This window comes from Hypanus sabinus, chromosome 28 (assembly GCF_030144855.1).
Source record: "Hypanus sabinus isolate sHypSab1 chromosome 28, sHypSab1.hap1, whole genome shotgun sequence".
NCBI lineage: Eukaryota > Metazoa > Chordata > Chondrichthyes > Myliobatiformes > Dasyatidae > Hypanus > Hypanus sabinus.
The window spans coordinates 44,344,979-44,622,627 of record NC_082733.1 but is presented as its reverse complement, the minus strand read 5'-3'; the positions used below and the strand labels follow the sequence as shown (position 1 = coordinate 44,622,627).

Here is a 277,649-nt window from a genome sequence, read left to right as displayed (position 1 = left end):
TATAAAAGGGGATAGCAAAAGCTTTTTTTAGCTATGTGAAGAGAAAGAAGATAGTTAAGAACAATGTTGGCCCCTTGAAGAATGAATTGGGAGAAATTGTTATGGGAAACAGGGAAATAGCAACAGAATTTAATGCATACTTTAGATCTGTCTTCACCAGGGAGGACACAAGCAATCTCCCAGATGTATGGATGGGCCAGGGTCATAAGATATCAGAGGAATTGAGACAGATTGACATTAGGAAAGAAACCGTGATGAGTAGACTGGTAGGACTGAAGGCTAATAAATCCCCGGGTCCAGATGGTCTGCATCCGAGGGTTCTAAAAGAGGTGGCTCAGGAAATTGCGGATGCATTGGTAATCATTTTCCAATGTTCCTTAGATTCAGGATCAGTTCCTGAAGATTGGAGAGTGGCTAATGTTGTCCTACTTTTCAAGAAGGGAGGGAAGGAGAAAACGGAGAACTATTGCCCTGTTAGCCTAACGTCAGTCGTGGGGAAGATGCTTGAGTCCATTATTAAGGACGAAATAGTGGCACATCTAGATGGCAGAAATAGGATTAGGCCGAGCCAGCATGGATTTACCAAGGGCAAATCATGCTTGACTAATCTGTTGGAGTTTTTTGAGGGTGTAACAAGGATGTTAGACGAGGGTAAGCCAGTAGATGTTGAGTACCTAGATTTTCAGAAGGCATTCGATAAGGTGCCACATAGGAGATTGGTGAGTAAAATCAGAGCTCATGGCATTGGGGGCAGGGTTTCAACATGGATAGAAAGCTGGTTGGCAGATAGAAAGCAAAGGGTAGCAGTGAATGGGTGTTTCTCAGACTGGCTGGAGGTGACTAGTGGGGTACCACAGGGCTCTGTATTGGGACCACAGCTCTTTACGATTTATGTCAATGATTTAGATGAGGACTTTGAAAACTATATCAGCAAGTTTGCTGACGATACTAAACTGGGTGGCAGTGTGACATGCGAAGAGGACGTTAGGAGAATACAGGGAGACTTGGATAGGCTGAGTGAGTGGGCAGATACTTGGCAGATGTCATTCAATGTGAATAAATGTGAAGTTATCCACTTTGGAAGCTGGAACAAGAGGGCAGAGTATTGTCTGAACGGTGTCGAGTTAAGTAAGGGAGAAATGCAAAGAGACCTAGGAGTCCTAGTTCACCAGTCAATGAAGGTGAATGAGCAAGTGCAACAGGCAGTGAAGAGGGCAAATGGAATGTTGGCCTTTGTTACAAGGGGAATTGAATACAAGAGCAAGGATGTTCTTTTGCATTTGTACAGGGCCCTGGTGAGACCACACCTGGAATATTGTGTACAGTTTTGGTCTCCAGGTTTAAGGAAAGACATTCTGGCAATTGAGGAAGTGCAGCGTAGATTCACTAGGTTGATTCCTGGGATGGCAGGGCTGTCTTACGCAGAGAGATTGGAGAGATTGGGCTTGTACACGCTGGAATTGAGGAGATTGAGAGGGGATCTGATTGAAACGTTTAAGATAATTAAAGGATTTGATAGGATTGAGGCAGGAAATATGTTCCAGATGTTGGGAGAGTCCAGTACCAGAGGGCATGGATTGAGAATAAGAGGTCAGTTATTTAAAACAGAGTTGAGGAAGAGCTTCTTCTCCCAGAGAGTTGTGGAGGTGTGGAATGCACTGCCTCGGAAGACGGTGGAGGCCAATTCTCTGGATGCTTTCAAGAAGGAGCTGGATAGATATCTGATGGATAGGGGAATCAAGGGATATGGGGACAAGGCAGGGACTGGGTATTGATAGTGAATGATCAGCCATGATCTCAGAATGGCGGTGCAGACTCGAGGAGCCGAATGGTCTACTTCTGCACCTATTGTCTATTGTCTAATTACAACAGTATCTTTGAATGCACAACATGTTGAACTTTGGAGTGGAAGAACAACGGCAGCAGAATACCACACCTCCTGTAGCTAATAAATTCGCCACCAAGTGTTAACAAAAGACGAAGGGTTCCATTCACCACACTGGTTGTGCACACCTCCACCTCACCCCCACTGACTTCAGAAATAAATCTTTACACCATCTCATAGCCATTAGGACCACACAAATATCTTGAAATTGACCACCTGTTTAACCCTGTAGACATGCGCCAGAAACTAAAGACCAGTGGATAGTGTATCCAGGACAGAACAGGGAATCTGTGGAGAAAGACCAACATCTGTGCAGATAAAGGGATGTCTGATGTTCCAGTGTGACACACCACATTGTGACTGAAAGGGCAGTGGGAAGGTGGCCAGTATACAGAAGGAAGTGGAAGGGACCTAGAGGTGAGACAGAGGCTGGGAGGTGATGGATGGAACCTAATAAAGGAAGGGGTTTGGGGAAAAGCAGTCAGGAATGGAAAAGGTACACTCTAGGTGGACTGCTGGAAGCTGGAAAAAAAAGATGAGATCAGTTTTATTTGTCATATGTACATTGAAGCATCAAGCGAGATGCTTCATTTTAATCAAATCAAATCAGTGAGGATGGTGCTGTTGCCACACTTCTGGCACCAACGCAGCACGCCCATAACTTACTAACCCTCACCTGTAGCTGTTCGGTATGTGGGAGGAAACTGGAGCACCCAGAGGAAATCGACATGGTCACATGAAGAGTGTATTGACTCCTTTCAGGTGACAGCAGGAATTGAACCAGGGTCATTGGTGCGGTAACTGCGCCACGCTAACCACTATGGTATCGTGCTGCCTTTGGAACACCAGGGGAGTGGGTCACCTAAAACTAGACTAATTAATATTCGTACCATTGGATTATCGGCCACCCACGCAGAATGTGAGGCTTGTTCTTCTAGTCTGTATTTGGCAAGGGAGGGGACCAAGGGCAGACAGGTGAGAGTGGAATGGGAAGGGGAGCTGAAGTGACGTACTGTCAGGAGATCAAAATGGCCCTTACAGACAGAGTAGGACTGTCCTCTGCACTTGTCCTCCGCCTCCTCTGCACTTGGTCTTGGTTGAAGTAGAGGAGGCCATGCTGGGGGCATGGAATGCAATAGACCTGGTTGGAGGGAGGCAGCTGTGAATCTCTGCCACACCTGGAAGAGCTGCTTAAAACCCTGGATGGTAATGTGGGAACAGTGCAGAGGTGCTGGATCTCTTGTGGTTGGTGAAGAGGCGGGGTGACGGGGGTAAACGTGAGCAAGTGGAAAAGGGAGTCACAGACAGAGTGATTCCTGCAGAAAGCAGAAAGGGCCGGGGAAGATGTGGCTGCCATTGTGATCTTCTGTGTTGGAAGTGGAGGCTCACTGGATGAAAATTCAGGATAAGATTAATTTGACCGCTTCTGTCTGGGAACATGGTGGAGTGTTGGGTGAGTGTTGGATGCAGTGTTGGGTGGACTGTTGGCTGGAGTGTTGAGTGGATAGTTGGGTGGAGGGTTGGATGGAGTGTTGGGTGGGTAGTTGGGTGGAGTGTTGGGTGGAGTGTTGGGTGGAGAGTTGGGTGGAGTGATGGATGGAGTGTTGGGTGGGTAGTTGGGTGGAGTGGTGGATGGAGTGTTGGGTGGGTAGTTGGGTGGAGTGTTGGGTGGGTAGTTGGGTGGAGTGTTGGATGGAGTGTTGGATGGAGTGTTGGATGGAGTGTTGGATGGAGTGTTGGATGGAGTGTTGGATGGAGTGTTGGGTGAGTGTTGGGTGAGTGTTGGATGGAGTGTTGGATGGAGTGTTGGATGGAGTGTTGGGTGGAGTGTTGGGTGGAGTGTTGGGTGGAGTGTTGGGTGGAGTGTTGGGTGGAGTGTTGGGTGGAGTGTTGGGTGGAGTGTTGGGTGGAGTGTTGGGTGGAGTGTTGGGTGGAGTGTTGGGTGGAGTGTTGGGTGGAGTGTTGGGTGGAGTGTTGGGTGGAGTGTTGGGTGGAGTGTTGGGTGGAGTGTTGGGTGGAGTGTTGGATGGAGTGTTGGATGGAGTGTTGGATGGAGTGTTGGATGGAGTGTTGGGTGGAGTGTTGGGTGGAGTGTTGGGTGGAGTGTTGGGTGGAGTGTTGGGTGGAGTGTTGGGTGGAGTGTTGGGTGGAGTGTTGGGTGGAGTGTTGGATGGAGTGTTGGATGGAGTGTTGGATGGAGTGTTGGATGGAGTGTTGGATGGAGTGTTGGGTGGAGTGTTGGGTGGAGTGTTGGGTGGAGTGTTGGGTGGAGTGTTGGGTGGAGTGTTGAATGGAGTGTTGGGTGTAGCGATGAGTGGAGTGTTGGGTGGAGCATTGAGTGGAGTGTGGAGTGGGTAGTTGGATGGAGTGTTGGGTGAATTGTTTTGGGTGGAGTGTTGAGTGGGTAGTTGAGTGGGTAGTTGGATGGAGCATTGGGTGAATTGTTTTGGGTGGAGTGTTGGGTGGGTAGTTGGATGGAGCGTTGGGTGAATTGTTTTGGGTGGAGTGTTGAGTGGGTAGTTGGGTGGAGTGTTGAGTGGGTAGTTGGGTGGAGTGTTGAGTGGGTAGTTGGGTGGAGTGTTGAGTGGGTAGTTGGGTGGAGTGTTGAGTGGGTAGTTGGGTGGAGTGTTGGGTGGGTAGTTGGATGGAGTGTTGGGTGAATTGTTTTGGGTGGAGTGTTGGGTGGGTAGTTGGATGGAATGTTGGGTGAATTGTTTTGGGTGGAGTGTTGAGTGGGTAGTTGGGTGGAGTGTTGAGTGGGCAGTTGGGTGGAGTGTTGGGTGGTGTTGGGTGAATTGTTTTGGGTGGAGTGTTGAGTGGGTAGTTGGGTGGAGTGTTGAGTGGGTAGTTGGGTGGAGTGTTGAGTGGGTAGTTGGGTGGAGTGTTGGGTGGAGTGTTGGATGGAGTGTTGGGTGGAGTGTTGGGTAGTGTTGAGTGGGTAGTTGGATGGAGTGTTGGGTGGTGTTGGGTGGATTGTTTTGGGTGGAGTGTGGAGTGGGTAGCTGGGTGGAGTGTTGAGTGGGTAGTTGGGTGGAGTGTTGGGTGGAGTGTTGGGTGGTGTTGAGTGGAGTGTTGGGTGGGTAGTTGGGTGGAGTGTTGGGTGGGTAGTTGAGTGGAGTGTTGGGTGGTGTTGAGTGGAGTGTTGGGTGGGTAGTTGGGTGGAGTGTTGGGTGGGTAGTTGGGTGGAGTGTTGGGTGGAGTGTTGGGTGGAGTGTTGGGTGGAGTGTTGGGTGGAGTGTTGGGTGGGTAGTTGGGTGGAGTGTTGGGTGGGTAGTTGGGTGGAGTGTTGGGTGGGTAGTTGGGTGGGTAGTTGGGTGGATTGTTTTGAATGGAGTGTTGGGTGGTGAGTTGAGTGGAGTGTTGGGTGGAGTGTTGGGTGGAGTGTTGGGTGGAGTGTTGGGTGGAGTGTTGGGTGGAGTGTTGGGTGGAGTGTTGGGTGGAGTGTTGGGTGGGTAGTTGGGTGGAGTGTTGGATGGTGTTGAGTGGAGTGTTGAGTGGAGTGTTGGGTGGGTAGTTGGGTGGAGTGTTGGGTGGGTAGTTGGGTGGAGTGTTGGGTGGGTAGTTGGGTGGAGTGTTGGGTGGGTAGTTGAGTGGAGTGTTGGGTGGGTAGTTGGGTGGAGTGTTGGGTGGGTAGTTGGGTGGAGTGTTGGGTGGGTAGTTGGGTGGAGTGTTGGGTGGGTAGTTGGGTGGAGTGTTGGGTGGGTAGTTGGGTGAAGTGTTGGGTGGGTAGTTGGGTGGAGTGTTGGATGGAGTGTTGGGTGGATTGTTTTGAGTGGAGTGTTGGGTGGTGTTGGGTGGAGTGTTGGGTGGGTAGTTGGGTGGAGTGTTGGGTGGGTAGTTGGGTGGGTAGTTGAGTGAAGTGTTGGGTGGGTAGTTGGGTGGTGTTGAGTGGAGTGTTGGGGGGTAGTTGGGTGGAGTGTTGAGTGGTGTTGAGTGGAGTGTTGGGTGGTGTTGAGTGGAGTGTTGGGTGGAATGTTGGGTGGGTAGTTGGGTGGAGTGTTGGGTGAGGGTGGGTGGTGTTGAGTGGAATGTTGGGTGGGTAGTTGGGTGGTGTTGGGTGAGGGTGGGTGGTGAGTAGAGTGTAGACAGGCAGTAAATGGAGATAACATGTGTGAGGATGTCCTTCCATAAAGGATATCAGAGGGGAGGACACACTCCCTGAAGGAGGAGATTTCAGAAGTCCAAGAGTGGAGAGCCTCTTGATAATAGATGCAGCAGAAACTGAGAAACTGACACAGACCAATGGAATCCTTCTAGGAGACAGTGGGAGGAGGGGTAGTCAAGGTAGTGTGGGATTATGTATAAAGCAAATTATAATATACATACTGTTGTATAGTAGATACATATTTTTACACAAGAGATGCTAGAAATCCAGAATAACACATACAAGAGGCTTGAGGAACTCAGCAGGTCAGGCAACGTCTATCGATGGGAATGAAGTGTCGATGTTTCAGACCCCTTTCTCATGTGTACGTTGAAACAGATAGTGAAAAGTGACGTTTGCATCGTATCAAATCAGTGAGGATGAGCCGGGGGCAGCTTGTAAGTGTCGCCAGGTTTCCCGTGCCAATTTTGCACGCCCACAACTCACTGACCCTATCCTGTACGTCTTTGGGATGTGGGAGGGAACTGAAGCACCCAGAGGAAGCCCACCAGGTTATGGGGAGAATGTATAAACTGCTTACAGGCAGCAGCAGGAATTTTACAGTTGTGTCTGTATAGTATTGCTCTAACCTCTATGATACTGAGGTCATGTGCATCCTGAAGTGGAGGCAGAGAGGTCTAGGAAAGTAAAAGTGTAAGAAGATAATCGTGATAAATCTGAGTGTGAGCTGTTTTCAGCGGCAAATTGACCAGATTGCAGGAGACAGTACCAGTGCAGTCCTCGATGCAGCAGAGAAATTGTTGGGAGTGGTGCCAGGGGCAGATGAAAAGGCAGGTGCAGTTGGGCCCATTAAGGTGCCCATGGCTTCACCCTTCGTCTGTAGAGTGTGGAAGAAATCCAAACAAAAGCTGTTGAGGATGAGAGCCAGGTGGACGAGATAGTTAGAGCAGCCTCCCGTGCCTCTCGTGACTTGGAATCTGTGCTCGCCAGGTTCCCCGCCACACTCACTGACCAAATCACTCGCTCCCCACACCTCCAGTCACACAGTGATGGCTGACTGATAGTATTATGGGCAGGGTCAAGAAGAGTCCCCACCCCTAATCAGTGGTGGCCTTTGACTGGTGGCAAAGGTGGGGGCGGAGCTTCACTTACTTTCAAAACTATAAATGATTTTAAGAGTTTGAAAATATTAAAATACTTAAAGAGCTTTAAAGTGATCTATCCAGGAAAGTAAACTAAATAAAACACCTGGAAATAATTAAATATTGAAATGATAAAAATAACTTGCCTTTTCTCCTCTCAGTCGCATGGCTGAGCGGACTCCCCGTAAGCAGTGTGAGATTTCTCTGGGGCACAGTTGTAGGGTTCTATGCAGCTCAGGTGCTATACGAATCAGAAAAGGATGCAGTTATCCTCAAAGACTGAAACATACTGTAGCACGTTTCCAGGCAGAGATGGGAGCCCTTCCCCAACTGCTCAGAAGTCGCCTTCTGGTTTGCAAGTGCATTTTGAACCTTGTTCTTTGACCAAGCTCTGAGCTCCAGTCTTGAAATCCCTCTGAGTTGGGATGTCTTATTGTGAAGATTTGGAAAGAATTATTAAAGTTTAAAGTAAATCTATTCTCAAAGTACATTATGTCCCCATATATAGCCCTGAGATCCATTTTCTTGTGGACAATCACGGTAAATACAAGAAACAATAGAATCAATGAAAGACCACAATGCACAGGACAGACGAACAACCAATGTGCAAAAGAGAACTAAGTGCTAATACAAGATGAAAGAAAAAACGGAAATGATAATAATAAATAAGCAATAAATATCGAGAACATGAGATGAAGAGTCTTTGAAATGAGTCCATAGGTTGTGGGAACAGTTCAGTGATGAGTCAAGTGAAGTTATCCCCTCTAGTCTGATTAGGGGAGGGAATGAGACACACTGATCTAACCTGTCACAAGGCAACATTTTCCACTCAAAGCTCTGCTGAAGCCAGTACTGTAGAGTATTTGGTTGGTGAATAATTTCCGATTTCTCTTTCCTTACATGAAGAAGAGTAACGACTCTGAGCCCACTGCTGAAGAAGTGACTGATAATAACAGGCTCAAGGTAAAAACCAAACCAGACTTAGGCGAAGGCTTTAGATCACAGGGGTTCACAACCTTTTTTACCCACCATTAACCGGGTGGTTGGGAACCCCTGCTTTTGAAAGTTTACCAAGGGAGTGGTGGTTTCATAGAGTGAGTCTCTCTCACTCTACAACCCAAGAGTCCCGAGCTAAACGGTGAAACAGGAATAGATTCTCAGTTTGAGTCAACCTGGTCTAACAGAGAATCGTTAGCAGTTTTGTGTTCTCAATGTCCATAGGTCTGGGGGTGTTAGGGCACAGAGTCATAGCGTCAAACAGGGGTTGTTGGGTACAGAATTCTCACTGCAGAGACAAGCTGAGAGAATGAAGACATTACCCCTTAGCACCTTAAACTTGCTTCCCCTTCAATGAGGCTGTGACTGATCTGACTATAACCTCACCCTTGCATGTCTGTCTGCCAGAGGCAATCTTGCACTGCCCCACTCATCGTATCCAGCACTGCCTTACAAAGATCTGAAGACTCTGCTTCCATACCCTTTCAGGAAGGGTGTTCCAAAGCTTCCTTATCCTCAGGGAAATACACCCACCTCATCTCTATCTGAAACAGAACACCCTATGTCTAGAAACCTTCACCAGAGGAAACACTTTCTCTGTATTCATCACATCAAAACCCCTCAGGGTCTTCCATTTCAGTTGTGTCCCTGATCATACTTCTCAAGCCCAGCAAGTCCAAGGTCTTGATTGTCGAACCTTTTCTTGTTGAGACAGCAACCTATCCATTCCAGACATTGTGTAATAGATCTTCTCTGAACAGCTTCTAATGCAAGGATGTAGTTCCCAGATAAGGAAAGCCATACTCTACACTGTGCCTCACACTGGTCTTGCCAATGTCCCACCTGTAGCCGAAGCTTGTTCTCCCTTCCTCCTGTGGCCTTCCTAATTACTTACTGCAGTTGTACACCAGACATTTACCAGGAACCCCTGGCCCCTCTGCATCTCTCATGTCTACAACCTCTCGTCAGTTGGGTAACACATTCCTTTTTTGTTATTCCTGCCAAAGTAGACTCATTTCACGCTTCCCTACAGTACAGCATCTTATGTCTCAGTCGAGTGCCTGCTCACCCTTCTGAAGTCCAACAATTACAAGATCAGAGGAACACACTCAAAATGCTGGAGGAACTCAGCAGGCCAGGCAGCGTCTGTGGAGACGAGTGAACAGTCGATGTTCCGGGTCAAGGCTCGTCAGGTCTAGTTTGTTCAACCATATCTTGGTAAGACATCCGCCCATCCATCTTCTCACAACAGCTTCCAAAGCATTAACACCCATCCTCAGATTTCAGGCCTTTTGCTCACTCAGTTAACCCATCTACATAAGAATATACGAAGTAGCAGGAGTTGGCCATCCGGCCCATCAAGCCTACTCCGCCATTCAATAAGATCATGGCTGATCTGGCCATGGTCTCATCTCCACCTACCTGCCCTTTCCCTATAACCCTTAATTTCCCTACTATGCAAAATCTATCCAACCTGGTCTTAAATATATTTACTGATGTAGCCTCCACTGCATCTCTGGGCAGAGAATTCCACAGATTCACCACTCTCTGGGAAAAGCAGTTCCTCCTTATCATCTTAAATCTACTCCCTGAATCTTGATGTTATGTTCTCTAATTCTAGTCTCACCTACCAATGGAAGCAACTTTCCTGCCAGTATCTTATCTATCTCTTTCATAATTTATATGTTTCTATAAGATCTCCTCTCATTCTTCTGAATTCCAGTGAGTACAGACCCAGGCAACTCAATCTCTCCTCATAGTCTAACCCCTTCATCCCTGGAATCAACCCGGTGAACCTCCTCTGCATTGCCTCCAAAGCCAGTATATCCTTCTTCAGGTACGGAGACCAGAACTGCACACATTATTCTAGATGTGGCCTCACCAGTACCCTGTATAGTTGCAGCATAACCTCCCTACTCTTAAGTTCAATCCCTCTAGCAATGAAGGCCAACATCCCATTTGCCTTCTTGATAGCCTGCTGCACCTGCAAACCAACCTTTTGTGGTTCATGCACAAGTACTCCCGGTCCCTCTGTGCAGCAGCATGCTGCAATCTTTTACATCCTTTTGTAGTGTTCTTATATCCTCTACAATCCATATTCCCATGTCCTGCTCTCAGTATATTTTACACCACATCCTCAGTGCAGAACGTGGAGGTCCCCTCAGACATGTTTCTGCCACCGTCTGGTTCCTCTTCACTAACCAACCTTCTGTCCATAGCAATGCAGTGCCTCCTACTGGGGGCTTTTATTTCTGACTCTTACCTTTGATGCACCCTCCTGGATAATACGTCCACTGAGTCCCCTTAACCACAGTGCAGGTTACATCCTCAAAGAGCTTCTGGTACCAATTTAGCATGCCCAAAATCTACTAGCCCTAGGAGCTGAAGGAGCTGTTTCTGTGTTGTAGCACTCTATGATCCTTGGCCTCCATTTCCTCTTCAAAGGCACCAAAGTACAAGCTCCCTGCTTAGCTGGTGCTTGGGTTGTCAGGCAGGTTTGGGGAATTACGCAGCAGGTACCTACTGAAGCCAGTCAGAGGTCCCACACTTCCATCAGACACACCCAGCAGAAGAACAAACTAGGAGAGTGAGGGGGGAGTTGACTGATGCAAATGTTTGTGGAGTGATGTCTCACAGACCGGTTGTGGAGAGGATTCCTCCTGTGAGAGAACCCAGAACTAACTGTAGAGTGATGTTGCAGCTCTATTAAAACCCTGGTTAGACCACACTTGGAGTATTGTGTTCAGTTCTGGTCTTCTCATTATAGGAAGGATGTGAAGGCTTTAGAGAGGGTGCAGAGGAGAGTTACCAGGATGCTGCCTGGATTAGAGAACGTGTCTTATGAGAAAAGATAGAGTGAGGTGATTTGATAGAAGTCTGTAAGGAGATAAGAGGCATAGATTGAGTGGACAGTCAGAGACCTTACCCCAGGGTAGAAATGGCTGATACCAGATGCCACAATTGATTAGAGGGAAGTATGAGGGAGGGGGATGTCAGAGGTAGGTTTTTACACAGGTGGTGGATCGCCCTTGTCAGAGGTGGTGGTAGATACAGAGACATTAGGGATGTTTAAGAGACTCTAAGATGGGCACATGGATGAAGGGAAAATGAAGGGCTATGCGGGAGGGAAGAGTTAGATTGAACTTGGAGTAGATTAAAAGGTCAGTGTAACACTGTGGGCTGAAGGGCCTGTACTGTTCTGTAATGCTCTATGTTCGGGAACTGTTTAAAACGACAGGGCTGCCCATTCAAGACTGAGATGAGAACAGTTCTTTCTCTCAGAGAGTCTTTGGAACAAACTCTCAGCCCCAGGGGATGGAGAAAGCAGAGCCTTTGAATTATTTTTTAAGCAGGGTTGATGAACAGGCTGGGCAAGTGGATGAGTGGAGCCTCGGGGCAGGTGGGAACACAGATTTGAGGTTATACCCCGATCAACTGTGGTTTTACCCCCTTCTCCTAATGTGAATCAGAATCAGATTTAATATCACAGGCAAATGTCATGAAAGCTGTTGCTTTGGAGCAGCAGTACATTGCAATATGTAACAATAAAAATGTTAAGTTATACACAGAAAGAGAGAAAAAATCATGAGGTAGTGTTAATGAGTTCATCGTCCAATCAGAAATTGGATGGGAGAGGGGAAGAAGCTGTTCCTGAATCATTGAGTGTGTATCTTCAGGCTTCTGTATCTCCTTCCTGATGGTAGCAATGAGAAGAGGGCATGTCCTGGTGATGGGGGTCCTTATTGATGGATGCCACATTTTAAGGCATCAGCTTATGAAGGTCCTCGATGCTGGGAAGACCAGTGCCATGAGACCACAAAGCCATAAAACATAGGAGCAGGATGAGGCCATTCAGCCCATCAAGTCTTCTGCACCCTTCTGATTTATTCTCCCTCTCCGCCCCATTTGTTTAAATTTGTTCAATTACTGCTGAAAGTTCTTGTTCAGTCCTTGACAGAAATCAGATCAAATAAGTTGGTGTATTTTCTTGTTTAATATTTAGCCCAAAGCGGTTCTAACGCGTGGAGGCAGCACGCCCTCTCTACACAACAGCACACTGAGAAACACCATATTCCAGCTGATGATCAACACACTGGATCCCTTAACTGAAGGTAAACGGCCAGAACTGGGCACCGGCTCACTCTGGGACAGCCAACACTGGGCACCTTAGTACACTGGGCACCTCAGTACGCTGGGCACCTCAGTACATCAGCTCACTCTGGGACAGCCAGCACTGGGCACCTTAGTACACTGGGCACCTCAGCAATGGGCACCTCAATACACTGGGCACCTCAGTACACTGGGCACCTCAGCACTCAGCACACCAGCTCACTCCGGGTCAACAGCAGATGTGGCAAAATAATTAATACAATGTTAATCGAAAACAGTAAACCAAGAGGTCAGACAGGCTAACCATGTGAAGGTATAATTGCACTGGACAAAGGACCTATCTTTTGACGTTTAAACAGAGTTTCAGTGGAGGTGTAACCCCTTTAATGAATCATTAAAGATTTTAATATCTTTCCTGATCTTCCCCATTCCTCAATCCAGGAGACTCCGGCAGGTTTTCTTCTCGGGGCAGAATCTGAAACTAAGGGTCAGGTTTAAGGAATTGGGCAGTCCAGTCAGATTCAGATTTCCAGTTTCGACAAAGGTGGGATGGAATTCTTTTTTCTCAGGGAATTGAGACCCTTTGATCTCTCTCTCCCCCTTAGAGAGAGGTGCAAGCGTTCTCAATGCAGGCGGTGACAGATTTTTGATAATCAGGGAGTGAAAGGTTACTGAGGCAGGAACATGGAGCTGAGATTGCAGGCAGAGCAACCGTGAAATGTGGGACAAGCTTGAGGGGCTGAATGGCCTCCAAATGCTCCTAATTCATTGTTCTAGAGAATGGACAAGGAGTCTGACCCCTGCTGATGTGTTTCCAAGTCTAATTAGTTACATAGAAGGATTGTCCTTCTATCCCATCACTGAACTTCCTAATATCTACTTTCAAATTCTCAATAAAATCTGCCCTTTTTGTTCAGCCAAGAGACATTCTTCAGTTCACTCTGGTGGAGCATTACCAGACTTTCACTGAGAGAGAAGACAAGATTGAGAGGTGATCAGACAAGGTGGGAGCTGAAACTGTTGTCCTGTCCCTTTGGGGCACAGTTCAGCTCTGTCCCATCCCACAGGACCTCCAGGCTGTTTGGTCAACATCTTTCCCTTGCCCCATACAAGACAGAAAACTGCTCAGAACAGCCAAGTCCAGTAGGAACTGGGGGTCTCATCGTTTCCTCCAGCCTTCAAGCCCTGCCCATTGGCTGCCCATCACATGCTACACCCCAAGCCCTGCCCATTGGCTGTCCATCACTTGCTACACCCCAAGCCCTGCCCATTGGCTGTCCATCACTTGCTACATCCCAAGCCCTGCCCATTGGCTGTCCATCACTTGCTACATCCCAAGCCCTGCCCGTTGGCTGTCCATCACTTGCTACACCCCAAGCCCTGCCCATTGGCTGTCCATCACTTGCTACACCCCAAGCCCTGCCCGTTGGCTGCCCATCACTTGCTACACCCCAAGCCCTGCCCATTGGCTGTCCATCACTTGCTACATCCCAAGCCCTGCCCATTGGCTGTCCATCACTTGCTACATCCCAAGCCCCGTCCATCAGCTTCCCCACTGCCAGTTTTAAAAGATGAACTCTATTTTTTCACCTGTATGTCGAAACATTCAGTAAAAGGCGTCATTTGCATCAATGACCAACACAGTCTGACGACGTGCTGGGGGCAGCCCACAAGTATCGCCATGCAGACACTGCATGCCCACTAATTACAAACCCTAACCCATACATCTTTGGAATGTGGGAGGAAACCGGAGGACCTGGAGGAAACCCACACAGTGACATGGAGGATGTACAAACTGCTTACAGACAGCAATGGGAACGGAAACCTGCTTTTACGAGTGGCGCTGTCATACCCAGGCCCTCTGCCCAACTCCACACAGGGAAGCCATACCTTTAATTTCCAAAGGGTTCTGTTTCATCAAAAGAAGATTTTTAAAGCGGGATCGGCTTTCTCATTTCACCGCCTGTGTTTGGTGTAAAGATGTTTCATTTTGTGTAACCATATCGGCACTGGACAGAGATGATTAATGGACTGATCTATACGCACGGCAGGTAGGTTTTCAATGCGGAATCTTCAACCTCACCTATCCACCATCAGGAGCAGAATTAGGCCATTTGGCCCATCAAGTCTGCTCTGACATTCGATCATGCCCAATTTATTATCCCTCTCAACCCCAATCTCCTGCTTTCTCCCCGTAACCCTTGGTGCCCTGACCAATCAGGAATCTATCCAACTCTGCCTCAAATATACCCAATCACTGGGTCTCCACAGACACCCGTGCCAACGAATTCCACAGATTCATCAGCCTCTGGCTAAAGAAATTCCTCCTCATCGCTGTTTAAGTGGACGTCCCTTTATCCCGAGGATATGAACCTGTGGTCCGTGGACCCCTTGGTGAATGGTATTGGCTCATGGCATAAAAAGTCGGGAACCCCTGCTCTATTTGGAGGCTCTGCCCTGTGCTCATGAAGCTGGTACATTCTGTACCAATTCCCTCAACAGAATCACCCAGCCTTGGTCCCGAGCTCAGCAGCTGCAACCTCTCTCCTGTTGGATCAGAATGTGCTTGTGAACGAGGTTCTTCAGAGTCAAGAATGAGTCAGGAAGCTTGTTGCTTACGTTTGCTTTTATAAAGCGCTGCAAGAACAAAGGAATGAAGCAGGAAGATAGCAAAGAGCAAAAGCAAAGACTAATGACAAGAAGGAAGAACAGAGATGAAAGAGAGAGTCAAAGGAAAAGAATGACCAGTGTGGTCCGGTCCTCTTATCCACACATTCCACTGCTTAAATTAACCAATAAAACAGCCCCTAGACGGTGCCCAGCACTGATACTGTTTCCAGAAAGATACAAAGGCCACTACAGCCACTGAAACTCTCACTGAACGATTACATGTCTATCGGTCATTATATACAAATACTAACAAGCATAACCAAGTTAAACTACAAGTAAAAGCACAATTCCACAGTGCAACCCAACACTCACAGCTCCTCCCTCAGAGCTCCAACTTTTTCTGGGTCAAAACTAATGGCCTGGGTTTAAATTTCCTCTCAAGGTTCAGGGGAAAAAATTAAACTGCACTTTCCGAGGATTCAGCTAGGCCCTTTACTGTCCCGTTACTAAACGTAAAGTCTGTTAGTTTCAGTGTCAGGCATGGATCCTTCTCAAATCTCTGCTCCTGACGTCAGAATTGTTTCCTAAGGTCACACAATGATAGTTCAGTGAAAGGACGAAGGGAACTGATTTTAAGTAAAATTCACCAATCATTGAGTGCTGGTCTCTGGTACCTTCCTGGTAACCTGGTGTGATATCATCACCAGTTCGTGTCATGGAAAGTGTGTCAGATGAAAGAAAGTTCTTGTGTTTTAATCGGATTTGAGGAAAAGCTGATCACAGCGAGAGCCAATTAGTTTAACACCAAGCGATGAGTCGGTGCAAGGCTGGCACACTGAGGACTGGATCCACACAGCCACACAACGGTTTCAGCACAGAGATGTCCATTCAGCTGCCGAGTTGTGTTGGGTCTGTCCACAACTCCCCACACTCTGCCCTCTCCCATGGGTCACAAATCAATTCTTACCGGTTTCTTTGTCACGGCCATGCGTGAATCCTGACCCATCAATTCCGTAGCCTTGGATTTCTACTTGCTTGACAACTAAGTATCTCCCCGGGTCACTCTTGTCTACTTTGCCAGTTAGCTTTATTCCCTATCCCGAATTCCCAGCTCCTCCACCAATGGGAATGGATTCTCTTTGTCCACAATCCACAGGGATCTAAACCCCTCTGTCTGATCCCCTGGCATCCAGCTCTGTTCCAAAAAGAATCTCACCTCCTCCAGTCTATTCATCCCTGAAACCATTTGGAGATTCTCTTCAGAGGCTGATTGATCCTGAACCAAATCCAGTGATTTCAAACGAACACAAGAAATTTTGTAGATGTTAGAGATCTTGAGCAACGCACATGCAATGTTGAAAGGGCTCAGCAAGTCAGGCAGCATCTATTGAGAGGAACAAACTGCCAACATTTTGGGCCGAGTCCTGATGAAAGGTCTCAATCCAAAATACCAGCTGGTTATTCCCCTCGTAGATGCACCTCGACTTACTGAATTCCTCCAATATTTTGTGTGTGAGCCTGCGGATTGAACTCCAGTGTGTGTTAGCTAGGGACTTAGACACCAGCATGTGTTAACTAGTGATTTAAACACCACTGTGTGTTTAGCCCAGTGGATTAAATGGTTTCTCATGTCCTTGCTCCTGTTTACAAAACCCAGAATCCTTGCTTTGACATTGATATTCCCAAACTTTCTCAGCCAGTCTGAACCCTTTACTGCAAATCATCCCTCCTACCACAATGTAACACTTGACATTAAATTACATCTGTCATCTCTTTTTAAAAAGAGGTGAAGAATTTTTTTAAAGGTATCTTTTTAAAATACTGGACATTTTCTAAAAGGGTGAAGACTCTTCTGTGCAGGAAGTGGATGCCAGTTACTGGGTAAACTCACGGCCAAGACAGATAGATATCCATACCTTAGATATGCCGTGGGACACAGGTCAGTGCAGCAGAGATCGGGGTGAGTGGAGGAACAGGGAGAAGGGGTCAAAAGGCTTCCTCCACCTCCTGGTTCATGGACTGAACACCTGAGGACAGGAGGTGGTGAACCCATTCACGTCAAGGTCCATGGCATTGGAAAACTCTTTGAATAACTCACACAGCCTCCCCTGGACAAACACAGTTCAGTAGCTAGTAAAGTCCCGCTTAGTGACCAGCACCCAATAAGGTCCAGTGCAGGGTCCAGTGCCCAATGATAACTAACACCCAGTAATGTCCAGAGCCCAATAATGTCTACTATGGCAACCAGTGACAAGTAATGTCCAGCACAGTAACTAGTTCCCTGTAATGCCCAGCGTGGTGCCCAGTGATGTCCCTTGCAGTGCTGGTAATGTCTAGCATAGTGCCTAGTGTCCTGTGCAGTATCAGTTCCACGACCCGCTACCCTACCATGCTGCCCCAAACAGAAACGTCCAGAGAGAGGTGAGCTCAGGGTGGATGAGCAATTCACAGGGTGCGGTGTCCAGAGGGAGGAGAGCTCAGGGTCATCCATTTTCTTGCAAAAACAATCCCTCTCCTCTGACACTCTGAACATTCCTCATTTCATTCTGTAGAGATGATCACAGACCAGAGTGTAAAGGCTTCTGTGACTCGGGAGCAGAGGGGTAAGTGTAGAAACTTCAGAACAATAGAACCATGGTGGACGTCACCCTTACCCTCTTCAAACCTTCCCATCAAATATCACCATCGCCCCATCCATTGCACAAAGTCCCAACATCTCTTCCATCACACGGTCCAATCACCTATTCCATCACACAAAGTCCCATCACTCCCTTCCATTGCACAAAGTCCCAACATCTCTTCCATCACTCAAAGTCCCATCACCTCTTCCATTACACAAAGTCCAATCACCTCTTCCATCACACAGTCCCATCACTACCTACCATCGCTCAAAGTCCCATCACCTCTTCCATCACTGAAAGTCCCATCACCTCTTCCATCACTGAAAGTCCCATCACCTCTTCCATCACTCAAAGTCCCATCACCTCTTCCATCACACAGTCCCATCACTACCTTCCATCGCTCAAAGTCCCATCACCTCTTCCATCACTCAAAGTCCCATTACCTCTTTCATCACTGAAAGTCCCATCACCTCTTCCATCACACAAAGTCCCATCACTACCTTCCATCGCTCAGTCCCATCACCTCTTCCATCACTCAAAGTCCCATCACCTCTTTCATCACTGAAAGTCCCATCACCTCTTGCATCGCTCAATGTCCGATCACCTCTTCCATCACTCAAAGTCCTGTCACTACCTTTCATCACTCAGTCCCATCACCTCTTCCATCGCTCAAAGTCCCATCAACTCTTCCATCACTCAAAGTCCCATCACCTCTTCCATCACACACAGTCCCATCACTACCTTCCATCGCTCAAAGTCCCATCACCTCTTCCATCGCTCAAAGTCCCATCACCTCTTCCATCACTCAAAGTCCCATTACCTCTTCCATCACACAAAGTCCCATCACCTCTTCCATCACACAAAGTCCCATCACTACCTTCCATCGCTCAAAGTCCCATCACCTCTTCCATCACACAGTCCCATCACTACCTTCCATCGCTCAAAGTCCCATCACCTCTTCCATCACTCAAAGTCCCATTACCTCTTTCATCACTGAAAGTCCCATCACCTCTTTCATCACTGAAAGTCCCATCACCTCTTTCATCACTGAAAGTCCCATCACCTCTTTCATCACTGAAAGTCCCATCACCTCTTTCATCACTCAAAGTCCCATCACCTCTTTCATCACTCAAAGTCCCATCACCTCTTCCATCACTCAAAGTCCCATCACCTCTTTCATCACTGAAAGTCCCATCACCTCTTCCATCACACAGTCCCATCACTACCTTCCATCGCTCAAAGTCCCATCACCTCTTTCATCACTGAAAGTCCCATTACCTCTTTCATCACTGAAAGTCCCATCACCTCTTGCATCGCTCAAAGTCCCATCACCTCTTGCATCGCTCAATGTCCGATCACCCCTTCCATCGCTCAAAGTCCCATCACCTCTTCCATCGCTCAAAGTCCCATCACTACCTTCCATCCCACAAAGTCCCATCACTACCTTCCATCCCACAAAGTCCCATCACTACCTTCCATCACACAAAGTCCCATCACTACCTTCCATCGCTCAAAGTCCCATCACCTCTTCCATCACTCAAAGTCCCATTACCTCTTTCATCACTGAAAGTCCCATCACCTCTTCCATCACTCAAAGTCCCATCACCTCTTCCATCACACAAAGTCCCATCACTACCTTCCATCGCTCAAAGTCCCATCACCTCTTCCATCACTCAAAGTCCCATCACCTCTTCCATCACACAAAGTCCCATCACTACCTTCCATCGCTCAAAGTCCCATCACCTCTTGCATCGCTCAATGTCCGATCACCCCTTCCATCGCTCAAAGTCCCATCACCTCTTCCATCGCTCAAAGTCCCATCACTACCTTCCATCCCACAAAGTCCCATCACTACCTTCCATCACACAAAGTCCCATCACTACCTTCCATCGCTCAAAGTCCCATCACCTCTTCCATCACTCAAAGTCCCATTACCTCTTTCATCACTGAAAGTCCCATCACCTCTTCCATCACTCAAAGTCCCATCACCTCTTCCATCACACAAAGTCCCATCACTACCTTCCATCGCTCAAAGTCCCATCACCTCTTCCATCACTCAAAGTCCCATCACCTCTTCCATCACACAAAGTCCCATCACTACCTTCCATCGCTCAAGTCCCATCACCTCTTCCATCACTCAAAGTCCCATCACCTCTTCCATCACACAAAGTCCCATCACTACCTTCCATCGCTCAAAGTCCCATCACCTCTTCCATCACTCAAAGACCCATCACCTCTTTCATCACTGAAAGTCCCATCACCTCTTGCATCGCTCAAAGTCCCATCACCTCTTGCATCGCTCAATGTCCGATCACCTCTTCCATCACTCAAAGTCCTGTCACTACCTTCCATCACTCAGTCCCATCACCTCTTCCATCGCTCAAAGTCCCATCACCTCTTCCATCGCTCAAAGACCCGTCACCTCTTCCATCGCACAGTCCCATCACCTCTTCCATCGCTCAAAGTCCCATCACCTCTTTCATTGCTCAAAGTCCCATCACCTCTTGCATCGCTCAAAGACCCGTCACCTCTTCCATCGCTCAATGTCCGATCACCTCTTCCATCGCTCAATGTCCGATCACCTCTTCCATCGCTCAGCCCCATCACCTCTTCCATCGCTCAGCCCCATCACCTCTTCCATCGCTCAGCCCCATCACCTCTTCCATCGCTCAAAGACCCGTCACCTCTTCCATCGCACAGTCCCATCACCTCTTCCATCGCTCAAAGTCCCATCACTACCTTCCATTACACAAAGTCCCATCACCTCTTCCATCGCTCAAGTCCCATCACTTCTTCCATTGCTCAAAGTCCAGTCACTACCTTCCATCGCTCAAAGTCCCATCACCTCTTCCATCCCACAAAGTCCCATCACTACATTCCATCGTTAAAGTCCCATCACCTCTTCCATCACTCAAAGTGCCATTACGACCTTCCATCGTTCAAAGTCACATCACCTCTTCCATCACTCAAAGTCCCATCACTACCTTCCATCGTTCAAAGTCCCATCACCTCTTCCATTGCTCAAAGTCCCGTCACTATCTTCCATCACACTAAGTCCCATCACCTCTTCCATCACTCAAAGTCCAATCACCTCTTCCCTCACACAACGTCCCATCACTACCTTCCATAGCTCAAAGTCCCATCCCCTCTTCCATCACACAGTCCCATCAACTCATCCATCATTCAAAGTCGCATCACCTCTTCCATCGCTCAAAGTCCCGTCACTACCTTCCATTGCTCAAAGTCCCATCACTACCTTCGATCGCTCAAACTCCCATCAACTCTTACATCACACAAAATCCCATCACTACCTTCCATCACACAAAGTCCCATCACCCCTTCCATCGCTCAAAGTCCAATCACCTCTTCCATCACACAAAGTCCCATCACCTTTTCCATCGCGCAAAGTCACATCACATCTTCCACCGCTCAAAGTCCCATCACTGCCTTCCATCGTTCAAAGTCCCATCACTACCTTCCATCGTTCAAAGTCCCATCACGTTTTCAGTCGCTCCAAGTCTCATCACCGCTTCTATCACTCAGTGTCCCATCAACTCTTCCCTCACACAAAGTCCCATCAATACCTTCCATCACACAAAGTTCCATCACCTCTTCCATCCCACAAAGTACCATCACTACCTTCCATCCGACAAAGTCACATCACCTCTTCCATCGCTCAAAGTCCCATCACCTCCTCCATCACTCAAAGTCCCATCTCTACCTTCCATCCTTCAAAGTCCCATCACCTCTTCCATCGCTCAAAGTCCCATCACCTCCTCCATCGCTCAAAGTCCCATCTCTACCTTCCATCCTTCAAAGTCCCATCACCTCTTCCATCGCTCAAAGTCCCATCACCACTTCCATCACACAAAGTCCCATCACCTCTTCCATCGCACAAAGTCCCATCACTACCTTCCATCACACTAAGTCCCATCACCTCTTCCATCACACAGTCCCATCACCTTTTCCATCGCTCAAAGTCACATCACCTCTTCCACCGCTCAAAGTCCCATCACTACCTTCCATCGTTCAAAGTCCCATCACCTCTTCCATCGCTCAAAGACCCATCACCTCCTCCATCGTTCAAAGTCCCATCACTACCTTCCATCGCTCAAAGTCCCATCACTACCTTCCATCGTTCAAATTCCCATCACCTCTTCCATCGCTCAAAGTCCCATCACTACATTCCATCGTTAAAGTCCCATCACCTCTTCCATCGCTCAAAGTCCCATCACCTCTTCCATCCCACAAAGTCCCATCACTACATTCCATCGTTAAAGTCCCATCACCTCTTCCATCACTCAAAGTGCCATTACGACCTTCCATCGTTCAAAGTCACATCACCTCTTCCATCACTCAAAGTCCCATCACTACCTTCCATCGTTCAAAGTCCCATCACCTCTTCCATTGCTCAAAGTCCCGTCACTATCTTCCATCACACTAAGTCCCATCACCTCTTCCATCACTCAAAGTCCAATCACCTCTTCCCTCACACAACGTCCCATCAATACCTTCCATCACACAAATCCCATCCCCTCTTCCATCCCACAAAGTCCCATCACTACCTTCCATCCAACAAAGTCCCATCACCTCTTCCATCGCTCAAAGTCCCATCACCTCCTCCATCGCTCAAAGTCCCATCTCTACCTTCCATCCTTCAAAGTCCCATCACCTCTTCCATCAAACAAAGTCCCATCACCTCTTCCATCCCACAAAGTCCCAGCACTACCTTCCATCCCACAAAGTCCCAGCACTACCTTCCATCCCACAAAGTCCCAGCACTACCTTCCATCCCACAAAGTCCCAGCACTACCTTCCATCCCACAAAGTCCCAGCACTACCTTCCATCCCACAAAGTCCCAGCACTACCTTCCATCCCACAAAGTCCCAGCACTACCTTCCATCCCACAAAGTCCCAGCACTACCTTCCATCCCACAAAGTCCCAGCACTACCTTCCATCCCACAAAGTCCCAGCACTACCTTCCATCCCACAAAGTCCCAGCACTACCTTCCATCCCACAAAGTCCCAGCACTACCTTCCATCCCACAAAGTCCCAGCACTACCTTCCATCCCACAAAGTCCCAGCACTACCTTCCATCCCACAAAGTCCCAGCACTACCTTCCATCCCACAAAGTCCCAGCACTACCTTCCATCCCACAAAGTCCCAGCACTACCTTCCATCCCACAAAGTCCCAGCACTACCTTCCATCCCACAAAGTCCCAGCACTACCTTCCATCCCACAAAGTCCCAGCACTACCTTCCATCCCACAAAGTCCCAGCACTACCTTCCATCCCACAAAGTCCCAGCACTACCTTCCATCCCACAAAGTCCCAGCACTACCTTCCATCCCACAAAGTCCCAGCACTACCTTCCATCCCACAAAGTCCCAGCACTACCTTCCATCCCACAAAGTCCCAGCACTACCTTCCATCCCACAAAGTCCCAGCACTACCTTCCATCCCACAAAGTCCCAGCACTACCTTCCATCCCACAAAGTCCCAGCACTACCTTCCATCCCACAAAGTCCCAGCACTACCTTCCATCCCACAAAGTCCCAGCACTACCTTCCATCCCACAAAGTCCCAGCACTACCTTCCATCCCACAAAGTCCCAGCACTACCTTCCATCCCACAAAGTCCCAGCACTACCTTCCATCCCACAAAGTCCCAGCACTACCTTCCATCCCACAAAGTCCCAGCACTACCTTCCATCCCACAAAGTCCCAGCACTACCTTCCATCCCACAAAGTCCCAGCACTACCTTCCATCCCACAAAGTCCCAGCACTACCTTCCATCCCACAAAGTCCCAGCACTACCTTCCATCCCACAAAGTCCCAGCACTACCTTCCATCCCACAAAGTCCCAGCACTACCTTCCATCCCACAAAGTCCCAGCACTACCTTCCATCCCACAAAGTCCCAGCACTACCTTCCATCCCACAAAGTCCCAGCACTACCTTCCATCCCACAAAGTCCCAGCACTACCTTCCATCCCACAAAGTCCCAGCACTACCTTCCATCCCACAAAGTCCCAGCACTACCTTCCATCCCACAAAGTCCCAGCACTACCTTCCATCCCACAAAGTCCCAGCACTACCTTCCATCCCACAAAGTCCCAGCACTACCTTCCATCCCACAAAGTCCCAGCACTACCTTCCATCCCACAAAGTCCCAGCACTACCTTCCATCCCACAAAGTCCCAGCACTACCTTCCATCCCACAAAGTCCCAGCACTACCTTCCATCCCACAAAGTCCCAGCACTACCTTCCATCCCACAAAGTCCCAGCACTACCTTCCATCCCACAAAGTCCCAGCACTACCTTCCATCCCACAAAGTCCCAGCACTACCTTCCATCCCACAAAGTCCCAGCACTACCTTCCATCCCACAAAGTCCCAGCACTACCTTCCATCCCACAAAGTCCCAGCACTACCTTCCATCCCACAAAGTCCCAGCACTACCTTCCATCCCACAAAGTCCCAGCACTACCTTCCATCCCACAAAGTCCCAGCACTACCTTCCATCCCACAAAGTCCCAGCACTACCTTCCATCCCACAAAGTCCCAGCACTACCTTCCATCCCACAAAGTCCCAGCACTACCTTCCATCCCACAAAGTCCCAGCACTACCTTCCATCCCACAAAGTCCCAGCACTACCTTCCATCCCACAAAGTCCCAGCACTACCTTCCATCCCACAAAGTCCCAGCACTACCTTCCATCCCACAAAGTCCCAGCACTACCTTCCATCCCACAAAGTCCCAGCACTACCTTCCATCCCACAAAGTCCCAGCACTACCTTCCATCCCACAAAGTCCCAGCACTACCTTCCATCCCACAAAGTCCCAGCACTACCTTCCATCCCACAAAGTCCCAGCACTACCTTCCATCGCTCAAATTCCCATCACCTCTTCCATCGCTCAAATTCCCATCACCTCTTCCATCGCTCAAATTCCCATCACCTCTTCCATCGCTCATGTCAGAGGGAGATATTTTACACAGGGAGTGGTGAGTGTGTGGAACGCGTTGGCAGTGGTGGTGGGGATGTCAGACGGAGGTATTTTACACAGGGAGTGGTGAGTGTGTGGAACGCGTTGGCGGTGGTGGGGATGTCAGAGGGAGGTATTTTACACAGGGAGTGGTGAGTGTGTGGAACACGTTGGCAGTGGTGGTGGGGATGTCAGGGGGAGGTATTTTACACAGGGAGTGGTGAGTGTGTGGAACGCATTGGCGGTGGTGGGGATATCAGAGGGAGGTATTTTACACAGGGAGTGGTGAGTGTGTGGAACACGTTGGCAGTGGTGGTGGGGATGTCAGAGGGAGGTATTTTACACAGGGAGTGGTGAGTGTGTGGAACACGTTGGCAGTGGTGGTGGGGATGTCAGAGGGAGGTATTTTACACAGGGAGTGGTGAGTGTGTGGAACGCGTTGGCAGTGGTGGTGGGGATGTCAGAGGGAGGTATTTTACACAGGGAGTGGTGAGTGTGTGGATCGTGTTGGCAGTGGTGGTGGTGGATGTCAGAGGGAGATATTTTACACAGGGAGTGGTGAGTGTGTGGAACGCGTTGGCAGGGGTGGTGGTAGAGGCAGGTACATTAGGGACATTGAAGAGACTCAGAGAGGCACATGGACAATAGAGAAAAGGAGGGCTACTTAGGAGGAAAGTGTTAGATTCATCTTGGAGTGGGTTGAAAGGTCGGTAGAACATCACTGGTTGAACGGCCTGCATTGTGCTGTAGTGTTTTATCTTAAAGTAGTGTTGTTCCATGTGTGAAAAGTCTCGGATAATCCAGGGAAGTTGGGTTTCAGCCTGTGAGAACAGGTGGACATTATGCTCGGTCAGGAAGAATTCAGGAACAATCTGGTGCTAGGTCACTGATGATAGAAAACTTCAGTACAGTACCGGCCCTTCAGCCCTTTAACCTACTCTAAGATCAATCTAACCTTCCGTTCTACATAATCCTCCATTTTTCTATCATTCATATGTCTAAGAGTTTCTTTAATATCCCAAATGTATCTGCCTCTGCCAGCAACCCTGGCAGGGTGTTCTGCACACCCAACGCTCTCCGTGTAAAATACCTACCTCTGACAACCCTCTCAAACTTTCCTTAAATTACCTTAGAATTATGAGCCCTTGAATTCGCCACTTCTGCCCCACGGAAAGTCTCTGGCTGAGACTTTTTTTAAGCTGATCATCATCAGCTTATACTCTGCCATTAGACTTCTGTTGAAATGATTCACAAGGTGAATGTGATCAAGATTATATTTCTTTTAGGTTTGCATTTTCATCCAAAGAGAATACTAAGCACCCCCCCCCCCCCCCCCGCCATCTCCTACCTTGGTCTTGGAAGTTTCAGGGCTCAGCAGTGCTGCCTCAGCCCTCCGGCTGAACCACTGAATTGGACAGCTCTGGAAGAGGCTACTCAGCCCATCATTTGACTTGATGCCTGACCTTAGTTGGCCTTTCACCATCTTTTGCCCAGGCTGTCTGGAACATGTTCCTTCAAATTACTTTCCAAACCATTGTTGTTAAGGAGATTCCACAGTGACAACAAAACATTGGTTCTACTTTCACCTGGTCCACTCTCATATGGAATATCAGGTTGTCCCAGAAGCCAGAAGGTTCCAGGGCAGATCTTTCAGTGTCAGCCGAGACCTTGCAGAACCTTCTCTGTCTGTAACATCTCTTTTGTTTGCAGTGAAGTTTAAGCAGAAGGCTGAAGTAATGGACAGTATGGCCAAGGGAAGGGCAAGCAAAAAGGCTGAACAAGAGACCAAAATGAAAGGTGAGACCCAGAGATGACCAGATGCTAATGACCAGATACAGGGCAGGAAAGGAAGGGCTGGTGTCCCCATCGGGGCTACAAGCCGGGTCTCCTTCCTTGTTTGAGAGTCCCAGAGGTGAACAGGATGCCAACAACCAGATACAGAGCAGGAAAGGTGCTGTCCCCATCAGGGCTACAAGCCAGGTCTCCTTCCTTGTTTGAGAGACTCAGAGATGAACAGAATGCCAACAACCAGATACAGAGCAGGAAAGGAAAAGGAAAGGTGCTGTCACCTTTGGGGATACAAGCTGGGTCTCAGATTGTTTTCATTTTCACTAACAAGAGAAAATCTGCAGATGCTGGAAATCCGAGCAACATACAGGAAATACTGGAGGAACTCAGCAGGGCAGGCAGCATCTATGGGAAGAAGTACAGTCGACGTTTCAGGCTGAGACCCTTTGGCAGGACTGGAGAGAAAAAAGCTGAGGAGTGGATTTGAAAGGTGGTGGGGGCAGGGGAGAGAGAAACACCAGGTAATAGGTGAAACCTGAAGCGGGAGGGATGAAGTTATAGAGCTGGGAAGCTGATTGGTGAAAGAGACAGATGGCCATGGAAGAAAGAAGGGAGGGGGGAGCACCAGAGGGAGGCGATGGATAGGCAAGGAGGTAACATGAGAGAGTGATGTGGGGATGGGAAATAACGGAACTTGTCCTCATTCTAAATAATTTCTCCACTGGCTCTTCCCACTTCCTTCAAACAAACAGTATAGCCACGGGCACTCTCAGCTATGCTTGTTTGTTTGTCAGCTACATGGAACAGTCTTTGTTCCAAGCCTACACTGGTGACTGTCCCGCACTTCTCCTACGCTACGCTACGCCGACGACATTGGTGCTGCATCCTGCACCCATGCTGAACTTGTCAACTTCATCCACTTTGCCTCCAACATCCATCTTGCCCTCAAACTCACCTGGTCCGTTTCCGACACCTCCCTCCCCTTTCTTGACCTCACTGTCTCTATCTCCAGAGACAGCTTATCTACTGATGTCAATTATAAACCAACGGGGTCTCACAGCTACCTGAACTATACCTCTTCCCACCCTGCTACTTGTAAATATGCCATCCCCTTCTCAGAATTCCTCCATCTCTGCCGCATCTGCTCTCAGAATGAGGGTTTTCATTCCAGAATGAAGGAGATGTCCTCCTTTTTCAAAGAAAGGGGCTTCCCTTCCTCCACCATCAATGCTGCCCTCAACTGCATCTCTTCCATTTCACGCATGTCTGCTCTCACCCCATCCTCCCGCCACCCTACCAGTGATAATTCCACTTCCCATTCCCATTCTGATATATCCATCCATGGCCTCCTCCACTGTTGTCCTCACCTACCACTCCACCGGCCTCCACGTCCAGCACATAATTCTCTGATACTTCTGCCACCTCCAATGGGATCCCACCACCAAGCACATCTTTCCCTCCCCCACCCCCCCACGTTTTGCTTTCCGCAGGGATTGCTCCCTATGCGACTCCCTTGTCCATTAATTCCTCCCCACTGATCTCACTCCTGGCACTTATCCTTGCAAGCGGAACAAGTGCTACACCTGCCCCTACACTACCATTCAGAGCCTCAAACAGTCCTTCCAGGTGAGGCAACACTTCACCTGTGAGTCTGTTGGGGTCATTTACTATGTCCAGTGTGGCCTCCTGTATATTGGTGAGACCCAATGAAGATTGGGAGACCGCTTTGCTGGGTATCTACGGACCACCTGCCAGAACAAGTGGGATCTCCCAATGGCCACACATTTTAATTCCACTTCCCATTCCCATTCCGATGTCCATTCATGGCCTCCTCCAATGTCGTGATAAGGCCACACTTAGGAACAACACCTTATATTCCGTTTGGGTAGCCTCCAATCCAATGGCATGAAAATCGATTTCTCAAACTTCCTCCCCACCTTCACCATTTCCCATCCCCATGTCTGTCTCGCATGTTATCTCTTTGCCCACCCATCACCTCCCTCCCACCTTTCTTCTGTTTTCCATGGCCTTCTGTCTCCTTCATCAATCATCTTCCCAGCCCTTTGCTTCATCCCTCTCCCTCCAAGTTTCACCTATCGCCTGGTGTTTCTCTCTCCTCTCCCCCCACCTTACTCCTCAGATTTTTTCTCCCCTGTCCTGCCGAAGGGTTTCGGCCTGAAACACCAACTGTCCTCTTTTCCATAGATGCTGCCTGGCCTGCTGAGTTCCTCCAGCATTTTGTGTGTGTTGTTATAGTTTTGAAAGAAATTTTGCATTATAGAAACGGCAGAGATGTAGGCAGATTGCCACTGGATCAGATGCCCCTCCCCCAGTGGCTGACTCACTGCCTGGGCTCTGAGGCAGGGGACAGGGTGTTAGATGTGGCTGCAGGTCAGGTAGAGAGCCAGAAATTGGGAACTGTGTCAGGGTGGGGCGGAGGGGGGGAGGATCGTTATAATTTGACCTGCACCGTTTGGAACAAAACGTGAAAGTTTTCTCATTTCATCTGAGCCGCCTCAACACTTTGAAGATTGTGATCGATGGAGTTTTCTCACAAATGGAAGTCAGTTCAGATCAATCACAACTTCAGAATCAGGTTTAATCTCACTGGCCGGTGTCGTGAAATTTGTTGCTATGCAGCAGCAGTACACTGCAATACAGAATACAAACTGTAAGTTACAGTAAGAATTACTCACTATGTATATCATATATGTGTTGAATTATTAAGTAATTATATATATAATTGCATTTGAGGAGATTTGGTGTCACCAGATGCTCTGTGGAGAGCATTCTGACTGGTTGCATCACTGTCTGGTGTGGAAGGGCCACTGCACAGGATCGGAAAAAGTAGCTCAAAGTTTTAAGCTCAGTCGGCTCCATCATGGGCACTCACCTCCCCAGCATCCAGGACATCTTCATGGAGCGATGCCTCAAAAAGGCAGCATCCATCATTAAGGACCCCCGTCACCATGCCGCCTTCTCATTGTTACCATCAGGAGGAGTTACAGAAGCCTGAAGACACACACCCAGTGATTCAGGAACAGTTTCTTCCCCTCTACCATCCGATTTCTGAATGGACTTTGAACCATGAACACTACCTCACTGCTTTTTCTTTTTTTCTCTTATTGTATTACTTATTTAATTAAATGTTTTAAATATACAGTTGAAGTCAGAAGTTTACATGCACCTTGGCCAAATACATTTAAACTCAGTTTTTCAGAATTCCTGACACTTAATCCTAGAAAACATTCCCTGTCTTAGGTCAGTTAGGATCACTACTTTATTTTAAGAATGTGAAATGTCAGAATAATAGTACAGAGAATGATTTATTTCAGCTTTTATTTCTTACATCACATTCCCAGTGGGTTAGAAGTTTACATATATTTTGTTAGTATTTGGTACCATTGCCTTTAATTTGTTCAACTAGGGTCAAACGTTTTGGGTAGCCTTCCACAGGCTTCTCACAGTAAGTTGCTGGAATTTTGTTCCATTCCTCCAGACAGAACTGGTGGAACTGAGTCAGGTTTGTAGGCCTCCTTGCTCACACACACTTTTTCAGTTCTGCCCATAAATCTTCTATCGGATTGAGGTCAGGGCTTTGTGATGGCCACTCCAATACCTTGACTTTGTTGTCCTTAAGCAATTTTGCCACAACTTTGGAGGTATGCTTGTGGTCATTGTCCATTTGGAAGACCCATTTGCCACCGAGCTTTAAATTCCTAGCTGATGTCTTGAGATGTTGCTTCAATGTATGCACATAATTTTCCTTCCTCATGATGCCATCTATTTTGTGAAGTGCACCAGTCCCTCCTGCAGCAAAGCACCCCCACAACATGATGCTGCCACCCCCATGCTTCACGATGGGCAGAACCGAAACCTACTCGGCTGCAGTACGGCCCGGTAGAACCGGCTCCCTCTCTGTGTGTGGATCCTGAGCTCTCCTGCTGCTGGTCAAAGTGTCCGCTACCCTCATCCAGACACAATACTTAAACCAGCCTGTTGGATCCCCACTCGCTTCTTGTGACCCAGAGCCTTTTGTGACTTGGGCTGGAAAGTGTGCGTGACACAGAGACCATTCGGTCCATTGCATTGTGCTTTTGAGAAAGAACCATGCAACCTAACTTCACTCCCAGCACCGGCTCTCTATCACTGCAGGGCTCAACTCTTTAAGTTCACGTGTGATGAGCACCTGTCTCCGCATTCACCTCATCCATAGGCTCTGGGAGCAGAGGCTGATAGATTCCTAAAAAGGTTGGTGTCAAAGGTTACTGGGAGAAGGCAGAAGAGAAAATAAACCTGCCATGATGAAATGGAGCAGACTTGATGGGCTGAATGGCCTAATTCTAGTAACTTACAGGTGAAAATTCTCCTTTTTATCACCCCTCCAGTGATTCTACCACAGCCCTTAGATCCACATTCCTTGGGTTCTGACCTCTCTGCTCATCTCTGTTGAGCTGAGAATTATTTACAGTAGCTTTCAAAGAACTGCCGTCACACTAGGCCATCAGGTCTTCGAGTTAACAATCACACAGAACTCACTGAATGTTGACTCCTGTAACTTAAAGCCCAAGACTCCCCAGCTCTCCTGCCTGGTAGCTGTGGAAGCATCATCTCAACCAGACACTGCAAGAGTGCAGTGTTGCGTCTCAACCAGACACTGCAAGGGTGCAGTGTTGCATCTCAACCAGACACTGCAAGGGTGCAGTGTTGCATCTCAACCAGACACTGCAAGGGTGCAGTGTTGCATCTCAACCAGACACTGCAAGGGTGCAGTGTTGCATCTCAACCAGACACTGCAAGGGTGCAGTGTTGCATCTCAACCAGACACTGCAAGGGTGCAGTGTTGCATCTCAACCAGATACTGCAAGGGTGCAGTGTTGCATCTCAACCAGACACTGCAAGGGTGCAGTGTTGCATCTCAACCAGATACTGCAAGGGTGCAGTGTTGCATCTCAACCAGACACTGCAAGGGTGCAGTGTTGCATCTCAACCAGACACTGCAAGGGTGCAGTGTTGCACCTCAACCAGACACTGCAAGAGTGCAGTGTTGCATCTCAACCAGACACTGCAAGGGTGCAGTGTTGCATCTCAACCAGACACTGCAAGGGTGCAGTGTTGCACCTCAACCAGACACTGCAAGGGTGCAGTGTTGCGCCTCAATCAGGTACTGCAAGGGTGCAGTGTTGCATCTCAACCAGATACTGCAAGGGTGCAGTGTTGCACCTCAACCAGACACTGCAAGGGTGCAGTGTTGCATCTCAACCAGACACTGCAAGGGTGCAGTGTTGCACCTCAACCAGACGTCAGATTTCATTCATTTGTCCCTTATTTCTCCTGGCTTCTGGAGTTCCTGCATTTACCATCCAGTGACAAGTGACAGTGAAACACCAGGGAGATTAAATAGAAAAGCTACAAACTGGCGCAGTACCGCCTCAACCCTGTCACTGGGTAGTGAGTGTTGAGGACACATGACTCCAAACATTGTTTCAGATGCAAGCAGAGAGCAAACCAAAGGCAGCTGCTTGCAATGTACTGTTTGACAGAGGTCTGAGGCAAAAAAACCTTGACAGACTATAAAATATAGGCAGAGAATTAGGCCTTTCGGCCTCTCGAGTCTGCTCCACATTCCATCATGGCTGATTTATTATCTGTCTCAACCCCATTCTCCTGCCTTCTCCCTGTAACCTTTGACACCCTGGTTAATCAAGAGCCTATTAACTCCTGCTGTAATCATGCCCAATGACTCGGCCTCCACAGCTGTCTGTGACAATGAATTCCACAGATTCACCACCCTCTGGCTAAAAAAAATCCTTCTCATGTCTGTTCTAAAATGATGTCCCTCCATTCTGAGGCTGTGCCCTCTGGTCCTGAACTCCCCCGCTCTCGGAAACACCTTCTCCGTGCCTACTCTACCTAGGCCAGAGATTCCCAATCGGGGGACCACAGACACTTTGTTCAATGGTATTGGTCCATGCATCAAAAAGGCTGGGACCCCTGATCAGGCCTTTTAATGTTCAATAGGTCAATGAGATCCCTCCCCCCGCCCCATTTAAACAATAAAATAAAAGCATTTTATTCAAACCTTTCTCAATGGGCTATGTGCTTCAGGGGTTCCTGGGTCAGCTCCCCCGCTTTGTTCCAATGAAGGCCACAGTCAGAGCCAGTCCAGAGGACACCAATGCAGCTGCGAATCTGATATTCCCCAAACAATGGTCTCTGGGAGATTGCCAGCTGCCATTTAACATCAAATAAACTTGAACTGCAACATGCACACAAATAAAACACAGGCTTGTAGAAGATTTCGGTGGGGTAAGGGGGTCAAAAAGAGGAGGCATGAGATGACACTGGTATGTGGGTAGGCTCCTAGGAACAGTTAATGAACCAAGAGCCTATTTCTTTAGTCCTGTCTCAACCTTAAAGACAGGCATGATGTAATTATTCAATGTCCATCATTTTCTTACTTCCATTTGCAACATTAGAGAGTTTTCGACAAGAGCAGGCTGTTTGGCCTAACAAAGCTTGCCGAATTCCTATTCCATAGTGTGTTGAAATAACTATCGAGTTTTGATTTGAAAGTCTCTACGCACTCCTCTCAACTACACAACTAGGTAGTTTGGTCCATGTGTCAGTCCACAACTTGCTGTATAAAGAAATGCATCCTGATGTTAGTCTAAAATCTCCCTTTAACCAGCCTCCATCTATGGCCCATGTCCTCGTTGATGGATTAATTTTTGAAGTTAACAGCTGGCATCCACCTTTCTGAAATCCTTAATGATTATGAACACTCCTATCATCTCTCCTCATGTTCTATGTCTGCTTAGGTGAAAAATATTTAATTCTTTCAATCTTTTTTCATAACTCATACCCGGCAGACCTGGAACGAGTCCCACTGCCGTTCTCTGAACTCTCTCCAAGGCCTTCACATCCCTCACAAAACATGGAGACCAAAATTTACACAGTACTCAAGGTGCAGCCTCCCAAGTGAATTATACAGCTTAAGGAGAAGGTCTCTTGATTTGAACTCCACTGAGCGACTATATACACAAACATTCTATTAGCTTTCCTAATTGTTTCTGTGCATTGCCTAGATGTTGATCATGATGAATCTACCAGGACACCCAAATCCTTCTCATACAGTATACCTTCTAACTCAAACCCCCCATTGTATCTAGTATTTCTACCTCCTATATGCAACACTTTAAATTTACTTACATTAAATTTCATCAGCCATTTAGCTACCCACATCTGGATTTTGTTTAGATCTAACTGTATTGATTCTGCCGCCTGAATGTTATCAGCTCATCCCCTTAATTTTGTTTCATCTGCAAATTTGACTAGTTTATTTGTCATGTGCTTATCCAAATCATTAATGTAAATTGAAAACAGCAGCAGCCCCAAAACTGATCCCTGCGGAACCCCATTTTTAACATCTTCTAGGTATGAAAATGATCCTCTAACCATAACTCGATGTTTTCTATTTTTGAGCCAATCTTGCACACTTTACCCTGAATCCCTATCTCTTGTAATTTGATTATTAATATCTTGTCAAAAACCTTCTAAAAGTTCAAGTAAGTGATAACATTTGCTCTATTGTTATCATAAATTTAGATTGTCTCTTCATAGAACTCCAGCATATTCGTAAAATATGATCTCCACTTTCTGAACCCATGCTGGCTTTCTGCATATGTGTTAGATTTTAATGGGACACAATATCCTTGCTTCTCCAGCTTTTAATATAATTGCAGAGATCTTTTATGTTAATTTTGAAAACACTTTTAAGTATCATTTCATGTTCTCTGCAGCCCTTTACATCACTTATATCTACTTTATAAAGACCAGGTAGTCTAATTGTGGGAGCAGCCACTGTGTGATGGGCCAGTGCTAGAGTGGTCAGGCTTTGGCTCAACAGGCTTCAGTGAGAACAGTCAGAGGATAAGGGTGCTGAGTCGTTTGGAATCATTTAGTTGATTGTAGACTCTAAGCTTAAAAAGTTAGAGCCAAAGCTATAACAAGTCTAGGAAAGATGGTAGTTCAGGTAGAGGAATGCTCCTCCTGTAAGTGGACTGTTTGATGACTCTAGGCCTGTACTTGTTAGTTTAGAAGACTGAGGGGTGGGGGGTGATCTCCTTGAAACCTATTGAACATTGAAAGGCCTAGACAGAGTGGACAAGAAAGAATATTTCCTACAGTGGGAAAGTCCAAGATCAGAGCTCTCAGGTTCAGATGAGAGGGATGTCCATTTAGAACAGAGATGAGGAGGAATTTCTTCAGCTAGAAGGTGGTGAATCTGTGGAATTCATTGCCACAGGTGGCAGTGGAGGTCAAGTTGGTGGGTATATTTAAAGCAGAGATCAACAGGTTCTTGATTAGTCATAGGAAGAATGTGAAAGCTTTAGAGAGGATGCAAAGATTTATCAGAATGCTGCCTGGATTCGACAGCATGTCATATGAGGAGAAGTTGAGTGAGCTGGGGCTTCTTTCTTTGGAGTGAAGGAGGATGAAAAGTGACTTGTTAGAGGTATAAAAGATGAAGGGGCTTTAAAGAGTGTGGAGCCAGAGACTTTATCCCGGGGGAAATAGCTAGTACAAGGGGGCATAATTTTAAGGTGATTGGAGGAAAATATGGGTGGGCATCAGAGGTAGTTTTTTTAAACACAGAGTGGTGGGTGCGTGGAATACTGCCAGGTTTGGTGGTAGAGGCTGAAACATTTGGGATGGTTAAGAGACTCAGATGGGCACATGGATGAAAGAAAGATGGAGGGCTATGCAGGAGGGAAGCATTGGATTTGATCTTGGAGTAGGTTAAAAGGACCTAACCTGTTTAATCTTTCCCTGTAACTCAGGTCCTCAAGTCCCCAGCCACATCCTTGTAAATTTTCTCTGAACTCTTTCCATCTTACTGGTATCTACTTCCTTTGCTTCTGCTGGACTTCCCCTGCTTTACTTTTGTAAAGCTGCCAGAAACTGCTGTTTTCCTTTATCTTAGTGGTCAGTGATTAATGTTCAGCAATTCACAGGCAGGCAAGTATGTGCACTTCCTCATTCCCCCATCCAGTAGCAGCTGGCCTTTCTACGTTGTTTACAAGACGAGTTGGGAGCATCAATTCATCCGCCTGCCTCCAGTTTCACCATTGCCGTAATTTATCATTGCTCCAGTAACTCTGGGTGCAGTGTTCCCAAACTTCCTCCTGAAGGTGCCGGATTGCAAGTCTCAGAGCTGATTCTGCCACCCTCCTGCACAATCCTATTTCTCAGCACCACTGGAAGTCAGTAGAACGAATCTTAGGAGGGAAAGAATGTCCAGCCTCCAAGAGTAGTCTGCACTTGTCTCAATGAACTTGGGGTACAAGAGGAATTTTCTAGAGCTTCACTCCTGTCATTGGAGTTATTGGGCCCCATACCTGAGAAAAGATGACCAGCATTGGAGAGGATCCAGAGGAGGTTTATGAGATTGAGCCCAGGAATGAAAGGGTTAACATGTGAGGAGAGTTTGAAGGCTCTGGGCCTGAACTTAAAGGAGTTTAGAAGAATGAAGGGGGTGGGGAGGGAATCTCACTGAAACCTATAGAATATTGAAAGTTGATATGGAGAGAATGTTTCTGAGGCTGTGTCCTCGGGCCTGAGACTCTCCAATAGTGCGGGAGTCTGAGACCAGAGGACTTAGAACAAAGATGAAGAGGAACTTCTTTGGCCAAAGAGTGATGAATCTGTGAAATTCATTGCTGCAGATGACTGTGGAAACCAAGATATTGGGTAGCTTTAAAGCAGAGGTGGATAGGTTCTTGATTAGTAAGGGTGTCAAAGGTTATGGGGAGAAAAGAAAAGCTTACAAAAGGTTCAAAAAACAAGGTACTATTTCTTGGAAGGAGCTTAAGAATGAAATTAGGAGAGCCAGAAGGGACCATGAGAAGGCCTTGGTGAGGAGGATTAAGGAAAACGCCAAGGCATTCTACAAGTATGTGAAGAACAAGAGGATAAGCCATGTGAGAATAGGACCAATCAGGTGTGACAGTGGAAACGTGCGCATGGAGTCAGAGGAGGTAGTGGAGGCAATTAATGAATACTTTGCTTCAGTATTCACCAGGGTAAAGGGTCTTGGTGATTGGAGGGATGACTTACAGCGGACTGAAACTCTTGAGCATACAGACATTAAGAAAGAGGATGCGCTGAAACTTTTGAAAAGCATTAAGTTGGATAACTCACTGGGACCAGATGAGATGTACCCCAGGCTACTGTGGGAAGTGAGGGAGGAGATTGCTGAGCCTCTCGTGATGATCTTTGCGTCATCAATAGGGATGAGAGAAGCACCAGAGGATTGGAGGGTTGCAAATGCTGTTCCCTTGTTCAAGAAAGGGAGTAGGGATAACTCAGGAAATTATAGACCAGGATTTCAGTGGTGGGCAAGTTGTTGGAGAAGATTCTGAGAGGCAGGATTTATGAACATTTGGGGAGACATAATCTGATTAGGGATAGTCAACATGGCTTTGTCCAGGGCAGGTCGTGCCTTAAGAGCTTGATTGAATTCTTTGAGGATGTAACAAAACACACTGATGAAGGTAGAGCAGTAGATGTAGTGTATATGAGTTTCAGTAAGGCATTTGATGATGTTCCCCATGCGAGGCTCCTTCAGAAAATAAGAAGGCATGGGATCCAAAGAGAGTTTGCTTTGTGGAACCAGAACTGGTTTGCCCACAGAAGGCAAAGGGTGGTTGTAGATGGTTCACATTCTGCATGGAGGTCGGTAACCAGTGGTGTTCTGCAGGCCCCATCCTCTTTGTGATTTTTATGAATGACCTGGATAAAGAAGTAAAAGAGTGAGTAAGTTTGCTGATGACACAAAGGGTGGGGGTGTTGTGGATAGTCTGGAGGGCTGTCAGAGGTTACAGTGGAACATCGATAGAATGCAGAAGTGACCTGAGAAGTGGCAGATGGACTTCAACCCAGGTAAGTATGAAATGGTTCGTTTTAGTTGGTCCAAATGAAAGAATATAATATAAATGGTAAGACTCTTGGCAGTGTGGTGGATCTAAGAGATCATGGGGTCCATGTCCATAGGACACTCAGAACTGCTGCGCAGATTGACAGTGTTGTTAAGAAGGCGTATGGTGTGTTGGCATTTATCAACCATGGGATTGAGTTTAAGAGCCGTGAGGTAATATTACAGCTATATAAGACTTTGGTCAGACCCCACTTGGAGTACTGTGTTCAGTTCTGATCACCTCACTACAGGAAGGAAGTGGATACTATAGAGAGAGTGCAGAGGAGATTTACAAGGATGTTGCCTGGATTGGAGGATTTACCTTATGAGAACAGGTTGAGTGAACTTGGCCTTTTCTCCTTGGAGTGATGGAGGATGAGAGGTGACCTGATAAAGGTGTAGAATATGATGAGGGGCATTGATCATGTGGACAGCCAGAGGCTTTTTCCCAGGGCTGAAAAGGCTAAAACGAGGAGGCATAGTTTTAAGGTGCTTGGAAACAGGTACCGAGGAGATGTCAGAGGTAAGTTTTTTTACACAGAGAGTGGTGGGTGAATGGAATACACTGCCAGTGAAGGTGGTGGAAGTGGATACAATAGGTCCTTTTAAGAGGCTCTTAGATAGGTACATGGAACTTAGGAAAATGGAGGGCTATGCACTAGGGAAATTCTAGGCAGTCTCTAGAGTAGGTTACATGGTCGGCACAACATTGTGGGCCGAAGGGCCTGTAATGTTCTGTAAGCTTCTATGTTTTATCATTTGCATTGGTCATGATCTTTCAAGAATCACTTGATTCTAGCATGGTTCCAGAGGAAAGTGTCACTCCACTCCTTAAAAATGGAGGAAAGCAAAGTAAAGGAAGTTACAGGCCAGTTAGCCTAACCTCAGTGGTTGGGAAAGTGTTGGAGTCCATTACTCAGGATGAGGTTTTGAGGTACTTGGAGACTAATGATAAAGTAAGTCAAAGTCAGCATGGTTTCTGTAAAGGGAAATCTTGCCTGACAAATCTTTTAAAAGTTTTTCGAGGAAGTAACAAACAGGATGGACAAAGGAGAGGCAGTGGATGTCATTTACTTGGATTTTCAGAAGGCATTTGATAAGGTGCCACACGAGAATGAAATCCCATGACATTACAGGAAAGATACTGGCATGGGTGGAGGAATGGCTGACAGGCCGGAGGCAGTGAGTGGGAATAATGGGCCTTTTCTGGTTGGCTGCCAGTAACTAGTGGTGTTCCTCAGGGGTCAGTATTGGGACCGCTACTTTTCACATTGTCAATGATTTGGATAATGGAATTGATGGTTTTGTGGCAAAGTTTGCGGACGATACGAAGATAGGTGGAGGGATAGGTAGTGCTGAGGAAGCAATGCGATTGCTGCAGGACTTAGACAAATTGAAAGAATGGGCAAAAAAGGGGTGGATGGAATACAGTGTTGGGAAATGTATGATGATGCATTTTGGTACAAGGAACAATAGTGCTGACAATTATCTAAATGGGGAGAAAATTCAAACATCAGAGGTGCCGAAGGGACTTAGACTCCCAGAAAGTTAATTTACAGGTTGAGTGTATGGTAAAGAAGGCAAATGCAATGTTGGGATTTATTTCAAGGGGAATATAAAACAAGGAGAAAACGAGCCTTTATAAGGCACTAGTTAGGCTGCACTTGGAGTATTGTCAACAGTGGGCCTCATATCTCAGAAAGGATGTGTTGTCATTGGAGAGAGTCCAGAGGATGTTCATGAGGATGATTCTGGGAATGAAGGGGTTAACATATGAAGAGCTTTTGGTAGCTTTGGGCCTGTACTCACTGGAATTTAGAAGAATGTGTAGGGATCTTATTGAAACCTACCAAATGTTGAAAGGACAAGATAAGCTGGATGTGGAGAGGATGTTTCTTATGGTGGGGTATACAGAACTAGAGGACACAACCTCAAAACTGAGGGGCAACCTTTTAGAACAGAGGTAAGGAGGAATTTTTTTTAGCCAGAAAATAATGAATCTGTGGAATGTTCTGGCACAGATTGAGGTGGAGGCCAAGTCCGTGGGTATTTTTAAGGTGAAAGTTGCTCGTTTCCTGATTGGTCAGGGCATCAAAGGATATGGCGGGACAGCAGGTGTATGGGGTTGAGTGTGATCTGGGAGCAGCCATGATGAATTTTAGACAGGGAATTTTATTCTGCAGTCAGATTGTAGTTGGGAAGGCCAGTATTTACTCCTAGCGATTGTCTGGCCGAGTTGGAGGATGGTGTTACTGAACGTCCTGCTGGATTATCTCAGTGTGGTGTGATTGGCAAGAGACAGGAGTCACACTTAGTCAGTCCAAGTATGAGGGGAACTCCCTGAGTTAGTGAACCAGGTTCACTGAAACCAACTCTTAATTTTTAGTTTTTGTTTATTAGGTTAAATCTTTCCAAGGAGTGAACCAGAATAAAAGTCTGCTGCTGAGATAAGATGGCATTTCGTACCGCGCAGAGCGACGCGGCCTTGAAGGTTCCTGTACCTTCTGTTTCAGGTGGAGAGACGGAGAAGACAGATCTCCCGAACGCCGTGAACGTCCAAGTGACACCCCCATCTGAGCCAGCAGCCACATCACCACCTGGAGACAAGGACGATGCCAACCCCAGCCAGGACCCTGTACGTCACCCCAGGCTTCTCGTTCATTCCGCCTGTTTGGTTTAGCAGCTGGAAGGCAGCATGCAATGGGAGGGGAGGGTGGTGAGGGCAGTGTTACTGGGACAGGTCAGTGTGGGCTCCGTACCCTCGCAGTTCTGAGCTTCCAGTGAGACATTGACAGGAGACAGATGGGAGCTCAACCCAGAAAAGTATCAAGTGATTCACTGTGAAAGGTCGAAGTTGAAGGCAGAGTACAAGGTTAATGGTAGAATTCATCAAAGTATGGAGGAAGAGGGGGATTTTGGAGACCAAGTCCATAGGTACCTCAAAGTTGCTGTGCAAGTTGATAGCCAATCACAAACAAGAGAAAATCTGGAGATGCTGGAAATCCAAGCAACACACACAAAATGCTAGAGGAACTCAGCAGGCCAGGCAGCATCTATGGAAGAGAGTATTGTTGATGTTTCGGGCAAGAAGGTTTTTGGCCCAAAACATCAGCTGTACTCTTTCCATGGATGCTATCAGGCCTGCTGAGTTTCTCCAACATTCTGTGTGTGTTAGGGTGATTAAGAAGGTGTGTGGTGTGTCGACCTTCGTAAGTCAGGAGATTGAGTTCAAAGGGTGTGAGGTAATGTTGCCATTCTATAAAACCCTGGTTAGACCATGCCTGGAACACTGTGTTCAGTTTTGACAGCCTCATTGCAGGAAAGGTGTGGAGGCTTTAGAGAGAGTGTGAATGAGAGTCTTCTTCCTCCGAACTGAAACGGCTGTTACAAGAGGGCACAATTTTAAGGCGATTGGAGGGAAGCGTAGGGGGGCTGTCGGAGGTAGGTTGTTTGTTTTAAACACAGAGAGTGGTGAGTGGGTGGAATTTGTTGCCAGGGTTGGTGGTAGGCAGATCCATTCGTGACACTTAAGCAACTCTTAGACAGGCACATGGATTATAGAAAAATGGAGGGTTATGTAGGAGAGAAGGGCTAGATTGATCTTGTAATAACTTAAAATGTTGGCACAACATTGTGGGCCGAGGAGCCTGTTCTGTGCTCTAGTTTTCCATGTTCTATGTTCCAGAACTTTCTATACACATTTTCCCTGAGCTCAGTTTGATTGCCTGCACTATTTTGAAAGGGGACTCTGTAAAGATGGGCGAGGATTCAGTGGAGAGACTGGTCGGACTCCATTACAGGGGTGATTTAATGGAGAGGCAAGTGGAAGCACTTCAGCTAACACCTGTCTGGCATGGCACCAAGCTTATTGAAGAAAAAGCAGAAAAAGTTATGTATGTGATATGCTTTTGAGGACTTTCAGAAACATTTTGATAAAATGCCAGACAATAACGGAATTGAATCTGGAGAGAGCAGCTGTGAGGATCCAAATTCGGCCACAGGGATAGTAACCAGAGAGTAATGTGAAACTTTGGATCTCAGAATGGTGGGGAGATTGAGTTGTCCATTCCTAGGGTGGCGATGTGAAGCACTGCCCTCTGTCAGTCATTAATAATCTGCAGTTTGAAACATAGGTCATAATCTAAAACGGTGCTGAGATGCTGTAAGCAGTGAGGTTCGTGGAGACTGCAGCAGGATAGAGGCTGAACACTGGCAGGCGCTCCCTAGTGAAGAAAAGAGCTTGAGTCACTCAGCATTTGTTTACTGGCATGGAGCTTGACGTTACAGTTTCTGAGTGAGTGTTTATCATCATCCAGGACTTTAGTTAAGTTTTGTACAGTAAATTCAGCCCCTGGCCCTGGGGAACTACGCTCATTCAGTACAGATTTACCATTGCTCTGCTGCTTCACTCACAACCTGCTCAATGTGCAGTGAAACACTTTGAATGAACCCCTGTGTTTCTGATGGTAGAACAAAGACCAGACGGGTGAAGATGGTGGAGAAGATGGCAGCGACGGGGGTTCTGACGGCAGCGATGATGACGATGATAGTGACGACAGTGATGATGATTCTGATGATGAAGATGAAGATGAGGAAGATGAGGAGGAATCCAACGATGAAGAACCTTTAAGTCTCCAATGGCCAGAAACACGGCGGAAACAGATCACATACCTGTGTCTTTTCCCCATCGTGTTTCCACTCTGGCTAACAGTGCCTGACGTCAGAAACCCAGTAAGTAAGATAGAAAGATGAGTCATTAGCAATGGTCATATGACAAGCATGAAATCCACTTGTGTTGTGATAAACATCATTAAAAACAGAGACAATGAAATTAAAGTAATTACTCGTATAATCCAAAACATTCCAAGCTTCAGAACTTCCAGGCATGATAGAGGGGGTGTTGAAGAGAAGGATGTCACAGCAGTACCCAGAGCGGTCACACGGGAGGGTTCATCCAGTGCGGAACGTGGGCAGAGCTCAGCAGTACCCAGAGCGGTCACACGGGAGGGTTCATCCAGTGCGGAACGTGGGCAGAGCTCAGCAGTACCCAGAGCGGTCACACGGGAGGGTTCATCCAGTGCGGAACGTGGGCAGAGCTCAGCAGTACCCAGAGCGGTCACACGGGAGGGTTCATCCAGTGCGGAACGTGGGCAGAGCTCAGCAGTACCCAGAGCGGTCACACGGGAGGGTTCATCCAGTGCGGAACGTGGGCAGAGCTCAGCAGTACCCAGAGCGGTCACACGGGAGGGTTCATCCAGTGCGGAACGTGGGCAGAGCTCAGCAGTACCCAGAGCGGTCACACGGGAGGGTTCATCCAGTGCGGAACGTGGGCAGAGCTCAGCAGTACCCAGAGCGGTCACACGGGAGGGTTCATCCAGTGCGGAACGTGGGCAGAGCTCAGCAGTACCCAGAGCGGTCACACGGGAGGGTTCATCCAGTGCGGAACGTGGGCAGAGCTCAGCAGTACCCAGGGCGGTCACACGGGAGGGTTCATCCAGTGCGGAACGTGGGCAGAGCTCAGCAGTACCCAGAGCGGTCACACGGGAGGGTTCATCCAGTGCTGAACGTGGGCAGAGCTCAGCAGTACCCAGAGCGGTCACACGGGAGGGTTCATCCAGTGCGGAACGTGGGCAGAGCTCAGCAGTACCCAGAGCGGTCACACGGGAGGGTTCATCCAGTGCTGAACGTGGGCAGAGCTCAGCAGTACCCAGAGCGGTCACACGGGAGGGTTCATCCAGTGCGGAACGTGGGCAGAGCTCAGCAACAAACAGGGTGCAATCACTCTGATGGGTGGCAGCACAGACCTCTCAACCACCAGCCAGGAGATTGATAGGCCGGCAGATAATGGAACGATGTAAGAATTAAGGTTGCAGTGGGTGTTGTACATTTAATATTTCAATAATATTTGAGTGATCTTGCACATATATTGTTTAATTAAGCATTTAAATAATTCATTATGGGTTATATGTGAATTGCATACATTATCACACTACCACATGACACGGGCGTGTCTCACTAAAAGTAAACTAGGAAGCTTCAGACTCCTGTGTCTTTGTTAGAATTAGTTTAAAGGTTTGAAGTGACAAAGCATAACACTGGGTGACATTAACTTCCCTAATATTGAGCAGGACTCCCTTAAACCAGAGGCTTAGATGGCTCAAAACGTCAACTGTTTATTCCCCTCCATAGATGCTACCTGACTTCCTGAGTATTTTGTGTTGCTCTGGATTTCCAGCAACTGCACAATCACTTGTGCTTATGATTTGCACTTCATTGCGAAGTCTCTTCGAGGCATACCTATCCTGAAGATTAATCCTCTTTATCGGGAGTTCAGTGAGACCCTCTCTCTCTGCTCCTCCTCTGTGATCTCTGCTGCCTCCGACCACGTGCTCACCCAGACTTGCACCCATCACTTGGCAGCTTGTATCCTTTCCTTCTCTTTACCCTCTTATTCTGGCTTCTTCTTTCTTTTCCGGTGCTGACAAAGGATCTCAGCTTCTCTGCCTCTACACTTCTATATCAATTTGCGAATTGGTTTCTATGTTTTCTAATATGTGAATTACTTTGCTCTGCTCTTTGGGTTATATTTCCTTAAGACTGCCAAAGAAAGAATATTGATGATGTGTCATTCCCTTCTCTAACAGGCTTCAAAGAAGTACTTCATTGGTACATTTCTTGGATCAATTTTGTGGATTGGTGCATTTTCATACTTGATGGTGTGGTGGGCCCACCAGGTAGGTGCAAAGTTCCCAAAATCTTCTTGATTCACAGTTGTGCAGACTACACAAGAATATAAAACCCATTCAGCACAGCTTTGAGTTTATACTTGAAAAAGAAATCCTATGTGACCAGGTGCTTATCCTTCAGAAATTCCAGTGAAGAGCAGCTCGATGTGTTGCTCTCCAACTGAGCATTTCAACTTGATAAAGTTGACTCAACACCATAAACAGAATGAGTCTGCATTACAGTGACCCCACTGCTGGAATTCAACACTGCTGCAATTTACGTAGCTTGAATTAGCATTAAAATAATTATATTTTGTTAAGGCCTGTGTGGGTCTAATCTTCTCAGTAGATCCTGTCTGGGAGAGTACTCTGCTCAGTAAAATTATTACCAATAGAATGAAATATCAATAAGAATGAAAGATTGCACAAGGATGTTGCTGGGACTTGAGTTATAGGAAAAGGCTGAATAGGTTAGAACTTTTTCCCTGGAGCATAGGAGAATGAGGGAGATGTGACAGAGGCATAGAGAATTACGAAGGGTATAATAGGATGAATTCAAGCAGGCTATTCGCCCTGAGGTTGTTGAGACTAGAACCAGCGGTTATGAAAGGTGAATTGTTTAAGGGGAACATTTAAGGGGAACTTCTTCACTCAGAGGGTGATGAGAGTGTGGAACGAGCTGCCAGAGGAAGTGGTGGATGTGGGCTCAATTTCAACATTTAAGAGAAGTCTGGATAATTACATGGAGGGGAGGGGTAGGTTGGTGGGATTAGGCAGAATAATAGTTTGGCAGAGACCAGATGGGCCAAAGGGCCTGTTTCTGTGTTGTAGTGTTCTCTGATTCCATGGAATACCTGTAACTAATTTGTTCTTTCAGTCTTCTGGGTGAAAGGCAGACTAGTGGGATTTGCCTTCAATGATCTGAGCTGAATGAATGGGAAGAGCATTCCTGTCTCCTGTTGGTGTTAAATGCAGATGGTCCCTAGGAGAGTTTTCATGTGACACCTGGAAAGTACAGGCTGTCTCTGAGGTGAAATTCCCTCCAAGGTTCTCAATATGAAAAGCAAGGATGTAAAGCTGAGGATTTATAAGGTGTAGGTTAGACCAAGCTTGAGTATTGTAAGCAGTCTTGGACCCCATGCCTAAGAAAAGATGTGCTGGCATTGGAGGGGATCCAGAGGTGGTTCATGAGATGATTCTGGAAATGAAAGGGTTAATATAGGCTGCGCTCTCATGGAAACCTGCTGAATATTGAACAAGCTAACAGACTGAATGTGAGGAGGATTTTTCCTATAGTGGGGGAGTCCAGGGCCGGAGGACACAGCCTCAGAATAGAGGAACGTCCATTGAGAACAGAGATGGGGAGGAATTTCTTTAGCCAGAGGATGGTGAATCTGTGGAATTCACTGCCAGAGGTGGCTGTGAAGGCCAACTCATTGGCATATTTAAAGCAGAGGTTGATAGGTTCTTTTTCAGTAAATTGTCAAGGGTTACCGGGAGAAGGTAGGAGAATGGTGTTGAGAGGGATAATAAATCAGCCATGATGGAATGGCAGAGTAGATTTGATGGGCCAAATGGCCTCATTCTGCTCCAATATTTACTGTTCTCAGTTATTTGATTCATATCTACAGCAGCCTTTTCAGTGGTGGGACCCCAGAGATTTAAATAGTAGAAGGCAGATTTTCCTGTCAGTAAGTGTTGGTGTGTTGGTACAGCTTCCAGTGGTAAGCTACAGGAATTTTAATTGCTATTTTCCAAAATTCCCAGTGGCACTGAGATCAGGATTAATGTCCAACCTGTGTGCACCCAGGGACCAACTGGGTGAAACCATTCACCTAATCAATGCTCCATTGGATTTAACCCAACTAACACTCTGCACTTCAGGCAACATTTCATCACTTCTTGGATCTTCAAAAAGGCGGAACCATCATGAAAGACCCCCATCACCCAGGATACACCCTCTTCTCATAGCTACCATTGAGGAGGAGGTACAGGAGCTTGAAGACACACACTCAGTGATTTAGGAAAATCTTCTTCCTCTCCACCATCAGATTTCTGAATGGACAATCAACCCATGGATTCTTCCTCACAAATATTGCTCTTGTTTTGCACAAATTAGAACACTACAGCACAAAAACAGGCCCTTTGACCCATAATTACATCAGTAATCAAATGGCTAGCTAAACTAATATCTCCTGCCTACACAACGTCCATATCCTTCCATTATCCTCACATCCATGTGCTCATCTAAACATCTCATAAATGGCCCTAATGTTTCTGTCTTGACCATTGCCACCAGCAAAATTACTTACTTATTTTTTATTATATAGATTTCTTATTGCAATTTATGGTGGTTTTATGTATTGCAATGCACTGCTGCCATAGAAAGAACAAATTCCATGACCTACTGTGAAAAATCTTGGGCACATGTATATATCGCTAGTGTGCCCGCAGCTTTTGCACAGTTCTGTAGTAATTTTACTGTTGCCACAAAAGAGGAATTCATGAAATATGTGAGTGATGATAAACCTGACTCTGATGTGGGTCTCTGTTGTGGACAGAGAGTGGGAAGGGGGCAGGGAGAAGGGAATCATGGTTGGAAAAGGGGGAGGGAGAGGGAAGCACCAGAGCAACATTTTGTAATGATCAATAAACCAGCTGTTTGGAATCAGGGCTGGGTGTGTCTGCACCCACACCAACCCCTGCTCCTGGCACTCCTTCTCTGCCACCTGTCCCACACCTCTCCAGCTGGGCTCCACCCTTACCATTCCCACATCTTTTTCTCCCGACGGATTTACAAACTCGCTCTGCTCCAAGTTGACAAATACGGTACTGCGCAAAAGTCTTTGGTACCCTGGATAAGCCTGTGCATTAAGCCTGCACGGCACTGTTTGTCAGTGATAATAAACCAGCTTCTGATCCTGTTTGTTAGAGCACCGGGATCACAGTCATCTCCTTTCTCACTCAGGTTGGTGAAACAATTGGGATTTCTGAGGAGATAATGGGCCTAACCATTCTAGCAGCAGGCACCTCAATCCCTGACCTCATCACCAGTGTAATAGTTGCTCGGAAAGGTCTTGGAGACATGGCCGTGTCCAGCTCAGTGGGAAGCAACATCTTTGACATCACAGTTGGGTGAGTCTCTTATTCCAGACATGGTGGAGGTGAGGATCAATGCAAAGGCACTTCCTTTTACACCACATTTCAACATTCCTGCAGACCACTTTAGAAACCCAAACCCACACCTTGAGTGCCTGACTTTTCAATATTTCCCTCAAAGCTCTGAGTAGTTTGCTTTCCTGACAGGGTATGGTCTCCAATGAACAAAGACAAACAGGCAGGTGCACGTGGTCTACCGAGGAAAGATTCTGAGTCTTCATCTGATGATCTCGCCTCTTTCCTGAGGCTTCATGCACATTGCCTCTGACTGATAGACTCTACTTTTCTTCCTGATTGTCTACTTGCATTTAAAATAATAATTAAACATCCTTTGGGATTTCCCCCAGTCTTTTAGGCATCCAGGGTTTCCTAGGCTTCCTTACCCTTCAACCTTAGGATAATGTTGGATATGAATGACACCATTCCTTCAGTCACATGTGCACCTGACTTAGCTCACTAGCACGTGCTAAAGGATCTGCCGAATAGGGAAATTACAGAGAACCACTTGTTACACAGAGAAGGGTGAGCACATTCAGACAAATAGAGAGGATGAGAATGCTGAATTCTAATCATTTTGCCACCCCCATCTCCAACACCCAAGGACTAACAAATGTTTTTTAACCTATCCAGTTCTATTAATAACCAACCTGAAGAACCGAGTCTACTATGTGTGTTGTCTGCTCTTCATTCCACGTCTCCGACCATGGCCACAGTGCCCTGACTCTCCCTAGGGAAGCCCAGGGAACACTGCATATCAAGGGTTGAACAATGACTTGGGGCAAATGCTGAGTCACAGCTACCACCCACCTTTCAAACTTGTTTGTTCTCTCTGTGACAGGCTTCCAGTCCCCTGGCTGTTGTACACGATCTTTAACTATTTCCAGCCAGTTCCGGTCAGCAGCAACGGCCTATTCTGTGCCATCGTACTCCTCTTCCTGATGCTGCTCTTCGTCATCATTTCCATCGGTCTCTCCAAGTGGAAGATGAACAAGATATTGGGCTTCACCATGTTCTGCCTCTATTTCATGTTTCTGATTATCAGCGTAATGCTGGAGGACCGGATCATTGTGTGCCCAGTGTCCATATAGACTCTAAACTCCTATCCTTCACCTTGCAGAGGGGAATTCTGATGACTTTAACTGGCTGTGCAACATGTAGATGGCAAGTTAAAGGAGACATCCGTATGCAACAACTTACATATTGACTTTTAATAAATTTAGACCAGAATTGAGGGAGGTTTGCTTTAAACATGGAAATGATTGTCAACAACTAAAGACATTGGCAGAAAGGCTATAAGTTTTTCAAGCCCTGCTGTCTTGCTCCAGAAGTTACAGAGCAGAGCAGTTTCATAACTGGATACGATTTTTCTTTAATTAGATATAGCACACTAACAGTCCCTTCTAGCCCAACCAGCCCACACCCCCCGATTACACCCATGTGACAATTAATTTACCACTCTGTATGTCTTTGGAATGTGGGAGGAAACCAGAGAACCTGGAGGAAACCCACACAATCACAGGGAGGGACTGAACAGGCAGTGGTGGAAATTGAACCCAGGTTACTGGCACAGTAATAGCATTATGCTAACCACTACGTTACTGTGCTGCCCAAAGGTGTTGAAAACTTCATAATGATGTACCCTCAGTGTACATTCCCACAGTTCATATACCAGTAACAAGGCAGAATATTAGCGTCCAACTCAGGTCCATGTGAGCTTTCCTAAAACAAATTAGGAACCGTTTTAAAATAAATCATGTAAAAACATTACAGTATATGAGAAAGATTGAAAGATCCCCCACCAAGGCAATGCAGAAAAAGCCACGTGTGGACAACTCATATACAACATTTTTCAGAGCTTTTTACAACTTTGTAGTTACTGCAATGCAATTTTTTAGTTAAACAAATCAGCATTGTTTTAGAAAGTGGAAATTCAAAGACACCAAAAGAGAAATGACGGATAAAGCAGTAGCCCACGGTTTGTGCTATTCAATAGCCTCACCTTTGATTAGTTATAAAGACAGTATTGAGGTAAATCCATTGGTTCCAAGATCTCCATTCCAATACCGGCCACAGGGACAGCACCCACATACCCACGCTATCTGCATCATAATGAACTGGCACTGTTTAGCAATATAACATCAGCACAGAAGCACATAACATTTTGTCAGGCAACTTCAGAGGATAACAGAAAAGAAACAGTTGTTTTTGTATGGTTCGCGTTATTTCAGACAGCTGTCCTGGAGTCTAATTTGGGATTTTTACTTAGAGTAGGAATGGTGGGTGTAGGAGATGAATCAGTTAATGGAGATGATGTTGAACGTGAAGGAAGAGCTTTTTCCCATCCTCCTAAATCAATTGAAGAAAAATAGTTTCTGATACCAGGTGCCAAAGGCTTATCCTGATGGAAGTCACATTTACTATCACACCCTCTAAACTGGCTCTCAAAGTATATACAGTGGATTCTGGTTAATTGGGACACATCAGGACCAGTACACTATGGCACAATTAAGTGGCTGTCCAAATTTGCTGAAGTTTCATGTAAATAGTTAAAAGGTATAAAAAATATACATTTAAGTAATAAATTATGTATTCAAATGAAATACAGAATAAATTAAAATACTACCAAAACTACTACAGTACCATAAAGCAGTGCATTAGTTCCTAATTGTTATTGCCAGAGGAATTCTCTGCCGTGTTCTTTTGATTGACTGTAAATGAACAAAAACACCTCGTGCAGATAATGGACTTCCTTCAAACAATGCTTTTGATAATTGTATCTTCTAAATCTTTATTTTCATTGTAATATTCAAAATGATTGTTGATACCTACAAATGCTTCATAGTTCCTAACTAGTTGAAGGAGTGAAATTGTTTCATTTTCACTCCTGGCTGTTTCTGGCATCTCCAAGCCTGAATGCTTGAAACCACAGTGAACGAAGCAGTTCTGAATTGTTTTACTGCTTATTTCTTGCAACTATCAGTGACAAAAATCACTACTTTTTGAACACAAGCACGAATGTAACACTATTTAAAGACTGTTTACTCTAAGCTTGAGGTAGCATCTAATGGCCACACAACATGCATGCGACTGACACTAGTTAGAAACTGTTTAGCAACAGACTCCCGCCCCAATCACGCGGCAAAGTGTCTCAAATAAATAAATGGAATCCTGGCAACTTTCTTGATTAGTTTTTGTTCTGTAGGAGTTGTCCCAATTAGCCGATGGCCAAATTAACCAGAATCCACTGTGCTTTTCTCCAGAAAGTTTCATCAAACAAATTGGAGGAATAGGCAGTGTACTGGAGGAATTCAGTGGGATGAACAGTTTCTGTGGTAGGAAAGGAATTGTCCACGATCTGAGTTGGAGAGGGTTTTGACAGTTCTTTCCCTCCCACAGAAGCTGCTCACCGAGTTCTTTCAACAGATTACCTGCTGCTCCAGTTTCTGACATTTGCAATATCTTGTGGTTCCAAAGTAATAAATCATATTGAACAGAAATTATATCATCTTACAAAGTCCTTTTGAACAAATTATAAACTATTTTCATATAGAAAATTAAAGATTGTTCCTTTTTGCACCTTCTGGCGTGTTGGGTGGCATTTTTTGCTGTTTCCTTGGCATTTGTCTGTTTTTTATGAGACCGAGTTGCTGGCTTGACGCTCGACCAGCACGGCTGAAAAGCATGGAAGGGGCCAGCCAGATTCAAATCCAGAACCAATCCCCTCAAAGTCCAGTGCTGAAGCCATTACACCACCAGTCGGCAAAGATTGCTTAAAATGATCTTATTCCTGACTGTATAATTTGAATAAACTGAACATGATCAAAGATCAGCTTTATTTGTTACAGTTACATCACAATATACAGTGAAGTGCATCACCTTACGCTAACAAACAGTTCAAGGATGTGCCAGGGCAGCCTGCAAGTGCTGCTACACTTCTGATGGCAAGACTGCAAGAGCACAGCCCACCATCCCTAACCTGTGCAACCTGAGTTGTGACAGGTAGGGTTCTAGCATGGATAAAGCAGTGGCTGACTGGTAGGAGGCAAAGAGTGGGAATAAAGGGAACCTTTTCTGGTTGACTGTCGGTGGCTAGTGGTGTTCCACAGGGTTCTGTGTTGGAACTGATTTTTAAAAATGATTTGTTAATGATTTGGATAATGGAATTGATGGCTTTGTTGCAAAGTTTTGCAGAATACAAAGATAGGTGGAGGGGCAGGTAGTTTTAAGGATGTAGAGAGGCTACAAATGGACAGACAGATTAGGAGAATAGGCAAAGAAGTGGCAGATGGAATACAGTGTTGGGAAGTAAATGGTCATGCATTTTGGAAGAAGAAATGAAAGGGTTGACTATTTACTAAATGGAGAGAAAATACAAAAAAAAACTGAGGTGCAAAGGGACTTGGGGGTCCTTGTGCAGGATTCCTTAAAGGTTAATTTGCAGGTTGAGTCTGTGGTGAGGAAAGCAAATGCAATGTTGGCATTCATTTCAAGAGGACTAGAATATAAGAGCAAGGATGTGATGTTGAGGCCACACCGTCATGCATGTACAGGGAGTTGGGGAGGAGTGTATTATAGAATTAAATTGACTTGAGATACTGGAACAGTGAGCAAAGCTCAGTTATAACTATAGTCCTTCATTATGCTGGGAGAGAAGGGGATGGTGGAATGCAAGAATGCTGAAGTAGGCACTTAGAGTTGCTGAGTAAAAAAGACACTAACCCTGGGGAAAGAAACAAAATAATCTATTTGAAAAAATTGATTTATATTAGTAACAGAAAGGAAATACAACAGTGACCTAACTACTTGATCATTTTCACAAAATAAATGCAGAAACTGGATTTATTTGGAAATACTGTGTGGAAAAAGCCTATCCCACCCAGCAACCCACTGATTTAACCCAAGCCTAATCACAGGACAATTTACAATGACCGATTAACCACTAACTGGTACGTCTTTGGACTGTGGGAGGAAACCGGAGCACCTGGAGGAAACCCACTCACGGGATGGTTGCACAAACACCTCATGACAACGCTGGAACACTGAACTCCGATATCCCAAGCTACAATAGCATTGTGTTAACCACTACGCTACTGCGTTTAATATGTGTGTTTCTGTGTCACTGTCTGTGTGTGTGCTTGTGTCGCTGGCTGTGTGTGCATGTGTCGATAACATGTTAAGTTTGCCTGCATGTCACCTGTTCTCAGTCACTTTTAGAATGTTGCACATACTGTGTTGTAGATGGTCGGGTTGACTGAAGGAGATGACAGAAGGTCTTGGGTGTTTTTTTGGAATACACCATTTAACTTAAGAAGATTTATTGTACTATTTGTGGCAATATCAGTTAATAAATAGGTGGTGATGAGTTTGCTGCAAAGTTGCACTCCGTGAACAATGTGACAGATAGAGTAGAAGTGAAGGGCAATCTCTGACGTTTAGATGATAGTCACAGTGGTGGGGGCAGGGGGATCTGACCCAGGACACTGTGCACACAGTGGAGAAAGTCAAAGGTACTCAGACTTTATTTACTTAGAGATAGAGTGTGGAACAGGTCCTCCTGCCCAACGAGACGTACCACTCAACAACCCTGATTTAACCCTAGCCTAATCATCAACTTATAATGACCAATTAACCTACTACCCAGAGAACAAATCCCACATATTTCACAGGGAGGACATACAGACTCCTTATAAATGACGCTGGAATTGAACTCTGAATTCAGATGTCCTGAGCTTAATGTCATCACACTAACTGCCAAGCCACCACGATGCCTGTCAGGAATCAGTTTTTATTTTGTTTCTAGCATATCCACATTTTTGCTTTGTTAAAATGTGTGTATCTCCAGTTATTATTGTGTATGGGGAAAGAACACACCTGCTCATTAATGCAAATATCTAATCAGCAATCACATGGCACTAACTCAATGTATAAAAGCATGCAGACATGGTCAAGAGGTTCAGTTGTTGTTCAGACCAATCATAATAGGGAAGAAATGTGATCTGAGTGACCTTGACCATGGAATGACTGTTTGTGCAAGGCGGGATGGTTTGAGTATCTCAGAAACTGCTGATTTCCTGGATTTTTCATGCACATCGGTCAACAGAGACTTGAGTTTACAGAGAATGATGTGAAAAACAACAAAAAAAAACATCCAGTGAGCAGCAGTTCTGTGGGTGAAAACACTTTGTTAATGAGAGAGGTCAGAGGAGAATGGCCAGACTGGTTCAAGCTGACAATAACTCAAATAACCACACAACAGTGGTGTGCAGAACAGCATTGCTGGTACATGTCAAAATACCACATACACACTTAAACCAGATATATCCCACATACACACTTAAACCAGATATATCCCACATACAGTACTACCCAGTTTTGACAGTACAGCGTAACTTGGAGAGAAGTGTAATTACATCAGTGTTTACAATGTTTGTTTTAAATGCAAATGGGTGCCACGGTAGTGTAGTAGTTAGCATGACCCTGTTACAGCTCGTGGCATTGGAGTTCAGAGTTCAATCCCAGCATCCTCTGGGAGGAGTTGCTCTACTCTGGTTTCCTCCCACGGTCCAAAGATTGATTAGGTGAATTGGCCCTTGTAAATTGTCCCATTATAAGGTTAAGGTTAAATTAGGGTAGTCACTGGTTGCTAGGGTAAGCTTGAAGGTTAAATAATTTAAAAAATCAGAGATGCAGAGGGACCTGGGAGTTCTCCTGCACGATTCCCTAGAGGTTAACTTGCAAGTTGACTCAGTGGTGAGGAGGGAAAAAGCAATGTTAGCATTAATTTTGAAAAGACTAGAATACAAAAGCAAGGCTGTCATGCTGAGACTCTATAAATAGGCATTGGCTAGGTGGCATTTGGGAGTATCGGGAGCAGTTTTTGGCACCTTGTCTAAGAAAAGACGTGCTGGCATTGGAGAGGGTCCAGAGGAGTTTCACAAGATGAAAGGGTTTGTATATGAGGAGCGCTTGATGACTCTGGGCCTGTACTTGCTGGAGTTTAGAAGAATGAGGTGGTGGGTGGGGGGGGTTCTCATTGAAACTTAGCGAATATTTTAAGTGGATGTGGGGAGGATGTTTCCTATAGTTGGGGAGTCTAGGGCCAGAATACTGGGATGCCCCTTTAGAACAGAGATCAGGAGGAATTTCTTTAGTCAGAGGGTGGTGAATCTGCGGAATTCATTGCCACAGATAGCTGTGGATGCCAAGTTATTGGGTATATTTAAGGTGCTGGTTGATAAGTTCTTGATTAGTTGTGGTATTAAAAGTTATGGGGAGAAGACTGGAGAATGGGGTTGAGAGGGATAGTAAATCAGGCATAATTGAATAGTGGAGCAGACTCGATGGGCTGAATGGCTTAATTCTACTATGTATTATGTTCTTATTGACCTCTGTGGTCTTATCAATGTAGGCAAGAGATTAAATCACAAAAAAATTAATTTCCAGTTGTAGAAAAGACGACTTGTTCACCTTGAAATATTTCACAAAAACATCAGCATAGCAAAGGTGGATAAATGAAGAACATTGATTCCTCTGGCTTCTGTCCATCTCTCTCTCTCTCCACCTCATTTTCCATTCCCCATTCTAGCTCTCCTCTCACCTCTTCACTTGACCACCACCTCCCTCTGGTCCATTTTCCTCTACCCAATTTCCCTCAGGATCAATAAAGTATGTCTGTTTGTCTATCTATCAGATTCCTTTTTCATCAGCCCTTTATATCTTCAACCAATTACTTCCCAGCTTCTTGGTTCATCTTTCTTCCTATCACCAGCCAGTGAAGTACTTGGTCCTCTCCCTCAACTTAGTCTGGCTTCTGCCCCCTTCCTTTCCGGCCCTGAAGTGGTATTGACTTGAAACATCCATAGATGCTGAGTTCCACCAGCACTTTGTGTGTGTTGCTTTAAATGAAGAATGCCCTTCATAGACTGAACAACATTCCATTGATTAAAAACAGTCATTCACTCAGTTTACAATTAAGTGGGTGGTTTGTGTGTAGAAATACTGGTGATTCAACAATATCTGAATAGAAACAATGGCTGGAACACCCGGTCATTGAGAGCTGCTGAGGTTTAATAAGTCAGAAAAACGGAGAAAACATTGATCAGATTCTTCCAAAAGCTCCCTTCTGGAAAGTGCAATAGGACTACTAAAACATTAAAATACAACTTCACACACTATCTTTAAAAGCTTATTCCTCAGTGCAGTTAATCTGACCAGTCATCCTATTTAGTCCACTGCACCCCCCCCCCCCAATCTATTACCACCATCACTGCACTGTAAACACTTTAAACCACTGTTTATAAGGCTGTTTAATGTTGTAAACAAGTACTGGTATTTTTGTATTTTATTCCATATCCGTCCTTTAACCTCTGTTTATTTCTTATATATAGCCATAGTAGCTTGGCGCAGCAGCCAGCGTGGCACGATTACAGCTCAGGGCATCCCGGAGTTCAATCCCAGTGCTGTCCCATATGTCCACCCCATGGAATGCCTGAGCTTTTTCCGGGTGCTCCAGTTTCTTCCCAGTCCAAAAACCTACTGTGTAGGTTCATTAGTCATTGTAAACTTTCCTGTGATTAGGTTAGGTTGCTGGGGCGGTGTGGCTTGAAGGACTTAATCCATGCTGTATTGATAAATGGATTTATTTTTTGTAATTGCTGCATGTCTTTTGTTGCATAACACATCCTGACCAACACCACAGTAAATTCCTAATATATGTAAATACATAGGGCAAATAAAGTTGATCCTGCACCTGACAAGGAGAATCTCACTACAATTTGGCAATATTCATTACACAACTACATGATAAAATATTTACTTCCACACTGTTAATCACCTGGCACTGCTTTCCAGCCAATACCAACTCCCAACCCAGATTACTAACTTCATTACCAGTGATACCATTACATCTACTGAACATTCTACCCATAACAAGCCCATTTGCTAATTTTCCTAAGACATGCAAGGACAGCATGGAAACAAAATGATCATTCAAATAAAATTTAAATGAATTTTATGAAAAATAATGCAAACTAAGCATCGGAACATCTTGGGGCTTGTCTTCACTATCGAGTGGAGGGGAGCAGGGACTTTGCACCTGTGCTTCCCAAAGACTTTGCCCTTCACTGACTTCCTTGCCTCACCCTGTTCTGTGGAAAATTCATCATTGTATAAGGATACATGCGAAGAGCAGAAGATGACGACTGGGCCATTGAGTCTCTCTGTCCACTCAGGAAGATTGGTCTCATTTCAGGGATAGGAAACAGCTTCTTGCCCCACACTGGAAGATTACTGAACTCCCTTACATTACCCAGGTCTCACCACGTATGAAGAACCAGTAGCATCATACGTTTTTAAATTTGTATCATATATTTGCTTTATTATTTGCTAATTTATTTGTCGTAATATTAGTTTACGTCTAATTTCTGTGAATTATATGTACTGTGTTGTGCACCTTGGACTTCAGGAACATTGTTCCATTTGGCAGTATATGGGCACAGTTGAACAATGAATGCTGTTTCTTTTGGCAGTATACACGTGTATGGTTGATCGACAATAAACACTGCCTCATTTGGTGGTATATGTGTGTACGGTTGAACGACAAGGAAATCTGTTTCGTGTGGCGGTTTCTGTGTGTACAGTTGATCGACAATAAATGCTGTTTGGTTTGGCGGTATACGTGTGTATAATTGAACGACAAGACAAGAAACGCTGTTTCATTTGTTGGTATACATGTGTACGGTTGATCGACAAGGAACACTTTTGTTTGTTGGTGTATGTGTGTATGGTTGATCGACAAGGAACATTGTCTCATTTGGCAGTATATGTGTGTATGGTTGAGCAAAGAAAGCTGTTTCATTTGGCAGCATATGTGTGCCAAACAATGAACACTTTCGTTTGGCGGTATGTGTGTACAGTCAAATGCTGTTTTGTTTGGCGGTATACGTGTGTACGGTTGAATGACAACAAACTGAATTTGAACTTGCAGTTACCCAACTCCATTTTTGTCGAACTGTACAACTACCAGGATGTTTGGTGCTGGACCAGAAGGACTTCTCTATCTTGCTATTCCAACACCCATCTGTCAAACATAACAAATACAACAAATGTTTAATGCATTCTATACTATTTTACGCAAGTGATATATTGGCCTTGTATCCATTAAGACCAATGTTTTGACAAATGTGCTGACTACATCATTGCTTCGGGCACTGCCTGTATTATATGTCCAGTCCTCTGGAGTGAGTCTGTGTCAATATTAGCTTTATAAGCCAAAATTAACAGTAGGAGCAGATAATGGAGAAACCATGCATCCATCTCTTAGAACTGTGTTGCTATTTAAACATACACTCAGTAGCCACTTTCTGAGGTACAGGAGTGGAGCCCGGTGTGGTCTTCTGCTGTTGTAGCCCGTCCACTTCAAGGTTCGACATGTTGTGTGTTCAGAGATGTTCTTCTGCACACTCCTGCTGTAATGCCTGGTTAATTGAGTTACTGTTGCCTTCCTGTCAGCTTGAGTCAGTCTGGCCATTCTCTGACCTCTCTCATTAATAGAACTGACACTCACTGGAATTTTCTTTTTGTGTTTTTCTCCTCTGTAAACTCTACAGACAGTTGTGTGTGAAAATCCCAGGAGATCAGCAGTTTCTGAGATACTTAAACCACCCCCTCAGACACCAACAATCATTATGTGGTCAATCACTTGGATCACATTTCTTTTCCATCCCAATGTTAGGTCCGAAAAACAACAGAAGCTCTTGACCATGTCTGTTTCATATTTGGCTCGCTAGGTATTTGCATTAATGAACAGGTGTACCAAATAAAATGTCCACTGAGTGGAGAAGCAACACCTTATGTTCTGGGCCAGGCAGTATCTATAGGGAGAAGCGCTGTCGACGTTTCGGGCCGAGACCCTTCGTCAGGACTAACCGAAAGGAGAGATAGTAAGAGATTTGAAAGTAGTGGGGGGGGGGGGGGAAATGTGAAATGATAGGAGAAGACCGGAGGGGGTGGGATGAAGCTAAGAGCTGGGAAGGTGATTGGCAAAAGTGATACAGAGCTGGAGAAGGGAAAGTATCATGGGACGGGAGGCCTCGGGAGAAAGAACTGCGGGGTGGGGGGAAGCACCAGAGGGAGATGGAGAACAGGCAAACAAGTAAATATGTCAGGGATGGGGTAAGAAGGGGAGGAGGGGTATTAACGTAAGTTAGAGAAGTCAATGTTCATGCCATCAGGTTGGAGGCTACCCAGCCGGTATATAAGGTGTTGCTCCTCCAACCTGAGTTTGGATTCATTTGGACAATAGAGGAGGCCATGGATAGACATATCAGAATGGGAATGGGATGTGGAATTAAAATGTGTGGCCACTGGGAGATCCTGCTTTCTCTGGTGGACAGAGTGTAGGTGTTCAGCAAAACGGTCTCCCAGTCTGCGTCGGGTCTCACCAATATATAAAAGGCCACACCGGGAAAACCGGACGCAGTATACCACACCAGTCGACTCACAGGTGAAGTGTCGCCTCACCTGGAAGGACTATCTGGGGCCTTGAATGGTGGTGAGGGAGGAAGTGTAAGGGCAGGTGTAGCACTTGTTCCGTTTACAAGGATAAGTGCCAGGAGGGAGATCGGTGGGAAGGGATGGGGGGACGAGTGGAGAAGGGAGTCACGTAGGGAGCGATCCCTGTGAAAAGCAGAGGGGGGGGGGAATGCGTTTGGTAGTGGGATCCCGTTGGAAGTGGTGGATGTTACGGAGAATTATACGTTGGACCTGGAGATTGGTGGGGTGATAGGTAAGGACAAGGGGAACCCTATCCTGAGTGGGGTGGCGGGTGGATGGGGTGAGGGCAGATGTGCGGGAAATGGGAGAGATGCGTTTGAGAGCAGAGTTGATGGTGGACGAAGGGAAGCCCCTTTGTTTAAAAAAGGAAGACATCTCCTTCGTCCTGGAATGAAAAGCCTCATCCTGAGAGCAGATGCGGCGGAGACGGAGGAATTGTGAGAAGGGGATGGCATTTTTGCAAGAGACAGGGTGGGAAGAGGAATAGTCCAGGTAGCTGTGAGAGTCTGTAGGCTTATAGTAGATATCAGTCGATAGGCCGTCTCCAGAGATGGAGACAGAAAGATCAAGAAAGGGGAGGGAGATGTCAGAAATGGACCAGGTAAATTTGAGGACAGGGTGAAAGTTGGAGGCAAAGTTAATGAAGTTGACGAGCTCAGCATGCGTGCACGAGGCAGCGCCAATGCAGTCGTCGATATAGCGAGGGAAAAGAGGGAGATGGATACCGGTATAGATTTGGAACATGGACTGTTCCACAAAGCAGGATCTCCCAGTGGTCGCCAGAGAAAGCAGGATCTCCCAGTGGCCACACATTTTAATTCCACATCCCATTCCCATTCTGATATGTCTATCCATGGCCTCCTCTATTGTCCAAATGAATCCAAACTCAGGTTGGAGGAACAACACCTTATATACCGGCTGGGTAGCCTCCAACCTGATGGCATGAACATTGACTTCTTTAACTTCCGTTAATGCCCCTCCTCCCCTTCTTACCCCATCCCTGACATATTTAGTTGTTTGCCTGTTCTCCATCTCCCTCTGGTGCTCCCCCCCCTTTCTTTCTCCTGAGGCCTCGCGTCCCATGATCCTTTCCCTTCTCCAGCTCGGTATCACTTTCGCCAATCACCTTTCCAGCTCTTAGCTTCATCCCACCCCCTCCGGTCTTCTACCGTTTTTCATTTCCCCCTTCCCCCACTACTTTCAAATCTCTTTCTATCTTTCCTTTCGGTTAGTCCTGATGAAGGGTCTCAGCCCAAAACATCGACAACGCTTCTCCCTATAGATGCTGCCGGCCTGCTGTGTTCCACCAGCATTTTGTGTGTGCTGTTGTTTGAATTTCCAGCATCTGCAGATTTCCTCGTGTTTGCACCTTATGTTCTGTCTGGGTCGCCTCCAACCTGATGGTATGAACATTGATTTCCCCTTCCAGTAAAACATTGCACCCCCCCTCCCCGTTTCCTCTAAGCCTCACTCTGGCCTTTTACCTCTTCTCACCAACCTAGCACCTATCTTCCTCTCCTATGGTCCACTGTCCTCACCTATCAGATTCTTTCCACTCCAGCCCTTTACCTTTCCCACCCACCTGGGTTCACCTATTCACCTTCCAGCTAGCCTCCTTTCCTTCCTCCACCTTTTAGATTCTGGAATCTTCTCCCTTCCTTTCCAGTCCTGAAGAAGGGTCTCAGCTTGAAACATCAACTGTTTGTTCATGTCCATAGATGCTGCCTGACCTGCTGTGTCCCTCCAGCATTCTGTGTGTGTTGCGTAAATCCTGCTTTTCATGCATTTTAATAGCTGATGAACAGTGAGAGAGGCAGTTTGAAAAGCTTAGCTGTTGGTTTGTGTTAACAAGAAGACTAAGGTAGCTTGGCTGTGCTCTGTCAATTTATTTTTCAAAGGGACAGGCTTAGAAGAGTTTTTCTATGGAAGTCATCTACTTATAGAACTACAGGGTTGAATTGTGGCCTATGGCCTCCCGGACTGAAATGAAATGTAGAAACCCCAAATTGTATAATAAAGCACTGCAGTTAGACAAGAATATTGCAGCATAAAAATATTCTATTAAACATCAATATTTTGTGGATCTTCATATTCACAAATCCAATAATAATAATAATTAAAAAGTGTTATTTAATAAGCTAATAAATACAGTAATTTTCCCATCGGAAACTGACTTTCAACATAAAAAGAGAGGTTGCATGTTAGCTTTGATCTCAAAATCCCAACAAATATTGTTTAGACAGACAGCAAGTTGCTCTGATCCTTCAGTAACAGCTCAGACACCAAGTTACTTCAACCCGTCAGTAAAAGAACCTCAAAGCCCTTCTCGCACTGTTGCCTCATCTGTTCCTTTCCAGACTGGAATTCAGAAGGCTGAATGTGATTTTTCTTAGATGACCAGTACCTCAAAAACTGCAAAGCAAATTCTAAAAGGAACATATTGCACCACATTATATAATATATAATCAAGCATATTTTAAAGCTACGTCATATAAGTGTATATAAAGATTGATAGCATCAAAAGACCTTGTTATTTAAATATACAAATACTGAAAAGTACTTTTTGTTTTAATGTGAAGACATGTCACTTTTCCACAAAGTGCCTCTGCCGCACATTTGTCTTTTATGAACATTTTTACAATTCAGACCAAAAGAATTGCTAAAAAAAACATATGGATAACAGACTTGATGAGATGCAGAAGGAGCCAGAACTATTATGTACATGGTAGCAGTTTACTTTTGAGAGCTGAGCCCTCCAGCATCAATGCAATCTTTTTTTTGTTAACGTGACCAATAGCACTATAATATAAAGCTATTTAAAGTACCTTTAATTATATTTACAAAGCTTTCTATTTGACCTTATTCCCTGTACAATTCTAGTCTTAAAATTACAAAGAAACCATCATAATTTAGCAATGTTAAACTTAGACTCTCTTCACTGCCCTATGGGCAATGTGCTGGGTGCAGACGGACTGATGTGAGACTGAATTTAGGACAAATTCAGCAGGACTCCTAGAGGTAGGGTTCGCCAAAGATCCTGCGACACTCCGTGACGCCAGAGCTGGGAGGTCGGTCACAGTTATGGGTCAGCTTCACCTGGCTGGGAGACAGCTGATCATACGCCATCTTATACTCTCGGTCAAATGCATCTGTGTAAAATACAGGATTGATATGGAGACAACATATAATATTTACACTTTAAGGAATGTTAAAGTATTTAAATCAAACAGACTCCTTACATCTTACTGTGGTTTGTATATCCCACAATCATCTTCATTCACTGACAATAAGTTGAGTTAGTGTTTTACAGAACAAATTCCCGAAGGGTTTGGAGGCTTACATGCCTCAATAACCTGGAAAGCTATGTTGACTGAAGTCAGGGTTTTATGCTTTGGCTCCTGATAGGATTACCCATGCCAAACAGGTCAAAGGGTAGAGGCAAGACGAAGGGTGGCCCACTGGTCCCCTGGGTTTGGGGGTTCAACCCAGGGCTAACAACCCTGACTGGTAAAACAAAGTTGTTACAAAAACAGCAATGAAGAACCCTTCCACATCTGAGTCTCTACACGAGAACTGCATGCCTGGCAGTAGTAAAGACTGAGAGGAAGCTACTGACATAATGAAGGAAGCAGAGGTGGAGGATTTTCATTGCTGGTCTAAAAGCCAGACATGTAATGGGCAGTAGGTAAGACAAAGGGGATTTATAAAACCATGACATTTACCTTTCTGATGCATAATGAGAATACAAAGCTTTATCTTTAGAGTAAAGCCTTTGTTTTTAGCCAAAGCAGTAAGCTACAAAGCTGAAATATGACGAGGTCAGTATCTCTCACAGGTTTCATAGCTAAACCCGTTCAGACTAGCTTGTAGCATGAGGAAATCATGCACTCAGATTCTTTTGTTACTCTTTGGTGGAGGGTGACTTTGTCTGACTGGTATATATGATGAAATTTTATCTGAAAGATATGCCAGTGTAGGGCAATGTAACGGGTGACAGATGGCACATATTTTTCATTATAGAAACTGTTCTACATAATTCAAAACACCATCATTGAATTGCGTCCTCTTTAAGAGACGGTGTTTTGATGTAATGACATCAGTGTAAGGCAACTACATTTGATTCGTTCATTTTGGAAGTAAAGGGCTGCGACTTGTTTTCAGCAGATAAAACAACCCTTGCATGTTTTATTCACAAAATCCTACACTAGCATTGGAGAGGCTCCAGAGAAGATTCACGAGAATGATTCCAAGAATGGAAGGGTTCCACTTAATGGCTCCGGGCCTGTACTCACTGGAGTTTGGAATAATGTGCAGGGATCTCACTGAAACCTGTTAAACATTGAGAAGCTTAGATAGAATGGATGTTGAAGAGGATGTGGGAGTCTAGAGCACAGCCTCAGGACAGAAAGATTTCCATTTAGAACAGAGAAGAGGAGGAATTTCTTTAACCAAGGATGGTGAATCTGTGGATAGCTGTGGAGGCCAAATATATTTAAAGTGAAGGTTGATAGGTTCTTGATTAGTCAGCCATCAAATGCTTTGGTGAGAAGGCAGCAGAATGGGGCTAAGAGAGAAAATAAATCAATCATAATCCAGTAGCAGAACAGACTCGATAGGCCGAATGGGCTAATTCTGCTCCTATGTCTCATTTCTTATCTAATAAACTTGCTGCAACCATATGATTGCATCTTAATCTTGACATCCAAAGAATCTGATGGACAACATCCCTAGATCTAAAAGACAATGTGCTCTACTCTTACACAGAAGATGGGTTTACAAAAATTTATTTTCAAAACAAAGCAATTTCTGTCTATGCTGATTTGAAGATCAACAGATCTCCAAAAAAGGAATTGTATTATAGGTAAATTATTTTTTATTATAGATAAATTAGCAAGTCTTTACATCCTCAGTAATTTTATTCTCTGGCTTAGAACTGTTAATCAGAAACTGATGCCAACAGTCTGTGGATATTACTGTACTTACAACTGATTTGACCTTGGTTATTTAATTTACTGGTGAATAAAACTGATGTGCTTTCACTGACAGGTACTAATGGCTCTTCTGAAGTAGTGACACACATTGGTTAATCTTGTCTAATTAGGTCAGAACAGATCATCTTATTATAAAAAGCTTAACAGATTAGAATCGATAAAGTTTACATGGCGAGTGCTGATAACCTGTTTGTGGTCTGCATGGGGCACTAGACATTTCTGATATTGAATGATTAGGTAGGAAGAAACATTACCTATATCGATGTTGTCCTTCCCAAGAGCCACAAGCGACAGGAACAGAATTTCCCTGTATAGACTCCTTCAAAGAATTGAAAGCAAATTAGAAATCTGAAAAAAAACATCCTGCACATTCTTGTTAATTTTTTTTAAATCAACTCTCTCTCATTAGTTGGTCTTTATAATGCTTCAGATGGATAATGCAATAACTTTACACTTGACAGAAAAAGATGCTCAAAGGACAAGAGCAGATGGTGAAGATGACAATTGTCCCTCACAACCCATTTATTTCCCAGAATATAACTCAGCATCCGAACAAGTCAAAAACAATTTGTATATCATGAGAATAGAGACTTGAAATAGAATTAACTGTGCTGGGGAGTTTGAAACATGGAACAAGGTGTGCTTTGTGTTTGATACATAAAAGCAGTATCCAACATTCAGGCTCTTTTCTTGCTGCTGGTGACAGGTAGAAGGTGCAAGAGCCTCAGCATTCGCACCACCAAGTTCAACCATCACATTCTTGAACCAAAGTGGATAACTACACTCACTTGCCCATCCATTTAGATGTTCCCACAACAAATGATCTCCTATTAATGACTCTTTACTTTATCTCATTAATTATTACAATTTGTTTATATTTGCATTTACAGTTTGTTGTCTTCTGTAGTCTGATTTTTCATTGATCCTGTTAGTTACTATTTTATAGATTTGCTGAGTATGCCTGCAGGAAAATGAATCTCAGGGTTGTAAAGGGTGACGTATATGGACTCTGATAATAAAATTTACTTTGAACCTTAAAAGGCAGATTGAGAAAGGGCCGCTGTGTGTGTAAATAGCTCCTTACATACCTTTGCCGTTTCAGATTTGGCTGTGTGCTCAACACATCCAGAATCTTGCTCATTGGTTTATAGATGTTGTTCATCTGGATGCTCTTAACGATGTCATCCAGAAAATCCTTGTTAAATACATGGCTTTTGTCCCGTACAGTGTGAACAAGAGGAAGTTTTTTAGCTGTTAGTTGGAAAAACAACAATAATTCTAAATGTATTCTAGTTATTTCACAATGACAATGTATAATTTCTTCAATAGCTTTTATCCATTTTAATCGCCTACTTTGTTCTAACAATAAAACATCACTATATCTATAGATTGTAAAAGGAACCCGTCACTGAAAAACCATTAACGTGCAACTTTCTTGAACTATTGAAATTCTACTAAGCTTCAGTTTAAGGCTACATCCACAATAGACCGGATAATTTTGATAACGCCAGTTTCACGTAAAAACGATAGGCATCCATACTATGCGTTTTTAAAAAATATCTCTATCCACATTGAAATGGAGATTTCATCGAATCACCTCCTATTGTGCATGTGCAGGACACATCTACCAAAAACAAGCAACACGTTTAATGTTGAATATCGCTGAGAAAGACTGTGTTTGTTCAGTTACAGACTAGAAAAACTTAAATGACGGGCAGCTGTTGGCTCTCGCGCAGGAAGATTTAAAAGTAAAAAAAAACAAATACTGAAGCGTATGGAGGCAGTTCACAGACAGTATGACCTGGCTGACGACAAACATTGAAAAACTGACTAACTCTGATGCATTAATAAAGCACCTCGTTAAATGTGTAAAACATGTCTGCAACAGTATTATCTTGTATTTCCATACAATGTTACATCAGGCTGTTACACATCTATTGTCAGAGAAGTACTTGCATAAATAGGTAAACCACCTTCATACGAGCAAGGACAGAAAACAGGGCAAAGTGAGCACAGTATACTTATTTATTCAGTAAGTTATGGGTCAAAGTTTTTGGTGAGTACATTTCAAACTCTTCTGGCTTCAGTCTCTTTACCATCTGTTCTGAAATTGTTAGGTTGTGTTCAAGAAAACAATGAAATAGCGTGCTGCCATCTGACAGCGTTTTCAGAAATCTCCGGTTACCCTGTCCACACTGATCTGCCCGAGCAGCGTTTTCAAAAGTACCCACCCTGGAAAGTGTTTCTGAAAAGCTCCGGTTTCAGGGGACGAAAACACGAGTTTAGTGTGGACAGAGGGTAAAAACGAAGAGAAAAAGCTTCGGTTACGGATTTATCCGGCATAGTGTGGATGCAGCCTAAGATAACAGGAGACAGATGTTTCTCGCGTGAAGGAACTGTACTCCAAAAAAAGAGAATTTACTCCTGGGCCAGTCTTCCAAAACAGCTTGGAAATGGTCTGACGCAGCTGTGATTTGGTAAATTTCGGTAAATTTGTTGAAGATCCACTTTGGAAATTTGATTTACATTGTAGCCTGCAGAAAAATCAATGCTTTCTCATAGCTGTGACAAGAACACATAGAAACAAAGGTTCTGAGGAACTTGTAAACAGATTTATAAGCTGATGCATGTGTGGTCTCTCTTTGTCTTCCACCAACCCGGTTGTCAGCCAAGCATTTCTCAAGCTGGATCAGTGTGTGTCATTGCTAGAATGTGCAAGCATAATTGATGGAACATGAGTAATCTTCTTTCATCAATCTGTTTCACTCTCCCTACATCTGTTTATATTTCACACCCCACCCAATACCACTCTGAAATATTGGCTGTGTTCGAACTTAGAGTCCCTTTGATTCCACCTAATGTTCCTTTCCTGCAGCACTGCATGCAACTTTCATGTTACCAGTCCCTTGGGCTAGATAATGGAGTTATGGCCAAGATGATCAGTCCCACATGCAATAATAACAAAAATGGACAACCAAAGTCCACTTGTAGATTGAGTGGGTAGTGAGGAAGGTAAATGCAATGTTGGCATTCATTTTGAGAGGACTAGAATATAAAAAGCAAGGACGTAATGCTGAGGCTTTATAAGGCATTGGTCAAACCACACTTGGAGTGGCCCCTTATCTAAGAAAGGATGTGTTGGTATTGGAGAGGGACAAAGGAAGCTCACCTGGGAAGAGTGTTGGGGCGGGGCTGGTGGGCAGGAACAAATGCCCATTTATCACAAGACCCCTGTCACCAGTGTACTCAATCTGCTTAAGGTTGATTAAATTTCCACTTTCCAATTGTCATACAGAATGAACTGTGAGCTGTTGTAGCGCACATTGTCCAAGTGACAGGACAACTCAAGAAGCTGAGCGATTACTGGCATGACAGCAGGAGCTGGATAACTTCATAACATGTATGCAAAACTACACAGAGATTAGATTAGATTAGATTAGTTTGAAACCTTTTACAATGCATACATTTCAAAATCTATCTGTGGAGGAGGGAGAACTGCGCAGGCGCGAGTGATGTCAGCGTCGAGCGCGCACTTTAAAAGGCAGGACTTCTTTTCAGAGCGGGCAGCGGAGTCCATGGAAGCAGAGTCCTGGGCTTTGGCTAAGTGGGCTTCGGCGTAAGGGGACTTTGGTAAGCCTGTGTGATTGCTCGCTGAGGGGAAGAAGGTAAGGTCGCTCGGTGCTTTTTAGACTTATTCTATTAATCCAGTTCAGGTATGGGAGAGACAGTCAGAGCAGTGGTGTGCTCCGTATGCAGTATGTGGGAGGTCAGGGTCAACACAGTTGTCCCTGATGACCACACCTGCAAAAGGTGCGTCCAGCTGCAGCTCCTATCAGCCCGAGTTAGGGAGTTGGAGCGGGAGCTGGATGAACTACGGATCATTCGGGAGGCAGAGGCAGAGATAGATAGGAGTTATCAGGAGGTAGTCACACCAAAAATCCAAGAAGTAGACAGATGGGTGACGGTCCAGAGAGGCAGGGGGAGCAGGCAGAGAGAGCAGAGCACCCCTGCGGCCATTTCCATTAACAATAAGTATACCGTACTGGATACTGTTGATGGGGATGACCTACCAGGAATGAGTTGTAGTGGTCCTGCTTCTGGCACAGAGGTTGAACCCTCAACTAGAAAGGGGAGGAGGGAAGAGAAGAGAGCGATAGTTTTAGGGGATTCTATAGTCAGGGGGGCAGATAGGAGATTTTGTGGGGCAGATCGGGAGTCTCGGATGGTATGTTGCCTCCCTGGTGCCAGGGTCCGGGACATCTCAGATCGGGTGCAGGCTATTCTTGAGAACGAGGGCATGAACCCAGATGTAGTGGTCCATGTAGGGACCAACGATGTAGGTAAGGTGAGTGAGGGGGTCCTGCTTAGAGAGTTCAGGGAGTTAGGAGTGAAGCTGAAAGGCAGGACCTCCAGGGTGACAATCTCGGGATTGCTACCTGTGCCACGTGCGAGTGAGGCGAAGAATAGAATGATTATGCACATTAATACGAGGCTGAGAGCATGGTGCAGGAAGGAAGGGTTCAGGTTTTTGGATAATTGGTCTTTGTTCCAGGGACGTTGGGATCTGTTTCGAAGGGACGGTCTACATCTGAACTGGAGGGGTACTAACATTCTTGCAGGAATGTTTGCCAGTGCTGCTCGGGGGGGTTTAAACTAGATGTGCAGGGGGCAGGGATCCAGATTACGAGAGAAGATGATATGATGAAGGATAAGGGACAGGTGGGGAATACACGTTTCCCAAATATTAATTGTGTAAAGGAGAAAGGTGAGACAGAACATATGTTGGAAAAGTTACATGTACAAAGGGTTGGTCAGAAGGAGCATGGGGTTAAATGTGTAGAAAGTTTGGGTGATCCTGAGAAGGTCATCAAAATTCAAGGTGCAATTAGCCCGATGGAAGTTCAAGGAGCTGGGTTAGGTACAATAAACAGTGTTTTAAGCAAAGAGAGGAGGAATGGGCTAAGAATTCTATACTTGAATGCGCGTAGTGTCAGAAATAAGACAGATGAGCTTGAAGCTCAGATGAAAATGGGGAACTACGATATTGTTGGGATAACGGAGACATGGCTGCAAGGGGATCAGGCCTGGGAATTGAGTGTACCAGGATATATGCGCTATCGTAGAGACAGAAATATGGGAAGAGGGGGTGGGGTGGCCCTGTTGGTGAGGAATGAGATTCAGTCCTTAGCAAGAGGTGACTTGGGAACAGGGGAAGTAGAGTCTGTGTGGATTGAGCTGAGGAACAGTTAGGGTAAAAAGACCCTAATGGGTGCTGTGTACAGGCCCCCAAATAGCAGCGTGGATATTGGGTACAAGTTGATTAGGGAGTTAACATTGGCATGTGCTAAAGGTAATGCAGTCGTTATGGGAGATTTCAACATGCAGGTGAACTGGGAGAATCAGATAGGTGCTGGACCCCAGGATAGGGAGTTTGTGGAGTGTCTAAGGGATGTATTTTTGGAACAGCTTGTGCTTGAGCCAACCAGGAACGAGGCTATTTTGGACTTGGTGATGTGTAATGAACAGGAATTGATAAGTGATCTTGAAGTAAAGGAGCCATTAGGAAGTAGTGATCATAACATGATAAGTTTTTATCTACAATTTGAGAGGGATAAGGGCAGATCAGAGGTGTCAGTGTTGCAATTAAATAAAGGAGACTATGGAGCCTGAGAATGCTGAGAAGTGTGAGGTTCTACATTTTGGCAGGAATAATCCAAATAGAACATACAGAGTAAATGGTAGGGCATTGAGGAATGCAGAGGAACAGAGAGATCTAGGAATAACTGTGCATAGTTCCCTGAAAGTAGAGTCTCATGTAGATAGGGTGATGAAGAGGGCTTTTGGAACGCTGGCCTTTATAAATCAAAGCATTGAGTACAGAAGTTGGGATGTAATGCTAAAGTTGTACAAGGCATTGGTAAGGCCAAATTTGGAATATTGTGTGCAGTTCTGGTCACCGAATTATAGGAAAGATATCAATAAATTAGAGAGAGTGCAGAGACGATTTACTAGGATGTTACCTGGGTTTCAGCAATTAAGTTACAGAGAAAGGTTGAACAAGTTAGGTCTCTATTCATTGGAGCGTAGAAGGTTGAGGGGGGATTTGATCGAGGTATTTAAAATTTTGAGAGGGATAGATAGAGTTGACATGAATAGGCTGTTTCCATTGAGAGTAGGGGAGATTCAAACTAGAGGACATGATTTGAGAGTTAGGGGGCAGAAGTTTAAGGGAAACACGAGGGGGTATTTCTTTACTCAAAGAGTGATAGCTGTGTGGAATGAGCTTCCTGTAGAAGAGGCCAGTTCAGTTGTGTCATTTAAGGTAAAATTGGATAGGTATATGGACAGGAAAGGAGTGGAGGGTTATGGGCTGAGTGCGGGTAGGTGGGACTAGGTGAGATTAAGGGTTCGGCACGGACTAGGAGGGCCAAGTGTTGTGATTGTTAGATGGTTATATGGTTATATGGAGCCATGAGGGAAGAGCTGGCCAAAGTTAAATGGGCGGATGCCCTGGCAGGAAAGACAGTGGATCAGCAGTGGCAGATATTCTTGGGGATAATACAAAAGATGCAAAAGCAGTTCATTCCAATGAGAAGGAAGAATTCAAAGAGGGGGAAGGGGCCACAGTGGTTGACAAAGGAAGTCAGAGATTGTATAGCATTAAAGAAAAAGAAGTATGACAGGGCTAAGATGAGTGGGAAAACAGATGATTGGGAAAGTTTTAAGGAACAGCAGATCTTGACTAAAAAAAGCAATACGGAGAGAAAAAATCAGGTATGAGCTCAGTCTAGCCAGGAATATAAAAGGGGATAGCAAAAGCTTTTTTAGCTATGTGAAGAGAAAGAAGATAGTTAAGAACAATGTTGGCCCCTTGAAGAATGAATTTGGAGAAATTGTTATGGGAAACAGGGAAATGGCAACAGAATTTAATGCGTACTTTAGATCTGTCTTCACCAGGGAGGACACAAGCAATCTCCCAGATGTATGGATGGGCCAGGGTCATAAGATATCAGAGGAATTGAGACAGATTGACATTAGGAAAGAAACTGTGATGAGTAGACTGGTAGGACTGAAGGCTAATAAATCCCCGGGTCCAGATGGTCTGCATCCGAGGGTTCTAAAAGAGGTGGCTCAGGAAATTGCGGATGCATTGGTAATCATTTTCCAATGTTCCTTAGATTCAGGATCAGTTCCTGAGGATTGGAGAGTGGCTAATGTTATCCCACTTTTCAAGAAGGGAGGGAAGGAGAAAACAGAGAACTATCGCCCTGTTAGCCTAACGTCAGTCGTGGGGAAGATGCTTGAGTCCATTATTAAGGACGAAATAGTGGCACATCTTGATGGCAGTAATAGAATTAGGCCGAGCCAGCATGGATTTACCAAGGGCAAATCACGCTTGACTAATCTGTTGGAGTTTTTTTGAGGGTGTAACAGGGATGTTAGACGAGGGTAAGCCAGTAGATGTTGAGTACCTAGATCTTCAGAAGGCATTCGATAAGGTGCCACATAGGAGATTGGTGAGTAAAATCAGAGCTCATGGCATTGGGGGCAGGGTTTCAACATGGATAGAAAACTGGTTGGCAGATAGAAAGCAAAGGGTAGCAGTGAATGGGTGTTTCTCGGACTGGCTGGAGGTGACTAGTGGGGTACCACAGGGCTCTGTATTGGGACCACAGCTCTTTACGATTTATGTCAACGATTTAGATGAGGGCATTGAAAACTATATCAGCAAGTTTGTTGACGATACTAAACTGGGTGGCAGTGTGACATGCGAAGAGGAAGTTAGGAGAATACAGGGAGACTTGGATAGGCTGGGTGAGTGGGCAGATACTTGGCAGATGTCATTCAATGTGAATAAATGTGAAGTTATCCACTTTGGAAGCTGGAACAAGAGGGCAGAGTATTGTCTGAACGGTGTAGAGTTAGGTAAGGGAGAAATGCAAAGAGACCTAGGAGTCCTAGTTCATCAGTCAATGAAGGTGAATGAGCAAGTGCAACAGGCAGTGAAGAGGGCAAATGGAATGTTGGCCTTTATTACAAGGGGAATTGAGTACAAGAGCAAGGATGTCCTTTTGCATTTGTACAGGGCCCTGGTGAGACCACACCTGGAATATTGTGCACAGTTTTGGTCTCCAGGTTTGAGGAAGGACATTCTGGCAATTGAGGAAGTGCAGCGTAGATTCACTAGGTTGATTCCTGGGATGGCAGGGCTGTCTTACGCAGAGATATTGGAGAGATTGGGCTTGTACACACTGGAATTGAGGAGATTGAGAGGGGATCTGATTGAAACATTTAAGAAAATTAAAGGATTTGATAGGATTGAGGCAGGAAATATGTTCCAGATGTTGGGAGAGTCCAGTACCAGAGGGCGTGGATTGAGAATAAGAGGTCAGTTATTTAAAACAGAGTTGAGGAAGAATTTCTTCTCCCAGAGAGTTGTGGAGGTGTGGAATGCACTGCCTCGGAAGACGGTGGAGGCCAATTCTCTGGATGCTTTCAAGAAGGAGCTAGATAGATATCTGATGGACAGGGGAATCAAGGGATATGGGGACAAGGCAGGGACTGGGTATTGATAGTGAATGATCAGCCATGATCTCAGAATGGCGGTGCAGACTCAAGGGGCCGAATGGTCTACTTCTGCACCTATTGTCTATTGTCTATGCAGTTTAAAAAGCATTTGGTGGAAAAGTGATTGGAACCACAGCAAACAATTCCCTGGCGTGGATTTCCTGAAATTTGTAAATATTGGAATTCTAGTTTAAAATGAATAAAATAACCACAATAATTAAAAAAAAAATCTAAATAGAATTTCCATTCAACAGATAATCATTGATGACAATAGATCAGGAGTAAATTTGACGCTCACTCTCGAATAAAAGAGTGTAATTAAGACCTGTGAAGACACAGAAAGTTGTGTTAGTCACAGTCAGAACAAACTTCACAAAATAACTTGCTGAAGGAACTGCTGGTTAAAGGTTTACCTTGCCCTCCTGATTAAATGCTTTAAAAAAATCCAGTACCAAGCATTATCTTTCATTTGTAGGTTCGCAGACCTTAACTGAGCTGACTGCCTTGTGCATGCCCTAAGTGAAGTGACCTCTCATTAATGAACTGGAATTGATTTTCAGTTGAGGTAAGAAAATAATTTCCCATTTCAACTGAACTGTATTCCCTGAAGCTCAAAACACTAACTGCTCAGGTCTCTAATGTTCTGCAAAGCTCATATAAAGACATGATAAGAAGCCATTGGGCCTCCTTTATGCTCAGGTTGAGCCAGCCAGCCTGAATCCATCCTCCTGTAGCCCGACAGATAATGGATCTTCAAGTCCACATTCAAGTATTGGTTAGATCCGGGGAGGGATTCTGCCTCCAGCACTCTTTCAGACAATGAATCTGGACCTTACCAAATGAAACACCGGTTTGTGTGGATGCTGTGTAATTTACTACCCTGTTACGATTCAGTGCCAAGAAACAACAGACAGCTCACTGAATGCAATTAAAGGAATTATATTTATGAACCTTAACTAAAGAGTTAGTAAAGAAAGAAAAAAACAAAAAGGTCCCATTATAATTAAGCAATCAAACATGCAGCAGTTGGAGCTCAATTCACCGATCCTCAGTTGATCTTGCCGCCTGGCTCCATCTAATCATGATCTTTCCACTGGGTCGTATCCTACCACAGGTTCTCTCCAGCATCCTATCTTCATCTCACGCCAAACAAAAGACCCAGATCACATTCCAAAGCACCCATTATCTCTAACCATAACCCAAACACTGCTTCTACAGAAAGATCATTACATTAGGAGTGAAACTTTCCCAGGATGTTACACAAGCAACGCACACAAACCTGCTGAAAGGTCTCAGCTCAAAATGTCAACTATTTACTCTTTTCCATAGATACTGCATAGATTGCTGAGCTCCTCCATTTTGTGTGGGTTGCATGGATTTTCAGCATCTGCAGATTTTCTCTTGCCTGGACTTCATCATCTTGTTTCCCCATTCCTTTAAGGGAAATAGGTCCTTCCTAATGGAATATAGTGTATGGAATTGAGGGTTTTGCGGTGAAGTTTGTGGATAATAAATACAAAGGCAGGTGGAGGAGCAGGTAGTGTTGAGAAAGCCGAGAGCTGTAGACAGAATGGGCAAAGAAGTGACAGATGGAATACAGTGTCAGGAAGTATATAGTCACACACTTTGGTAGAAGAAATAAAGGGACAGACTATTTTCTAAACAAGGAGCAAATTCAGAAATCAGAAGAGCAAAGGGACTTGGGAATCCTAGTGCAGTATTTCCTAAAGGTTAACTCAGGCTGAGTCAGCAGTAATGAAGGCAAATGCTATGCTAGCATCTGTTTTGAGAGGACTTGAATATGAAGCAAAGATGTAATGCTGAGGCTTTATAAGGCATTGATTAGATCGCACTTGGAGAATTGTGAGCAGTTTTGTGCCCCTTATCTAAGAAAGGATGAGCTGGTATTGGAGAGGGCCCAGAGGAGATTCACAAGAATGATTTCCAGGAATGAGGGGATTAACATACAAGGAGTGTTTGCACATTCAAGACAAAGGTAAGATTTACTACAAAACAACAATTTGCACTTTAAAAAGGCTTAGAGTGGATGTGGAAAGGATGTTTCCTATTGTGGGGAAGTCTAGGATCAGAGGGAATAGCATTAGAATAGAGGGACCTCCCTTTAAACTGAGATGAGGAGGAATTTTTTTAACCAGAGGGTGGTGAATCTGGGGAATTCATTACCAGACAGCTATGGAAGCCAAGTTATTGGGTATCTTTAAAGCAGGGGTTAATAGGTTCTTGATTAGTAAGAGCTTCAAAGGTTTAAGCTCTTTTAAATCGAGGTGTAAAGCTTTTCTTTTCGCTGTAGCTTTTAATTCGAATATCCTGCACTGTAACTTCTATTTATCATATATTTCTGTGTGATTTTATACTCATACTGTCTGGAATTCGATGTTTGAGTTTTATATCTTGTTCTATGTAAAGCACCTTGAACTGCCTTGTGTTTGAAAAGTGCTATACAAATAAAATTGCCTGCTTACTGTGAATGTCTGCAAGAGAATTAATTTCAGTGTTGTATATAGTACATACATGTACTTTGAGAATGAAGTTACAGTTCAAAGTATGTCTTTGGAACATGGAAGGCAACTGGAGCATCCAGAGGAAAGCACATGGTTACGGAGTGAATGTACAAACTCCTTGTAGACAATGGCGGGGAAGAACCCTTATTGCTGGTGCTGTAAAGTGTAACGTTAGCCGCTATGCTACTGTGTTGCCCTCCTACGCTAGCGTGCATTGGGAATTACTCAGACCAAAGAGAATCTCTTAGTATAAAATTGTCAGCAATATTGTTGATGTAGAATTCTGTAATCAGCTGAACACTGAGCTGTTTAATTTCCTTTTGCACTTCCTTTTTACTGATGAAAATCAAGGCATAATTATAATTATCAGTTAAATATAAATGTTCACTTACTTTTAGCATTCCAAAGGATGTAGAAAGGCTGGCTGTGATCCTGATGCAGTTTCAGATTGTCCCACAGCATTTGAATGAGGACATGTTTGCTGTCTTCTGACATCCAGCTTCGAGGGACCTGTGAAGCAGAGCATTTACTGCATGCCAGGGATCTGAAACCAATCTCTGCAATAGTTCTCAACGTGCAGAAAACACTGCAAAGTCTATAATTAATTATACCAAATGAAACAGCAGTCTGTGATTATGGGCTGGAACTTGGCAACATGCAAGAGATCAACAGAGCCAAATCTAATAAATTGAATTTATTTAGAGATACAGGCCAAAACAGGCCTTTCCAGCTACAATGCCCAGCAACCCAACGATTTAACCCTAGCCTAATCACAGGACAATTTTCAATGACCAATTAACATGCCAACTGGTCTGCATTTGGACAGTGGGAGGAAACTGTAGCACCCGCAGAAAACCCATGAAAGGACAGACAAACATACATAGAACACCGGAACTGAGCTCCATCACCCTGAGCTGTAGTAGTGTCACGCTAACTGCTACGCTAGGGAAGAACCCTGATTTGGATAGCAGCACTGCACAGCTGTTAGGAAGCCGAAAGTTCGTCTGTATTTTTAACTACAGGCTTCAGCTCTCAATAATAGTGAGCAAAGCCCAAAACTTTTGCATTTTGGCCCACTAATTTATTTGTCCAATTTATAGTCATGATTCTTCCACATTTGAGTTACAACTAAAGAAAAGTACTTAAGAACTGAAGCTTACATATTTAGTATTGAAGGTGGTAGAAATGACTAGTGTACTGCAGAGTATTTATAAAATTTGTTCATTGTATGTGGACGGCACTAGCAACTCCAGTGTTTGGGGACCCCCCATTAGCTATCATTGAGTGTGGAGAATGTGGTGGTGGGTAACCTTCCAGAACTACTTCTGTGTCTACTTCCTGGTCTAGATGGAAATGGCAAAAATGTGAGGGCATAATTTTAATGTGATTGGAGGCAAGTATAGGAGGGAAGGTCAAAGGGTGTTAGACGGGGCATCAAACAAGCAAGTTCTTTTTATCCCAGATGCTGTCAAGTTTACATCTTGTTTGAATTGCACTCATCTAGGGAAGTAGAGAGTATTCTATCATATGATGATGTTGGTCCTCTTAACTATTGAAATGTTCCACTTGAATACTGAAGAAGAATTTGGATAAGTACATGGATAGGAGGGGCATGGAGGATTATGGTCTGGGTGTGGGTCGATGGGACTAGGCAAAATAATAGTTTGGTACAGAGTAGATGGGCCAAAGGGCCTGTTTCTGTACCGTGGCGCTCTACTACTATGACTAACAGATAGTGGCAAAGTGTAAAGGAATCCAAACACTCTAGCAACCACAGTGTTTATATAGTTAGTCTGATTATGGCCTGGTCAATGTGATGCTACTGATTATAGTGATTTGACTTATTATTGACATTTCAAAGGAAGACAGTTTAGTTCTTCCTGAATGGAAACTATAATTGCCTATTACTTGCGTGGTACTGGTGTTAACAGTGATAGTGGCCAATTCTGAACATTGCTATTCAGGCGTTGCTGTTTGCCATGTGCACAGCTTCGGTATCCGCTGAGGTGCGGGCAGACTAACACTGCAAACAGGAACATTCCCACTTCTGACTGACATGTAAAATTTTCCCTTTCACAGATTCCAGCTTCAGTGAGTCCCTAAAGTTAACAGAACACTGAAATACTGAACCATGAACACTATAAACTGCTTTTTATAATGCATGCTGGTATTCATGCACATTTTTCTATATCTGTACTTTAACTATCTATATTTTTATACATTCTTTATACAATTTTTATAATTGTTGAACGTTGTTTTCTGTTTCATGTTGTGCTCCAACCATCACACACTGCAAATCCCTAATACAGGTAAATGTATATGGTGAATAAAGTCCACCCTTTATCTTTTTCACCCATAAGACATAAGAGCAGAATTAGGCCATTCAGCCCATCAAATGGCTTACCGTCACACCTTTGTTGCAGTGTTCTGAAGTGAGTACAAGTCCAGGCAAGTTGGTGGGCAGATCAATGCGACGGAAATACCACACCAAGTTCCAGAATACTATGGGATGCTGATCCACAAATGTTGCCATGGATATCACTTGATCCCCTTCATTCTCAAGCAAACTCTCCAGTTCCTTCCACAATACCAAGGGGCTCAGGTACGGCACTGTTATGGGTTCAGGATGGCTCAGTGGCCACTCTAAGCCCAATGGATCCTTCACAAATAAATAACAGTATTGGAGAATTTATGGATAGTCTCTTCAAATTTTACTTCAAACAAAATATTCTGAAAATAAATTATTTGAAAATTACAAGTATGAGGATTTCAGAAAATAATTTTGTTGGAAAAAATAAGTCTGCATTAAAAATTATGAAATTTTGACTGATACCTTAAATCTGACCCTTTCCAACTAGTTTTAAATTTATAGGGAGTCACAAACACAGAAATTGATAAATTGGTACTGAGGTATAGTGGAAAAACTTGTCTTGCATATCCTTCATACAGTGCATTGAGGGAGTATAAGGGAAGGCAAATCAGCTACAGTAAAGTGCCGTGAGGATAGACAGTAAGGTGCAAGATTATAACGAGGTAAAGAGGCCATTTTATTGTTCAATAATCTTTTAACAGCAGGATTCTTTGGAATAAAAACATTCCTGCTCCATTTTCAGCTCTGCCTGTACCTGTGACTCATACACAATTCAGAATGTGGACAGAGTGAAAATGAATTGTTCCAATTAGCAATTAGTTTTTCCAAAGCTAATTGGAACAAGTAATGTTCTAATTCTTCTCCAAGGATATTTTGAAATGACCCTTCATCACTCCACATACCGCTGAGTGACTCAAGTGAGTGGGCAGGCTGCCTGTTGGAACTGTGGGGATGTGTCGCCGTGTGTCAGACTCGGCGGGCACACAGCCACACCCACTGACGCTTCTGGCTGTCGGCTGCTCCAAGGGGAAGGACTCGCTGATCCCATGCCATCGATCAGAAGGAATCTGAATGCATCTTGCTGAAGGCAGCTGCACATCACTAACACAAAGAAACAGACAATTAAGGATAAAATGCAGATTTAAATTCTCTTTATTATATCCTGATGAACACAAATGTTGATACAAACACAGGTGCAAAAGAACATAACTGGGAGCTGCAGTTTGCCAATCGGTCCATCTAGCATGCTCTGCCATTCAATAAAATCATGGCTAATCTAGTCGTGCACTCAGCTCGCTTATTCTCATAACCTTCAATTCCCTTGTTGTGCTAAATTTTAACTGCGTCTTAAATATATTTAATAAGGTAATCCCTGTTGCTTCCCTGGGCAGCGAATTCCATAGACTCACTACTCTCTGGGAATAGTAGTTTCTCTTCATCTCCATCCTCAATCTATTCCCCGAATCTTGAAGTTGTTTCCCTTAATTCTAGTCTCACCCACCTCTGTAGAGTTAAGACTGAGAGAAGATCTTATCAGAAGTTTTAAAACCATTAAACGGCTGGTAAACTAGATACAGGGAGGTGGTTTCTGCTGGCTGAAGGGTCTGGGACCAGGGTTGAGTTTCAGAATTAGAGTTAGGTTGTTCAACGGTGAGATGACAAGCTGTTTTGTCACTGAATGGGTGCTGATTCTTTAGAGTTCTCTGTCTTGGAGGGTCACAGGTGCTCAAGTTTTATGCTTTTCAAAGCACTGATCGATAGATTCCTGGGATATGTAGACAGTACTGGAGGTGGAAGATCGATTATGATCTTGATGACTGGAGCAGCAGATCTCTAGGGCAGGACAGCCAGCCCCTGCTTTGATTTATTTTCCTGGTGATATGTAAATTCACTCAGACTAAACTTCGAAAACTTGAGGAAATATGCACAGCTTCTTTCTCAAAATACATAGTTTGGAAGTGCCAGGTTTATTGGTTACTCCAGTGCTAGAATATTATGAATGGAGTTAAACAATCATATAACACTTAAAAAGGCCCTTCACTTCAACTCATCCAAGCCAACTGTACTAGCACTGAGCCAGTCTCATCTGCTGTGTTTGGCCCATAGTCCTCTAAACCTCTTCTATCCATGTACTTATTGAAATGGATTTTAAACGTTGCTAACATAAGACCATACACACAGAATTAGGCCATTCAGTTCAGATTCTTCAAAAATAAGTATCAGTGGTGGAGAAATTTATTTATGGATAGTCTTTTCAAATTTTATTTAAATCAAAACATTTGATTACGGCTGAATTATTTTTGCTCTCAACCCCATCCTCCTGCCTTCTCCCCGTAATTGAATGGGCAATGAACCCGTGCATACTACTGCACCTCAATATTTTCTTTTTTTTTGTTCTTTTTGCACTACTAATTTTCAAAAAGTATATTTCATACTGTAATTTATAGTTTTTAAAATTACGTACTGCAATATACTGCTGCAAAACAACTGATTTCACAGCATATACCAGTGATATTAAACCCGATTCTGAACCTTTAATGCCCTTACTAATCAAGAACTTATCAACCTTCACTTTAAATATACCCAGTGACTTGGCCATGAGTTCCACAGTTTCAACACCCTCTGGCTAAAGAAATTTCTCCTCATCTCTGTTCTAAAGGGACATCCTTCTATTCTGAGACTGTGCCTCTGATCTTTGCCCACCTCAGCCACTATTTCTGGCAGCTTATTCCAAATACTCTCTCACACACACACATACTATGTGAAGAGGCTGTCCCTAACATCCCTTTCAAATCTCTTACCTCTAAGCCTAAACCTAACCAAATGGAATCAGATTGTCAGCCTAAACCAGTGGGGTCTGTTCTCAAGACTGTGGGATCCTTCATTGCTATGCTTTTCAATGACTTACTGTGACTGAAATAACGACAAAAACATTTGAAGTAAAGAAATAATGAATGTAGAATCTCTGGCAATGAAACAGCACAACAGAGTTGCAGGTTTGATTCTCACTGGGTTGAAAGCACGACCAGACTTGGGATGTGACCCTGACATTACCATTGCATGTCCGGAACTTCCTGCACCGTAATTCTTGGAGAGTGAGGCTTGTTGACATCGCTCACACCCAGACTAGACGGAGAGACTGTAAAGTTCTTAATCCCTCGGCAAGATTGTACAGACTGCAAATTCTGTATACTTTCTGCAGATGCACTGGATTTCAGAAAATACCTTATAAAATAAAAAAAAAGACATTGCAGTTTTTTAAAATGATTATATTCAGGAAAATCATCAGATGAGTCAAGGGAAGGAAGTCTGAAATGAAGATGGAGTTGTGCAATGGGGCAGTTTGTTCAGACTGTCACTTTATCACAACGAATCCATTCAGCTTGACACCAAACTTTCAGAAGATTGAGAATGGACTCTGACACACGCATTCGTGCCTTGCACAGTGATATCACACTGCAAATCTTCTTCACTCAAATTCAAAAAACCCACATTCACAAATGAACTTCAGAAATACCACAAAAGTGGACAAGTGTATTCCTGGAAGAAACCCAAACTAAACTTGATGGCTTTGCGCCTGTGCTCACTGGAGTTTAGAAGAATGGGGGGGGGGGGGTGAAATCTTATTGATACCTATTGAATATTGAAACCTAGATAGAGTGGACATGGAGAGAATTTCTCCAATCGTGGGAAAATCTAGGACCAGAGAACACAGCCTCAGAATAGGAGTTCCCAATCTTTTTTATGCCATGGGCCAATATCATTAAACAAGGTATCTGTGAACCCAGGTTGGGAACCCCTGGAACACAGGGACATCCATTTGGAGAGATGAGGAGGAATTCCTTTAGCTAGAGGCTGGTGAATCTGTACAGTTCATTGCCTCAAATGGCTGTGGTGGCCAAGTCATCAGGTGTATCTAAAACGGAGGTTGATAGCTCCTTGATTGGGAAGGATATCAAAGATTGTAGGGAGAAGGTAGGAGAATGGGGTTGAGATGGATAATATATCAAAGGCTGAGCGGAGTAAAATAAGTTTATTTCCACCGCTGTCTGTAAGGAGTTTGTATGTTCTCCCTGTGATCATGTGGGTTTCCTCCCACAGTCCAAAGACATACAGGTTAGGGTTAGTGAGATGTGGGCGTGCTATGTTGGTGTAGGAAGCGTGGTGACACTTGCGGACTGACCCCAGCACAATCCTTGGACTGTGCTAGTCACTGATGAAAACGACACATTTCACTGTATGTTTTGATGTACACAGGACAAATAAAGCTCATCTTTAATCATTAATGTGTATTTGCTACCATAACCTTAAATGAAGTTAGGTTTGTGGATCACTTCACTGGGTCACTTTTAGTCATTTACACAAATGATACTTTAAACAAATCTAACTTCCTGAACCAAATGGGGCATCCTATGGTCCAGACCATGACTCCTGAACCAAATGGGGGCATCCTATGGTCCAGGCCATGACTCCTGAACCAAATGGGGCGTCCTATGGTCCAGACCATGACTCCTGAACCAAATGGGGCGTCCTATGGTCCAGACCATGACTCCTGAACCAAATGGGGCGTCCTATGGTCCAGGCCATGACTCCTGAACCAAATGGGGCATCCTATGGTCCAGGTCATGACTTCCTGAACCAAATGGGGCATCCTATGGTCCAGGCCATGACTTCCTGAACCAAATGGGGCATCCTATGGTCCAGGCCATGACTTCCTGAACCAAATGGGGCATCCTATGGTCCAGGCCATGACTTCCTGAACCAAACGGGGCATCCTATGGTCCAGGCCATGACTTCCTGAACCAAACGAGGCATCCTATGGTCCAGGCCATGACTTCCTGAACCAAACGAGGCATCCTATGGTCCAGACCATGATTTCCTGAACCAAATGGGGGCATCCTGCAGCTCGTGCCACACTCGCACCACCCTCTGGTTCCCCCTCAGGTTAACCTTAAATATTTCACCTTTCATACTTAACCCATGACTACCTGTTCCAGTCCTTGAGCTCTAGTTCTCATCTCATTTTAACCTCTATTCTCTAGTTTAAGTCACACTCTCCTTACAGGTTTCCTCCCACATCTAGAGGCTTGCCAGATTGCAAGATACATGCCCTCTGTAGTTTACCCCTGTATTGTTGGTGGGTTGGGGGGGGGGGAAGAAAGAGGCGATGGGCACTAGAGAGAGAGTGGAAATAGGTTTTCTGAGTGATAGGTGGGTGATGGGACAGGTGGAAATGCTGAGAGTGCCAGAGGAGACTTGACTGGCCAAATAGCTTCTTTCAATGCCTCAAGGAAATATGAGAACTAGTTCTCTTACTTGCATTTTACTTCAGGAAAGAAAATAAGTTACCTGCCAGGCCCTCGCAGATCTTTGATTTCAATCCCCAAGAAAGGAAGGAACAAGTTGCCACAGAACGGACATGTTGTGTTCAAGTTGGAGTCGTCTGCTGTCCAGCCAGCCATGATTTCTTCATCATACACCAACGAGTCACAGGTTCGACACCGAGAACAGCTGGAGATCAATATCTGGGAAACAAGAACAAAAAACACCGTGAAAGACTATTGTTTTACTGATTCAATCAAAAAGTACTGATTCTGTACAATACGCTTCTGTAGAAAAATGCCAGAAGTGCTGACCACCAAATACAGCAATCATTATTACACACTTGGCCCACCAACAGTGACAATTTTGTTACAGGAATAATGTGCTCTTCAGACAGGAATCTTAAACCTGTTGCACTCATCAACAGAAACCAACTATTTGTTTTGGTTAGCTCTGGTTCCGAATCGTGATGTACATTATTGCTCATGTCCTGTGTTACAAACTCTGCCTCGAACGTGAAATAATGGATGTGACAAAATCACCCTTGGCAATGTACACAAGCAGGTGGCAGTGTACTTTACACTCTCCTGGAAGAGTGCAGCTCCAGTGACTCTGAGGAGCTACACATCATCCAAGACACAACAGCCCACTTAACTGGCATTTCACCAGCCACACTAAATATTTACTCCATTCACCATGGACAGTGTACTCCATCTACTAAACACACTGTAGTTTTTCACCCTAATAACAACAGCACCTTCTATACTGGCAGTATCTAACCAAGGATGGGAAACTCACCACCCACAGGCACTCCTTTAATCCTACCTCACTGGGAATGTAAGTCCTTTGAAAAGCTCCTCCTACCAGAGCTACAGGTGGTGTTGTGGGCTCACTGACCCACTCCAGTTTGCTTACAGGCTGAAAAGAGACGTGGATGATGCAGTACTAAAGTTAGTGCACCATACCTACACGCACCTGGAGAGGCATGGATCATTTGTTAGGATGTTGTTTGTAGTGCATTTAACCCTATGCAACCTCATCTATGCAACCTCATCTCATGGGACAAACTCCAGCAAATGAATGTAAACTCCCACTTCATACTCCACATCCTCTTCTTCATCACAGTCAGACATCAAGCAGTGACATATAATAGTTATATGAGCACCAACAGGCAAATATCAACTGGAGCACCACAGGGCTCAGTTATCTCACCAGTCTCGTTCACACTGTACACAGGTGACTGCAGAAGCTCACACCCAGGCACGCAGTACGCCAAGTACTCAGATGACACAGTCATCATTGACACCATCAACTCTGATGTCTGGATCAATGAGGCAATCAATACATTTGCTGAATGGTGCACAAACCACTACCTGGACCTGAAGCCAGTAAAACCAAGGAAATAGTACTGGACTTCAGAAAACAACAGGACACTGTCCCAACCCTGGAAATTAATGGCCAATTTGATAAAGCGTGTTGGAGAATACAAGCACCTCGGCAAGACTATAGACAACAAAATCACCTTTAAGACCAATGGTGGGTTAATACTCTCCAAGTGCTAACAATGGCCATTTTTCCTCAGGAAAATGTGGAAATTTCAGGTCTATCCATCAATTCTCCAGACATTTTATAAATGCTTCATTGAATATTAACCTACAACATCATGGCATGGTTCAGAGCAATGAGTGCTCTGCCTCAGCCCACTCCACAGAATTGTCAGAATAAGTAGTAAAATCATTGGCAGGAACAAGAATCACTCAGCAGCATCCATAAGAAATGGACAATAAAGAAGGTTCAACAAATACTGGAGGACGTTACACATACACTTCACACACACTACACTCTCATGCCATCTGGACACTGCTATGGGTCCCTGACCCACCAGCACCAGAAGAGCCTTATCCAGTTCTGTGCCTTCCTCCATTTGCCTCCTCAGAACCCAATTTTGAATAGACAACATGCATAGCAGCTTTGACAGTAAAAAGTCAGTTTCATTACATGTATTTGTATTTTAAATTACATGCATTAATTCTTAGTATTTGTATCTATTGCATTTTCTATTGTGTTTAACTATATGTAGTGTGGTGGTGTGTATCTTAAGCTTTGTGATGTTGTCCTTACCACTGCACAAATGAAGTTCCTCACGGAAAATAAAGAGAATTAATACATCATGCAAACTTGGAAATACATTTCCAATCTTTCATTGCCACTGGGGCCAAAATCGACATGCAACGGCATGAAGGAAGTAGCTTCACTCAGACTGTATGGTTCAACAAGGTGGCAACTCACTACTACCTTCAAAGGGCACCTAGGGATTGCTAACAAGTGCTGGCCAAGCCAGTGATGCTAAGGTCTCAAAATGAATGAAAAACTCATGATTCCACCTCCCACCTGAGCTCTGTAGTGCTAAGGCTCTCTTCTATATCTCAGCTTCATCAGTACAGTCCTCACCAACCTCCAACTATTCTCCATTCTCCAGTATACTAGGTTTAAAATCCTCAGAAAATTCTCTACAGCCTTGGCAATTCCAACTATGGAACTACTCCAACTTGATCTGTTGATAACAACGGTCTTCCTCTCCCCTGTTGACCCTCAGTTCAAGTGACTCAAATCTCTCGGACCTTTCGACTCATATGCGATGTTCCTGCTCTTCCCATTTTCAAAAGTTGTTCAAATCCACATTTCTGCTGTTGCACTTCATCACCTCATGTGCAGAAACAACAGACTTCGTATCAAATATCACTGATAGTCATAGACAAGTACAGCACAGAAACAGGCCATTCAGCCCATCCAGTCCATTGCAAAACCATTTGGACTGCTTACTTCCATCGACTTGCACTGGGATCATACCTTTAATATCCATGTACCTATCCAAACTTCTCCTAAATGTTGAAATTGAGCTTGCATGGACCATTTATGCTGGCAGCTCATTCCACACTCTCATGACCCTCTGAGTGAAGTTTCCCCTCATGATCCTCTGATGATGAATCTATTTCTGAAATCTTTGGCTACTGTGTTTTACTCTCTTGTAAAGCACTCTGGGACACTCAGCAGCATTAGGAGCATCATTGGAGCCACTCTCCAAAGTTCAAAGAAAATTTTACTATCAAAGTACATGTATGTAACCATAAACACTTCTGATTTTCTTGTGGGCATTCACAGTAAATACAACGAACACAATAAGAATCAACAAACGTCCAACAGGACAGAAACAATCAAGATGCAAAAGACAGTAAACTATGCAAATACTAAATGAAAGATGAAAAATTAAATAAGTAATAAATATTGAGAACATGAGATGAAGATTTGTTGAGAGCGAGCCCTTAGGTTGTGTGAACAGTTCAGCAATGGGGCTTCTACAAGCACAAGCTACGTTTTTCGACTGTAAACAATAACCGAGGTGAATGCACACAGAGCTTGATTACCTCCAAGGCGTAGTTCTGGAAGATGCTGGTGCTGCTTGTGTATCGGGAAGATCCAACATCTGACTTGTCTGGCAAAGGGAAGTTGGATCCAGTTGACTGAGCACTGCCTGAATACAAATGAAACCCAGTTAGTTAACAAATCATAATTATAATATTTTAATGGAACAGTCATCCCACTTTCAAAAGTAAATCTATTTTACAAAGGATGATTGAAGGGCTTGCCGGCACCGTATAATTTCTCACACCAAACCTACACCTTGGACAAAAGTTTAAACTATCCTAATGATCACCTCAGTGGCTGGTACTCACTTCTGTACTGATTTTTATATAAAAATTGAGTTTCATTGCCCACTTAGATTGCTAATTCACACAAGGAAAGAATCAACTTTAGGAATAAGCCCCATTGATTTAAAGATGAGCAAAATTTGTTCAAGAACACTTAGCATTCAATTCCACATTAAGATGATACCAGCTGAAATATTTGAGAGATGTTTACTTCGCACTGCATACCCAGATTTTGGAAACAAGACAATGAGGCTGAAAATCTGGAATCAGAACAGAAATTGTGGAAAGGACATTTTTTTTTGTTCTGGATTGAAGATCCTGATATGAAATTACCAGTCTTCAGCAAAGCTCTGACCCTATGCCCCCATCTAAGTCCAGATGGTTGGTCTTAAACCAAAACATCAACGGTCAGTTTCTCTCCACAGACGCTGCCTTGACCTGCGGAGCTCCTCCAGTAGCTTTCTTTTGTTTGTTTCAGATTCCAACATCGACAGTTCTGTGTCTATAAACAAAGTCACGGCCCAACATGGCCGTGAACTCTTCTTTCACTGCCTCCTTGCCCATTTCTCTGGGCCAGCTGACAGAGGAAAGGGCTGTTGCCTGCTGGCTGGCAATTATTTGCATTACCTTTGGGTGCAAATACCAAGATGAAACCGTCAGGTGTATATAAATTAACAGTTTCTGAAGCAGTTACTTCAGGAGCTTGGGAATTTATTATCGGTTAGCCTGGAGTTGGAGGACTACCTGTGTGGGTGGGAGGAGGGAGGAAAAGCTCGGAGCTTGAAGGTCGACTGGAAGTTTGGAAACTGAAGCCTCTGGAGCTGGAGGACTACCCACTTGTGGGTGTTGGGTAGGAGGGAGGAGAAGATCAAAGCTTGAAGTTGAAGCCCGATGACCAAAGCCTGGATACCGGAGTCCTGTCCGTGTGTGTGTGGGTGGGAGGAACAGGGCTTGTTTTTGGTGTTTTTGTTTTGTTGCTTGTTGTGTTCTTGGTTGTTTTGCAAGGCATGGTGGGCCAACCAGGCTGGGGATAGAATGTATGGCGACACTGAAGTCCCCAGCATACCCTGAGGTTGTGTGGTTATTAATGCAAACAACACAATTCACTGTATGTTTCCATGTTCACTCCAGGATTCACTTACCAACTTGTAATTGTTGTCTAGGTGTCTCCTCATGAGTCCCAGAGCTGTCCACATTAGGCTGTCTCACACTCCATCCTCTGGTCTCCCCTGTAGGTATGCTCCCAGCTTGGGAGTAAGGTAATCTGTCTGAATCTTCATATGCCTCATCATCTAAAGATGATACTTCAGGATCCTGCACACCAGGTGAGGCGGTGCTGTTTCCCTCTATATAATATCTCTAAAAATAAAGGGTGAAGTAATATTCAGTTAGTATAAGTAGTAGAGAGGATGCTTTTTTCCTGTAGAGAACTCCTGCTTGAAGTTACCTGCACACAAAAGAAAACTCACAGACACTGAAAATCTGAAACAAAACCAAATGTCTAGGAAACAGACAGATAACTGGATTTTGAATGTTCTCCGTGACCACATGGATTTCCTCAGGTGCTCCGGTTTTCTTCCATGTTCCAAAGACGTACTGGTTAAGGATAGTAAGTTAGCACCCGAATGTGCGGCCACACTTGTGGGCGCCCCCAGTACATTCGCAGACTGTGTTGGCCGTTGATGCAAATGACGCATTTCACTGCATGTTTTGACTTGCAAGTTGGATAAGTTGCCGGGACCGGATGAGATGTACCCCAGGCTACTGTGGGAGGACAGGGAGGAGATTGCTGAGCCACTGGCAATGATCTTTACATCACCAATGGGGATGGGAGAAGTTCCGGAGGATTGGAGGGCTGCAGATGTTGTTCCCTTATTCAAGAAAGGGAGTAGAGATAGCCCAGGAAATTATAGACCAGTGAGTCTTACTTCAGTGGCTGGTAAGTTGATGGAAAAGATCCTGAGAGGCAGGATTTATGAACATTTGGAGAAGCATAATATGATAGGAATAGTCAGCATGGCTTTGTCAAAGGCAGGTGGTACCTTATGAGCCTGACTGAATTTTTTGAGGATGTGACTAAACACAATGATGAAGGTAGAGCAGTAGATGTAGTGTATATGGATTTCAGCAAGGCATTTGATAAGGTACCCCATACAAGGCTTATTGAGAAAATAAGGCATGGGATCCAAGGGGCATTGCTTTGTGGATCCAGAATTAGTTTGCCCAAAGAAGGCAAAGAGTGGTTGTAGACGAGTCATTTTTGCATGGAGGTCGGTGACCAGTGGTATGCCTCAGGGATCTGTTCTGGGACCCCTTCTCTTCGTGATTTTTATAAATTACCTGAATGAGGAAGTGGAGTGATGAGTTAGTAAATTTGCTGATGACATAATGGTTGGGGTTGTTGTGGATAGTGTGGAGGGCTGTCAGAGGTTACAGCGGGAAATTGATAGGATGCAAAACTGGGCTGAGAAGTGGCAGATGGAGTTCAACTCATAAGTGTGAGGTGGTTCATTTTGGCAGGTCAAATATGATGGCAGAATATAGTATTAATAGTAAGACTCATGGCAGTGTGGAAGATCAGAGGGATCTTGGGGTCCGAGTCCATAGGACACTCAAAGCTGCTGCGCAGGTTGACTCTGTGTCTCAGAAGGAATACAGTGCATTGGCCTTTATCAACCGTGGGATTGAGTTTAAGAGCCAAGAGGTAATGTTACAGCTATACAGGACCCTGGTCAGACCCCACTTGGAGTACTGTGCTCAGTTTCGGTCGCCTCACTACAGGAAGGATGTGGAAACTATAGAAATGGTACAGAGGAGACTTACAAGGACGTTGCCTGGATTGGGGAGCATGCCTAATGAAAATAGGTTGAGTCAACTCAGCCTTTTCTCCTTGGAGTGGCGGAGGATAAGAGGTGACCTGATAGAGGTGTATAAGATGATGAGAGGCATTGATCATGTGGAGAGTCAGAGGCTTTTTCCCAGGGCTGAAATGGCTAACACGAGAGGGTAGTTTTAAGTGCTTAGAAGTAGGTACAGAGGAGATGTCAGGGGTAAGTTTAAAAAAAAATTTTTTTTATTAACACAGACAGCAGTGAGTGCGTGCAATGGACTGCCAACAATGGTGGTGGAGGCAGATACAATAAGGTCTTTTAAGAGACTCCTGGATAGGTACGTGCTTAGAAAAATAGAGGGCTATGGGTAACCTTAGGTAATTTCTAAGTAAGTACATGTTTGACACAGCATTGTGGGCTGAGGGTTTTCTATGTTTCTATGTGATAAATAAAGCTAAACTTTAATATTTAAGTCAGGTAGTATCTGTGGAAAGAGAAACAAGAATTGTTCAGACTGAGATCCTTCTTCAGAACAGGGGCTCTCTTAGATTTGACAGATTGTTTTTTGTTGAGATGTTAGCTGCTTGTCTCTCCAGAAATGCTGACTGACTTGCTGAGTTCCCCCACCTCCCAGCATCACTAAACTCCATGGAATACTACAATAAAAGTTTATTTATTTTCACACACATTCTTAATGACTGAACACTGCTGTGTATTTCATATTTCAGTAATATTTGAGTAATATTGTAAATATATTGTTTGAATAAGCATTCTTTGCTGTTTACATGATGCATTGCAGATTACCTGTAAAAGTATGTAAAAGACATACGTGCACACCTCGCTTAAAGTAAAAACGAATTAAGACTCTCATTTCTCAGCTCCTTTGTTTTCTTTTTGATTAGTTTTGTGTTTTGCAGTTACAAACATAACAGTGGTGATGAGTACGTTTTAAACAAGCCCGAGGAAGATTTAGTACTGAAACCACTTTTGTTTGCAGCCGCTTTAGGTTTCATAAATGCAACGTAAAGGAAGGAGAGAGCATCTTGGTGTATATGGCTGAACTGAAGAAGTTGTCTGAACATTCTCAGTTCAGTGATGGACTTAATGAGAGATCATTTAGTTTGTGGTATCTTACAAAAAAGCATTCCAAAGTGGCTCCTAACTGAAGCATAACTTACATTTAAAGCAGTTGAAATTGCTGTATCAATGGAAACAACAGAAATGCAATTCAGCTTTGGTCAGGAATGAAAGTGAGCAAAATTAAACAAAATTACAACATCTAATCAGAAACCAGCCTGGCTGTTCAAATGGTGCTACCACTGTGGCAGGGGCTCACATACACCAGACCAATGCAGGTGTTAAGGTGAAACTTGTAGAAAACATAATTAAGTAGGTCACATACAAAGAGACTACACACGGAAGAGAAAGATAAAAGGTCAAGTTGCAGTTTCAAAAACAGCAATAATCTTCATGTTGTTGATGAAAAATCTGATAATGATAACGGTGTAGCCTTGAGATTTACAATGTGAAAACTAACAGTAGACAAGCAAACAAGAGAAAATCTGCAGATGCTGGAAATCTGAGCAACACACACTAAATGCTGGAGGAACTCAGCAGGCCATGCAGCATCTAGGAAAAGAGTACTGCTGAAGGGTTTCAACCTGAAATGTCAACTGTACTCTTTTCCTAGATGCCGCCTGGCCTGCTGAGTTCCTCCAGCATTGTGTGTGTGTTCTTAGTAGACAAGCAATATGGCTTACACCAGAAGTGAATGACAAATTAACTAAAATGGAATTGGACACTGCCTCAGCTATTTCAGTCATTCCACAACATGAGTTTGAACTACACTTCAAAGAACTTATACTGTAGAAAAAATAACTATTGTGGGAATGAGATTCGTGGCAATGAAGTACAAGCCACATTGAGCTTGTATGTGGTAAAAACAGGAGGGCCAGTATTGTGGGGACATGATAGGCTGGGACAACTACAACTTGATTGGAGATCCATCTACCAATTGCATGCCACATCCCTTGCAATGAAGCCATCTGAAAGCGAATTCAGAAAAGTACTGGATGATGCCACAGCTGTCTCCATGCTAAACACCATGAACTGTTGCCTAACAGAGGGTAAACAGGTGTTGCTGCCAACCTATGACTGGTTGGAAAGCATATTGGCCCAAAGGACCATGCTGCTCAGAGGAAATGTAAAAGTTGTGGTCCGACTATAATAGTTTTGTAGGTAACATATCTGAGAAAGCTTCTGATATGTTAATCAGAGAGTTCAGGGAGCTTTAGGAAAGTTGCAAGTATTCAGCTTTTGTGAGTATAAAGAACCAGAATCTATTCCATGTGCATTAAGGTTATTGCATGAACTTCAAGTGGGAGACAAAAAGCTGCTTATAAAAGTAGATGCAAAGTCCAAAGCCTAGCTGGATGAATGGAAGGCCAAAAAGAAAGGAGCTAATATACAAAAACAAAGTATTTGTCACAGGATGTGGATGAAGAAACCAAGACAGATCAGATTGTAAAGAGAGCAATACAAAGATTAATAAGAAAATACTCCAATGAACTAACCGCACCTTCCCAAGATCAAGATGCTTAAACTAGAAAGAAGAAAAAGAGCAGGAATGAGAGTGTGAGTGCGACTGGAACTGTGAGCGAACCCACGCTAGGGATCAGGAGAGAACCACGGATAAGGAAAGGCAGCATGCCTGCAAAAGGGATCAAGAATAGGACAGAGAGAGAGAGAGAAAGACTACGGAACTGGGAGAGAAGCAAAGATCAAAGTAGATCCAGGGGGAAAAACCGAAAAAAGGGCAAGAAAGGTGTCCAGAGCTGTCGGTACCACTTACTGCAGTCTCAGAGTCAACTCCAACAACCACCACGGAGAAACTAAGAAGGGAAGAGTGTTGTGTACTTAATTATTCAATAATATTGGGATAAGATTGTAAATAAATTGTTTGATTAAATGCTCTTTGCTGTTTGCTTAATGCATTGGGGGTTATCTGTAAAAGTATTATGCACATATGTTGTATGTGCACAACTTGCTTAAAGTAAAAACAAACTAAGACTCACATCTCCTGACTCCCTCGTTTTCCTTTCAATTAGTTTTATGCTTTGTGGTTACAAAACATAACTTTTAAAAAGACCAACAATGCCAGAAGCAGGTTATGGTTTGAGACATTAACAGCATCTGCAAAACCCCTGTTTACACCTGACACATCGAAAAACTGGGCAGACATTGCACTCAACAGATACACTGGAAGAAACCTGTTCAAGAGGTTGATGAGAGTGATCTCCACTGTGCCAAAGAGAACAAGCAGCAGCTATGAAAGGAGAGACTGAACAACCAAAAGACCCAGACACTAACCACAGGCACATTTACTCTCGCCAACACTACTCAAGATTATGTGGACCCTAGATTGGCCTCTACAGCCACCGGAGGACTCACCTGTAGAGAAACCCTTGGGAGAACATCATACTTGATTTGAGTGATTGCACTACATATCAGACTTATAACAGACACCATCTGGGCCAATCTGTCTGAGGTGATTTTTAATGAACTCTACAATTTATTTAAGGAAACTCAAATGCATTGTTTAAAATGCCCACCATTGTGAAGTTGCCTACCTTGCCGTTTTCTTTGATAGGTACAGTGTATGTTGCTAACTTGGTGTACCACTTGCTTGCCTTTTCTGCCACTCCTTTCCCTGCTGAGAACATGCTGTGTTTTAGCACATCAAAGGTGGGTGGCAATAAAGAGTCTAATTTAAAAGGAGGTGGTGACATGAGGGTCAGGGCTCTACCAGTCTCCTGAGCCCCTACTCTCCTGGTGCTGCTTGGAGAATACGACGGGGAGGACCAAAGTCTGTCTCTTCGCCGGGCATTTGTTTGTGGTTGAAACGTTCTGGAGCGAGAGAGCCCCGCTGATTTGGGCGAGCTCGATGGGAGGCTACATCGCCTCGATCCTTTCATGGCAGGCAGTGCTCTGATGTTAACTGATGCGCTGCTCTCTTCCTCTGGTTTTGAGAAATCCAGACTAGGTGTGCGGCTAGACAAGGGGCTGTTCATGGAGTCCATGTACATCTCTATTTCTTCAGCCAAGTTCCGACGGGCTGAAGGAGTGAAGACACATTTGTCATAGTCTTCATCTTCATCGTCCTCCTTCCCTTGATCAGTTTCTGCAGCCAGTAGAGAAAGGGGGTCGTAGCCTCTTTGAACTCCCTTTCTTTCTGCCAGCTTGACCCCTGCTGCTGCACTTTGACTCCTCTGCAACTCCTTAGGCAGCTGCCTCAGGTCCTGGTGTGGTTTTCCATCAGACTTTGCATTATCAGGCTCACTGTCCAAATCTTCCAAATCAAAGATGGCAGGAGAGTCTGTTTTATCCTCTGTATTAACTGATGTTTCATCTGATTCGAACGGGGTATCTTCATCACTCAGTTCTTTCTCTTGGCTTAAGCTTCCCTGTTCGAGCACATGCTCATGTTTGCCAATCTGTAACGTGTTTGGCCTTGTAGCCAATTGTAAAGCGGTTGATAGGATTTTGGCGTCAGCGCCCAGTTTCTCTGCCATTTCCCGGGGGTCACTGGCCACTCTCCCTCTGTGCACCATCAGCCCTGCGTAAATGTCGCCACTGAGGTTACGGTTTCTTCCTCCCCACATCATTTGTTCCTGTAGGCCAGGCTCCACGGCACTTTTGTGCCGCTTGCGTAAACTGTTGCTCTGCACTAGTCCAGGTTCAGGATAAGTGGCTTTATCGAAGGAGCTGGTAAATAGCATGTCTGCTACATTACCTGTGAACAAATAGTAAACATCTTAAATTCAGTTAAATACTGCAGTGTGTTTCAGTCCATTTCACATTTAATGCTTTCAAAAATAAAAGCAAAAAGTGTTGTAAAGTTTCTTGCAGGTAGTTACAGTAAAGAAAAATACAAAAGAATTCATGAAAAACTATACACAAAGACTGACAAACACCAATGTACAAAAGACAAACTGTGCAATTAAAAAAACCGAGCATGAGTTGTAAACAGTTATTGAAAGTGAGTTGTGGTGAATGAAGTTATCTACTCTTGTTCAGGAGCCTGATGACTGTAAAATAATAACTATTCCTGAACCTGTTGGTATGGGACCTACAGCTTCTGGACCTCCTGCCCAATGGTAGTAATAAGAAGAGAGCATGGCCAGGATGGTGGAGGTCTTTGATAATGGAAGCTGCTTTCTTCTGGCAGGACTCCATGCAAATGTGCTCAATGGTAGGGAGGGCTTTTCCTGTAATGGCCTTGGCTGCACCCACCACTTGCTGTAGAGTTTGCTGTTCAAGACTGCTGATGTTTCCATACCAGGCTGTGATATATACTCTCCACTGTGCATCTATAGAAGTTTGTCGAAGTTTTTGGTGACATGCTGAATCTATGTAAACTCATAAGAAAATACAACCCTAATGCGTGACTACAGAGGCAGGAAGTGTTGTCAGTTGCAAGAGTGCAAGCTCCAGAGTTCATACATAGTATCTGGTGTCCTGTCACAGCATCTGCCCAGGGGGCATGTTTCACAGTGGGGTCACTCCACAGTGTAAGTGGATGTCAGTAGCAGGCATAAAGGACAAACAGACAGTAGTCCAAGCAGACCAGGCTTGGAGTGCAGCAGTGCCCTAGGTGCATCTCATTTTAAAAGGATCACCCTGGACAATGCAGACAGAATAAAGACGTCAGCACTCCAGGATCTTTCAGCCATACACATGGTTCTCCCTTGCACATTGGTTGTTTATAGTCTTTGTTATTTATGGTTTCTCAAATATTTTTGTACTTCTTTATTTCCTGTAGCTGCCTGCCAAAAATGAATCACAGAGTAGTATCTGGTGACACGTACATACTTTGATGATAACTTTACTTTCACTTGCATCGGTAAGCCTGGGAGGGGGCAGGGGAACAGAGAATGCTTATAACAAGCTATTGTGATCAGGGATTAGAGATAGTTGGGAGGACAGTGTTTTTGTGGCAGTTGACATGTTTTTAGAATTCTGCACTGCATCGCTGGTGCCTTAGTGAAGGACCGAAGTGAGAGGCTGCAGAAAGTTCACACGATGAAACAAGCAGAACCTTGGTTTAATCGTGCTGACAGAATTCGGGAGCTAAGAACGAGAGTAAATAGACGCTTGAAGGAGAAAATTGGAGGGCTAATGGAAAAAGCTGGAGAATAGCTGTGGCTGGATTTACCTTGAAGACAAATGTAATATATCCATGCATTTGATTTTAAAGCACAGTTAAATATTTCCATTAGTGAAAAGCTTTGAAAGTTGCAATAATCTTTAAATGGAACTTCCTGATATGAAACATGCCAGGATTACACACCATTGTTTTCCTCGGTGTTAGGGTTTGGCTGAGCAGTCTCCAAGTTGCAATTCATCTTCACAATGCTGGAAACTGATTTCAATTTGCTACTGCTTCCTTGAAATTCCAAATGCGGCAGACAATCTCCACTGCCCTTTGCACTTTCACATTCAGATACTGGAAGTAATGCAAAAAAAAATAATTATAGTGCAAATTAACAAAAACATTTTATCTGAAAACACTGTATAGTGACACACACAAAGTGCTGGAGGAATAGAGTAATCAGGCATCTTCTATGGAAAGGAATAAAGAGTTGATGTTTTCAGCCGAGAACCCTCATCAGCTATTCCTGATAAAAAGTTTCGGCCTGAAATATGGGCTCATGTTCTTCTCTATAGTTGCTGCCTGACCTGCTGAGTTTCTCCAGTACTTTGTGTGTTGGCCTGGATTTCCAGCATCTACAGAATCTCTTGGGTTTATAATTTAGTTACATGTTGAGTTAATCAAATAAAACATCAGTAATAAAGTGACCTTGGTTATCAATTCAGGGTACAGTTGCTGTTTAGGTAGTCTGAGAAATTGGAAACTAGCTTCTACAATGAACCCAGAATAGATCATCCGAATCAAATGGAAAGTGGAGTGGTCCAGAAGCTGAAATCTGATCTAGTGTTTTAGGTTACACTTCTGAGGCTCTTGCACTACAATTCCATAGTTTAAGATGTCAAATAAATTCAGTCCTTTGACTTTCACTTTCAGGAATTCAGGAACAACTGAAACTAACTTGGTAGCTGTTTGATCTTTTACTTGCTATTTGACTAATCCCTCTCAACTCCCTTGATGCTCAGGTACTCAGAAGGTCAGGCAGCATCTATAGGAATAAACAAGGCTGAGACCCTTCATCAGGAGTCAAATTTGTGAAATATAAACTTACTTTACAAACCAGATGGTTGATTGTTTCTGATCTGGATTTGAGGGGCTGCAGAATCAGTAATCATCCCTATTCCCAACTGCAGGTACGATTACTCCCAGAGCTTTTCAATTTACCTTCCCATAGTCTAGCAATACCTCCCAGACACCAAGACCTTAATTCTGGATAACTCAAGCATGGCCAAATGCACAAAGAGAGAAATATCTCCACCATCATGTGATGTGATCAAATTTTCCATCAAATCCAGCCAGTTTATGCTAAGTGAACCATACACAGAGATACGCTTTACAAAGGAATAAGAGTTGAGGTGTACATGAACTGGAGTCGCTCTCTTTCTTGTCATCCTTGTCCACTGGCTGACACACAGCAGACTGCTCTGAGCCAAGGGCTGAAGGCACTTCACTCCGTCTCACTTCATCCTTCGATAATGAGTTGTATCCTAGATCTGACTGTCCACCTTAGAACGACAAAAATAAAACACCATTACAGTGCTGATTATTGCCTTTATCAACGAATCATAACATCCTTTATAATAGCCCCCAAAATACCGGAAACCATCATATACTATGGAATAACAGGCCACTTGGAAAAAATCAATCCGATTGAGTGGATTTATGAAAAAGCAAAAAAGTGATGTGAGTTTTTGAAGATGAAACTAGTAGAACAGGTAAGAGAGAACCAGTGGCTGTGGTGGCTTTTGAGAAGGGCCACATTTGAGGTTAGCGTGCAGATTTAGAACACATGGGATTGGGTGCAATATATGGGATGAAGGAGGAACGACAGTCAGGAAACAGACAATACACGGGATGAAGGAAGAACGACAGTCAGGAAACAGACAATACATGGGATGAAGGAGAGATGACAGTCAGTAAACAGACAATATACAGGATGAAGGAGAGAATTCAGCACGAAACAAGAGAATGTACGGGATGAAGGAGAGACACGAGTCAGGAAACAGACAATATACGGGATGAAGGAGAGAATCCAGCAGGAAACACAGAATGTACAGGATGAAGGAGAGATAACAGTCAGGAAACAGAATAGCACAAAGCATTCTTTATCTCGATGATAGTCTGTGATGCATTGGGTACTTGCTCACAATCTACATATATCAATCATTTGGCTGGTGGAGAATAAAAGGGGTCTGAAGAATATTTGGATGAGCTGAGGGAGTGGATGAGATTGTGTCTAACAAATATCAATGCACAAAATTGTGGAGTTATGCACTTAGCTGCATGTAACATGCATAAATGCCTGTCAACTAAAGGCCAAACTAAAGGTGCAATAAACTGTTAGGAAGGCAAATGCTGCACTGATTTTAATACCCAAGGACTTGAATACAGGAATAAGGAAGTTTATTTGCAATGTTGCTGAGAATGCATATAAAGTACTGTGTGCAGCTTTGATCTCCTTTCCCATGGATGTACTTGTCACAGAGGGAGAGCATTCACAAAATTGCAGGGTGTTGTATGAAGTGAGCTGGAATACACTGAATAAGGTTTAGCAGAATGAAACATACAAATTCTCCAAGTACTTGACTGACTAGATGGAGGGTAGCTGTCTCCCCTCACTGAGGGTTACAGAACCAGGAGACTCAGTTTCAGGACAGGCACAGGCTATTAAGGACAATCATGAGGAGAATTTTCTTCACTAGATGATGAAACTTCAGAATACTCTACCAAGGGCTGTGTTGGTTGTGTCATTATATTTATTTGAAACAAATATTGATAGATTCCTGGACATTAAGGGTTATGGGAATGGTGTAAAAATTGACACTGAGGTAGATCACCAGCCACTGTCACAGTGAATGACAAAACAGGTCAGAAAGCCAAGTGGCCGACTCGTGCTTCTTTTTGTTTGTTTTTATGTAAAGGGAAGAGGGGTATACAAATATTAGACAAATAATTTACACCGTCAGAAATCCAAAGAAGAATTTACTCTTCAGATGATCACCTTGGTCCTGTGGTTTGCTGCTTCAGTCTGTTATATGTGTAATGGTTGAATGACAATAAATGAAATTGATCAGTAACCACAATCACCAGCTGTGATATTGCAAACCCCAAATACACTTCACTCACACAGTGAAAGTGAGCCATACCAAGAGAAAACAGTTGCAGGTTTACCACATTAAAGAGTTTTTACATATACTTCGAAACATACAGTGAAATATGTCATTTTGTGTTAAATCAAATCAGTTAGGATTGTGCTGAGCAAATGTCGTCACACTTATGGTGATAACAGAGCAAGCCCACAACTCACTAACCTAACCCGCACATCTTTGGAAGGAAACCGGAGCACCCGGAGGAAACCCGCACGGTCAAGGGGAGAATGCACAATTTCCTTACAGATAGGATCGGAAGATGAACCTAGATCTTACAGCTGGCACTCTGTAAAGTGTTGTGCTAACCATTAAGTTCCAGGCTGATCCTGGCCATAGAGCAAATAAACAGATGCAGATTATTACTGGCAAACATAGCTTTCAAACAGAAGGAAAGCCAATAACTGAGAGGATGTATCAACTTGGACCTTTTTAGATATTTACTTGGAAAATGCTTTTAGGATCAATGGAGCACGAACCAAGATGAGTTACAAATACTTTGAGTGAGGTTGAAATGTCTGACTGAATGCTTATTTGGAAAGTTATTCATACGCACACCTTGCTTCAGGTGCAGCAACAGCTAAAGCAAACAACTTAAAGTGATTTTGGATTTTTGAAGGAGAGAGATAAATGTACTCTTGATTGACAAGCTAAATTGTTTGAAGAGGTATTAATACAGAAAGACAATAGAAACGCTGTCAAAGTAATTTACCTACATTTTAAACAGTTTGGTTAAGGTAACCAAAACAGTCTTACGACAAAGGTTCAAAAATGCCAAAGCAGCAGCAACAGCAGAATGGCTTGTGGTAGGTGGTTCAGAACAGAACACAGCGAGATGGTGTACGGGGTAGTTATTCACAGTGAACATTGATTACTGACGCTCTCACTACATTCATGATTCTGGCTCTGGAATTAAAAACTATTTCTAAATATGTGAATGATTGCAAATTCAGTGATGGGGATTGTAATGTATGAATCTACTTCTTTTAGAGCAATGACTCTACCCCTTAGCACTACTTATTGATCTGTTATCTGCTCATGCGCATTGACCTGTTGTCTACACATGTGCTTTGCTCTCTCTCTCTTGCTCTCACTGCAATGTGAATACACCAGTTAAAGTCATCTCCCACATGCATGCTTTTATTTAATATATATGTAGTTGTGCACAGACACAACAAATTGGAGATGAGTATGAACCTGAATGTCAGAAAATATCATCGACTGCACTGACAGTTACAGGATGAACTGAGACTTAAACAGCACCAGAAGGCCATCACAGAACTTAAAGAGAAAATAACATGACAATGGTTTCAGTTGGGAAAGCTGATGAACTTGATAGCACTAATGAAGGCTGGGAGTCAGAAATCAAGCGGGTTGAACTGTATTGTAATGCGAACAACATGGAGGACCAAAAGAAAGCCCCCACGTTTCTTAGCTTAATGAGTCCTCGGATGTCGAGTCTCTTATCAACCATCAACAAAATAACCCCTGAAAAGCCAGCAAGCAAGAATTTTGATGAAATTGTTACAAGTTTACAAATTCATTTGAGCCTGAAACCGCTGGTAATAGCTGACAGATTTCAATTTTACAAAAGGAACCACTCAAAAGCTGAAAGCCTTTCTGAATACAATGCAGAACTGCTCAAACTTTCCCAGTACTGTGACTTAGAGATGGACTTTCTGATGCATTAAGGGACAAGCTCATATGTGGCATGCATAGTCAAAGCACTCAAATGAGGCTACTGTCAGAAACAGACCTAACCTTAAAACGGGCATTGACCATTGTAATATCTTTAGAGTCTGCAGCAAAGGATGCAGCAGAACTACAGAAAAGGGGATTAGAATGTGAAATGCATAAAATGTCCCTGAATGGTGCAAAAAGCCAAAGATGTTATCGATGTGGCAAATCCTCCCAAGATGCAAATGACTGTTGGTTCAAAGAAAAATTCTGCAGAGAGAGTCACAGACAAGGCCACATAGAGTGTGCAAGGCAGACAAAAAGCACAATTAAGTGAAAAATCTCAAAGACAAACTAAGCAAATGCATAAAGTTACCAAATGAAAGACAGAATCAGACAACAGAGTCTGACGAAGGTGAACTGTCATGTCTAGAACTGCATGGGACAACTGAAGCAGATCATAATAGATGCGTCTGGTGTGAAACTGAAAATGGGGCTGCATACAGGGTTAGCTTGTCTATAATTTCAGAGGCTGACTACAACAGACTATTTTAAGATACCATTAAAGAAGACCTCAACAATGCTAAAAGCTTACACGAGTGAAAGTGTCTCCCAAAGGCAAACTGAAAGCAAATGTGACGCATGGAGGCCAAACACAGCAGACAGAGCTTTATGTAATGAGAAGTGGAGGGCCAGCATTTTTCGGATGCAAATGGTTCATTCAACTAGACTGGCACTCAAACAAAGCTCTCAGTGTGGCATCAACAGGCAATGGCAGGCCAAATGGTGGCACTGACCAGAGACTGGCACAGCTGCTTAATGCTAATGAGAAGGTGTTTGAGAAGGTGATTGGTAAACTCAATGGCATGAAGGCCAGAATTGAACTGGATGAAGCAGCAACATCAAGATTCCTTAAAGAGCGTCCAGTGTCTTATGCACTACGTCCTAAAGTGGATGCTGAACTGCAGAGCTTGGAGGCGTCTGGAATTCTCTCCAAGGATGAGTGGAGTGATTGGGTGACGCCCATTGTCCCAGTGATCAAGGAAAGGAAAGGCTGGGACCTTTCACATATGTGGAATTTCCGAGTGAGCATCAAACTGGTGCTGCATACTATGCAGCACTCCTTGCCATGAACAGAAGTCATTTTTACATCTTTTGCGGTCAGGCATAGGTTTTCAAAGATTGACTTGTCTATCTGTAAATGGAGATTGAGGAGTCAAGCTGGAAGTTCCTCAGAATCAACACTCACAAGGGACTGCTCCAGTATAATCATCTCATCTTTGACGTTGGATCAGCTCCAGCAATTTGGCAAAGAGCAATGGACCAAATGCTCCAAGATATCCCAGGAATACAATGTTACATTGATGACATCATTATAACTGGTGAAAATAATGAAAAGCACCTCCAGAACCTCGGTAAAGTGCTTACCAGGTTGAGTGAGTATGGTCTATGCACAAAGAGAGAGTGAAAAGTAAGTTTTTCAAGAATGAAATCTCATATTGTGGACATGTCATTGACAATCATGGTTTACATAAGTCACAAAAGAAGACTGAAGCAGTGCTACAGGCGCCCAACTGGAAAAATCATAATTCAGATTACACTTGGGCCTTGTAAACTACTACCAACAGTTTTTCTCTAACATTGCTACAGTGCTGCATCCAATGAATGCACTGTTGCAGACAGGAGCAAAGTGGGAATGGTCAGAAAGATGTAATAGAGCTTTCAAAGAAACTAAGAGACTAGTAACATCCGAAGACCTGCTCACCCATCATGACCCATCACACTGGTGTGTGATGCATCCCCCTATGGCACTGGAGCCATTTTGTCACACTTATGAAAGATGGATCTGAAAGACCAATTGTGTTTGCTTCAAGATCATTGATGAGCGCAGAACGCGACTATGCACAGATTGACCGAGAGGCTCTTAGCCTGGGGAATGAAGAAGTTCCACCACTACCTCTAAGGACAAAAGTTTACATAAAGGTCAGCAACCCCTTGCGTCCATTTTCAATCCCAGGAAGGGAATTCCAGTGATAACGGCTACCCGGTTGCAACATTGGGCACTATTTCTAGGAGCCCACTTATGACATAAAAATTCAAGCAAAACACAGCAATACTGATGGCTTGTCACGTCTTCCACTGCTGACAAATGAAAAAGAAAAGTCTTCAAACTGTGACCCAGCAGAAATGTTCCACACCACATTGTGGACCAATTGCCGGTAACAAATCCCGAATTACAAAGAGAAATAAGGAATGACCCAACATTGTCAAAAGTCAATGACATCACCACGGAAGCTCACTGTAGTCCTCAATTCTCAGTGAGGCGACACCAACTGTTTGTATGTCAAAGAAAGCTGATGTGTGGATCTCGTGTGTAGTTCCTCTAAATTGCACACCAGAATGTTAGAGAATCTGCACAAAGGTCATCTGGGTACAGTCAAGGTGAAAAGTCTTGCCTGGAACTATGTGTGGTGGCTGGGAATAGATAAACGGAATGAAGTCTCAGCTAAAAGCTGTTCGGGATGCCAAAAAGTTCAAAATACACCCCACAGGCACCATTACACCCATGGGAGTGGCCGTCTTCACCATGGCAAAGAGTACATTTTGACTTTGCTGGGCCATTCATGGATTCCATGTTCCTGATTGTTCATTCAAAATGGCTGGAGCTTGTACCAATGAAGTCAACCACATCAGGAAAAACTATTTCCGCTCTGAGACGATCTGTGCTAGAAATGGCTTATCAGAACAACTTGTGAGTGACAACAGACCACAATGCACGTCAGAAGAATTCAGACTATTCATGAAAAAAAATGGCATCAGACATTTCAAGTCAGCTCCTCACCACCCAGCAACGAATAGGTTAGCTGAAAGGTTTATCCAGATATTCAAGAAATCCATTAAAGCAACAGACGTGGAATCAGAATCAGGTTCATTATCAGCAGCATGTGTCACTGAATTTGTTAACTTAGCAGCAGCAATTCAATGCAATATATAATATAGAAAAAATAATAATAAATAACAATTACAGTATACATATACTGAATAGATTAAAAATCGCGCAAAAACATTAATAATATATATTTAAAAAGTGAGGTAGTGTTCACGGGTTCAATGTCCATTTAGGAATCTAATGGCAGAGGGGAATAAGCTGTTCCTGAATCGTTGAGTGTGTGCCTTCAGGATTCTGTGCGTCCTGCCTGATGAGAGAGAAAAGGGCATGCCCGGCTGCTGAAGGTCCTTAATAATGGACGCTGCCTTTCTGCGATATCGCTCCTTTAAGATGCCCTGGGTACTTTATAGGCTGGTACTCAAGATGGAAGGCGACTAAATTTACAACCCTCTGCAGCTTCTTTGGGTCCTGCGCAGTAGTTCCCCCACCACCCCATACTAGACAGTGATGCAGTCTGTCAGAATGCTCTCGAGGGTACATCTATAGAAATTTTGAGGAGGACATTTCTCTAAAGAGCAGGATGGACAACTTCCTTTTTGTGTATCGGAACTCTAACCATGTCACGCCATATCGAACACCTGCAATGCTGTTCACGAACAGGAATCTGAGATCTAGCATAGACCTCCTGAAACGAGATCTCCAGAGGTAAGTGCCGAAGAAACTGTTCCACCAGTTGCCAAGTGAATCAGCGAGGAGCTTCAAGATTGGACAGGAAGTCCTAGCGTGTGATTACCAAGATGACAAGTTGACACCCAGTAGGATAGCCACAAGAACTGGACCACTGATATAAGGCAGACAATATTGGAGATCAGACATGGAGACGTTACGTGGATGCTCAACCCATGGACACATTGCAGTCACTGGACTTACCTCTCAGTAATGATGCCACTGACAGCAACGTGACACCAGAAACTGAGAACTGTCTTAGACAAGACACTGAGCAAACCTGATGCCACTCCACAGGTCCAGAGGTGCTGTCCGGAAAGAAGCAGGGTGCCACCCGAACGACTGAATCTTTAGAATGGTGAAGTTAGTTATGAACTGTTATTGTGTTTATTAGAATATGGGTTTATGAAAGAGAAGTTAAATGCTTCGTACACATACCGCTTTATGCATTGACCTGTTGTCTTTGCACATACATTGTGCTCACTCTCTCTCGCTCTCTGTGCAATGTGAATACACCAATTAAATCCATCTACCGTATGTGTGCTTTTATTTAATTGATACGTAGCTGTGCACAGACACAACAGGGCTGATATTTACTGAGAACGATTACAAGAAAAGTACAGGAGGACAGCCCCAAACTTGCAGAAAAGGGAAAATTATCAGCAGATGAGGGTCAATACAGGTAATGAAAAGTGGTATAATCTGGTGGGGTAAATAGGGAGTAAATAACCAGTCACTAGAAAGGTGTACAAGGCAATACAGAGGGTCATGATTTCTAACACTAGAGGGTACATGTCCAGGGTGAGAGGGAGAAGGTTTAAAAGAGACCAAGTGGATAGATATTTCATGCAGAGTGATTGGTATCTGCAATGAAATATCAAAGAAGTGGTAGAAACAGATGTTCCAAGAAATGTATTTGAATGAGAAGGGGTTCTGAACCTTTTTAATGCCATGGATTCCTACCATTAACTGAGGGATCTGTGGACCTCAGCTTGGGAACCTCTGAGACAGAGGAACTAATGCAGACATGTAGGTTTAGTATAGACAGAACTGACAGTTGGCATCAATAGGCCTGTTTCTATGTTGTGGAATATTTTGTCTATGAACGTCAAATACTTGGATTTTCAGAAGGCATTTGATAAGGTGCCACACACAAGGTTGCTTAACAAGATAAAATTCTATGGCATTACAGGAAAGATACCGGCACAGATAGAGGAATGGCTGACAGGTGGGAGGTAGCAACTTGGAATAAAAGTGGCCTTTTCTGGTTGGCTGTCAGTGATTAGTGGTGTTCACCAGGGCCCAGTATTGGGACCACTACTTTTCACATTGTTTGTCAATGATTTGGATAACAGTATTGATGGCTTTGCAGCAAAGTGTGCGGATGACACAAGATTGGTAGAGGGGTAGGTAGGGCTGAGGAAACAATACAGCTGCAGCAGGATTAGACAAATTGGAAGCATGGGCAAAAAAGTGAGAGATGAAATACAGTGCTGGAAAATGTATGATAATGCATTCTTGTAAAAGGAACAATAGTGTGGGCCATTATCCAAAAGGGGAGAGGGTTCAAACATCAGAGGTATGGAGGGACTTTGGAGTCCTCGTGTAAGATACTCAGAAGGTTAATTTACAGGTTGAATTTGTGGTAAAGGTGGCAAATGCAATGTTGACATTTATTTCAAAGGGAATAGAATATAAAAGCTGAGCCTTTATAAAACACTAGTCAGGCCACATGGAGTATTGTCAACAGTTTTGGGCCCCATGTCTCAGAAAAGATGTGTTGTCATTGGAGAGTCCAGAGGAGGATCTTGAGAATTATTCTGGGAATGAAAGGGTTAACATATGAGGTGTGTCGAGCAGCTTTGGGCCTGTAATCACTGGAATTTAGAAGAATGTGGGGGGGGGGGGGAATCTCATTGAAATCTACTGAATGTTGAAAGGACTAGATAAGATGGATATGGCAAGGATGCTTCCTATGGTGGGGGTATCCAGAACTAGAGGGCACAGCCTCAAAATTGAGGGACAAGTTTTAGAACAGAGGAAGGAGGAATTTTTTTAGTCAGAGTAGTGAATCTGTGGAATGCTCTGCCACAGACTGCAGTGGAGGCAAAGTCCGTGGGTATATTTAAGACAGAAGTGAATCATTTCCTGATAGGTCTGGGCATCAAAGGATATGGCAAGAGGACAGGTGTATGGGGTTAAGTGGGATCCGGGATCAGCCATGAAGGAATGGTGGAACAGACTTGATGGGCTGAATGGCCTAATTCTGCTCCTATGCCTTATGTTATACACCACATCTGGGAAAATGCTAGAAATTGTAACAATCAGGAAAAAAGTCTAAGTCAGTCAAAGCAGAACCAGAAAGGAGACAAAAAGTTAGACAATTACCTGAAAACATGTGGACATCCGCCAGTTCTGAGGAAATCCAAAGAGAAAAACTAGGAAGCCTTTCATTCAAGGACTCCTGACTGCCATACCCATAGCTGGAGCTAGAGCCAAGCCGGGCTGTGTGCAGAGAGCAGTAAAACAAGGGTATGCCAGATGGTAGACGAACATAAAGAGTTACATGGAAGGGTAAGATGCATGAGAAGCAGGAATTAAAAGCCACGTAAGATGGATACAAGCAGATAATTGCAGACAGACCAGAGGGAGCAGCAAAAAGCAATGAACAAAACAAAAGAGAGGTTTTTGAGTCAACAGATATCGATGACACCTTAAGATGTACCTGTACTAGATCTATCATCAGTGGAATCTACTTTCATTTGCTCCGAGCTGAACCGGGGCTGCTCCACAGTGTTAGTTTCATTAGAGCTATCCATGCTGTCATGGCTAACAGCATCCAGATCACTGCCATCTGCTTGGAGAACAGACAGATTAGTACAAGTCACTGCAAACTGACAATTTCATTTTTCTCCCTCCCATCCTAAAGGGATCAGAGTGGCCAACAAACATTATTGAGCCAGTGATTACACTAGTACTGAGTGTTAACATGCTGTTTAACTGTATGGTTGGCATCAGTGTCAAATTCCCCCACCTCTCTCTTTTTCTCTATACATCCACACACACATCATCCCAGATAAAGGACTACAAGATTGGGATCAATCTGGAAATCAGAACCCTTATCCCTTTCCTGGGCTACTGGAGCACTGAGTCCACTGGCATGCAAGCTAATATTAGATACCAGCTGACCAATCAAATCTGTAATTGTCTTGACCCATATTGTTCATTTATTCGGTCTCTAAATTTGTTGGGTGACAGAATCCGTTTAAAAGGAATCACCTCAAATGGCTTCCTCAAAATTCCAAATTTCTGATTCCAATCAAATCCTATAAATCTATCTTATGTAAGTGAGACTACAACTCAGGAACTACTCAACCACAAGATTCGGAGGAGTAGATTTAGGACAGAGATGAGAAGGAACTGCTTTTCCCAGAGTGGTGATTCTGTGGAATTCTCTGCCCGATGAAACAGTGGAGGATACCTCAGAAAATACATTTAAGATTTTTGCATAATAGGGAAATTAAGGTCTCTGGGGAAAAGGGAGTTAGGTGAAGATGAGTCCATGGTCAGATCAGCCATGATCTAATTGACTGTTGGAGCAAGCTCGAAGGGCCAGATGGCCTACTCCTGTTCCTACTTCTTATGTTCTTATGTGTCTGATGTTAATACCAATGGTAATATTACTGAGAGAAATAAGTGACTTGAAGCTGTTATTGGGCTCAGGGGCTTAGAAAACTAGAACACAGATGGATGGAATTACGGAATTGCAGAACCACCCTGAAATATTAGCTCAGCTCACTCAAGCCAGTAAATTTAATTATTCTTCTCCAGCTAAACTGGCAATCAGCATTTCCTAAAAATATACAAACACTTCCAATGAAATTATATTAACTGAAAATACTTGATTGTGAATTGATTTACGCAAAAAATGTTGAATCAAACATTCCTACTCCAAACAGTTAAGCTGACATATAGCTCTGCACCAAAAAAGTGCCTTTGCAGCAGCAAACGGCCCACCTTGCTGTTATTCTAACATTGGCATGACTTCCAACATAAATGCACGTGAACGTGGATTTATGGCACAATTCTTAGCAGCGTGGAGGAACAGAGGGATCTTGGGGTCCACGACCACAGATCCCTTAAAGTTACTGTGCAAGTTAATAAGGTTAAGGTGGTGTATGGTGGGTTGGCCTTCATTAGTCAGGGGACCGAATTCAAAGTAATGTTGCAGCTCTATAAACACCATTAGACCACACTTGGAGGGTGCACTGGAGATTTACCAGGATAAATAGGGTTAGTTATTAAATGATGGTCTCACCATTAGTACATTTCTTCCATTAACAAAAAACTGAACACCCACAAATTTAGACAAATAATCTGAAGATATGGCTTCAATAGTTGAAGTCTAACTTACTACACTGAGTGACATGACCACTGAGCTGAGGGAAATTAGGATGATCAATTAGTTCTGGCCTTGCCATGGACACTACATCCCTTGAATGCATTATGAAAAAAAAAGTCCATAAAGCCATTTTTCAATGGAAAATGTGTTCTCTTAAGTATATTTGCCAATATGTGGTAATTCAACAATACAACGCTCTTTGAATTTCACCGCGTTCACTCTCAGGTCAATCGCAGTCTTACCCGACAGCACCTGCGCCTGTAGCGGGTTTGTTGGAGTCTTTTTCAAAACTCTGCGGAACTGAGCTGTTCCAAGTACAACATTCCTTAGCTTCATCCATAGAAAGTATCCACCTCTGTTGCTCGATGGCCAAGTACTTTCTAAAACTGCCTGCAGAAAATCAAATGTGATCAGCTCAATGTCAAAGCAGAGGTTAAACACCATGAAATTATCTCATATTCTGCTGAGCATCTTAAGTAAAGCAGTTTCAATAAAATCTATAAGCTTTTAATTTGATCTTAGGATGTGATTACTTTATTAGGTAATACAACACATTTTCAGCAAGAGGGAGCAAAGTTATATTAAAACTCCAATAATCTGGAATCCACTTGTTTGGAAAATCCTGAGGATTTCAGCATCCAGTTCCTTCATTCTAACAAGCTGAATCGTCCAAACTGAAACACACAAGGTTTGATTTCCTAAACACAAAAGTTTCTGTCAATGTTGGAAATTTAAAACAACACACATAAAATGCTAGAAGAACTCAACAGGTCAGGCAGCATCTATGGAAGGGAATAAACAGTTGTTGTTTTGGGATGAGACCCTTCATCAGGACTCATGAAAAACAGAATATAAACAAGCATGTCCACTAGTTCTGATTTGATTCCACCTTTCACTCACTTCCAACATTTCCTTCTGCCCACTCCCACCCCTTCACTTTTGTTGCTTTAGCATCACTACAATATCTGACCTTTTATTATCCCCCATCAGCCTCTGGGAATCCAAGTATTTCCTCCACCAGGTGGTTCAATGACTTACTTGCACTTCACTTAATCTATAAACCATTTCCTGCTCACAATGCATCCTAGTTTGCAGCAATGAGACAAAATAGATTGTGTGATCACTTTAGATAACACCTGCATTAAATCTAAGACTGGGTCTCTGAAGTTCTGTTCACCTGTCACTTGAAATCCCTGCCCCATTCCAACTCTGAACTCACGGATACTGATCACCCACATCATTACAAAGAATCTCAACTTGAGCTTAGGACCAGCTCCTCACCCTTTGATTAGGCAGATCATAACCACTAACCATATTGTTTTTGAGAGAGCTGTTCATGGCTCCTCTCTTAACACTCCCCAAGACGCAGCATTTGTTTTATTTGCCTCATTCCTTAACACCCGACATTGTCAGCTCACATGGTCTAACAGATAGATAGATACTTTATTTACCCCAAAGGAAATTACAGTGTCACAGTAGCATTACAAGTGCACAGATATACAAATATTAGATAAAAGAAGTAATAAAGAATAAAAAATAAGTTACCTCAAACAGTCTAATAGGAGGGGAGTCATCACTTCCCTGGCTATAGCTTGACCCATTATAGAGCCCAATGGCCGAGGGTAAGAATGACCTCAGAGCAGCACAGTTGTCTTAGTTTATTACTAAAAGCATGCAGAGGGTGAGAAACATTGTCCAGAATTGCCAGGATTTTCTGTAGAGTCTTTTGTTCTACCACAGCCTGCGGTGTGGTCCAGTTTGACTCCTATAACAGAGCCAGCCTTTCTAATCAGTTTATTGACCCTGATGGCATCACCCGTGCTGATGCCATTGCCCCAGCACACCACAATATAGAAAATTGTACTGGTGACAGAAGTCTGGCAGAACCCGTGAAGGAGAAGCCTATATACTCCAAAGGACCTCAGTCTCCTCAGGACGTAGAGACAACTCTGGCCCTTCTTGTACAGAGCAACTGTGTTGGTGCTCCGCTTGGGTCTGCCCAGGTACTTGTGGATCCTCACCCCATCCACATCCTCACCATCAACAGTGCAATGCAGCTTAGTCTTCCTAAAGTCCATCACCATCTGCTTTGTCTTACTGATGTTGAACTGCAGATGATTCAATTTTCACCATTTGACAAAGTTTTCCACCACAGCCATGTATTCCTGACTTCCCCCTATATGCCCAACTCTTGCTGAGTCATCAGTGAATTTCTGCAGATGACATGACTCAGTGATGTATCTGAAGTTCAACGCATACAGGGTAAACGGGAAGGGAGCCAATACAGTCCCCTGTGGGGTCCCACTGCTGCTTGTAGCCATGTCTGACACACAGTTCTGAGGCCACGCAAACTGTGGTCTCTGCCAGCCAGGTAGTCTGTTATCCAGGATACAGTGGAAGTGCCAACCTGCATTGAACGGAGCTTCCCCCCCCACCCCCCCAGCAATGAAGGCTGTATAGTATTGAAGGCACTTGAGAAATCAAAAAACATGATCTTTACAGTGCTACCCTACTTATCCAAATGGGAGTAGGTTCTGTTCAGCAGGCAGGTGACAGCATTGTCGACTCCAATGTGCTCCTGGTTGGGAGACTGCCTAATGTCCAGCTTCCATCATCCTACAGACCAGTTTGTCGGTGTTCTCCTCTTCCCCACCCCCCAGCTCTGTACAGCACGAACACCATCGCACGAACAGCTCTCAAATCTGATGAAAGGTCAGTCACTGTAACATCAATTGTTTTCATCTTCCCAGAAGCTGCTTGACCTCTAGTATTTCTGGTGCTCTATGTCTAAGTTACAGATTATATGAAACAGAAGCATTTAAAACAAAGGCAAATGAAGAAGGTACTAACTACATACATTTAATCTTAGATATATGTCTCAGATCAGAAATGACTGGGGTACAGAGTGAGACAGATTAAAAAGTTTACAATTTCAGATAACCAGAGCTTCATCACCAGAGTGACTGCTTATTCCTGAGTTCCTCCAGTATTTTGTGTGTTTCTTGCTTTTGTTAGAATTCACAAGTTTTGATGCAAGATCATCCATTTGTATCATTACCTCACATCTCTCTCTCCTTCCCCGCTCTCCTCGTATGTGCCCTTCATCTGTGAATATTCCCAGTATTTTATTTCAGATTCCCAACAACTGCTGAGTTCTGCGTGTCACAGTTCTGGCTCCAAGCACTTGCCCTACATTAATCTTCCTCTATTTGCACTCTTCCAGAGAGGTGTTGTAAGCAACTGTATCACCTGGACAACTCTGAGCACCCCTTTCAGAGACGTTTCCTTTGTTCTCCTATTTCTCTCACTCTCTTGACGTAATATAACACGTTTTTGTTTCCTCAGTCTTCTTGTACTGTTGGAGAGTTATTGGCCTGAAATATTGTTTCTCTTCCCATAGATGGTAGCGCAATCTGTGTTTCAAACAGTTTATATTTATATGAAAGTGACACCAGGACTGACCAGAAATGCAGGGTATTGATTCACCTTAGTCCTGAATTCCATTTTTGATTTGTGCTGAATGTGCTCATTTCAATTAGTATGGTGTGAAGGTTTGTTATCTCAGCTGTTTTCCGGATGTGAGCACAAGGGGAATATCACAGCCACTATTTGTGTCCTTTTTCTCACTTACAATCTCCTCAAACACTGACTGGACAAGGCCAAGACAAGCTTTGACAGCTTTGGGTCAAATAAATCACCAATTCAGTGAGGACACCGACTCTTGAGCAAACCACTAATTAGATAGCTATCAGACCCAGTTCCCATGGAAACAAGATCCTAGTACATTGGTGCCTTTAGAAGACAAAGGAAACATGCCAGGGAGGAAAACCAGCGCAGCAAAAGGCAATGCTGTAAGTTTTGTATTTAATTCCAGTGTTTTAAGAGTATGGGGAAGGGCTTGGATTTTTCAAGTTCACGTTCAAGTTTATTGTCACTCAATCAGCTAAACAAAACAACATTCCTCTGGGAACAACGTTGTTTCTAACAATGATTATAAATGCCTTCATCTACACTAAAGTTCTACAGCTCAATTCAATTCACTTGCGTTAAAGCTTAAAGTCACAAGCTTGATGGTAAATAATATTAATCATTTATGTGCCTCTTGCATTCTTTTTAAAGAAAAAATAAATAATTTTCTGTGAACAAGTGATAGGGAAATGAAAGTTTCAGTCCTGGTCACTAGATTTTGATGGATTAGTTATCCGTCGTCATGAGGTTATGCAACGTAAATTCGATGGGAATATCATTCATAAACCATTTATATATAGGCAAGCTCAACCAAAAAGGTCATCTTTGCAAGTAGAAAATTTACAAGCACTGTAGATTCTTCTAGGTGATAAGCCATTGAAGCTAGAAATTTTAAAAATCTGCAATTAGCTTATTGATTTAATGTGGATATTTTTCAGATTGTTTTGGATTTATTATTCTTAATCAGATTCAGAAGAATTTATAGCTTACAATGAAATTGAAGAGACCACTGAGCAGACATGGCCCTTTCGACTGAGGGAGGGAATATTCAGAATGATGTCACTTTTCTTCGATACCCCCTGCATCCTCTCAGCACCCCCCACAATGCTCTCCTGAACCACCCACCCTACTGCAGATGGACTGAAGTGTGATAAAACGCAGCATTGACAGTAACTACAAAAATCCACACTGACATACAAGACTGTAAGACATAGGAGCAGAATTAGGCCATTTGGCTCAGCGAGTCTTCTCCATCATGGCTGATTTATTTTCCCTCTCAACCCCATTCTCTTGCCTCATCCATCATTTGATGCCCTGACAAATCACGAACCCATTAACCTCTGCTTTAATATATGCAGAGACTTGGCCTCCATAGCCATTTTGGTAAGGTATTCCACAGATTCACCACCATCTGGCTAAAGAAATTCCTTATCTCTTTTCTAAATGGACATTCCTCTATTCTGAAGCAGTACTCTCTGGTTCTAGACTCTTCCACTATTGGCAACGTCCCCTGCATGTCCACTCTATTGGGCCCTTCAAAGAAACTACTGCCATTACCCAGGTCTCATCACTTATGAAGTGCCAGTCGCGTTTTGTGGTCAACTCTTTAACTTGATTTGTAAATGCATCTTCTGGAATATATTTTATTAGTTGTTAATTATTTGTGGTAATATCACTCAGTGTATGGTGTGTGAGTTAAATGAACTGTGTTATGCACCTTGGTCCAGAGAGCATTGTTTTGTTTGGCTGTATTCATCAGTTGAATGACAATAAACATGAAGTTTAACATTACGGAAGAATAAGCAAAGTTAGTTACAATAAAAAGCAACACCAAAATATTTCAGTAAATGTACAGAAGGCCCCTACCTTATTATAGTAACCATATGTAATAGCATTCGGGTGAACACCAGCTTTCTTCATCTCAAACAGGACTCTGACAGCTAATACTGGCTGTCCATACTGGCCGCATAATTGCATCAGGACACGGTAACAGACCTAGTACAGAAAACACAGTTTCATCACTGAGTACTCCTTCACCAAAGAGGTTTATTTTAATATCAAAATAAATTTTATACACAATAAAAATTATTTACAAGACAAAAAGTGTGGTGTGTTTTAATTCTTACATACATAGTCAATGATTTTTGTACTGTTCTATTAGGTTCCGAATAGCACTGCTGCCACTCATGTGGCCCTCTGGGGTGGTAAACTAGTACAATAATTGTGGGGCTTGCTGAACCAAACCAGACTTTCCCTCTCCAGTAGCAGAACTCCGCACTACAGTCCTAACCCACTGAGCCCTTTCAGTGGCTGCACTAAGCTACCGTGCGACCCTCAGCATGCATCCTGTAGCCTGGAAAGTGCCAGTCAGTAACATTCCTCTACAGAAAGGGTTCCCAACCTTCTTTATGCCACAGACAAATACCATTTAGTAAGGAGTCCTTGGACCCCAGGGTGGGAACCCTGACCAGCAAGTTTCAGGAAGACTTGGTGAATGTGTTTAAATAGTTCCCTGGAATACTCATTTTTCCCCAGTTACTCAGGAATCAGATGTAGTTTGCAACACTGTATGGTCATGTCTGCAACACTTCAAGGTTGTGAGGGGCATCACAAAAGGAATGACACCATGTGCTTTCAATAACAAGCAACAGCCATGCGAAGAAAGCTCACCAATGCCTCCACTCCTTCAGGAGGCTAAAGAAATTTGGTACGTCTCTGTTGACTTTCAACCATTTTTAATTGATCCTGAATCATGACTGCAAGGAACTGCAGACAGTTGTGGACTCAGCTCAGCACATCACAGAAACCAGCCTCTCCTCCATGGATTCTGTCTACACCAGGGGTGGGCAAACTTTTTGACTTGTGGGCCACAAAGGGTTCTAAAATTTGACAGGGGGGCCGGACCAGGAGCAGATGGACGGAGTGTTTTGGTAATACACCTCATAAGAGAAAATAAAATATCTTGGGATATGTAGAAAACATGTGCTTTAATTTCAATTGAAAATGAACAAATGCATTACAACAAAATATCTGTCTTTGAAGTCCCATGGTATTTAGCTATTTATTGAAATGACTTTTAAAACACTGAAAATTAAATGAATAAAATACAGCTTTTTTAATAGTAACAGTTAATATTTTAAAGCACTGAAAATTCTGTTATCCTTCAAGATATTATCATCATCACTCTCCTCCTGACTGTCTTTATTTCAAAAACGGTAGGAGATGCAGGTCTACTTATCTTGCTCCTTCTTATTCAATTGTCCCCTGTGCCAAAACTCAACAACGACCAGCACAAGGACAGAACAGTGATAGTGCGCCAGTATGCGGAGCGCGTTATTTGATCTGGAGCGCAATTTTTATTTTGACAACGTACGTGCACCTGCGCACTACTCATGTCCATCACTTAACAGAAATGACATGTAACATGTAAGGCTTATTGAAAAAAATATTTTCAAATGCATTTTTTACATAACACAACAAAGAAACTTATTTTTAATTTCAGTGGGAACAGTGTTGTTGGTCTCCCTTTTTAGCCAGCGCATCAAAGTCTGGATTTAGTTTTGTTGTGGCTGTTCTCAGGATGGATCTGAGGTGTTGGTCAGTTAACTTGGGTCTGTGGCTGGCTTTGTTGATGTTCATGACACTGAACGCCTGTTCACACAAATAGGTCGAGCCGAACAAAGAGTAAAGCGCAAATGTGGAGTAATACGCTGCACCTCAACAAAGGTCAACGTATATAGAGTGCGTCATCTATTGGGAAAACGCCAGAATTGCGGGGAAAAAACATTAACAAGGTTTATTAATATAATTTCATCAAGTTCTGCGGGCCGGATTAAAAAGCTTAACGGGCTGCATATGGCCCCCGGGCCGTAGTTTGCCCATGCCTGGTCTACACCATGCTGTAAAGTGGCCAGCAGAATCAAAGACCTCACCCACCTGCAGTGTGCTTCTTCACCCATTGAAAGAAGATCCAAAACTTGAAAACACATACAAGCTTCTATCTCACTGTTACCTATCCATGTACCTACCTAAATTACTCTGAAATGTTGAAATTGACCCCACATCTATCATTTGTGCTGGCAGTGCACTCCACAAACACTATCCTCTGAGTGAAGAAGTTCCCCTCACGTTCCCATTAAATATTTAATGTTTCACCCTTAGCCCATGACCTTCAGTTGTAGTCTCACCCAAACTCAGTGGAAAAAGCCTACTTGCATTTACCCTGTCCATACCCTTCATAAATTTGTGTACCTCTATCATAACTCCCCTCAAATCTTCTACATTCTAGGGAATAAAGGCCTAACCTATTCAATCTTTCTTTAGAACTCAGGTCTACAAGACCCTGCAGCATCCTTGTATTTTTCTTCTGCACTTTTTTAATCTTACTTACATCTTTCCTGTAGATAGCTGACCAAAACCACACACACTACTCCAAATTAGGCCTCACCAATGTCTTATAAATAACATTTTAAGATCATCCCAACTTCTGTACTCAATACATTGATTTGTGAAAGCCAAGGTGCCAAAAGCTTTCTTCATGACCCCATCTACTTGTGATACCATTTGCAAGGAATTGTGAATCCATATTCCCAGATCCCTCTATTCTAGCACACTCCTCAGTACCCTACCACTCACCTACCCTGTTTGATAGTCCCAAAGCCTAGGTAGTTCTAAGGTAGGGACATGTTCAGCACAGCTTTGTGGGCCGAAGGGCCTGGTATTGTGCTGTAGGTTTTCTATGTTTCTATGTAAGTACAACACCTCACAATAGTCTGCATTACATTCCATCTGCCATTTTCCAGCTGGTTCATATTCCACTGCCAGCTTTGATAGCTTTCCTGTGTCCAGTATGACCCCAATCTTGGTGTCATCTATAAATTTGCTGACCCAGTTTACCATATTATCATCCAGATTGTTGATACAGATGACAAACAACAACAGACCCAGCACCCATCCCTGCGGTACTCCACCGGTTACAGGCCTCCAGTACGGTGGTAATCCACTACTAACACTCTCTGACTTCTCCTGCAAAGACAATGTCTAATCCAATTTACTACCTCATCTTGAATACCAAGCGATGGAACCTTCTTCACCAATCTCTGTCAAAGACCTTGCCAAGTCCGTGTAGACAAACTCCACCATCATGCCTTCATCAACTTTCCTAGTACCTTCTTTGAAAACCTCCAAGACTGGTTAGAGACAACCTGCCATGCACAAAGCTATGTTAAATATTCCTAATGCGTCCTTCTCTATCCAAATATTTATATATCTGGTCCCTCAGAATACCTTCCAATAACTTTCCCACTGTTGATGTCAGGCTCACTGGCCTATAACATCTTAGTTTACTCTTACAGCCATTCTCAAACAAAACAGTACTGGCTATCCTCCAATCCTCCGGCAGCTCACCTGTGGCTAAAGATGCTTTATTTCTGCTCAGGTCCCTACAATTTCTGCACCAGTCTCCCACAGGGTCTAAGGGAGCACCTTGTTTGGCCCTTGGGGATTTATCTACCCTAATTTGTCTCAAGACAGCAAACACCTCCTCCTCAGTAATCTGTACAGGGTCCATAACATCGCTGCTGCATTGCTTCACTGCCACCCCTCCCCCTTTAATCCTTCCCGCTCTATCACATCTAAAACAACGGAAGCCTGTAACAATGAGCTATCAGTTCTGCCCTTCCTGCAACCAAGTCTTACTAATGGCTACAATATCATAATCATGTGTTGATCCGTGCCGAGCTCATCTGCCTTTACTACGCTATTTCTTGCTTTGGAACGTACGCAGTTCAGAACATTAGTCCCAGCATGCTTGATCTTTTGATTCCTGACTTTGTATGTAGACTTAACAACATTTTTCTCTACAACCTCTCCACTATCTGTTCTGGCAGTCTGGTTCCCATGCTCCTGCAACTCTAACCCACCCCCATGCAGCACTAGCAAGCCTTGCCACAAGGATATTTGTCCCCTCTCCAGTTCAGGTCCCACCTTCCCTGGAAGAGAGCCCAATGGACTAAAGATCTGACCCCCTCCCTCCTGTGCCATTTCCTTAGTCACGTGTTAAACTGTGATCTTCCTATCTCTGGCCTCACTGGCACAGGTAGCAATCCTGAGATCACAAACCTGAAGGTCCTGTCCTTTAACTTAGAACCTAACTCCCTGTCTCACTTTGCGGGACCTCATCCCTCTTTTTACCTATGTTATTGGTACCTACATGGACCATGACCTCCGGCTGTTCACCCTCTCACTTAAGAATGCTGTGGACTAGATCCAAGACGTCCCCGACTCTGTTAACATACCATCCAGGAAACTCGTTCTCATCAACATAACCCCTTTACTGTTCCCCTAATCAGTGAATCCCCTATCACTACAGCTCGCTTCTTATCCCCCCTTCCCTTCTGTTTCAGAGCTGGAGTTAGTGTCAGAGACTTGACTGCTGTAACTTTCCTCTGCTTGCTGTCCACCCTCCCCCCAAAAACAGGATCCAAAGTGGCATGCCTGTTGTTGAGGGGACAGGACTACACTGCACTTGCTGGCTATCCTGTTTCCCTTCTTGACGGTCACCCTTGTGACCTGTGTCCTGCACCTTTGTTGTAATCTACCTCTCTTTATGTCTTGTCTATCAACCCCTCGGCCCACCTAATGATCCAGAGTTTATCTAACTCCTTAACACAGTCTGTTCGAGGCTACGGCTCACAGCTGTAGTTGTCAGGGACACTGGTGGCCTCCTTGCCTTCTAACAACCTGTATGAGGAGTATTTCAATATCCTGCCTGACAACCCCACTCTTCTAAAATGTGAAATAATAAAGAATAAATGATGAAAAAAAATCTACCTACGATTTACGCCTCTCCTTGCCGAAGCCTCGGAGAGCTGAAGCCTCAACACTGGCCCACTCCCACATAAACTTAACTTCTTTTGATTGCCAAGTGCCTCATTATGCGCAATCCAATGTCCCCTTGAGATGTGGAACCCAAAATATGCTGACTGTCTCCGCTCATTTCTTTTAAACACTCTCTCCCTTTATGTGATGTATAAAATATGCCGACTACCCCCGCTCGTTTCTTTTAAACACTCGCTTGTTTTATGCAATCTGATGGCTCTTTGAGAACTCTGGTGTGCAAAATGCGCCAAGTGTCCTCACTCACTTGTTTTAAACTCTCTCTCCAGGGGTCTCCAACCTTTTTTATGCCATGGCCTAATACCATTAAGCAAAGTGTCCATGGACCTCAGATTGGGAACCCGTGCTCTACACAATCTGATGTCTCATTGGGAACTGTGATGTGCAGAATGTATTGTTAGCCACTACTGTATACACTGAGCAACTTATAGAGCAAGTGATGAACCGGATCTGCCAAGATGAAAAACTGATGCACTTGAAAGCCTGCGCTAAAAGAGAGGGACTTTCTGCACATAGGAGCCCCAATCAATTCACTGTGCGATCAATTGGGCGCATGCATTCTTGCCATATTCTCACAATTGCTCCGATACAGTTCACTCTTGACCTCACAATCTACCTTGTTAAGGCCTTTCACTTTATCATCTGCACTTTGTCTGCAAATATAACACTTGATTCAGCAATTTGTCACTGTTTTACCTTGCACTACCTCGATGCACTGTTGTAGTGAGGTCAGCTGAGAAGATCATTGAGGTCACTCTTCCCGCCATTACGGACATTTACACTACACACTGCAACCGCAAACAGCATTATGAAGGACCCCATGCACCCCTCATATAAACTCTTCTCCCTCCCGCAATCTGGGAAAAGACATCAAAGCATTTGGGCTCTCACAACCAGACTATGTAACAGTTTCTTCCCCCAAGCTATCAGACTCCTCAATAACCAGAGACAGGACTGACACCAACTTACTGCCCTCTACTGTGCCTATTGTCTTGTTTATTATTTATTATTTATTGTAATGTCTGCACTATTTTGTTTACCTTATGCAGCCCTGGGTAGGTCTGTAGTCTAGTGTAGTTTTTTTTTCCTGTGTTGTTGTTACATGGTTCAGTGTAGTTTTTGTACTGTTTCATGTAGCACCATGGTCCTGAAAAACGTTGTCTCGTTTTTACTGTGTACGGTACCAGCAGTTATGGTCGAAATGACAATAAAAAGTGACTTGACTTATACATTGATCTGTATAAATGGCATGCAAAACCAAGATCTTCCATTGTACCTTGGTACATGTGACAATAATAAAGCAACTTACCAAGATCCAGATCCACAATCTTGTCTAACCTTGCATCCAAGTAGAAAAACCTGCTGGTGCAATCCTGCACTGTCTTATATGCCTCTATGACTTTTATCTTTGGCAGATAATTTATAAATGGTGCACTGCTGTTTGATGCTGATCTTCACTGAAAATGGTTCTGTTGTAAATCTGTTAATTAGTATCATGGCTTGCATGATCTCATGGATCATGAATATGATTGGATACATTTATGTGGGCAGGTAAATTTGAAGAGATTCCATGGACAGGAAATTTGATGCTTGGTAGTGCCACAACTACAGGAACAAGTAACTGGACTCAGCACACATTTTACCACTCAAGTGCAAGGGAATGCAATTAATCTGATGAAAACGTGGGATAACTGGTATTGATTCAGCAGCTGAACCATTGTCTGCCAGTGAAAGTTCGCCCTTTGAACTGAGAATTGAACACGTCAAACACCTGTTCACATACCATTTAGGATCACAGAGCACAAACTCAGGATGAAGGAGACTAAAAGGGAGTGTAGGAACTTACTATCATTTAAAACAAAATGAGAGAATACAGACAGGTACAAAGCTAACACTAAAATTTAATTACGACATATAGCAAACAAGATTTGTGCATCGTTAGTTGTGTTTGGTGATACAATTTTGCTCCTTGTCAAAGAGGGATACATCAAACACATCAATGTTACTCACCTCATCGGGTGGATCCAACTTCTTGAGCTGCATCTTTCTCAGTACATCGTAAGCCGTCCGAAGGGCCCTGACCTTCGAGTGGCAGACCTTCACGTAAGCAGGAAGGCACATAAACCAGAGACCATAGCAGTGATGGAGAAGGCACTTCGACCACATTTGAGGAATTGATGAATAACGTTTTGCCATTTTTTGAGCTGACTTTATCTCCTAAAATGCAACAAAATTATTAATAAAATGTTGCGGAATGAAATAAATACTTGTATGCCGAGAATATCCATACTGCCTTTTTAAAGTTCTCTCACTCTCCTTGTACAGAGGTGGTATGAAATGTAGCATCAGATTTGTCACTCTCTGTTTACTTGTATCACTTGTTAAATGCTACAGCTTCACAATCCACAGGATAATGGATAATGATAACAGATTGATATGTCACAAATACTCACACACACTGTATCACAGGCATACTCAAAATACATATATTAGTCACATACCTGCTTGGTTCGTCTACCCATTGGTGCTGGACTGTTGGGACAACTATTTTTTGAAGTTAACCTGCTGGCTGGTGTCTTTAATAAACTCACTGGTCTGTCAAACAGCTGTGGTGATAGCACGGGAAAACCAATGTAGCTGAAAGAACAGGAGCAGCCCATGATCATCACTCATTAAAGACCATAATTAATTGACAGCTTTAATGCACATTATCTAGAATACAACTCTTATTGGAATATATATTCCAACCACAAGCAAATTCAGAGGTAACAAGAAACATAAAATGTGGAAAGAAAGCAGAACACAGGGAAAACCCAACGGGTCTGTTGGACACCAAATTAATACTTCCAGTGGAACAACTGAGGAGGGGAAACAGACAATGCAGATGACCCTCCACAGTGCATCCAGAATTCGTGGAGAGAATAATGGAACACCAATGACGGCATATAATAAGTGTTACGTTTTTGCCACAGATACTTCTGACCAGCTGATCATTTCCAACATTTCTGCGGTTTACCCCAGTCACAGCATGTAGCAAGTTCAGAGAAAATGCCAACAGCTATGGCACTTTCTGATGGCCAGATTACATTCCTCAGAGAGGACGAGTTAAGGACTTGCCTCTACCCTAGAGTCACAATCAGAAATTTGGGTGAGCTATTGGAGGACCCAGAGAACCTCTGGGAGCATGTTCAAGCAAAACGGCAATACTTTAAGAGGAATCTACTTTCTATCCTTGAAGCTTGAACAACAAATCAATAAAGATTCTGCTTCCAAAGTAAACAGGAGATCATCCACGGGATGCAGTTTATTTAGAAAATGACATAGCAGCAACTCAAATCAGAGTTAGTCCTCGGCACAAAAATAAACCATGACACTGCATAAAAATGGCAATGGCTGTGGAGGTGATTTGAAGGCTGCTGCATAATTATGATTCTCTAAATTATATTATAAACACTGTATGTCAGCTTACAAAAAGCATCAGAGACTGTAATTAACTCATGACTTTTAAATTACAACTCAGCACATCCTTAGATAACCGTGGTGGAACAAGTGTTTGGATTTCACCCTGTTACAGGAACATCCAAACCACCATCATGCAAGGAGATTTGGAAATTCTCTGTATCACCAATTTTAATAATGTTCAATAATTATCTAATACTGACACTAACAAAAATAGAATCCCTTTAAAACAAGAGTAGGAAATGATTTGCGAATCTCTCTCACATGTTGAGATTCATCTCCACACTTGCTTGGACACATACCTGTACTGAAGAGGATACTCTTCTTCATTAGGAAGGCTTGGAAGCTCCGGTGGCGTGATGAAAACCGTGTGCTCACTTTTGTGAGATTCGTCCAATTCTATGAGGTGCAAGTCCTCTATGCGCTCTGCATCCAACTGGATAATTTCAAAAAGCAGAACATCAGAAGTTGAATAAAATAACTTACTCAGAAAATGTTTTCTTGCACATTTATACAGCAATACATTATCATTAGTAAACACTGGTGGAAACTGATGTGAGGGAGGAGAATTTGACAGGTTGTAATTTTAGCACACGCATTAACTCACATAGTTTCGGCATTTCAGTCACAGAGAGACAGGGCATGCAAACAAGCTGTGTGGCCCATTAGTCTGCAACTATGAACCACTCATTTACAGTACACCAATTGTGCATCAGTTTCATTTTGTATTCTTCTCACATTCTCTTCAACTTCTCCCTCATTCTATCATTCACCCTCACACTGAGGCAGTTTAGTGACAAATCCACACATCGTTGGAACGTGGGAGGAAACTGAAGCACCAGAATCAGAAATCATGATCACTCACACGTCGTGAAATTTGTTGCTTTGTGACAGCAGTACAGTACAAAACAGAAAATTACCACAAGTTACAAATAAACAGTGGAAGAGAGAAACAGTGAGGTAGTGTTTATGGACCGTTCAGAAATTGGATGGTAGAGGGGATTCAATGTTTCCTGAAACATTGAATCAGCATCTTCTAGCTCTTGCACGTCTTCCCTGAAGGCTACGAGAAGAGATCATGCCCTGGATGGTGAGGGTCTTTAACAATACTATCCTCTTGAGAGACTGCCTTTAGAAGATGTCCTCAGTGTTGACGAGGGTTGTGCCTATGATGAAGCTGGCTGAGTCAACACCCTCTTTCGATCCTGCACATTGCAGCCTCCATCCCATCGAAATATGCAAGAACTTTTCGTGACATACTAAATCCTCTTCAACTCATAACAAAGCAGAGCTACTAGCATGCCTTCTTTGTGATTGGATCAACTTGATGGGCTCCATATAGATCCTCTAAGATGTTGATATGATGCTCAGGAACTTGAAACTGCTCACCCTTTCCACCACTGACCCCCTCAAGGTAGACTGGTGTGTGTTCTCAGAATTAGAATTTATACACTGGCATATGTTGTGAAATGTGTTGTTTTATGGCAGCAGTACAGTGCATGCAATACATAATAATAAAATCTATAAATTACACTGTATACATACAATATAAATAAGTAGAGCAAAAAGATGGAAAACAATAATGAGATCCTGTTTGTGGGTTCATTGACCATTCAGAAATCTGATGGAGGGGAATAAGCTGTTGGTAACAACCACGTGTGTGGCTTCAGCTCCTGTACATCCTCCCTGATGGTAGCAATGAGAAGAGGGCATGTCCTGAGTAACAGGGGTCCTTAATGATGGATGCAGCCTTTTTGAGGCATCACCTTTTGAAGGTGTTCTTGATGCTGGGGAGGCTAATGCTCATGGTGGAACTGGCTGAGTTTACAACCCTCTGCATCTTTTTCCAATCCTGTGCAGTGATCCCTTCATACCAGATAGTGATGCAACCGGTTAGAATGCTCTCCATAGTACCTCCGCAGGAATTTGTGAGAGTCTTTGATGACATACCAAATCTCCTCAAGCTCTTCATGAAATACAGGTGCTGTGCCACTGTCTTTGTAACAGCATCAATATATCGGGCCCGGGATAGATCCTGTGTGTATCCCTTTGTAACAGCATCAATATATCGGGCCCGGGATAGATTCTGTGTGTATCCCTTTGTAACAGCATCAATATATCGGGCCCGGGATAGATCCCGTGTGTATCCCTTTGTAACAGCATCAATATACCGGGCCCGGGATAGATCCCGTGTGTATCCCTTTGTAACAGCATCAATATATCGGGCCCGGGATAGATCCCGTGTGTATCCCTTTGTAACAGCATCAATATATCGGGCCCGGGATAGATCCCGTGTGTATCCCTTTGTAACAGCATCAATATATCGGGCCCGGGATAGATCCCGTGTGTATCCCTTTGTAACAGCATCAATATATCGGGCCCGGGATAGATCCTGTGTGTATCCGTTTGTAACAGCATCAATATATCGGGCCCGGGATAGATCCTGTGTGTATCCCTTTGTAACAACATCAATATATCAGGCCCGGGATAGATCCTGTGTGTATCCCTTTGTAACAGCATCAATATATCGGGCCCGGGATAGATCCTGTGTGTATCCGTTTGTAACAGCATAAATATATCGGACCCGGGATAGATCCTGTGTGTATTCCTTTGACCTCCTCTTCCTGAAGTCCACAATCAATTCCATGGTTCTGCTGATGATAAGTGCAAGGTTGTTGCACATAATATCAGATTGAGCCTGAGTTCCTGGTCCTACTTCTAGCTGACTTCAGGGAGAACAATACAGAGCAAATGTGTGGAAAATAGCATGTCATTAGCTCAGGAATCGGTATAGTGCATCACTGCACTGAATTAGACAGAGGACCTTCAAATTAACCTCCCCTGTTTTACAGGAACACTGGCTTCCTCTGTGACTTGTCCATGACATGATCTGTTACAATCTTGGTTCACTGTCCTTTATCAATATCTTTTAGTATCTTTCCTTCCAAATCATTGTAACATTTATGGTTTTTTGTGGATCTGTGCTTCAGATCCCCATTCATTGCACGATTAGTAGAAACCCTCAGATAAGAGTTTGTTAGCCCGAACATGGTGAATCTGTGGAATTCACCACCACAGATGACTGTGGAGGCCAAGTTATTGGGTACATTTAAAGCAGAGTTTGATAGGTTCTTGATTAGTCAGGGGATTAGAGGTAGAAGGCAGAAGAATGGCGTTGAGAGGGAATATTAAATCAGCCATGACTGAAAGGCAGAGTGAACTCAATGGGCCTATGGCCTAATTCTGCTCCTATGTCCTATAGTCTTCTCCAGTTCTTGTGGGCCTTACAGTAAAAGATTTGCTATCCTTGCTTCCACAAGTAGAAGGTAATTGAAAATTTCCAGATCAAATCTAAACCAGATGTTTTGCTATTTCAAACCCTCAGGAACATGAACAATTTGTACACAAATTGGTATACGATACTTCATTGACCCTGACATTTATGAGAAAGCACTGCATTATGTGATTGGAATGTGTCAAAATTATCGGCTGATGCTAAGAAATAGAACTAAAACAGATGCTGCTGGTTAGATCAGACAGTGGGAGAAAGAGAGCCCGTTTCTGACCTTGGTAAGAGAGAAGCTACAGAGTGGGGGAGAGGGGATGGACAGGACAATCTCTGACAGACTAAAGGATAAATCCAAAAGACCATAAAGTATAGGAGCAGAATTAGGCCATTCAGCCCATCATGGCTAAACCCAGATCCCATTCAACCTCATACACCTGCCTTCTTGTCATACCCTTTGATGCCCTGAATGATCAGGAAACTATTAAAATTAAATACACCCACGGACTTGGCCTCCACCGCAGCCTGTGGCAGAGCTTTCCACAGATTCACTACTCTTTGGCTAAAAATTTCCTCCTTACCTCTGTTCTAAAAGGTCACCCCTCAATTTTGAGGCTGTGCCCTCTAGTTCTGGATACACGCACCATAGGAAACATCCTCTCCACTTCCACCCAATCTGGTCTTTTCAGCATTCAGTAGGTTTCACTGGGATTCCCCACATACTTCTAAATTCCAGTGAGTACAGGGCCGAAGTGCCAAATGCTCCTATTTTAACCCCTTCATTCCCAGAACCATTCTCAAGAACCTCCTCTGGACTCTCTCCAATGACAACACACCCTTTCCTAGACAAGGGGCCCAAATCTGTTGACAATACTCCAAGGGCAGTGTCTTATAAAGGCTCAGCATTATTTCCTTGTTTTTGTATTCTATTCCACTTGAAATAAATGCCAACATTGTATTTGCCTTCTTTACCACAGACTCAATCTATAAATTAACCTTCTGGAAGTCCTGCACAAGGATTCCCAAGTCCCTCTATACCCCATTTGGATAATATTCTGCAATATTGTTCCTTTTACCAAAAATGCATTATCATACAATTTCTAACACTGTATTCCATCTGCCACTTTTGTGCCCATTTTTCCAATTTGTTCAAGTCCTGCTGCAATCGCATTGCTTCCTCAGCACTACCTACCCCTCCACCTATCTTCATATCATCTGTAAACTTTGCCACAAAGCCATCAACTCCATTATCAAATCTCTGACAAATAGTGTTAAAAGTAGCAGTCCCAATACTGACCCCTGAGGAACGCCACTAGTATCTGGCAACCAACCAGAAGAGACCCCCTTTATACCCACTCACTGCCTCCTGCCTGTCAGCCATTCCTCTATCCACACCAGTATCTTTCCTGTAACACCACAGGATTTTATCTTGTTAAGCAGCCTTGTGTATGGCACCTTATCAAATGCCTTCTGAAAATCCAAGTAAATGACATCCACTGCCCTCCTTTGTCCACCCTGTTTGTTACTTCCTCGAAGAACTCTAACAGATTTGTTAGACAAGATTTCCATTCACAGAAACCATGCTGACTTTGACATTTTATCATTAGTCTCCAAGTACCCCAAAACCTCACCCTTAATAATGGACTCCAACACTTTCCCAACCACTGAGGATAGGCTAACTGGCCCATAATTTCCTCATTTGCCTTCTTCCCTCCTTAAAAAGGGGAGTGACATTTGCAATTTTCCAGTCTTTGCCAGAATCAAAGTGATTCCTGAAAGATCATGACCAATCCACCCGTTATCTCTTCAGCAACCTCTCTCAGGACTCTGGGATATAGTCCACTTAGTTCCGGTGACTTTCCACCTTAAGACATTTGGGTTCCCTTTGTAATAGCAATGGCTCTCACTCCTGCTCCCTGACACTCACAGACCTCTGGCATAATGTTAGTGTCTTCCATAGTGAAGACCGATACCAAGTACTCATTTAGTTCATCTGCCATTTCTTTCAACCCCATTACTACCTCACCAGCATCATTTTCCAGTGGTCCAATATCAACTCTCATCTCCCTTTTATTCCTTATATAACTGAAAAAAAACTTTTAAGTATCCTGCTTTAAATTATTGGCTACTTTGCCCTCATATTTCATCTTTACCCTTCTTATAGTTTTTTTTTAGTTGCCTTTTCTTAGATTTTAAAAGCTTCTCAATCATTCAACTTCCCATTCATTTTTGCTACCTTATATACCTCTTCCTTAGCTTTTATGCAGTCCTTACTTGAAGACGGATATACTGGCTTTGGAGGTGGTGCAGAGGAGGTTCACCAGGTTGATTCCAGAGTTGAAAGGGTTAGACTATGAGGAAAGATTGAGTTGCCTGGGACTGTACTCACTGGAATTCAGAAGAATGAGAGGAGATCTTATAGAAACATATCAATTATGAAAGGGATAGATAACAGTTGTTATCCACTGGTTTCCACTGGTGAGTGAGACTAGAACTAGGGGACATAGCCTCAGGATTCGGGGGAGTAGATTTAGGACGGAGATGAGGAGGAAATGCTTTTCCCAGAGAGTGGTGAATCTGTGGAATTCTCTGCCCAATGAAGCAGTGGAGGTTACCTCAGCAAATATACTTAAGACAAGCTTGGATAGGTTTTTGCATACTAGGGGAATTAAGGGTTATGGGGAAAAGGCAGGTTGGTGGAGATGAAACCATGGCCAGATCAGCCATGATCTTATTGAATGGCGGAGAAGGCTCGACATCCTACTCCTGCTCCTATTTCTTATGTTCTTAACTTCCCTCGTCAGCCACTGTTGCCTACCCCTACCTTTTGAGAACAACTTTTTCTGTGGAATACATTTATCCTGTGCCTTGTGAACTATTCTCAGAAACTTCAGCCATCCCTGCCTGCATCCTCCTCCAATCCACCTGGTTAAGCTCCTTCCGCATGCCTCCGTAATTCACTTTATTCCATTGCCATACTGATACATGTGACTTGTGCTTCTCCCTCGCAAATTGCAGTATGAATTCAATCATATTACGATCACTGCTTCCTAAGGGCTCCTCTACACTTCGCTCCCTAATAAGATCTTTTTATTACATAACACCTAGTCTAAGATCGACTTTCCCCGAATAGGCTCAAGTGTAGGCTGCTTTAAAAAGCCATCTCATAGGGATTCAACAAATTCTCTCTTTTGCGATCCTAACCAACCTATTTCTCCCAATCCCCTTATATATTGAAGTCCCCCATAGCAATTGTGTCGTTAAGCTTATTACATGCCTTTTCCAGTTCCTTTTACAATCCCAATCCCACAGCTTGGTTACTATTTGGAGGCTTATATATGATTCCCATATTGTCTTTTTCACCCTTGCAGTTTCTTAACTCCTCCCACAATGATTCAACATTCTCTGATCCTGTGCTACCTCTTTCTAAAGATGTAATTCCATCTCTTACCAACAGAGCCACACCATCACCAATGCCTTCCTGCCTGTCCTTTCGATACAGAGTATATCCTTTAATGTTAAGCTCCCAACTATAGCCTTCTTTCAGCCACAACTCAGTGATGCCCACAACATCATACCGACCAATCTCTATTTGCGCATCTCTAATTTGTCTACCTTATTTCGAATGCTACGCACATTTAAATACAGCATCTTCAGTCCTGCATTCTTCACCCTTTTGAATTTTGCCTCTCTGGTACAATTTAACTCATTACTCTGTCTGCATTTGTACCCAGTCATTGGCTTGTCCTTCCTCACATTCATGTTACACCCATCATCTGCTTGTAAACTTGCTGGCTCATCCTCAGCTCCATCATACTGGTTCCTATCCCCCCATATTAGTTTAAACCACTCCCACCAGCTCTAGTAAACCTGCCCGCAGGAATATTGGTCCCCCTTGGATTTAAGTGAAACCCATCCCTTTTGTACAGGTCACACCTGCCCCAGAAGAGGTTCCAATTATCCAGAAATCTGAATCCCTGCCCTCACTTCAATTCTTCAGTCACACATTTATCTGCCACCTCATTCTACTCCTATCCTCACTGTGGCGTGGCACAGACAGCAATCCCAAAATTACTACCCTTAAGGTCCTGCTTCTCAGCTTCCTTCATAACTCCCTGTATTCTGTTTTCAAGACCCCCTCTCTTTTTCTACCCAAGTCCTGTGTTTAATTTCCTGGAGGTGAAGTAACTAACTTCTAACATTAATCATTCCCTCTCCACTAGGTTTTGTTCGTATCATGTTGGATCAGACTCGGCTTCCCATTCACACACCTGTCACCATTAAACCACATGATGTGTTACAGAGAAGTTGCGAGAAGTTTAAAATGCATCCACTGCATTTTTCAGAAGACCACACTTGTAACAAAACAGGTCAGAAATTACAACCAGCACAAACAAATATGCATAATCTTCTCCCAAATCATCCTGTTCAAAACACATCTGAATATCATCTGTTTGCTGCCTTGTTCATGACTTTCTCTGAGTCCCGACTCCCACTGTACTGAGTCAAAATGCTCCCACCTTCCATAATTCATCCAATTCCTTCTACTATTGTTTCCTTACCATATGAATATTTCTAAATGCAGTTGTACACTTTCCTCATTCTTCAACACTTCAAGCAAAAGAATCAGATATCATAGATGAAGGACACTTTCATATTAATGAATACATCTCCAATGATGTTACTTCCTTGTAACATCATTGTAACAATAATTCAAGGTGGCTAAAACCCTTAACACCACCAGAACTCAAAATATTTCTCAGTAAAAATTAACCAAACAATAGGATAAGATATTAAATTTAAAGACATAATTAACATGAATCCCTGATAATGACATTTAGTGCCTCATACAGTTGATTCCAGCTAACTGGGCCATCAGTTAATCAGGGCAGCCATTTATTTGTAACAACTCTTAAAGAACAAAAATTGCCGGAACTCCCTTTGTTTATTTGGCGCACTGCACATATAATTGGTGCAGGAGACTGTTGCTGAACAAGTTCTAGCTAGCAACAGTCATGGACACCTGTATGGCTGTTAGATACAACACCGTGCTTAGAACCATCAATTTTTAAACAGCGTCAATTGCACGCATTTGTGCTCAAAGAGCGGTGATTTTTGTCACTGCTTGTTGATGGGAATTAAGCAGTCAGACAATTCAAAGCTGTTTTGCTCACTGAAGTTAAGCATTCAGGCTTGGAGATGCCAGAACCTGTCAATAGTGAAAATGAAACGATTTCACTTCAAGTTAGGAACTACGAACGATTTGAAGGTATTGACAATCACCTTGAATGTTACAATGAAAATGAAGATTTGGTGAATGCAATCATTGATAGCATTATATAAAGGCAGTCCATTATCTGCACTAGATGCCTGCTCTGAATTTGTTCATTGTGTACACTGGATGAATTCCTCCGTCAATAACTATTGGGAACTAATATAGTACTGTAGTATTGATAGTGTTTGAATTTGTTCTGTATTTATTTAAATACATAACTTGTTACCCAGTTTGTCTTTTTTAATACCTTTTTAACTACTTCCATGAAACTGTGGCTAATTGGGGCAGCTGCTTAAAACTGGGCCAAAAATGTACTAGCCCTGATGGGTCCCAAATAGCCAGAGTACAAAAAAAATCAATGACGTGCACCAGTAAAACATCAAATCAATGTTTCTGGGAGGAGTTTTATGTATTCAGTTTAATGAAGTGCATGAACCTCCATCCAAATTGCAGACACTCTGGAGATACACGAGAGAAAGATATAGACCACAAATGGTCAGGCCCTCCCTGCAACACAGCAGATTCCTGCTGTGTGTGCTGATTCTGAAAGGAGATTAATCACAAAGACATCAAACTAAAAACTGGAAGGACAAGATTTTACTACATGAGGCATTCATGTGGTTCATCAGGTCTGTGTCACCATTTCAATTATTGAAGTTGCTCTGTTTTTCCCAGGTGCTTCTCTACATCCTTGTAATTCTTGTCCATTCCGATTATCAAGTTCTCTTTTGACAGTCTTGCTGAATCTCTCTCTACTGATCTTTGAGGAAATGTATCCCTGCTGACAGAAACTCACCACATAAAACCATCCTAATGGGCCACTCGCTGATGATCTTGAACCTGTCACTAAGTAGATACCAATTCATCTGCCATTGACAAGGGTATTTGATGCACCATCAATAACTCTCTGAGATGTGAGGCGAGATATCTACATCCTGGAGACTGAGAGGCAGGGCTCAGCCCCAGGCCCCAATCGCCTTTATACCGGGGTCTGTGGGAGGAGCCACAGGAGCAGTCAGTGGGGGGGGGGGGGGGTGTCCAGACAGGTAAATGTAGTTCACCACAGTATTTGACCTGAAATTTTCCTGTCCACAGATGTTCCTGACCTGGTGAGAAACTCCAACATCATCTGTTTCTGCTTCATCTGCCAGAGAAACAGCTTCTTACTTTATCAAACCCTTTTGCTTCAGCAGATGCCTCTGAAACCTTCCACAGCCTTCTCAGCTCAATTTCACCTCCTGCTGCCTTCAATATTACAGGTTGTTTTCTACTTAATCCACTTTACACTCGTTCCTTGGTTTTAAAATGCTATCCAAAATCTGATTACCAAGTATTTACAATAACTCACATTGATATAAAGCCATTAAAGTTAGCAAATGCTTTTGGAGAATTCAATGGAAAATTGACTCTAAAACCTAATCCTTGAATAAACAAAGATAAGAACAGTGAAGACTTGAGGAACCAACTGTGTTTCACACAGAATCTTACAATTTATAACTTACTGTACATTAGAATTTCTACTGATTATAAAAAGCCATATTAGAGAATGCAGTATTTAGACATTTGCACGTTATAAATAGAGCTGATTTGCATCACCAGCCCTGATCTGCTACAAGCCTATCTCCAGTGATCTTCTTCAACATCATTTGCTCACTGTGCACAAAAAGGTTATGAAATTTTATGCTGAAGAAATGTCTGATTATAGACAAAATATCATATTTTGCACTAAATTTATTCCAAAACACTTCAAAGCCAATTAATTTCTACAGAAGTATAGCTGTCATATCTTGTAGTCATCTGGGGTTTGTCAAAAATCATATTTCTTCAGATAATTTTAATCAATAAAAGTACAATTATGCCACTGGAAAGCTGCTGATTTTTAAAATATATTTAAAAATTTTATTTAGAGATTCAACACTGTAACTGGCCCTTCTGGCCCAACAATCTTGCACCTCTTAATTACACCATTGTGACCACTTCACCCACTAACTTGTACGTCTTTGGAATGTAGGAGAATAGCTTAGAAAAAAATGGTTTTGAGCACAAACACCAGATACTGAACAGCACTTCCCTTGCACTTGTACCGCCACCTTACTTACTGATTTTCATCCTCCCACTCTCGTCCCCACCCCCATTTTTACCATGCAGTAATACATAAGACCATAAGGTATAGCAGCAGAATTAGTCCATTTGGCCCATTGAGTCTGCTCCCCCATTTCATCATGGCTGATCCATTTTCCCTCTTAGCCCCAATCTCCTGCCTTCTCCTCATATCCCTTTATGTCCGACCAATGAAGAGTCCATTAACCTCTGCCTTAAATATGCATAAATTCTTGGCCTCCACAGCAGCCTGTGGCAGAATCCCACAGATTCACCTCTCTCAGGCTAAAAAGATTCCTCATCGTTGTTCTAAAAGGATGTCCCTCTATTCTGAGTCTGTGTCCTCTGGTCTTAGACTCTCCCAGCATAGGAAACATCCTCTCTACATCCACTGCATTATTTTCCTTTGAACCCTCTCCACTTTCAGCAGATTCTTTCTAAGTTAAGGGGCCTAAAGCTGCTCACAATACTCCAAGTGAGTCCTCACCAGTGCTTTATAAAGCCTCACCATTACATCCTTGCTTTTATACTCCAGTCCTCTAGATATGAATGCTAACATTGCATTTATCTTCCTCACCACAGACTCAACCTGCAAATTAACCTTCAGGGAATCCTGCACAAGCTCTCCCAAGTCCTTTTGCACCTCAGATTTTTCTATTTTTTCCCCCATTTAGAAAATAGTCTTCCCTTTTATTTCTTCTTCCAAAATGCATGACCATACAACTTCCCAACACATTTCCATCTGCCACCTCTTTGCCCATTCTCCTAATCTGCCTGTCCTTCTGTAGCTTCTCTACTTTCTCAAAACTACCTGCCCCTTTATTTCGTATCATCTACAAACTTGGCCACAAAGCTATCAATTCTGTCATCTAAGTCACTGACATATAATGTACAAAAAGGGGTACCAACACCCTGAAGAACACCACTGGCAGCCAACCAGAAAAGGCTCCTTTTATTCCCAACTTTGCCTCCTGTCAATCATCCAAAGCTCTATCCATGCTTGTATCTTTTCTGTAATACCATGGGTCTTAACTTGTTAAGCAGCCTCATGTGTGGCACCTTGTCAAAGGCCTTCTGAAAATCCAAGTACACATTCACCAAATCTTTTTTGTCAATCCCATTTGTTATTTCTTCAAAGAATTGCAACATTTGTCAGTCAAGATTTTCCCTTGAGGAAACCATGCTGACTACAGCCTATTTTATCATGTGCCTCCAAGTACTGAAACTTCATCCTTAATTATCCATTTAATAATGAACTCCAACATCTTCCCAACCACTAAGGTCAGACTAATTGGCCTATAATTTCCTTTCTTTTTCCTCTGTCCCTTCTTGAACCCTGGGGTGCATACCAACTGGTCTAGGTGACTTTATCTACCTTCAGACTTCTCAATTTCTCATAATGATAGCTGGAACTTCCACCATACCACTCGTGATTTCCACAGTAAAGACCAATTCAAAATACTTATTCAGTTCGTCTGCCATTTCCTTCTTCCCGCTACAACCATTCCAGCATTGTTTTCCAGTGGTTCGATATTTATGTGGCTGAACAAACATTGGCATCCTCTTAAATATTACTGGTTAAGTTACTTTTGTATTCCATCTGTACCTTCTTAATGACATTTTTAATTGCTTTCTGCTGTTGTTTTTTTTTTAAAGCTTCCCAATCCTCTAACATCCCACTAATTTTTGCTCTATTATATGCCCCCTATTTGGCTTTTATGTTGGTTTTGACTTAACATGTTAGACACAATTGTGTCAACTTGCCTTTAGAATAATTCTTCCTCTTTGGGATGTATATAACCTGTGCCTTCCAAATTGTTTCCAGAAATTCCAGCCATTGCTGCTCTGCCATCATCCCTGCCAGTGTTCTTTTCCAGTCAATTCTGACCAACTCCTCTCTGATGCCTCTGTAATTCCCTTTACTCCACTGTACTACTGATGTATCTGACTTTAGCTTCTCCTTCACAAATTTCAGCAATGCCCTCCAGCAACTTGTCCAAATTACACTTCCTGTAGCATGAGCTAGTGTGTGGAACTCTAGTAATTTGATTACCATTGACATCCATTTCTAATGTGAACCAGGATAGTCTGGAGGTGTTCACAGATGCTCAAAGGGAAAGAGTTTATCTACATAAACAAGAGAAAATCTGCAGGTGCTGGAAATCCAAGCAACACACAGAAAATGCTGGAGAAACTCAGCAGGCCAGGCAGCGCCTATGGAAAAGAGTACAGTTGATGTTTCTAGCCAAGATCTTTCGGCAGGAATCTGAAAGATATGTTGTGTGGGAGAGGCAGCTCAGTAGTGTAGTGTAGTTTTAGAGCACCAGCGAACACCAAACGGTGTTCAACTCCTGACTCTGCCTGTAAGGAGTTTGCAAGTTCTCACTGTGACCACATGGTTTTCCTCTAGGTGCTCTGGTTTTCTCCCACATTACTGAAAAGTATGGGTTAGGGTAACTTGTGGGTAGGCAACAACTGAGTGAAGTTATCCCCTTAGTTCAAGAGCCTGATGGTTGAGTGGTAATAACTGTCCTTGAAGCTGGTGGTGAGAGTCCTGAGGCTCCTGTACCACCTTCTTGATGGCAGCAGCTAGAAGAGAGCACGTCCTGGGTGGTGGGGTTCCTGATGATGGATGCCGCTTCCCTGCGACAGCATTTCATGTAGATCTGCTGAAAGGTGGGAAGGGTGCTGGGCCGTATCCACGGCTTTTGTAAATGATGCATATCACTGGAGGTTTCATTCCTTTGATGCATATGTGAGAAATAAAACTAACCTTTGTTCATTAGGCACTGCACATTACTCCTGGTGTGAGGGTGAAGGGTAGAGTTTGAAAGATTTGATCAGAAAAGAAATTGGATTAATGCAGAATTACGTGAAATCAGTGTTTGATGGTTGGTGGGACTTGAGGTCTATGAGGCCTGCCTCTGTGCAGTATTGTTTTGGCACAGCATTGTGGGCCGAAGGGCCTGTACTGTGCTGTATTGTTCTATGTTCTACCTCTCCACAGGCCTCAAGCAAAAAATGGCAGAGGTCTGAGTTACAGAGAAAGACCATCGCCAACACTGCAGTGGGACTTGGCAAAAGTGTTCAAAATAAGGAAGTATTTGTTTGAACTGTCATCTTTATTAAAAAGAAAGATGCAATGATATTAAGATAAGTAGTTAGACACTAAAATATTTCTAACAAAAAAGACCCAGTTGCACTAGGGAAATGATACCCATTGCTACAACTCATTATTAATTGAACACAGCATTCTGAAGGACACTGAATGATTCTTTAAAGAATATAAAGAATGGACGGTTCGTTAACACTGTTCCATTGACATGACCTGGGGTAACAGACAGCTGAACATTGCTTTCCCCAAAGTCACTTTTAATTTACCAAGGCATGCAGCTTGCTTTGGAATACAGAAAGCAGCACATCTGAAGTTATGATTAGAGTTGGCAGGAAGCAAAAACTTAATTTACATTTTTTTCTCTTGTAGTTATACATTGCACTGTTCACACAGAGTGAGTTTAAAAAGACAATTTACAAGTTCAGTTCCCAGAAATCACAATAACCTGCACATGTATCATTATAATTTTGCACACACTTGAGAATCACGAATATCAAGTGAATAAAATTTAAGTAAAAACGTGCAGAAACAGGTTTATTCAATCTGATACCATTGATTTCTCCACACAGATACAGTTCAATATTTCACAGATATACCGATCTGAAAGGAACTGTTCTCAGAGGGATAGACTCCATCTAATAGTTATGAGGTGTCCAGAGAATGTTTATCTCATGTGTGACAGGAAAGTGCAGCTCATATTCCATTACAGTATTTCATGCACAAGGTGGACAGCAGCAACATGTGTTTCTGCTCAATGCCAGCTGAAGAAATAAAAACAAATCGACTGGCTGCTCTGCCAAAATTCTTTCATGCACCCAAAGTTTCATAGAGAAACAGATGTGACACTTACTGGGTTCATTCTATAGAGTAAAGCTCTACTTTGAGGTCACTAATTCCTCTGCTGACATCAAAATCATCAAATAAGTCTTATCCTCAGTCACTCCAAAAAAGCTCAGCTCCAACATAGTTAAATCTCATTAAAAGAACAAAAATCTACCACTGGCTAAAAGACAGGAAGAGCAGGGCACCCCTGTGGCCGTTCCCATCAACAATAAGTATACTGTTTTGTACACTATTGACTATTGGTGGGGATGACCTACCAGAGACAAGTTATACTGGTCGCATCTCTGGCACCGAGACTGGACCCTCTGCTCAGAAAGGAAGGAGGAAAAAGAGAAGAGCAGTAGTGATAGGGAATTCGATAGTTAGGGTGACAGATAAGAGGTCCTGCGGGAGAGATTGAGAATCCCGGATAGTCTGTTGCCTCCCTGGTGCCAGGGTCCGCGATATCTCGGATCGAGTTCTCGGTATTTTCAGCAGAGAGAGTGAGCAGCCAGATGTCGTGGTCCACATGGGGACCAAAGACATATACAGGAGTAGGGATGAGATCCTGAAGAAGGAATATAGGGAGTTAGGAAAGAAGTTAAAAAGCAGGACCTCAAGGGTGGTAATCTCGGGATTGCCGCCTGTGCCATGAGACAGAAAGGGTAGGAACAGGAAGTTATGGCAGATGAATGTGTGGCTGAAGAGTTGGTGCAGGGGGCACGGGTTCAGATTTCTGGATCATTGGGATCTCTTCTGGGGAAGGTCTGACCTGTACAAAAAGGATGGGCTGCACCTAAACTGGAAAGGGACCAATATTCTGGTGGGCAGGTTTGCTAGAGCTGTTGGGGAGGGTTTAAACTAGTTTGGCAGGGGGGTGAGAATCAGAACATGAGTGCAGAGATTAGGATAGAAAGACAAGGGCATGATGCTATGTGTTCTGAGTTGGTGAGGAAGGACAGGCTGGGGACAAAACATAAATGTAGCCAGTTAGAAGGGTTGAAATGCGTCACTTTCAACGCTAGGAGTATTAGGAATAAAGGGGATGAACTTAGAGCATGGATCAGTACTTGGAACTACGATGTTGTGGCCGTTACTGAAACTTGGTTGATGGAAGGGCAGGATTGGCTGATGCAGGTACCAGGGTTTAGGTGTTTTAAAAGGAATAGGATGGGAGAGAGAAAGGCGGGGGGTGGGGGAGTAGCATTATTGGTCAGGGATAGTATCACAGCTATAGAAAGGGAGGACGCTGCAGAGGGAGTGTCCACTGAGTCGGAGTGGGTGGAAGTCAGAAATAGGAAGGGATCAATCACTGTGCTGGGGGTAGTCTATAAGCCCCCAAATAGCCCTCAGGAAACCAAGGAGCAGATAAACAGGCAGTTTTTAGAATGGTGCAGGAAATACAGGGTTGTAGTTATGGGTGATTTCAACTTCCCTCATATTTGACTGGCACCTCCTGAATGCAAGGGGGATAAATGGGGCTGAATTTGTCAGGCGTGTTCAAGAAGGATTCCTGACACAGTATGTGGACCGGCCAACAAGAGGAGAGACTATACTGGATCCAGTTCTGGGTAATGAACCTGGTCAGGTGGCAAATCTCTTGGTGGGGGAGAATCTTGGTGAGAGTGACCACAACTCCCTTAGCTTCAGCATAGCTATGGAAAAGGATAAAAACAGACAAAATGGGAAATTGCTTAACTGGGGAAGGGCTAACCATGAAGGGATGAGGCAGGAACTAGCGAGAGTAAATTGGAAACAGATGTTCAAGGGTGAAAGCACATAAGTAATGCGGAGGAAGTTTAGAGACCACTTGTGCTGGGTTCAGGATAGGTTTGTCCCACTGAGACAAGGAAAAAATGGTAGAAAAAGGGAACCGTGACTGACGAAACATATGAGGCAACTCGTCAAAAGGAAGAAGGAAGCATATGTTAAATATAAGAAGCAGGAAGCAGGAGGAGCTCATAAGAAATACAGGGTAGCCAGGAAGGAGCTTAAGAAAGGAGTTAGGAGAGCTCAAAGGGGGCATGAGAAGGCCTTGGCATGTAGGATTACGGAGAACCCCAAGGCATTCTATGTGTATGTGAAGAACAGAAAGATGACAAGAATGAAGGTGGGGCCGCTAAAGGATAAAGAAGGCAACATGTGCCTGGAGGTGGAGAAGGTTGGGGAGGTCCTAAATGAATACTTTGCTTCAGTATTCACAAGTGAAAAGGACCTTGATCAGGGTGAGGTTGAAATAGAACAGGCCTGTGTGCTGGACAATGTGGAGATTAAGGAAGAAGTGTTGGATCTTCTTACAAACATCAAGATTGGTAAGTCTCCAGGACCGGATGTGATATACCACAGGTTGCTGTGGGAAGTAAGAGAAGAGATTGCTGGAGCAGTAGCTATGATCTTTGAATCCTCTTTGGCTGCAGGGGAGGTGCCACAGGACTGGAAAAAGGCAAATGTAGTTCCTTTGTTTAAAAAAGGTAATAGGGAGAATCCTGAGAACTATAGACTGGTGAGTCTTATGTCGGTAGTCTGCAAACTATTGGAAAGGATTCTTAAGGATAGGATCTACAAACATTTGGAGAAGTACAATCTATTCAAGGACAGTCAACATGGCTTTGTGAAGGGAAGGTCATGCCTCACGAGCCTAATTGAGTTTTTTGAAGAGGTAACAAAAGAAATTGCTGAGGGTAGGGTGGTAGATGTGGTCTACACGGATCTTAGCAAGGCATTTGACAAGGTCCCCCAAGAGGGACTCATCCATTAAGTCATGAGGCATGAGATCAGTGGAACATTGGCTGTTTGGATAAAAAATTCGCTTTCAGGAAGAAAGCAGAGGGTAGCAGTGGAAGGAAAGTATTCTGCCTGGAGGTCGGTGACTAGTGGAGTGCCACAAGAATCTGTCCTGGGACCCCTGCTCTTTGTGATTTTCATAAATGACCTGGATGAAGAGGCAGAAGGATGGGTGAGTAAGTTTGCGGATGACACAAAGATTGGAGGAGTTGTGGGTGGAGCTGTAGGTTGTCGAAGGTTACAAGAGGATATAGACAGGATGCAGAGTTGGGCAGGAGGAGTTCAATCCGGATAAGTGTGAGGTGATACATTTTGGAAGGACAAACCAGAAGGCTGAGTACAGGGTTAATGGTCGGTTACTTAAGAGTGTGGATGAACAGAGGGACTTTGGGGTTCAAATCCATACATCCCTCAAGGTCGCTGCACAGGTTGATAGGGTAGTTAAGAAGGCCTATGGGATGCTAGGCTTCATTAATAGTGGGATTGAGTTCAAGAGTAGAGAGGTCATGTTGCAACTCTACAAATTTCTGGTGAGACCGCAGTTAAGTGTATTGTGTTCAGTTCTGGTCACCTCATTATAGTAAGGATGTGGAAGCTATGGAGAGGGTGCAGAGGAGATTTACCAGGATGTTGCCTGGATTGGAAAACAACTCTTATGAGGCAAGGTTAGCAGAGCTGGTACTTTTCTCTTTGGAGCATAGAAGGATGAGAGCGGACTTGATAGAGGTCTACAAGATTATGAGAGGCATAGATAGGATGGATAGCAGTACCTGTTTCCCAGGGCATGAATAGCAAACACCAGAGGGCATATGTACAAAGTTAAGGGAGGGAAGTTTAGGAGAGACATCAGGGAGTAAGTGTTTTTTTTACACTAGGGTTGTGGGTGCCTGGAATGACTTGCCAGGGATGATGGTGGAGGTTACAACATTAGGGGTATTTAAGAGCCTCTTGGGGAGGCACATGGATGAAAGAAAACTAGAGGGTTACAGGATAGTGTGGGTTTAGTACTTTTTTGTGAGGAATATATGGGTTGGCACAACATCGAGGGCCAAAGGGCCTGTACTGTGCTGTAGTATTCTAGTGTCTAGTGTCTGGGAAGCATAAAGCCCTTTTGTAAAACATATTAGTGCATTAAAAGTAATGCTTTATTCTTGACATCAACATACAACTAAAGGTGCTTTCACAAATGAATAAAAAATTCTTTGAAATCAAGATGAATTGCCAAATTGTTATGTGGTGAGACCAGCAGATACACTTGCAATAATTCTCTTCCAGAGAATGGCAGGTGACCTAATTTTGCTGTTCAATTTGACCCAATGCAAAGCAACAAAGACTGTTGAGAGAAAGAGAGATTTTCTGCATCCTAAATGGGGAGTCAGCAGCTTTTCAATTCAATTAGCATATTAGTAGGGTAAAACAAACCCAATAGAAACGTTTTCAGTCTCTCAGCTGGTAAATAGTCTCTGCCTGCGTGATTAGTAATATAATGTAGCAAACACTTGTGCAAGAAAGTAAAACAAGTGACACCAGTGAAATAGAAAGTGAGACTTATTTTTGGAACTCTTTTCCTGGAAACGTAACTACCTATTTATGTTACCATCTATTTTAAAGTTATACATTTAGGAATTTCCAAAATAGAGCACCGAAAATGGAAGATAAGACTTTGATTTTACAGTATTGTGCAAAAGTAAAAGGCATATGTAAAAAATATGGTAAAGTGAAGATGGTTTTGAAAATTAAGAAACGAACTCTTTCTTAGTATCAAAAATTACTATAAAGAGCAGTAAACAGTAAAAAATAAATTAAATCAATATTGGTGTGACCATTTTTGTACTTTTAAAACTCCATCAGGTCCACTGTTGTGCAATTTTATAAGAATATCAGCCGAAAGGTTCCAAGCATTTTGGAGAACTTGCCACAGTTCCACAGACTTTGACTGTTTCACTTGCTTCTATCTGTCCAGGTAATCCCAGACAGCCTTGATGACGTTGAGATCAGGGCTCTGTGGAGGCCATGCCATTTGTTGCCAAACTCATTGTTCTTCTTTTTGCTGAAGGTAGTTCTTTATGATCTTTGTTGTGTGCTTGGAGTCATTGTCCTGCTGCAGAATGAAGTTGGGACCTATCAGATACCTCCCTGATGATATTGTGTGATGGAGGAGAATCTGCTTGTACTTCGCATGATGCCAATAATTCTGATCAGATCATAAACTCCATTTCCAAAAATGCAAAGGGGTTGCATTTCTGCAAATGGAGCTTGACTTGACTGTAGACATTCATCCACGAAGCACTCTCCAGCTCTTCTATGGACAAACTGCCTCCTGCTTGAGGCAAAACTTTCAAATTTTGACTCATTAGTCCAGAGCATTTGCTGCCATTGTTCAGCATCCCAGTCCTTGTGCTTTTGCTTCCCAGGGCAGGTACTCAGTGTGCGTGACACAACTGGCTGGTGTGTTTGCAGACATTTTTAACCTCTCCCTCTTCCAGTGTGCAATGCCCTTCTGCTTCAAAACATCTACCATTGTCCCTGTACCTAAAAAGACCAAGGTACCATGTCCAAACAACTGACGTCCTGTCATCCTCACCTCAATAATAAGAAAATGCTTTGAGAGGCTGGTCAAGGACTACATCTGTAGCACCCACACCGGACCCCTTACAATTTGTTTACTGACACAACCGATTGATAGATGATGCAATAGCCACACCTCTATACACTGTCCTTACACACTTGGGAGAAGAGGGATGTTTATGTGAGAATGCTGTTCTTGGACTACAGTTCAGCATTCAACACCATAATTCCCTCCAGGCTTGACAAGAACCTCAGAGATCTCGGCCTTTACCCTGCCTTGTGCAGCTGGATGCTGGACTTCCTGTCAGACCTTCAGCAGATAGCAAAAGTGGGCTCCCTCATCTCTGCCCCTCTGACCATCAACAGAGGAGCCCCCAGGGCTGTGTCCTAAGCCCACTTCTTTACTCTCTGTATACCCATGACTGTGGAATGCACTGCCTGAATCTGTGGTGGAGGCAGATACACTAGTGAAATTTAAGAGACTACTAAACAGGTATATGGAGGAATTTAAGGTGGGGTGATAGATGGGAGGCAGGATTTAAGGGTCAGCACAACATTGTGGGCTGAAGGGCCTGTACTGTGCTGTATTATTATATGTTCTATATGACTTTCTACAGGGGCACCATTGAGAGCAGCTTGACTGGCTACATCACTGCCTGGTATGGGAACTGTGCTTCCCTCAATCACAGGACTCTGCAGAGAGTGGTGCAGACAGCCCAGTGGATCTGTAGATGTGAATTTCCCACTATTCAGGACATTTTCAGCGATAGGCGCATAAAAAAAGCCTGAAGGATCACTGGGGACCCAAGTCACCCCAAACACAAACTGTTCCAGCTGCTACAATCTGTGAAACAGTACTTCAGCATTAAAGCCAAGACCAACAGGCTCCGGGGACAGCTTTTTCCACCAGGCCATCAGACTGATTAATTCATGCTGACACAACATATTTCTAAACTATACTGACTGTTCTGTTGTAAATCTTACTGTACATATAATTTCTTACAAATTACTATAATTTGCACAGAGAGGTAACATAAAGAATTTTACTCCTCCCGTATGTGAAGGATGTAAGAAATAAAGTCAATTCAAGTCAATTTGTGCATTGTTGAGTCACCTGACTTTGTTTCCACTTGGAGGAATGGCTTTTTGGCAGCAACTCTTCCATGAAGACCATTTCTGACAAGACTTCCCCAGACTATAGAGGATGTACTTGGTTTCCAGTTGTTTCTGAGGTCAGAGCTGATAGCAGTGCTGGACTTCTTCCGAGTTGGAAGGAACGTCAGTTTGATGTATCTCTCGTTTGCTGCACTCAGTTTCCATGGCCAACCACTGCATTTCTGGTCCTCAACCTTGCTTGCGCATTTTTTTTTGTGCTTCTTCGGAAGAGCTCGGACAGCACAGCTTGAAACTCCAGTCTGAGGCAAAATTTCTGCTTGGGAGAAACCTTGTTGATGCAGGATGACCATCTTGCATCTTGTTGCTATGCTCACCTTTGCCACGTTTGATTCCTTCTATGCCATTTCTGTTTCAGTTAATCAGTTTAGTTCATTCAACTTATGATAATGTCACCTTTGTTTAATCATACACTGGGCTATCAATCTACAAAGTAATCAAGTTTTTACTTGAAAAGTGGTCTATTATTTAATATGTTGCTTTCTTTAAAGAAATACAAAAACCTCTAACATTTAATTTTTTTGGAAAATGAATGTTTAGAAATGTAAAATTTGCTCTTTTCTACTGACACCACTAATGTAGAAGACAAAAATAAATGTTTAAATAAAAAAACTAGGGTGCCTAAGACTTCTGCACAGTACTGCATGTAATAGAGTTTTTGTTATCATGACATCCCTTGAATGCCTAACCCTAATGCCTCAATTTAATTCAGCGAAAGTCTCCATCTGAGATTCAGCCACCTATAGTTGTGTCATCAGCAAATTTTTGTGCCAAAGGTGTGGAGAGAGTGGAGCAGTGGCTAAGCACACACCCTCAGGTGTACCAGTGTTGATCCAATTGCACGCTGTGGGTGATAGTGACTGGAAATTAAGAGTAAATACAGCAGCTATGAAAGAAGGTCAGAGCTGTTGTCTGCACTGTGCAAACTGAATCCTTGTACTATCATTGTGCAACAGGCCATGATCCATTTCTCTGGATAAACATTTCCCCAACAATCAAGTAGCACACTACCAGTTAGAACAAACTGTAATCTCAAGCCTTAAATCAAAGAAGCAAATTTGTTCATATCTAGCCATAGCAATTAGGCTAAATCTGCAGATGGAAAACAAAAAGAGTTTAAAAAGCAAAATATAGGAGCAGAATTAGACCATTCAGCCCATCGAGCTGCCCTACCTTTTGATCATGGCTGATTTATTTTCCCTCTCAACACCATTCTCTGCCTACCTGCCTTCTGCCCCTAACCTTTGGTGCCCTGACTAATCAAGAACCTATCCCCCTCTGCTTTAAACATACTCAATGACCTGGCCTACCCAATGAATTCTACAGATTCACCACCCTCTGGCTGAAGTAATGCCTCCTCGTCTTCATTCTAAAGAGGTATCCCTCTTTTCTGAGGCCGTGCACTCTTTGGCCCAGACTCCCACTATAGGAAACATCCTCTCCACTTTATTAGTATTAACACAAAACATGAGATTTAGTAAAGCACTTTAGTTCATTAATCAAGTTAGAAAATAAGCAACACACACAAACTACAATAATGGTAAAGTTACTTGCTTGAACTACAAAGTTGGCATATCAAATCTTCACTGGTGCTTTGTTTTCAAACCCTGATTTATGGCAGTTTTCTTGATAACACATCACTAGATAGTATTAGTGATGAATGAAAGATATTTAATGACATTTGGACATTATAGATTATTAACTTGTTTGATACTAATAAGCTTCACACAGGAACATGATTGTGGCCAGGTGAATACTGTCAACTCAAGTTTCTAAATGGACATCTCTTATTTGACTCAGTTATGAAACAGACTGAAGTTCTGCAAATTAGACAGCATTGCAGAATGACTTAAACATGGACCACTTAAAATTGTGCACAGGGATCTGAAAGGACTTCCAATTCCAGAATCCCTAACTTTAATTGCAGTTCACTTCCTTCTTTAAGAAAAATCCACAGTGACTTACTTTGTCCACACAATCATCAAAGAAAGCCAAACTTGCATCCTTGTCACTCACGAAGGAGCATTCTTCGATGAACCGAATAAACATCTGTGTTTTTGTCATCAATGAGTAAAACTTTTGGTGAGATCGATCTCTGCTTCTCAGAAAACCTGCAATAATTAACATGAAGTAAACAATTTTTAATATATTTTTGTCCAATTAAATTTGGTTCCACTACTCAAATCAAAATCTTGGTTGGCCCTTGTTAGAATTCTTAACTAATTTATGCAGTATAGCTCTGGGAATTTCTGAATGAAACTGAATTGTAAAATGAAAACAGAAGATGCAACAAATATTCAGGAAATCAGTTAGTAACCTGGAAGAAGAAACTGATTTCATTTATTTATTTTGAGATACCATGGTAACAGGCCCTTCCGGCCCAACAAGCTCATGCAACCCAATTACACCCAAGTGGCCAATTATCCTACTAATTTGTACACCTTTGTAGATACTGGAGTTCTTTGAGGGTAATAAGAAGCGCAGTGGAGAGAGGGGAACAGACGGACATTACTTACTTGGATTTGCAGAGAGGCGTTAGATAAAATGCCACATAAAAAGACTTATCCATAAGATAAGGATTCTTAAGAGTTGGGATACATGGGTGTTACTCAGGTTGGCAGTCAGTGGTGAGCGGTGTGCCACAGAGGTCAGTGCTGGGCCTGCAACTATTCACAATATACATTAACCATCTGGAAGAGGGGACCGAGTGTGGTACAGCTAAGTTTGCTGATGATACTAAGTTGAGTGGAAAAGCAAATTCTGCAGAAGATACGCAGAGTCTACATAGGTTAAATGAGTGGGAAAGGGTCTGGCAGATAAAGTACAATGTTGGTAAATGCCAGGTCATCCACTTTAGAAGGAAAAATGACAGAGATCATCATTTAAGTGGTAAAAAAAAATTACAGCATGCTGTTGTGCAGAGGGACTTGGGAGTGCTTGTACATGAATCACAGAAGGTTGGTTTGCAGGTACAGTAGTGTATCAAGAAGGTAAATAGAATGTTGGCCTTCACTGATAGAGAAATTGAATTTAAGAGCAGGGAGGTTATGCTGCAAACAGTGCAGGGTACTGGTGAGGCTGCACGTGAAGTACTGCATGCAGTTCTGGTCTCCTTACTTGAGGAAGGATATACTGACTTCAGAGGTGATACAGAGGAGGATCAACAGGTTGATTCCAAAGATGAGGGGGTTAGACTATGAGGAAAGATCGAGTCTCCTTGGACTGTACTCACTGGAATTCAGAAGAATGAGAGGAGATCTTGTAGAAACATAAATTATGAAAGGAATAGTTAAGATTGAGGCAGGAAAGCTGTTTCCACTGGTAGGTGAGACGAACCAGGGTCATAGCCTCAAGATTCTGTGGAGTAGGTTCAGGACGGAGATGAGGAGGAACTGCTTTTCCCAGACAGTGGTGAATCTGTGGAATTCTCTGTCCAATGAGGCAGTGGAGGCTACCTCAGTAAATATATTTAAGACAAGGTTGGATAGACTTTTGCATAGTAGGGGAATTAAGTGTTATGGGGAAAGCGTAGGTAGGTAGAGATGAGTCCATGGCCAGATCAGCCATGATCTTATTGAATGGCTGAGCAGGCTTGATGAGCCAGATGACCTACTCCTTCTCCTATTCTTTATGTCGGAGGAGACTGAAGCACCCAGAGGAAACCCACCGAGGCACAGACAGAACATATAGAATAAACTCCTTACAGACAGCGGTGGGAATTATAACGTTGCACTAAAAAATACACAACAGATCAAAGTTTGGTGCCCAGAACCTGTGCTCTAAAGATTTTTTTGGAAAAACATTCAAAGTTAACAGCTGCACAGAGATGAATTATTCTTATTTCCACAATATCATAACATTAGTTTTGTGGAGAGAATGAGGATTTTTTTACTAGATTTAATGATTAAAAGGAAATGTTATTAATTATGAAGCATGTATCTTTCACACCAAAACTTAACCTTGATCTAAAATCAAGGAACTAATATTTTTGAATTCAAGCAATTTGCATGCTTAGTTAGTAACGTGTGTATCTCAAATACTTGATAAGTGCAAATTCAAAAATCAGAGATATTTTTAAGTAACGGTAACCACCTTGAAGATCAAACAGCGAGCTAGCGTCTGTTGTTTTCTCAGAAGGAGCCTCTGTGATAGGTCGGAGGTATGTTCTGTAACCCTTCAAAATGGAAGCCATGAAGCGAAGAAAAGCTTCTTGTATTTCCAGTTCGAACACCTGCATCTTTTTACCAGAGTTTAAATCATGATCATTCATTGTTAATTCCATTAAAGCTTCCTCTCTTGGTCTTTGATGCACTGAAAAGAAACACATTTAGTTTTACATTTAAATGCTTAATGTAAATTACACATCCTCTAATGAACGGCATTGGAAAATAGAGCAATTTTAATTGATTTTGAAGATCTGACTTGAAAAAAAAATTGGGAATATTATCCTTTCTAATTCCTCCCTCGTCAATGCCCTGATTAATGGCAGATATAAATCCACTGAAGTCTCACAGGGCTAATTTTCCCTTGTAAGCATAAACAATAAGTATTTACACTTGCATTATTTCACTGAAATGTAAAAAAAATGAAAGCTACTCAATGTTAACTTAAAGTGAAAAAAAATTAAACAACTTATGGAAACAGAATCAGAATGAAAAGGCAAAGAGCTAACAATGATGTAATCCTGATGGCATTATTTGTTTTTCAAAGTTCAAAGTAATATTATTGCAGTACATATATCAAATTATTACAGTATGTCAAAATACCAGAGTTGATTAGAGTGCTTAAGGTAAAGGAACCCTTAGGGGTCAAGTGATCATACCTCTTAGATAGGTACATAGAGCTTAGAAAAATAAAGAGCTATGCAGTAGGGAAATTCTATGCAGTTTCTGGAATTGGTTAAAAAAAACACGAAATGCTGGCAGAACTCAACAGGCCAGACAGCATCTATGGGAGGAGGTAATAACGACGTTTCGGGCCGAAACCCTTCATCAGGAGTGAAGCAACATGGGATGGTCGAGGGGGGGATAAGAAGTGGGGGGAGGGATAAAGTAGAGAGCTGGGAAGTGATAGTCTGGAGGAAAATGGGCTGGGGGAAGGTGGAGAATTATGGGAAATAAAAGAGAAAGAAAGGTAGGGCTGGGGGGAGAGATTATAGTGAGGGCGGAAAAAGAGAGAGAAAGAGAACCAGACTAAAATAATTTATAAGGGATGGGGGTAAGGGTGGGGTGCAGGGGTATCAGCGGAGGTCAGTGAGTTGGATGTTCATGCCGGCAGGAAGGAGGCGCTACCTAGACGGGATATAAAGTATTGCTCCATCGACTTGCGTGTGGCCTCATCTTGACGGTAGAGGAGGCCATGGACAGACATGTCAGAGTGGGAGTGGGGTCTGTGGAATTGAAGTGTGTGGCCACAGGGAGATCCCGCCACTGCTGGAGGAGCAAGCGCCGGTGCTCGGCAAAACAGTCTCCCAGTCTGCAGCGGGTTTCCCCAATGTATAAATGGCCACATCGGGAGCAGCGGATACAGTATATCACCCCAGTTGACTCGCAGGTGAAGTGGTGCCTCACCTGAAAGGACTGTCTGGGGCCTGTCTGGGATGGTGGTGAAGGAAGAAGTGTGGGGGCAGGTGTAGCACTTCTTCTGTTTGCAGGGATGAGTGCCCGGAGGGAAGTCTGTGGGAGGGATGGGGGGGATGAATGGACAAGGGAGTCGCGTAGGGAGCAATCCCTGCTGAAAGCCGAAAGTGAGGGGGAAGGGAAGATGTGGTTGGTGGTGGGATCACATAGGAGGTGGCGGAAGTTACGTTGGATTATGCGTTACCACTATCCCAGGCCCCAGTCCTTTCAGGTGAGGCACCACTTCACCTGCGAGTCAACTGGGGTGATATACTGTATCTGGTGTTCCCGATGTGGCCATTTATACATTGGGGAGACCTGCTGGAGACCGTTTCGCCGAACACCGGCGCTCGGTCCTCCAGCAGTGGCGGGATCTCCCTGTGGCCACACACTTCAATTCCACAGACCACTCCCACTCCAATATGTCTGTCCATGGCCTCTTCTACCGTCAAGATGAGGCCACATGCAGGTCAATGGAGCAATACCTTATCTCCCGCCTAGGTAGTCTCCTTCCTGCCGGTATGAACATCCAACTCACTGACCTCCGCTGATACCCCTGCACCCCACCCTTACCCCCATCCCTATCTATTATTTTAGTTTGGTTCTCTTTCTCTCTCTTTTCCCCCCTCACTATAATCTCTCCCGCCCTACCTTTCTTTCTCTTTTATTTCCCATAATTCTCCACCTTCCCCCTAGCCCATTTCCCTCCAAGCCTATCAGTTCTCAGCTCTCTACTTTATCCCTCCCCTCACTTCTTATCCACCCTCGACCATCCCATGTTACTTCATTCCTGATGAAGGGTTTCGGCCTGAAACGTCGTTATTACCTCCTCCCATAGATGCTGTCTGGCCTGCTGAGTTCTGCCAGCATTTCGTGTTTTTAAAAATTTATTTCCAGCATCTGCAGATTCACTCATGTTGCCTCTGGAATTGGTTGCATGGTCAGCATAACATTGTGGGCCGAAGGGCCTGTAATGTGCTGTAGATTTCTATGATCCATGTTCTAATATTATTGGCTAACTTACCTTTGTATTCCATCTTTTCCTTTGACTTTTTAGTTGGTTTTCAAAAGCTTCCCAACACTCCAACTTCCCATTATTTTTGCTCTATTCTATGCTTTCTCTTTGGCTTTTGTGTTGACTTCGACTTCTCTTGTCAGCCACGGGGTTGTGCCATCTTGCCTTTAGAATACTTCTTTGTCTATGGGATGTATATATCCCGTGCCTTCGATATTGCTCCCAGAAGTCTGGCTATTGCTGCTCTGTTGTCATCCCTGCTTTCCAATCAGTTTTCTCCTTTCTGATGCTCCTGTAATTCCCTTTACTCCACTGTAATACTGATATATCTGACTTCAGCTTCTCCTTCTCAAATTTCAGAGTGAATTCCATCATATTATTAAGAGTCTGAACTACACTCTTGCTGGCTTCAGCTAAATTGAACACACATTACGAATTGCAAATCGGCTCTGTGGCCTTCTAACTCTAAGCAATTTGATTGAGAATTTTGTATCCAATTAAAAAAATCAAGATATCCTGCAAGTTTTTGATTTCTGTAAACTGAAAATATCGGCCCACAGTGCCTGGGATGATTACAAAGAGAAATAGGTTTCTCGGTGATGCCTGCATCCTGTGTGAATTTAAGAATTGCAGCTTTGATCGAGAAGAAACTGTTTTAAGTGCATGAGCAACTAATGCGATCAGACTGGACATCTGATGTCAACAAACTTGGGCAAATATAAGGTTAAACACAAGGGTCCAATGAAGGGTCTTGGTCCAAAACGTTAGCTCTATATTCCTTTCAATAGATGCTGCCTGACCTGGTGAGTTCCTCCAGTATTTTGTGTGTTACCAAGTATAAGGATTATACAATTCAATGAAATTATAGTCATAGAATCTTTTCCTAGAACCTTTTTAAAATCTCAAGTAATTCCGATATATAATGTGTATTACTGGATATTGGAAATACACAAGATATATATATGATACATGCAAGGCGATCCTAAGCCAGCTCTACACTTCATGAGTTACCAGGACCAAAAGACTGCGGATATGACAGTGATTTGGCAAAATCCCTTGCTGCTGCACAGAAAACTCTGTGGTCTCCATGGTATCTGAAAGTCACTAGTTTTTAAAAGGAATGATCAGTATTCACAAGAGAGAGGGATCTTGATAAAAGTGAGATCAGCTTATGTGCTGGAACAGGTCAAGGTTAAGAGGATGTGCTGGACTGTTTGAAAGTCCCCTGGATTGGATGGGACATACCTCAGGTTACTATGGAAGTGAGTGAAGAGATTGCTGACTTTTTGTGATGATCTTTGAATCCTCACTGGCCACAGGAGTCGTACCAGAAAGTTAATAGGGATAAGAGGATTCTAAGAGAAGCATGGTCTGATTAGAGATAGTCAGCATGGGTTTGTAGTGGCCAGATCATGCCTCATGAGCCTTAATGACTTTTTGTGGAAGTGATAAAACAAATTGATGAAGGTAGAGTCCAAGTTCCCCATATTTAGAAAGTAAGGGGACATGGGATCCAAGGAAACTTGGATGTGTGAATTCAGCATTGGTTTGCCCACAGAACGCCAAAGGTGGTAGCAGATGGAGCACATTCCTGAGGTCTATGACTAGTGGTGGTCTGCAGCGATCTGTTCTGGGACCCCTGCTCCTTGTGATCTTTTTAAATACTGCAAATGACTTAGATGAGGAAGTGGGAAGGTGGAATAGTAAGTTTGCAGATGACACGAAGGTTGGTGGTGTTGTGGATAGGAGAGAAGGTTTCAACAAGAGATTGATGGGATGCAGAGCTGAGAAGTGGCAGGTGGAGTTCAAGTTGGGAAATAATTTTATTTGGAAGGTTGAATATGAAGGCTACACGAGGTTACTGGTAGGATTCTCAGCATTGTGAAGGAAGAGAGGTATTTTGGGGTCCAAGCCCATAGATACCTCAAAGTTGCCATGCAAGTTGATAGGATGGTTAAGAAGGCGCATGATGTGTTGGTCTTTGTTAGTCAGGGGTTTGAGTTGAAGAGCTTTGAGGTAATGTTGTTGCTCTACAAAACTTGGAAGCATTGCATTCAGCTCTAATCTCCTTATAAGAAGGATGTGGAAGTTTTCGAAAGGGTACGGAGGTGATTTACCAGAATGCTGCCTGGATTAGGAAGCATGACCAATGTGAGGAAAAGCTGAACAAGCCAGGGCCTTTCGCTTTGCAGTGAAGTTGAGTGAGAGGCAACTTGAGAGTAGTGCATATGATGGTAAAGAATAATATACAGAGAGGACAGCCAGTGTGCCCGTTTATCCCAGAGTGGCAATAGCCAATGCACGAGGACATAATTTAAGGTGTTTAGAGGAAACTACAGAAGGGACGTCAGAACTAGGTTTTTTCTTTAAACACAAAGTGATAGGTACATTGAACAGGCTGCAAGGGGTGCTGGTAGAGGCAAAAACATTAGGGACATTCAAGAGACATTGATGAAATGAAAAAAAGTGAGGGCTAAGCAGGAGGGAAGGATTAGATTAACTTGAAGTAGGTGAAAGGGTTGGCATAACATTGTGGGCTGAAGGATCTGTACCTTTCTAGGAAAAGGACAAATTACAGCATTAAAGAGTTCATAAGGCACTTACTCTCAGCCAGCTGTTCATAAATGTTGTTTAAAGAGTTGATCAGATTTTTACAGGCTTTCTTTGGAAGTACTTTCCATGTAAGGCTTTTCCTGTCATCAGTTCTGAAAGAATAAACTTTTAAATACATAACTTGGACACAAATACACAGCAAGTAAATTTTGAAACATCATCACAATATTACTTTTAGTATTCATAAAATTAAAGAGCACTGCAAGAACACAGTAACTGACAGCAAATTGAAGAAAAAACTCTGAAATGAAATTAAATGTACAGTACATGCTGATTGGCAAATTACAATAATAGAGACAACGAACTATGAATTGGGGTTGTGACTTCATCATCAGTAAAGCACTTGATTAATGTAATTTAAAAAAATAACCAATTGATATTATCTGCACATTAATTGAAAGATCAGTTAGGTACAAATATCTTAAGAAAAATGTTGGCTACAAGTATCCTTTAGTCTTCTCTATTCAAGAAGATCGATGCTGATCAGGAGAATGGGATTGAGAGGGAAAATAAATCAGCCATGATTGAATAGCAGATCAAAATTGATGGGCTGAATGGCCTAATTCTGTTCCACTGAATTGTGGTTTAATTTAGCACAGTCTTTCTTGTTCTCCATAACATCTGATTCTCTAATGGTCCAAAAATCTGTATCTCAGGCTAGGGTAGACAGACATATTTTTGGACAGTAAGTAGTGAAGGCACCTGTCAAGATTATAGTAAAAATATTACAATTATTGATTTTTTATTCTTACAAAAATTAAAAATCACCACAGAATCAATAAAAACACTTAAATGAATTTAATTCTAAAGTCTAGATATCGCATTAGCTGAGTTCTCACAAGCTTGAACATGAACCCACAGACGGCAGTGGGGGGGCAGCGTAGGTGCAGTCCATCAGTGTGTGGGGTAGCCAGCAGCTCAGGCGCCAGATAGGAAAAGCATCCATCAATTCAAAGAACAAGCCAGTGCTGGAAACTGGGGCTTTTGCAGAGAAACACTGGTAATTCTTTCCATTAGCTCCAGCAGTGGATCAGAAACTTTTAAAATTATTTCAATAAATAATGTGTGCCAGACACACAATAATTGGAAAGAGAGGTGCTGCTGTGCAGAGGAGAGTCAAGATAAAAATCAGGTTTATTATCACTGACACATGACATGAAATGTGTTGTTTTCTGACAACTGTACAGTGCAATACAAATAATTACTATTTTGCAACTCAACTAATAAACAAAAGCCACATTTTACAATTTAATTGTATATGTCAAAATCTTACTGAGAGATGGTGTTAGTGTCTAGGTCCACGCAGCTTACATCACTTGGAGGATCATACAGATCAAAGTAGCGGGAGTCAACCCCTACAATGAAGGGGCAAGGGGCACTAAGGACATCTGCCAGAGCCAAAGGGCACAGAGGAATATATGGACACGGCCAATGGAATGGAAAAATCATCTGTATGTAAAGAACCACAGTAAAATCAACATACTTTCAGAAATGCAGTAAAAATAAAAAAAGTATTCATTGTATCAAAGCACAACTAATGTCAAAACATTACCTAGAGCTACTGCTTAGAGTGTTCCCACAACCTGAGTGAAAACGTACAAATCTTTAAAAATGCAGACACTACAAATTGTAGCGATACAAAATAAAAATATAAATTTCTGAAAATACCCATCAGGTAAGACAAGAGTGATAGAGAGAGAACAAAAGTTAATATCTCAAATCAACAACTTCTTACTAGGATGAAACAAACCTCATTTTCTGAAATTAATATATCATAAGCTTTTTATTCCTCAAAGTACAAAAGAAAGTTGATAAGGTAAACACAAGCAGACTTTTTCCACTGAGGTTGGGTGGGACTAGAGCTGGAAGTGATGGGTTAAGGGTGAAAGGATCTTGAACCATAGGGGATAACTTCACTTGCCCCATCATTGAACTGTTCCCACAATCTATGGACTCACTTTCAAGGACTCACCTCATGTTTGATATTTTTTGCTTATCTATTTATTATTATTATTTTTTTTTTATTTGCACAGTTTGTTCTCTTTGCACACTGGTTTAATTTGGTTCAATGTTTCATTGATTCTGTTATGGTTTTATTCTATTATGGACTTATTATGTCCACAAGAAAATGAAACTCACGGTTATATATGGTAACATATATATACTTTGATAAGTTTACTTTGAACTTTGGATACTTAAGGGGGACATGGGTTTGATTGCAACATTTAAGAGAAATTTGGATAGTTACATGAATGGGAGGGGTATAGAAGGTCATGGTCCAGGTGCAGGTTGATGAGATAGACAGAGAAATAGTTTGGTTTGGACTAGATGGTCCAAAGGGCCTGTTTCTCTGTTATAGTGTTCTATGACTCTAACAGCTGTATGTTGGGACTTTGGTAGATCTCACAGAAAGTAATTGAAAGTGAAAACTTCAAAACTACAATCTAACATTTCATTGTTAAAATCTTTCCCAAATACACAAGGATAATTTTTTATAGCCAGAAAGATCTGTGCATTTAAGCGAACAATTAATATGAATCACCATGTTGTCTCAGGTTTTAGGAATTTTAAGTGAAATCATAGGAGTTGTCATTTAAAGTTTTTATGGGTTATAGTACTCTCTACTTCTCTAAACTACATAAAATAGATTGCACATAAAGGCAGTGATAAAAGACAGCTGCTGAAGCAGTAGTTGTCTGGTCCTTGAGTTCAAAAATAGTCCATAACTTTTGTTTGGTCTCTCTAGCCTTTTATGACATCTCAGATATTATAACCTCTAGAAGATTTTGTCGTCTCCTTAGCATTCCATCAAAGAGATCAATATAAAGCACCTCCCTGGTGGCACAAGCAAATTCAAAGGTTTCAAAGGTACAATTCAACGTCAGAGAAATGTATACAATACACACCCTGAAATGCTTTTTCTTCGCAAACATCCACGAAAACAGAGAAGTGCCCCAAGAATGAAAGACAATTAAATGTTAGAACCCCAAAGTGCCCCCCAGCTCCCCTCCCTCCCTCACATAAGTGGCAGCGAGCAACAATTCCCCCCCCCCACCACTGGCAAAAATAAAGCACACCCGCTACCAGCACTCAATTGTGAGCAAGGCAATAGCAAAGACACAGATTTGCAGTTACCCCAAAGACTACATTGTTCACCTGATAATTCAACATGCTGCAGGCGTTCTCTCTCCTAATAAGGAAGGAAGAGGTGACTCCATTTTCCAATGAGTGGAGAGAGATAACAAACAACTCGCTGGTTTATGATGTTAAAAGTCAGTTACCTCACTTTATCTGAGCTCTGTGCCTGAAGATCACAAGGATCCCGGGTCCCCAGGCACACAGCAGATGTTCTGACTCCCTCAACCACATATGGATCTCCTGTGGCAACACCGACCCTTGATCCACCCATCTCCAGTTCCTCGAGATCCCAGGCTTCCGAATCCGAGTTGAAATCTTAGGCCAAGCTTTCAGCATGCTGAATAGTGGCCGATTGTGGAACCCTGAGAGCAGGTTCCATTCCCGCAAAGAACCGCAGTCAGCGTGTTACTCCAGGTCAGGGTCTTCAAGAGTGAAATTCCCAGGATGAGGCTTTCCTTTCCTTTCTCCTTGAAAGAATGGGGTTTCCTTTCCTCCACCAATGATACTTTCCTCATCTGCATCTCCTCCATTTCCTGGACATCCACACTCAGCCCATCTTCCTGCAGCCTTAACAGTGATAGAGTTCTTGTCCTTACCTTTCTACCCCATGAGTCTCCATATTCCACACAATATTCTCCACTCACCATCTCTCTAAAGGGATCCTACCACCTAACTCATCTTTACCTCTCCCAACTTCCACTTTCTGCAGGGATCGCTCCTTCTGTGATTCCCTTGTTCATTCATCCCTCCCCACTAACTCTGGCCCAGCACTTAACCCTGCAAGCGGCCAAAGTGCTACACCTGCCCATTCACCTGCAAATCTGCTGAGGTTGATTACTGTAGCTGGTGCTCCCAAAGCAGGCTCCTTTACATTGGTGACTTCCGCCGTAAACTGGGGACCGCTGGTCAAGTGCCTCTGCTTCATCCACCTGAAGCAGAACTTCCCAGTGCTCAACATTTTAATCCTGATTTCCATTCCAACATGTTGATCCATGGTCTCACCTTGAGGCATGATGAGGCTACCCTCAGGGTGTACTCTGTCTGGGTAGCCTCCAATCTGATGGCATGAATATAGATTACTCTTTTCAGCAAACAAAAATCCCTCCCCCCTCCTCTTCTTCTATTTCCCACTCTGACTTCTTACCTCATCTCACCTGCCTATCACCTCCTCCTGGGTGCTTTCCTCCCCTTGTCCACTCTACTGTCTTATCAGACTCCTTCATCTCCAGCTGTTTATCTTTCCCACCCACCTGGTTTCACACATCACCTTCTAGCTAACCTTCTTCCCTCTCTCCACGTTTTTATTCTAGCGTTTTCCCCCTTCCTTTCTAGTCTTGAAGAAGTGTGTCAGCCTGAAACATCAACTGTTTACTCTTTTCCATAAATGCCTCCTGACCTGCTGAGTTTCTCCAGCATTTTATGTATGTTGCTTTGGATTCCCAGCATCTGCAGAATCTCTTGTGCTTAAAATTGAAGGAATGTTGTGCAACTAATTCAAGTTAGACCACAATACTTATTCCAGAAACAAAACAGGAAGTACGTCAACATCTTTTATGGATCCAAGTAGTCTGAATTGAAACCCAAAGATAAAGTGCTATATACTAGCAGTAAATTAAAAAAATGTGTTTTTTTAAAGATTTTCTTTATCATAGCCTAGGACACTGATAGGAGCAGATGGTAATAGGAAAGCATTTCATTGAGGGAGGGTGAGTGATGATGCCATTAGACAAGAACTTGAGAGCATAAATTGGGAACAGATGTATTCAGAGAAATGCACAATGAAAATGCGGAAGTTTTTTATGGAGCACTTGTAGAGGGCTCTAGATAGGTTTATCCCTTTGAGGCAGGGAATAAATAGCAGGCAAAGAAACCAAGGACGACGAGAGGTAGAACATCTAGACAAGAGGAAGGAGGAAGCAAACTTCAGGTTTTGGAAACAAGGATCAGGCAGGGCTCTTGACTCAAAGTCAAAGTACATTTATTACCAAAATATGCGTATGTTACCATATATGACATTGATGTTCCTGCAGGCATTTGTAGGAAAATAAAGAAATTCAATAGAATTTATGTGAAACTATACATTAACAAAGACTTACAGTCAGCTAGTGAATTACAAGGTAGCCAGTAAGTAGGTCAATAATGGACTTGGGAGAGCTAAAAGAGGATTCAAGAAGGCCTTGCTGAGGTGGACTAAGTAAAACTCTTAAGATATTTTATACGTATGTAAAGAACAGGAGGAGGTCTAAAGAACTGATCAGTTATAAAAGCTGAAACGAGTGCCTGGAGTCAGGGAAGGTAGGGAAGGTCCTTAATGCATACTGTAATGATTTATGTATCATGACACAATCTGTGGCTGCTTGCAGAAAACCTGGGTAATATGCATGGCTGATAAGGAAAAATAACCTCATGTTGTGCAACAACCAACTCCGAGGAATTCTAACCATCTGCCCTTACATTAAATGACATTACCATGGCTTAATCCTCCATCATCAACAACTCAAGAGTCACTAAAGCTCAAAAACTCAACTGGACAAGCTCATAAACACCATGGCTATAGACCAAAATGCTGGTGGAATCAGCAGCTCAGGTAGTATCTATGGAGAGGAATGAACAGTTGACATTTCTGGCCGAGACCCTTCAACAGGACATGACCTGATATGCACAGTCGACGTTTTGGGACGAGACCCTTCGGCAGGCCTGGAGAGAAAAAGCTGAGTAGATTTTAAAAATGAGGGAGGGGAGAGAGAAACGCAAGGTGATAGGGGAATATGATAGGAAAGAAAGGGGGATGGACCATCAGAGGGAGGTGATGGGCAGGCAAAGGGATATGGTGAGAGAGGGAAAAGGGGAAGGAGAGTAGTGAAGGAGAAGGGGGAGCCATTACCGGAAGTTTGAGAAATTGATGTTCATGCCATCAGGTTGGAGGCTACCCAGACAGAACACAAGATGTTATACCTCCAACCTGAGCATGGCCTCATCGCAACTGTAGAGGAGGCCATGTATTGACATATTGGAATGGGAATGGGAAGTGGAATTAAAATGGGTAGCCACTAGGAAATCCTGCTTCTTCTGCTTAGGAGGAATGATGGCGCTTAACAGCAACTCCTTTGCTTGCATCTTCAGAAACAGCTCTATTTCTACCTTTAATATCTTTATTTTTTTCCTTTCAGGGTTCTTTTGAAGACCCTGACCTGGAGTTACACGCAAGCTTCGGTTCTTTGCGGGAATGGGTTGCATGACTGGCTGCTATTCGACATGCCAAGGGTTTGGCCTGAGAGTCTCGATCGTGTTTGGAAGCATAAGATCTCGGGGCTCTGGAGACGGGTGGATCAAGGGTCGGTGTCACGACCAGAAGCTCATGTGTCGTCGGGGAGGCCAGAAAATCTTTCAATGTGGACCTGAAGACCTGAGGTCTTTGCAATTTTTGGACACAGAGCTTGGAAAAAGCAACTAAATGGACTTTTAAGATCGTAAACCAGTGGGCTGCTGTTATGTCTCCCGCCTGCTGTGAAAATGGGGCACACCTCCCTCTCCCTTGCCAGGGAGAAAGAACCTGTGGGTTGTGGAATTCAGATGAAATGTGAAACTTCTGGGGTAACTGGGCTTGGTGATTGTACCGACACACATTTAATTTTGCTGGTGGGGGGGGGGGGAAGGGGTTAGATGCTCACTGCCGCTTATGCACGGGATGCACGTTCATCTTTTGGGACATTTCTCCGTTTTTGTGGATGTTTTGTGAAGAAAAAGCACTTTAAGATGTATATTGTATACATTTCTCTGACTTTAAACTTGACCTTTGAACCTGTGAGCATAGCGTAGGTGCTCGAAGCAGTCTCCCAATCCACGCCGGGTCTCTTCAATATAAGGTTGAGTGTACTTGGCCTTTTTCCCTTGGAGCGATAGAGGATGAGAGGTGACCTGATAGAGGTGTATAAAATGAGGGGCATTGATTGTGTGGATAGCCAGGGGATTTTTTTTCCCCAGGGCTGACAGGGCTAACACAAGGGGGCATAGTTTTAAAAGGTGATTGGAAACAGGTACTGAGGGGATGTCATGATTAAGTTTTACACACAGGGAGTGGTGAGTGTGTGGAATGCACTGCCAGCGACAGTGATGGAAGCAGATATAATAGGGTCTTTTAAGAGACTCTTAAGATAGGTACATGGAACTTAGAAAAATGGAGGGCTATGCACTAGGGAAATTCTAGGCAGTCTCTAGAGTAGGTTACATGGTCGGCACAATATTGTGGGCTGAAGGGCCTGTAATGTGCTGTAAATGTCTATATTCGATGATACACAGGAGGCTACACCAGGAGCACCGGACACAGTATATAACCCCAAAAGACTCACAACTGAAAGACCACCTCACCGGGAAGGACTTTTTAGGGCCCTGAATGGTAATGAAGGAGCAGGTGTAAGACAGGTGTAGCACTTGTTCCACTTGCAAGAACAAGTCTTTGCTATGCCTGCCCCTACACTTCCTCCCTCACTGCCATTCAGGGCTCGAAACAGTCCTTCCGCATGAGGCAATGCCTCACCTGAGAGTTTGTTGGGGTCACCTACTGTATCCAGTGCAGCCTTCTGTATATCAGTAAGACCCAACAACGATTGGGGACCGTTTAGTCAAGCTCTTACATTCCCACCGCTCGGGGAAGCGGGATCTCTCAGTGGTCATCCATTTTAATTCCACTTCCCATACCGATATGTTAATCCATGGCCTTCTCTGCAGTCACGATGAGGCCACACTCAGGTTGGAGGAACAACACCTTATATTCCATCTGGGTAGCCTCCAATCTGATGGCATAGACACTGATTTCTCCAACTTCCAGTAATGTTCCCCACCTCACTTCGCCATTCCTCACCCCCTTTTCCCTCCCTCACCTCATCTCCTTGCTTGCCCATTGCCTCCCCCTGATGCTCCTACCCCTCTGCTTTCTTCCATGGCCTTCAATCAGACTCCCCCTTTTCCAGCCCTGTATCCCTTTCACCATCCAACTTCCCAGCTCTTTACTTCATCCCTCCCCCTCCAGGTTTCACCCTATCACCTTGTGTTTCTCTCTCCCCTCCCCTATCTTTTTAATCTGTTCCTCATCGTTTGCTCTCCAGTCCTGCTGAAGGGTCTCGGCCTGAAGTGTTGACCGTACATTTTAGGTCATGTCCTGTTGAAGGGTATTGGCCAGAAACGTCAACTGCTCTTTACTCTCCTTAGATATTGGCTGACCTGCCGATTCCACCAGTATTTTGTGGGGGTTGCTTGGATTTCCAGCATTTGCAGATTTTCTCTTGTTTATGACCCAAAATGTCAACTGTTCATTCCTCTCTGCAACTGCTGCCTGACCTGCTGAGATCCTACAGCATTTTGTGTGTGTTCTTCCAACATCTGCAGAATCTCTTGCATTTATGGATAGAAATCAGAGGCTATCTATGCTATCAATGGGATCACTATCTATCTATCTGGGATCACACTCATTCACACCTCTTAATAGTTCAAAACACAGACAAAAATTTCCAAATGTGATGAAAATGAAAGTGGGGTTGACTCTTTGAAGGTATTTATGGTAAGTGACTCTCTCACAGACATTCCATTCACAATGCACCAGCCAGGAGTATGTCAGAACCTCCTGGTTTTCTGATGTGTGCAGTTTGAACAGCATGCTGGACCGCCAAGTCCACACGAGTGGCATTACAACCACCCAAATGCTCATTCTCTCTGCCATTGACACACAGTGGCTGTCAAGTAAACAGCTGACAATATGAAGGGCTGATGCTCATCTCGGTTGCTTCCACATCAACTGCCAAAACCCATGACTCCTCCATCAAGGACAAGGGCAACAGCTGCAGAGGAGTGAATACTGCTTCCTGCAGGCTTCCCTCCCATCCCAACTGGAAAAACAGTACATCACCATTCCTTCAGTGCACTTCGGTGGAAGGAATCAAGGGAAAGACTATTTTCTAAATGGGAAGTAAATTCAGAAATCAGAGGTGCAAGGGGACTTGGGAGTCCTAATGCAGGATTCTCCAGAGGTTAACTTGCAGTCTGAATTGGTGGTAAGCAAAGTAAGTGCAATGTTTGCATTTATTTCAAGATGACTATGATTTTAAAGCAAGGATATAATGCTGAGTGAGGCTTTATAAGGCATTGGTCAGATTGCATGTGGAGTATTGTGAACTGTTTCGGACACCAGCTTGGTTCTTGCTAAATAGGGAGGGCATTAAAGGTTATGGAAAGAAGGCAGGAGAATGGGGTTGAGAGGGAAAATAAATGAGCCATGATCAAATGACCTCATTCTGCTCCTATATCTTATGGTCTTATACGTGTAATCGGTTTACATTTTCAATATCCTTTGACTGGAAATGTCAAAACATAAGCTATTAAAATTGTTTGCCTCCATATATAGCGTAAGAGACATCAAGTGTGTTGGCTGAGCTCTCAACTTATGTCTCTCTACATTTGGTTCAAGAAACATGGTGAGAAGGTTCCAGATGCAAATGTTAAGTCATGTTGCCAAAACAAATCCCTGGAGTGGCCTCTGCACATCTGGCAGCCACCAGAGAGGATCACAGTTCCAGATGGTAACACTGCAGTGGCTGAAAGATCTCTGGGCTTGATTTAATGAAGACCCCACCCAACCCGCCTATGTACCAGCCCACCCAGGATTACTGTGTGGAACAGCATGAAGAATAATCAAACAGGCTATGACAGCCAGAGTCCATGGAACAATTTGCTAACACAGCTCACAACAGTCTGCAGGAGAGGCACTCTGGCAAAGTTCAAAGTAAATCTGTTATCAAAGTGCATACAGTATATATCACTCTCTCAAGCTTATTGGCAACTTTCCTGTAGGTAGGTGACCAGAACTCCACGTAATACTTATTAGGCCTAACCACCATATACAACTTCAACATAACATCCCAACTCCTGTACTCCATATTTTGATTTATGAAGGCATAAATCACCATATAATACTTTGAAATTCATTTTCTTGCAGACATTCACAGTAGTACAGAGAAATACAATAAAATCAATGAAAAACTACACGGTTCAACAATCAAATATCTTAATGATTGCAACAATAATCCTTTGCCAACTCCAGATTGAAATCTACACAAAGATTTCCATCACAATTTAAAAATTTATATCCACATTTTAAATTCATCTAATTGTTATATATATTGTAAACTTAAGTTCTAATCTTTACAGACATTATTATGGTAATTTTAAATAAAATGATACAGCCTCTGGCAAAATAAAACCAAAACCTGACAAGTTAGGAACATACAGATTAGGAATGGGAGTCAGTCTCCTAGCCTTTCAAGTATGCTCCCCTATTTAACAAGATGGCAGAGCATTGTAGCATAGTGGTTAACGTAACGCTATTACTGTGCCACTGTGCCAGCCACCTGGGTTCAATTTCTGCCACTGTCTGTGGGGAGTTTGTACATTCGCCCTGTGACTCTGGGTGCTCTGGTTTAAGAGTTATAGGGAAAAGGCAGGTAGATGGAGCTGCGTTTACAGACAGAGCAGCCATGATCTTATTGAATGGCAGGGCAGGCTCGATGGGCCAGATGGCCTACTGCTCCTATTATTTATGTTCTCATGACCTGCATTGTGCCCTATCTCTGAATTAAAAAAAGATCACTGTGGTTTTGATTGTATCAACAACTCCGCCTTTCTATCAACTCATACCAACCTTTCACTAACTTATCAAGAATTTATCTACCCTCATCTTAAAAATATTCAAAAATTCTGATTCCACTGGCACTTGAGGGAGAGTCTTCTGCAAACTCATAACTCTCTGGGTTCACCACACTCTATTTTACATCGGTGTCCCCTGATCTGAAGTGCTCTGGATTCTTTCAGAGCAAGAATCACCTTCTTCGCATCTGACCTTGCAGAATACCTCAGGATCTTTTAAGTATCGCTCAAATTGTATCTCACTCTTCTAAACTACAGTACATGAAAGCCTAACCTGCCTAACTTCTCCTCTTATGTAAACCCATCCATCTGAGATATCAAGCATTCTTGAAAGCGTTCCCAACACATTAACATCTTTCCTTAAGGAGACTAATGCTGCACACAGTATTCCAGGTACAGGTCTCACCAATGCCCTGCATAAATAAGCATTACCTCCCTTTTTTGCATTAAACATTGACATTTTGTGAGTCATAGATTATGCAAACTTTCATGAACACATTTGACAAACTCTATTCCTTCTAGTCCTTTTATGAGTGTCCCAGTCAGTATCTGGAAAGTTAAAACCAATTATCACAAACTTATTTTTTCTGCAACTGTCTACTATCTCACTACAAATTTGCTCCTCTAAATCCCGCCGACTACTGGGAGGTCTACAATGTAATGCCATTAATGTGGACATCCCTTTCTTATTCCTCAGTTCCACTCAAATAGCCTCAGTAGACGAGCTGCATCTTTACACTAGCCCTTTATGAACTGCGTACCTCACAGCTCTGCAATTTCTCACCATTTAGACCAGGGGTTCGCAACTTTTATATGCCATGAACCAATACCATTAAGCAAGCAGTCTGTGGGCCCCAGGTTGGGAATCCCTGATTTAGATAATACTCATTCCTATTTTACCTGCTGGAACAGATAAGTACACATTTTCCCATATTATACTCCATTTCCTGATCACTTCCTACATACATAACCAACTTTTGCGTCCATCCTTGTGTCAGCAGCACAATGAGCTATCATATGATGCATACCTATATCCAAGTAATTTACACAAATTACAAAATATTTAAACTCAACAATGAAACACCTTCTATTTAGTCCCCTCCATAGATACTGCCTGACCTGCTGAGTTCCTCCAGCATTTTATGCATGAAACTCAACAACTCCCGTGGCATACAATTAATTAAACTTTGACAAACCGATAAAGAACCATTTATGCCCTGATTCCTGGTAGCAGACAACCATCTATCCATGTCCAAATATTCAAATATTTAATACTAGTACTGATATAATCTGCCTTCTGTTATCACTAGTAATGCACAATTTCTCAACAGTCTGTGAAGTTCCACAGACATGAAGACAGCACAGAATCTTGTAAATACCATTGCTTTGTCTTTACAGTGATTCAATTAATTAGAATCAAGTTTAATGTCACTGGCATATGTTGTAAGATTTGTTGTTTTGCAATAGCCGTTCAGTGCAATACTTTTAAAATCTACAAATTACAATAAGATATATAAAAAATTAAGTAGTGCAAAAAGACAGCAAATGAAGTGAGGTAGTCTTCATGCACTCATTGACCATTAGTTCATTGTCCATTCAGAAACCTGATGGTAGAGAAGAAGCTGTTTTTAAAATGCTGTGTCTCTCTTCAGGCTCCTGTAGCTCCTCCTTGAGGAGAGGGCATGTCCTGGATGATGGGGGTCCTTAATGGTACATGCCACCTTCCTGAGGCATCACCTTTTAAAAGTGTCCCTGATGCTGGGGAAGCTAGTGTCCATGAAGGAGCTGCCTGAGTTTACAACTTTTTCCGATCCTGTACAGTGGCCCCTCCATACCAGATGGCGATGCAACCAGTTAGACTGCTCTCCATGGTACACCTATGGAAATGTACAAGAGTCTTTGGTGACATGCCAAGACTCCTCAAACTCATAATGGAATTTAGCCTTTCTTTGTAATTGCATCAATGTTGAACCCAGAAAAGTTCCTCAGAGATGTCAACACCCAGGAACTTGAAACTGCTCACTCTTTCCACTGCTGATCCCACGATGAGGACTGGGTGTATTCCCCCAACTTCCCCTTCCTGAAGATCACAATCAATTCCTTGGTCTTACCAGTGTTGAGGGCAAGGTTATTGTTGCAACACCACCAAACCTGCTCATCTATCTCACTCCTGTACACCTCCTCATCACCATCTAAAATTCTGCCAATAGTTGTGTCATCAGCAAATTTATAGATGGTGTTTGAGTTGCGCCTAGTCACACAGTCGTGGGTGTAGAGAGTAGAGCAGTGGGCTAAACACACATCCTTGAGATGTGCCAGTATTGATTGCCAGCAAGGAGATGTTATTTCTAATCTGCAGTGACTGAGGAAATCAAGGCTCCAGTTGCAGAGGGAGTTACAGAGGTCCAAGTTTTGAACTTGTTGATTAGATCTGAGGGTTTGATCATGTTGAGTGCTGAGCTGTAATCAGTCAACTGCAGCCTGAAGTATATAGCTATAGTTATCATCCAGCTGATCCACGGCTGAATGGACAGCCAGTGAGACTGCATGGAATCAGGCAAGCTGCAGTGGGTCCAGGTCCTTGCTCAGGCAGGAGTTGATTCTAGCCAGACCTACCTCTTAAAGCACTTCATCACAGTAGATGTGAGTGCAACTGGGTGATAGTTGTTGAGGAAGCTCACCCTGCTCTTCTTTGACACTGGTATGATTGTCACCTTTTTGAAGCAGGTGGGAACCTCTGAAGCAGGAGTGAGATTGAAGATGTCCTTGAACACTCCTGGTTGGCACAGGTTTTCAATGCCCTACCAGGTACACCATCAGGGCCTGATGTCTTATAAGTGCTTACCGATATCTCTTACACTATGAACATCCACTTTCTGCAATAACTTAATCAAATACCTCCTATAAAAACAAAGCTATAGTTTTGCAAATCTCTCAGAAATTAAAGTGATACTTACAGAAACAAGTGCTTCAGCCACACTGGTCAGCACAGCTGGGCGAAGGGAGTGAATAAGAATTTTGTGTTCAGTCACTGCATACAGCAGCAGAGTTATTGCCTTCTCAGGGCCCAGGTTCTGCAGCAAAGTGGTGAAACTACCACCGCTGTAAAATGACAGATACAATCAGAATTCAGTGAAGACTTTTATATATATTCTCATCTGATGTGAAAGTAGCATTAGTGGAAACCTTCAATTTTGCTCTGTGACCATACAGAGCTTTACTTAGCTGGCAGGGCTGATAGCAATTGTATATAGTCTGGCACATGGCATTATGAAACATGAAAGCATTCATCTGGAAGCTTCTATGTGGCTGTCCCAAGGAGGACCAGATAAGTTAATACAAGATCTCCCATTACTAATGCTAAGATGCAATCTGTCTATTTTCCCAATATGTTGCAGACTATAATCAAGCATTGAGGGATTATCACACTGGCATACAAGCTGCCAGTAGTTTTGCAAATAACCTGATTACATTCACAACATTTATCCTGCTCTTTTACTTATTTCGAGATACAGTGCCGAGTGTACCCTTGTGGACCACCAAAGCAACCCCACCAAACCTGATTAACCCCAATCTAATCAGGGAATTTACAATGACCAATTAACCTACCCAGGAGGAAACCAGAGGTCCCAGAGAAAATCCACATGTTCCGGGGGAGGATGTACACAGACTCCTTACAGAATGGCACTGGAACTGAACTCCAAACTCCGGAACACCCCGAGCTATAATAGCGTCGCCCAAACTGCTAACCACAGGAGTTAATATTAAGCATACTCTGAAGCAGAGAATTCTGTAAAACCCCACCATGGCAGTATGTGAATTTGAATTCAGTCACTTAAATTAGTTTATATTCACAGACTGTGCAAAGTACTCTGAACACTGGGAAAAAAATCTGTCATTTTACTGTTCTAACTAGTGACTGATTCTTTCCCATTCTTGCTGACTTGGGAGTGGTAAAAAGGAGGAAATACACTTCAAAATTAATAAAATTAAACCAGGGCTGAATTATACTTACCTTAATGGAAGTGGTGAGGAAACAGGTTGGCAAAGCATTAAGTGGTCATGAGGCGATAGCTGTAACAGGAAAGGTAAGAGTAACATTCTGCACACTTTCACAGCTGCAAATCATGTCCCAGCAAAGTCTGTCTCTCTGCTGTATTATTCCCAAAAGCACTTCTCTCACCACCAAACAACTTCAGCTTATTTTCGTCACCAGTAAATGCTTTTGAATTACACCCGAGATTTTACCAATCACCTAGAACAAAGAATGATGCCACCTGGTTCCTTCAGCATGCCCCACATTCAGTTTAATCATGGCCTTCTCCACTGGGCTCAGCTTCTCTGTGGTAAATCTACAGAGCCCTTAATCCCCATCTTTCCAAAAATTATTTGCCTCCATTTTAAATACTTTCATTGCTTTAGCCTCCACAATTCTCGAGAAAAGAATTTCAGAGAAGGACCAGGCTCTACGTGAAGGAATTTCCATACAACTTGCTTTTAAATGACTGTCCCCTTGTTTGCAATTCTCCTATTAGTGAAAAGGTCCCCACAACTAAGCCACCTTTGGATGTTATTTGCTTTAATAATATCACCCATCATTCTTCTAAATGCCAAGGAATACAGATCCACCTAACAGAATAGCTCATTGCATTCCAAAATGATTTCATGTTAATTAAAATCAATCCAGCGTACTTGGAATGTACTTTCATCAATGTGCCAAACCATAACATTTTCCAGCTTTAATGCAATCAGAGATTTACTGCACGGCAATATATCTTTGTTAAGAATATTAATTAAACAGACACCCACCTGCACAAGAATCCTCGGTCTTTGAGGAGAAGGAAATGGAACTTTGTGCATAAAGTGGCAGATATGTCTGCAAAATACAAATCAGGCTGTAAATTAATATCCAGGCCCTTGTGATCATAAAGCTATCTATTATATGTTTATTGTGCAATTTCTAAACAAATACTAGGTCTAATAAATCAGTTTATATAGACCTCCTTGAAACCATAGAAAATAATTTCACATTCAATTGATCTTTCCTAACATACTAAATCAGATTTTCTTTCAACATTCAAATTAGACTAAACAAAGTGTTTTTATTCAGATTGAAAGCTTCTCCCCCTCCCCCACAGCTCAAACACTCTCCTTACGCATGCTTCAAGATCTTGCACAAGAAACCATTCAATCCTATTCTCACTAACTTCCCTTCCTGCACCCGCATGGTAGCTGTAATGGGTTCTCTAAGGTCCATTCCCAGGCACTGTTTTCTCACCCTTTAGCATCTCCCAAACCAACCACTGACCCACATGCGACTGAAAACTACCATTAGAACAGAGGTGAGGAGGCATTTCGTTAGCCAAAAGGTGGTGAATTGAAGTAATTCATTGCCATAGATGGCTGTGGAGGCCAAGTCATTGAGTATATTTAAAGTGGAAGTTGACAGGTTCTTGATTAGAAAAGGTGTCAAAGGTTAAGGGAAGAAGACAGTAGAATGGTTTTCTGAGTGATAATAGATCAGCCATGATGGAATTATAGAGCAAACACAATGGCCCAAATGCACTAATTCTTCTCCTTTGTCTTTAAGGACCACACAGGTGGAATAGGTGGAATATGAGGTGCTGATTTTCCAGCTTATATTGGCAGTGAAGAATACAGGGGTTAGACAGGTCAATGTGGGAATGGAAAGGGAGTTAATTTGGATTCATCTCATGTCATGGGAGAAGGAAGATTGGGGCTGAGGGGGAAAATGGATCAGCTGTGATGAAATGGCTAAGCAGATTCGATGGGCCAAATGGTCTAATCCTGTTCCCATGTCTTATGGTCAGTTTGGAAGGACTCCTACTCATTTTCTCAAAATTCATTGCTTAATTTATTATTCCTTTCTTTTTGTATTTGCACACTGGTTGAATGCTCAGGTTGGTGTGGTCTTTCACTGATTCTATTATGGATTTATTGAGTATGCCTGCAAGACAAGGAATCTCAGGGTTGTAAATGGTACTTCAATAATAACTTTATTTTGAATTTTTATGAGTTGAAGAGACTTATATTTGGGAGTTCAGTACGTCTACTGCAAATAGAGAATGGGACTGTGTAAATCATTTGCCTAACCTGTGCTTGGACTTGTTGGTGTACAGCGAGACGGAGTTTCAGGGGCACTGAATACAAAGGAGGAGGAGATGAACATGAAGCTTTGAGCCCATGGGAGATCTGTTTCAATCCCTGGATGGTGGTGTGGGAGGAACTCCAGGAGCAAGAGTTGCACAGACTGCAGTTGCAAAAGAAATTATCCAGAATCAGAGAAGGGTGGGGTAAGGAATGAACAGTTCAGGGAGTCATAAATGGTGTAGTCCCTGTGGAAGTCAGAAAGGGGTGGGGGTGGATGGGAGCAGATGTGGACAGTAGTTGAATCCTGCTTCAGATTGCAGAAATGACAAAAGATGGTATTGAATGTGGAGGCTAGTAGGATGAAATATCCGGTGAACTCTCTCTGTTCTGACTGGAGCAAGGTAAGGTGAGAGCAAAAGTCTGAGAAGGAGGAAGTAAGAGGAGGCTCCAACAAACTAAACAGAAGAGAAATGCAGCATCCATTATTAATGACCTCCAGCACCTAGGGCATGCTCTTTTCTCACTGTTACCATCAGGTAGGAGGTACAAAATCCTGAAGGTACACACTCAGCAATTCACGAACAGTTTCTTACCCTGTATCATCCAATTCCTAAAAGAACATTGAACCTGTGAACATTACCTCACTTTTTTAAATATATACTATTTCTGAATTTTTGCACGATTTTTAATCTATTCAATATATGTATACTGTAATTGATTTGCTTATTTATTATTATTTTTCCCCTTTCTTCTATATTATATATTGCATTGAGCTGCTGCTGCTGAGTTAACAAATTTTGTGACAGATGCCGGTGATGATGAACCTGATTCTGACTTCCTGGAAAAGGAGCACATTTCAGATGTCCTGTAATGGAAGGCCTTATCTTGAGAACAGACGGGGTGCAGACAGAAAGGGAAGGCATTCCTAGAAGAGGCAAAGTGGGAGAAGCTGTAGCGTTAGTAACTGAAGGAGACAGTGGGATTATAGTGGATAGCTTGACTCCTGAGACGTTGACAAAGAGACCCAGAAAAAGGAAGTGACAGAAATAACACACATGAACTTGAGAGTGGAGTAGCAAGTAGTACCAAAGGTGAAAATGGGCAAGTGGGGGACAACAGTGAGTTGTCCATGTATCAGAGAAAGAGTTGGGGAATGGTGATAGCATAGGCTTGGAACAAAGACTGCTCCACATTAAACAAGGTGTTCATGCCCTGACCTGTTACAACAAACCAATGATTTGTCTTAAACTACCAAATATCATATTTCCAGCTTTGCTGACAATATTACCCAGGTGGGATTTAAAGGGTGGAGATGAATTAGAGGCTTGAAGGGAATATGGTTAAACTGAGCGTGTGAAACTGGCAGATAATATCTAATGTGGAAAAATACAAGGTCATTCACTTCACTGCAAGTAAGAGGAAAGGAAAATGAATGTTAAACAGTAACAGAATGAGTGGTGATGTTCAAAGCCACCCCAGTGTACTTGTGCACCACTTACTGAAGGCCAGCATACAAGAGTGTCAAGCAATTAAGGTGGAAAATAGTATGTTAGCCTTGATGACAAGAGGTGTAAGAAAGTCTAATTCAATTGTATAGGGTCCTGGTGAGACTTCGCAAGGAGTTTGTACATGGGATTGTGATGCAAACAGCACTGACATAGAACTCCGAATGGGCAGGGCAGTCTCATACAGCCATGGGCTGACCGCTTTCCATTTCATATGTTCTTGTATGATTATATGTCAACACACTGCCAAAAAGGAAAATATTCAAGTGGAAGATACATTAATTATTCAGTACAATTTTAGGTAAGTACTATAAATTCCTGTGTACAAGTGATAGTGACAGTTTGTTCATTTGCAACTACAACTCATTCACAATAAATATTTTAACCTCCCAAATTTTTGCAATAAGTCAGTATTCCTTCAGAATTAAAATAAAAGGAAATAACAGCAGACACTGCAGAATTGCTGTTTATCAGAGCAGAGTTTACAGACAGAACCTTTAATCTATAAACATCTTTGCCAGCTGTATCCGTCCCTCCTTTGCCAAAGGCACTAAACTGCACTTCCTTAAGGGTTCACTACGACCCTTTCAGATCCTTTATTGACTTTCAACAATAAATTTTGACAGAGCGTTTCTCTGGATATTTGGTCACTGGGGAACCACAACACTTGGTCTTCAACCAAATATTTGAAGCGTTCACTTCTATCAGGAGTTGCTGAGTACCGCGAATGTGGAAATCTTGTAGTTCTTCCTCTCCAGGCAGTGACCTATTGTTCAGTCCTGCTGAAGGGTCTGGGCTGAAATGTAGACTGTACTTTTTTCCCTGTAGATGCTGCCTGGCCTGCTGAGTTCCTCCAGCATTTTACGTGTTGCTTAGATTTCCAGCACTGCAGATTTGCTCTTGTTTGTGACCTATAGTTACTGCCCAGCTGAGCACCAAGCTGAGACCATGCAATACTTACTGATAATTTTAGTACATTTAAGGGAAAAAAACACCTTATATAGGAAACTTACTTTTCAATAGGTAGTGCATGAGGTCCAGAGATTGAATAGCGGTATAAAAATGTGAGAAATTTTCGAAAAGCTTCAAAAAATGGCCAATGTGATAGAAGGCAAATACATTTGCTAGTGTGAACAGTCTTTGAGAGAATAGGTTTTCGGTCAGCTGCACTGACCAGCCCCAATTGTGATCGCTGCTTATCTGTTAAGTTCTCTTGAGGAAGAGGCTCATAGAATTGAATGGCTGCACCATAAACCTGGGAACAATGATATTTAAGTCTTTTCAGTACAGAACAATACCATGTGATAATTACAAGTACACTGCAGTCATGAATGCACAAGCAATCCAGTTAAAATGTAACCCAACACTGCATTCTATATTTCTAAATCATAACTCAGGCAGTAAGACTTCCTTTTTATTTTTCTCTTAAATTTACCATCTGTGATTATTCAAAGTGTAGCATTTGCTAGTTTCTGACAGTCAGGTCTACTACAAACTTTGGACTGGCTGATCCTTCATCCTTTCATTCCACAGTCCACTCTCCTCTGCTATAAGATTCTTTCTTCTTCAGCCCTTTGCCTCTTCCACCCATCACTTCTCAGCTTCTTACATTATCCTCTTCCCCCACCCACCCACTCTCCCTCTCATCTATCACCTGCCAGCTTGTACTCCTCCACCACCACCCCCCACCATCCTTCTTACCCTTTCCTTTCCATGCATGAAGGGTTTCGGCTCCTCACAGCATAGGACACTCGAGAGGTGATCGTTCAGGAGTGCATAAAATTATGAGGGATGTGGATAGTGTGAATGCACTCAGTGTTTTTGCAAGGGTCAGTGAATCAAGAACTAGTGGGCCTCAGTCTGACCTCAGTCCCTATACTGAAGGTGAGAGGGAAAAGATTTAATAGTAACTTGAAGGGCAACTATTTCTTTATACAAAGCAGTATCTACGTGACTGAGCTGCCAGGGAAGTGATTGAGGCAGGTACAATAGCAACTTTTAAAAAATACTTAGACAAGTACAGAGATTGGAAAGGTTTTGGCTGTTGGTCAAATGCTGGCAAATGGGATGAGCTTGATGGGGCATTTTAATAGCATGGACCACTTGGCCCAAAGGGCAATTTTCTCTGACGTATAATTCTATGGCTCTATGACTGCAATTCCTTAATAACCAAAAAATCTATTTACTTCTGCCTTAAATATAATCAGTGACTGAATCTCAACAGCCTTCTTGACGTTTGCTATCCTTTGAGTGAAGAAAGTTCTGACCTCAGTCCCTATACTGGCCTGCTCTTTAAGTCTGTAAATTCTGGTTCATGAACAAAAAACATCATTCACAACCACTCTAGTAGGTCACAAAAGATTTTTTAAATATGTTCCAAAGAGAGTACTTTAACTGCCAACTCTATTAATTTATAATAATGCAAAAAACCTGTACATAAGTGTATTCTTGTTTTCAGTCAACAAAATGTAAAATGCAAGTAAAGGAGTAATTAATTTTTTAAATAATTCTTACAATTCATAAAACCTGAAATTATCTTAATATGTGAAGGGCTACTTCTCAACAATTGGTAACATTATGATGAGGAATCCTTCAACTACACAACACAAAAGCAAATCAACAGGAACATGATGCACTATTAACACACTTGATGAGAATATACCTTCTCTGCAGAAGCTGCCGTAAGCACAAAAGTAGAGAAAACAGGGAGCGGATACTTGGTGTTACAAGGCCAACATTCAATGGTTGCCCCCATCGGCAGGCAAAAGAGAGGTACTGATGCAGGCAAAGGAAAGGATTCATAATCTTCTTCTGGATATCTACATATCAAACCTGTAATAGAGACAAGAGAAAGGTCCAAAAATTACTTCTTTGGTCACTACACCATGACATGCACAGAGTAGAATTGCAAGTTCTCGCAACTTTTCCCTCACTTTATAGACCCTTGGCAACAGATGTGAATAGCCATGCAGCAACCACTGAGGCCCCCTTCACACAACCTGGAATTTCACTGAATTAACTGAAAGTTGAGCAATTCACTGAAAAAAGCATGAATTTTCAGGACTGGTGTTGTCATTTGAGCAACTACAAATCTCATGGCTAAGGCCTTTGTTGAGCAGTTAAGCAGCATTCCTGGCACCTGGCAAGAATAAATTTCCCCCAACTACTCAAATTATGACATGCTAAAATTAATCACAGATAAAAACACAAATGCCTTTGGAAACAAAAGTTAAAGGAGAAATAACGTCTTAACTACATTCTACATGGTTGAGAGTGTGCTGACCTTTTGCATCACAACCTGGTACTTCCAGATACAGAGCTGCCAACAAAAAAGCCTTGCAGAGGGTGGTTAGGGGAGCAGAGAAGGTTATTGGGGTCTCCCTACCTTCCGTCCAAGACCTCTTTCAGAGTCGATGCCTCCAGAAGACACAGTACATCATTAAAGACCCCTCACACCCTCTCCATGAACTGTTTGTTCTTCTGCCATCAGGTAAACATTACAGCAGCATCAAAACTAAAGCACAAGGCTACTAAACAGCTTCCTCCCACAGGCAGTCAGACTGCTAAATAGCTACTCTATCTGACTCTGCTTTGGACACTTATAACTTGTTTTTAACTGACATGTGGCTGTTGTGTTTTACTATTTATTGTTATGTTTATTATTTAGTGTTGCATTTGTTATGTTATGATTGCACTGCTCCTGGGAAACGCTGTCTCATTCTGCCCTGCAGAGCTGATGTACGGTTAGAATGACAACAAAGTTTTTGAATCTTTGAAATCTTTTGAATCTTTGAAATAAGTAATTTCCTCAGCTTTGTTTAAAGCCAAACACTAAATGCTAAGCATTGTAAATCTACTTTAAGGGAACACGGTATATCGAAAAAAATTATTATATACATTCAATGGCCACTTTATAAGATACCACCTGTACATACACTGAGTGTACACTCGTGGTCTTCTACTGATTAAGCCCATCCACTTCAAGGTCCGATGTGTTGTGTGTTCAGAGATGCTCTTTTGCATGCCACTGTTTAACGTGTGGTCATTTGAGTTACTGTCGCTTTCCTGTCAACTTGAACCAGTCTGGCCATTCTCCTTTGACCTCTCTCATTAACGAGGCGTTTTTACCCACAGAAAAAGTCTGGCCATTCTCCTCTGACCACTCTCTAATAAGGAATTTTCAACCATTGAACTTGAGCTTGCTGGATTTTTTTTTTGTTTTTCACACCATTCCCTGTAAGCTCGACAGACTGTTGTGTGCGAAAAATCCCAGGAGATCAGCAGTTTTTGAGCTAATCAAACCACTCCATGAGACACCAATAATCAGAGTCACTTAGATCATATTTCTTTCCCATTCCGCTGTTTGGTCTTTACAACAACTGAACCTCTTGACCAGTTTAAATGCTTTTATGCGTTGAGTTGCTACCACATGATTGGCTGATTAGATATTTGCAATAATGTGCATGTGTACATGTGTACCTAATAAAGTGGTCACTGGGTATGTACTTGACTTACGGTAATCAATTAGTCAGGTTCATAAAATACAACCAATCCACTTTAACATTCAAGTCCTGAGAGCAAATTAACATCTTATTTCCAAATTATTTTTGTCTCATGCTCTAATCAATAATCCAAATTCATGCTAACGCCATATGCGGTCTTTGATTCATTGCTATCCCTAGTTAGAGCACAAATGTTAATACCTTGATCTCATTACGGATTCAGTACTTACCAGCTTTATAAGATATAGTGTTGGTCTTGGCCAAAGACTTCTTGTAGCAGAGATATACAGCGGATCCCCACTGGAACAAATAAAAAAAATCACATGATTGCACACACAAACTAATATTCACCAAAACAAGATCAGCACAGAACAGAACAGACCTTTATTCTCATTGCTTAAGACAAGAAGATTGTGGTGCTACCCCAGTCCACGAAAAACAGGTATTTGCAATGCATGTGGTACAGCTTAATTTTTTTAAAAATCCCATATTTACATGCAACAAGTGACTTCAATAGTGCATAACACTCAAAGGCAATTGGCAAGCCAGGATGTAGCATTATTCAGCTGCACAACAACCCTCCAGAAGAAGCTGCTTTTCAGTCTTGCTGTCTTGGCAGGAGATTGAACAGTGTCCAGGATGGGATGGGCCTTTAAAGATGTTACGAGCATGCTGCGGACATTGAGAGTTGTAGATCGTCTCCAGGTCGGTAGTTAAGTTCCAATGATGTGCCGAGCTGTCCTAATCACCTGTTGGGTTGCTCTGTGATCTGTCTTGCTGCAATTCTGTATACCAGCATGCTCTCTATCACACATTGATAAAAAAATTAGCCAGCAATTTTGCTGGCTCATCAGCTCTCCTTAAACACATTCTGGAGCAGCTCCAGCACCCCGAGTTCCACCTTTGCATCCAGTGTATCAGTGAAATTTGCACATTATTCCTGCCATGTCACAGATTGGTAGATTGATTGGCCTCTCTTAGTTTCATCTTGTGCATAGGTGAGTTGTATATCCAGAGCAGTTGAAGGGAACGTGGGGGGAAGAGGTCACAGAGAAAAAATAGTGGGAAAGTGGAATTTCCCTGCTAGCCAATGTAGATTTGATGGGCTAAAATGCCTTCTTCAATGTTAGGGAGTATGGAAATTGATAATATGAAGCAACAAACTTGTGTACATTTATTTAAAAAATGCTTTAGTTGCAGGTTGTCCCCTCTGCAGATATCCCTTGAAGGTGCTGAAATAATATCACATTCACAAATTTATTACTTATTAAATGATAACATTAGTCTTTTCAAAGTGGAAGCATTTATTTGGAACAGGCATTGGTGGGTGTACACAGTTCTTGCAAATCACAAAACAGAACAGTTATCAAAAGTAGCAAGATAATTGAAGAGGCAAATATATGGATAGTCGCTCTTAGCTTAACAGATACTTGGTACTCTAGTTTACCACAGAGTATATCAACTTGTCCTAAAATTGACCCACAATTTTAACTGTTAGCAAAACAGAAGTTGAAAAGCAATTTCACAGCACGATACAGAGGAATAAAATGATAATTCTTAAACCCCATCATTTAAAAAATTGGATAGGAATATGGACAGGAGAGGAATGGAGGGTTATGGGCTGAGTGTAGGTCGGTGGGACTAGGTGAGAGTAAATGTTCAGCACGGACTAGAAGGGCCGAGATGGCCTGTTTCTGTGCTGTAATTGTTATATGGTTGTTATATTACCCAATGTGCTATAAAACTGATGTTTAATTACATAAAATAAGATATTGTTTTCCTCAAAATAACCTTTACAATATACTTTACATCAGAACATATCAATAAGCATGCATTTAAGCCTGGGGGAAGAATTGAAATAGACTACATATTCACTGTAGCTCAACACTCAGCTTCAGTTGGCATAACTCTGCATTTCACCCTAAATTCACTACATTAAAATCAAATACAAGAGGAAATCTGCAGATGCTGGAACTCAGCAGGCCTGGCAGCAGCTATGGAGAAAAGTACAGACAACATTGCAGGCCGAGAAGCCTTTGGCAGGACTGGAGAGAAAAAGATAAGTAGATTTAAAAGGTGGGAGCGGTGGGGAAGGGAGACAGGAACACGTGCAGGGAGGGGTGAAGTAGAGCTGGGAAGATGATTGGTGACAGAGATACAGGGCTGAAGAACGGGGAGTCTGATAGGAGAGGACAGAAGGCCATGGAAGAAAGGAGGGAGGGGTGGGTGAAGGACAGCACCAGAGGGAGGTGATAGGCAGGCAAGGAGATAAGGTGAGAGGGGGAAGCAGATGGGGAATGGTGAAGGGCGGGGGAGCATTACTAAAAGTTCGAGAAATCGACGTTCATGCCATCAGGTTGGAGGCTATCAGGCAGAATACAAGGTGTTTTTCCTCCTACCCAAGTGCGGCTTCATCACGCCAATAGAGGAGGCCATGGATTAACATATTGGAATGGGAATGGAAAGTGGAATTAAAATGGATGGCCACCGGGAGATCCCACTTCTTCTGGCGGAATCAAATCAAATGCCCTCTTCTGACACAGTCCAGGCAACATAGCAAAGTCTATCCAGTTGGATATTTTTCACAATTCAAGTGAACATATAAACATTTTTATATGCCTTGCATTTCATTCCAATACCCCCCAGAACGTTGGACGTTATTGGTTCCTGCTTGAATTAAGATCCTGAGTATGTGGCTAAGCTGATGTTCTGATGAAGGGTCTCAGCCAGAAACATCGACCGTTTATTCCCCTCCATAGATACTGCCCTACCTGCTGAGATCCTCCAGCATTCTGTGTTTGTTACGGTGGCTAGGCTGATGCTAGCTGATAGAGTATTGTACTCTTGAAAGTTCCATCTTCATGCGATACTTATATTTTTTTTGTCTAGGAGACTGAGTTGCACAATTATCAAGAAAACTAATCTTCCAGGTACCTTATCAATCAAAAAACGGGAACTGAATCACTGTTTTGAGGCTGTTACTTTGTTAAACGTTCTTTGATTTACGTGAAACAATCACTAAGTTTCAATGCAACGCAATATTTTGCTGTGAGGAGTCTTGACACATTCTGAGAATCCGTTGTTTTTGAAAACCTCTAGCAGTTCAGTATGTGTTGATTTAATTTGATCAGATTTCCCAACAGCATTAAGTGGATGGTAACATTAAGGAAGTTGAATCTTGAGATTATTTGTTTGTTCATTCCATTACTATGCTGCAATCAAAAACCTCCAATTACCGTGGGCTATGGACAGGTTATTTTAAAAGTAATTTTTAGGGCAGTTGGTGAATTCACCATTTACAGGTGAAATTCTCTCTAAAGAATAAACAAACATTCTTTTAGGATTATTCACCATTGTTTAATATCATTTCCTGCACACAAGTGCAAGGAAAATGAAATAATTGTTACTTTAGATCTGATGCAGCACAAAAATACCAAAAGATAAACAACACAATAATAATAAAGAAACAATTAATATAAATACATAAAGATAGCTTATATACATAGATTGACTACATGTCTATAAAGTGATGCTGGGCTGTACATAATGTGACTGATGAGAAATAATGAAGTGGTGGAGTCAGTGGGTGGAGGTGTTGATCAGAGTTCCTGCTTGGGGTAAGTAACTGTTTTTGAGTCTGCTGGTCCTGACATGGATGCTACATTGCCTCCTCCCTGATGGGAGTGGGTCAAACAGAATTATTACAGGGATACAAAATAGCAATTATTTTGAACATTAAGAAACTGTAGGCATCATCTACATTCATAACTTTGTTCAAATACAAGTACTTGAATACAGATAGTATCAAACATAGACTTGTCTACCACACCATGGAGGACTTACAACACAGAACATTACAGCATAGCACAGGTCCAGCAGCCCACAATTTTGTGCTGACCATTAAACTTATTCCAAGATCAATCTAACCACCGCCCCCCCAACATTACCCTCCATTTTCTATCAATGTGACTATCTGAGAGTTTTTTAAGTGTCCCCAATATATCTGCCTCTTCCACCAAACCAAGTTGCACATTCCACATACTCACCACAGTGTAAAAAACCTTACCTGTGACCTTCCCCCCATACTCTCCTCCTATTACCTTAAAATTATATCCCCTCATTTTAGCCATTTCCACCCTGGGGAAAAGTCTCTGGCTGTCCACTCAATCAATGTCTCTTATCATCTTGTACACCTCTATTAAGTCACCTCTCATCCTCCTTTGCTTCAAAGAGAAAAGCCCCAGCTCACTCAACCTATCCTTACAAGACTTATCTGTCCATTAATGAGTTTGGACTACACAGCAGATCCAGTTACCCAAAAGTAGGCTGGTGATCTGGTGATCTTACCATGCTGCTGTTGACGTTTTTGTCCACTCTGCAGAAAGTGTGTGGTGGGGTCTCGCCCTTACTTGGAATAATTATACAGATATCAGTAACAGACAGGGAATTCTGGGCAAAGTTTTCTGGTGCCCGCCGATATGTTATGTAGATTCGCTGAGATGAGGTGCCACCACTGATGTTAGCAGGTCGGCCATAAGGTGTGGTTTGAATGATTTGGCATCCGTGCTTCAGTCTCTCTTTCCATTCGTACAGAATGCTAGGAAACAATACAACTATGTTAATTACTATTAATGTAACTACACCACCAAAAACAAATCAGATACTGTCACTAAATCAGACTTACAGAAGCTTGCATATCAACTATGATGCTCTTAAACTGAAAACAAGTTGCTTCATTAACATCTTCAGAAGATCAAGCATTTGAATTAATGTAAAGACTGGGAGAACTTCCTTTCTAATCAGACGGGCAACTTTTGGAGCAGAAAGCTAGATTCCGTAATCAGGTAGTACAATAGCATAGTGGTTAGCATAACACTTTACAGTGTCAGTGATCAGGTTTAAATTCCTGCTGCAGCTTGTAAGGAGTTTGTGTGTTCTCCCTGTGACTACAAGGGTTTCCTCCTACATTTCAAAGGTATACAAGTCAGGGTTAGTGAGTTGTGGGCATAATTGTTGTCAGCTTTGGTCACCTACCTACAGGAACAATGTCAATAAGGAAGAGTGCAGAGAAAATTTACCAAGTTGTTGTCAGGACTTGACAGCCCGAGTTAAAGAGAAAGGTTGAATCGGTTAGGACTATATTCCCTGGAGTGTAGAAGAATGAAGGGAGATTTTATATCAAATTATGAGGGGTATAGATAGAGAGACTAGGACTAGAGGGTGAAAGGTGGTTTAAGGGTAACTCAGAGTGGTGACAGTGTGGAACCAGCTATCAGAGGTGGTGAGTGTGGATTCGATTTCAATATTTAAAAGAAATTTGGATAGGTACATGGATGGGAGGGGGAAGGCGGACTATGGTCCAGGTGCAGGTAGATGGGACCATGAAGTAGATGGGCCAAAGGGCCTGTTTCTGTTTCTGGATGACTCTATGACATCCAATTCAATATATCTTTAATCCACCCTATCACTGATAAACTCATATTTACAAGGCCACTGTTGCAGGAAAGCAGCATGCATCATCAAAGACTCCCACCATCCAAATCATGCTCTCTTCTTGCTGCAGCTATTGGGAAAGGAAGTATGGGAGTCTTAGGTCCCAGACCACCAGGCTCAAGCTCCCAAACTGGCATGGATAACTTCACCCACCTCAACTCTGAACTGATTCCACAACCCGTGGACTCACCTTCAAGAAGTATACAATTCATGTTCTCAATATTATTTATTACTTATTCAACTATTTTGTTTTTCTTTTTCTACATCCAGAATTTGTCGTCTTTGACACATTCGTTGATTATCCATCTTTGTATGTAGTTAATTATTGATTCTATTGTGCTTCTTTGTATCTACTGTGAATACCCGCAAGTAAATAAATCTCAAGGCAGTATGTGGCAGGGGTCTCAACCTGGGGTCAGTGGACTCCTTGGTTAATAGTAGGGGTTAATTGCATAAAAACTTTTGGGAACCCCCTGGTATATGGTGACATATTGGATGTAATTTCTAAAATCCCCATTGTAAACAAGCTTTATCTAATGTTGAAATGAATGCTGAGTGCAAAGATGAAAGGCATTCACTAGCACATAATGTGGAAAGAAGTTAATTTCAGTAACATACCCTAGATCAGTCAGTGGTGGTTTATCTCTACCTCTCTTGTAGCAGAGAAAAATCTGAGGAGCCATCAAGCTTCCATTATTGAGATCAGCTGATAATCCAGTTTGAGTAGTTTCCACGCAAGTATACCCTTGGGGAACTTCTTCTCCCAGTGATTTCACAATGATGGCCACATCTGTAATTGGTGTTTTTGGTTTAGCTACTTTATGGCAGTTGTCATTGAAATGTATTTCCTCTTCAAGTGGCTTTGATGCACTTGTCATTCCTGCCACCACAAAATAGTCAGCAACGCGTGGACATTTGTCTTCCATCATGACTAATCACCTAAAGCACAAAAAGAATATGAAGATTTTGCAAACTGCAAAGCTTCATGGCAGATAATCAAACTTGGCCATTTTACACCACACATAATTCAAAACTTTTGCAGTAATGGCTTGTAACACTTCAAGTAAGCTTTCAAGAATTAAACCAAATACAAGCACAGAAGAGTGGTTAGAGGAAGCAACATACACAAAATGCTGGAGGAACTCAGCATTGGACTAGCTATTTTCCCCTGGGAGAAAGTCTCTGCCTGTCCACTCCATCTAAGCATCTTCATCTTGTACACTTTTAACAAGAGGCCTCTCATTCTCCTTTTCTCCAAAGAGAAAAGCCCTAAATCTTTATCAGGCATGCCCTGCAATCCAAGCAGCATCCTTTGCACCCATTCTGAAGCTTCCACATCCTTCCTATAATGGGATGACCAGAACTAAACACAATATTCCAAGTGTGATCTAGCCACGGTTTTATAGAGTTGCAACATTAGCTTGTGGCTCTTGAACTCAGTCACCTGACTAATGAAAGCCAACACACCGTATGCCTTCTTAACCACCCCATCAACTTGCATGAATAATGGTTATTATTCCATTTACTTTGAAAATCTATCAACATGTCAGTCATATGCGATATACGATCTCACCAACAATGTTAATGGACTCAATCAAACAGGAAACAATAGCTCAAAGAATATAAATAACTTTTTTTTATTGCAAAACATGTAGGGTTCAGTGGTACCTGGCTTAAAAATGAAATAAATTGGAAAAGTTAAAACAAGTTATGGGGATTAGGCAAGATCAAACAAGTTTTAAAAAGTTAAATATCAATAGATGAGAGAAAAAAATCTGGTTGAGAAGCAACAGTTTGGAGGTCTTAGTATAAGCTAACAGGGAATAAAGCTATCCATCTTATTACAGTGGATTCCAGTTACTTGGGACACATCATTTTGGCCCAATTAAGTGGGTACTCCAATTAGCTGAAGTTTCATGGAAATAGTTAAAAAGGTAAAACTAAGTATTTAACTAAGTAACAATTTATGTATTTAAGTAAAATGCAGAACAAATTAGAACATTACTAATACCTTTACAGCACTATAAAACTGTGTAATGGTTGCTAATGGTTACTTATGAAGGAATTCATGCAGTGTTCTTTTGATTGACTGTAAATGAACAAGATCAGCACAAACACCTAGTGTAGATAAGGACTGCAGTCACGCAATCCTTTCGACGACTGCATCCTTCAAGTCTTCACTTTCATTGTAACATTCAAGATGACTGTCAATACTTTCAAATTTTTTGTAATTTGTAAGTAGTGAAATAGTTTCATTTTCACTCCCAGCCATTTCTGGCATTTCCAAGCCTGAATGTTTGAAACCACGGTGAGCAAAATAGTTCTGAATCATCTTACAGCTTACTTCTCGTCAACTATTGCTGTTCTTTGAACACACACGTACCAGATGCCATTTAAAAACTGTTTGCTCTCAAGAACAGTGTGGCATCTAATGACACACAAGTGCATTGACTGACACTAATCAGAAACTGGCAACAGTCAACCGTCCCAATTAAGCTGCACTGTGTTCCAAATGAAAGGAGGAAATCCCAGCTATTTTAATCGATTAGTTTTTGTTCTTTAAAAGTTGTCCCAAATAAGTTCTTCCCCTCTGCCATCAGATTCCTAAATGGACATTGAACCCTTGGACACTACCTCACTTTTTTTTTAAATATACTGTACTTCTGATTTTTTACGCTTCTTAAATCTATTCAATATACACATACCGTAATTTATTTATTTATTGATAAACCTGATTCATACAGGCAGGATCATTTTCCAAGCCCTCTCCATCTTCATAAACATAAGAATGTCCCCTCTAATCTGCCCATTCATTCAATATAATCAAGGCTGATCTGTTCCAGGTTTTGCCCCTCTTCTGTGCTGATTTCACTTGCTTCAATTCCCTATTCATTCAGTTATTTTTATGACTTCTTCCTTAGGTACTGATGCACCATCAATAACTCACACTGAGACGTAAGGCGAGATATCGGCTTTTATTGACTGGAAGAAGGAACCAGGAGTGAGTGTCCATCATACTATGTCCTGGAGACTGAGGCCGAGCGTCAGGCCTCAGATCGCCTTTATACAGGGGCCTGTGGGAGCAGCCACAGGAGCAGTCAGCAGGGGCGTGTCCAGACAGGCACATAGTTCACCACAGGTACCCCACCCCACCCCATCCTCTATCATTAGACATTACCACTCTGTAAACTCTAGTCATTGATTACATATCTTGCTTGATCTCTTAAAATTAATGAATAGTCTTTCTGAGCCCTCACACACAAAATGCTAGAGAAATTCAGCAGGTCAGGCACCATCCATGGAGGGGAATAACAGTCAATGTTTCAGGCTGGGACCCTTCATCAGGACTCTTTCCTCTGGATCCCTCTTTCTAAAAGGGACCAAAATTCTCCTGAGTGTTGTGAACTGCTTAAATAACTGTCACTGCTCTTCTGATGATCTATTAGTTACTCAATCCACTTTAGTGAACTCTGCCTTCATACCACTGCTATTATCCATATACAAGATGGGGACATTGGTTATGGACTAATCATCCCGAAACTGTATCCAGAATCCCATCATAGTAGACCTCCCTTGGCAGTCCTTAAACACAACACCTTTCATTAATCCTCCCTCAGTACACACAACGAAATTTGAAAGTCTGTTCCTAGATAGCTTCAACATACTGCTCCAAAAACCATTACTCATGCACTGCACAAATTCATCTTCCACCTCTGTAAAGTACAGACAGAGAAAGAGACTGAGTGGTGAACTCAGTCCAGTTTGATTGGGCCCATTACTGCATGTTCCGTGTTTAGTTACATGGCTTATTTATAATCAGCATTGTGCAAGATGCAAAGTGACATGTGCCTGATTGAGAAACAGTCCAATCCTGCAGTAAAGGGCTGAATTATTGCAACATTCTTATATTGTCAGCTCATTAACATTGTCAATTCTCCCAATCTTATTCCAAGGGAAGCATTGCTCCCAACCACACATGGTTGGACTGAAATGTACCGAGAACATAACAATTACAAAGTAGAGTTCACTGGAGGATATGTTTACTTAACAGACGAAATTTGAGGTCAGATTTACAACACAGATAAATCACCTCGGGATGAGGATTTTCTGCATGCATGCCATTTAATGCTCCTTTCTGTTGCTGTTCAGCTGAATACATGATTTAATTTAGAAAGGCAATGGTACACCGTCCAACTGAGGTGAAGGACATGCTGCCCTTTCTCCACATTTAACAGGTGTAAGGCAGTTGCACATAAGTGTCTATAACCGTCCCTTTATGTAACCCATCGATAAATGTTCCAGGAAATAGTTACGTAGGAAGGCCAATTACATTTATTAAAATCAAGGCCACATAGAACAGAAACAGGCCTTTTGGACCACCATGTCTGTTCTAACCATCAAGAAACTAATTGTACTCACCTCACTTCCCAGCACCTGGTCCTCTATGCTTTGGCAATTTGGGTGCTCATACAGATATTTCCTAAATGTCACAAGAGTGCTTACTTCCACTTCCTTCTCAGACAGCGCGTTCCATTTTTCAACCATGTCCTAGCAGAAGAGAGTCTTCCTTACATCTTCTTATCTTAAATCTACCCTCTGGTCCACTTTAGCCATGGGGAAAATTTGTTTCCATCTACCTCTGATATTTTTCTACACTTGACTCAAGTCCCCAACCCCTCACCTCCAGCCTCCCCTACTCCAAGAACAAACTCTCTCATCCCAGGCAACATGCTGGTAAATTTCCTCTATCGCCTTTCCAATTCTGGTGATCAGAAATGCAAACAATATTCCAGCCATTGCCAAATCAATGATTTATAAAGTTGTACCATGACTCCCCTGCTCTTATGATTAGTACATCTGCAGCTGTCTTCTTTAAGCATGGTAGAGAACCCATGTATCTCCTACATTCACATTTATTAACAGTTACCAGGAATCACAGAGCCGATCCTTATGGTACAGCCATGGGATTCAAATCACTAAAAAGCAACTCTCCACCTTCCCCATTTACCAAGTCAGATTTGGATCCAAGTTTGCCAACTTGCCTTGGATCCCTCAAGCTCCAATCCTTAGCCAACTTTTCCTGTGCGACCTTGTCAAAGCACTGAAATTCATGCAAATCACATCAAGTTACCTCTACAAAAAAAAGCACAGCTAAGTTAATTATACTTGCCCTTCTATCAAGAAATCCATGCTGACTATCCTTGATCAATCTGTCTTTTCAAGTGTGTATCATTCATGTCCAACAAAATCTTTGCCAATAATTTCCTCACTGCTGATATTAGACTCACTGGCCTGCAATTACTTGGCTGCCCTTCATCATGACTCTCGGTCATCTGGCAAGGGCCCAGCAGTCTACTCCACCACCTCCCATAACAGTCTGGAATATATCTGGGGATTTATTTACTTTTATTTCCCACTAAGAGATCTAATACCTTCTCCTTTTTAATCTTAATGTGCTCTGGAATTTCACCATAAGAAGGAGATTGAAAACCTGACTGAATGGTGCTATAACAATCACCTCCTACTCACTGCAAGACCAAGGAGTTGATCGTTGACTTCAGGAGGATGAAACCAGAGGTCACTGGAGGATCAGAAGTAGAGAGCAACTTTAAATTCCTTGGTATTATTATTTTAGAAAATCTGCCCTAGTCCAGCAAGCAAACACAATTATAAAGAAAGCCTCGAAGCACCTCCACTAGGAGTTTGTAAAGATTTGGCATGACATCTAAAACTTTGATAAACTTCTATAGATGTGTGGTGGCTGCATTACAGCCTGGTATGGAAACACAAACGCCCTTAAACAGAAAAATCCTACACAAAGCAGTGGATACGGCTTTGTCCAGCTCGGATAAAGCCTGCATCATCATTGAACACATTTATACAGAGCACTGTCAAAGGAAAGCAGCATTTATCATTAAGGACCCCCAACCCCCAGGATATGCTCTTTTCTTGCTGCTGCCATCAGGAAGAAGGTACAGGAGCCTCTAGACTCGCACCAACAGATTCAGGAACAGTTATTACCCCCCAACCATCAGGCTCTTAGACCAGATGGGATAGCTTTACTGAACTTCATTTTCCCCATCTCTGAAATGTTCTCACCACCTATGGACTCACATTCAAGAACTGTGGAGGCCAATTCTCTGGATGCATTCAAGAGAGAGTTAGATAAAGCTCTTATAGATAGCGGGGTCAAGGGATATGGGGAGAGGGCAGGAACGGGGTACTGATTGTGGATGATCAGCCATGATCACAGTGAATGGAGGTGCTAGCTCAAAGGGCCGAATGGCCTACTCCTACACCTATTGTCTATTGACTTCATCTCATGTTCTCAATATTTATTGCTTACTTATTATTACTTTCATTTTGTACTTACACAGTTTGTCTTTTATACACTGGTTGGTGTATAAAACGCCCAAGTTGGTGCAGTCTTTCATTGATTCTATTATGGTTATTATTCTATTATGGCTTTATCAAGTATGCCTGCAAGAAAATGAATCGCGAAGTCATTTATGGCGACATATACTTTGATAATAAATTTATTTTGGGCTTCAAACATCTCCCAACTATTATGTTTTTCTCCTTCATGAATCCAAATGGAAAAATATTCATTTAAGACCTCAGCCATGTTATCCAGCTCCATGCACAGAATGCCCTTTTTTATCCCTAACTACCCCACTCTCATTACTAGAGATAAAATCAATTAAGCTACTTTAAGCTAAATCTAATTTATAGTAATTAATTATTCAGATTTATCTAGATTTAATGAAATTGAAAATAAAAAAAATGAGGGTGAATCACTCAAGATGAAAAGTAAATTTGTACATAATTAATTACCTGCTCACAAAGTGAATAGAGAAGCAGATTTAATGATCTCACAGAGTGATTAGAAAAGCAGATTTGAGATGCAAGATTTCATGGTTATCAGTTCTCGTATCCTGCCTTCAAGTGGAAATTTAAGTACTTAAGGCTAGTACTTAACAACTGGCAGGTAATGTGGCCTGCCAGTCACTCTTCTAACAATTGTCTTTTCCCCAAATGAAATTAATCCCCATGAGGAATAATTACCTCAGCAGTCCCTCCTCTTACTGGAGTAGGGCTGCAATTAACTAGCTGACTGATTGTTATATCCAAATGGCAACTCAGCAAGATTACTAAACAACCAGAATTCCAGCACAATTCTACTTTTTTACAGCTGCTGTCTGATCTGAGACAAGCATGCTTTTATTTCAGATATCTACATATTTTGTCTCTCCCCGCCATGCCCCACAATCAGCCCCAAATGTTGCTTTGAACACTGACACTTTGTTCTGGTTCCTGGTGGCTTTAAAGGTTGATCTGATATTTGTCGGACTATAGAAAGTATTATTCTGTATTTCAACTATCATGGTTCTGAATTAAGTTTAGTGCTAACTGGACAAAGTATTTCAAATATCCCATTTCCGAAGCTATTATTCCCAAGTTTACTGATGAAATAGTATGTAAAGAAATGTATTTAAAACAGATTTGCCCACAAATTGCCAAATACCAAAAAAATATCAGAGAACTATAATCCCAGTCAAAGTACACTTCAGGCATGTTACTGCCAGTCTTTTCAAAATATCCATTACATGCTTTAGATGTGCTCTTCAGGTATCCTTTGTTTTCTGGATAAAGCAGACAGGTACACAGTTGAAATGACAATCATAACATGGCCATTACAGCTCCATAGAGATAATACAGACTGATATAACTTCCTGTCCCAGCTAAACAGGACACCTTCAATCATCAATGCCTAATCTACAAGAGGTAAGGAGACAAATGGAAAATCATGAAGATCTCATAAAGGTCCAAGACACAAGTATGGAATGCAAGTTGAAAGCACTTAATCAGAGCTGAAAAATGTCGTTGTGTCCTTTGTTGGAACATGGCTAACCATTTCTTCTTTTTATAGGTTTACATTAGAAATGTGAAATTATCTTGATAACGCATGCAAAATTTACTAGTTTTATAAATGGTTAGCAGATGCTATCTGAATTCACCTAATGAAGTCAAGGGACAAGATCATCTTCAGGATTAGTATTTAGTCTTCATTGCACTAAATCAGTTCACATCAAATATAAGAACACGATAAACCTCCCATCACCAGTTGTTTCATGGCTTATCCAAGGTCACTGAAAAACTCAACTTTACTCCACAGGGAGTTCATAACGATCAAACTATCACCACACTGTTGCAATACCTGATTACATATTATCTACCAAATTATGAAAGGACAGGTGACCACAGATTTGTTTAGAGTTAGTTCTTAAGAAGAAAAAAGATAGAATTCCAATGTTTATGCATAAGTAGTTCAATTAAAAATCAGGATTCATTCAAATTGTTGGACACAGACTATAGAAAGTTGTAGTGAAAAGTGTCAAACCCTTGAAAAGATTCAGAAAAACAGTGATTAGTTTTAAAACAAAGTCACTAGTAGACTAATTATAGTTACATCAACATGCATATCATTGTACCCTTTACTAACAACTATCTGATTTCCTGTACCGATATAAGTTATAGAACACTATAGCACAAAACAGGTTCTTCAATAGACAATAGGTGCAGAAGTAGACCATTCGGCCCCTCGAGTCTGCACCGCCATTCTGAGATCATGGCTGATCATTCACTATCAATACCCAGTCCCTGCCTTGTCCCTAAATCCCTTGATTCCCCTATCCATCAGATATCTATCCAGCTCCTTCTTGAAAGCATCCAGAGAATTGGCCTCCACCGTCTTCCAAGGCAGTGCATTCCACACCTCCACAACTCTCTGGGAGAAGAAGCTCTTCCTCAACTCTGTTTTAAATAACTGACCTCTTATTCTCAATCCATGCCCTCTGGTACTGGACTCTCCCAACATCTGGAACATATTTCCTGCCTCAATCCTATCAAATCCTTTCATTATCTTAAACGTTTCAATCAGATCCCCTCTCAATCTCCTCAATTCCAGCGTGTACAAGCCCAATCTCTCCAATCTCTCTGCGTAAGACAGCCCTGCCATCCCAGGAATCAACCTAGTGAATCTACGCTGCACTTCCTCAATTGCCAGAATGTCCTTCCTTAAACCTGGAGACCAAAACTGTACACAATATTCCAGGTGTGGTCTCACCAGGGCCCTGTACAAATGCAAAAGAACATCCTTGCTCTTGTATTCAATTCCCCTTGTAACAAAGGCCAACATTCCATTTGCCCTCTTCACTGCCTGTTGCACTTGCTCATTCACCTTCATTGACTGGTGAACTAGGACTCCTAGGTCTCTTTGCTTTTCTCCCTTACCTAACTCGACACCGTTCAGACAATACTCTGCCCTCTTGTTCCAGCTTCCAAAGTTCAGCCCTTCTAGTACTTGCTGAACTATTAATCTACCTGGTTCCATTGACCTGCACCTGGACCATAAGCTTCCATAACCCTCCCATCCATGTATCTATCCAAATTTCCCTTAAATGTTGCAATCAAACCTGCATCCACCACTCCTGTTACCAGCTTGTTCCACACTCTCACCACCCTCCGAGTGAAGAAATTCCCCACGTATTCTCCTTTAAGCATTTCACCTTTCGTCCTTAAACCCTGACGTCTAATTCTAGTCTCACCCAACCTCAGTGGAAAAAGCCTGCATACATTTACCCCATCTATATCCCTCAATTTTGTAATACCTCTGTCAAATCTCCCCTCATTCTCCTATGCTCTATAGTTAGAAACTATTTATTATGTTAATCTGGCACATTCATGTAATTAATAATCACAAACCTCCTCAATGCTATCTAATATAGGGTGTAAATTGGCCTATCACATTGGCCTTCATCGTTGGGTGTACTTAAGGCAGAGATAGATAGGTTCTTGATTGGTCATGGCATCAAAGGTTACAGAAGGAAGGCCAGGAACTGGGGCTGAGGAGATTAAAAAAAGGTGGAGCAGACTCGATGGGCCAGATGGCCTAATTCTGCTCCTATGTTTTATGGTCTATAAAACAAAGTATTGAGTACAGCAGTTGAGACACCATGTTGAAGTTGTACAAGACGTTGGTGAGGCCAAATTCAGAGTATTGTGTGTAGTTCTGGTCACCTACTTGCAAGAAAGACATCAATAAGATTGAGAATACAGAGAAAGTTTACAAGGATGTTGCTGAGTTACAGGAAAAGGTTGAGTAGGTTAGGACTTTATTCCCTGAAGCTTAGGAGAACAAGAGGATGTTTCATAGATGCATACAGAATTGTGAGTATGTAGTAGATAGGGTAAATGCAAGTAGACTTTTTCCACTGAGGTTGGATGAGACTAGTACAGGTCATAGGTCAAGGGTGAAAGGTGCAATATTTAAGGGTACCCTGAGGGAGAGCTTCTTTATTCAGAGTTGGGTGGGAACATGGAACAAACTGCTAGTGGAAGTGGTGGATGCAGGTTCAATTGCAACATTCAAGAAATGTTTGGATAAGGAGATAGATGGGCTATGGTCCATGTGCAGGTCGATGGGACTAGGCAGAATAACAGTAATGGCGCGGACAAGATGAGCCAAAGGGCCTCTTTCTGTGATCTAGTGTTCTGTGACTCTATTAGAGCAGCAGGGACATAAAAAATAAATAAAACTCCATCACTTGAGTTAATATCTAAAACATTCCCCTTCTCAAATGTGCACGTTTTAATTCTGCAGACATCAGAGATTTTGCCATGGTTCACACTGAGGACACACTACTACACCAATATTAATTCAACTTTACAAAATTACAACAAAAATAATCCAGGCAGAGCATCAGCTTCTCTGGCACAAGTCTATCTATTCTTCACTGAAGGTTTCTTCAACTCTGGAATTTTCTGCCCCCAAATCAGTGGAAGTCAGATCATTTAACATAGAGATAGATAAATATTCAAAAGATCAACTAGCACAGAAGAGTAGTTGAAACCAACATAGATCACAATTGCACTGATGGGCAGGCCTGAAGGCTTGGCCACCACCTCCTATTCCATCTAGCAAATGTTTTTTTTTTGTTTTGTGTGGAATACCAACTGAAGTGCAAATGGCTTCAGCTGGAGTGGCCCAGGAATCCTCTTCTCATGAGCAGGGTCAAAGGAACAGAATCAGTCAATATCATGAGACAACATATTACGAAGCTCCAAAAATTATTCCATGCATTCAGAACCTTCAGGATTATAGGTTATGTTCGTGTTGGATTCAAAAGGACAAATGTGTCTGTTCACCATTTCCCAATGATTACAATGAAGATTGTAAACCAGTGAAGGCTCAGGAAAAAGCAAGATACTCCTTTAGACCATAGCAAAATAATCCTAACATTTTAACTTTTAAGGAATTTTAAAGCAAGGTTTTACTTTTTGCATTAAATAGTATTTACTTCAGTTTTAATAGCTTTTAAGTGTCTTTGACTCTCAGCTGGCGGTCATGAACAGCAGAAATCACAAAGGAAAAACAAAATGTTGAAACACTTAGTAGGTCATCTGTTGAGAAACAGAGCTGATGTTGCAGGAGTAATCTGGGAAATTATAAGCCGGTAAATTTGATGTTGATAGTAGGCAAATTATTGGAAGGAGTACTAAAAAATAGGATCTACAAGTATTTGGATAGACAGGGACTTATTAGGGAAAGACAACATGCTTTGTGCGTGGTAGGTCATGTTTAACAAATCTATTAGAGCTTTTCCAGGTTACAAGGAAAGTGGATGAAGGGAAGGCAGTGGATGTTGTCTACATGGACTTCAGGAAGGCCTTTGACAAGGTCCCACATGGGAGGTTAGTTAGGAAGATTCAGTCGCTAGGTATACATGGTGAGGTAGTAAATTGGATTAGACATTGGCTCAATGGAAGAAGTGGTAGTGGAGGATTGCTTCTCTGAGTGTCTAGTGGTGTGCCACAGGGATCAGTGCTGGGTCCATTGTTATTTGTCATCTATATCAATAATCTGGATGATAATGTAATAAATTGGATCAGCAAATTTGCTGATGATACTAAGATTGGAGGTGTAGTGGACAGTGAGGAAGGTTTTCAAAGCTTGCAGAGGGATCTGGACCAGTTGGAAAAATGGACGGAAAAATGGACTGAAAAATGGCAGATGGAGTTTAATATAGACAAGTGTGAGATATTGCACTTTTGAAGGAATAACCAAGGTAGAACATACAAGATAAATGGTAGAGCACTGAGGAGTGCAGTAGAACAGAAGGATCTAGGAATACAGATACAAAATTCCCTAAAAGTGGCATCACAGGTAGATAGGGTCGTAATAAATCAAAGTATTGAGTATAAGAGTTGGAATGTTATGGTGAGGTTGTATAAGGCATTGGTGAGACTGAATTTGGAGAACTGTGTGCCGTTTTGGTCACCAAATGACAGGAAGGATATTAATAACGTTGAAAGAGTGCAGCTAAGGTTTACAAGGATGTTGCCGGGACTTGAGAGACTGAATTACAGGAAAAGGTTGAATAGGTTAGGACTTTATTCCCTGGAGCGTAGAAGAATGAGGGGAGACTTGACAGAGGTATATAAAATTATGATGGGTATAGATAGAGTGAATGCAAGCAGGCTTTTTCCACTGAGGCTAGGGGAGAGAAAAAACAGAGGACATGGGTTAAGGGTGAAGGGGGAAGAATTTAAAGGGAACATTAGGGGGGCTTCTTCACTCAGAGAGTGGTGAGAGTGTGGAATGAGCTGCCAGATGAAGTGGTAAATGCGGGCTCACTTTTAACATTTAAGAAAAACTTGGGACAGGTACATGGATGAGAGGTGTATAGGGAGATATGGGCCAGGTGCAGGTCAGTGGGACCAAACAGAAAAATGGTTTGGCACAGCCAAGAAGGGCCAAAAGACCTGTTTCTGTGCAGTAATGTTCTATGGTTCTATGACTGAAGGACCCTCATCACATGGAATGTTTCTAGCATCATTTGGGATACATTTCATATGGGACTGACAATTTACTAATTTTCAAAGATAATAAATCCTTTAATTTATCCTCTTTGTTTCTCCCAGCTCATATATAAAGATGAACATTAAAGATCAGATGTACATTGAAATATTCTAACACACAGGGAAATGAGTAATTTGTGTCAACAACCAACACTGTCTGAGGATGTGCTGGGAGCAGCCTGCAAGTGTTGTCATGATTCCAGTTCCAACGTAACATGCCCACAACTCATAAACACTAACCCATGTGTCTTTGAAATGAGGGAGGAAACTGGATTACCTGGAGGAAGCCCACATGGTCACCAAGGGAAGTATAAACTCCTTACAGACGTTGAAAAGCAGGAGCTTTCTTCTTTGCTGCTGTTGTGAGGTCCGGGTCTCTGCTGAGAAGAACAGGCCCCCAGTCCTCGAGGTCACGTTGCCAGTGGCCGTTGGTGGGGGTATCTTAATACGCTCAGCAGAGGATGGTGCTTGGAGAAGCTGTGCCGGAGGGGATGGTCAAAGGCTCGGAGGTTCGACGGACTCGGAGTCCGCTGCGGTCGGGGTGCTCTCACTGTGTGCTGCCTCTGCGAGGCTGAGTTCGACGGAACTTTCATTGTGTGCTGCGTCTGCGAGGCTGAATCCGGCGGCGCCGTGGAAGTCCATAGCGGGGGTATTCCCTTCTGCCGCCTGCATGGGATGACGAGTCTATCGGGACCCTGAGGACTTGTGGAAACTGTGTGGTGGTTTCTTTCGAACTTAAAAGTATTTTATCATCTTTGGACTATTTTTACTGTGCCCATGGTCTGTTTTTTTTTTAAAAATCAATTATGCTATTGTTTGCTCTGTTGTAACTATGTGGTTTTGTGCAGGTCTTGTAGCTTTAGTTTTGGTTTTGTCTGGTGGGTTTGGAGCAACTTTCCGGGGAACGTGCTAAGATGGTAACGCGATATTAATATGCAGCAGCCTCTCCAGACTCTGGATTGGGGATTGCCAAACATTATGTGGATTTTCTGGTGTAGTCTGTCTTGTCATGTGCTTTTGTGATATCATTCTGGAGGAACGTTGTCTCATTTTTTAACTGCATTGCATTTGTGGTTTCTAAATGTCAATAAACTGAATCTGAATGTCAATATTACAACCTCTGGTGTGTAAATGCTATGCTACCATCCCACTTCAATAGTACATACTGAATAATAACATCAGTACCATTTTCTTCTTTTGTGAAGTACAAAATATTCAGTAAGACTTTCTTACATCCTCCTTGAAGATCCTCCTTCTCTGAAGGTATTTTGGATTTTCTTTCATTTTACTTGTCAATCTGCTTTCCAACCCTCCCTGTGCTTCTCTAATTTTCCCTTTAATTGCACTCTTCTGGGGTCTCTGGTATGTTGAACTCTGACTACCCCCATACACCTTATCATTGGGAGACGGGTCTCTCTCCAGCCCATTATCCATGTCTGAGAGCCATCACCCAGAGTTCGTTTCTCCAAACAAAATTGTCAATTTAGTTACAGTTTGTCTTGTAAAATTGTCTCTTCATTTACATTATGAATACCAAAATACCCTTGTTTCCTTAAAACTTTCCCCTAACTAGAAAGGTCAAAACTAAATCCCAACTTGCCAACCTTCCATCAGTTGGAAGGGTTGCTCTATCGCAGAGGTTCCCCAACCTGGGGTCCGTGGAACCTTGCTTAATGGGAGGGGTCCATGACATAAGAAAGGTTGGGAACCCCCGTTCTAAAGCTTGAAGTTAGACTGCAGGAGGTTGGAAGTGAAGGAATGGTAGTCACAAGGGTACAAGCTATAGCCTGAGCAACACAAATAAATAAAATTACACAATAAGAGCACAAAGTAAAATCAAAATGGCAAATATGCCAGACAAAAAGTTAAAAAAGTTAATTCTGACGTTTGAATCTTCCTGCAAGATATCATTATGATTGAGATGGATATGGCGTCAATATAAACAGTCTTGAGCTGTAGTTTCAGGAAGACCCACCGAGATAACTAGATAACGTGCCCTGTTGGGTTTTAGAAGAACATGACAAATAATAGCTGCAAATATCAGTGTAATTTCAATGATCACAGTAATGGCCATTCTGATCCTCTTCATTTTCTAATTGGACAGTATGCAGTAAAAGGCAGTGGCAACTACTTCCAGTTTCACCTTATCTAGCTCAAACCTTATCTAGCAGCAGATAGTGAGGTCAGCTAAGAAGATCATCGGGGTCTCTCTTCCCGCTATCACGGACATTTACACTCCACACTGCATCCGCAAAGGAAACAGCATTATGAAGGACCCCATGCACCCCTCATACAATCTCTTCTCCCTCCTGCCGTCTGGGAAAAGGCTCTGAAGCATTCGGGCTCTCACGACCAGACTATGTAACAGTTTCTTCCCTCAAGCTATCAGACTCCTCAATACCCGAGCCTGGACTGACACCTTGCCCTATTGTCCTGTTTATTATTTATTGTAATGTCTGCACTGTCTTTGTGTACTTTACGTAGTCCAGTGTAGGTCTGTAGTCTAGTGTAGCTTTCTCTGTGTTGTTTTTTTTTTAATTACGTAGTTCAGTCTAATTTTTGTACTGTGTCATGTAACACCATGGTCCTGAAAAACGTCTCATTTTTACTATGTACTGTACCAGCAGTTATAGTCGAAATGACAATAACAGTGACTTGACTTGACTTGAAACCTCATGTTCTGTTCAGCTACTGTGATCATTTAACTCAACAACAGATTGGGATTTTACTACGTTCTTGTTGGTTAACACCAGACAAGGTCAGATCATTTGTGTTCTAAGCCAACAGATTAGAAAATGTATTTGTTATACTAAACATGTAAAGGGCAGCATAGTAGCATAGCGAGTTAGCATAATGCTTTCCAGGGCCAGCAATCATAAGATTGGGGTTCAATTCCCACCACTATCTGTAAGAAGTTTGTACATTCTCCATTTGATAGCATGTGTTTCATCCCACATGCCAAGGACAAACGAGTCAGGATTAGTAAATTGTGGGGATGCTATGTTAGTGCCACAAACATGACGACACTTGCAAGTTGCCCCCAGCACAATCTTGGACTTTGGTTATTCCCATTAACAACACATTCCACTGTATATTTCAATGTACAAGACAAATAACACATATCTTTAACTTTAAACATTTGTAAAACACACCAAGTTTTAAAAATCAGAACTAATTTAGTCAACTCAGTCAACTACTAAGTATTTTCTAATTATTATTTTTTTAAGTACACAGAATACAAAATACATTCACCAAGGTCAGTTTGTATTTCTTGGAGTACCTTCGCAATTAAATCTGAAGACTGGGGATTCAAGCTGTCCAACAATGCGTCACCATAAACTTGGCTGACAGCTCAATATAACAGATCGCAATGCTCAAAGTATTATTTTCCAGAATTAAATTGAAGCTCACCTTGTTTGACTATATATAAAATGTCCCCATGGGCACTCTGAATAAAAAATGTTCGACTGGTGCCCTAGACAACATTTTTTACGCTGGAGTCAAGAATAGATTTATCTCTGGTTAGAGCAGTAAGTGCACTTTTTTGGTTGTGATGCAAGAACAGAGGAATATGATCAGGGTACCACTAAACTGCTCATGCCGTTCAGACACGTCATCCCAATGTAGTGAACTTTCCCTGAACTGTCTCCAGTACAAATACATGTCCCCTTAAAATTTTAGGACATTGGATTACAATTGTTATACCAATACAAGTTCCCTCCTTAAGAACAGAAAAGGCAAAGTTTCTCACAATAATACATTTTGATACACATTACTATTGTGTTCCTGTACCAAGCCTCACAAATTCAAAATGGGTATATATCTCTACAGATATTCTATTCTTTAAGTAATATGCAATGGCCACACTGCCTTGCTTAACTTAGTTGGAAGATGTAATTATCATTTTCTCCAGATTATAAACAGATGCTGGAAATCCAGAGCAACACACTCACAAAATGCTGGAGGATCTCAGCTGGTTAGACAGAATCGATGGAGGGCAATACAGTCTATAATTTCGGGCTAGGACCCAAATTATCTCCAAAATGTTTATTCAATTACAATATTATGCCTGTTAATAATCAGTAAGAGATAATATGAATAGCCATTATGAATAGCAATATGAATAGTTTAGACACGGCACTACACTTAACCTTAGCCAAAAGGCTGAGAAACGATAAGATAAGAATGCTGAAACATAATCACTAGAGCAGACATGACATTATAGTCAGATAGCACAGAGCAGCCTGGGGCCCCTGCACCCCTCAGTTAACAGTAGGGGTTCATGACATAAAAAAGACTGGAACCCTGGCACAGAGCAATATAGTGAGGACACAGTCCCTTTGATTGAAGGAGACTATGCTATTTCAAGTCCAATAGCTATTTCATATCTGCATATATATATCTCCATTGTACACTTCATGGTCTCTAGCACTGTTCCCTCACTAGCTGCTTCTTTCCCCAAATACATACCGGAGGCTTTCTGTAGACTATGCCTGCTGGAAATGAACAGCGTTTAAATCAGCTCTCTCAGTCTCTCCAAAACATTGTGTGTTTTGGTGGATTCGAACAGTAAATAGGCTAACACTTCCAGCAGCTGCTACAGGATTTTGTTCTTTCACGTAGAATGAAACAGAACTGTAAAATCCCAAAGAAGAGTAAAGCTGGAAACCAGTAATCTGCTGCCTGCATAGAAATTGGATTGAGAACTACACAGAAGAATTATATACAACTCACACCTGGTTCCAATCACGCATTCAAATCATTTAAACATTTATCACTCAGCTTGGAATTGTGCGTTCTAGTGTTAATGACAGCTCTCCAGACAGTACAAGCATAGCTGTTCCAATCTTGGCCACAACACCAGCTCCCTGGATTCTTATTCATTGTTCAAATTCCTTAAAACAATCAAGATGAATATTGACAATGGCTGCTTCCATTGCTCTCTCTCCAGTGACAGGAAAAGCATGCGTTAATTAAATATCAAACAACACACACAAAATGCTGGTGGAACACAGCAGGCCAGGCAGCATCTATAAGGAGAAGCACTGTCGATGTTTTGGGCCGAGACCCTTCGTCAGGACTAATGAAGGGTCTTGGCCCGAAACGTCGACAATGCTTCTCCTTATAGATGCTGCCTGGCCTGCTGTGTTCCACCAGCATTTTGTGTGTGTTGTTTGAATTTCCAGTATCTGCAGATTTCTTCGTGTTTGCTCATTAATTAAATACCCTCAATTTGCTGAGGTGGTTTTGAAACTGTAGATCTAAAAAATTAAAGAAATGGGTAAACTTCCAAGAACGTGCTAAAATGACCCTGCAGTTCTGCTAGGTGCTAGGTTATTTAGTGTTACTATGTCAAAACAGTGTACTATAATATGATGTCTTTTGTGCCAGTCTTTTAGAGTTGCACCCATTTCTGTTGTACATCAGCTCACTACATCCATGTTGACCTTTTTGACCTTCTACACTAATCTTATTTGCCTGCACTAGCTCTGTATCCTTCTACGTATGAATGTTTTTATGTAAGACATAGGAAAAGCCTCCCAAAATTATAAATCCAGTATGAGTGAGGAGCTCAAGTAACTCAGCATATTAAAAAGCTGGAGTTGAAGAAATTTAAAATGAGAGAGAAAGAGGAAACAGGGAAAATGCTAGAATCTACAATTAAGTGATAGCAGTCTTTTGGATTAGCCAGAGCAATATGGATTTACAGAAGTTATGTTCACAAATCAGTCAGTGAGCAAATTCCAAACAGACATTTATGTTTTTGTGCTGAAAATGGTATTGGGGTAAACGACTGACATGATCTTAGTGAATCATGCAGCAGGTACAAGGAGCTGAATAATGGACACCTTCCTCAGTTTCCATTTTCCTCTTGATTAAGAATAAGCGGTGGGAGTGGGGGAAGATGTTGGGAAAGGAAGGAGACAGCAGTGTTTAAGCATATCCAAATGTGAAAGCATGCATTTGCATCTGCACACATGCATGAGCATTACCATCCATCTGTTGAAGTCTGGTGTCTGGTCATTGTGGTCATCTCAACTTCTTGATTAGAAAATACTATGACAGGGTTTGATGAGATTCACCAGGAAATCCAGCAGTTAAGTAATCAAAAACACACTGTTCCTGGATTGAAAGCAGCACCATACCTCAGGGAAAAGAAACAGCTCTACAGGAAAATGAATGCCAAGACCCAAAAAAAACCATGTGGCCTAAAGAACAGATGGTGGGTGAAGAGAGTACAGGAGGTCCAGAAATGTGTTAACAACCATGACATGCATGAATTCTTTAGTGCTATCATGGCCATCTGTAGTCAATTGCTCAATAGCCCACCCCACTGAGAGCTGAACTTATCAAAACAGAGAGGCAGTCAGCACCCATCAAAAGGGGCTCCTCAGCAAAACTTCTCAGTCAGAATACTGCTCTGCGCACATCAACTCTTCCACGGCCGAGAAAAGTGTTTGGTTCCCCATCACTGACACTCTTGACTGGAAGCAAGTCTAAAAGACAATATTCCAACAATGGAAAAAAGACTGCTGAATTCCAAAGCTTAACAGAAAGGAACCTCTGTTACAAATTCACAGTCTAACTCAGAGCATCACCATCTGGTAGAGCGACCATTGCACGGAACTGGATAAAGATTCAGAGGGTCATAAACTCAACCAGCTCCTTCATGGGCACTAGTTTCCCCATCATCAAAGTCACCTTTTAAAGCAATGGCTCATAACGGAAGCGTCTATCATTAAGACCCTCACCATTTGGGCCCTCTTCTCATTGCTACTATCAGGGAGGAAGTTCAGGACACGCTCAACATTTTAGGAACAGCTTCTTCCTCTCCATCAGATTTCTGAAAAGACAATGAACCCAAGTACACTACCTCACTAATTTTGTTCTCTTTTTGCACTATGTATTTATTTTCTACTCCCGTTCAGAACTAGTCAATTACATCAACTTCACTACTAACTCCCAACCTGCCCTTAAGTTCATCTGGACTGTGACTAACAGCTTTCTTACCTTTCCTGATTTCTCTGTCTCCATTTCAGAGACAAATTATCCACTAGCTTTTAAAGCAAACTCACTGACTCACACAGCTGCCTGGACTATTCCTTCCCCCACCCTGTCTCTTGTAAATAGGCCGTCCTTGGGTACTAGCCTACAAAGAACCCAGGACATCTTCAAGGAGCGGTGTCTCAGAAAAGCAGCGTCCATTATTAAGGACCTCCAGCACCCAGGGCATGCCCCTTTCTCACTGTTACCATCAGGTAGGAGATACAGAAGCCTGAAACCACACACTCAGCGATTCAGGAACAGCTTCTTCCCCTCTGCCATCCAATTCTTAAATGGACATTGAATCAAACATCCCCTTACTTTTTTAACATATTATTTCTGTTTTCTGCATGATTTTTATCTATTCAATATACATATACTGTAATGTATTTATTTATTATTATTTTATTTTTTTTCTATATTATGTATTTCATTGTACTGCTGCTGCTGCTAAGTTAACAAATTTCATGACACATGCTGGTGACAATAAACTTCATTCTCAGTCTCCACTGCATCTGTTCCTGAGAAGTTTTCTATTCCAGGTCACCTGAGATGTCCTTTTTAAGTAAACATGGCTCTCTACTCCATTGTGGTTGATGCAGCACTCACCCACAACTCCTCCATTTTCCAAAGCTTGCTTTCACCCTGCCTTCCCGACAGAAAGGGATGGAATTCCCTTGGACCTTACCTTTCACCCAAACAGCCTCCACATCCAGCACATCATTCTTCAACACTTTCATTTTTGTTTTAAACACAGAAGGTGGCAAATCACTTTTTGAATCACTATAGGCCTTCTTTGTGAAGGTATTTTCATAGAGCTGCCATTGGGCAGGATTTAGACCCATGATGATTAATGACTGATGATACTTTATTAAGACTTATTTTCATATTTCTAACTTCTGGCTGATGTGACTTGGAGGGGAACCTGTGGATGGTTGGTTTCCAAGCTCCTGATGTCCTTATCCTTCCTGATGATTGTGTGGAAAGCTTGGGTCTTGGTGCAGCTAAGTCAAGTAACTGCGGTAAAACTTGTGACTGCTGGTGAAACGGTTGAATATTTAGTATGATTGCTGGAACGACAACGAAGCCAGCTACTTTGTTCTGGATGTTATTGGGCTTCTCAATGTTTTTTGGGAGTTAAAATCATTCTAGCAAGGGCAAATATTCCAACATATTCCACATTTTTTTCTTGTAGATGGTGGACAGTGTTTAGGACATCAGATATGAAGCTTCTGACCTCTTGTGGCCATATTTATGTGCCTTGTCCAAATGAGTTTCAGGTGCACTTCAGCCTCAGCAGTGCCACTGAAGATCAAAGCTATGTGATTAGACTTTTTGTTGGAGACTGTCAGCGCCTGGCGTAATCAGGCATGGACTGATTAACAGGAATGTTACTTGCCACTTAATCAGCCCATACCTTGCCTATTGTCTGGGTCCCCTCCTTGCTACATGCTACTAGTTCACTTACTGTGGAGTTGTAAATGAATTTGTCCAGTGTACAGTGAACTTCCATACTTCTAATGTTGTGAAGGATGAACGTCACTGACAAACAGTACATGGTTGCCCTAGGAATTCCTGCAGTGAAGTCTTGGGGCTAGGTCGATTGAGTGTCAAAGACCACAATCATCATTCTTTCTGCAAAGTATGATTCCAGCTAATGGAGTGTTTCTCCTTCTTTACAGTACGGTTACAGGCCCTCTTGGCCCAATGAGCCTGCGCTGCCCAATTACACCCACAACTAATTCACTTATTTTCTGATATATCTTTGGAATGCGGAAGGAAACCAGAGGAACCCCAAATGGTCACGGGAAGAATGTACAAACTGGTTACAGATGGTGGGAAATGAACCCAGCTCAATGACACTGTAAAGTGTTGTGCTAACCACTACACTATTGTGTCGCCTGCGCTTTCACCAGCAGCTACAAATTGTTTCATTGGTTGAGTTCAGCTTTTCCAGAACCCCTTGATGCTAATATTGCACTGATGTAAAGGGCACTCATCGAGGGATACAGCAATTCACCCCATTGGGTCTGTGCTGATTATCAGTTACCCATTTACATTACATTAAACTTTTTTTTATTCCCCCACATTTTCATCAGTGGGAGATGAGACCGTGGTGGGTCTCATCAGCAAGAACAACAAGTCAGCTTACAGAGAGGAGGTGCAGCGGCTAACGGACTGGTGCAGAGCCTGTCTCTGAATGTGAACAAAACAAAAGAGATAGTTACAACACACAAAATACTGGTAAAACACAGCAGGCTAGGCAGCATCTATAGGGAGAAGCGCTGTCGACGTTTTGGACCGAGACCCTTCGTCAGGACTAGATAGTTGTTGACTTCAGGGCAGCATGGAGCGACCTCTCCCCACTGAACATTGACGGCTCCTTGGTAGAGATCGTTAAGAGCACCAAATTTCGTGCTGTTCACCTGGCAGAGAATCTCACCTGGTCCCTCAACACCATCTCCAGAGCAAAGAAAACCCAGCAGCATCTCTACTTTCTGCGAAGGCTGAGGAAAGTCCATTTCACACCCCCCACCCTCATCACATTCTACAGAGGTTGTATTGAGAGCATCCTGAGCAGCTGCATCACTGCCTGGTACGGAAATTGCACCATCTCGGATCGCAAGATCCTGCAGTGGATAGTGAGGTCAGCTGAGAAGATCATCAGGGTCTCTCTTCACGCCATTACGGACATTTACACTACACGCTGCATCCTCAAAGCAAACAGCATTATGAAGGACCCCATGCACCCCTCATACAAACTCTTCTCCCTCCTGCCATCTGGGAAAAGGCACCGAAGCATTCGGGCTCTCACGACCAGACTACGTAACAGTTTCTTCCCCAAGCTGTCAGACTCCTCGATATCCAGAGACTGGATTGACACCAACTTACTGCTCTCTACTGTGCCTATTGTCTTGTTTATTATTTATTGCAATGCCTGCACTGTTTTGTGCACTTTATGCAGTACTGAGTAGGTCTGTAGTTTAGTGTAGTTTTTTTTCCCTCTGTGTTGTTTTCATGTAGTTCAGTGTAGTTTTTGTACTGTTTCATGTAGCACCATGGTCCTGAAAAACGTTGTCTCGTTTTTACTGTGTACGGTACCAGTAGTTATGGTCGAAATGACAATAAAAAGTGACTTGACTTGATCAGCTCCCTCCATATTCTACCACACAAATACACACTAGGGGAAATTTATTGAGGCAAATCAACCAATCAGCCTGCACATTCTTGGGATGTGGGAAGAAATAAGAGTTTAAAGCAACATAGCTCCGTTGAAACTCAACTTGGGCATTAAGGAGCAGGCTAATGGTGAATAAAAACATACAATACCTCCAGGGGCAATGCCTTTTTCAGAGGAGATCACGTGGGTGATTATGATCTGCATTTGTATTGGTTTTAGCAAGAGGATATACTCAAGCAATATTCTACAGGCTTGTACAGGATTGACTTAGCTAGAAACTACTGTTATCTCATTGTGACAGATTTAAGCTGCTGACTTTTTAGAATTCCAGGACAATAGATAGGGATCTTAAAAGTCTAATAATAAAGTCTCAATTACTAGTTGTTGAAAATACATTATCAGTGATCATGGATATGTGGTACATAATTGACAGACAGAATGATAAATTCAAACAAATATCAGGATCTCAGCCGGATTAGTGCACTCATGTTGCTGACCATCTGTTTTTGACCTTACAAGTTCTGGATCTACATACACTGAACTCAGAAAGTACTGTTTTTTTAAAAAAATTGCTCCACTATACAATAAGACTCTCCCAACACTGGAAAAAAGTGGCTTCTAACCACAACTGAGTAAATGCTGAACTGCTTCCGAGCTTCATTCAAAGCAAAGTCCATTATTAAAATTTATATTGGGGCCATCATGAACTTAGGGTGCCACAAAATGCTTGATGATCATTTAAAGGATTTTCAATGTATGTTAATGTTATGCCAGAGAAGATGGGAACAAAAATTTACCAACAGAGTAAAAAGGCCAAATGGGAGGAGGGGGAAAATGACCTGTAGTCTACCAAAATAAATAACAGGCAAAGACTCGCACAAAAATATGAACATAACTTTGCATATAGGGATATACATAAACACAACTGCATATAGCAATACCATCACGATCAGAAATTTTACTGTCTCAGGTTAAGCTGCTTGTTCATGCAGAATAACTTAATATATCTGACGTTAGATCTAAGATCACCAGACTAATCTGCAGATGTTATTTTCCAAAACAATGAAATTTGTTACTTTCACTTTTCATGATTACATAACTGGGCCATATTCTTTAATACAAACCTAAGTCAGCCTTGTAATTTTACTTATCTCCAGGGAACAAACTCAACAAATTAACTGTAAATTGCCACTGCCTTCTTAACTTCAACACATGGCTGGTTTGCTTCAGGTTCCACGATCACAAGATTACATTACAGAAGGAGTTTTATAAATGTTATACGTTCCAAAATTGAAAGCTGAGAACAATTAATGTGCTTCTATACTTTTAATTTTTTTTTATAAACATCAGATTTTTGAATGGTCCATGAACACTATTTCACCATTTTGTTCTTTTTCAACTGCTTATTTTTAAATATTTATTAATTAAACAGTAATTTTAATATATTATATTGTATTACTGTTGCAAAACAACACATTTCATGACATTGGTCAATATAATAAACCTGATTGTGAATAACTAAGAAATAACTCAAATAAGCTTTGTAATTTCACCCAAATTATCTACTATTTATGAAAACTGAGGAGCATTAAATTGTTACCTTTTGTCATGCCATGTCCTTCAGGAATGTAGATCACATTGCAAAAAATACTCACTATCCTTTCCAAATCACTACCCAAAGTGGTTAGATGCCTCGTTATTTCCAGAGTCAATGAATGTAAAAACACACGCTCACCCATTGAATCAGCCATCAACAAGCACCATTAACTTCCTAAACCAGTCTCAACCATTGCACAGTTTATACCACTTCCTACTTTCAGTGCAGCCTTAGTTTCCAAAGATCCCTGAACGGCCCACTGAAATACAACAAGGCATTAAGCTAACAAACTCAAAGCAGTTGCAGGGACAAATGTGACCAAAAATTTTGCTGTTTTTGACCAAGATCGTCACATTGGGAATCAAATTCTTCCTTTTGCTGCAGATATTTTTCTTTGACAAACTAGAACAGGATTTAAAGAAAAAAAATCTATATTGTGCTTCATAAAATAGCAGAGCATCAAGTGAGCATATAAAGTTTCCATTGCCCTTTACCAAGAGTGATGAACTGTACTCTTCCAACTTGAACACTTGTACATTCCCTGCTAATAATACCTGCTCTCTGCTTTTCAAAAGCCTGCTTTGTTAATTATGAAGGCCTAATTCGAACATCAACTTTATACCATTAATTCCAATGAAGTATTCATTACAAAACAAATTTTATGTTCTGAATTTTAATATTTTGGTTCCTCTAGAATGATATTTAGACATCATAATTTAACAACTAAAAGTCATGAATAATCTGCAGAGGAGTGAACAGATACTGATTAATAAAGTTTAATGTTATAACATGAATAAACATGAACATTTTGCAAACCAAATCACATTTTACTGTTGGGTCTACAACTTCCGCATTTTATTTCTCCATATATTTTAACCACAATCTATACTAAAAAAAATAGTAGAAGTATACAATTAAATTAGCTTTTAGATCTCTTTGTAATAATATATTCCTGATTTGAAGTATTTGATTTGATTTGAAGATTTCAAGTAAAAAGAAATGTCTTCCAATTTTTCCTCCTTATGCTCTTAACAATTATTGTTTTACTCACTATGAATTTCTTAAATACTAAATATCAGTATTTATCAAAATCACTAGATTTATCACCTCTCACAACTTTATTAAATGTTCTTTTTTAAAAAAATATACAACTGCTTCTCCTCTCTATCTCCATTTGATAAAAATCTGTTTTTCATTCAAAACTGAAGATTCGCATTAGAGTTAGGTTTAGAAGGTTAGGGTTAGGGTGATTAGAAGAATCACCGGGGCAGGGGGAAGGAAATCAGAGCTTCAATAAGTTCAAGACTTCAACTTATTATAAGAAAGTTATTAAAATAAATGCTGATTCCTTGCAAACAGTCAGATTTACTGATCATGTCTTTCAATTATTTCAAGCTGTGGTTTCCTTTCAGACCTGGATAACTATTTATTAAAAAAAACATGCAATGCTTTCTGATTATCTGCAGAATATTTTTACCCACTACTCAAGTATCTGTCTTTAGCTTAAGCAATCACAGCAATGAAGTCCAAATCTGTGGATAGGGTGATTTTGTTAGACCAGGATACTGAGGAAGCAATGAGGCTGTTTGTTGGCCATCCTACACTGAGTAGTGTGCAACAAGAAGGCATTCGTTAAAAATCTTGTTGTGGAAGCTCCATTAAGAAAAAGGGACCACAACATGATAAAATCCTTCATAAATTAGTTCATTCTGAAATTAGAGTCCTAAACCTAAACAAAGTACAGGAATTAAGGAGTGAGTTGGCCATGGAAGATTGAAACATGACAATGGATGAGCAATAGAATGTAGGACCAGCAATAGTTAGATACTATGTTCTTAATTTTAAAAAAAACAAAAGGAAATGTGCTTTAATCATGCTAAGAATTGTTATATTAAAGTTGAGCTTATTGTCATATGTACATGTACACACAGGTGCAATTAAAAACTTTCAGCAGCATCAGAGGCGCAGAGCATCAAATACACATTCACACAAAAATCCAATTATAAGAGGAAGAGCACAATTACAATAAAACAAAGGCCACTGTAGTGCAAAATGGTCATCGAGCTGCTATACTGAGGTAGTGACTATGGTTATACAGGTTTGTTTGAGAACCAAATGGTTAAAAGCAAGTTGGTGTTCTTGAACCTGCTGTGGGACTTACAGACTTCAGTAACTCATTAGATTTTTTACTATTAGATTGAAAGAGGAGTCGTGCAAAGTTGCCACTAAACCTGAAGATAAGCAGTGGTTTCAAATTCAACAAAATAAATTGAAAGATTGATCAGCCAAAGAGAACAGGCCTTTTGGCCCGCTGTGCCCACACTATGAATCATACACTTACATTAATCCTACATTCATACTTCCTTCTTGATTCTAAACATAGAAAACCTACAGCACAATACAAGCCCTTCGGCCCACAAAGCTGTGCCGAACATTTCTCTACCTCTCTCTCCCAGATCATCCTAATCACTCTCACACTAGGGGTAATTTCTGACAGACAATTAACCAAATAGCTCACATATCTTCGGATGTGGGAGGAAAGCAGAGGTAACTCACATGGTTACAGGGAAAATGTGCGAACTTCACAAAGCAGTTGAGCATCTGTCACTGTGAGATGGCACGTCTACAAGCTAAGTCACTGCACTACCCATGAGATTCAGAGTAAAAACAGCACACTTGCAAGATACATAAATTTACAGCACATTACAGGCCCTTCGGACCACAATGTTGTGCCGACCATGTAATCTACTCTAGAGACTGCCCAGAATTTCCCCAGCACATAGTCCTCTATTTTTCTAACCTCTAAGAGACTCTTAAAAGACCCTCTTGTATCCGCTTTCACCACCACCACCGGCAGTGCATTCCATGTACCCAGCACTCTGTGAAAAACTTAATCCCTGACATCCCCTTGGTACCTATTTTATGCCCACTCGTGTTAGCCGTTTCAGCCCTGGGAAACAGCCTCTGGCTATCTACACGCTCAATACTTCTCATCATCTTATACATCTTTATCAGGTCACCTCTCATCCTCCGTCGCTCCAAGAAGATAAGGCCAAGTTCACTCAACCTATTCTCATAAGACATGCTCTCCAATCCAGGCAACGTCCTTGTAAATCTCCTCTGCACTCTCTCTATAGTATCCACATCCTTCCTGTAATGAGGTGACCCACAGTACTCCAAGTGGGGTCTGACCAAGGTCTTATATAGCTGTAAGAATTAGACAAATATAGGTACTTCAGTCAGAAATGGGAGAATTTATCATGACAAAGAAAGAGCAGAGCAATTACATATTTATGCGAAATATCTTCTAAGAAACACTAGGGAATCACGAGTCTAATAAAAAGCAGGAATCAAAGAGAACTGGTATTAGTCAATACTGTGTTGCTTAAGTTGGCTCATCTGGTTGATGAGCTGGATGTTCAGCGATGCGATTGACATTTGGCATTATATTGTCACAGCTCAGAAAGTCAAAATACAAATGCTGGATATAAGTAACAGAAAATGCTATAAACACTCCAAAGGTCAGGCAGCATCTGTGGAAACCGAGCAGAATTAACATTTTAGGGCAATTATCATTAATAAAAAGTGTCTTTGACCTTGTGCATTAATATTGGTTCTCATCCCATTGATGCTGTCTGACCTGTTCAGTGTTTACAGCATTTTCAGTTTTTATTTTGAAGTACAGCTAGAGATTCTGTCTTTCCAAAACTAAGAGATTCTGCAGGTGCTAGAAATCCACAGTAGTACACACAGAACCCTGAAGGAACTCAGCAGACAAGGCAGCACCTCTGGAAATAAATAAACAGATGACGTTTTGGGTCAAAACCATTCTTCAGAATTCGCTAGCCTGATGATGGGTTTCAGCCCGAAACGTTAACTGTTTTATTCATTTCCATAGATGCTGCCCGACCTTCTGAGTTACTCCAGCATTCTGTGTGTTACCTTGTCTTTCCAAAACCAGATTGAGTCTGAAAGGAACATTGAGCCATAACACTACAGTAAAGTGACAACAATGATCAATTTGAAGTTGGCTGGACTGTATTATTATCACCTCTGCTCATCTATTGCACTTTAAATTAGAGACTCTATTTAACATTGAGGGTACACCTGGATGACAGAGTTAAGTGGAGCACCAACACAGCGGCTGTGTACAAGGGCCAGAGTTGCCTCTACTTCGTGAGGAGACTGAGGTCCTTTGGAGTATACAGTCCATTCCTTCACATGTTCTACCATTGTCACCAGTAGTCTTTTATGCGGTGGTATGCTGGGGCAAGAGCATCAACACAGGTGATGCCAACAGGCTCAATAAACTGATTAGAAAGGTTGGCTCTGTTATAGGAGTCAAACTGAACCCTCTGGAGGCCATGGTAGAACAAAATGACCTGATGGAAAATCCTGGCAATTCTGGACGACATCTCTCACCCTCTGCAAGCCACCTTGACTGAACAGAGCAGAGCTTTTAGTAATAGACAAAGACAATTGTGTTACTCCAAAGTGCAATATATGAGGATATTAGGCTCTATAATGAGTCAGCCCATAGCTGGGGAAGTTCAGACTGTTTATGGTCATTTATTTTTTATTCTTTCTACTTCTCTAATATTTATATCTGTGCACTTGGAATCCTACTGTGATACTATAATTTCCTTTGAGATCAATGAAGTATCTATCTAGAAGTCTGTCTAGGTACCATATCCAATGTGGACGTTAGTGGCCATAGTTTTCCATACAGATCTGTGCCTTGTTCTTTGGATGACTTCCACTTCCTCGATGTGTAGCCACCTGGCTAGGCTTTTGATGTACATAAGCCGAGGTCTTCCTCTAGGTCCCCTAGTTCTTTCCACAGAGTATGAGTTTTTCTAGTTCATCTTTCTGCATGATAGTCCTAGGAATCTGAGTTGTCTTTCTCTTATTGTTGGTATGAGTGATCTAACTGCTTGGGCTCTTCTAACAGCTTCTTCATTTGATGTGTGTGTAGTCCATGATATTTTTTAACATTCTCCTGTAGAACCACCTCTTAAATGACTAAGAGGTTCAAACAAGAGAATCTGCAGTTGTTGGAAATTCAAGCAATACACACAAAATGCTGGAGGAACTCAGCAAGCCACGCAGCATCTGTGGAAAAGAGTCCAGCATTGTGTGTGTTGAAGAGGTTCAATGTTGTAGATGACTCCTGTGGGCAAGTTGAAGTTGATTTTTTTTTAAATGATTGCCAGCAAATATTGAAGGAAAGTGTACGTTGTTGCTTAATTCCTTTACCAACAGGAAATCTGCAACCTTTTGGCGTAGTAAGAAAAAAATTAGAAATACAGATGCAAATCTCTGATAAGTTTTGTGCTGCAGTTATGAATATACCTCCTTCCTTCCCAGAAATATCCAAAGGGATAAGATAGTATGGAATTGTAACAATGAATAGACATAGATATAAACATAGATATAGGAGCAGAATAAGGCCATTTGACCCATTGAGCCTGAATAAACATCCAGAGTGAAATCTGAATCCTACTCTGATACTTAAGGAATTGAAATAAGTTATTAAAAAAATACACACATCATCGATGCATTTCCTGAACTGAGCAGAATGCATTTGGAAGCCACCCGGTTAATGCTCTTCATAGAGGTGAATTTACCATCTGTTTGGCACAATGTGAGCACTGACCTAGAATGGTGTAGATATTTAATGAACTCCAAAAACTCCAAGCCACTCAGTTCAGGGCAGCAAATGGAGATGGATATAATTGCTGACCTTGCCAGAACATCGTCAAAATAATAACGAGTGAGTTAAGTGAAAGAAGAAAGAACATGCAGATAGTGAGTGTGAATGTTGTGTGTCACAGTAAGGTCAAGGGGGAGGTTTTAGACAGAGTGATTGAACCAGAGGGGGCCCAGCACTGAACTGCACTCATTTTCAAAGACTCTTCATCTCATGTTCTTGATACTTATTGCTCATTTCTTTATTATTATTACTTTTTTTCCCTCTTTTTGTATTTGCAGTTTGTTTTTTTACATATTGGTTGTTGTCTGTTCTGTTGGCTGCGGTCTTTCATTGATTCTGTTGTTTCTTGTACTTACTGTGAAGATTTTGCTGACGATAGTGATGCATCACAACCACAGTGAAGGTGGAGGGTCCCTAGCCATCTTGCATTCCACGCCTCTGTACCCTGACCCCAACCTGTCAAACACTGTGTGGTGGCTGTCAGTGCATCAGCATTCCCACATTAAACAAAGTCATGCAGAGGCGTTCTCCAGAAGGGAATTCCCCCCAATATCCTGGATTAAGTCCTGTGGCAATCAGCAGCAAGTGGTGAAAGTGGCAAAATTATGAGGCCTGTAAACTGCTAGTCGCCATATCCAGATGGATCAATATATTCATTCAGAAACAAAGAAACCAGACTCTTGCCCACACTCACCAGAATATGTGGATCCCTGATCAGCCTCCACCAATACAGAATCCTTAGGAGAACAACATACTTGACTTGACTCAAGGAATCACACTCCTACTATCGTGGCGGTCTTCAACATTAACATTCAATACAAATTTTCTACAAGAGAGAAATTTGATTCCCACTATCAGAAAAAGGGAATAAAAAAAAATAGTTATGAATTAAAAAGCCAACTTACGACTGTGGTACTTAGTTGAAAAAATGAACACTCATTCCTGAAAATCCTATAGTTTGCCCTTCCTATCTGATCAGACTCTCAGAACACAATGAAAGCAATCTAATAACATATATTTTTAAATTATATTAAAATGTCCATTAAAAGTATTCTGCAGTATGCACATTCCTGAAAAAAAAATTACAAGTTGATAAGTTGGATAGGCAAGACTTGTAAAAGTTGGCTGACTCCAGTACACAGATGACCATCCAACAGACATCATTTTCAAGAATAAAGGAACAAACCAGGGAACAGAACAAGAGAAATCTTATGCTCGACATGCCAATATGTTGACATTCAAAGTTCCACGTTTGTTCCTATTCCAATGTCAGGTTAGCACAGTCTATGCTAGCTGCAAGCAGGTGAACACCACCAAACTGTGTTCAACATTTCATTGTGGCTTGCATCACACTTCCCTTCCAGTAACTGTCCATGTTCAGATAAGCAATGAGTCATGTGTTCTGAAGGACAATGGTGATCAAATAGGTTCAGTCAGAAAACATTGGGAAATTTAATTACTAATCACAACTGACTACTTGTGTCTTCATATATTAAAATGTTAAACCATCGCCAGGGGTGATCCTGTGAAAGGAGAGGAAGCCAGACAGCTACTTTATAAACATGAGCTAAATGCCTTATTTTTCAAAAACTAATATGAGATGAAGAATGGGCAACAGAATGGGGCACCAGCATCAAGATTAACTCTGAAATACACAAGATTGGGTGAATGTCGAGAGGATGTTTAAGGAGAGACTGTTTAAAGCACAATCTTTGAGACTTAAAGCTTACCTTTATTTGTCACTTGTACATTTAAACACAGTGAAATGTGGCACTTGTGTCAAAATGTGCGAGGGCAGCCCACCAGTGTCGCCAGGCTTCCAGCACCAACAGAACGCTCACAACTTACTAACTCTAACCCACTTTCTCTTTCTCCAATTAGAAATAAGCCAGATGAGTTGAAGTTGTTTCTCCTCCTCAGCAGATCCCCAGTTTTTGGCATGAACTTATTGAGCATACATAAGGAGGTAAGTGACCTCCTGTTGTTGCTCGCAACAGACTAACTGCCGGAGGAACCCAGCGGGTCGAGCTGCATTGATGGGAAAAGCACTGGCCATGTTCTAAGTTAAAACCCCAAATCAGGAATGTGCTCAGTTATATGAGCAAGGAGAAAATGGTGCAAGACCATACTCTTAATTCCATGAATCATGATAGTGCTGACTCGTACCCAACTATTTCTGTCCCATATAGTAGAACATTATTAGAAAATGGTTTTAGATCTTTGCTTAAAGATCATATCTCACCCTTCATTTTGGATAGTTCATCATTACTATGCAGTTATTGAATTGAATTGACTTTATTCTTACATCCTTCACATACTTGAGTAAAAATCTTTACGTTATGTCTCCAACTAAATGTGCAATGTCATAGTAACTTATAATAAATAGAACAGTCAACGTAACATAGAAATACACTCAAATCAGCATGAGTTAATCAGCCTGATGGCCTGGTTGAAGAAGCTGTCCCAGAGCCTGTTAGTCCTGGCTTTTATGCTGTGGTACCGTCTCCCAGATGGTAGCAGCTGGAATAGATTGTGGTTGGGGTGACTTGGATCCCCAATGATCCTATGGGAGCTTTTTTTTTAAACACACCTGTCCTTGTAAGTATCCTGAATCATGGGAAGTTCACAACTACAGATGCGCTGGGCTGTCTGCACCACTATCTGCAGAGTCCTGAGATTGAGGGAAGTACAGTTCCTATAACAGGAAGGGATGTAGCCAGTCAGGATGCTCTCGATTGTACCCCTGTAGAAAGTTCTTAGTTGGGGTCCCATACCAAACTTCCTCAACCATCTGAGGTGGGAGACGCTGTTGTGCCTTTTTCATCACACAGCTGGTGTGTACAGACCAGGTGAGGACTTCATTGATGTGGATGCTGAGGAATTTAAAGCTGTTCACGCTCTCAAACCCAGATCCATTGATGTCAATAGGTGTTAGCCCATCTCCATTCCTCCTGTAATCCACAACAAGCTCCTCTGTTTTTGCAACTTTGAAGGAGAGGTTGTTTTCTTGACACCACTGTCTCAGAGAGATGACTTCTTTCCTGTAGGTCACCTCATTATTGTTTGAGATTAGGCCAATCACTGTAGTGTCATCGGCAAATTTAATTAGCAGATTAGAGCTGTGGGTGGCGACACAGTCATGGGCATACAGCGTGTAAAGGAGGGGGCTTAGTACACAGCCCTGAGGGGCTCCTGTGTTGAGAGTCAGAGGGGTGGAGGCGAGGGAGCCCATTCTTACCACTTGCTGGCGATCTGACAGGAAGCCTAGGATCCAGCTACACAAGGCAGGGATCTCTGAGCTTCCTGTTGGGCCTGGATGGAATTATGGTATTGAATGCTGAACTGTAGTCCAAGAACAGCATTCTCACACAGAGCAGTGGCACAGTTCAATTCCTCATAGTTGTAATAAACACTTTCACTTTACATTTATTCTGGATAAACTTGCAGAGAAATCTTCAAAAACCTCTGACAATCTGAAAGGACGCTATCCTTTCATTAATGAAAGGGCACTTGTTTTTGAGATGCCAAACTAGTTTACTTCGGTTAAAGTATAAGGGAACAATGCATTAATTCCAATGAAGACCTGTAGTTCACCCCAAATAACACAATGACATGACATGCATTAACAGCATAAATTTCAAGAGAAATGGTAAGTACTCCATGATGGAAGCTTAGTTTACTTTAAAAACTGTGGGCATATACCCAAAACCAGAGGGCTTTAATCATGTCAAAACATTTCCTGTTATCTTGCTCAATATACAGAGTTCACTTCCATTTTTGTAAGAGGCAACCATCTTTCCACTCTTGCAAGGGGAACAGATGATGCAATCATAATACTGAGTGTTAGCTCCTTCAACATTCGTCTCCTTGCCATATCCTTGTGTTACGCATTTTCAAATTGTGCATACTCGATTAACCAGCAACTAATTTACTGGTTACAGGTTATTCATGCTCAGTTTGAAGGCTCTTTATCAGATTTCAAATGCCTACATCTGAAAAGTGTTAGTGAAAGTACATTAAATAGCATAAGAGAACAAAAGTAATCTATTAACTATAATTGAAATAAAGTGCAATTACTATTGTTCGCTTGAATTAAAAAGTGATTAATGATTTCAGAAACATGGAAGTTTATTGACACAGTGGTACTGTGTCTAGACTCCTTTTACTGTGGTTGAAGGAGTTTTTGCATTATCTATGTCTGCACAATCTTTCATTACTCTGAATAACTAAGGGTTAAGTGTACATATTCATTATGCTTTAACTTGGATCTGAACAGCCAGTTAAAATCATGCCTGTACTCATTACTCTATTGATCACTTCATCTACTATCCTTTCTTCTTGCTCAATGCACTCAAATCTTTTACTTTAAATGTTTACACAGTCACAATTCCAAACATCCAGTGCAAGTACAGCAGCCTCAGTGAGCACAGGACGGTCAAACTCTTCCAGTTCACATTCAAATGCCAGCTTGAGGAAGGTATCTACAAAATATAATGAAGGTCTTCGCAAAGTCGGCTGTTTGCTGATAATGTCTCAATTGAAGTTCCTTTGCATCGTCTCAGAAGTTCAGCAGGGCTCCTGATTGTCACTAGACCTTGTCCTTCAGTTGATTAAAAACAAACAGCTGGAGGAACTCAGAATGTGAAGCAGCACCTGTGGAAGCAGATATTTTGGATTGTGACTGAGCCTGTAAAGGGAAGATAACCAGTATAAAGAGAGGAGATGTTGGTATGAGACAGTGGATGGTATGCGAGAGGTGGAACTAGGCAAAGTGGGTGAGTGGGGGTGGGAGTTGATGGGCAGATGGAACCAGGTAGAGGAGGGGGAAGGCAGCTTAGAGCCAGTGGCTGGTGGGCGATAGGTGGAAACACAGAATTTTGGTGGGTGTTGATGAAAACACATAAGGGAGGGGTAATGGGCAGAAGGAACCAGATTTTCTGGGGGAGGGAGGGAGAGAACAAACCAAAGTGGATAGATGTGTGAATGATGGACAGATGGAAATTAGAAAAAGAACATAAATGGACAAGTAGGAGTGGCAATGGAACAAAGGTCACCTGAAATTGAAAAATTTAATGTTCACACCATCAAGCATTCAGCTGCCCAAGTAGAATTCCCTGCGTATATGGCAAATAAACTCTTCTCGGGCTTTCAGTCAGGTACAGGTATGGAGAAGGTGGCAGTCTGTCATCGAGACACTGGTTATAATCTATACCTTCACCTAGCTGGAAGCCTGAGAAGAGATTATTAGAATCTAAGGTGTTGTTCATTAGGTTTGCAATTGACCTCAATGTGCAGAAGAGAATGCTAAAGACTAAAGGTCAATGTATGAATGAATGGAAAGGGATTTTGAAGTGGCACGTAGCCAAAAGCTCAAGATGTCCAATGTTGGCACACTGTATGTGCTCTGCAAAACAGTCATCTGGTCTTTAATTTTGCCAATGTAGAGGAGGCCTTTGCTTCAAATACTGCCTTAACCACTGCCTGACTCTATTCCTGCTCCATTGTTCTATGCTTCAGATTCCAGAGGCTCTTGCCTCTCTGGCCTTTTTGTGAGTTCTATCAGTCACAGATGGTGGCAAAGACAAAGCAAGGGCAAGCAGGTAAAGAAATAAGTTGTTTTTCCAAAGTGCTTCGTCCCGTGGATACTGGTCACCTCCCTTGAAAAGTTGTGTCCAGTCTTGTCTATGAGCACCATTGACCCTTGGGTGGCATTTATAGTACTGAAGAAATCACACATGTTATGCTTATTCATATATCCTGATCATTCGTGTGGTACCAGATCTCTTGTGGTTTGTTGCTAAGTGCAATCTGTTCACTAGGTCAGTCCTAACTAAGAGAAACTGCAGAGTGTCCACAGGCCCTGAAGTTCACCATAATTGGAGGCTCTGAATAAAAACCGGCACTGGCTTAATGAGAATTCCCAAGGGACTGTGGAGCAAATTAATTGCAAACATGAGGTATTCTCAGATTGGAATGTCCACCAAGGGAAATAACAGCTCCATAAGTACATGAAATCTCATCTAATGAACAGAGAGTGGATTTGGTATCTTATTTATGCCCATGCATGGAATCCTCTTTTTCTTTCTAAATCTTTTTATTAATATTAATAATATGGACAGAATACAGATGATATATTGATAAAGAAATTACCAACATACACATTCCATTACATATGAAAAAAAAACATACATAATAGTTACAATATAAATGAGTTTACCAAGACATAAGCCATAAGATATATGTATGGACATAGTAAATCTAAATATTTCATAATGTATAATATAAAAAAAACAGAAAAAAGAAAGAAAAAAAAACAAAAAAAATTTTATATAATGCAGAACTAACTAATCTAATCTAATAACTATAGCTAATAAGTAATATAAAAGAAAAAAAAACAAACAAAAGTGGGCTGTTTATAATATCTCACAAAAATAAGTATTCATCAATGCCGTCACTTCCGGTCCTCTCAAAATACATAAGCTAAAAGCTGGGAAATCAAATGTACTTGGCAAAGGGTCATATTACATCATATGAAAATGTTGAATAAATGGTCTCCATAACTTTTCAAATTTAATAGAAGTCTCAAAAGTACCACTTCTAATTTTTTCTAAATTTAAACATAACATAGTTTGGGAGAACCAATTAAATACAGTGGGAGGATCAATTTCTTTCCAATTCAACAATATAGATCTTCTAGCCATCAAAGTTAGAAATGCAATCATTCGACGGGCTGAAGAAGATAAATGCTGTGAATCTAACATTGGTAAACCAAAAATTGCGGTAATAGGATGAGGTTGTAAATCAATATTCAAAACCGCAGATATAATATCAAAAATATCTTTCCAATATTTCTCCAAAAATGAACACGACCAAAACATGTGAGTTAAAGACGCAATTTCAGAATGACATCTATCACAAATAGGACTTATATGAGAGTAAAAATGAGCTAATTTATCCTTGGACATATGGGCCCTATGTACAACCTTAAATTGTATTAGTGAATGTTTGGCACATAACGATGATGTATTAACTAATTGAAGAATTCTATCCCAATTCTCACTAGAAATACTAAAACTAAGCTCTCTTTCCCAATCCTGTTTAGTCTTATAAAGGGGCTCTGAACGTATCTTCATAATTATATTATAAAGTTTTGAAATAAGCCCTTTTTGAAAAGGGTCTAATTCAAATAAACTCTCCAAAGTATCTGAAGGCACAAAATTTGAATGCATGGAATCCTCAACATCATCAAATCCATCTGTAGCCCAAACACACTTGGGCTCAACCCAATGACAGCCAAGAACAAAGGTCAACTGAGAGAGAAACATTATCAGTGTCCACTGGAAGGAACAAGTTAAAGACTCAACTGTGATTCTTAAAAAGACCACTTGGCAACTAACAACCAGGGGCTTGAGAATAGAGAGCATTCCAGGTGAAATCCTGGAACTTCAGTCACAAACTCACAACCTCAACCTCCAGTCTCGAAAATGCCTAGACATGCCAGGGCACCTCAGAAATACAATTGTGAGCATCTTCAAGAAAGGAGATGTTGCAGGACATGCAAAAAGGTCTTATTGCTGTTTGCCACAGGGAATGTCATCACCATTGACTCCCTGAATTTGTGTGAATCATGGAAAGAGCTGCTGGAGAGAGGAACACACACAAAACGCTGGAAGAACTCGGCAAGTCAGGCAACATCTATGGAAATGAATAAACACTCGAAGCTTTAGGATGAGACCCTTCATCAGAACAGTCCTGACCATCAGGAATGTTGAGTTCCTCCAGCATTTTGTGTGTATTACTCTGGATTTCTAGCATCAGCAGAATCTCGTGTTAATGGCTCTATGGTGAGGATAGATAAGTCAGAAACAGATGCAGAAAACTGTGTCAACAAATCCAGTTGGCCTGTTCTGACCATGTTAAAGCCCTTAACTCCATTAACCAACACAGTCTGATGCATCCATCCAAGATTGAGCTTCCCACAGAAGTTCATCCCTCCTTTCTATCAGCTTCATGGTGATGGGAATTAACTAATAGGTCTAAAACAGAATTGAAAAGAATTTTAAGCAACTGTTCAGGGTCTTGAGTGGTGGGGTGGAGACAGGTCTCTACAACAGGAGGTGTAAGGCAACCCTTCCCTCTGCTAGCCTGCAGGTTGTGTGAGCAGCTGGTGCATATCACAAGTCGTGGTTATGTGACCACTGACACCAGGCAGACAATCTCTGGTGAGGATTGATAATGGCTGGGATCATCCATCTTGTAAAGACACTGCCCAGAAGGCAATGGAAAAACACTTCTGTAGAAAAGACCATGATCGCCCACATCATATACCATGTCACACAATGATGAGGATGATTAGAGTAGATTTAGGCTGTATTTATGCAAATATTTTATCTTAACAATAACCTCACATATTAGAATATTTATTTCTCAATATCCAGTCCATGAACTCCAAGTCTCGGGAAGGAAATGTGGAGGTATGGATGGTCACATACAAGAAAGCTTGTTTTGTGAACATATACTGTATGCAGACCTGAGTGGTGTAAAAGGAGATCATTCAGCGCATTTGAGAAAAAAAATGCCGATATACATCTCCCAACAGAAGAGGATGCAAGATGGAGATAAAGAGCCTTGTAACATGCTGGCAAAACAACAATCTTTCCTTCAATGTCACATCACAAGAGCTGCACACTTCCTTCAGGAAATGCGACACAGTGTATGCCCCAAACTGCATCAAATGTACTAAGATGGAGATGATTGAGAGCTCCAAATTTCAAGGTATAAATATCACAGATAGTTTGTCCTAATCCAACCATGTAGGTGCTATAAACAAGAAAGCACACTAGTGCTTGTACTTCCTCAGAAGGCTAAGGAAATTTGGCATGCCTCAAAAGACCCATCACCATTTTTTTTTTTGAAAATGCATTGTAGAAGGTATCCTATTCAGATATATTACAGCTTGGTATGGCAGTTGCTCTATGCAAGACCACAAGCAACTGCAGTTTTGTGAACACAGCCCAGTTTATAACGAATACCAGCCTTGCCTCCATTGATTGCCTACACTTTCAACTGCCTTGAGAAAGCAGCCAGCATAATGAAAGAGCCCCACCCACCCTGACTATTCTCATTTCTCCTCTCTCCCATTGAGCAGAAGATACAATACTTGAGAGCACATGCCCACCAGACTAAAGGATAGTTTCCATCCCCACTGTTATAAGACTATTGAACGGACCTCTTATACGATAAAGATGAACCCTTGATCTCTCTCTCTATCTCACAATGGCTCTTGCATCTTGTTAGTCTACCTACACTGCACTTTCTCTGCAACTGACAACTGTAACAGAAATTTGATCGTGAATGGGAAGAAGCTGTTCCTAAAATGTTCAGTGTGTGCCTGCAGGCTCCTGTATCTCCTCGACGGTGACAATGAAGAGGGTACGTGCTGGGCGATGGGGGTCCTTAATAATGGAATCATGCCCTAATGTTAACTTGAGACCAGGTATCCGGAAGCTTTGCTCATTACAGCCAAGGACTTTAAACAGGCCAACCTCAGAAAAGTGCTGCCAAAGTTATATCAACATGTCTCCTGCTCCACTAGAGGCCCGAATATACTTGACCACTGCTGCACAGCAGTCAAGAATGTCTACCGTTCCGTTCAACGACCTCACTTTGGAAAATCAGACCATCAGGCCGCACTCCTCCTCCCGGCTTACAAACAGAAGGTCACGGTGTCAAAAGTGGTTTTGCGTTGGACAGAGGAAACGGATGAGGTCCTCCGTGACTGCTTTGAATCAGTGGACTGGTTAGTATTCAAGGACTCGGCAGCTAACCTCGATGAGTATGCCTCAGCTGTCACGAACTTTATCTGGAAATGCACAGAGGACTGTGTGTCTCACAAGACAATCCAGGTATTCCCTAACCGGAAACCTTGGATGAATTATGAGGTCCAGTCCCTTTTGAAAGCTAGAGCTGTGGCTTTTAGGTCCGGAGATACCAGTCGCTACATGGAATCCGGGCGTGAACTCCGGAAAGCCATTAAGGGCGCCAAGAGGCAATATCAAGCCAAGTTGGAAGCCCAGGCTAACCAGTGGGATGCCAGTCGACAATGGCAGGATCTAAATGAGATCACTGGGCACAAAGAAAAGTCTAGGAATATCAATAACTGTAGCGGTTCTCTTCCTGACAAACTTAATGTATTCTATGCAAGATTCGAACAGAAGAGGAGCATCCCGCCCCCTCTGGATGAACCGGACCTGGTGGCATCAAGATTCATCGTCACCGAGGAGGACGATAGAAGAGCCTTCCTGAAGATAAATCCAAGGAAGTCGACGGGCCCAGATGGCGTCCGGGACGGGTCCTCCAGGCCTGTGCAAGTGAGCTAGCTGGAGTGTTGCTGACATCTTCAACTGCTCCCTGCTTCAGTCTAAGATCCCCTTCTGCTTTAAGAAGGGGATGATAATCCCGGTGCCAAAGAAAAGCAAGGTGGCATGCCTGAATGACTATCGACCTGTGGTTCTGACATCAATTGCTATGAAGTGCTTCGAGTGATTGGTTATGTCACACATCGACTATAACCTACTGGTCAACCTCGACGCTTTGCAAATCGCTTTGCAACAGGTCAACGGCAAATGCCATCTCTAGCACTGCATTCCTCCTTAGAATACCTGGAGAATAAAGACGCATATGTAAGGCTCCTTTTCATTGACTACAGCTCTGCCTTTAATACCATCATTCCAAATAAACTGATTCCTAAGCTCCGGAACCTGCGTCTTAGCACTCAGATCTGTAGTTGGATCGTCAACTTCCTCACAGACAGGACCCAGGCTGTAAAGATAGGGGACAAGCTTTCCTCTACAATCACTCTGAGCACTGGTGCCCCACAAGGCTGTGTACTCAGCCCCCTGCTGTACTCACTGTACACCCATGATTGTGTAGCCAAGTTTCCATCAAGCTCAATATATAAGTTTGCTGATGACACCACAATTGTAGGCCGTATCTTGAGTAATGATGAGTCTGAGTACAGAGGAAATTAAGAACCTGGTGGCATGATGCAAAAACAATAACCTATCCCTCAACGTCAGCAAGACGAAGGAATTGGTTGTTGACTTCAGAAGGAGTAGCAGACCGCATGACCCCATCTACATCGGTGGTGCGCAGGTGGAACAGGTCAAAAGCTTTAAGTTCCTCGGGGTGAATATCACAAATGACCTGACTTGGTCTAACCAAGCAAAGTCCACTGCCACGAAGGCCCACTAGCACCTTTACTTCCTGAGAAAGGTGAAGAAATTTGGCCTGTCCCCTAAAACCCTCAATAATTTTTATAGGTCCACCATAGAAAGCATTATTCTAGGGTGCATCACAACCTGGTATGGAAGTTGTCCTGTCCAAGACAGGAAGAAGCTGCAGAAGATCGTGAACGTAACCCAGCACATCACACAAACCAATCTTCCATCCTTGGACTCACTTTACACCGCACGCTGTCGAAGCAGTGCTGCCAGGATAATCAAGGACACGACCCACCCAGCCAACACAATTTTTGTCCCTCTTCCCTCTGGGAGAAGGTTCAGGAGCTTGAAGATTCGTACAGCCAGATTTGGGAACAGCTTCTTTCCAACTGTGATAAGACTGTTGAACGGATCCTAGACCATAGACCATAAGACAAAGGAGCAGAAGTCAGCCATTCGGCTCATCGAGTTTGCTCTGCCATTTCATCATGAGCTGATCCAATCTCCCCTTTAGTCCCATTCCCCTGCCTTCTCACCATAACCTTTGATGCCCCGACTACTCAGATACCTATCAATCTTTGCCTTAAATACACCCAATGACTTGGCCTCCACTGCTGCCCGTGGCAACAAATTCCATAGATTCACCACCCTCTGGCTAAAATTTTTTTTTCTCATCTCTGTTCTGAATGGGCACCCTGCAATCCTCAAGTCATGTCCTCTCATACTAGACTCCCCCACCATGGGAAACAACTTTGCCACATCCACTCTGTCCATGCCTTTCAACATTCAAAATGTTTCTATGAGGTCCCCCCTCATTCGTCTAAACTCCAAGGAGTACAGTTCAAGAGCGGTCAAACATTCCTCATATGTTAACCCTCTCATTCCCGGAATCATTCTAGTGAATCTTCTCTGAACCCTCTCCAATGTCAGCACATCCTTTCTTAAATAAGGAGCCCTGACCCGGATCTGGGCCGTACCTTCCAAATATTCAGACCTGACTTGCACTACCTTACTTTCCCTTTTCTATTTTCTAATTATGATTTATAATTTATTTTTTTTATTATATTTACTTCGATTTGTACTTCAGGGAGCACGAAGTGCACAATCAAATTATCACTGTAATGACTGTATACTCTAGTATCAGTTGTTTGGTGACAATAAAGTATTGAAATCCACATAACACATCAACTTTTCTGGCCTCATCAGTACACTTACCTCTTCAAAAAACTTAACTACATTAGTCAGACAGAATCTCCCACCAAACAATCATTTCTGACTATTCCTGATCAGTGTTTTCCTTTCCAAATGAAGATCAATTAGGTCTCTCAGAATGCTTCCAATAATTTCCCTGCCATTGATGTAAGACTAACTGGCTTATTGATATCCTTCTACAGTAAAGGTAGTGTAACTGTTGTCCTTCAGTCATCTGGCACCTCACTGCTAGCCAGCAGATTTAAATACTGTTAAGGCCACCATAAGTCTGGAATACATTTCATCAGTCTCTAGGGATGCATCTACCTTTCTGCCCTAGCTATCTAATAACCTTGAAGTTAAATACATGCTCTAGAATTTCACAATCCCAATTGAAATCTCCAACCACAATGGTCTTTCATTCCTAAATCAATATATAACTTTGAACTTTGATATTTATTAAGTCTTTGCCCACGTCCTCTGGTTCATACATTAATAGCTCTGTCCCTAATAGCCCCATTCTTTCCTTGCTCTAATGTGGGAAGATTCTAGACTATCCCTTTGCATAACTATGCTAAACTTTATCTCCAAAGGTCTAGATTCTTCTCCCATTGGAACAGGCTCATTTCCTACTATCCCCAGAAAGACAATAAATTTCCACCCCAGCTAATCCTTTCAGTATGACAACCCCAGTTAACATTAAGAAAATTGAATTCCCCTGACAATTATGGAGACAAAAGAGATGACAAATCTGCAGAGTGGAGCAATACACAAAATGCTGGAGAAGCTCGGTGGACCAAAGAGCATCTATGGAGGAAATGGATAGTCCATTGTCCACTGTGTACTTCCCTCCATGGATGGTGTTTGTCTCACTGAATTCCTCCAGCCTTGCGTTATACAACCCCTTTCTCCCGCCTGCAGGATAATCCCAGCAAAGTAATCACCCTTTCCTTATTTTTAAACTCCATTCATATAACTTCAAATGAAAGTCTTTCTAAGATATCCCCCCCTCGTTACTGTGGTGATGGACAATAATCAAATGTCCCCTCCTCTTTTACACTCCTAAAGTTTCTATCCCCTGAAATGCAGTGTAGCCAGGCCTAGACTTTGAACAATGTGCCAGTGAATGCACTAACATATGGTCACAGCTGATCAAGGCTTCTATTCCTTCTGTTTACCAGTCAAGGTCCTCGCAAGAAACTTAAGCTCTCTAGTCCTCTCACATGAGTCATGTCTTCCTAGTTAGCTGTTGTACCTACATGTGAACTTATGGGACACCAAAAGCTCTTGAACTTTCAGTGTTTAGTACATTAAAATAATTTAAAACCAGACATAGAAGCAGAATTAGGCCATTCAACCAATTGAATCTGCTCCACTTTTTGATCAAGACTGATTTTCCTTCTTAACCCCAACCCCATTTTCCTCCCTTCTCCCTATAACCTTTGACACCCTTCACCTGTACTAATCAAGAACATGTTAACTTTCTCTATAAATATACCTAATGACTTGGCCTCCACAACCATCTGTTCAACAAATTCCACATATTCACCATCCTTTGGCTAATGAAACTCCTCATCTCTAATCTAAAGTTCTTCTATTCTGACACTATACTCTCTGGTCCTAAACTCTCCTACCATCGGAAACCTCCCTCTCTATGCCTTCTCTAATTAGGCCTTTCAATATTTGAAATGAGATTCCCCCCTCATTCTTCTCCAGTCCAGAGTCATCAAACATCTCTCATATGTTAACCCTTTAATTCTTGGGATCAGTATATAATGTTAGAAACATAGAAAACCTACAGCACAATACAGGCCCTACAGCCCACAAAGAAGGGCCGAACATGTCCCTACCTTAGAAATTACTAGGGTTACCCATAGCCCTCTATTTTTCTAAGTTCCATGTACGTATCCAAAAGTCTCTTAAAAGAACCTCTGCATAAAAAAACTTACCCCTGACATCTCCTGAACACCTTAAACCTGTGCCCTCTTGTGGCAGCCATTTCAGCACTGGGAAAAAGTCCCTGACTATCCACACAATCAATGCCTCTCATCATCTTGTACACCTCTATCAGGTCACCTCTTATCCTCCGTCACTCCAAGGAGAAAAGGCTGAGTTCACTCAATCTACTCTCATAAGGAACGCTCCCCAATCCAGGGCAATGTTTTCACTCTTCCTCTCGCAAAATGGATGGCCCCACATGGCCTCAATCTTCCATCTTTCTGCTTCCTCATTTAACTCATCTACAACTCTTTGTATTCTCTCTGTGGGTTCATTACTGTTTATGTCAACAACTGGGATACAATACACTCACCCCCCTTCATTGAAGTCATATTTTGCTTTAGCCCCAACAATCCCACTGCAACCTCTATTTATACTTTGCTGTGCTGAAACCTTACCAATCCACTATCCTTGTTAATAATATTGCCCCAATACCAGAAGCCTTAATATTGGGCTGTAAACATTTTGCCTGGCATTGTATGCCTTTCAGAAACCTAAACACATAATATTCAGCGTCCCTCTCCCCCATTCACAGACATATTCAAACAACTTGTCAAACCCAGCATCCCTCACATAAAACTTATATGATGATTAGCTACGCGTTTCTAAGAGGGTTACGATTTCTTTAATAAAGGCAGGTGTTAGGCTAATTGAGCTAAAGTGCCATCCTTTCTTGAATACAAGAACTCTATTTAACGTTTTCCAATCCACCAACTCTACAAAGACTTGCTTTAAAACCCAAAGAGTTCAAGGGAGTTTTCTGCCTTTGGTTCCATTCATTCAAATGTAAAGAGCCTGTATACCATTAATGGCAAGAGCCTTGCCAGCATTGACGAGCAGAGGGATGTCGGGATCCAAGTTTATAGCTCCCTGAAAGTGGCTGCACACAGATGTAAAGAAGGCACATGACATGTTTGCCTTTATTAATCAAGTTGAAGACTTGGGATGCTGCAGCTTTAACGTACTCCAGTTAGGTTGCATCTGGAGTGTTGCTTTCAGCTCTGGCCACCCTATTTTAGGAAGCATGTCGATTCTTTGAAGGGGGTGCAGAAGCTGCTACCTCTGGATTACTGGCTATGTGCTAAAAGGAGAGGTTGGACAAAGTTGGGTTATTTTCTCTGGGGTAATGGAGGCTGAAGGGAGATCTGATATAGGTTTAGAAGAAGCACAGATAACAGTAGTATCTTTTCCTAGGATAAAAATGTCAGATACCATAGAACATGTGTTTAAAGTGAGGAGATAAAGTTAAAAGGACATTTGTGGGGCCATTTTTTTCCTTTCACTACACAGAGCATGGGTGCCTGGGATGTGCTGCCTGATGCTGGCAAAGGCAAATACAATGGGGACATCGCAGAGCTCAGTCACATGAAGGGAAGGTGTAAGAAATGAAACTGTATAGATAAAGAGATTAGTTTAGTTGGACATTTGATTACCAATTTAACTATTTTGGCACAACACTGTGGGCCAAGGGCCTGTTTCTGTGCTGTACTGGGTCCAGGTTTTATTTGCCTTACACTATATAACGATAAGTCAGACAGTCAGCTCACCCATGCCAAAGTGCCCAGCTGAGCCTGTAGCATTTGACTATGTCTGACCGAAATCCCTCCTCTCTATGCACCTGTCCAAATGTCTTCCATTGCGTAATGATTGCTTTAAGTTTCTCTCATACCTGCCCCTTTAACTATTTTTGAGGTACTTTAGTATGTTGCACAATGAACACAATAGTTAATCAAAGTTCACTATGTTAAAAAAAAGACTGCTAGGGAAGGAAATGCTCATGTAGTTATCCTTGTCATATCTGTCCTTTGGCCCAAACCTTCTGCTGATCAAATCACACAGCCATGAAAACAAGTAACACGGGTCACTGGCCTTAATAAACAAAGTCAACCTTCCTGAAATGAAGTCTTATTCACTGCAAAATGTCCAAAAGTACTTTCTTACTAACTTGGAATGAGAATTTCAAGTTAGTAAAAGACCTTCGAGCATGGATATACCACATTGTGATCAATAAGGATCTATTCAAAGCTTATATTATTGGATGAAAGAAAAATGGGGGTACATGAGAGGGACGGGTGAGATTGATCTAAGGATAGGTAAAAGGGTCAGCATAACATTGTGGGTTGAAGGGTCTGTACTGTGTTGTACCATTCTATGTTTCTATTTCAGATCAGGAAAAATCTGTTTCTAGAATGAAGTTACAGGGTTAAGAGAGTATTAGACTGTTGCAAATAGAGGCACTGCCTGACTCTGGTGATGTGAGGAGCTCTCCGTCCATGCCACATGGACTTATCTACAGCAGCTCCTGTTTCCTCACTCACCTTGTTGCAACAGGAGGTTAACTGGCCAATGTAAATTATCCCTCATAATTGGGAGGTAGGAAGTACAAGATGGAATAGATTACTGGAAATAAAGTGGGGAACTGGATTGATTGAATTATACCAAGAACTCACAGAAACTCAATGAACTCCAACTGGCTGCCCTATGCCAGAAGTAAATATGCAAATATAAAGAAGCAAACTGAACTGGTTTGTTTTAACAAAGCAAGAGAAGGCTGAACATCTTTGTATTTAACTTTGTGTCATTTAGACTGATCCAAAAAAAAAATTAGAGCTGCTGAGTAACTCTCTGAGCTACGTCTGACTTTGCAATAAAGTTGTAGTCCATGCAGTGTCACATCCAAACAGCCCTGGGTCTAAACCAGTGCTGTTAGTTTTGCAACAAGCGTTAAGCTGCAACCAATTTTTAATACAGCTTCCCTGCTGTCACAAACATAAGAGATGCTGCAGATGCTGGAACTCCAAAGCAAGATACAAGATGCTAGAGGAACTCAGCACCCTCGCAAGGGAACAAACAGTCGATGTTTCAGGCCAAGACCCTTCATCAGATCCTGATTCAGCACCTTGTGTGTGTTTTCCTACTGGCAACTAGCTATGCAAATAGGTCAAGGCTGTTGATTCTGCAGACATGAAGTGATTTCTAAACCTTTGGGGATATCTCAGCAAACCTCATGCTTAATTAGAATTTGTAACTTAAAAACAGCTCCACAATCACATGATGGGAATAGGGAGATTTCCACAGCTCATGTAAGTTTGGCTAGAATTACTGAATGTTTTCTCAAATGATAGAGCAGTACAGACACAGATCAGGTAAATCACTCCACCTAGAAACCAATCACAAAGCCGTGCAGCGAATGAAACACCTGCACCTCTGGCACTCCGCCAACAACGCTGCTTACATTGGGGAACAGAAACTAAATTAGCCACTCTGTGGGGAAGCACTGCCATACTGGTAGTGTCTTAGGAAATACGCTGTTTACGAATAGAGAGGTGTATAACTGATCAACAACAGTGAAAGCTCAGTTCAATTCACAGCTTGTTACAGATCACCAATACAGAACTTCAAGCTAACGCTTCAGCCAGTTCCAAACTTCGCATTTGTGGTTGCAACCATGTGGCTGCGAAGTTTATTCAGGAAAGTATTTTAAAATGTTTAATTCGTCTTAAGTGATAAGATTCTAGAATCCAACATGTCAGCAACATTCAGATATCTTGCCCAATTACCTTAAACACACTACATAGCTCCAAAACTGTTATGACATATAAATTTCAAGTTTTTCCACACAGAAGCACTTCCCACGTGATGAGATCACTTATGAAAAGTCCCTATTGCCAAGTGCATACAGAAATGACAGTAATAATTCTCGAGTCCTGACTCTCATCTAAATCCCACACATTCATGTATAGAACAAGTGTCACCATTGAAAATTGATCAGTCATTTCAGTCAATACATATTCTCATATTATCTTCACATTTTGCTAAAGAATGGCTGAAATCCCCTATACATGACACATACCAAAAAGTTTGGCAATCACTTCTTCACATAAAATTGAAATTACTATTTAAGACCATAGACTGTAATACATATACTGTAATTGATTTACTTATTTATGTATTATTTTTTCTTCTTCTATATTATATATTGTATTGAGCTGCTGCTGCCGCCAAGTTAACAAATTTCACAACACGTGCTGATGATAATAAACCTGATTCTGAGATATAGGAGCAGAGTTAAGCCATTCTGCTCATCGAGTTTGCTCTGCTATTCTATCATGGCTTATTTATTATCCTTCCAAACCCCATTCTCTTTGTGTCATCAGCAAACTTACTAATCCACCCTTCTACTTCTTCATCCAGGTCATTTATAATAATCTCAAAGAGGACAGGTCTCAGAACTGATCCCTGTAGAACACCACTTGTTACCAACTTCCATACAGAATATGAACCACCTACAACCACCCTTTGCTTTCTGTGAACAAGCCAATTCTGGATCCACAAGGCAATGTCTCCTTGGATCTCATGCCTCCTTACTTTTTGAATGAGCCTCACAACCATATCAAATGCTTTACTGAAATCCATATACACACTACATCCACTGCTCTACCTTCATCAATGTGTTTTGTTACAATAACAAATTATACAAATCCAGTATTTGTCTAGCACCTAGCCCTAACACTGCTTAGCATGTTCAAATGACCCTGTTCCCTACCCACAACAGGGACACACACATCCAACCACAGGCTCTGCCAACTTACCGCCCACCCCCAGTAGGGCTCCAGTGCCGACTCCCCCCTCTCCTGATAGGGACCCAGAGTCGACCCCTCCTTCCGGAAGGACCCCAGTACCGATCCCCTTCCCGGTAGGACCCCGGTGCCGACCCTTCCCCCTCCCGGTAGGACCCCGGTGCCGACCCTTGCCCCTCCCGGTAGGACCCCGGTGCCGACCCCTCCCCCTCCCGGTAGGACCCCGGTGCCGACCCTTCCCCCTCCCGGTAGACCCCGGTGCCGACCCTTGCCCCTCCCGGTAGGACCCCGGTGCCTCCCCCTCCCCCTCCCGGTAGGACCCCGGTGCCTCCCCCTCCCCCTCCCGGTAGGACCCCGGTGCCGACCCTTGCCCCTCCCGGTAGGACCCCGGTGCCTCCCCCTCCCGGTAGGACCCCGGTGCCGACCCTTGCCCCTCCCGGTAGGACCCCGGTGCCGACCCCTCCCCCTCCCGGTAGGACCCCGGTGCCGACCCTTCCCCCTCCCGGTAGACCCCGGTGCCGACCCTTGCCCCTCCCGGTAGGACCCCGGTGCCTCCCCCTCCCCCTCCCGGTAGGACCCCGGTGCCTCCCCCTCCCCCTCCCGGTAGGACCCCGGTGCCGACCCTTGCCCCTCCCGGTAGGACCCCGGTGCCTCCCCCTCCCGGTAGGACCCCGGTGCCGACCCTTGCCCCTCCCGGTAGGACCCCAGTGCCTCCCCCTCCCCCTCGGACCCCGGTGCCGACCCTTGCCCCTCCCGGTAGGACCCCGGTGCCGACCCTTGCCCCTCCCGGTAGGACCCCGGTGCCGACCCTTGCCCCTCCCGGTAGGACCCCGGTTCCGACCCTTGCCCCTCCCGGTAGGACCCCGGTGCCGACCCTTGCCCCTCCCGGTAGGACCCCGGTGCCGACCCTTGCCCCTCCCGGTAGGACCCCGGTGCCGACCCTTGCCCCTCCCGGTAGGACCCCGGTGCCGACCCTTGCCCCTCCCGGTAGGACCCCGGTGCCGACCCTTGCCCCTCCCGGTAGGACCCCGGTGCCGACCCTTCCCGTTATCCCCGGGAATTGGCTGTTTGGGATCTGCACGGCTGCGCATGCGCTATGACAGGAGTGCCGGCTGCGATCCGCTCGCCGGTGACCGTACACCACTCACCGCTCCAGGGGACACCGACCCCCGCGCCCTTCGCCAGACTACGGCCAACTATATAAAGGCCCACGGCAGCAACTTTCATTCATTATCGGTGACGGCCGCAGACGGTGATCCCGCGCCTGCCCTTCGCTCCTCGCCGGCAGCCATCTTGGTTGTGAAGGCAACGCGCTGCGGCCGTCCCGCTATCTGGCCCCGCCCCCCTCCGGAACCGGCCGCTGCCGCGCGGTCCTAGCGCCGACCGCAGTCACTACACAACACAAAATCAATAAATAATGCAGGAGAAAAGAGTAACAAGGCAGTGTTGATGGGTCAAGACCAATATTCAAAGTCAGATGATCTTTTGGCGCCATTCCTTTGTCAAGCCATCGTGTCACTGTGAATATTTTTCCCAGTCCCTTGGAGTGGCACGATTATTTCACATTTCCATATTGCAGGAATGCTCCCGTCCCTGTCCCAGGTCGACGATCCCCCAGCAGTTTGAATTTTCAGGGCCATTCCGACCTCGTGGCCACGGGAGACAGACAAGTGGGTCACAGTCGGGAGGGGGAACGGAATGGTCAGGTACTAGCGAGTACCCTAGTGGCTGTACCCCTTGTCAATAAGTACAACTGTTGGAGTATTGTTGGGGGGAGGAGAACAGCCTTCCTGGGGAAAGCAGCAGCGGCCGTGCTTCTGGTTTAGAGTCTGGCCCTGTGGCTCAGAAGGGCAGGGAAAGGAAGAGGCAGACAGCAGAGATAGGGGATTCTATAGTTAGGGTGTCAGAAAGGCGATTCTGTGCACGCAGGGAAGAAACTCGGATGGTAATTTGCCTCCCAGGTGCCAGGGTCCGGGATGTTTCAGAGCGCGTCCAAGATATCCTGCAGTGGGAAGGAGAACAGCCAGAGGTCGTGGTACATATTGGTACCAATGACATAGGTAGGAAAAGGGAAGATGTCCTGAAAGCAGACTACAGGGAGTTAGGAAGGAAGTTGAGAAGCAGAACCACAAAGGTAGTAATCTCGGGATTACTGCCTGTGCCACGCAACAGTGAGAATAGGAATAGAATGAGGTGGAGGATAAATGCGTGGCTGAGGGATTGCAGCAGGGGGCAGGGATTCAGGTTTCTGGATCATTGGGACCTCTTTTGGGGCAGGTGTGACCTGTACGTGTTGCACTTGAATCCCAGGGGGACAAATATCCTGGCGGGGAGATTTGCTAAGGCTACTGGGGAGAGTTTAAACTAGAATTGTCGGAGGGTGGGAATCAAACTGAAGAGACTGGGGAAGAGGCGGCTGGCTCACTGTGGTGAACTATGTGCCTGTCTGGACACGCCCCCTTCTGACTGCTCCTGTGGCTCCTCCCACAGGCCCCTGTATGAAGGTGATCGAGGTCTGATCCTCTGCCTCAGTCTCCAGGATGTAATACGATGGTCACTCACTGCTGGTTCCTTCTTCCAGTCAATAAAAGCCGATATCTCGCCTTACGTCACAGAATGAGTTATTGATGGTGCATCACTCACAAATAGAGAAAGCTTGGAGACAGTGTGAGAGGGAGGATAGGAAGGTGATAGAGAAGGGTCGTGCTCACACTGAAGGTTTGTGATGTGTCTATTTTAATGCAAGGAGTGTTGTGAATAAAGCGGATGAGCTTAGAGCATGGATCAGTACTTGGAGATGTGATGTGTTGGCCATTACAGACACTTGGATGGCTCGGGGACAGGAATGGTTACTTCAAGTGCCCGGTTTTGGATGTTTCAGAAAGGACAGGGAGGGAGGCAAAAGAGGTAGGGGCCTGGCACTGTTGAGCAGAGATAGTGTCACGGCTGCAGAAAAGGTGGACATCATGCAGGGATTGTCTACGGAGTCTCTGTGGGTGGAGGTCAGGAACAGGAAGGGGTCAATAACTTTACTGGGTGTTTTTATAGGCCGCCCAATAGTAACAGGGACATCTAGTGGTAGGTAGGGAAACAGATTCTGGAAAGGTGTAATCATAACAGCGTTGTTGTGATGGGAGATTTTAATTTCCCAAATATCAATTGGCATCTCCCTAGAGCAAGGGGTTTAGATGGGGTGGAGCTTATTAGATGTGTTCAGGAAAGGTTTCTTGACACAATATGTAGATAAGCCTACAAGAGGAGACTGTACTTGATTTGGTATTAGGAAATTAAACTGTGGGAGAGCATTTTGGAGATAGTGATCGTAATTCTATCTCCTTAACAATAGCATTGGAGAGATAGGAACAGACAAGTTAGAAGAGTGTTTAATTGGAGTAAGGGGAATTATGGGGCTATCAGGCAGGAAGCTGGAAGCTTAAATTGGGAACAGATGTTCTCAGGGAAAAGTACGGAAGAAATGTGACAAATTTTCAGGGGAAATTTGTGTGGAGTTCTGCATAGGTACATTCCAATGAGACAGGGAAGTTATGGTAGGGTACAGGAGCTGTGGTGTACAAAGGTTGTAATAAATCTAGTCAAGAAGAAAAGAAAAGCTTACAAAAGGTTCAGAGAGCTAGGTAACGTTAGAGATCTAGAAGATTATAAGGCTAATAGGAAGGAGCTTAAGAAGGAAATTAGGAGAGCCAGAACGGGCCATGAGAAGGTCTTGGCAGGCAGAATTAAGGAAAACCCCAAGGCAGTCTACAAGTATGTGAAGAGCAAGAGGATAAGACGTGAAAGAATAGGACCTATCAAGTGGGAAAGTGTGGATGGAACTGGAGGAAATAGCAGAGGTACTTAATGAATACTTTACTTCAGTATTCACTATGGAAAAGGATCTTGGTGATCATAGTGATGACTTGCAGCAGACTGAAAAGCTTGAGCATGTAGATATTAAGGAGGAGGATGTGCTGGAGCTTTTGGAAAGCATCAAGTTGGATAAGTCGCCGGGACCAGATGAGATGTACCCCAGGCTACTGTGGGAGGTGAGGGAGGAGATTGGTGAGCCTCTGGCGATGATCTTTGCATCATCATTGGGGACGGGAGAGGTTCCGGAGGATTGGAGGGTTGCGGATGTTGTTCCTTTATTCAAGAAAGGGAATAGAGATAGCCCAGGAAATTATAGACCAGTGAGTCTTACCTCAGTGGTTGGTAAATTGATGGAAAAGATCCTAAGAGGTAGGATTTATGAACATTTGGAGAGGAATAATATGATTAGGAATAGTCAGCATGGCTTTGTCACAGGCAGGTCGTACCTTATGAGCCTGAATGAATTTTTTGAGAATGTGACTAAACACTTTCTTAATAAGCCTTGCATGGGGTACCTTATCAAATGCCTTGCTGAAATCCATATACACTACATCTACTGCTCTTCCATCATCAAAGTAAGCAGGTATGGGATCCAAGGGGATATTGCTTTGTGGATCCAGAATTGGCTTGCCCACAGAAGGCAAAGAGTGGTTGTAGAGGGGTCATATTCTGCATGGAGGCCGGTGACTAGTGGTGTGCCTCAGGGATCTGTTCTGGGACCCTTATTCTTTGTGACTTTTATAAATGACCTGGATGAGCAAGTGGAGGGATGGGTTCGTAAGTTTGCTGATGCCACAAAGGTTAGAGGTGTTTTGGATAGTGTGGAGGGCTGTCAGAGGTTATAACGGGACATTGATAGGATGCAAAACTGAGCTGAGAAGTGGCAGATGGAGTTAAACCCAGATAAGTTTGAGATGGTTCATTTTGGTAGGTCAAATATGATAGCAGAATATAGTATTAATGGTAAGACTCTAGGCAGTGTGGAGGATCAGAGGGATCTTGGGGTCCGAGTCCATAAGACACTCGAAGTACCTGCGCAGGTTGACTCTGTGGTTAAGAAGGCGTATGGTGTATTGGCCTTCATCAATTGTGGAATTGAATTTAGGAGCTGAGAGATAATGTTGCAGCTATATAGGACCCTGGCCAGACCCCACTTGGAGTACTGTGCTCAGTTCTGGTCGCCTCACTACAGGAAGGATGTGGAAGCCATAGAAAGGGTGCAGAGGAGATTTACAAGGATGTTGCCTGGATTGGGGAGCATGCCTTATGACAGGGGTTCCCAACCTGGGGTGCGACAAAGAGTGACTTGTGTCCTTGAGTGACGAGTCACGAGTCATCACTCAGCCAGCTGCCAGTGTGCCTTGAGGAGTGGTAGTAACGTTTGTCCCAAGGACACTCCAATTCATCACATTAGTGAGGTATGTCAAAGATGGTGCTGTGAAGGAAGATTTCCTGTTTTGTAAAGATCTGAAAACAAACACAACTGCAAAGGATGTGATGCAGCTGGTGAAAGACTTCTTTGCCAAACATGATTTAGATATCAAAGTCATTGGTTTTGTGTGTACTGATGGGGCACCTGCAATGTTTGGTAATAAATCTGGCTTTTCTTCATGATGAAAAAGGAGATTCCAGACTTGCAAGTTACCCATTGTTTTCTTGATCGACATGCTTTGGCATTAAAAACATCGCCTCCAAATTTGAAGGAAGGCCTTGATACTTGTGTGAAGATCATCAACTGGATTGGGGGCGTGCTTTGAACCATTGCATCTTCGAATCATTTTGTGAGGGAAGTGAGCATTCAGTTTTGCTTTTCCACACAGAAGTCCATTAGTTGTCATGAGGACAAGCTTTAACCTGCTTCTTTGAGCTGCGGGAAGAAATCAAAGTTTTTCTGGAGGAGCGTGAATGTGATCTGGTTGGGGCAATGGAATCACAAGAATTCACCCAAATGCTGGCTTAATCAAGTGATATTTTCACTTGTATGAATGACCTGAGTGTTTCTCTTCAAGGAAAAGGGATAAAAATATTGAAGGCTTGTGAAAAGTTGAATGCCTTCAAAGAAAAGTTACATCTTTGGTGTTGAAGGATGGAAAGAGGCAGTCTCTCAAATTTTTCTTCACTAGAAGAGATGGTTGATGATGCTGGATCCATAACTCCTACTGTGCGTGAAGAAATTGTGGCTCATTTGGAAGTGCTGTCAGAATCGTTTGATGGATATTTTGCTGCTGGAGACCTGAAGATTTCAGAAGAATGGATCATGAATCCATATTCCTACAATTTGGAGAAAATGTCAGATGATGAAGGGCTGAAGGAAGATCTTATTGATTTGCGGACAAATCGAACTCTTGAAATGCAATTTGAAACCAAGACTTTGGAGGAGGTTTGGTGTGCAGCACTGGATATGTTCCCAAGGCTTGGTGGAAAAGCACTCCGTGTCCTCACTCCATTTGCAACAACATACTTGTGTGAATCTGGATTCAGTTCTCTTTTGTCAATCAAGACAAAATCTAAGAATCGCCTGGATCCACAGGCAGACCTGCAGATCGCAGTCAGCAAGGAAGTTCCACGTTTTGACCAAATCATGAATGAGAAGCAGCAGCAAAGGAGTCATTGAATTTTATGTTCACAATTGGGATTGATTTTACTGTTTACAATTTTTTCTGAATAAATTAGAATCTAATTGCTCAATTTATATTTGCATTTTATGCACTGTTAAAAGCTTTTTTTTAAGTTCGACTTGTTCATCCGTAGTATTGTATGTGGTTCAAAAATTAGAAATTAGACTTCTTCATCTTCAAGTGTGATATTACATTCGTAGGGGGTGTGAACATTAATCAAACATTTCCTAGGGGTGTGGGGCATAGAAAAGGTTGGGAACCACTGCCTTATGAGAATAGGTTGAGTGAACTTGGCCTTTTCTCCTTGGAGCAACAGAGGATAGGAGGTGACCTGATAGAGGTGTACAAGATGATGAGGCATTGATCGTGTGGATAAGTCAGAGGCTTATTTCCTACGGCTGAAATGGTTGCCACAAGAGGACACAGGTTTAAGGTGCTGGGGAACAGGTACAGAGATGTCAGGGGTAAGCTTTTTACTCAGAGAGTGGTGAGTGGGTGGAATGGGCTGCTGACAAAGATGGTGGAGGCAGATACGGTAGGGTCTTTTAAGAGACTTTTGGATACGTACATGGAGCTTAGAAAAATAGAGGGCTATAGGTAAGCCTAGTAATTTCTAATGTAGGGACATGTTCGGCACAACTTTGTGCGCTGAACGGCCTGTATTGTGCTGTAAGTTTTTCTATGTTTCTTCCCAAACTTACGGTAGCTTCCACATCAGAGCATTAGCCAAGATATTTCACAATCTGGAGTCTGTTTTCCAGTAAAGCAAATTGACATACATCGGAATCAGGTGTATTATCACTGAAATATGTTGTGAAATGTGTTGTTTTGCGGAGAACGACACAAAAATTACTTACACTACAATAAGAATATATAAAAATAAATATATAGTGCAAACAGAGAGCAAAGTAATGAAGTTGTGTCCATGGACTGTTCATGTACTACCCCTCCCTCAGTACTGCCCCCCAACAGTATAACTCTCCCTCAATACATCCTCCCCCCGCCACAGTGTGACTCTCCCTCACTACCACCCCTCCCACATGCTACATTCTCTCAGTGTTATCTCACTGACTGGACCACGCTCCCTCTGTCAGCTGCAACCCTTCAGTCATAAACAGGGACAGTCAGTTACTGAGCTCAGGTCTCAGATATCCGGCTGACACGATAACCATCTGTCTTGGATGCAAGACCATGGTGACATGACGTAAACGAAAGCCAGAAAACAATTCTGGTACAATATTTTGAGCCCTTGAATGGATTTCCAGCCAGCTTTCTATTTTATCAGAGATATCCTCAGTGTCCGTATGTGCGCAGATATACCACACTTAACCACAGAGTCGGTGGTCGGGGAAATCCAACAGACTCAACGGAATGGCCAATAGGGAAACTCCTTTAGTTTTGTTCTTTAAATGTTGTCCCAAATAAGCAGCTGCCCTGATTAACCGATGGCCCAATTAGCCGGAACCAGTGTAATTGTTATTCACGTGTACATTGAAACACACAGTGAAATGCATCATTTGCGTTTAACAACCAGCATAATTTTGAATATGCAGGTGGCAATCCCCACGTGTACCCAACTGGCAGACCACAGTTTGTGCAGCTTCAGAGCTGTGTGTCAGGCATGTCTGTAAGCAGCACTGGGGCCCCACAGGGGACCGCATTGTCTCCCTTCCTGTTTACCCTGTGTGCCACTGACTGTAGATATGCAAAAATTCTCTGGTGATTCAGCTATGGTTGGGTGTGTAAAGGGAGGATGGAAGGATGAATACAGGGCCCTGATGGAAGACTTTGTCAAATGGTGCAAGCTGAATCATCTGCAGCTCAACATCTGTAAGACGAGGAGATGGTGATGGACTTTAGGAAGACTAAACCTGCACTGCACTATTGATTGTGAGGATGTGGATGTGGTGAGGTCCTACATATAACTGGGGGTGAACCTGGATGACAGACTTGAGTGGAGAACCAACACAGAGGCTGTGTACAAGAAGGGCCAGAGTTGCCTCTACTTCCCGAGGAGACTGAGGTCCTTTGGAGTATGCAGGCCTCTCCTTTACATGTTCTACCTGTCTGTTGTTGCCAGTAACAATTTTCTATGCCGTGATGTGCTGGGGCAATGGCATCAACATGGGTGATGCCAATAGGCTCAATAAACTGATTAGAAAGGCTGGCTCTGTTATAGGAGTCAAACTGGACACACCGGAGGCTGTGGTAGAACAAAGGACCCTCCAGAAAATCCTGGCAATTCTGGACAACATTTCTCACCCTCTGCATGCCACCTTGGCTGAATGGAGGAGGACTTTTAGTAATGGACTGAGCCAACTGTGCTGCTCCCAAGAGCACTGTGAGGTCATTCTTACCCTCGGCCATTAGGCTCTATAATGAGATGGGGAATGGAAGACGCATCCCCCCAACCCCACGGTTAGGCTGTTTGAGGCTGCTTACTTCTCTTCTAATATTTGCATATCTGTGCACTTGTAATTTCCTCTGGGATCAATAAAGTATCTATCTATCTATTAAACCAACACCTCAGGATTTTCAACACCTCTGTTCAATCTCCCACCATTGTCTACTCTATTGCTCCCCAGCCTTCCCTGGGAGCAAATATCCTTCATTCTGGAACCATTCTGGTGACTTTCCTGTCATCTTGAGCAATTTAACATCCTTTTTAAAAGAAAAAATATTTATTTATTTATTTTTTACACAATCTGTCTTCTTTTGCACATCGATTGTCTATTGATCTTTATGTACAGTTTTTCATAAATTTGATTGCATTTCTTTACTTGTCCTGTAAATGCCTGCAAGAAAATGAATCTCAAGGCAGTGTACAACACAAACATACTTCAATAATAAATTTGACTTTGACTGGAAAAGGACACAATACTGTCAATGCCTCCTTACCAGAACATCGTAAAAGTTCTCCTGGTTGATGTACTGTGTCTCTGCATACATTTCCCGGGAACCCATAGGCATCAGAATAACTTTGTCGCTCAAATCTGTCTCAGGAGATTTTTCTCTAATATGCTTCTGGGTTTCACTGTTCTTGCACCCCCCCCCCCCCCCACAGAACTGTTGCCTTTGGATTACAGTATATCAGCTTTGTATCTATCACTTTGCATTTCTTGTCAATTTCACTTGCCCCTCCACCAACCAGCAAGAGGACTTGGTGTAACTGCGCCATCACCTGAAGTAGAGTGTATCACTATTACAGCGCCAGCGACTGGGATTCGATTCCCGCTGCTGCCGTAGGAGTTTGTACGTTCTCTCTGTGACTGTGTGGGTTTCTCCAGGTGCCCCAGTTTCCTCCCACACTCCAAAGACGTACATGTCAGTAGGTTAATTGGTCACGTGTAGCTGGGCAGTGTGTGGGCCAGGAGGGCCTGTTACCCTGTTGTATCTTTGACTTTTAAAAAGTACATTGAGGTTGTGTCCTGCACACTCAAACTCAAATCCTTAACACTATCGAGACAAGTAGTGGTCTCAGCAATGACCCATGGGGAACCCCACTCTTTATATTTCTTTAACCTATAAAACTGTTCACCACAGCCATTTCTTGTCCAAAGCCATTCCATTATTCACATTGCCACCAACAATTTCAGTTGATGAGTTCAGTTTTGTTGTCAACTCTACAACACAACTTAGGTTGTCTCCACGAGCTATGGACTCACTTTCAAGGACTCTTCATCTCATAAACACTTGATGCTGGAAATCCAAATCAAGTCACACAAAATGCTGGAGGAACTCAGCATGTCAGGCAGCATCTATGGAGATGAATAAACAGTCAACATCTCTTCAGCAACTTCTCTCAGGAGTCTGGGATTTAGTCCACCTGGTCCGGGTGAGTTATCCACCTTAAAATCTTTGAACTTGCCCAGCCCCTTTTCCTTTGAAATAACAATGGCACTCCTCCTGCTCCCTGACACTCAGGGACCTCTGGCACACTGTTAGTGTCTACCACAGTGAGGACTGATGTAGTCATTAAGGTCATCTGCCATTTCTTTGTCCCCCATTACTACCTCACCAGCAAAATTTTCCAGTGGCCCAATATCAACTCTCACCTCCCTTTTACTCCTTATATAACTAAAAACATTTAGTATCCTGCTTTATATTATTGGCTTGATTACCCTCATATCTTGTCTTTTCCCTTCTTGAGGATTTATTAGTTGCCCTTTGTTGGATTTTAAAAGCTTTCCAATCAACCAACTTCCCACTCACTTTTGCCACCTATATGCCTTTTCCTTGGCTTTTATGCAGTCCTTCCCTTCCCTTGTCAGCCATGATTGCCTACCCCTGCCATCTGAGAACAACTTCTGTGACATATCTATCCTGCGCCTTGTGAACTATTCCCAGAAACTTCAGCCACCTCTGCTCTGCCATCATCCCCGCCAGTATCCTCTTCTAATCCACCTGGGTAAGCTTCTCTATCATGCCTCTGTAATTTCCATTCGTCCATTGTGATATTAATACATGTGAGTTAAGTTTCTCCCTCTCAAATTGTAGTATGAATTCAGTCATGTTATGATCACTGCCTCCTAAGGGTTCCTTGACATTAAGCTCTCTAATAAGATCTGGGTTATTACACAATGCCCAGTCTAAGATGGCCTTTCCTCGAGTAGGCTCAAGCACAGGCTGCTCTCAAAAGCCATCTCATAGGTATTCAACAAACTCCCTCTATTGCGATCTGACACCAATTTTCTCAATCCCCTTGCGTATTTAAGTCCCCCAATACATTACCCTTATTACGTGCCTTTTCCAGCTCCTTTTGCAATCTCAACCCCACATCTTGTCTACTATTTGGAGGCCTATATATGATTCCCATAATGTTTTTTGACCCTTGCAGTTTCTTAACTCCACCCACAGAGATTCAACATTCCTTGACCGTACATCATCTCTCTCTAAAGATGCAATTCCATCTCTTACCAAGTAGATGCTTCATCCAGATGAGCTCAACACCTTTTATGCATGCTTTGAAAGGCAGAGTAAAACTACACCTGTGTGAATCCCTGCAGCAGCTGGTAACCCTGTAACCTCTGACCTGGAGACCAACGTCAAAACACTTTTCTTAAGGGCGAACCCTTGCAAGGTGCCAAGACCTGATGATGCACCTGGTAGGGCACTAGAGACCTGTGCCAACCAACTGGCGTGAGTGTTCAAGGACAGCTTCAATCTCTCACTGCTGTAGTTGCTTCTGAAGGGTGACAGTCATACCAGTGCCCAGGAAGAGCAGGGTGAGCCACCTCAGTGACTATCATCCAGTTGCACTCGCATTCACTGTGATGAATTGTCTTCACAGGTTGGTCATGGCTAGAATGAACTCCTCCTACAGCAAGGACCTGGACCTGCAAAAGGTCCACGGAGGACACAATCTTCCTGATTCTGCACTCAGGCTTGGACCACCTACACAACAGCAATACCCAAGTCATTTAGTGATTACAGCTCATCAGTCAACACCTTTTATACCCTCAGTGTTAATCAACCTGGGCCCCTGTACCTCCCTCTGCAACTGGGTCATCGATTTCCTCACTGGCAGACCAGTCTGTGCAGATCGAAAATAACATCTCCTCCTTGGTGACAATTAACACAGGCACATCTCAAGGATGCATGCTTAGCGCACTGCTCTACTCTCTCTAACCCTGTGACCGTGTGGCTCGGCACAGCTCAAAAACCACTGATAAATTTGCTGATGAATCAGAATCAGGTTTATTATCACCGGCATGTGACGTGAAATTTGTTAACTTAGCAGCAGCAGTTCAATGCAATACATAATCTAGCAGAGAGAAAAAAATAATAAATAAACAAGAAAACCAATTATGTATATATTGAATAGATTATTTTAAAATGTGCAAAAACAGAAATACTGTATATTTTAAAAAGTGAGATAGTGTCCAAAGTTTCAATGTCCATTTAGGAATCTGATGGCAGAGGGGAAGAAGCTGTTCCTGACTCGCTGAGTGTGTGCCTTCAGGCTCCTGTATCTCCTACCTGATGGTAACAGTGAGAAAAGGGCATGCCCTGGGGGCTGCCTTTCTGAGACACCACTTCCTAAAGATGTCCTGGGTACTTTGTAGGCTAGTACCCAAGATGGAGGTGACTAGATTTACAACCTTCTGCAGCTTCTTTCAGTCCTGTGCAGTAGCCCCTCCATACCAGACAGTGATGTAGCCTGTCAGAATGCTCTCCACGGTGCAGCTATAGAAGCTTTTGAGCATATTTGTTGACATGCCAAATCTCTTCAAGCTCCAATACAACTGTTGTTGGCTGAATTTCAGATGGTGACGAGGAGGTGGACAGGACTGAGACTGATCAGCTGGCTGAGTGATGCCACAGCCCCAACCTGGCACTCAGGACCAAGGAATTGATTGTGGGCCTCAGGAATGGGAAGTTGGGAGAACACACACCAGTCCTTATCGAGGGATCAGCAGTGGGAAGGGTGAGTAGTTTCCATTTCCTGGGTATAAGCATTTCAGAGCGTCTGTCCTGGGCCCAACTGTCACAACCACAGATCCGGCAGTGCAGTAAATGTGGTAATTGCGCTTGTGAATTTGCATGTGTCAGGTAATTATTATTTAATTGTGATTGTATTTAACTCCATTCTTGTCGTTATAGTGTTTGTCGAGACCTGGACAGAGCATGGCAACACTTCACTGCTGTTTTGTATTCGACCTTCCCTGAACTGTTGGACTTCCAAATCAATTGACTGAAGACTAGTGGTATTCCTTTCATCTTTAGATGTTCTTCTCAGCGGCAGCGTAGGCTTCGTTTTCCTTTGAGAGTTTTAGTTAACGGCCCTGTTTGGCCTAGCGTTTGTTGTTTATTTTCCCTTTAACACTGTCCGTATTAAAGTCTGTGAACTATCAATCTGTTTCAGTGTCTCTCACTCCACACTCGGGCCATATCCGAACCGTAGTGACACCAACATATTGATGCAATAATGAGGAAGACATGTCAGTGGCTGTACATCCTAAGACTCTGAGGAGATTTGGTATGCCACTAAAGACTCTAGCCAGGTTCTAAAGATGTCATGTGGAGAGAATTCAAACTGGTTGCATCAGCATTTGGTAGAGCACCAGTCATCCAACTCCATCATTGGCACCAGCCTTCCCACCACCAAGCACACCTTCAAATGGCGATGCCGCAAACACATGGTATTCATCATCAAGGCCCCCTCCACCCACTAAACACCCTCTTCTCTTTACTACCATCAGAGGGGAGGGACAGGAGCCTAAAGACACATATTCAATGTTTTAGGAACAGCTTCTTCCCCTCTGTCATCAGATTACTGAATGGACAATGAACCTATGAACACCACTTCACTATTTTTGCACTACTTATTTAGTTTGTATATTTCGCTTAACAGGGACACATCGGGACCAGTATGTTTTGGCCCAATTAAGCAGCTGCCCCAATTAGCCAAAGTTTCATGGAAATAGATAAAAAAGTACGAAAAAGACAAACTGAGTAACAAATTATGTATTTAAATGAAATACAGAACAAGTTAGGACACTCCCGATAGTACTACAATACTATAAAATTGTATATTAGCTTGTAATGGCTACTGACAGAGGAATTCAGTGAGTGTATGCTTGCATAGCAGTCAATTGGTGAGCTACCCATTAAAGCAGCGAGGTTTAACGCTTTCCCCAATAACCAACAATTTAATTTCAACAGCCCAGCCATATTTGAACACAACACTGTTATGTGATATACTACCTTCTTTGAACCTGATAGCGTTGCATGTTTTTATCAAAGGGAACCATCCAGCAGAACACAGTAATAAAAGGCCTGTTTCACTGGCATTGCAGATATAATCTGCACAACATTTTTTGAAGCAAGTTGGTAATTTCCATGTTTCTGCACTTTCTCATGTGTGCTTTCTTGAATTTAATGTGGTGCCAACACTTCCATTGAGACACCTTTCACATCTTCATGGCCCATCTCCTTAGCCAGCTCCTCCGACTTGTTTTTTACATTGGTCCACTGACACACACACACACACACACACATCTCGTCCAGTTACAGTGGAAAACCATCGATTAACAGCCTCTTCAACATCCAGATCCTTACCTTCGTGCTTTTGTTTTTGGGGTGTTTCTGTTGTCCCTTAAGCCAAGCCCATTTTTCTCGCAGGGTACATCAGGATGATCTTTATCAACTACAGCTCGGCATTCAATACCATCATCCCCTCAAAATTAATCAATAGGCTTCAAGACCTCGGCCTCACAACTTCCTTGTGCAACTGGATCCTGGATTTCCTCACTTGTAGACCCCAGTCAGTTCAGATTGGCAACAGCATCTCCCACACAATCTTCACCTGCACAGGTTCACTGCAGGGCTGTGTGCTTAGTCCCCTGCTCTGCTCACTTTACACTTATGACTGTGAGGCTAAGCACAGCTCTAATTCCATATTCAAGTTTGCTGATGACACCATTGTCGGAGGCTGAATCAAAAGCGGTGATGAATCTACATATGGGAGGGAGAATGAAAATCTGGCTGAGAGGTGCCACACCAACAACATCTTATTCAGTGTCAGCAAGACCAAGGCTGATTGTTGATCCAGGAGGAGGAAACCGGAGGCCCAAGAGCCACACACACAAAATGCTAGTGGAACGCAGCAGGCCAGGCAGCATCTATAGGAAGAAGCACTGTCGACGTTTTGGGCCGAGACCCTTCGTCAGGATCAGAATCAGGCAACACACACAAAATGCTGGTGGAACACAGCAGGCCAGGCAGCATCTATAGGGAGAAGAACTGTTGATGTTTCAGGCTGAGACCCTTCGTCAGAACTAACTGAAAGAAAAGGTAGTAAGAGATTTGAAAGTAGGAGGGGGAGGTGGAAATCCGAAATGTTAGGAGAAGACCGGAGGGGGTGGAGTGAAGCTAAGAGCTGGAAATGTGATTGGCAAAAGGGATACAGAGCTGGAGAAGGGTAAGAATCATGGGACGGGAGGCCGAGGGAGAAAGAAAGGGGGAAGGGAGCACCAGAGGGAGATGGAGAACAGGCAGAGAGAGAACAAAAAGGGGAAGGGGAAAATAAATAAATCAGGGATTGGTTAAGAAGGGGAGAAGGGGCACTAACGGAAGTTAGAGAAGTCAATGTTCATGCCATCAGGTTGGAGGCTACCCAGACAGAATATAAGGTGTTGTTCCTCCAACCCGAGTGTGGCTTCATCTTGACAGTGGAGGAGGCCATGGTTAGATATATCAGAATGGGAATGGGACATGGAATTAAAATGCGTGGCCACTGGGAGATCCTGCTTTCTCTGGTGGACAGAGTGTAGGTGTTCAGTGAAACGGTCTCCCAGTCTGGGAGCCTATGAGCCAGTTCTCATTGCGGGAATGAGAGGTGGAGAGGGTCAGCAACTTTAAATTCTTAAGTGTTATTATTTCAGAGGACCTGTCCTGGGCTCAGCATGTAAATGCAATTACAAAGGAAGCACGACAGCACCTCGACTTAGTTGGGAATTTGCAGAGATTTGGCATGATCTCCGAAACTTTGACAAAGTTCTATAGATGTGTGGTGGAGACTGGCTGCATTCCAGCCTGGTGTGGAAACATCAAAGCCCCTGAACAGAAAACCCTACAAAAGGTATATCCAAAAAGTAGTGGATACGGCCCAGTCCATCACAGGTAAAGCCCTCCCCACCACTGAGCACATCTACATGAAACACTGTTGCAGGAAAGCAGCCTCCAACGTCAGGACCCCAACCAAGCAGGCCTTGCTGCCATCAAGAAGGTACAGGAGCCTCATGATTCACACCACCAGGTTCAGGAACAGTTATTACCCTCAACCACCAGGTTCAGGAACAGTTCTTATTCCTCAACCACCAGGTCCCACACCACCAGGTTCAGGAACAGTTCTTACCCCTCAACCATCAGGTCTCACACCACCAGGTTCAGGAACAGTTATTACCCCTCAACCACCAGGTCCCACACCACCAGGTTCAGGAACAGTTCTTACCCCTCAACCACCAGGTCCCACACCACCAGGTTCAGGAACAGTTCTTACCCCTCAACCATCAGGTCCCACACCACCAGGTTCAGGAACAGTTCTTACCCCTCAACCATCAGGTCCCACACAACCAGGTTCAGGAACAGTTCTTACCCCTCAACCACCAGGGTCAGGAATAGTTCTTACCCCTCAACCATCAGGTCCCACACCACCAGGTTCAGGAACAGTTATTACCCCTCAACCATCAGGTCCCACACCACCAGGTTCAGGAACAGTTCTTACCCCTCAATCACCAGGTCCCACACCACCATGTTCAGGAACAGTTATTACCCTCAACCACCAGGTTCAGGAACAGTTCTTACCCCTCAACCACCAGGTTCAGGAAGTTATTACCCCTCAATCACCAGGTCCCACACCATCAGGTTCAGGAATAGTTATTACCCCTCAACCACCAGGTTCAGGAACAGTTCTTACCCCTCAACCACCAGGTTCAGGAACAGTTCTTACCCCTCAACCACCAGGTTCAGGAACAGTTCTTACCCCTCAATCACCAGGTCCCACACCACCATGTTCAGGAACAGTTATTACCCTCAACCACCAGGTTCAGGAACAGTTCTTACCCCTCAACCATCAGGCTCTTGTCTTCTCACTCTGGTTGGACAGTCCTTCATTGATTCTGTTATGGTTATTATTCTATAGATTTATTGAGTATGCCCACAAGGAAATGCATCCCAGGGTTGCACATGGTGGCACATACAGTATGTACTTTCATAATACATTTACTTTGAACTTTTAGTTTATCTTGCTGATGCTTCAAGCTTGCGATTGTAGATTTCAGCTTTCCAGTTATCTCTAACAGCTGATGATGAGTGCTGTTAGGGGGATAGCTTTTAATTTGGTCAGGTAGGGAAATACTTTTTCAGCTCATGTCAAATCTTCTTGTGGCAAAGGTCTCAAAAAATGTTTAAGGTCAAAATAAAAAGAAAGATCAAAAATCATTGCTTTTTTGAATTGGCGCTGTCAGCCCAAAAGGATAAGGTAATACAGGCACATGCAACTGTTCACTCTGAGCACAGACACGCGACTGAACGTCTCCTGTCCTAATTAAACAGCAGTGTCCCAAATAAATGAAGACGATTTTCTCAATTTGTTTTTGTTCTTCAAGAATATGCGTGTTATATTTATGTGTGCTGTATATACGGTGTGTATATTTCTTACTGTAATTTATAGTATATGTGATATATTGCACTGTACTGATGCCACAAAACAACATATTTCGCTCAGTGGCCACTTTATTAGGTTTAGGAGAGGAAATTGTTGTGGTCCTGCTGTGTTCAGAGATGCTCTTCTACACACCACCGTTGTAATGCGTGGTTATTTGAGTTCCTGTCACTTTCCTGTCTGCTTGTGCTGGTCTGCCCATTCTCCTGTGACCTCTCTCTTTAACAAGGTGCCTTCACTTACAGAACTGCCGCTCAGTGGAATTTTTTTTTTGTTTTCACACCGTTCTTTGTAAACTGATATGCGTAAAAATCCCAGAATGTCAGCAGTTTCTGAGATACTCAAACCACCCCATCTGGCACCAACAATCATTCCAGAATCAAAGTCACTTTGATCACGTTCCTTCCCCTCTCTGATGTCTGGTCTGAACAACAACTGAGCCTCTTGACACTGAGTTGCTGCCACGTGATTGGCTGTTGAGATATTTGCATTACGAGCTGGTGTCCGGGTGTACCTAATAACGAGGCACCGAGTGTACTTTAGGCATCACGCAGAACTGCTGATACAACACACAAAGATCTGATATAATAAACCTGATTCTGATTCAATGCTGGTATGACTTAGACTCAAATTTACAATCAAATCAAGACCAGAAAACAAAGGCACGGAAAGAAAGACTGGATTAAGGAAATAAGATGGAGAAAGAAAAGAGTGAGAATTCTTTTTATGTAAATAATTTGTTATTCAACTTTTCAACACACATTAAGGTCTGAATTAGTATCAAGATGCAAAACCCTGCTAATTTTCATGCCAGAGAAAGGACTTGCTTCTGGTGTTCTTATTCAAAAGTAAATTTATTATCAAATTAGTGACCCCTCGAATTGAGGAGTTGTCCCATCAGTGGAGAGTGCCTGTGTGCGACTTTGTGTAATGTGGGGAGACTGACGCACGGACAGCCACACATGGTCCTTGACGGATCAAGGTCAGGTCCAATGGCTTGGACTGAGGACCCTTTACCACTGCCGGTGTGATGTGTCATTATCCTCCGCCAGCTCCACTGTTGAGGTCTTGGTTGGTTCACTCTTTGAGTGGAACTTCCCCCTTGACCTTCCTGCTCTGGGTGACCCTGCCAGGAGCTAAACTCCAGGGGGCTTTGAGTTGAACTTCCCCCTTGACCTTCCTGCTCTGGGTGACCCTGCCAGGAGATAAACTCCAGGGGGCTTTGCCCTCAGGAGTTCAGAAACCCACAAGCATCTCCACCACGACAAGGTGATGATCCTCGTTGAAGTATTGTCATAGAGTGTGCAGTATATGTCATCATATAGCACCTGGAGATTCATTTCCTTGCAGGCATTCACAGGACAGGTAAGGGAATACAACAGACTGCATGAAGAACTACACATAGACAAAAAGCCAATGTGCAAATAAAATAATACTGAGAACACGAGCTGTAAGGAGCCCTTAGCAGTGAGTCTGTAGGTCAATAAATCAGCTGGCTGAATCTTTGCTTCAACGGCAAGTCTCTTGTTCGCAAAGGTTTTGGTGGAGCAGCACTCTGCGAACACAAACTTTTGATTTACATTTCCAATTCCAGGACAATTCCTGTGAAATTTACAGAGAATGCAGTCAGTTGCACTGTTATTTCTATGCTATTGACAATAATGAAAGGCTGTTACATACAGTTTTGAAATTTCATTTTAAATTTCATTAAAACTAGTATTTCAAATCCAGCCAGGTGTCATAAAAAACACAAGAGATGTTAACCTTTAAAACAAGAACCTTTCTCTTCACCAATTCAAACACAGTAAACAATAAATAATTTAAAAACCAAACATAAAGTGAATGAATTGCAAACAGAAGAGATTCTGCAGATGCTGCTAATCCAGAGGAACACACACAAAATGCTAGAGGAACTCAGCAGGTCAGGCAGCATCTATGGAGAGGAATAAACAGCTGAAGTTTTGGGCTAAGACCCTTCATTGGGACAGCAAGCCTGAAACATCGACTGTTCACTCATTTCCATAGATGCTGACTGACCTGCTGAGTTCCTCCAACATTTTGTGTGTGTTACTACAGACTCCCTGCATCTGCAGAATCTCGTTAACCCTAATCAGCCACAGCAAATAATCATTCAATTGTGTGGCAGGAGATGCAGGAGGGAATGGAATCAAAGCGGTGGAGGGAGGGAATGGAATCAAAGCGGTGGAGGGAGGGGATGGGATTGATGGATTTGGACTGAGAACTGGTGCAAACTACCTGTTTCATTCATTACCCTTCATTAATTCTGGAGCAACACTTTCCAACATTACCTTTGGTATTCATCATACAAACCCATACTACCTTATAAGACAGTGCTGTTTCATCTTGTGCACTGAACTTTCTTTCTTTACTTATCTTTGAGTCTTGTCCAGTTTTCGGGCCTGCCACCTGTGATTGCTTGTTGCAAGAGACTATTAAACGGTTTCTGTTACAATAAAAAGTATTTTTAATCTCGCCATGGCCGTGTGCCTGCACTGCACTCTCTCTCCGCTCTGCACTGCTACCTTGTACGGCGCTGATGCATTAATCTGGTGAAATGATCCGGGCCGAGCCCCTTCATTAGGGCTGAGACGGTCCTCGCCCCCACAGTTGCTGCTTGACCTGCTGCACTTTGTGTGTGTCGTGCATGAATGTGGGACACCGTCCGTAACGGCTCCGGCTACATCGGTGACAGCTTCCAAAGCCGCCGGCAGGCGTTGCCCCCACATCGCTGTGGTTGCGGTGAGCAGAGGACCCGGGGAAGCGATCAGGAGCCAGACCGAAGAGGGCGAACCCTGTACTGGGGTTGGGGTCGGGCTCCGGGCGTCAGCCAGCCGCTGCAGTTACCCCTCCGTGCCGCCTCCTCCCGGGGGGCGCTGCAGCCCGGCGGGATAATGATTGACAGCCGAACTGTCCAGTCCTACCTCACGTTACCTTGACCAGTTCCTGATTGACAATAATGTGAGCATATTGCCCAGTTCAAACGCTAATCTATTAAAAACGCTGTCCTCCACTGGCGACAGAGTGTGAAACGATTTAGTCACATTCCCTTGCTGAAAGGGAAATTTAAAAAAACCACAAACTACGTGCTGGATTGGAAAAGAACTTATTACTGAACTTTACCCCGGAAGGGGAAGTGTTGAGTCGGTTTTCCACTGGACTAGCGCTCGGTCGCTGCCTCGGACGTTTCCTTTAATTTATTTATTTCTTCGCAGACAGGAATGGGAACACGGGACGACGAGTATGATTACCTGTTCAAAGGTGGGTGTCCTTCCCCACCCCCCACCCTGGTTCCGGTCCTCAGTACCGGGGTGAGGCCGCGGTAACCGGGGGCGCCGGCCTCTTCCCCTCCCCCTCGCCGGCCTCCACCCTCCCGGTCCGGCCCCGGCGCTCCCGTTATCCTCCTCTTCCCTCTCCCTACCGCAGCCATCCTCATACCTTCTCCCGGCACGGCACGGCCCGGCCCGTCCCCGCCGCCACGCCCCGCTGCTCTCCTTCCTCCAGCTGTCCCGATCCTCTCTCCCCTCGAGATGCCTTGCGTCGCGGCTTGACCCTCATTACCGTCTCCACCCTCATCCCTTCTCCCGGCACGGCCCGTTCTTGTCTCCCCCTCCCCTTCACTCGCTCTACCCACCAACCCAGCTCTGTTCCCGGGTTGCGTCCTCTCTTCCCTCTCGACGCCGCCCCCATCCTTTCCTGGCGTCAGTCCCGTCTACCAGCTCTTCCCTCCTGGCCTGCCATCCACCTCCTCTCCCCCTTTCCCAGCTGAGCCGTGTTGCTAGTGACTTGGACACCGCTAGCTCTGGTCTCCACACCCACCTGGTAGGTTCCCTTAAACATGGTCTCCTGTGTTAAAGTTTGTCCCCTCTTTACTGTCGTGGTTTAGACATTTTGACATCTGTTTACATAGAGGCCACTGACATCTCTGAATTCTTATATAACGTTTCGATCATTAAACGAAACAAACGCACAGTATTGGGACCATAAGACAAATTAGGCCATTCAGCCCATCGAGTCTTTACCGTTCCACCATGTCTGATTTATTATCTCTCTCAACCCCATTTTCCTGCCTTCTCTATGTAACCTTTGACATCCTGATTAATCAAGAATTTATCAATCTCCGATTTAAATACTGTATACCCACTGACATGGCTTGTGGCAATGAATTCCACAGATTCAGCTCCTCTGGGTAAAGACATTCCTTCTCATTTCTGTTCTAAGTGGATGTTCTTTTATTCTGAGGCTGTGCCCTCTGGTACTAGACTCCCCCAGCATTGGAAACATCCTCTCCACATCTAATCTATCTGGGCTTTTCAGTATTTGATAGGTTTCAATGAGATTCCCCTCAAATTCCAGTGCATGCAGGTCAGGAGCTGTCAAATGCTCCTCTTCCGTTAACCCTTTCATTCTCAGGATCTTTCTAATGAGCCTACTTTGATCTCTCCATGTATTGTGAAATGATGATTACCCAACAATAAAACACAGCGGGAGGATTTGTGTTTGTGGGTGGGGTGTCTGACGAATCGGCATTGAGACTCCAGTTCAAATCCATGTCAATGATTTGGATAAAAAGACCGAGTGTGAGCAACACTAGAACACTGTGTGGTCTGTGAGAAGAATCCAGGGAGGCTGTGGTGGATCGAGGCGGGTTAAGGAAACGGTCAGGGCACGCCTGAAGTGAGATCATCCTTTGTGATAGATAAAATGGTAATTTCAGAAAGACCTTTGACATGAATCATACAGCATTTGCATCTAGGTACATCAAGCAGTTAAACATTTGGAGTTTTTCAAAGGGATAAGGAAGCTTAGAAGAGATGAAGGTAGGGCAGTGGATGTCAATACGGACTTTAAGTCCTTTGATTAGGTTGGGCTGCCTGGGATTCAGGAGGGATTAGATTCAGAATTGGCTTGATGGTTGGAAGCAGAGGGTGATAATGGTTGAAGGTCCTTTCTTTGACTGGATTAGTGGGGCGTCCCAGGGCTCAGTGTTGGGACTCTGTTATTCATTATGATTCTCTTAATCATGATTTGCATATGGATGTACATGGCATGAAAAGCAAATTCACTTGGGGGGGGTGCCTTTTTTGAGAGTGAAGCAGGTTACAGTCAATTGTAATGAGACCTCAGTGAGACAGACTGAAGAAAGGCAAATGGATTTCAATTTGAGGAGATGCACTTTGGACAGTCAAACCAGGGTAGGATGTATAGAGTGAGTGGCAGGGTGCTAGGAGTGTTGTGGAAGAGAGGGACCTGGGATACTTTTCACTGGAAGCGACCGTGCAGGTAGACGGTGGTGAAGAAGGTGCTTACTGTGCTCTCAGGGCATTGATTTTAGGAGTTGGGACATTACGTTGCTCTATACAGGCTACTGGTGAGGCCGCACTTGGCAGTGTTGTGTAGTTTCGGTCGAGCTGGGGGGGGGGGGTGGAGGAAGGGATTGATGGACTAAAAAGCCCAAGCTGCAGGGAGAGATCGGCCACACAGGATCCTTATTCCTTGGAGCATAGGAAAACGAGGGGAATCCCCAGAGGTGTATTTCATCATGAGGGGTATAGATAAAGTCGGCAGTCATAGATTTCCATAGAGTTGGGAAGACTAAAACCAGAAGGCACAGACACAAAATGGGGGAGAGATTTATCGGGAGTGTTGTGAACAAGTGTGGTTTTCCTCACAGAAACAGGGCCTTCAGCTCACCACTTCAGTGACAGCCTTTCTGCTGATCTTCACTAATCCTTTCTGTTGTATCAGGCCCCTGACTTCCATGTCCTGTCTCTTCTGCTGAATCTGATCTCTTCTGCTGAATCTGATGTTTAAGAGACTGATTGTGTGACCCACACTGGCAGTGTGTTCATCACCCTTGCTCTGTGTGTGTGTATATATATATATATATAGAGAGAGAGAGTATGGATGGATGTATATAATTTTTAAAGCTCTTCTTTTCATACTTGTACCATGGGAGAATGATTTTGTCCACCATACTTTACACGACTCATGACCATCCTATCCCTTGGATTCCTTCGTTCCAGGGACAACAAGCCCAGCCTGTCCAATCTTTCTTCCAATCCAGGCAACCTGATGAGCCTCTTCTGCAGCCTGTCCAGTGCAATCACACCCTACCTTCACAATGCTGTAAAGCTACAACAGAACATTCCAATATTTATATTCTATGAAGTGGAGGATGCGATATGTCTTCATGTCCAAATGCACCCACTTTCAGGGAACTATGGATTTGAGCACCCCCCCCCCCCCCCCCCCAGTCTTGGTGTTTGTAAAAATTCCTTTATACTCTTATCTACTGTATGACTTACCACTATTTGACTTCTCAATGCTTTACCTATTAAAGGGTGTGGGGTACATACAGGAAATGTCAGCTGCAAGTAACAACAGATCAGTCATCATTTCAGTGTGTGACAGCAGGCAGAGAGGGCTGAATGGCCTGCTCCTCTCTCTGGTATATAATCAAAGCAAAGTGTTTGCTTGTCAGAGGATGTTGAGCAGGTGAGAGGTGATGAACTAACCAGTTAAATAAACACGAGAGACTCTACAGATGCTGGAAATCCAGATGCAGCACACAAAATGCTGGAGGAACTCAGAAGGTCAGGCAGATGTATGAAACGAATAAACATTTGACCCTTTGGGCCAAGACCCTTCTCCAGGACTGGAAAAGAAGGGGGAAGACACCAGAATAAAAAGGCAGGTGAGGGGAGGGACGACTAGCTAGAGGGTGATATGTGAAGCCAGGTGGGTGGGAAGTTAAAGGGTTGAAGGAGGAGAAGAGGTAAGAGGCTAAACTGGGAATAGTAGTTATTAATTGTAAATCAGTTTAATTTTTACTGCCTGTTGCTTTGGCCTTATCCTTGTTTCAAGCACTTGATCTGACCAATATGTTGATGTCTTTGTCATTGTCAGGGTGACCAGTTTGTGAACGGGGTTTGTGATGGAGGATGACTTCATAATTTAACGTGAATGAGGCTAAATGTGTTGAGTGTGCCCTGCTGTCTTTTGGAGTTCTTGTTGGCTCCTACTAAATTTATTGAGGATTCTTAGTGTGTTGAAAGCGATGAGATCTTTGCATTGATTTGTTGAATCCTATAGTAGATCAATTAGTTATAAAGACTATATTCATTGCCAATCAGCTGGTCATGGACTTTGTCGCCTTAGTGACCTTTGCTGTTGTGTTTTAAGAGATTAGCTTTATTTGTCACAAGTACATTGAAACATGAAATGCATTATTTGCGTCTAATCAAATCTGCCAGGATTGTGCTGGATTGTCCCATACTACTGGCGCCAATGTAGCATGCCCATAACTTGCTGACCATAACCCATACACCTTTGGAATGTGAGAGAACGTACAAGCTCCTTACAGACAGCAGTGATGCTGGCTGGTGCTGCAGTGATTGCATGAACTACTATGCCACCCACAGTGTAATGGGCACAATGAATTGACAGGTTCTTCAGAAATGCAGTGCCACTTGAAGAGGACATGTTGGCAGGGTGCTTTGCAGATAACAATCAGGCAGGTCTTTGCTTTCCTAAACTGATTGATTAACGGTAGAAGGGGTCCTGAATGAGTACTTCAGTAACACTTGAAGTTGCTTGTCGGCGAGAGCAGTATCGGGAGCCATTGGGAACAGAATTTGGAAGCTGTGGCTAATCTCGAAGCTGACTCTATGCACCTACTTGTGTTTTCCAATAGAACAGCTATCCACTCTCATCGCAGACCTCCTCACTGGGACGTGGTTATATTAGGATCTAGTGTAACTAATTCTGTTGACAGTTTTTCTGCTACCACTGTGTGCTGGCTGGAATTCAGTGCCTTTTAAACACCTGGATTCATGAGTGCCTTTCAACTGCAAAGCAGGCCTCTGTGAGAAAGGTAACAAACAATGTAATGCTTCAGTGTTTTGCTGGATTGTGTACCAATGCCTGAATAAGCAAAAAATGTGATTCATCCTTCCTCCCCATCTTGTCAGTGAGCCAGTTGCTTGCAGCACTGTGCACACAATTGATCAGGTCATCCAGAACATTGCTGACTCTGTCATAATATAAATAGCCACTGGAATTTTTACTGGTGTTTGCTGTTTGGAATTTCCAATAAAATGTTCTCAATGTTTAACCTGAACAAGAAGTGAACCCATTTACAATACAAACAGGGAATGCATTTATTCAGGAGAGAAATGGCAATTCCTGACACTTCATTGAGGTGTTGCAAATAACTGAAGTTTAAACCGGATGCTGGCAGGATGTGTTGCAAATATCTGTTGGACAGGTCTTTGCTTTGTTGACTTTCCTGTCATTTAAAATCGCGTGACCTTTCTGATGATTAATGTTGGAATGGGTCCTGAATGAGTATTTCAATAAGTTTTCACTTTTTCTGAAAGAGCAGATTACTTCATTATCAGGTTTTAGGAAAGCCAGGTAGTCTCTCTGTTTAATAAAAAAAACCTAAAAGATAGTTGTGTCAATTGCGTCAACAACCAAAACGGTCGGAGGGGAAAGGGGGGAGGTGTTGCATTGCTTGTCAGAGAAAATATTACAGCGGTGCTTTGGCAGGATAGATTAGAGGGCTCGTCTAGGGAGGCTAGTTGGGTGGAATTGAGGAATGGGAAAGGTGTAGTAACACTTATAGGGGTGTATTATAGACTACCTAATGGGAAGTGAGATTTGGAGGAGCGAATGTGTAAGGAAATAGCAGATATTTGTAGTAAGCACAAGGTTGTGATTGTGGGAGATTTTAATTTTCCACACAGACTGGGAAGCCCATTCTGTAAAAGGGCTGGATGGTTTGGATTTTGTAAAATGTGTGCAGGGTAGTATTTTGCAGCAATACATAGAGGTACCAACTAGAGAAGGGGCAGTGTTGGATCTCCAGTTAGGGAATGAGATAGGTCAGGTGACGGACGTATATGTTGGGGAGCTCTTCGGGTCCAGTGATCACAATACCATTAGTTTCAATATAATTATGGAGAAGGATAGGTCTGGACCCAGGGTTGAGATTTCTGATTGGAGAAAGGCTAACTTCGAGGCGATGCAAAAGGATTTAGAAGGAGTGGATTGGGACAATTAGTTTTATGTGAAGGATGTAATAGAGAAATGGAGGTTATTTAAAGGTGATATTTTAAGGGTACAGAATCTTTATGTTCCTGTTAGGTTGAAAGGAAAGGTTAAAAGTTTGAGAGAGCCATGGTTTTCAAGGGATATTGGAAACTTGGTTTGGAAAAAGAGAGAGATCTATAATAAATATAGGCAGCATGGAGTAAATGAGGTGCTCGAGGAATATAAAGAATGTAAAAAGAATCTTAAGAAAGAAATTAGTATTCATAAGCTATTTAATACAATATTATGTTATTTTTTATATATATGAAATTTAATAAAAAGATTGAAAAAGAAAAATTAGAAAAGCTAAAAGAAGATATGAGATTGCTTTGGCAAGTAAGGTGAAAATAAATCCAAAGGGTTTCTACAGTTATATTAATAGCAAAAGGATAGTGAGGGATAAAATTGGTCCCTTAGAGAATCAGAGTGGACAGCTATATGTGGAGCCAAAAGAGATGGGAGAGATTTTGAACAATTTCTTTGGTTTTCACTAAGGAGAAGGATATTGAATTGTGAAAGGTAAGGGAAACAAGTAGGGTAGTTATGGAAACTATGATGATTAAAGAAGAGGAAGTACTGGTGCTTTTAAAGAATATAAAAGTGGATAAATCTCTGGATGCTGACAGGATATTCCCTAGGACCTTGAGGGAAGTCAGAGTAGAAATAGCAGGGGCTCTGACAGAAATATTTCAAATGTCATTAGAAATGGGGATGGGAAGATTGGCGTATTGCTCATTTAGTTCCATTGTTTAAAAAGGGTTCTAAGAGTAAACTTAGCAATTATCGGCCTGTAAATTTGACATCAGTGGTGGGTAAATTAATGGAAAGTATTCTTAGAGATGGTATATATAATTATCTGGATAGACAAGGTCTGATTAGGAACAGTCAACATGGATTTGTGCATGGAAGGTCATGTTTGACAAATCTTATTGAATTTTTTGAAGAGGTTACTAGGAAAGTTGATAAGGGTAAAGCAGTGGATGTTGTCCTTATGGACTTCAATAAGGCCTTTGACAAGGTTCTGCACGGAAGGTTAGTTAGGAAGGTTCAACCGTTAGGTATTAATATTGAAGTAGTAAAATGGATTCAACAGTGGCTGTATGGGAGATGCCAGAGAGTAGTGGTGGATAACTGTTTATCAGGTTGGAGGCCGTTGACTAGTGGTGTGTCTCAGGGATCTGTACTGGGTACAATGTTGTTTGTCATCTACATTAATGATCTGGATGATGGGGTGGTAAATTGGATTAGTAAGTATGGGTGGTAAATTGGATTAGTAAGTAAGCAGATGATACTAAAGTAAGTGGCGTTGTGGATAATGAAGTAGGTTTTCAAAGCTTGCAGAGAGATTTAGGCCAGTTAGAAGAGTGGGCTGAGAGATGGTAGATGGAGTTTAATGATGATATAAGTGTGAGTTACTACATTTTAGTAGGAATAATCAAAATAGGACATACATGGTAAATGGTAGGGCATTGAGGAATGCAGTAGAACAGAGTGATCTAGGAATAATGGTGTATAGTTTCCTGAAGGTGGAATCTCATGTGGATAAGGTGGTGAAGAAAGCTTTTGGTATACTGGCCCTCGTAAATCAGAGCATAGAGTATAGGAGTTGGGATGTAATGTTAAAATTGTACAAGGCATTGGTGAGGCCAAATTTGGAGTATTGTGTACAATTCTGGTCACCGAATTATAGGAAAGATGTCAACAAAATAGAGAAAGTACAGAGGACATTTACTAGAATGTTACCTGGGTTTCAGCACCTAAGTTACAGAGAAAGGTTGAACAAGTTAGGACTTTATTCTTTGGAGCGTAGAAGGTTGAGGGGGGACTTGATAGAGGTATTTGAAATTGAGGGATATAAATAGAGTTGATGTGGGTAAGCTTTTTCCATTGAGAGTAGGGGAGATTCAATCAAAAGGGCATGAGTTGAGAGCTAAGGGGACAAAAGTTTAGGGGTAACACAAGGGGGAACTTCTTTACTCAGAGTGGTAGCTCTGTGGAACGAGCTTCCAGTAGAAATGGTAGAGGCAGGTTCAATATTGTCATTGAAAAAAAAAATTGGAGAGGTATATGGACAGGAAAGGAATGGAGGGTTATGAACTAAGTGCAGGTCGGTGGGACTAGGTGAGAGTAAGCATTCAGCATGGACTAGAAGGGCCGAGATGGCCTGTTTCCATGCTGTAATTGTTATATGGTCATTATCATGTAGCCTCGTATTTATTTATCGATAGGGTGCAGAATAGAGCCTCCCAGTAACCCCGACAGCCCCAATGAACTCTAACCTAATCAGGGGATAATTTATAAGACCAATTAACCTACCTGCTGTGTCTTTGGGCTGTGGGTCGAAACTGCAGGACCCGTGCATTCCACAGTATGTAGCCCTTGCAGAACAACCCTGAATAGAAGTCTGGGCTCTGGAACACACGGAGCTGTAATAGCATCATGCTAAATGCTACGCCACTGCGGTGTCACTTGAAATCTGTGACTGTTCAGCTTGTGCTCAGCATCTTTGAACTACGCCCCTGCCCTTGAAGGGGATTTTATTGTGTGAGCTTGGTTTGCAGTTCACTGCCCTTGGAACCCTGACGTCAGTTTTATTCCTCATTCGACGGTGGCTCACAGTAACTTGTTAATATTGAAATTGGTTCATTACTGTCACATACAGTACTCAATACGGTGAAAAGTTTATCTTGCAGACTGATCATTCAGATTAAATCATTACTCAGTGCATTGAGGTAAAATAATAGAATGCAGAATAAAGTGTAACAGCTACAGAGAAACTGCAGTTCAGGTAGACTAAATAAAGTGTAGACTCCAGAGAAATTTACTAAAGTTATCTTTTCCTGATCTAACTCTACATTGACCATCTAGCATCGAATAAGATGTGAAATGAACACAATCTGTTTCAACAGAAAATGTAACATTTGGATGTAAATATGAAAGCCAAATTCTGATGTGTAGAGAGCATCTGGGAAAGAGACACTTCAGACTGCAAGGTCATCTACCTAAAATGTTAACCAGTTCTCTCCTCTTTTTGCTTAAATTTCAGATTTCTAGCATCTATTATGTTACTTCGGTAATGTCTTTCTCTGTTGGTATTAAAAACTGGGACTCTTCCTTTGTAATAGTTGTGGAATAATATCAGGCAAGAATAGAACTGCAAGTAAATGTAAAGAGGTTGAGGAGTTTCAGCCTCAAAGGAAAGGCTGGAACTCCAATTTGTCCCACAATTAAATTTCAGTCTTTAGCTCTTGCTGTTTCAAAGAAATATCCCCATTTCATTATTGTACAGGTTTGAAATGGATTTGCAAATTCAGTTCTAGATAATTGTTGCACTTGGCATCTGTCCAGTTACTCCTTGTCTTCATTACTTGAGGTGAAGCAGTTTAAATTCAAACAATCCAGTGCAGTTCTGGCACACAGTTTAATGTGCAATTACCTCTTGACCTTCTGCTCCAGCTTTGATTATACATGAGTCGCTTTTTCCAGAAGCACTCAGCTTATCAGCAGCTACATTAAGTTCTGCCACCCTTTACTAGATCTGGATGTGTCAAACTCTCATCTTGCTTTTGGCTGTAGTCTTCCCAATGGTTTGTCAAAATGGAATCTTGCATTAGAGCAAGAAGGGCTGGCACACTTGTGTAGTGGTTAACATTAATATGTTATAGTGCCAGTGGTCCCTAATCAGTTCCCACTGTCATCTGTAAGAAGTTTGTGCATTCTCCCTGAAACCATCTGGGTTTCCTCTGGGTGCTCTGGTTTCCTCCCACATTCTGAAGACTTTAGTTGGCACCTGAAGTGTGGTGACACTTGTGGGCTGCCACCAGCACATTCTCAGACTGTGATGGTTGTTGATGCAAATGACGCCTTTCACGTGTGACAGAAATTCTTTTGCATCTGAAGTTTGAACTCAAATCAGCCTTGGGTTGCAAAGAGACTGATATCATCTCATTCCCAGCAACATTGGATCCAGCCAGGTTTTAAACGTCACACTGGTTTTGTCATTCAGAAAAATACTAGCATGTCTGTCATTACTCGATGTGGAGTGAAATGCCTTCATCTTACCAGTTAGTCCCAATCCCCAGACTTACATTTGTCTCATTGTGGGGTGAAGTGCCTTTGTGTTCTGTAATATCTCATAAGGCCACCGTTCCAGGGTGCAGAGGGACACAGCACTGACCTTGAACACCCAGCTGAGCTCAGACAGGACATTGTTCGATGTCAATGCCGTGCCTGACCTCAGGTGGATGTAAATGATGTTGCACCATTTTCATTATCACTGACATACTGTGTGTCTTGGAAATTGTTTTGGGGAAGCAGTTCAGTGTAATTCATAAAAGAACCTGTGAATTACAGTAAGAAATGTTTCTGATAGGTGTGTCTGTGACTAGTGAGGTGGTATTTGTGAACTGTATGGAAATCTGACAGCAGAAGGGAAGAAGCTGTTTCTAAGACAAGTTTATTTCTGCTGCTGTCTGGAAGGAGTTTGCACTTTTTCTCCGTGACCACTGTCCAAAGAGGTTCAGCTTTGCAGGTTAATTGGTCACATGGGTGTAATTGCCCTGTTACCTTGCTGTATCTGGAAATCATACTTGTCTCTGAGTGAGGAAGTGGATTTGATTCACTCCAGGAGCTCAAACAGGTGCTTATTCTCAAGCAGACCTGCAGTTTCAAATGACACATTAACCTGAATGCGTGGTACCACTACAAGAGGGGCGGGAGAATCGGTCCCTCGTGTAACATCTACTGCATGTCATCCATCTTGTTACTGTGTCAAAGTTTCACCACCTGAAGATGTTCCAACATCTCAGTTACTTTCTTGCCATACAGTTGATTTGAGCTATTCAGGGGTTGTGAAAGGGACTCTGGGATTCCTCAGATATAGGATCAGAATTAGGCCATTTGGCCCATCAAGTCTGCTCTGCTATATCATCATGGCTAATCCAAATTTCCTCTCAGCCCCGATCTCCTGCCGTCTCTCTGTATCCCTTAGTGCCCTGTCCAGTGAAGAATCTGTTAACCTCTGCCTTCAATATACATAAAGCCTTGGCCTCTATCTGGATGCAAAACAGAGATCAGTGGGGACTCTGATCTTGGGTCTCTGCTGATGGCTTATTGCAGGATTTCTGTCCTGCCCTACCCAAGGTGCTGAAAGAATTTCGGAAAAAGGATTTCTTGGAGTAATGAGATTTATAGATCAATGCTGAAGATAGTTTTGGCATTGTCACATTGGGTGTCATTTGTGCGAATAGGTGATATTTGTTCAAACCCCAATGTTTGACAAACTTTTACAGATGTGTGGTGGAGAGTATACTGAATGCATCACAGTCTGGTATGGAAACACCAATACCCTTGGACAGAAGATCCCACAAAAAGTAGGTGTGGTCCAGTCCATCATGGGTAAAATCCTCCCCACCATTGAGCATGTCTAGATGAAACACTGTCACAGGAAAGCATCAGCCATCATCAGAGATTCCCACCACCCAGGACATGCTCCTTTGCTGCTGCCATCAGGAAGAAGGTAAAGGAGCCTCTGGACCCTCACCACCAGGTTCAGGAACAGTTATTACCCCTCAATCATCAGGCTCTTGTACCAAAGGAGATAACTTCACTCGACCTCATTCACCCCATCACTGACTGACTGTTCCCACAGCCAGTGGTCTCACTTTCAAGGACTCTTTATTTCCTGTTCTCGATATTTCTTGCTTATTTGATTATTTCTTTATGTTTTTGCACACTGGTTGCATGCTCGTGTTTTTCATTAATTCTGTTATGGTTATTCTATGGATTTATTGAATATGTACGCAAGACATATATCCATCAATCTCAAGGTTGTATAAGGTGACATATATGTATTTTGATTAAAATTTACTTTTAACTTTGTTATAAGAACTTGAGCGCTATTATTGGTCCTGTTTTATTTTGTAAACTGCGATCACTCAAATTCTGAAAAAGCCTCAGAATGTGCTTAACTTTTGACTGTTGGAGCATTTCATTGTGGCTGAGTAATTGTGATTGTATCCGGCTGTGAGTCGTGTAGAGGCAGCTAATGCTGACAGGTCAGTACACACTAGAGTTATATTGGCATTGTTTAAAAATGTAACAAAAACCCCTGAATTAAATATCCTTGGAAATACAAGGTGCGCATGTCTGAATCTAAAGGAGGTAAGTTTGAGTTCTCTTGAAAAGGTCACCTGACAGCTTCCTGAGCCTGTCCAGTCATTTCTATTTCAGAATGCTGTTGACTTGACTCTTTTCACCCTCCCAGTTTGTACAGTGGGTGGGCACGTTAAACCCTGTATCAGCCTGGCTTGGTCATTCTCTCCGCATCTCCCATGTGGCTCCATTTCAAATTCCTGTTGTGGGGGAGTTTGGGACCAGAGAGCACAGCTCCAGTATGGAGGGGTGTCCATTTAGAACAGATGAGAAGGAATTTCTTCAGTCAGAGGGTGGTGAATCTGGGATTCTTTTGTGTTGGGCGACAATGGAGACCATGCCATTGAGTATATTTCTACTTGACCTTGTGTACAAAGCTAGGCAGGGAGTTCAAAAATCACCTAAGCCAGAAGCTTTCTTCAGGGCTTTAATGAAAAAACTTAGTGAAACTGCAGAAAGTTAAACAAAACATGTATTAAATTCAATACAGAATCATCATGTGCCTGATTATAGTAATATTATCAATTATTCTTGTGATCAGCGTTAAACAACGAAATAACACGTGCAACAGTCTATAGCTCAGCAGGGAACTAGAGCAAATCATGGTGTGACAATAACTTAATAGCAACGAACAATAAACATAATACTTCAAAGTATGTCTATGAAATGTTTGCCGCTATTAAGCTCATTCTTGATACTGTTGTTTCAAAGGCAAAGAGTGGATGGCGATGGATGTCTTTCGGTTGTGTTGCTCCAAGTCAAAATCTAAATTAACCCATGCAGGAAATTGTTTTTTTTTAATTTATGAACAGGAAGTGATGTTTGTACAAAATAAATAGTGCCTTTAGAAACAGAACAATATTCAAAGTGGAGGTTGGTAAGTTCTTGACTAGTCAGGGTGTCAAAGGTTGAGGAGAAGGCAGGCGAATGGGCTTGAGAGGGAAAATAACCATGGCAGAGTGGTGGTTCAGACTCGATGGCTGAATGGCCTGATTATGCTCCTGTGGCTTTGTTCATGTGTATCTGTTTGCTACATTAAGGGCAATGTATAAATGTAGTTCTTTCCCCAGTCCCACCTCAGTTCTGTACAGGCCAAACTTGTGCTGAAAATGAAGTGCGACAAAGTTTAACCTCCAATGCTGAGTTTGCTCCAGACTGGCCTTGCAGAGAGAGTTGTAAATGAAGGTGTTTGCTTTTGCATTGTGACAACTCACCAGGCTACTGACTCGTGCTTGTGCAACAGCAAGTTTATCAGAGTGAGGTCATAGTTAAAAGTAAGTTAAAAGTAACTGCTGTGAGGTTAGATTCTGCCTGCTTGTTCCTGCACTGAGAGGTGGAAATTGTGTTTAACAATCTTCGCAATCTAAAGTCTGAAGTTGAAAAGTTCAAAGTAAATTTATTACACATGTCACTGTATTCAGGCCTGAGATTAATTTTCTTGCCGGCATTCACAGTAGACACAAAGAAACACAAAATCAATGAAAAACTACACGCATGGCAAAAAGCAAATGCGCAAAAGATAGTGCAAATAAAGAAACAACAACAATAATAATGATAAACAAGCAATAAATATGGAGAGCATGAGATGATGAGTCCTTGAAAGTGAGTTTATAGGTTGTGGAACAATTCAGTGTTGGGGTGAGTGAAGTTATCCACATTGGTTCAAGAGCCTGATGGTTGGAACGTGAAGTGAAATGGGTTTTGTGTATTAATTCCAGCTGATACCAGGTGAAATAGTTACTTGTTAAATTAATGCACTTTAAACTCTGGAACCTTTCACTAGTCCCGCTGAGAAAGCAGCACAGTTGACATTAGGTATTGGGGTGAGTAGGTTTCTGGGGGGAGGGAAATTCTTATGGGGCATGATTGGTCATGAAAGTGGCATTAGAGGTTGATAGGGTCGTAAAGAGAACTTTTGACTGGGCCTTCATAAATCTGTATATCAATAAGATTGAGAGTACAGAGAAAATTTACCAGGATGTTGCTGGGTCCTGATTTATAGGGAAAGGCTGAATAGGTTATGACTTTGTTACTTGGAGTGTAGAATGAGGGGAGATTTGATGGAGGTATACAAAATTGAGAGGTAGCGACAGGGTAAACGTAGGCAGGTTTTTTCCACTGAGGATGGGTGAGACTTGAACTAGAGGTCATAGGTGAAATATTGAAGCGGAACCCGAGAGGGGAACATTCTTCACTCATGGTGATGAGTGTGAATCGAGCTGCCAGTGGTGGATGCAGGTTTGATTTCAACATTTAAGAGAAGTTTGGATAAGTACGTGGATGGGAGGGGTATAGAGTGCAGTAGTCCATGTGTGGGTCATTAGTACTAGGTAGAGAAACAGTTATAGAGTCATAGAGAAGTACAGCACAGAAACAAGCCCTTTGAATCCATGCCAAAACCATTAAAACTGCCTACTTCCATAGACCTGCACCGAGACCACAGCCCTCCATATCCTTACAATCCAGGCATCTATCCAAACTTTTCTTAAACATTGAAATTGAGTTCACATGCACCATTTGTGCTGGCAGCTCAATCCACACTCACGACCCTCTGAGTGAAGAAGTTGCCCCTCATGTTCCCTTTCTCACCTTTAACCCATAACCCATGACCTCCAGTTGTAGTCTCACCTAATCTCAGTGGGGGATAAAGCCTAATCCTAACTATACCCCTCATAATTTTGTATACCTCAATCAACTCTCACAATCTTCTTTGTTAGTTTAGGAATGCAGTCCTAACCTATTCAATCTTTACTTATAACTCAGGGTCTTCAGACACGGCAACGTCCTTGTAAATGTTCTCTGTACTCTTTCAATCTTTACATCTTTCCTGTAGGGTAGGTGACAAAAACTGCACACAATACTCCAAATGAGGCCTCACCAAGTTCTTGTACAACTTCAACATAATATCCCATCTCCTGTACTCAATGCTTTGGCCTTTTTCAACAAATTGTGTACCTCTCCTGTTGTTAAGGATGTTTTAAATATCTCTGTTAGGCCCTGACAATTACTGCACGCTTCCCCTAGGATCCAAGGGAAGAGTCAGGCCCTAGGGATTTATCCACCCTGGTTTGCCTCAGGATAGGAAACGCCACCTAAATCTGTACAGGGTCCGTGAAGTTGATGCGGCTTTGTCTCACTTCTATAGTCTCTGTGTCCGTCTCCCAAGTAAATACACATGCAAAGTGGATTTAAGATCTCCCTCATCTGTCTTGGCTCCACACATTGATTACCATTCTGGTCTTCCAGAGGACCAATTTTTGTCTCAAGCAATCCTTTTGCTGTTAACAGCAAATCTGTAGAATCCTTCAGGATTCTCCTTCACCTTGTCTGCTAGAGCAACTTTATGCATTCTTTTAGCCCTCCTGATTTCTTTATTTATTCTCTTCCATGTCTTGTATTCCATAAGCAGCACATTGCCTATACCTGCTATGCACCTCCCTTTTTTTGTCTCAACCAGGGCCTCAATATCTCTTGAAAACCAAGGTTCCCTATACTTGTTATCCTTGCCTTTAATTCTGAGCAGCCACATACAAAGCATTGTACTCTTAAGTTTCATTTTTGAAGGCCTCCCAACTTTCCAAGTACACCTTTGTCTGTCAGATCATTTCTGACATCATCAAAATTGGCCTTTCTGCAATTTACAATCTCAACCCACAGACCAGACCTACATCTTTGCATATTTGTTTTGAAACTAATGGCATTGTGGTCACGATGCAAAGTGTACTCCTATGCAAACTTGGTCACCTGTCCTGTCTCATTCCTTAATAGCAGATCCAGTATCACACTCTCTTGTTGGGACTTCTATGTACTGATGAAGGAAACTTTCCTGACACATTTGACAAACTCCATCCCATCTTGTCCTTTCCCACATATCGACTGGGACTCCCACATTGTAAATTTAAAATCACCTACTATAGCAACCTTTGTTTTTTTGCAACAGTCTGTAATCCCTTTCCAGATTTGTTCCTCTAAATACCTCAGACTGTTGGGTGGTCTGTAACATAGCCCCATTAACGTGGTCATACCTTCCTTATTTCTCAGTTCCACCCATAACACCTCACTAGATGAGTTCTCCAGTTTGATTGAGCACTGCCATGATATTTTCCCTGACTAGTAATGCCACCCCTCGTCCTTTAATCCCTCCTGCTGTCAGGTCTAAAACAACAGAACCCTGGAATATTGAGCTGTCAGACCTGCTCCTCCTCTAACCAAATCTCACTACTGGCTATAATTCCAGGTGTTGATTCATTCCCCAGGCTCATCGGCCTTTCCTGTGCTGCTACTGGCATTGAAATACACGCAGCTGAGGACACCAGTTGTACCATGCTCAACCTTTTGATTCCTGACCTTGTTGGAGATCTTACCAACGTCAGTCTCCTACAACCTCGCCACTAACTGTTCTGGCACTCTGGTTCCCACCCCACTGTAACTCTAGAAAAACACCCAAAACGCTGGAGGAACTCAGCTGGCCGGGCAGAATCTATGGAAAAGAGTACAGTTCATGTTTTGGGCTGAAACCCTTTGGCAGGACTGCAACTCCAGTTTAAACCCCACCATGCAGCATTAACAAACCGTCCTTCTGGGATATTAGTCCCCCTCCAGTTCAGGTGCAAACCATCCCTTCTGTACAGGTCCCACCTTCCCTGGAAGAGAGCACAGTGATTCAAAAATCTTATGACCTCCCTCCTACACCAAATCTTTAGCCACTTCCCAGTTCTGACTTCACTAGCATATGGCGCAGGTAGCAATCCTGAGATCACTACCCTGGAGGTCTTCCCCTTAGCACCGAACTCCCTATGCAGAACTTCGTCACATCCTAATTGTGTCATTGGTACCTATGTAGACCACGGCCTTTGGCTGTTCACCCACCCACTTAAGAATGCTGAGGCCTAGATCCGAGATGTCCTGAGCCCTGGCACTCAGGAGTCAATGGACCATCCAGAAATCCATTCCCCTAACTAACAAATCCCCAATCACCAGGGCATGCCTCTTCCCCCTCTCCCCCCCCCCCCAAGTCACAGAGTCAGACTCAGTTCCAGAGACCTGACCACAGTGACTTTCCTCTGACTGTCAACAACCCACCCCCTCACCCCTCCCACCAACAGAAAATAGTATCCGAAGTTAAATGCTTTTTGTTGAGGGGGTTGACCACAGCGATACTCTGCACTGGTTCCTTAACGCCTTTCCCTTTCCCGACTGTCACCCAGTTCCCTGTGTCCTGCACCTTGGATGTATCTGCCACTCTGTCCTATTCATCACCCTCTCAACCTCCTAAATGATCCTGTTCATCCAGTTCCAGCTGCAGCTCCTTAACAGTTTGTTAGAAGCTGCAGCTCTAAGCACTTACATTGAACAATACAGCACAGTATCGGCCCTTTGGCCCACAATGTTGTGCCAACCCTAAACCCTGCCTCCCACATAACCCTCCACCTTAAATTCCTCAGTTCTCGCTTCTCGCAGTTGTGGTTGTCAGGAATACTGGAGGTCTCTCTGCCTTCCCACGTCCTGCAAGAGGAGCATTCCACTCTCCTGCCTGGCATCTACAGTTGAGCAGTTATAAAGAAGGGAAGGGAAAAAGCCAACCTAGAACTTCTCTTTGATTTCTCTGAGTGAAGTCTCTCTTCGCTAAAGTCTCGAAGAGCTAAAGCCTCAAGACTCTGTCCACCCTGATGGCTGCTGCACCTCTCAAACTTCTGATGTCCGGATTGGCGAAAGCTCTATTTGTCACAGACATTTCTGTGCTGTAGTTCTCTAGGACAAATGACTCGTTATGCCTGGTGTGGCTCTTGCTGTATTGTGATTTGCAAATCTTTGCTCCAACGCTGACTTAGGGCTACATGTCTTTGCCTTACAACTCTGAAATGATTCGTACACTGCCCGCCTCAGACAGAAATGGGCTTTTCAATACTCATGGATTTTGCTCGGCTTTTTTGATTTATAACCCTTCACTTAACAAAACATTCTGCAGAAATGACAGGAAGGATGTGCAAGTGTTTCCTGTGTCAGGGCAGCGTCCACTCTTCAGACGAACCTTGCTTTATGAGATCTGTGATTGCAGAAGGTATTTCATAAACGTGAGTTCTTGATTTAGTTTTGATAAATTGGCTCTGAACAAGTTGTAGCTCTGTGTAGGCATGCTCAGATTATTGTACCAGTCAGGCAAGAGCTTTGGGTACCTGTGGAATTGCAGTTCTGGTTTGAGCCTTTCTAAACTGTGAATGTGCCATCTCTTTGGTTCCAAGGTGATTGTGCTTTCTGGGTGACTGATCCAAGTATGCATGTTTTCAGAGATAAAGGCATGAAGGTTGATGGTGATGTGGATAGTGTGGAAGGTCATTAAAGATCGTTGTGGGATAATATATATTGCAATGAATTGTTTTTTAGGCTTTGCCTCTGGCAAAAAGACCTCATTCAGTGTGTGGCAACTAATGGCTTCCTTATTGTTTCTCTGTTTGGCAGTTGTCCTGATTGGTGATTCGGGAGTGGGCAAAAGTAACCTCCTGTCCCGCTTCACACGCAATGAGTTTAACTTGGAAAGCAAGAGCACAATTGGAGTGGAATTTGCAACCAGGAGCATCCAGGTAGATGGGAAGACCATTAAAGCCCAAATCTGGGACACGGCTGGTCAGGAGAGATATCGAGCCATCACATCAGCGTAAGTCTGGCATTCATTGGGTCACATCATCCCGTTTGATTCGGTGTTGCATGTTTGAGCCTGTCATTTAAGAGCAAATGGGATCATTTTAGGGTAGGACTTCCCAACCTTTTATATGCCATGGACCAATACCATATAACAAGGGATCTCTGGACCCCAGATCCATGGACCAATACCATTGAGAGAGAGGTCGATCCATGGACCAATACCATTGAGGGAGAGGTTGATCCATGGACCAATACCATTGAGGGAGAGGTCGATCCATGGACCAATACCATTGGGCCAGGGGTCGGTCCGTGGAGTCCAGGTTGGGAACACCTGTTTTGGTGTAAGCATAGGTCCAAATAAGTTTTAACCTTGGCCAGCGTACAAATGAGCTCGGTATCTAGTTGAAACTTCCAACATTTTGGCCCAGTCTAATGAGGTTGAATGTGCTTTTAGTGTTGATGAGCTAACTCTGCATGTTGTTGTGTTTTTAGATATTACCGTGGAGCTGTTGGAGCTTTGCTGGTATATGACATCGCCAAACACCTAACGTACGAGAATGTGGAGAGGTGGTTAAAGGAGCTGAGGGATCATGCGGACAATAACATCGTCATCATGTTGGTGGGCAATAAGAGTGATCTGCGGCATCTCCGAGCTGTCCCCACAGATGAGGCAAAGGCCTTTGCAGGTTCGTGTTCTGGGCCATTTCAGTTGTATAGCAGGTTCCACGAAGTGCTTGAAGATTGAGTTCCCCCAGCTCATTTCAGCGTTAGACTGAATAGTTTTCTGACTGGAGATTTCCTCTGGGGCTGGTCAAGACATGGACAGAGGACAGATCTCCTGTAGATGATAAATTCTGTATTTTAAGGCTTGATAACTTCAAGCCAGTCCCTCCCACTGAATCTTGTTCACTCTGCAGTCTGTTTGTTGGGTAGTTCTTTATAACTTGGGTGGAATCGTCCACTCTGTTCCTGGGTCAGTCTAGAGGAGGGGTTCCCAACCCTTTTTATTGCATGGGCCCCTGGTCTGGAGTATTCCAAAGCTGTGGTTTTGCACAGGGTCCAGGGCAGGAGATACAGAGTGTAGGGGAGAGTACAATCCTTGTCTAAAGTTGTTAATTGTGCTCTTGTTGTAGAGTTTTAGTTCAGACTGAATTTACTAAATGACAGAAGCATCAATTTAACAGGCAGCTGAGGGAATGAAGATTGTCTGCACTATTATAACATCCATCCTTGTGACGGGATACTATGTTGCAATCTGAAGTTTACAGAGGACTTGAATATTTTCAATTTGTGTCCTGTTTCTAATGGGAAAAGTTCTATGTTCAATAGTTGAATGTCATTATTCAGTAGTTAATTTCTTCCTTGTAAATGTACAATGTGGAAATAATCCCAATTCAGTGAAGGTTGGGGAACTGTTACAGGTCCCTGCCTGTTAGTGGGTGGGGAGGAGCCCCTGTCACAGCCACCATGGAATGTGGGAGGGGCTCTCAATGCTCTGTAGATAAGCAGATCCATTTCTTGCTGAAGCTGATGTGATTTTTTTTTTTGCAGAGAAAAATGGATTGTCTTTTATAGAAACATCAGCTTTGGACTCAACAAATGTGGAGACAGCTTTCCAGACCATTCTCACAGGTACATAGCCTTGTGTTTGACGATCTGTTAGACTAGGGTCAGATTATCTTAAATACAGGTCTGATAAACAAGTCAATATGCAGATCAGGGGTAATTTTGTTTTGGCTAACCAAGCTCCCTCGTAACGATGAGGATTTCTTGGATCAACAACTTCCTGTGACCACATTTCTGAATTCCAGTGTAGGCAGCAGCTTCCTGTTGTTTACAGCAGAACTTGAGAAAAACAAGAAATGTTCACTGGCCTTGGTTTCTATAGATAAGGACGGACACTCATTTTGAAATCTGCATGTATGTAATAGAGCGTTACATCGCAGTCCAGGCCATTCAGCCCACGATGCTGTGCCAACCATTTCACCTACTCCAAGTTCAATCTGCCCCTCCCCTAATACAAAGGCCTCCACTTTTCTTTCAACTTCATGTTTAACTGAGAATCACTTGAATATCCCAAATGTGTCCACCTCTACCAGCACCCCTGGCAGCACGTTCCTTGTGTGTGTTTTAAAAAGATACTTGCCTCTGACATCTCCGCTTATCAAAGGTGGTGAAGGCCAGGAGTTTCTGACGGGCAATGTCTACAATATACATGCACATAGAACATAGAACAGTACAGCACAGAAACAGGCCATTCGGCCCACAATGTGGTGCTGAGCCAGCTAAAAAGCAGATCAAAAACACACAAACACTGATCCCTCCTCCCTACACCATGTCCATATCCCTCCATCGTCCTTCCATTCTTTTGCCTATCCAAACATCTCTTAAAAGCCTCTAATGTATTTGCCTCTAGCATTGTACCAAGTAATGCATTCCAGGCATCTGCGGCTTTGAGTCAAAAAAACTTGCCCCTCACATCTCCCTTGAACCTACCCTCTCTCACCTTCAATGCATGCCCTCTGATATTAGACATTTCAACCCTGGAAAACAAATGCTTTCTATCCACTTCATAATCTTGTAAACCTCTATCAGATCTCCCCTCATCCTCTGACACTCCCAAGATTATCCAGCCTCTCATGATAGCACATGCCCTCTAAACCAGGCAGCATCCTGGTGAACCTCTTTTGCCCCCTCTCCAATGCCTCAATGTCCTTCCTATAGTGGGGTGACTAGAACTATATGCAATACTCCAGATGTTATAAAGTTGCAACATAACCTGACTTTTGAACTCATTGCCTTGACTAATAAAAGCAGCATTCTGTAAGCTGCCTTAACCACCTTATCAACCTGTGTAGCTGCTTTTAAGGAGTAATGAACTTGGATCCCAGATCTCTCTGGTCAACAACACTGTTATGGATCTTGACCTTAATAGTGTATGGGCTCCTTGCATTTCCTTACCAAGGTGCAACACTTCATATTTATCTGGATTAAACTCCATCTGCCATTTCTCAGCCCATGTCTGCAACTGATCTGTTTTGTGCTTTATTTTTTGCCAGTCTTCTACACTTGGTATCATCTGCAAATTTACTAACCCTCAATCTACATTTTTATCCAGGTCATTTATATACATTACTAACAGCAGAGGTCCCACAGATCCCAGTGGAACACCACTAATTACAGGCCTCCAGCTTGAGAAAGTCCCTTCAACCATGATCCTCTGTTTTCTGTGCGCAAGACAGTTCTGAATCCAAACAGCCACAGATCCCATTATCTTAATCTTCTGGATTAGCTGCCCATGAGGGATTTTGTAAAACACTGTACTAAAATCCATGTAGACAACATTCACTGCCCTACCCTCGTCAATCTCTCGTCACCTTGTCAAAAAGCTCAATCAGGTTGGTAAGGCATATTGGCTCTCACTAATTGGGCCATGGGTTTTCAAATGCTCATATATCCTATCCCCAAGAATTTTCTCCAGCAATTTACACAAAGCCTGACAAGTGGCTCAATATTTTATGTGACAAACATCAAAGGACAGCTCCATATTTACAATGTACGGACAATGCTTTCTTTGAAACCACATACAACCTTCACACCTCCTGATTCACATCCACACCACAGACATCCAAATGAATTTTAATCCGCATTGTCTGGAGTGGGATTTGCAGCTTTTAGCAACCCATTGTTCAGAGCTGGACTCCAAATCAGAGATAGATAGGTTCTTGATTAACCAGGGCATCAAGGGGTATAGGGAGAAGCCAGGGGAGTGGGGATGACCGGAAGAATTGGATCAGCCTGTGGTTGAATGGCGGAGCAGACTCGATGGGCCAAATGGCGTGTTCTGCTCCTATATCTTACGGTTTTGTGATCTAAATTAAATCCACAATACATAGTCAGATGTGAAGACTGGCAGCCAAAGTCAGTTGCTAAATGTATAACCCAAAAATCACTCTGATTGAAACCTGTCAAATGGTGAAAGGCCTTGATGGAGTGGATGTTTGCTATGGTGGGAGAGTTTAAGACCAGAGGACAAAGCCTCAGAGTAGAGAGACATCCATTTAGAACAGAGATGAGGGAGCTCTTTACCGAGAGGGTGGTGAATCTGTGGAATTCATTGTCACAGGAGGCTGTGAAGGCCAAGCCATTGGATATATTTGATAGATTCTTGATTAGTTAGGGTGTGAAGGCAGAAGATTGGGGCTGAGAAGGAAAATGGATCAGCCATGATGAAATAGGGGAGCAGACTCAATGACCAAATGGCCGAATTCTGCTCCTATATTCTGTGGCCTTGTGGAAGCTGCCTAACTCGTATGCCTTTGTGGTTGTAGTCTACAAGCTGATACTGATCAATTAGTAGCATGGGCCAGCAATGGCAAAGGGAATTTGCCCTTAAGTTGCTGCAGTTTGGGAGGATTAATGAGACTAGGCGCTACACAGTGGAAGTACTGAAGAGCAGATGGACTTCAGTTTATGAACTTGAGCATCCCTGAATTCACAGCTTGGGTAGGTAAGGAGCTGAAGGCATTCAGGATGAGGGTTTGTTCGCCGGGGCATGGTGTGAGCTAGGAGATGACAGCACAACATTGTAGGTTACACGATGCGTTCTAACCTCTGCACTGTAGGAAGGAAGTGATGATGGTGAGGGAGTAGAGGGGATTTCCCCAAGGTAACTTCCGTCATGAGGAACAGCCTGGGTGTTTTTCATAGATCTGCAAATCCTGATGCATCGATTGGGTAGATAGTAAGAAATATCTATCCATGGACGGTCTAGCTTCGGCAGAGCCAGAGGGCATCTGCAGGTGAACCTTTCCACCACGTGTGGCTATCATGTGAACTCATTGCCTGAGGGGAGGTGGAGGCAGAGATTCTTGTGATCCAACTATCAATGAGCACTTGGATCACCAGTAAGGACTACACACCAGCTAAGTGGGATTAGTTTAGATGGTTACGGCAGTGAGCATGTAATGATGGGCTGAAGGGCCTGTTTTTGTGCTGGACAGCTGACATAGTTGAGCTTGTCTGTGGGTTTGGAATAATGAGAGTCCATCCTTGCAGTTGAGTTTCACCCACAGGAGCTCTGCGGAGTGTTTGACTGTGGGATCCCTCAGCCAGTTACACAGTACCTTCTCAATAGTTACAGCAGCAGCTCGTGGTCACATTTGTCCCATGTCTTGCCAGTTAGTCCTCACTGACAGTTTAGGATCTATATTGCACAGCAGAGGTCTGGCTGAGCAATATCTGCCTGTTCTCCTGGTTTAATCAGTCCTGTCCGGACCTGCAGTTCTAACATAGTCCGCTTCTCCGTCAGTGAACAATGTAGAAAGCATAGCAGCAGCTGGTAAACCCAGAGGCAGGAAGAGAGGAAAAATAACAAAGGATTTCTGTTTAAAACTCACTTCCTGTAATTGTAGAAAACCCATCATGTGTGACCAATGGTTTGTTCCGGGAGTTAGAGATTTGCTGATTTGGACCTTTGTATTTTTTTAAAACTTTTGTGCATGAGCAGAATTTATAACAATATAATTTTCACTTGATTATATCTTCTGTTAAAATCTAACTAGTTGGGACACAAATCAAAAGTATTATTTCTGGAGAGCATTGAACTCCTACCAACTGGCTAAAGGCAGATTTAAATGTTCCTGGTTGCCTTTTGCCAGGGACATTTGTGTTAATTTTAACAAAGAAAAGCTGTGGCTACTCTTCAGAGCTGAATTAGAATGAGTATTATCCATCTACCGAGGATGTGGTTACCTGCTGGGAACAAGATTTGGACTGTTGGTTGTTCACTTTCATCATAATCTTTATTCTGTGTCAAAGGGAAGCACAAGGGAAAAGGATTGGTCTCTACCGTGTTCTTGTGCACCCCCCCCCCCCCCCGAAAAAAACACCACGAAAAGAGCAAACACGAGGAAATCTGCAGATGCTGGAAATTCAAACAGCACACAAAATGCTGGTGGAACACAGCAGGCCAGGCAGCATCTATAAGGAGAAGCACTGTCGACGTTTTGGGCTGAGACCCTTCGTCAGGACCCATGAAAAGAGGATGAGTTTGTAGCTCGCTATGTCTTCCCCCTGTTGCCGGTTTCTTTGCAAGCTTCCTTCTCCCTTCAACTTGATGTTTAGATTTGGTGCAAAGGCTGAGGAACTGGATCACCACTCCTTCACTCCAGATCTTTGGAAACTGAGACTACTCAACGAATTTTTAGTTGTTACATTTGCACTTTAATCATAAACACAGTATTCTGCAAATCTACACATGCAAAGTGCTGGAGGAACTCAGCAGGTCATACAGCATCTATGGAGGGGAATGAAAGCCAACGTTTCAGGCCGAGACCTTTTATCAGTGAAGGGTCATGGCCCAGAACGTTGACTGTTCATTTCCCTCCGTAGATGTTGCCTGCTCTGCTGAGTTCCTCCAGCATTTTGTGTTTTTTTTAAAGAATAATCTCTATTCTAATTAGAGTGATCTCAATTCTGAATTGAGGATTTTTTTTTAAAGAAAACAAGGTTGGTACCATCCTGTCACTAAAACTACTACCTTTGGTGAAATTGGGGTTTCACAAAAATGAGTTCTGACTGTAAAATTTAAACTAGTGATGTTAGCTCTATTTCAAAGGTTTGTAATAATTTTCTTTTTTCCCCTCTAGAAATTTATCGTATTGTGTCGCAGAAGCAAATATCAGACAAGCGTGAAAACGACATGTCACCGAGTAATAACGTGGTCCCCATTCACATGCCTCCAACGACTGAAAACAAACCAAAGATGCAATGCTGTCAGAATATCTGAACCAAGTTCCTGAATCATTCCTGGGCCTCGGTCTGTTCAACCTGTCGCTTGCTGTTTGTTTTGTAATTAAAATATGATCAATGTTACAATTACCTTCAACTTGTTACACATCTTTATAAGCAAATTAATGCATTAAATTAATTTCAGCTACAGAGCATTTTTATAATATTCACAAGTAGTGTAAAAATAAGTTTATCATGTAAAGTGATGCTGTTTTTATGTGGTGTTAGCAAACAGCTTGTTGAATAAAGCACCACAAAGCCTTACTGTCGTAGGTGCTTTACAAGACGGAATGTTCATGAAGTGTTTCCCCACACAGACGGCATTTCTTTCCCATTCATCGCTGCTCTCTCCCTCATTTCCTCTGTAACATTTCCTGATATTGGATGTAATCGATGTTTTGTAAATTAGTCCTGTGTATTTTGTGCATGTACTTTGATTGTTTTTCCAAGATTTTAGTTATAACAGTTCAAAATATATTCTGTGCACTTAAATCTTAATTAAAATGAATTGGAGGGGAATTTGCTTTGTTTATTTCATGGCCAACTAATGTTTTTTTCTGCAGGACTGGGCTGGAGTCATACAGCATGGATACAGGCCATTCAGCCGAATTCATCCATGCAAACCATAGTGTCTTACCTGACAGACCCAGTTGTATTCATTCAGCCCATCACTTTCCTGCACCTACTCCAAATACCTCTCCAAACACCTCTTAAAGGTTGCAATTGCATCTGCCTCGATCACTTCCTCTTGCAGCGCTTTTCAGTTACTCTCTACCCTCTGTCTAGTTACCTCTCAGATCTCGTATAAATCTCTCCCCTTTTTTAGCCAACAGGAAAAGCTATGTACTACAGGTGTCCCCCGTTTTTCAAATGTTCGCTTTGTGTCAACTCACTGTTATGAAAGGCCTACATTAGTTACCTGTTTTCGCTAACAGAAGGTTTTCACTGTTAGGAAAAAAGGAGCGCACGCCCCGAGAGGCCGAGCTCCTCCCCCGGAACTGCATTCTAGCCAGCATTGTTTAAACACGTGCCTGTGAGCATCTGTGCTTTATGTCGATTTATTTTGTGCATCTGTTAGCAAGGTGAGTTCTAAGGTATCGGAAAAGCCTAAAAGAGCGCATAAGGGTGTTACACTTAGCGTAAAACTAGACGTAATTAAGTGTTTTGATCGTGGTGAACAAAGTA

The 277,649-nt window shown here is 42.9% G+C and overlaps 4 protein-coding genes across 5 annotated transcripts in view; 3 read left to right on the top strand and 1 right to left on the bottom strand.

Annotated features, from left to right (window-relative positions):
• slc24a1 (solute carrier family 24 member 1) overlaps window positions 1-50,686 on the top strand; it is a 59,209-nt gene extending 8,523 nt beyond the window's left edge. Inside the window, exons 2-10 of the mRNA XM_059953086.1 lie at window positions 8,073-8,095; window positions 12,132-12,240; window positions 26,171-26,220; window positions 26,493-26,519; window positions 39,748-39,850; window positions 41,704-41,957; window positions 43,871-43,960; window positions 46,920-47,086; window positions 47,949-50,686. Of these exons, the coding sequence (XP_059809069.1) occupies window positions 8,073-8,095; window positions 12,132-12,240; window positions 26,171-26,220; window positions 26,493-26,519; window positions 39,748-39,850; window positions 41,704-41,957; window positions 43,871-43,960; window positions 46,920-47,086; window positions 47,949-48,198 (1,073 nt within the window). The 3' untranslated portion in view covers window positions 48,199-50,686. The remainder of the gene's footprint in view (window positions 1-8,072; window positions 8,096-12,131; window positions 12,241-26,170; window positions 26,221-26,492; window positions 26,520-39,747; window positions 39,851-41,703; window positions 41,958-43,870; window positions 43,961-46,919; window positions 47,087-47,948) is intronic.
• A 10,017-nt stretch (window positions 50,687-60,703) lies between these two features.
• On the bottom strand, window positions 60,704-231,425 carry dennd4a (DENN/MADD domain containing 4A). Of its 2 annotated transcripts, none has more exons than XM_059953083.1 (32): window positions 231,260-231,425; window positions 181,283-181,603; window positions 179,519-179,768; window positions 175,402-175,471; window positions 173,332-173,501; window positions 171,683-171,924; window positions 167,863-167,929; window positions 167,069-167,127; window positions 166,011-166,155; window positions 153,494-153,669; window positions 152,212-152,312; window positions 147,067-147,285; window positions 144,940-145,085; window positions 122,154-122,287; window positions 120,894-121,029; window positions 120,403-120,609; window positions 113,362-113,490; window positions 108,270-108,417; window positions 106,351-106,482; window positions 96,548-96,691; window positions 95,328-95,483; window positions 92,608-93,770; window positions 87,290-87,506; window positions 85,863-85,969; window positions 82,465-82,640; window positions 80,170-80,340; window positions 78,018-78,216; window positions 77,149-77,403; window positions 75,137-75,254; window positions 64,743-64,905; window positions 63,909-63,973; window positions 60,704-61,812 (listed from the first exon to the last, which is right to left on the bottom strand). In XM_059953083.1, exons 2-32 carry the CDS (start codon window positions 181,591-181,593, stop codon window positions 61,676-61,678), a joined length of 5,913 nt encoding a protein of 1,970 aa, XP_059809066.1. In that variant the 5' UTR covers window positions 181,594-181,603; window positions 231,260-231,425; the 3' UTR covers window positions 60,704-61,675. The 2 variants fall into 2 exon arrangements, with proteins under 2 accessions (XP_059809066.1, XP_059809067.1); XM_059953084.1 differs by having other exon boundaries at window positions 106,351-106,479.
• Window positions 231,426-242,561: 11,136 nt separating this feature from the next.
• On the top strand, window positions 242,562-249,036 carry LOC132382653 (basic proline-rich protein-like). Its single transcript, XM_059953081.1, has 2 exons — window positions 242,562-246,997; window positions 247,064-249,036. Exons 1-2 carry the CDS (start codon window positions 246,253-246,255, stop codon window positions 247,336-247,338), a joined length of 1,020 nt encoding a protein of 339 aa, XP_059809064.1. The 5' UTR covers window positions 242,562-246,252; the 3' UTR covers window positions 247,339-249,036.
• A 1,735-nt stretch (window positions 249,037-250,771) lies between these two features.
• rab11a (RAB11a, member RAS oncogene family) lies at window positions 250,772-276,983 on the top strand. The gene is made up of 5 exons (XM_059953082.1): window positions 250,772-251,042; window positions 269,490-269,685; window positions 270,165-270,358; window positions 271,224-271,304; window positions 276,323-276,983. The coding sequence occupies exons 1-5, from the start codon at window positions 251,003-251,005 to the stop codon at window positions 276,460-276,462; spliced, it is 651 nt and encodes a 216-aa protein (XP_059809065.1). The 5' UTR covers window positions 250,772-251,002; the 3' UTR covers window positions 276,463-276,983.
• The last annotated feature ends 666 nt before the right edge of the window (window positions 276,984-277,649 follow it).

What these genes read in the sequence shown, in the direction of transcription:
- dennd4a (XM_059953083.1), bottom strand. Translation starts at nt 181,593, where the DNA reads ATGATGGAAGACAAATGTCCACGCGTTGCTGACTATTTTGTGGTGGCA. An exon ending in TTATGAACAGCTGGCTGAGA is followed by an intron (nt 147,286 to 152,211) that starts GTAAGTGCCTTA and finishes GTTTCTTTTCAG; the next exon opens with TGCATCAAAGACCAAGAGAG. An exon ending in TCCAGAACTACGCCTTGGAG is followed by an intron (nt 82,641 to 85,862) that starts GTAATCAAGCTC and finishes CTTGTTTCCCAG; the next exon opens with ATATTGATCTCCAGCTGTTC.
- LOC132382653 (XM_059953081.1), top strand. Translation starts at nt 246,253, where the DNA reads ATGAAACACTGTTGCAGGAAAGCAGCCTCCAACGTCAGGACCCCAACC. An exon ending in TATTACCCCTCAACCACCAG is followed by an intron (nt 246,998 to 247,063) that starts GTTCAGGAACAG and finishes CTCAACCACCAG; the next exon opens with GTTCAGGAACAGTTCTTACC.
- rab11a (XM_059953082.1), top strand. Translation starts at nt 251,003, where the DNA reads ATGGGAACACGGGACGACGAGTATGATTACCTGTTCAAAG. An exon ending in TGAGGCAAAGGCCTTTGCAG is followed by an intron (nt 270,359 to 271,223) that starts GTTCGTGTTCTG and finishes TTTTTTTTGCAG; the next exon opens with AGAAAAATGGATTGTCTTTT. An exon ending in TTTCCAGACCATTCTCACAG is followed by an intron (nt 271,305 to 276,322) that starts GTACATAGCCTT and finishes TTTCCCCTCTAG; the next exon opens with AAATTTATCGTATTGTGTCG.